Here is a 285,065-nt window from a genome sequence, read left to right as displayed (position 1 = left end):
CCGATAATTTTACTTTGGACATTTTACAACGTCAAAACCTATAAGTATTCAGTGTAATACAGAATGAATCAACATCCAATACTTCATAAAATTGTACATATTTAAGCTTTGTGATTTATTCCGCAAGGATACAGACCCGATAATTTTACTTTGGACATTTTAAAACGTCAAAACCTATAAGTATTCAGTGTAATACAGAATGAATCAACATCCAATACTTCATAAAATTTTACATATTTAAATGAAATAAAATATGAAAATTATTTATTTACAAACTTGCAAAGTTAGGGCCACATGAATCTTGCTTGCACTTGACCTGTAGGAACCTATGTACGTTGGGACACAGTATTAAAAATAATCACCTAGTATTTACTTATTGTATTAATTGCTATTACCTAGCTTGGTAATTTTATAACGAAAAGACCTAAATTGGTGAAATAAAACCCTTAGGTTAGGTTAGGTTAGGTAGATTTTGTTATATAAACTAATTAAAATCTTGAAAGTGTTGGATTAAGTAGTATCGGTGTAAGAAAGTACACTTAGCAATATTATTTGCCCTCAGTAGCTAAATCCTGGGCTTTTTAATGATTGTGCTCAAATACCACTAATCCCCAAAAGCTACTTACGTGAAACCCCAATATCCAATTGTATACTGTAATGTATAATTTTATAAGCTGCTTGTGAATGTAACCAGAAACCAAAAAGAAGATTTTTTTTAGAAAGCAGTTATTCTATTTAAGTAACAGAAATTCATTCTGTGTAGAAAAACTTAGTAAAATAATTAATTAACATTGACACAATAATACCCAAAATTTTCTATTGTTTCCTCAACTGTTGAACTAAAGACATTACATTGATATATTTCCATCGCACTGTTAAATTGTCATTGATGTTAATAACTGTGACTAGATAAAAAAAAAAACTGTTGTTATTGTGCATTACAAATATTTCTTCCTTCAAGATTGATAATATAATTGATATTAAAAGCTGCCAATTATACTGCCTATTGGGTCTGATGATGATTGGAGCGTCCAATTGAAATCGATCACCACTTACCATTTCTTATATGTATTTACCGTCTTGTGAGTAAACAGTATAAGTATAAATATATTTATAACAAGTGTTATTTGACGTATTTTAGTAATTTTAGGAAATTATATTGCAATATGAGCACGCCGTCCCTAGATTATCCTATTGGGATATACATGATATCCAAGGGAATTTCCAGACGTAGCCCAAATACTTGCAAGATATCCTACGGATACTTTTTTGTCTTTTCCTGACGACCTAAAACTGGTAGGAATGGAAGGTAATACATAAAAATAAAATTACTTGATGATGACAATACTTTATACTGAGATCGTTTACTGCGCAATCTAGACTATATCCAGAATGTGCACTGTGCAGCCAGGCTCACCATCCTGGGACGTCAGATATTACATAGCTTAATTAGGCCGGACACTAATTAGTATCTGCCTGGGTAAACTTTGATAGTCCATCTGCCCGTGCACTACTGTACCCAGCGTACGCAATTGTACAGCATTGAACTTTTGTACAGCTGCATTAATCTGAATTGATATTTTTTTTGCAAAACATTAATTTCTTTTCGTAGAAAAAGCAGGAGCAAAAAATAAAATTTTGGATAGAATATGGACGTTTTTTTATGGGAGAAAGTTTTTGTCAGATTGCTGATACCGTTTATTTTTTTCCGCTCATAAAAAAAATTAAAACTAATCTACTACATTTCAAACGGCAAGATTTCAAGTTTTCTCTAAACTCAAAAGACGTTTTTAAATGAACGTTCGACCTAGATGTAATGTAGAAATATGCGCTCTTTATACGCTATACTGAATTTAATGTAACAGTTCCCAATTATATTCATTTATGAATTACTGTAACGTGCAGTCTTCCCATAAATAAATGAAGTTGGGAAACCATCCTACAGTTCCCGTGGATTATTTAAGCTACAACTATATACCACTCTGAATACCAAGCAGATTATGCAGTTCTACAGTTTTTCATTTGAAGTCAAACGGGAAAGTTTAAGCTCAACAAAGAATAAAACTTACATCAGGTTAAAGAATGAAACTTTCCCCAAGTTACCTGCAAAGTTTCTTAACATACTGCACACGTCTTGGCACTTATAACTTTGTAACACCTATGTCAAGGCGATGTAAAGTAATTGTATAAGTATAGTATATCATGATCAGTTAAGCTTAGTCGTTAAAGACTTGATAATCTCTTCAGCAGTAGGTGTAGAAAGCAGTATTAACTCAAATTTCTAAGTAAAACTAGCATTTCTTGTGACACGTATCTGCAAATTTTCGATTAGGGTTTTAATTCTCTATGGAACAATCCATAAAGTTCTATAAATGAGTTTCCCAGTTTCAGTGGTAGATATTTTTTCACTATTTTAAGCTTTTTTCGTGATTTCACAAACATGTATATTTGTACTGTAGCGCCTGGTGAGACTTTTCAGTTTTTAGCTAATTCCCCATATAGGTCCCATGGTAGGACCTGGACGCAGGGCAGATTTACTTTTTCGTTTTGATGTCCCCAAAGGTCAAAAACCCCATCCGTCCAAATTCATGTATACCATGTGTCCGTTAGCGCGATAACTTGAGCAAACATGATCCGATTTTGATGGAATTTGGTACAAACGTGTATATCTACTTTTACTCGAACGAGTTCGCGAACCAGCATAATTACACTATGGGAACGGGGTTTTACGGGGGCTTTTATGGTGGTAAAAATGGGTTTTCTCAGTTTTGACCATCAAAACACAAAATGTCTCAACTTATCTCTAGACCTTTTCAAAGAGCTTATAAAAACAATTAATTTAGTTTATTAAAGTGTTTTTGTACGGTTATTGGTAACGGAGAAAATAATTGTAAATTTAAAATTCCCATGTTATTCTTATAGAGAATATTGTAAAATGATGTAGTTTGCTTGTTTATGGATTGAACCTGGGCAATTCATTTGTTTTATACTAAGCTATTAATATTTTAACAAAACTAGGTCCTCAATAAACTTAATGTTATTTAAATAGATTTGATTGAAAATCAATTCAGACGAATGGAAATTTGCTTAGTCGGCAGGTTTGCTGCGGCAGGGGTATTTTGTTATCTCACAAGGATTTATATTAATGCTGTAGGCTTCTTGTGAGATTTTATTTTCTTAGAGGTGTATAATTAATTTATATTATTAAATAAATAAGCATCGTACATGTTATTAAACTACCTGAAAGTACAGAAACAAGTATAATAACACTTTAATAATATACTTACACCTATACTGTTAACACACAAGACGGTGAATACATTAAATTTTAAGAGGTGATCGATTTCGATTGGTCACTCCGATCATCACCAGACCCAATAGGCGAATGAGTCCCACTGTATCTTAGATATAATCGATTTATTTACAGTTTTTTTGTGGGTTTATAGAGCATTTTCATTTGGTCCAAACCCTAAGCATTATTGTATATATCAGAGCGTTTCATTACCATCTATTACCATTACCATTTATTTATACCTCTTATAAAATTTGTAGACTACTCTTAAAATAAGTAACACTATTTGTGTAAAAGGTTGTATTGTGTCAGTTTGGCACGTGCAACAGAAGGACAATATACATTATATCATCTCAAACAGTCTAACTAAAAGACTTTAAAGACACAAGTATTAAAAAGAGTCAATAACTAACAACCACACTAACACAAACCACAAAAAAATATATTAATTTATAAAAAAAAATATAAAAAAATATCCTAATGGTAGAATCTACAAAAAAAATCGAATGTTTTCAATTGTTGAGTTTGATTGACGAATAAAAACAGGAAACGTATTACTTAAAATATATGTTTGTGTATATTTTGTTTATTTAGACCATAAAAAGTAAGTAATCCTTAATTAAATAAAAACAGTCTCTTTTGAAATGAAAAATATCTTAGAACAAATCAAAAGTTAAATACATTGAACAGCAACGTAGCTAACACATAAACTAGAGTGGAGAATAATTACAACATAATTAGTATGTAATGGAAATACCTACTGTAATTACAGTGTTGTACAGCTAACTGTATTGTGTCAGTATTAGTAACACTGAGGGAATGTATTGTAGTTGGCTGTACCAAGACTTGACCACTACATTGTATTTAGGTACTTGTGTACAATTTGTGGATTTGTAGCACATAACTTGTAACCACAAATGAACTATCTTTTTTTCATTGGTGAGCAACGAAACAGTACCTACACTCTTTTTTAATAAATATATTTCAGTTCTGATATATTTTATTTTCGACGTAATTAAATTTTATTATTAATTTATTTACTTTAAAATGAAAACATTTTGTTGACGAGTGATATAGTTTCTCTGAAATCTCTCAACAGATAAAAAAACCCTATGGTTTATGTAAAGTAATTAAAGAAGTAAAGTTGAAAATATGAGTAAAAATGTTTGTTTATATTAAATTTGTATAAACAACAAAGGAATAAACAATATCTCTAAATGACTACTTAATGTTTAACTTTGATATAAACACATGGTATATGTTTTTAATGTTTTTGATTAATGAATGTTTTACCACAACTCAGGGTGTCAAAAACATCGTTTAAATTGCCATTTGAACCTCTTTGACTGAATATGCTAATTGTAAGTCTTTTGCGTTTGGAATCTGAAAAATATACTTTTGTGATATTCTAGCTTTGTGAATTATTTGTAAATATAATCATATGATGCATGGTCAACACAAAACTTGCTTTGATTGTAGTATCTTAGTCTCTTAGCCTCTTTGAATGTACGTACTCGTAAAACGAGTCGAAAGTTACATGCAAAAATATATCCTTTTATTCAACATTGAATTTTTTACGTTTCGCTTTAGCTTGTTTGATTGTAAATTTAATAATTCTATTAATATGAGCAACAATTTTTATCTTTATTCGTAAACTCTTCAAATAACTGATAAACTCCCAAAAGATAAAAGGTCATGAAATTCTAATACAAGTCCGAAAAAAATTTAAAAAAAAAAACGTATCCTTACTTTCCTATTAACTACGCAATTTAACCTTTTCAGTTAAAGTTCTTTCATACAGTTGACATCTTTAAGAAACATAAACAACTATCAATTAGTAACAAGACCAAAGTTGTTTGGGGTTTGTCTTAAAATTTAAATTAAACATTTGAAATCTATAAGCATACAAATTAAACATATACAACATTAAATTCTTTACCAAATATATAAGCAAATTGTCAATATGTTTGAACAAAGAAAAAGAAAATCAAACGTATGGTGGTTCTGATAGGCCTACTTTGCAAATACCACAATGATCAAAATCATCCTTCAAAATAAACTAAATACTTTTAAGAGAAAACTAACGTCCGATTTACTCAGAAGCACAAACCAAAAAGCCGCTCAACTAGATGCAAGGTAATTCATATGTTATCCTCTCCTATTTATAGCGAATTCCGAGTATGCACCCCTTTAACCTTTGTCCGCCATTGTTATCCTGTACAGAGACTCAACAGTAAGGGCTAGTTTACGTAAGGCACAAGGTCTGCTAACAGCCAATCACGTGAGGTCCAGATAATCCATTAGTAATTGGCCTAGATCATAAACGGATGGCTCCAAGTCGTGTTAAGCGATTGTTAGCTTAATAGTCAATGTTTTGGGATTACCATTCACATGTATAGATTGTTTACGTAATGTTTATTTTTTTCCTACGACGCTAGTCTCTAACCCGGGATAGTTTTTTGCAATAAAAGCCAGACCTAGGTTGCATCACTATCACTCAGATAAAACTCATTGGTGATTTGGCAGGATTTGAACCCTTGGCCTCAAGAACTGAAGTCCCGCGCTCTACCACGAAACCAGCTCGCTCCCCATTACGTGTATTAGATGAATATGAAGTATAAATAAATTACCAACTTGCCTAGTCAATTTAGAGTCTGATAAAATGTTTCTAACTAAATTTTACAAATGGCCACAGGAAAATCCCATGTACTCGGTGGATGAATACTTTGAGCGAGAAATTGTGATAGTTTAGGCTTGTTTTGTTATTTTGTTCTGAAATGTTTATTAATTGTTTTGTCTTTAAATTATTTATGATTCATGTTTGTTTAATAGTCCTTAAGCCAATACCACACTGTCCCTGACTCGCCATAATTTCTTATTTTATGTAGCTAACTTATTAGGCCTATTTTTAAAATTGACAAGACCTATTGTATTTTGTATTTACTTAACGGTCAATAAAATGTCTTATTGTCTTATACGTTGAGGGATTTTGCACCTCCGCGTAATGGGATTGTCCATGGTCAGTAATCGAGAATAATAAAAAGTTGAATTCAATAATTTTGATATTCTATGGTAGTTTGTAGTACATCGGTGGAATAAGCTGAGAAGTAAAATATTTAACAGCTAATTCCTGTGCTTAAAACATTAGGGGAAACACTAGTTTTTACATCTTCTCTGGAATTAATTGATAGCTAAGTATAGATTTTGAAACATAAAGTTACCTACTGTCGTTTTAGTGATAAGTTACAGCCGATTCTTCAGGCAGGACTTTTTAATTTAAAACCCTTGACTACGTCAAATTTCTAATTAGGTGTTTTGAACTATCGATGAGTAATTAAATCTTATTACTGAATTGATTTACAAAACAAAATAAACAACATTAATGTAAATTGAGAACAAAAGGATGACTATTTTTAGGGGGGCTCGGGTTAAGTTGGATTGGGTTATACCCATTTTTACCAGTGAAATTCATCTAGTTTGTTTTACCTTATTTTCGAAATGGCCCAAAGCCCTGAATCAGCTACTGGTTTCGATTTAAATAATTCATACACCATAGAGAAATATTCTAAGTAATGCAAGGTTGATTATTACACAAAATACTTTAGATTGTATGTGTACAACTAATTCTTATAATTATTACCTGAATATTCTATGTTATTAATTTATATGTGAATATATTCTACCTACTAGTAATTTTCCATCAGCAGAAGGTGATGTTTGTTCTTTCTGCTTCATTTGAGCAGTCTCATTGTCTATGCAAATAACCTGTCTCAGACATTCTTTAGCGGTGACATTGCGTTGACTCTGTCAGTATAAGATAAAGTTCATTTCAAATATTTAAACTAAATTTAGTTAAAGGCTGAATATAATTTTTGCAGACACGCCAATCGTAAAACTTTCAGATGCAACTAAATAGCTTGGTAGTGTTTAATTGTGCGGTATGCATAAAATTGTATTTAAATTATGAATAGAATACCTTTCTAAGTATTCTAAAGTAAAAATGGTCCCATAAAACTTAAAATAATCAAATATGCTTTCAAATTTGCACCAAATTATCAATGTTTGTCCAGAAGTTGCTTGATTATGTGGGCACTAATGGCTTTGAGCATATTTAATGACGCCATTACTGAAGCCTTGATAGCTTACATGTTGTAATTTAACTTGTCATGGGGTGAGATCAGATCAAGTTGGGCTGTTTTAAGGCATTTAACTATTTGTTAAATTTATAAAAATGTAGCAATAACATAATATTGTGAAATCAAATCGTCGAATTATTTAAAGGTTGTGAACATTTATTGACATTTATTGAAGACCTTATAAAAATCTTATTCTTAAAGCCGATAAAAATAATTTTATATTTATATTGGAATCATTGCGTTCAATACGAAGCAAAAATACATTTATAAACATTTAATGAGCTACAGTATAACGATTGTGAACTAAAGCCACTCAAACCTAAATCATTTAGTGAATAAACTGTATCCCACTAACCATATTTGCATATTATTCAGCATTTTGTGATTATCGAATATTTCCACATTGTTCACTTTATGAGAGTTTCCACATTGAAGATTTATATTACACCAGTTATATGAGGTTGTTAACGTAATATTGAATCTATAAATCCATATTTGTTAAAATAGTGTGAAGTTTAGACAAAAATTATGTTATATGACTAAACACTTTGGTAATGGTTATATGGTTGTTAAGTTTTCAAAGTTAAATGAAGAGAGTTCCAATTTTCAACGTATGTTGGAAAAATTAGTTTTGAATATGGATAAACAGTAGAGGAAATGTCAACAACGCTTTAAATGATATTTCGGAACTTTGCCAGAATGGGCTTGCTCTCATTGTTTTCTTAAAAAAAATTTAATTTTTTTAGTATAATGAAAAACGACACTTTTTCACATTCAATAACCTTTCATAATATTAGTTAAAGCCGAGTGAAAAAGTACCAAAAATAGTCATCCTATACACTGAGAATGGTTTGTTTGGAACTTGGTCTAAAGTTATAGCAATTTATTCAGCCAGATTAACAAACATTGACAAAGTCTTAAGTCCTAAAATTACATTTATTTAGAAATTAAATGAAGTATTCAATACATATACAAAATGTACTGTTGTGATACACAACCCCTTTTGTTGTTTACTGCATCAAAGTAAGTATTTGGGTTGTGTAAAAACACCCTGTGTGAAAAAAATAATAAAATAATCAAAAGTATAAGCATAGAAGTGAGTTGCTATTGACAGTTGATATAATACGAGTATTTCCATATTAGCAGACACACATATTTGTTTGTTACATGTTACAGCTCCATCAACCACAGAGATCTGCGTGTGTCGCTGACAGACACTTTTCAAACTACCTTTTACACTCACATGGTACAACTGGGCATTGACGATCTAATTCTGTATGATGTTTTTCAATACGTTTTACCACATGTTGTGGTGATCAGCTAACAAAACCTTGGTATATTATTTGCTGAAATTTCAAACATTTCATAAATGTAAAGAGTTTCTGATGTTTTAATCTTTGGAGCTCACTTTCAGTTGTAGATTGTAGAAAAGGAAGGGGGAGACTTATGAGAATGTAATTTGAAGAAATGTCTATGGCAATATAACCTCACATCGACCATATAGTGATTTAAAACACAGAAATATGTTATTATTGATTTTAAAACATTGATACTTTGACCTTACTCATAAATTTTTCCAATAACAAAATGCATTTGGGTTTAGAAAAAATCAATCTTCTTCAGAAAAAAAAGGAAAAAAAAAACTATCTGGTTTCGACAATTACGTAACTTTTGGCTATCCTTACAACTATCCTTTTGTATTTACACAACTAAATCAATTAGACATTCATTTAATCTGGTGGGGTGATTGTAAACTTAACAAATAAAGGTACAATCCGCTTTATATTTATGGGACAAAACACTTTGTTAACTCTGTTTACTGTTTAGAGAGGCCATATCATTAAATTTTAACTCAGCAGTTTATAAAGAACAATTAATTGCGTAAATACTTCTTTGTTAACAATGACAAAACTATTCATCACAGTTTGTTTATGAAGGATTCTTTTTACGGTTTGTTAGACTTATTGTGTCAACATTGCTATCATTTCAAAGTTAATTAAACACTTTTAATTACCACTCTATTCACAAGGTTTTTTATTCTAGTTCTTTTAAATACCACATAAGTGGTTACATAAGAAGTTGTGAGTGCAATTGTTTAAGTTTGTAAAGAACTGCTGTCGTGAGCAAACGATAAGACAAGAGTGTCAAAAAAACTCTTCAGCGCGACCAGAATACAATAGAAGGTTCTTGTAGACGTTACTGTATTGTGCCTAGCAGCTCAAAACAATGAGTTGCTACAAAACACTACATGACATCTGTAAACATTGTGTAACAAAGTCGTTGAACAAATAATTAACATCTTAATAAATCCTCCTATTTATTGTTGTAAAAACCAAAATTTCCAAGTTAATTACTTAGGTAACATTGTTACTCAATCTGTAAATACGCTGTTACACAATTTTGTTTAAACAATTAGTTTATCTTAAATATTTCTTTATAGACCAATTGAATCGAAGACGTTTTATCCACTTTTTTTAGCAATCATAAGCAACATTTTGTCATTAGCATTACATTAGTTATTTTTGCGCTATTATAATGAACGAATAAAAATGTATTTGTATTCTAGCATTTCGCTACTACATAAAGTTTTCAGAACAACTACTGTAAACTAATAGTTATGGTCTGATGAGATACCTAACACCATCTAAAAATAATATGTAATGCGGACTGAACATAAAACAAATACAGGACGATAAATGCTAAATATATAATGCCGCCGCAGCAAACCTGTCGACAAAGCGAATTTTCATTTCTCTGTATTGATTTTCAAGAATAATAATAATATCCTTGGATTATTTCACTAAATTATTAATAGGTAAGAAAGGGTAGATGTTCCACATACACATATTTTTTATTTAAAGGTTTTTAAAGGGAAAATGTTACGATTAGCGGAAATCCACAATTCTGGAATAACTAATTGTTTGGTTCAAGAGCTCTCGTTGCAGACCATTACGTTTATTGTCTGTAATAAAGTGGCATTAGCCCAAACGAAATAATTAATTAGTATTTATTTAACATATTTTGGACTGTAGAGATATTATGTTAAGTTATGTTAGTAGGACCACCAACAACCCAGAAATTTAATAAATGAGGTTCTGAAAAAATCTATTTGTATTTAAAATGGTAACCCTTTTACGCCTCAGATAAAAATACCTTGATAAACAATGTTTTATAAAATATTTGCAGACATTTGATGATTTATCGCTTTTTTGTTACGTCCATATTCTTGTTAGAGCTTGTTAGTGGAAGTTTTACAAGTGGGTTTTAACGGTACCAGCATCGGTACCAACATAATCTTTTAACCTAGTATGAAAAACCGATGTCGTACCAGAAATATATAGATTTCAATCATATCCTACTCGTATAAGGCATCACAAGCTGATAAATCATTAATAAATTGGAATTAATTATTAACTTATTTTATGATTGATCCATTACGATCCAGATGACCTTTTACAATATCTAAAATAAAAGACAAAACAACCTAGTAAAAAGTAAGAAAATAATTTCTTTATCGATAAAACCTTATAAATCAGGCACTTTATCAACGGAAATATATGAAGATAATTAATTATCGTTTCTCTAGAAGATGCAAACTTCTACGTATCTTCCTTAGCTTTAGTTAAGCTAATTATGCTTTCGTTCTAGTCATATTTGCAAAATATCATTTGATATTAGCCAAATCGACGAAATTCTAATTCCGTCTCCATTAAAGCAAACTATAATCAATTGTAGCATTAATTTTCTTCACCTTGTGCACATCTGAAGCGATTCTTCCTACTTCCATAGATCTTTTCGTGCATATTACACGTCTACCTTACGTAATCATCTTAAAATTTTCACTCTCGTTCAAAACAACACATTGACATGCTAAAAATTGCTTTACATGTGCGGGTTTCTAGCTATATACACGATCTAGGCCAATTACTAAAGGATCATCCCAGTAGGATGATTGGCTGTTAGCAGACCTTGTGCCTTACGTTAAATAGCCTTTACTAGTGCGGTTCTGTACAAGATGATGGTGGAAAAACAAAGATAAGAGGATACAACTCTCTGCAATCAAAAGAGATAATGTTTATGATAAACTAAACTATGTACATTTTTTTAAAGATTAAAACAGGCACGATGATGTAAAATGTCTGCTATATTACGTTTTATGAATTTATTTAAAATTAGTTAAATTTACATTTCATGCTAATAAATAAAAAAATAAAGTTGTGAAATAAGCTGATTTATTCAGAGAATTGTTTTAACCCTGCAGCTTTGTATACTGTTTTGTGGATTTACAATTCTGAAAGTCATTCTACAACAATTACAATTACAACTTTAACTTTACAATTCTACTTGTAACTTCTAACTGTAACTTTACAATTACAACTTTACAATTCTACAACACTTATTCTTGGCACCCAGATCAAAATCAATAAATTACCCTAATAAATTTGTTTAGTTAAATTTATTCGCTTAAGGTGTAGAACAAGATTTCAAGTGGAAAAAGTGTAGCTAAGTTAAATGAAAGATTATTGGAATACCAAGACAAGAGGTTAAAAAGACATCTAGTTTATTTATAGGATACAAGTAAAATAAAAATAAAATATTTTACAATTTTATTTTTGGAAAGTTACGATAGCTAATTTTAACCGTGCAAGTTTTTATGTCTGCTGCTCCAAGAGTCTAAAACCGCCAATTAGTTGTCAGAGTATGGCATTCCTGGACCCTTCTATCTATCTAATTAAACTTAACAGAAACCCCCATTTTGTCTCTAGTTTAAAGTGGGCAATGCTTAGGCTAATTATGTAGAGATATTTCTTATATCGTCTTTCATAACATTTGCAAGCAACACATAAACATGTACAATCATTTATTCCATATGTGAAATTTATCTAATTATACATAACTGGCCCCTTCAGTTTTATAACAAAATGTTAGGTTTAACTTAAAATCCCTCATTCTTGAATTTAAAAGTAGTAAAACATTAAAAAAAATCTATAACCACCTTTACTGAAATGTAACATATAATTTTAACCTTTTTTAAGTACAAATATTTACTCAATTACTGTATTATTTCTGATATGAGAACTAACCTTAAAACTAATCTTGAACCGAAGTTGGCAAGATCCAAATAATAATTTATACAACAAAACTCTATAATTACTATAACACTCTTGAAACGAACAACTTTTCTAAAACCTACAACTTGACTACTGTTGATTTACGATTTTTTCACGGCATTTCGTCAGATACATTTCGCAGCTGACAGGTCAATTTCCTGAGTCGAAGCCACAACAGCTGACTGTCCAAGCTAGTGTCAATGACTTTCACAATCCCTGTCAACACAAGCTGATCTACAGCAGTCTATCGCATGTTGTACATCATGTTTCTAAGAGATCTATTCGTGTAAAGTAGTTTCACTAGCTTCATTATTGTAGATTTCTCCTTGGACCTGTAGCAGTTCTTCTAATCGCTAACCTCCTCGTGGAAGTCAAGGGAAGCCTATACTCTGCGTGATGGAACCTGTACCCTGATTGGATCCACCTGGGGACTAGCCAATTCCAGCTAATTAGAGTTGAACTGTACTGATAAAATAAAGTGGTACTAGGATGCGAACCCACAACATCGTTGCGATGAACCTGAAGTCGAATGAGTTATCAACTTACAGTTAACATTTGTAATACAAATTTTGGAAGATATACTTTAATAGATACACATGAATGTCATGATCCACCAAATTGTTATGATAATGTGTATTTATATAGTTAACAGCAAAACCACAAAATAAATATATTTTGTCAGACACCAAATCTCTAATGGTAATAAAATAATTCTTCATGCCATTCAACCAATAAGTAATTGTGATTTAAATTCTGAATTCAAATTGGCATGATCCACAGATGGGAGTTAATATTACGTAACATGACATAAAAGTTCTCAACATTTCGATGACATTTGTATACAACAGACATTTTAGTTAATATAGTAATAAAATAAATTTATCAAGTAAAATTTAAGTATCCTATTAAAAGCATGCATATCCTGCGGATTGATTTGCAAAGAAGATCAATGAATTCTGATTTGTATTTATATAAAAATCATTGAAAAATTCAAATATAACCATTTAAATGATAATAAACTTATAGTTGTTGATAAGAACTGAATAAATATGATAAAAAGTAGACTAGAATGAAACTGTAGTAATAACAGGAATATAATATAGGTCTTAACCGGTAAACTAACTAGATTGTTTACCTTAGTCTAATAATTAATTCAAATATAAAGATTACAGTAACATTTATTTTTGCAAATTACATCTTCATAAAGATACGAATAAATAATGTAAAAAAAATCAACAAAAATATTCTCTCCCAAGACGGTTAAGATCTTCAACGATAAATAAATCATATTCCTTACGAGCACTCTAATGCAAACGAATGGCAGTTTTAAATGCTAATAAGGAATACGTTTTAACATAAATCGTATACATTAAATTTACGAATGAAGACACATTCTGTATTTAGAGTACCTTTCCTAGCATTTAGAAACATAATAAAAATACATTAAAAAAATTATTTCGAGACGGTAACATCAAGTTGAGAGATGTTATTCATATTTAATAACTTCCTCAAACGAACTGAAAACACGGACGAAAGTAGTAAGCATTAAATTTCTCCATGCTCCTGACCTAGGCAATGGCACTCGTAATTTCGCGACTGTCAAACCGGTTTTATAAGATCGTATTCATCCTCTCGAAACAGTAATTACTCACTCGTATACCGATTGGACTGGGATTTTATTTTCATCTTGATCTCATTCGGATTTCTCCTAAGTGTAATTTGACAAATGGGTAGTTCAATTGACAAGTATATTCTCTTAATGTAATTCCAAGTAAAATTATGGAGAGGATATTTTCCTCGACGTCTAGACTGCTTAGGAATAGCAATCGGACCCTTAGACCTGTTTTTACCTGTTTTATGATGAAAATAGTGATAGAAAATATAGTTGACAGGATGAAATATTTTATTGTTAACAGGACGAACCTTGGTGTGTTGTTGGTAGTTAATGTCTCTTAACTTCAGTGAGAGACAAATTGGTTCGACACCCGACATAAAAAACTTGGAAAAATATTTTTTCTCTAAGCAAAGATATATTATGAACTACTACATCTAGCTTACTTTTTATTTACACACGCGATGTATGTAGACAAAGCCACACAATTACTCCATACTGTAACCGGAAGGAACGTAGGAACAAGTTACAGAACATTACAAAGCAACAGACATTTCGTGTGTTACGTCAGTCGCAGAGAGAGTGAACTTGAAATTGAAAGTAACCGTTCCAGACTCGTGAAACTAGTGACCCAGTTACCGTTACTGTTCCTGAAACTAGTGACCGTGTTACCGTTACTGTTCCAGTGATCTTGATTTATAAGTGGCATTAGGATTTTAATACATTTAATAATCTCATAAATTGGTACTTTGTTATTTGAGACAGTTATCTTAAATTACCCCGACACCAGAGTCTTAATAAATAAAGAGACATAAATTTTAGCTACAAATTTATTTCTCTTCAATTATAAAAAAAATCATGAGACTCGCTTGGAACCACATTTTTAAACGAATTAATGTTGCTTTTATTTTATGTTTTTTTACGAGCTGTATTACATAAATTTAAAAATAATTATAAATGTACTTTTTTATATAAGTATACCTAGTTAAATAGTTACTTACATGTTACAGTTTTAAAATATGTTATTTTACAGCAAGGTGCCAACCAAACAGACGGTTTAAATAAACCATTGTTTTGTGTGTTTTGTTTTTTATTGTAAAAGATGTAAATAAGTTGTGAAGAATAAAGCACTTTTTTCTTTCTTTCTTTCTTTCTTTCTTCCTTTCCAGAGTCTTAATAACGCGAAGGACTGTTAGTATATGTTTTTAATTTTATGGTTTTTTACAAAGAATGATGTTTTTTTTCCTAAATGGCTCCTATACTGGTTAATAAATCATATTGGAGGTTTTACCTGGTTATTATCTTTCCATAACTATTCTGTCATAACCATTCAGTTCTTCCTTCTTTTTTTTTTGACGAAATCCATATATATAAAAGTGTTAGTGGTTTGTATAAATTAATCGTTAAATCTATTTGACCTTCTGGGTTATCTTAATACAGTAGTACAGTTTATATAGTCAATGGTTTAGGGAGCGATCTGGTCTAGTGGTAGAGCGCTGGTCCCTGAGGCTCTGGGTTCAAATCCAGTCATATCACCAATGAATCATACAAAAGTGATAATGCTGCAACCCCTTGGTCCAGCCTGAAGTAGTGTAAAAAACAATCCCACACCATGGCCTAGCATCCAGAAAAAAGGCGAAGATTTAATTTTAAAAAGTGATCATGGTGGACAGATGAAAAAATGATTTTGAACAACATTGTCCAATAAATACAAAGGTCATTGTTACTTTATACTGACATGAATATGGTTTTAAAAATTGTTCGTACCAAAATTAAAATCTAAATACCGTTTCCAGATTTAAAACCAACGAAAAAAGGGGTTTTTTGCGTTATTTAATGAAAAGCGTTAGTCGGATTATGTTTGCGTGATTTTGGTAAACCTGAAAGTTACCTATCCCTTAGTCTGCACTTATTTTATTTAAGTTAATTTGAAATACACATTATTTAAGTATGTTCATGTCTATATTATTGGGGTAATCTTACTTAACCAACTTAACATTGATTTTGAATTGATATTCTACAAAGTCTAAATCTAGTTTGGTTCCAAATTCTTTATCTTAACATTCGGTAGAACATTCGGATGGATGTATCCGGTTGGAAGAATTCAGAGAAGCAATCAGCTGCTACTACAAACAGGATCTTCGAATCACTTTCTCTGAGACGATTTAAAACTCTTAAACGTCAATTAGTGTTTTACTGCTTTTACTGAACGAGTGATGATCACTAAATTATTTACGTCTTTGAGCATAAAGTTTTTATGCCTCTAGTTTTCCATATTTGAAAGTTAAAATTTTTTGACTGTGGGCACTTGTATTTTATTTCATTATTTAAGATTAAATCTTCAAAGTAGTTTAGCAATAATTGATACTTATGTTCTCTGGTATCCAACTATGAAATTTTGAATTTTTTAGATGATGTTAGGTGATAAAAGGCCAGTTGTAATTCACAATTGCGAAATACACATGGACTTGCAATTGGGTCTTAAAATTTAAGTTAAGGCATTTCAGAATTTAAATGGTTTTTAATAGCATAAAAATGCAAAGAGTTGCATTGAAATGTATACAACCATAAATTATTTAACGGAATTTCCATTTGGGTCAGTGGATCGAATTTTTTAACTAAAAAATCTGAAATACATGAGTAAGATTTTTCGGTTATTAAATATCTTTATCCCCGTTCAATTTTTAAATTATGTGTTAATTTAACAGTTACGAAAATATATCTTGCTAGTTTATGTACGCTTGCATATTTACTATATGAAAAATAGACTAATATGAGTATTAAATGTTAATAGACAGAATTTTAAATCGTAGTTTATCTATTAGGTTGATATAAAAAAAATCTGATTTTACTGGGGAAGATATAATGTTAATAACACCTACAAACACCGTGACGCCACAAATACACATGACAGTACTGCGGTGCTATTATAGGAGGTACGACGAAAATAAATAGGAGAAATCAGATGTATAATTTTTAAATTTATTATTTCTAAAGAATGTTGTTCTAAAATTAAAACAACTTATTTACACATTATCATGAAACTGGCCCAAGACTTAAAATTCTTGTTTCTATAATTAATTGTGTACGGTGATTCTAATATAATAGTTTAGATTATTTTTGAAAGCCCATTATAAGGTTGGTTTTGTTTTTTTAATGACAAAAATTATTGTAAGGAAATTATTTTAAGTTATTAGAATACTCATAGCATAATTATTTAAGTTCATTGTTTTTAATTAATTTTGTTGTGTGAAAATAAACAAAATTAAAATAAAGTAAAAACATGTTACATTACATTGACGTTACATAGCAACCAATTCTCATTTGAATACTTCTAGTCAACAACAAAATATTGCAATAAAAATATATTCTTAACTGTACGTAAAAAAATTATATTATACTAAACCAAATGTGATTCTATTACCTTTTTTATTCGTGGCAATTCAGCCAAATCTCTAGAGTACCTGAATTACAATTTTGTTTTTAATCGAGGTGTTTTGAATATTAGTTGTTGATTTGGGTTTCAGAGTTTGACCCTTATGGAATTCACTCTGTCTTGTCTAAAAACATTTTTTAGTTTAAATTTATTTAAATAATCTTATCCATAAATTATTGACGGGCAAAATGAACAGTTTAGGCTATTAAGGTAAGGTCAATTAATTATAAAACGGCTGGAAACATTTTTACTAAACACTTACTAAATATAACCATCTTCATTTGAACAATTAAACATTTCTTCCTCTTCATGCATTATAATACAGCATACATTATATACAGACTGTCCCAAAAGTCCCGGACCGGTTTAATATTTTCTAAACGACAACAGATAAATCAATAAGATTTTGCACATCAACACCACACTTAAAAATCTACTTTTTTAAGGAACTATCAATTTTCTGTCATATCATGGGAACGTCCCACGAGGAGTCAGAAGGAAATTTTAAATAGGAGCATAGGTCAATATGCACATCAGTTTAAAGGGTTTAGCTAGCAGAGTTCAATGCCGGAAACCGCGCCTCGAAAGGATCACCCGTTACAAAATGGCGGCCGTTCAAAGATTTCTTGAACCTGCCATTTTGAATCTTTGAACGACTGCCATTTTGTACTCAGGCGTTCTTTTGAGCTTGAATTTACGGCATTGTAATCTACTAGTGAAGACCTTTAATTTGATGTGCATATCGACCTATGCTTACGTTAAAAAAATTTTCCGATTCCTAGGGCTGTGCCCCCAAATGCAAATTAAATGAATCTTTGAACCACTCTCATTCTTGACTTGGTTGTCCGTTTGAGTTCAAATTTGCAGCATTATATTCTGCTAGTAAAGACTTTTAATTTGATGTACATGTCAACCTATGCTTCTATTTAAGATTTCCTTCTGACTCCTTGCGGGACGTCCCCATGATGTGACAGAAAATTTATATTTCCATAAAAAAGTAGATTTTTAGGTGTGGTGTTGATGTACCAAATCTTATTGATTTATCTGTTGTCGTTTAGAAAATATTAAACCGGTCCGGGACTTTTGGGACAGTCTGTATATATTAACGAGAACCATGTAAAACCAACGTTAATCATTGAGCCTTTTTGTAAAATACTGAGGTAGGTTTTATAGAATGTTCAATAGACCGGGCAAACCCATCCGCATTCCAGACCATATTGAAGTTTGGAACTGATATTATTTGATCACCAATGAAGTGGAAGGAAAATGTTTGATTTTTACAGACTGAATTGACTGCTATATTGTACGAGAACTCGTATCTCTAAATAGAAAAAGGGTTAGTTAACTTATCACAAAATTAATTCTAGTAATACTATTAAAAATTATGAAAAAATAAAACTATTTTAGTATTACAAAACAATAAAGTTTACACATATATTTCAAAGATTATTCTCAAATGATTGGACTTAATAATTACGGTTTAACGGTCTTTGTTTATCCGGTAGATTATCTCTATGCAAATGCCTTAATTCTTACTAAGCAGATTATTTAATAAATAAAATGCATTTGACATTAAAAATATGACATTTTTCCAGACAATTTTTGTGATCGCAGACGTGGTAAAATTCATTTGTAAGAAAGGTAGTAAAATATACTGACGTGGAAGCACAAAACAGAAACGCTTTATACTCTGCTTGAAGTTCAGTGGATACTACCCCAAAACGATTTTATAACACGTCTAATTCGCACCTTACAAATCTAGTATAAAGATTGTTCTTGTGTTGTTAGTATAAGAATTCCAATGATTTCTTCCCATAAATAATGCAATCTAAATGCTATAACTGGTCGTATATAAATGTAAGATTTCCGCAGTAAGTTAGTTTTTTACTTCGCTGATTTTTTTTAGAGGTTTGCGGCTTCTTTTAGCCTCGCATTTGCCCGTCCACATAGACTACAGATCTGTGCGTGGAACGTATCCAGCAAAGCAAGGGGTGAGCCGGTACAGTACAAAGGTGAACTGTACAGATAAGATTTAAGTGGCAGTGACCAGGATCCGAACCTACGACATCGCTGCCTTCACCAACTGAGCCACCGACTCAACCTATTGGTAATTCTATTTATAATTTTATTTTGATCGATAGTGGTTCCTTGACCAGATAAAAAAGCCCATAAGTCAAAACATCTGTTGAAAAAAATTAAAATAAACTTGGCCTTGATAAAAAAAAAAACTAATTAATTGTTTTTAAAGAAGTGTTACTTGAATTTACCTAGTTGTTCAATACAAACAGTATAGGTAAATATCAAGGTAGTATGTATACCACTGTGCGGGTAGAGTTACCATAGCAAAGAATGACAAACGACCTGCAACACGACTCTGGAAGCTTAGCAACACGTGCACTAAAGCGTCATAGTTTAATCTTGCAAACTTGTCTAACAGCTTCCGTGAATTATCTTGTGGCTTGAGACAGTTCTCTGGTGTTAATTGTGGACATTAAATGTTAAAACTGTTTGATATTAGGATATATTTATGTGCTACTGAAGATATTACCAATATTCTTTTTTATTCATGAATTAGAAAGTATTAACTTTCGATTGATTTTAGTGGTAGGAACTAAAATAATTCAGAAAAATATATTCCCACTTTAGTGCATTTTTTTGTCTTGAGTTTGACATAAACATGACATTATCGCATGTTGTCAGCCATTAGGGATTGGCAAATAATAAACCTTGTTTCCAGATAGATATCCTGTGCTCTAGCTTCTAGACTGTGTTCTCCTAAAATTTTATTAAAATCTAGAACTTAAAGTAAGCTTTAAAAATTGCAATAATGTAAAATAATTTAGACCTTTACCTAAACATATTGCTTGAAAAGTAAACAATTTGTTTTTTATCAGGGTTTGAACGTTGTGACACATTTGTTCATTCGCAACTTCTAAATCAATTTAAAGTTTTCCCAAGAAGAAAACTATTATAATCACTGCAAGTGATTGTAAAATTGTAAGGCTGGTAAATACTTAATGAAAGTAATATTTCTGTAGCAATTCCATTGATGCTTATCATATGATTTTTAGGTTAGAGGATTAGTTTTGTTTTTACTTAGAATTTCAATCCAAAATGTGATGATGGGTAGTTTTCCTTTAATTTACTACCACTACTTTTTATTGCAATTCCGTTTATTTGCCAGAATTGTTTCATAACCAGCAAGTTTGGTTGGTTAGTTTAGAATAGTTTAACTTTATAATTGATGTTTTCATAGACTAGGCTAACTGTTAACAATATCGGAATTGCAATAAATAAAGCGGCGGAAGTAAATTAAAGGAAAATAACCTGATTATGGAATGAGGACACACATTTTCAAGTGTTATCTTTTGTCCTAGGACGCTAGGCACGAGCCCGGAGTTGTTTTTCACATTACTTCAGGCTAGACTTAGGGGTTACGGCAATATCACTTAGATAAAATCCATTGGTAATTTGGCGGGATTTGAACCCGGGACCACTGGACCCGGAGTTTCGTGCTCTAACCACTAGACCAGCTCGATCCCCAAACATTTTCCAGTGTTACAGGCACGTTTCCTTCAAAATCACTAAATAATACACAATATGAATTTTAATACCACCTTTCCAGCGAGCAGAATTATTTACATATAACATTATTACACATAATTATTTGACATACAATGTATGTTTATTGAATACCTCTTTGAATTACATGTCAATAACATCTCATTAAAATAGAGAACTTTTAATTGTCTACATGAATCAATCACAGGCTAATTTTAGTTTGCCAACACAAAATAATTATCACTATATTAGGGTATGCGTTTTGCTATATCATCGTACAAAGTAAAACGTTGGACTAGGTATAATAGAGATAATTTATATTGAGTTGAATAGGATCTATCGCTGAGGATAGCTACAAAATGCTCAATGCAGTGGTGTTCAAACAATTGGCTGTTGACATATCTGGTGCAGTTAATTAATGTAGCTTTGAAGGGGTTTGTTAAAAAGACAAATCAAAATGTGCTGTGCTACGTTTATCCCCCTTTTCTATTGGTAAAAACACGGAAACTTTGCCAAGAAGACCCTGGTTCGAATCCTACCAGTCAGCAATGTCTATGATATAAGGTACCGTGGTTCGGAACCCATCTACTTTATAAAAAGAATTTATATGTAAGGCGAGTAGACAATTTTTTATTAAGTTCTCTTAGCTAAAAACCTAGACAACAAAATATGTGTTTTTTAAAATAATTAAACTCATTTCTTGAAATCTTGTTGATACTTTCAGTAAGCTCAACAAATATTTCGCTTAATATTATCTGCAAATAGTGCAGAAGATAATTTTTGGAGTATTTTCCCAATATGATCTTTCCAATTCAGGATTTTATCTATATTGAAAACACTAATTTTACACATAATTACCCAGTTTGCTTGGACAAAAGTTGAATGTAATCCATCCCGGTCAAATGATCATGATCAAATATATCTCTCTCTTACCCCCAAAGTGGTGTATATCAACCTCTCACGCTCTCTCTCTCTCTCCCCCCTCTCTCTCTCACCCCCTATCTTTCTCTCTCAAACACCCCATGCTGTCTCCAGTCACTCTGGTTATGGACATAAATATGATGTTGCAACAAGGACTGCCTTTAATGGTCAAGAATGATTAAATCCGATTCCAGCCTTGGATTTCGATCGTAATGTTTCACGATGACTTCCTTCTCTTCCTCCAATAACTCTTAAATCTTTAGAGGAATATTTGCTGTTGAATTATTTTTAACTATACGAGTATAAAGTGTGAATGTATCATGATATTAGATAGTAACGTGCAAAGAACTAAATTTCAGCAAAAAATACAAAAAAAGAAAACAATTATAACAGGATATTCATCCATCATGTTGTTCATGTTGGTGTTGTTCCTAATAACAACAATATGCATAATACTTTCCCAATATATTGACATTTTTATGTCGTTTAAAAATGTATTACAATTATCGCTTTGTTTGCCTAAATAAACAAAGTTTCATTTTTTTTATGCAAAATAATTGAGTACGGCTGTAAACCGTCCCAAAATATATTCATAGCAAGTCTAATTACACAATAAACTTTGTCAAGACTGTGAGCGGAAGCAGTCTCTAATTAACGATTTTATCTTTGAGGCACAATAAATGACAAAGGCTTCATCAGTACGGTTATTGTGTTCATAAGTGCGACACGTTATTTCGTCATAATTAAAGTTACTAAAATTTAATTAAAATCACCCTTGTTGAGATTCTGATGGATTAGTTTTATTAAAATATCGGAAAATAATCCCTCAATTGTTATATTTGAAGGGATGCTTGAATGATTGTTGGTTTGAAGTTAATTGTAGTGAATAGATTAAAATAGATTTAGAACCTTTTAAGATAAAACTCAATTATTAGGAGACAAATAAAAGGAATTTCTTGGAGATACTATAAACAATGATATGATTTACATACGATCTGAATGATAGACCAAGAGTATTTAAATACCCCTGTTGCATTAAAACTTATAACTAAGTCAATTTTGTGTTGTTTAATTTATTATTACTCGAATGATAAATGTTAACAACACATTAACGAAAGAAATTTGTTTTTAGATCCTCAACTAATAACTAAGTACATTATATCCATCGAGCTCTTACGCAATGTTATCTCCTTTATAAAAATCTGAAAACATATTAAAATGCCTGTTTTACTCAGAACATCAATATTACGAGTAAAAAATACATTTTTGTTATGTTTTGAAAACCTTTTATAGAGCCTAAAATTTTGGCAAGTGTTAAATATACCTACTAATCCATACTTTAACTATTTACATTATTAGGCCTAGGGATTATTTAAAGTAAAGAACAAAACTGGATTAACAAAAATATATTTACCAATTCGAGGATTTCGTGTTGACAACATTAAAATTACTTTAATAGTCTTTGATCTGATTCTTTACAAAAAGTTGGTCTGGTAAATTAGCTTAAGGAATTCTGTTTATTTTTACATGCTCAATTCAGCTTTGAATATATATGTATGAATCGCAGTTTAATGATGTGATGAGCGACACAGTCATGACTAGATATTTTGAAATTAACATTCAGTCTATCTTTATGTAGGCTTTCGCGGCCGTTGTCATTGAAATCCATGGTGATGGTTTTCGGCGTCAACCGCGTCGTCAGTTGTATTTCACTGCCAGACGTTTCGCCCTTACTATGAAGTGGCATCCTCAGTGGCTAGGCTGAGACTAAGTCAGAGAAGTCTATCCGAAAACCATCACCATGGATTTCGACATTCAGTCTAATTTCGGATTGAGGGGAAGACGATATTGATTATTACCTGATCAGAATCTAAACTCCAGTTTGAGTAACTTTTTCTCTTTTAATTCACCCTTGACACCCAAAAGTAATTTGCATTCTGATACAAAATGCTATAAAATTACAACAACGCCCATTCAAAATTGTAATACAGCTTAGAAATTTCAACAAAAACTAACGCTTCAACACTCTGTTTATTTTAAAAATTAATTGTTTTTAGTTTGGTTCATCACGTTAGCTACACAATTTTATGTATTTTATTTGGGTTTTCAAAAAGAAGCACTTGTAATGTTTTAAATGAATGCATTATAACGATGAATAAAAAATGGTCGTGATATTCAAATTGCATAATATTACGCAGTAATGTAAATATTTATGTAGTTTAAACATCTACAAATTAAATATTTTTTCCAAGAATAGCTGAAAAGTTAAGCAGCTGTAATTGTGAGTTAAAAGCTTTTAAAGATTGTCCAACGTAAGTACAGATGTAAAGTTAATTATTCATTCTTTAAGTGTTGTTTGAATTTTCAATGCTGTTGCCATTTAATCTAAATGAAAATACATACTTTGTAGCATAAAACTTGAATTTGTACTCTTAAAAAAGTAAAAAGGCAAAATAATGTGAAATATTTTAATTCTGTACATTATAAAATCAAACAACTTTTTTAATTTGTTTCGCTTGACTTACACTAATAATTTTAGATTTTATAGATTGGTAATATATATCAAAAATGTATATGTATATACTGTATAAATTTGTTTTTTTCTGGCAAAATTCACATTTTGGAGTAAGCTAGTGAATTGATGAATGAATTATTTATTCCACTAAATTTGCTACATGGTACAAATGTAATCAATTTTTACAATAACTATTACGTTTTCCTAACATAAAGTAATAAAGAAAACATAGAAAAAATTAACAAAGTTGTACACAAGGTAAAGTTGTAAAGTTGTTGTAACAAGGTTGTAAACTTAACGTTGAATGATTTTGATATTTAAATTTAGTCCCTTATTCTACTTGTAAAGTTTTTTCAACAAAATGTTATATCGAATTTCACCAGCATAAATATTTTATTAACAGTGGAGTATGTGAATATACAAGTTTGCAATGAGGTTTTCGAAACGATCGAAGTAAAGTTTTGCTATTATCAATATTTGAATTCGTCATGGTAGACGGCTAAAAGGAAGTTGGAAACTGACAACGATGCAACTTTTGACAATCGGATTGATGTTTTCGATTATTAAATCGATTTATCGTATCAAGATGAAGTCAGGACGTTTGAGTTGTGTTGGTTTGATGTATTTAGATTCGCAGATAGATTTTTATAGAATAAAAATATTTTAGAGATTTCTATTATTGCCCACACACCCATTCAGTAAACGCTTTAAAAATGTTATTGTGTCTATATTGGATGGATTTTGGTTTTAAGAATAATTATACGATCAATTAAATTGTTATGAGTTATACCATTAAAACAATTTATTTTTAATAAGCATGCTGGCCGATTAAGTTAAAACCAACCGAATTAAAATAGATGTTTGATATGGGTAACATTACATAGTATAACAAGATAGTCTACAATGTAGTCACAAGGAACTAAAACTAAATTGGTTTAATCCCAAGGAAAAATGTTCTTGTTTAAATCTGTTGGTTCTTACAACAGTCTTAAACTGATAATTTATTCGTCGTAATTTTATTATTTAATAGAAAAGCAAACTTCAAGCGATCAAGATTCATGGAATGGCTTTTGAAATAGCAATCATGGAGAGCAACGTTATTCAACTCGCCTTAAACTATATATTGAGCTCGTTTGGCACGTTTTGAGAATTCCACGTATAAGTGCTTAGTTCTTTCGTACTTTCAGTGTTTCAAATTATTAAAATAATAAAGAATTCCACAAATAATCAACATCACGAATACGAATGTAAAATATAAATATTAAATTTTTAATTCCAGATGGAATGCTTCCTAATTAAAAAGAAGAAGGTTTGATGTTAGTCAAACTTTCATAGAATTTTGATAATGATTGGGGCTCTTTCACTTGTTTTTAATTGACTATTAGAATACAGTATCCTTATTGATTTTGCCAGATCTTAGAAAAACACGTGTTTAAAAAAATAGTGTAAAACATGATTTTTTTCAGATTTATTTCACTAAATGCTTATTTTAGATAGAAACTTAACTATAGCATAGAAATAGTTAAAATTATAATATAAAAGTACAATTATTCAAATTTAGACGAAACTGACAAATTTTAAGTTATAAGCCTGCCTTGGATTCTATTTTCAAACTTTTAAATATCAATACCATTTCTTACTTTCCCACTTTTTATGTTTCACAATTACAAAGCCAACAATTTATCATTTTCAAAAAATTTACACATCTTTTTAAGGAAATATAAACTAGCATATCTTTCTCTTACATCGTGGGTTTCATAATCAAAATTGAACTCGTGGAAAAAGTAATCTATATCAAACTTACAGGAACCTAACAGTTTTACATAATATTTATACACTGCACTTACTGTTTCCCTTTCATATGGCCAGGTAAGACAAATGTTACACGTTTTCCGCATGCCAACTCGCAATATTTACTGCAAGAGAATTTATGTTCATGAACTACTTTTATTGCTATAATCCTTTACCTCAGTATACGTTTTAAAGGTAAATAGAATATTTTCATTATTGAAACTGAGTCAGTTAGATTTTTAAGGTTAACTTTTAGCATACTTAACACTTGTAAAAACGAAATTTTAATCTATGAAAGTGACGATTAGTACTTTAACACACCGTTCAGTTTAACTCAGTTGTTATTAATAATATTGCCAAAGAATATCCAAGGTAAGTGCAGGGAATGAAAATAAAATAACCAATAAAATAAAGGAACAAGCCAAAAGTAAATTTCAAATGAAGGAACTAAAACCCTTATACTTAAAGTGATTATTACATACCTATTGGCTGCTCTTCACCTTATGCTGTCACCTATTTCAAACTAAATTAAAATTTTGATTTATATAAAGGACAAATCTGAAAATGTTTCAATACAAACCAAACTCTTGTGAAACAGAATCATTTCATTTTTTTTTCAAAAGGGGAAAATTGGAACAAGTTCTTGAAAGCCTTACCACAATTTAAGACCTTTGTTTTATACTAAACCTAAATAGTACTAAAACTGCTTGGCTTATTCCGTTCTGTAGAACATCTTTGTTAAACATTCTCTGAAACAATTTTTTTGTTTTCTGTTCTACAAATAAATTTTGCCTAGGGCGGTGAGCAGACTCTGAAATAGTGACCGTATTACATCCGTAGCTATATCAAACGTCTGTCTCAAATTGCGAAAAAGAATTCTATTTCATTGCTTACCCTATTTTCATTCTGAATGTGATAACAACTATTTCACAATACCACAAATAACACACTGCAACGTGTATCCTGATACTATTTCTGAAAACAGAATATCACAAAATGGTGCAGAAAATTAGTAGTTGTCTTAGCTTTCGAATCACTTAATTTAAAATCAAACTATGGGTGGGACAGGTTTTTATCTTTTACTAATTTAAACAATAATAAAAAAAATTGACAATCTATTGCATATTAAAAAGTAAAAAATAAATACAGTAAATGGAGGATAGACAATCCAGTAATTATTGGAATCTTCAACCTCCAAATTCCAATTTGTTGTTCCAATTAGATGTCAAGGAAGAAACTTCTTGAAACTGTTATTTTGATTTAACTGGTCAAATTAATTTCTAATAGATCACACTAAATGTATTTTGTTATAAGTTAACCAGATACAAATATTTGTCCTTTACGATTTGTAAAAATATTTTTTTTAGGTATTGCTCTCCTTGGAGGCTAAAAATGTAAATTAAAATTAGGTTGGTTACAAAAACATTTCAAGCAAACTTTGTATTTTTTCACTTTCTCAAAATACATGGTAAATTTTATGAAAAGGCCAAATATTTGTATATGAAGGTGTCAAACATTTCCAGAAAAACTTTTATTTTTAAACGACAAAGTAATTAATAGATTTTGTAAATTTAAATCCAAACTAGTTTTAATTTCAACAAACAATTTTTTTAGGTACAGCAATTCCATGTTTGAGATATAAATCCAAAATTAAACTATACAACGAATTAAACCGAATCATACTAAGCTATAGTTTTGATTACAATAAATTTTGATAAATTTTTTGTTGGTCTGATAAAACTTAAAATTCTTAACCAATAACAAATAAAGCTTTCACTGTGCAAACTGTGACCTGGATTATTTTTAGGGAAATGCATAGCTTTGGCACTTTTAACGGGAATAGCGTACATTAGGATCTTGTTACAAGTGCTTTTAAGTTCTCACCAGAATAGATTTACTAGAAACCTACTTTGCCAGTCTGTACATTTAATACATTTGAGATGGTAAAGTTAGATCAGTATTAAATACAAATTAATACAAATTTATATGAACACAACTCTTGATACATGTTTTTTTCATAATAATAAAAGGTAAACATTGAATTATTTACAATATGAAATTATTCCAGTCATATGATTAATATTAAAGTAAAAGATAGATTCTTGGAATATATAACAATTCCTCCCTACTTATTTAAGAAGATCGTTCATTTATAAGTTCATCCTTTTAATCGGTTTTCTGATTCTCATTGAACGGCGAATGTTAGGGACATCTGGTTGTGAGGTTGCATTGGACCCTTCAGCGTCTTGTTGTATGATTGTACTTGGCTCTTCGGCCTCTTGTTGGCTGCTTGTACGATTGCTTGTACTTGACGCTTCATTGTTAGTTATAGGGCTTTTTGCCTCACTATCAGGCATTGAGTTTGTTGTAGGACTCGATGTTTCAGTGTCCGTAGTTCCTTCCCAGCTCGGGGTGCTACTTGAGACATTTTCTGTATCATGTGACCTTTGTGAATTGCCTTTTGATTTTCTTAACATGCCGTACCTTGTATGTCCCACGAATGAAGGTTGTCTTGAACAATTTTGATTGGTATTTTGGAATATTAAAGTTCGATGAGTTTGCGTAGGTGGTACTTTGGCTATTTGGTTGCATCGGTTGTTTGAACTTTCTTGCCTTGTTTGCTTCAATGAGCTAGGTAGATGGCTTTTGTAATGAGTAGGATCTTTTGGCACTTCACAAGCTCGAAGCTGATTGAAGTGACGTTTTATCACATACCCATCATCAAGTTCCACGAGGTAGTGAAGTCGCCCCAGCCTTTCCACCACAGTTCCAAATTTCCACAGAATGGATCCTACGTAATTTCTTGATTGTACTCTCTCCCCAATATTGAAATGTTTGTTAAATAGCTCGAAGCTGATTGAAGTGACGTTTTATCACATACCCATCATCAAGTTCCACGAGGTAATGAAGTCGCCCCAGCCTTTCCACCACAGTTCCAAATTTCCACAGAATGGATCCTACGTAATTTCTTGATTGTACTCTCTCCCCAATATTGAAATGTTTGTTAAATATTGGTTGTTGGGCCTCATTTTTGTCATCTTCACCAGGCCTTAAGAGATCTAGCTTGGTTCTCAAGTTCCTGCCAAACATTAATTGTGCTGGGGATGCACCAGTACTCAGTGGTGTAGCTCGGTACCGAAATAATAGTGCACATAGTTTTTCATGTAAAGTGCCCTGTTCAAACTGCATGCACCTCAGTTTTGTCTTGAGTGTTTGGCAAAATCTTTCCGCCTGACCATTAGTAGAGGGGTTTCCTGGTGCAATGAATCGTTGTCTTATTCCTTGGCGTTTGCAGAATGCTTGAAACTCTGCTGATTTGAAAATTGTAGCATTGTCACTGACCAATATTTCTGGTATGCCATGGTGACTGAATATTTCTCTCAGGTGATGAATAGTACTGGCAGTTGTTGGCGCACTTTTTATTGGATATATTTCTGGCCACTTTGATCTGGCATCTACAACAATCAAGAAGTTGTGATTTAGAAAAGGTCCTGCATAATCCATGTGGACTCGCTGCCAGTTGCGTTTTGGTATTTCCCAAACATGGGTAGGGGCCTTCTCTGGGTTTTTCTTATTCTCACAACATGCCTTACAACTTGCCACCATACTCTCAATATCTGTATCAATGTTTTTCCAGTAACAGTAGTTTCTTGCCAGACTCTTCATCCGCACTATTCCTACGTGTGTTGAGTGTAACTCTTGGAGGATTTTAGGTTGTAGCTTTTTCGGAATGACAACACGATTTCCTCTAAAAATGATTCCGTCTTGAAGTGATATTTCTGGGTCAGCGACTTCTCCGTTTAGGAGCTTTTCCTTTAAACAAGAGAGTTCTTCATCAAGTGACGTTTCTTTTTCTATGTCTTTAGCCATGATAGTATCGGTTGTTATGCAGTGTATTGTCTCTCTTCGAACAGTGTAATCTTCGTCAACCACATTGACAGTGGTCGCTTGACTTTTTGTGTACAATCTCATAATCAAATCCTGAAAGAAAATGAGCGTATCTAAGCATCCTGGATGAAGTTAACAGTGGTAGTTTCTTGTCTGGATGAAATATGGTCATTAGTGGTTTGTTGTCAATGGCAAGAGTAAACTTCCTTCCGTATATATAATCAAACATTTTTTTACACCCCCAATATACAGCAGTTGCTTCTCTGTCCAATTGGCTATAGTTGCGCTCTGCAGCAGTGAGAGATCTGCTGGCAAACACAATAGGCTTCTCTTCATTATTTGGCATTTTATGAGAGAGCACAGCTGATAAGCCAACAGGGCTAGCATCTGTGGCAAGTATCACGGGTAAGTCTGGGTCATATGGAGTAAGAACTGTGTCACTTGCTATCTCTTCTTTAACACGAGTAAAAGCTTTTTCACATTCCTGGGACCAATGAAAACGTTTGTCTTTCCTTAGAAGCTGGTGTAAGGGATTTAGCACTGTAGATGCATCTTTGATGAACTTTGAATAGTACTGTACTAGTCCAAGGAATTGACGCACTCCTGTGATATTTGATGGGCGGGGAGCATCCTGGATTGCCCTCACCTTTTCTGGTGATTTCTGGATACCATCTTTGCTGATGATATGACCCAGATACTGCACCTTTCTCTCAAAAAACTTGCATTTTTCAACATTCACATGTAGATTGTGTTCTTCCAATTTTTCTAAGACCTTTATGAGCCTGGATTTGCACTCTTCAACAGTGCAGCCTTGTACAACAATATCATCAAAATACGCCACTGTCCCTTCCAGATTTTGTACAACTTGGTCAATAAATTTATGAAATTCATTTGGAGCTGTCTTAATTCCGAAAAACAGTCTTTTGGCTATATATGTACCCTTATGTGTGGTAATTGTCTGGATTTTAGAACTTTCAGAGTCCACTGAAAGATGTAAATACGCCTTGTAAATGTCTAACGTGCAAAAATAGTTTCCATTCCGCATTTTGTTCAGGATGTCCTCTATTCTTGGTATTGGGTAACGACTGTCATGTAGTTGTTGGTTCACAGTTACCTTGTAATCCGCGCAAATACGGACTGATCCATTTGCTTTTGGAATCACAACAATTAGTGTTCCCCACTCAGATTGGTCCACTTTCTCTATTATGTCTTCCTTTTCGAGTTTTTCTAGTTCATTCTCAACAGCTTCTCGAAGGGCATGAGGTACTGGTCTGGGTTTTAAGTACACAGGTCCCCTAATTATCCTTTAGTTTTAAAGAGCATGTAAAGTTGGGGGTTTTACCAATACATTGTTCAAAAACGCTTGAGAATCTTTGCTTGATGGATTTGACAACAGTGTTGGTATCGACCTCTTGTTTCTTCATACTAACAAGATTAATATTGTGTAAGTTAATTTTCAATTTTCGAATCCAATCCCTTCCAAGAATAGCGTTTTTAGGTAGATTTACAATGTATAGGTCTTCTCTGCAAGATCTCCCTTCGTAAGATATGCTTAGGGTACAGACCCCGATTGGTTTGAATATTTGTCCAGTATAAGATCGAAAAAGAGCACTTGTTTTGCAAACTGGAACATGTAAGTCTAGTTTCTTGAAGTCATCATTATTTATTATGCTGACACGGCTTCCAGAATCACACTCAAAACGTTGCTGTTTACCGTTTAGAGATACGTTTATCATCATTCTGTCATCTCCTTCGTCATTCTTCAATACATTTATGATCCGTTGAACGTCGTATTCATATTCAGAATCAATTTCATCAATTCTTTTTACATTTTTCTTTGAATACTGTAATTCCTGTATTCGTTTCGTGATACAAACCTTTTCTATGTGTCCATCTTTATGACAATACCTGCAATTTAGCTCATCTATCAATCGGCAATTTTGTGTTTCATGGTTATTCCTTCCACAGTGCAAACAGACATCTGAAAATCCCAGTTTTTGTAGCCTTTTGTTTTTGTTGTCTTTCTTTTTGCTTGAGTCATTATTGAAATAGTTTATGGTTGATAAATTCTTGTTTTTAGGTCCAATTTTGTTCTTTGTTGTTTTACTGATTTTGTGAATGTCATTTTGATTATTATTAGTATATAAAATCTGGTTGTCAAGTTTTGATGCCTCTATAGCCAAGGCGATTTCTAAGGCTTTTTCAAATGATATTTCACCTAGTTGTAAGAGTTTTTCTCTTATGTCTGAGTCATATAAACCTCTGATGAATTGAGCCCTCAGCATAAGATTTATAACTGATTTTGTACATTTTCCTTCATTACACCCAGATTTGAAATCTGCTGAACAAGCCAGTTGTTTGAGGACTGTGACATAATTTGTGATTGATTCATTTCCATCTTGTAAACGTGATAAGAATTTATGCTGTTCTGTAAGTATGTTCTTCTTTGGGCTTAGGTGCTCATTTAGTAATATCAGTAACTCTTGATATGTTTTTGAGTCTGGTTTGTCTGGAGATGTTAGAATACAGATCAGATTGTAGTGCTTAGCACCTAAGCAATTGATTAAAAATAGACCTTTCAATTGTTCTGTCTCTGAATCATTGTCTGTCAATCCTTTTATTTTAAAAAATATTTCTAAACGCTGAGTGTAGCTTTCAAACGTTTCCTTACTTTCATCATAAGCATCAAACATCAAGGCATTGCTCTGTAGTAGTTCCTTGGTACTATGTTTTGATCTAGGCTGTTCTGTCTGTTGAATTGAATGTTGTGTCATTAATGTCATAAAATTGTTCAAAGTAGATATAAGGTCCTGTATTTCAGTCATTTTCTTCCTCGTCGCCAAATTATTAAATACAAATTAATACAAATTTATATGAACACAACTCTTGATACATGTTTTTTTCATAATAATAAAAGGTAAACATTGAATTATTTACAATATGAAATTATTCCAGTCATATGATTAATATTAAAGTAAAAGATAGATTCTTGGAATATATAACAATCAGTAAAATGATTAAAGTGCATTATCTAGATAATCTAATTTTGTAAAATAGAACAACTTATTTATTTTACATTTTTAATGTTTATTTTGCAATAATTTTAACTATTTTTAACGCGCATTGACACTTGTAGCCAACACATGTTAGTGATGAGCTGTTTCGACATTAAGAGACAATATGATTCAATTGAGCTGCACGCAGAATATACTATACTCAGCGCAAATAGAACTGATGGGTGGAGGTAATGTTTTTAAATAGGCCAGCTGGTTTCAATCAACCGGCATTTATATTTGAGTTGACTTCAGTAGGGAAAATCTGTTTCAATTTATTTTGCTTTGGACAATTTATTTAATTGGCCTTGTATAATATTAGTTGCTTACATCAGCCATACTTTCAAATGACCTTTGAGATTGGTATGATAAAAAAACAACTTTGGTTTGTTAGATTATCGTATTTATGATGACGACTTGCATTTTTGAATCAAATGTGTTTGTTTATCAAAAAAAACTTGGCCAATTTTCGAATTTAGTTGTCCTATCGATAAGTATGAAACTTCACATTAAAATCCGTAAAGGTATAAAGAGGAATATTTAAACTACGGTATAACAACGGGATTTGTTTTCAAATAAATACTCATCCAACAAATAAATCTTTGTTAAAATAGACCCTTTTAAATATTTTCTTAATAAATGGGTCACTTTTTCTATAACGGATTACAAAATCTTCGGTCTATACAAATTTCAATAAAGGATATAATACAAAAGTTAATATCTCTCAAAAGTTGTGTCTTTGTTCTACGCAATATTTGTAGTCGAGGGATTTAGAAATTTTTTCCTTAGCAGGAAGTAAAAAGTAGTAATATTCTGCGGAGAAGAGTGATTATAGTACTAATCTTCAAACCTACATGCTGCTGGTTCCAATCCAAGCAATATCGTTTTCAGACCCAGATACCATTTTTATTTTGTTATCAATTAATTAACACTGCCATCCAACAAAAGGTCTATGTTAAATAGTAAAAATACAGTAACAGTAATTTGCATGGTTCACTTACAAAAAAATTGAAATAAATAAATTATGTATGTGTAATACAAAATGACGAATACAAAAACTAGTAGGACAAAAAATGTAGGCAAAAAAAAAATCTAACTAGCTAAAGAAATTTATATTTGAAATCCCTTTTTTTTTGTACTTGCAATCTAGCTCAGTTGTGGCATAAGAGATATTATTTCTGATTTTAGTGTAGATTTATTGAAGATAAACATAGCACAATATGATATAACTCATTATAAAAAATGATTGTGTCCTAACAAGTAAATTTCGAAATTGTTTTACTAAAAGCACATGATTGTATTAAGACGCAATATTATTTTTCAATCAAATCAATTTAGATATAGGTAAAGGAGAGTAACACAATACGATAAATTTATGAGTAAATGTAAATTCAGTAATATAATATATTGGAGACCCTCTCACCGAATATCATATAACATTGATTTACAGCTCTTTAAAACACCTCTTAAAAAAAAAACTGAAAAAAAATTTTGAAAGTTTTTCCGAATCCATTTAGAACGAACCGTTAAGCCACGTGAATAATACACAATTATTGTACACCGTTTAGTTTTCTATTTATACAACATAAATTGGTTGAAATGCTCTCCCTGGTCTTCCAGACACATGCTGCAATCAGAGATACGAATATTCCAAACCCATTTAGCCTGGGTTAACAAACTAACAAGCACGAAGATTGTAGAGATCGCCATGGTGTGTAAACAAACAAATGATTGTTTACTTACGTAAGTCACACGTGCCCGAGTCAGTTACGAGAGCGAGCGAAGGTCCGTAAACGGTTGTATAACGGCTTGTAAATAATTAAACGGCGCCAAACGGACTAGAACGGATCGTGTGGCCGTGGTGACCACGGGGTGTCCAGGAACCTTCCGTGTACTCAAGTGATTGCGGTGCAGAATTATATTATGGTTGCATTCCCGCGGTGGGGAAATGTTGATCATGTGGTTCAGTGCCTTTAATACATCCAATCATGTACTAGTTACGTTAAAGAAAATTGAACTCTAGTGTGAAATTCTGGAACTATTTTTCTACAACTTAGTAAAAAGCCAAATTACCTGCACTCAATGCCACAATCGTTATTCGTTTTCATATTTTGTTTTTGAAATATTGAAATTTTAAATAAAAATACCTGGTAGCAAACCTGCAGAATAAGTGAATTTCTATTTGCCCGACTGTTTTAAGCTCTACAAAATAGTTAAAAAAATTATAAAACTTAATTTTTTTTTTGTCAAAAATGGAAAAATCCCATTTTTACCCTTTATACCCCGTTCCCACAGTCCAATCATGCTGGTTCGCAAACTCGTTCAAATAAACGTAGGTTTACACGTTTGTACCAAATTTCTTCAAAATCGGATCATTTTCACTCAAGTTATCGTGCTAATGGACATATATATATATGAATTCGAACGGATGGTTTATTTGGCCCCTAGGGACATCAAAACGAAAAAGTAAATCGGTCCCAGGCCTAGGTCATACCATGAGACCTACGGTAATAGCTTATTCCCTACATGAGAAATTCGCTAAAATTCAATACGTCATAAAATCATCATATGACATAGAACATCAAACTCTCGTATGGGTGAATGCATTATTTCCAAGAGTTGCAGTTGTTCCCATTGATAACATGGGCGGGGTTTGGTTGACCCAGAGTTGGTTCCATTAGGATAACTCCCATGAGCAAACAACCTTCCGTAACACATGTAAGCTGAGCTTGCCGCTGTAATCTTTGTTCAATTGCAGGTTTAGCCTGTTATTGGTGATTCTGTAATTTCCAACCTGTTAACAGCTGTTTGTAGTTAGTGACACTTCTACTGCTAGTTTAAATTGGTGGAATAGTTTCAAGAGTTTTTTCTTGTTAGCTGTCGATTTAACGAAATATGTGAAAAATTTTGGAATAAGTTAAATTATTCAAATCTAAAGTGGTTTAGGTAAATTAGTATGGAGAGTTTCATTATACTGAGAAATTTCTCATCGGCTGAGAAAACATTTTTTAAGTTGCCATATTATACTCTGTATGACGGAACCTAACCTTACCCTCCACCTACATGGGGACGGGCCAATGGTTTAAGGCTCGGACCAGCAAAAGGTACGCGGAGGATTAGGAGTTAAGTTCTGTAAGAAGAGCACTAGAAAAAACCGTTCCTTAGCTGTTTAGTTTCGTATTATTTAATTTACCAAATGTTGACTTTCTTTAAAAAAATAACGGTCTGCGCCAACATTTTAATAAATTGCCAACTTTTCGGCAATGGCTTTTTGTTTGTCAAACTTGCTACCAATTTGTCAAACTGAATACATTATATCTTATATTTTTATATTTTGGATAAGTTACTATTTTGGTTTATAGAAATCTAGGATTTATATTAAACTCTGGTAACCCCTTGGAAAAGAATGAGGCAATAAGTGGGTAATATAAAGTTTCTGTTTGAACACTTAATGTTTATAATTACCATTAGTTTTAGTAGAATATGTTCTACAAAATAGTGCCTAATTACTTGAGCATCTGTTATAATTGCCTACAATCCTTCAGTATTTCAATTTAATTTAAATACTGAGTATATACAATTATAGTAGCACTGAATGAGATAATTGCGAGACTTTGGCCACCATTTGTACTAGGGGATAAATCCCATTGTACTTAGTGTATAACTAAGGGATTTTTGGAGTGTACATAATCAAAGCTATGAGTCAATTTAGCTGATTCCCCTAGCTGGTACCAACCTAACAAAATTACAGCGTCTCGATTTTCTAGCAGAGTTGCCGTGTCATCGTTCCATCCATTAAAATTTTACCACAATCATATGGTTAACATAAAAGCGTACAATCTGTTATCACAATTTAAAATGCAGACCATATTTCACAGTCCGCAGACAACACCTGTTTCGTTGCCACAATACAACAATAGACTCATGAGATCGGACCTAGCACCTGTGGATCTCAAATTTCGCACGTTGCCCGATTGCAAAACCCGGGTCAAGGTGAGGGAAAAGGTTTTCACTTTTCATCTTTCCCAGTGTTGATTGTGAATAGTTGGCCAAGAAGATTTAGGTACATTGTTGGTTGGATGTGCAACATCGGGTGAATGGAATGTAATATTTTTTGATTGTTGGATTTTGATCATTCATAAGAATGCTATGTAATAATTATAATCAATAGTATAAAAACCGTAAGCCGATTATTTTACTGTTGTCAAATTGTTCACGAACTAAATGAACAGTGGTATAAATCGTGTCAATCAGTATGGCAAGTTAGAGAGATGAAGGAAAAACTCTCCTCAATACTGACAGCCACGCCATTAATTATTGGAATGACTGTACCAAAAAACCAAAGCTACGTTTTAGAAGAAAGGTTACTGCGCACATGCTTATAAAGTACAAACCTATAACGACTTACAATCAAAATGAGTTGTACAGTATCTGAATAAGCTGGAAAGTTGACATTATTGCCAGTTGTAAGGTAAGCCTACAGAACTAAGCCACCGATACCCGGGATATACTGGATTACCCTTGATATACTTTTTATTTGTACTATGTATCAATAGGTTGTTTTGTTAATCAATGGTACTTATAATCCTCAATTTTCTTTAATTAAAATAGGCTTGTCAATAATTGCAAATGATAGCTGTTGTGCATTAAGTACTCGTAACACACACGATTTTACCTACCACCATAATTAGTTTATAATAACACACAGATCCACTTTTTAGATATATAAAATTCTATTTAGTTTATTTTTGCTCTTTAAGGTTTAGTTGATTGCTTACCGGTTGTTAACCGGTTGTGTTGTTCCGGCTCCGTGGCTGTGATTGGTCTAGAAAAGACAATTGGGAAACCAGCTGATTAGCTAGCGGGAATGATCCGTTCCTGCTCTAACGTGGCAATGGACTACTTTGCGTACTGTTTATAGGTATGGCAATGGAATGGTTTCAATGCGGTGATAGGAAAATCAAATTCCATTACGTTTAATTGAGTCGTAACACTTTGCTTTGAGGGAGTTGCTCTAGATTACGACTAAAAACCGACAGGGCTAAACTAAAGAATACTTAGCTACTATATTTCATCTTAGATAAATTAGTAAATCTGCATGGATAAGTTCTATCCACAAAATTATATCATGTCAAATTCACTACGGTTAACATATTTTAAAGGGGTCCAATATATATTTCTTCGTTAACAATTACACTTTATGGGACTTATTTACCAACTACTACGCCTAGTTGAAGAAAATGTTTAACCTGTAATTTTCTCTAGTTACATACTAAGCTATTTTTAACACGAATGTGTTTTACATGCCTGAAATATTTCCAAAGTTTCATAAGCTGATGTTTACTTTGGAAAACATTTACTGAGGAATGCTCTTGCGTGCGTGTTTTGTGCAAGGGCCTCGTGTTGGAGATGGCAAAACATGGAAATCTCACTAACTGGAAACTCAGGATGTGTGGCCTAATGAGTGTAGCGTCCTACTTATCATACTTACCACGGACAATAGAGTTGATGCTCAAACTTCTGGCAAAGACCCAGACATAATTGAAGATCGATTAAAATGTTTACCCAATTAATTATGTTTTAGCATTGTTGACTAACTATTTATGTTGATTATGTTGCTTGTATAATGGTCACGAAATGTGGATATTTATAGGCATGCACTGTGGATACGATGCTCTCTAGTATACAACTATTCGCAGTACTATCTTGATAATTAGATAAATTTGCGTTAATTACAAGGAAAAATATGGTTCGGATCACACTATAAACTCTAGATCCCTTAGTCGCCATTGGCTGTATGGGATATGCGATTAATTAACAGCTGTGTCTAGACAAAAAGAATGAAATATAGACCGTCAGCCCTGCTGCGATTAGCAAAGTTCTGGCGTCCTTCGCTGACAGCGCCGTGTAGTTACGTAGCACGTACGCCGTAACTACACGGCACTCACAGCCGTGTGCACCAGAACCTATGGTAAACATGGTAACCGCAACACGGCTGACAGTCTATATTCAATTTTTTTTTCTATGGTCTAAGCAACATGTCAGCCTTAGCCACTAAAGAGACTACAAAATCGTGCCACTCATCCTACACTCATCCATCACTCATATTTTAGTTAAAATACGCACATAGTGGCGTCCCACTAATACTTATTATAAATTAAATAAGAGTATAAAATTGATATTGTTGATTCTACGACACACCATTAGTATTCATGACTTTTAGAATCACGAGTTAATACATATTTAAAGGGGTTGTCAGATTTTTCAATGTAAATAGATGAAAGAAAAATGAACAGCTTTTTGATCAGCATTGTACGTGTTCAAATAATTTACAGAAAGTAAATTAAAATACAACTAATTAAACTCTCGAAACATATATCTAAACGTTCATGCTGTTAATGTACAATACGGATTAAAGAAAATTTGGTAAGTGGTGATCGATTTCGATTTAACTCTCCAGTAAATCGTTAGTGTCCAACCAAATTAGGACACCAATTCACATATTTGTATTTACCTTTTTATGAGTTAATAGAGCAAGTATATTTCGAGAGTGTTAAACGTTATATTATACTTTCTGAAAAAAACTAAACGCTCATTATTATTTTATTGGAGGATTTTATACATTCACTACGAGATGCCCATACAAGCGGGGTTTCATGTATTGCCATGGATGAACACTTGCTAAATGTACCTGCGTGGTGGCGCTCAGATTGGCGTATTGTGATAATAGCTTGTGCATGTAGTGGAAACCACGCAAACCATTGATGATTGTAGAGTGGTCAAATACGTGGCTATTCACTTTCATGGTGCTTACACCTCACACCTTTCTAAATTAAAGGGAACTAAGTTTCTGTGTTTAGGATTCCGTTACGTTACAGCCGCCTTTCAAATGCTTGTAATTTAAAATATGTTAAAATGCATGTATTTCTAAAGACTTTGTTGTCATGTTTTCTTTATATTCTTTTTATCAAATTATGAGTAGGTGTTGTAAAAAGTGGAAAAAACGGATCTGGGATTTATATATGGTCTTTAATTAAATTAGATTTTCATCATATCTAAGTATATATTACATTTAAGTAATAGATTTATGAGCGAGTATAATTCTACGGTACAGTTTTACAATTGTTCTAATTTTTTAACTTTATTTGTCACTATATTGTAAACTTTTTACAGCCTCGTCAATATCTAATAAGAGATCAAGTTATTGAGTTGTTAAATACACAGCATGTTCCGTATTTTAACAGTCAACCTCCGAAAAATGGTTCTGTGGGTTAAAATAAGTAGGTAATAATAATCGAACTCTTTCCAAAATCTCTTCGTTAACCAGATATCTGCATTTTTTTTACATACTTTTTAATCTTCGGATCGTTCAAACCGACGTTCTAAAAATTCGTATCCATACCTATGTTAAGGTATAATAGACCAATGTTAGAAAAAAAATAACTTGGTCAAATTCCAAATATAACAATTTGTCCATTTTCATTTTCATAATTTAAATTACTAACTTTTGAAGCTACATCAAGAACAGTTTTGTTTATTATCTACAATTTCCCATCCAACGATCCCAAGCTCAAAAAAGTTATATCAAAAATAGCAAAATATCACGACTTTTTGTTATAAAATGAGGTAGAATAAAGCTAAGCTAGTCAGGTGGCATTTTATTTTGCATAATTTTGCTCACAGGACGTTCTGTATAGTTTGTCCTAATCCTCCGTTTGAATTCTCACTATGAAATAATGACGTAAACGTGACATAAACCTATTAGTTTTTATCAGCAATAGTTTCCTCATCAGTTGGCAAGCCTTTGCACTCAACTTATCTCTACGAGTACATTATTTACACGAGTGCAAATAGCCTTTGGCAATCTGCAAGCCAATTAATCTTTAAAAATATTAATTATATTTTCATCTTTGTTAAAAATATTTGTAATAGTCTTGTTAAACCTTTAAATAAATAAACTTATCAAGCAAACAGCTCTTTAAAACTCTGGCTCTATTTTGAACAGTTATTTACACAAACAGTAATTATATTAAGAGATTTACGATTCTAAATAATATTTGCCCGCATTAAAAACAGATATCTTTGCGAATTGTAAATATACAAAACTAATATATAACAAACAACTTTACCAACATTGACGTAATATCAGGAACTAATGAAGAGATTTTCCCGCGATTTACACAGAAAACCAGGCGAAAGCAGGGTGTCCAACATTGCGGAGCGGAAGTTCCCGCCGAAACTTATACAACGACGAACATCGCTACTGAGTAGGCCTACTTACTGCTTAGTCTCTTGATATTATGATCTGGGTCATAATGATTACTTGCCCTTCTTTATTGTATGATTGTGGATTGTTGCGTCAGGGCTTTTACGTAAAACCCTTTCATGTAATGTGTTTAAAACAAATCACTCAGAAATAATTTACCATTTTCGATATGGGACAAACCTCGCCCAGAAAACTGATAAGCAGAAATAACCGACTATTATCAAAATCGGGTGAAAAGAAGCCAGAAAATTTATGAGCCACGAAAAACACTCGAAAGCCATGGGACAAGCTTTACTTTCCGCTACACTTTAGAAATCAGCTTACAGATTAATGCTAGGAAAATGTATCTTAATCACTAAAGTTAGTTTCTAACATACATAATTCATATTATTTTTTTTATAACAATTAACTTCAGTGATTTTTGGATTTATTCAGTATGAGCTAATTTCCCTTTAGGAAATACGCTCTTACCGTAGGTCCCACGGAAGATCTAGACCCGGGACCGATTTACTTTTACATTTCGTTGTCTCCAGAAGAAAAAAAAACTGCATTAAAATATATATGAGTTCACGAATCAGTTGGAGTAATGTAAACTAATGACCTTATGGGGTATTAAAGTTTTACAAAAAATGTTTTATTTTTTTTCAAGTTTTATCCTTGAAACAAGAAAGTGCTCGATTTTCACTACAGCCCTCGTGTAGAGCTTAAAGTACACAGCATTTTATATATTGAAGCATTGTTGTACGATTAAATATTACTGAGATAATTAACAAGAAAAAATTAGCCTATATATTTAAAACTCCTAAAAATCTTATGAAGAAACTAAATATTTTTCGTTGAGTTAAAATTGAGCAAATTAGCGTATTACATTCTATAAGATAAACATTTAACAAAACTACCCTTTCTCCTAGCTTGTAGCAGCAAGCCTTAGTAGACTTTAAATTTAGTAATAGAAGGAACAATGTGACTTTGCTTATGGAAATATTAGGGTAATAAACCAATTAGAAAAACTGAAATTTAGTTGCAGGTTTGTTGTGGTGGGGGTATTTTTGTTTACTGATATTACACAAAAACAATTCACACTTAATGTTTATACAGTATGCATAATGAAGCAATCTATACACGTTTTTTTACTTCATATTTTTGTTTCTTTTCACTTTTATTCGTCACAACAACAGAAAAAATAGCACAATTAGAGTTAAATCGATAATGATAAATTGATATAAAATTAAGTTTGAATTTAAAGCAAAGAACCTCAAAATATGTTTAAATACAACACGTTTTTTTAAATAAATTACTGTCACTATTCCCAAACAATAATTAGATTTTCAAGTTTGTTTTAAAATGTAGTCTAATAATAAGAATAAAAATTTAAGTGTCTTATACGATATGTTTTCGTCCGTAGAACTATTTCATGTAAAATTCTTCATTTCAACAATTTGTTTGATGACCAACAACGTAAACACTTTTCAATCTGCTAACCTCAAACTACAGCATAGATCCTTGTAGACCACCTAGTTGCAAGAAACAAATTATATTTCTCGTTGTTTATTTATTTTAGAGTCCTTTTCAGCGTGACGGGGGCGAGGTCCTGCCTGGAAGGAACCGAAGGTCCTCCCATTGGATAACCGACAGGAGAAGGGAGGAATATAAAAGCGACAGCAACAGTCAGACGGTACCTGTGACTCTTCTAGCAACAATGAATCAGGTAGGAACTATCACTGTATGTAGCTGTGGGTGAAGCGGAGTATTGTTGTAGTGTTAATCTAATTAATCTAATTAATCTAATTAGTATACACCTTTTATTGTACATTAAATTAGTAAATTTTGTGAAAATGTGTAACTGTTTAAACACTTTCAATATTTTAAAGCTTTTTGGTTTCGCATTGCAATATTTATAAATTTTATTTTTTATTAGGTTGTTTTTCTTATTTGTTTTCTTTAGTCTTATCCAATAAACCAGAGTATTTCCGAATAATTAACATTGTTGCTTTAGCCTCACGAATTTCAATTGCACTCTATGCTAAGCTTAACAAAACGTTGATTTTACTCCAAAACTATCCATGAATTAACAAGAGTCAAGATAATTTTGTTTATTCTGCCTCAAACGGACATAAATTATAATTAAGTTGAATATTTAGAACATTACTTTAACGTTTAACGCTAGATTTTCTAGTTTAGTTTTAAAATCATACATTCCTAGCTAGCTAAACAACAATTATTTTCAATCATAGCAATCAATAAGTGTACCTCAAGTAACCCTTCAAAAAATAAGCATTAACACCTGAGGTCTATAGATTTATTTTGACTCAATGGATCTTATTGTAATAAATAGTTAATAAATTACCTTAACATTTCTACTCAAAAGTCTAAATTTTTTAAAAGTCACTATACTGAACTTAGAAAAAAGTATCCTAACCATTACAACCTGGTATTTAAGTCGTAAGAAATTGACTAATTCCTTGTTGAGCTAATCCTAAAGTTATTTGAACCCTACTTTTAAAAATGTACTGCTACCACCACAAGTAAAAAAAATTTGCATTTAATGGACATAATATTCATATTGAATTATTTCAACAATATAAAGTACATTAAAGTTATTACTAATTGCTGAACCGAACGAAAAGTCCCTCATACCATAGCTATCAATCAATTAACAAAGTATTAACGCCTGAAGTTAATCTATTTTGCCTCAAGAGATCCCTAACTAATTATATTGAATATTTCCAACGCTGTAACTTTAATATTGTTGCTTTAACCGTAAAGAATTCGCCCTAAACCGGATAAAAAGTTGTTCGTTCTTTATCAATTATATAACAATGCACTTAACGCCCAAGGTTAGATTCTTTTCATTAGTTTTCATTCAATATTTAATTTTATCAACGTTATATAAAGGGTGTTGTTTGATCCATTAATGCATGTTGTAAGGTTATAGTATGGTGACCTATAGGCTAATATGGAAAATAGATCAGTGACATAGTGTTATTTATGGTTTGTGTGGGCGTTGTTTTACCCTTGATACCGAAACTACAAAGCATAATTATTTAAAAACGTTAGTACAGTAATAGGTTTTGTATTTTCGAAAACTTTTGAATTGGTTTTTAAATTATTTAACTAGATATTTGGTATTCTGATGATTTTTTCCTCAATGATAGAAACTAATAAATAAATTTAAGTTGTTACAATTGTTAACGGTACGGAGTTTATAGTATCGCACGTTATGTTATATATTTACAACAGGTAAATACCAAGAATTTGCTTTTCTCGTTGAATCAGTCTTTTACTTACAAATTAAAATTATGAGCGATTTTAACCAATCAATGGAATTGATATACTTTGTGATACTTTTGAAAGTTTGTCCCTTATAGTACTTCAAAAAGAAAAAAAAGACTAATGACTGTGCTCGACGGCTTTTTCAATGTTCTTATACTTAAGGTTAATACCGACCCATTACAACAAACCCAAAACATTCCAATTGCGTATGTATACAAATAATAACTATACAAAAAAATAAATACAATCAAGAGCTTGGATGTAGTTACATAATTATGGATACTAAGTAGTTCGTACCACCTTATAACTTTATTTTATTTTCTACAGGTGATACTATGTATAAAAACTACTGTCTAGTAGTTTCTACTACCTAAAATCTTAATTTTATTTTCCATAGGTGTTTATGTGTACTGTCTTAAGTTTAACCAATTCCAAATTTTCCACGAACGAAACATGAAGATCCAATTTAAACGTCCACAATGAACAATTTGAAACATAATATATTAAATAATTCTACATGTAAGTTTAGTTCCAGATCAGGTACTATACTCACGTCCCAACTGTAATTCAATGATGGTTTGCAGGTAGTATTGTCTCTTGCCGGCCTCATTGGCCTTTGTGCTGCTGGATATGTCCACCATTCACCGTACAACCAAGTCGTTGACTACTACGTGAGTAGATTAAACAACTATTTGAGTTATATTGTTATATTTTTTAATGAAGATCATCCAAAACAGTGAAAAATACTTCTCACCTCCTTAAGAAGTTAGTTTTCTATGGAGTTGCAGCACCTTGAGAAACTTTCAGGCTGGGATTTTATTCCTGGCATTAGTGTTTAGCTGGATTAGAACCTGTGGGTTACAGGAACGCAATCACTAAACCACCACAGAAGTTCCTCTCATTGTGGAAACCCAAAGATAATAAAGATTGTTGTAGAAGGTATACTTATTAATCAAATCCAATAGAATTACCCCCCATAGGGCGAGCTAAATTATGAATCATATTGCTTACGTTCTCTAATAATCAAGGCAAAAACTTGAAAACCGTCCGGTTTCTTAACATAATAGTAGGGTATATGGGCTTTTGTTACTTATCTCTATTTGTTAGTGTACATCTTACAAGTCTATTAACTTTTTTGGGTTTTAAGGACGAAATAAGATGCAAACTCATTTTTAAGGTAACATTTAGCCTATTGTAATTAAAATAGAAGTGTAAAAGATAATGTTAAAAATACCCTAAACATCACTGAAATTGCTTGAGAAATTTAAATATTAAAGGCGAACACACAAAACAGTAACTAACACATTGACTGATATCATAAATTAACAACATCTAAAGGTCGATGTTAGATAGTAACATGACCAGGGTTGGATCGTTCCCTTTCATAACGTGGAAAATACCTTTGTCATGGAGAACACACAAAAAAATTAAATTAAGCATAAAATCAGCTAAAATACCTCTAAAAACAAAGACCATCCAAAAAAGACGAAACGATAATTATGTCGATTAAAGAATAAACCTTCATAACTATGTAAACTATCATATTATAAGGTGTATTCGTATTCTACCTTTCTCAAACACAATTGTTACAAATATTTAGGTACGAAAAAACAAAAGGACAGATAACCCACTTTTTCCAGACTAGATTGGCTTTAACGTACATTCAAAAAGTTGACACCATTAAACATTGGCAAGGAATATAAGAAAACATATTTTATTCGTATATTATAACTGAAGTAGCTAGCATTACGTTATATTAGGAATTAACACAGTTAGAAATAATTTCTACAACATTAAAATTAAATACTATTAAAATCATTGATTTGGGAATATTGCTAACTAGCAATATGGTGAGGTGACAAGTAGTTTTTTAATGCACAACCACATCACATTCTAGTTCGCTTGGCTCTGACCCGTAACCGTTTTTACACATTAATTCAGGCATAAACACATATATAAAATCCATTGGTTAATGGTGGGATTTGATCCCGGGACCTCAGGGCCAAAATACTCGTTGGTCTCACACTAGACCAACTCGTTCCAAAAAGGTGAAAAAATAGATTAATACAAAATTTAGATTGTATAAAATATGTAATAACAATTTATAAAACTTTTAAAAGTTTATAACAAATTAACAATTTGTTAAAGTATAATTTTGGTGAAACAGCCAAAGTATGAAAGAACAACATAATTAAATATAACCGTGTACAGAAACTCTAGCACCTTTTCATAGGGACAAATACATTAGTGTACGTTCAATCTACAATTTATTTGACAAATATCTCATACAAATATCTAAAATTCCCAACAATGAGTTAAACGAATACCACGCTTGTACAAGTTGTATAAACTTGTTGTTTTACGTATTATTTTATCATATTGTATACCTGAAATTGCTTAAGTGACAGCGGAATACGTGTGAGTGACGTGTATCGTTTATGATGAAACTGTTCCTGGAACTGGTTCGGTGACCTGTCCAATATGTGTTTACGTAAACCTCAAAATGAAATAAACTGAATGTGACACAATGTATTTTGGTCGCAAAGTATGCAATACAACAAGGCACATTAAGATCTCAAATATGAAAAGGTTAACAAAAATGTAAAAGCGTTCAATACCATATTATTTGAAATTTGCTCCTATTTGTGTCTAAATAGATGTAAGGCCCCTATTAGCCGTGAGCAACATGTGGCGCAGCTAGTGGAGCCGCCGGTGGAGCCGCCGGTGACTCGCAGCGTTTGGAACCTGGACACTAGTCGCGCGACACATTCGTAGCTCGCTCAAACAGCGGAATTCACCACAACACTCAAATATGACATTGAGTGACTGCATCCACAATTTGCACGTCAATAGCACTAGACATTGTTTATCTAAACTAAAGACAATACAAAACGCTAATGACACAAAAAGGAAATAATACACTGTTAAAAAGGTCACTGGTAAAAAAAGTGAACAGAAGTCACTAATGAATAGAACAGCTATATGGCGAGGCACGTCTCAATCGACTCAAACCACGGTGTAGACTATGTGACAGGCTTCGTTTTCAGGTTAATAGTGCATGCGAGCGCAGTCAGTGGCGTCGCATGTTGCCCACGGCTAATAGGCTCCATATACTGCAATGCCCCCCGACTGCCTGGACACTAAAACGGTCGCGACACATGTTGCCGGGCAAAATCACTCCCGGCAACACCTCGGGCAGCTTTTTCGGCGGCGCCACCGGTCTCTCTACGGCTAATAGGCACCATTTGACTCCATGCCCCTCTACACGTCCGACACCGGCGGCTCCACTAGCTGCGCCACATGTTGCTCACGGCTAATAGGGGCCTAATAGTTTGGCTTTTGGATACAAAAGGTTGATGAAGAAAAAGAGGTACGAGAAGTTCCTCAAAGTAAAAAATAATGTATCAATTCTGGAGTTGTGTCATTCAATGATTGCTTCAGAACAAGGGGTTTCGCTTACATGTTAAAACAAATTAGGTATGAATTCTCACGCCATTTGCGCTATATTTTCAACTTGTTATAACCTGTCATATTCCAAAATAACTGCTTAATGTCATTATACATCCTTTAATATATTATAAAAACTAAATAGGTAAAACTAAATCAGAATGAAATAATTCATTTTCTCATTGAAACCTTTATTATTACTCAGGAGTATCATCAATCCATTTTTTGGTTTTTCAACTTTTTTTGTTTAGGTTAGGTTAGGTTAGGTTGGATTAGGTTAAGTTGTCACCTTTTAAGTACGATAAAAAACTTACATGGGTGTAAACAGACATATGAAATAAGAAGCCTAATTCATGTTATGGGGGAGCTAGATTTGTAATTAGCGTCTCGGATTTGCTCGGACATAGTGATAGGAACGGGGTTCGATTCCAGCATATCGAAAAAAACTTGGACCTTTTCCCTAAAGTTTTTTTGCTGCTGTGCAGTAATCTGTACATGTAGACCCAATTTTTGACACAAATTAAAAAAGTATTTGGAATTGTAATAACTTTCACTGGTAACAAGTTCGAGTATATCCTGAACTGAATGAATAGTTCAATGGGATTAGTCACTGTGACAAATATCATTACAAGTTCCCAAACTGTTAAACTGTTAGATAAGTAAATTTCTAGAAGCATCTGTTCTATTTCAACAGTTTACTCAGTGATAAGCAAATTGTATTGTTTCTGACGAGGAAACTTAGCTGTCAGATATAACAGGAAATCGCTTAAGTCTGTGAGACGTCGTAATTATTGGATATTTATGTACACTAGCTGTTACTATAGACGCTGTTACCAACGGGCTTCACCGCGTTTGACTTCATAAGTATTAATAAAACTATTGATTGGTTGGAAATAAAAGCTGAAATAAACCAAGCAGAATACAGTAGCCTAATGCAAACAAATAATCGCACCTGATTGTAATAAGGTAATAAATAAAAAGAATAACATACAAATAAATACAGCTGAGGTATTTTTAACATTAGGTAAATGGAAAGTTCCCTTTAGAAAGGAATTACGACCTTAAATGGCAATTTATGAAATAATGCATTTTTCGTGCTTATTTTTGAGCTTATTTTAATTTATGAAGAGATTCTGCACATATACAGGAAAATATCCTTCTAACAGTATGCGTAGGTGTTCCCCGCGATGCTTACGAGCTGAGAAAAAGGTTTTAAAGAAACATGCTTGCCTGTTAATATATATAGATACTAGCTAGCCCGACAAACGTTGTCCTGTCCTAATGTGGTTTTATATCAAATGCTCGTTCATTTTCAAGATGAGCTCGTTCGCATCGCCCAATCTCGTCCTGGTTGAAGTTCGTTCGCCACGCTCACTCACCTTTTGATCGGAGCTCGTTCGCAGCGCTCACTCGCCTCGAGGTTGAAGTGAGCGATCTAGTGTAAAGGGAATATAAAACAAAATTTAAAATCTAATTACTAAATAACTGTTGGATGGATTATAATGGATTATTTCCTTACAAAAAAACCTTCCCATGGCACTAAGGAGCAAAACAAAAATAATAATAATCCAATTTGGTGCACTCGTTCTCGAGTTATGGAATACCATCAAAAAAGGGACTCATTTTCATTTATACAGATGAATGTAGGAACTCTAAACTTTTAAATTTAATTAGAGAGGTTCAAATATAAATCAACAGTGGGTGAATTTAAAAGTAGAAAGGAAAAACAGCACAAAACTGAAGTAACAATTGCAGTAAGAGGCATGCCTTTGCCATCCCGGTCCACGCATGTAATCCACGCATTGTGTCAGGGCTTACACAGGTTTCCCATCTACCAATTAACTGGTTACGTCATGTTTCTCACTGTATTACGAGTACCATTGTTTAAAAGCTTTCGCTCGTCCTCCCAATCCCACAATGGATTTTTGGACAACAGAATCCGGAGATGATAAGTGGGTTAGGTAACCTAGCGTGGTTGGAAAACAGCAAGGTTTCTTGTGCATGTGGTTGTTATTGTAAATGATTGAAAATAAAATTTTGGTATGCATCAATGGTCAATCCCATTTACATAATGGAAATGCACAACGAATCTTAACTAATAATAAACAACAATAAGTAGTTTGACTGTACACAAGATGCATAACAAATAATTTACAAGAGAAAATAATAACTTGGGTTACAAAAATCCAATATTCAACTCAATGTAGGGTTTAATTAAAGTAAATATGTTTAAAATATAATTTGGAATATGAAATATTTAATATTTATAATGTGCCTCATCAGATAAATTTTAAAGGGTTTTATAAATAATTATCGTATTATAGATGAGTGGAAAGTGATCGCCTTCGAATCTGAGGGTCGCTGGTTTAAATCCAAGTGAGATCGATTCTAGATCCAAATGGTATTTGTCAATTGGTTTGTAACGTTCTCTAGCAAAGGGTAAACGTTAGAGGGTAACCGTATAGGGTAGACCGTTCCTTGAGAAAAATGAAAAAATTTCAATTTTGTAAAACACACAACAGAGGATACATAAATTATATCATTAGCACTATTTTATTGTAATACAAATTAAAAAATCTAAAAGAAATATTGTTTGCAAGCTTTGCAGCGTATATTTAAATAATTACGGATATTAAGGAATAAATCACATAATTGATTTCAAGAATCAAATAACAGCTATCAAACACTAATTTCTTTCTTCTAAAATTTATCTAAAAAAACATATTTTTTCTTTTGATGTATCAGCTTTCTTTTAGATACACGTCGGTTAATCCATAAACTGTTTACATAAATTTTTTTTTCACTAAAATATTACTCGCTTTTTAACAAGCTTTTTATTATTACACAGCCTGGAGTTTCGACAATAACTGTAGTATTCAAAGTATAAAATATTCTGTAATTAACGAATTTACCACAATAGAAGTACTCTTTAATTAAACTGTGGAAATTCAATTTAAGCTGTCTGTGAACCTAGCTGTTTTAATCTTGAAAATAACAACTCTTTGTTTTTGCACGCATCCACCACACTTTCTATCCCATTGTCACAAGGGTGTTATCTGCTACAATTACTGTAATTACTTTTACCAACATAATTACCCTGTTTAGAACAATGAGCTGTAGATGACCACGAATAACCAGCTGATCGTTAAACGCCTAATTACATTCAATCAGCTGATGGTTCGGTGCGTACGGGGGTGATCGTGACGGAAGTCGGGAATTAACAGCTGTTTCGACACGCACGATCCTGCGATTTACCGATACCGAAATTCCCTGGTTGACTAAAGGTAATGGATCAAGCGAAAGTGACTGGGAGTAAATTATAAAAGTGTTGTAAATAGCTCGGAGCCCTTCTAAACTAGGGTAATTTAATAGACTGTTGGTACTTTGGTCGGTAATGGTCACGAACTTTCAATGACACAATCAAATGACGTTTTACATAAAGTGCACAACAATCATACATAATCTGATATATAAATTCTTTCCACAGAAGGTAGGGATTAGAAATGTTTTTCTATGTATTAGTAAGTCCCAAAGGTCCCGGGTTCAAATCCCAACAATGTCAGTTGGATTTTATCAGAGAGCACAGAATAGAAATTTTCTATTCTGTGCTCTCTGGGTTTTATCTAGGTGTTAATGCCGTACCCCCCTTTAGACCTATACAACTAACTTGGTAACAATTCCGGGCTAGAACCTAGAGGAATAAAAAATAAATTCTTCGTACGTCCAGTTTTAGTAGGCCTACGTTTACTAGTCCTAATAATTATTTCACTATCCCTACTATTTTCCAAAACAATACTGCAATTTTTAAAAATTACTTCTTGTACTCTCGACTGATGCCTCAAGATGCTATTCCAAATTAAGGGAAAATAACTTAGTTAAGATCAGCGGTATCACACTTAACTGGTTATAAAGCAATATCTAAACAGGCATTACATTTTAAAATAGGATAATTAATCTATTTGCAGTATAAAAAGTCACACAATTTACTAGTGGTAATACGAGTAGTGAATTATTCACATGATGATTTCTGTTAAATTAAACACAGTTTTAGTTCCCTTCACCGGGGTTTTTAAAAGAATTATGAAGGGCATTTTTAGCACAAGCTATATTTGAAGTCCTTAATAATCTTTCAGTTAGTTTATCTGGTTTTATATTATAAACTTTTATATGAGTGAAAATCTATATCCATTTAATGTTTTTCAATTTAAAAATTAAATATTCCTAAGGTAAATAATCGATATAATTAACACAACATGGAATTTTCCGTAACACCCCTTTTTATAGCCGTTCTACCAGACCTATTTATACAATTGAGGTTTAACTTTAACGCTTATCATCTAGGGGAGGGATGAATTGTAACTAAAAGGCTAATCCCCTTAGGGCTTTGCCCCTTTGATTTATGTCGCTTTCAAGGATGTAGTGATGCTGGCCAACTTTCTTTAAAAATGTGAATTTCAATTCCACACCTAATCCTTAATTAGAATTTTTGACCACAGACAGATTTTAAAAAATCGAAAAAAATAGTTTATCACATAAATATTTGAAATAGGCTCCGTTATCGTTAGCTGTAACCTGATTGAGGTAGGTGGATTTAATTTTACGTTAATTGTAAATTTCATGGTGGAGATCTTCAAATAAAAATATGTAATTGATTGTAAACAGTAGTTTCGTTCACCTTATGGTTGTCTTAAACAAACATACTCTTTGAAAAGTAAAATGGTAGACATGTTAAATCTTTTAGAAGAAGCGTTGAACCTTAATAAAATGCGTAACTAAAGCATGCTTTCCCTTGTTTATATTTAACTGAACAAAGCCAACAACTTCAAGTTCAACAACAAAGGTAACAATTTAGTGTTGACCAAAGTTGGAATGGCAAATGTTTTTGAAAACAGCGTATTTGTCGTCGGAACATACGCTTACATTCTCATAAATCAATAGTAAATGAGAAGTTAACATAATTTGAGTTAATATATTGGTTTCCAAGTAAACCTTAGAATGTGACATTGGTCAGGTTTAAATTTGCATGTTTGAATCATTCCGAGTATCATAAGAGAAGATAAACGTTGTTAAGTGGTTTATTGTGAATCATGTTAGGATGTACTTTAGATGTGTGAGTTTAGAAACTGTGTTTGATGAAAGAACTTTACACCTTGTTAGACAAGTTTAAAAAAAACTAATTAGGTTGACAGGTTAATTTGAAACCATCAGCGGCAGGAGTTGAGAGTTTTCATCTTTCACAAGAAAGTCTTAGCAAACTGACATAGTACAACGATAAATACAATACGTTTTTCAGATTCATAGTATTGTTTATATCCACAGTGGCTTAAATAAAATAAAGCTTCAAAACATTTAAAACAGAATACGGTAAACAAATATTTTTTCTGGTGGTTTCATACATGTAAATCTGTGGAACAAATTTAGTATCGTTAATAAATTTAATTTTTATTTTTTCTAATGTGGGTTTTGTGCTCATCTGATAATTTTTATTGCAGCATGTATCTTACAAAAGGTTTTTGAATTACTGATTTAAACCTTTACCAATAACGTTTACGTAGTAAAATTGACCTTTGGATGCGTAGACATCACATCCATCTGACCTATCAGTAGACATTTATTATAAAAAATCTAATCATTCATTTAATTCATAGTTGAATGGACCACTCATATAGTGTTCATTCCAATTACATAAGTCTAAAATTACATTTACTTTAGGTTTTTTTTACTTTATTAATAATAAAGTAATAAGTCATACCCGTAATAAGTCATAACACTTTCCGTCAATTTTAATAAATTTATAAACAAAATTTATATTTATTTATTATTGATAACTCGAGCCTAAAATTTCTAAAAAAATATTTGTTTATCATAGAACATTGAAATGCCCAATTTTCATTGCAACTACCATAAATAGGTTTAGAAACAACTAGCAGCAAAACCCGGCTTTGCCCGGGTAAAATTATACAATTTACAATAAGTGGTTATAGATTTTTTTATGTTTTCATAGATGTACCCAACAATATCTTCGTACTCTTAAATCTATAAATATGTTAAGTATTCTTTGTAGTACACGTTTTCTTAAATCACAACTAAAATATTTACAACAATTAAAATACCCAGCTGATCAATGTAAACAAATTTGTTCTTCATAAAAATAACATGATAACTTTAAAAGCCACTGGGGCAGAGCCCAAGAGACTTTTTCAAACATGTAATATCAGTTTGCAAATGTACACACCTACACGAACATTTTAGTATACGTATAATATGTGGGGTTAAATTTAAAAAAAATCGTTATTGTTCACAAAGTTTCATGTAGATTTTTTAATTAATATAGATCTTGTATATTGAAGCATTGTTGCACAAAAGGTTACGGAGAAAATTTTAGAAAACTTTACGTATAAAATTCCCAAGTTATTCTTGTGGAGGAAAATAATTATCAATAGACTTTTACAAAATTTGGCAAATTTATGTATTTTTTGGTTGAATGTTTATGATTCGAAAACTAGAAACAGCTGTTATCACGGGAATGGAACGTTCATTTCAATAAAATAGTCACTGGTAGCATTTCAAATAAACACAGCAATGACACAGTTCCGCTGGATAGGTCTTTGTCGTACTGTAATGAATATTTACAACTGTTATCACTAGTGACGTCATCCTTGGGTAACGGTGATAACATCAGATCACGCTGCGTCCTTTCACCGGACGGTTACACGAGAATACGGCACGACCACTACATTCTACTGTACAATGTCTACTGTCACTGCGTATTGTACTGTGTGTAAATTTTTTTCTGATCAACATTCACATCGTCGTACTCTTGGCTCTAGTTGGACACCGTTTCATTATTTTAGGCTATACAAGGATCGCAGCACTATCACATGGATAAGGTCCATTGGTGATCAGCACGAATTGAACCCGCGACCTTGGGGAGTGAGACCCCGTGCTCTAACACAAGACCAGCTAGCTCCCTTGAAAATGTATTCCGTGCAATTTCTAGTGTCACTGTCTAGTGTAAAATTTCTACTAGACAACGAATACTTTAAAATGTAGGCTATATATATTTTTTTAATCCAACCTTTACATCCTAGGCTCTCAGGAACTGTCTTAGGCATTACTTCACAATGGCAAGAAAAAGATTAATTTTTTAGTTATTCTTTGTCCAATCGAAGCTTATAAGATATTGTTGTAATAAGCATCAAATTTACTGGACTCTACTATTTGTCCTGCAAATATTTTGTAAAACTAACGGTTTTTATTGAATTTTACACCAATTATTTTATAAGCCGCCTTTTTAAAAACAGTTCAAGAGTTTTTATTCATATTTTGCTCAAACATAGTGGTAAATAAGATACAATATTACTACATAATTTCAACGCTGTAGCTCAAGCAGAAGGAGCTATAAATGTTGTAAATCACATGCAGACAGATATACCGAAAACGGAATGAGATAGGACACATGTTATATTACAATTTTTGTTTCTTTTGTCATGAATTACGCGTTAAAGTTTGTTCCTATGGTTGCAGGACATCCTGTACATGACCAAGATGCATAATAGCAGAGCAAATGTCTCATTCTGTTCTGTACTGTATCTGGTATATAGTTTCTCTATAGCATAAATACTATATCCATACACAATATAAAATTAAGGTACACAAAACACAGGCTGTGATAGGATCACGAATCACAGCAGAAGCTACATGACGGACAGCTGTCACTTACACCAGTGTTACCAACGTTCCGATCGCGAATAACCCAGTTGAAAGGATAATAACTAAACCAAATTTCCATTTTCACAGCCATTGTACATGTTTACCAAACTATCCACCTACGAAAAGTGTTTATTTGAAACATAATTGAAGGAATACAGTGGCATAGTTTGAAACTATGTTTGGGCTTGGTCATTAAGCTTAAAAATGTTTTAGATTTTAGGTTTTAGTTTGCAACAACGAGTGCTTTCTTGACCTACACTATTTGACAAATTATGGAAGCTAGTAAAACAATACAAGATTTACTAATCGTTGAAAAAACTTAAGATCACGAAATTTGAAATAAGACTATGGCTGAAATGTGTGGACATAATTTGTTTTGGGTTTTGCTAAGAAGTTGTTTTGACTTAAAATAAAACCTATGAATTTCCCAACAATCATTGTGTGCATTTAAAAAGTATTCGTATTTATTTTGTTTATTATTACGTAAATGACTTCACAAGCAGACACAGAGGATTTAAACACTAACCACAGGAAGGAAAAAGTACTTTGGTCTCGAGTAAACTTTGTTAAGGCAGATGGCTAGTATTTTAAAATAAATATGGCTAGGCAGAAAGCATATCATAAATATTATTGAGGGGGGACCATCAAAAAATATTTTTTCAAACACTAAAGCGATTGTAGTTTGAATATCTAGTATACTGTGAGATTTAAAAAAATCCTTTGTAGTTCTCTAATCGTTTTATGATCAGCTGTTACTGAAAATAGCGACTTTTGGTACGGATTGATGAACATATCTTTTCTGTCTCCAGGCTCCTCCCAAGTACGCTTTCGACTACACAGTCGCCGACTACCACACGGGCGACAGCAAATCGCAGTGGGAGACGAGGGACGGTGACGTAGTCAAGGGACAATACTCCCTGATAGAACCCGACGGCAGTGTGAGGACGGTGGAGTACACAGCTGATGACCACAACGGGTTCAATGCTGTCGTGAAGAAGACAGAGCCCAAAATACCCCATCCTGCCCCCGTGGTGCACTACCAGCCCGCGCCCGCCCATGAGGAGTACGAGCCCCAGTACGAGGAGTACTATCCTCAACACTATTCTCAACACTACCCCCAGCACTACTGAAGACTTAGTGATCTCAAAATATATCTGTACCTTTTCCCCTATCTTGAAATATTTCATGTCCCTTGGTGACTGAGCTAGAAACACATTGGAGGTAGCACTGACATGGCAACTATGTTAGAAAATTGAGACGAAAAAAATTTACTAAAATATGCATTTAGTTTTTGCATTACGGAATAGACTGTTAACCGAAAATAATTTAATTCCTACAAGATGTGTTTCAGTTGGGTGAAAAAATGTTAGTTAATTATTTCCGTAATATATTTTAATATAGCTGGATAAATAATTGTTTTCAGCATGCTGGTTTTAAATTTACAGCCTTAAAAATAAAACTACATACTTGAAAAAATATTTTGTACCTTTAACATATTTAAATTCTAGGAACTTGCTTATAAAATACTCTTATTTGTGTTCAAGCCATTACTTGTACATAGATTTAGGCTAGTTGCTTTTAAGAACTATTCTGTAATACGTTTAAAATTGTCGCATATTTGTTGTCTTTTGTCAGAGAATGCTAGGATTTATAAATCATAATAAGAAAATAAGTAGTTATAACCAAACGGATTTTGATTGTAAAGTACAGGAACAGTTTTCTATAATTTTAAATTCTTCAATGCAAAAAATAAGTGTTGCTTCCGAAAGTACCTGATAATCTTAAAATTGCTATAAGTTTGTGAAATATTTATTGTAACAAATTTAAGATATTAAAATAAATATTTTTACTTTTGTACTGGATTGTTGTTTTTGATCCTCTAATCTTATTGGACTAGTGTCATAAGTAGAAATGATTAAAGACATTACCTCATAATAGACTACTTTAGTCTAGTGTTGGTTAAACTAAACTGACAACGGTGATTACTTATTTTACTTGCCTAAGGCTCTTTTTAGACAAAGTAAGAAATTAATGAATTATTATGAGAATTTTTACACTTTGACTAGTTAATGTATATAATCCCTAGGCATTCTATAGAATATCCACATTTGCTCCGATAATTTATAAATTAAGTTCATATGTTTACACAGTCTGTTAACGTTGTAATACCAAAAACAAATTATGCATGGGAAGTGTCAATCACTGGAAATTGTAATGCTAAGCTTATAAAACACCATTGTGTGACATCCAATACGTTTTTCCATGTTTTATATCTTTAACATGGTTGTTGAATTCTGATAAATCTATCAAAACTATAGGATTATTGAAACATTTGCGTATGGTTGGTTTTGTTTAGATTAGATAAGTTAATTCTAAACAAGGCGATAGAAGTTTGAAAAGGTGAAACAGCTTATTTGATACTTTACTTGTACAGTAGTACCAATGAACACTATAGAATAACTAGCAAAGTGTATAGGGTTTTATTTCTTACTTCTCCTGATTCATTGAGGCAGTGTAAAGAATGCCTGGCTACATACTCTGTGGGTAACATATGCATACTTAAGAATTTCAATAATCAGAATCAAAGAGTGAATAACAAGGCTAGGTATTACACCATGCACAAACTCCTATCCCTCACATGCTCAGAAAATATGTTTAAACTATCAAGTACAACATAAATAATTCGTCAGGAACAGTTAATGTGCAGCTTATTATAGAGTACAGGGTGTTTAAAAAGGTGGGGACATAATTTACGTATTGATTCCTTTAATTAAAATAAAGAGAAAATCAATAATAACATTTTCCCCTAAATCGCTTCGTTAACCATATATCCGCCATTTTGTATTTTTTACATAAAAATTTTTATCTTTGAAAATTTTCAACTGATCATTATGATACTTGGTGTGTATTTTATAGTAGAAGAGACCCCTTTTAAGGAAAATAAACATTTTGATTCAACTAAAAATTTCAAAATGGCAGCCATTTTAATTCATAAAAAGGGACTGATTTTATGAAAAAAAACACTTTTATTTAGCATTTTTGATTCCCTAACATACGATATCAAGTTAAAAAAGATCGAATAAGAAATAACTGAAATATTACGAGTTTTAGATGTAAAATGGGTTAGAAAGGCTAAGCTATTCAGGTTTGCCTCATTTTACAACTAAAAATCGTAACTGTTCAGCTATTTCTTATTTGATAGAGAATTAAAAATTCTAAATAAAAGTGTTCATGACTTTTTTAATTAGCCATTCTTTAGTATTATTAGTTATACAAATTTAAATGCCCGCCATTTCTTGATTCTACCTTAACATGACATTGTCTAATCTACCTTAACATACATACCAAGTTTCATAAAAATCTGTTGAAAAAATTCAAAGATTAAAATGGTTATGTAAAAAATACAAAATGGTGGATATTTAGTTAACGAAGCGATTTAGGGAAACCATTTTATATTTGATTTTCTCTTTATTGTGACCCAAGGAATTACCACGTAAGTTATGTCCCAACTTTTTTGAACACGCTGTACATTAGCGAATTTCCCTATAGGGAAGTAGCTATTACCGTAGGTGGCACGGTAAGACCTAGACCCGGGACCGATTTACTTTTTCATTTTGATGTCCCCAGAGGCCAAAAACACCATTCGTTCAGATTATTATATATGCATATATATATATATATTTATATATAGACTTATATATAAATATATATATACATATATACGTCCGTGAACGCGATAACTTGAGTAATTTTCGTCCGATTTTGATGAAATTTGGTTTAAAGGTGTAAAGCGGGATAAACCTGAATGAGTTCGCGAACCAGCATGATCAGACCATGGGACAGGGCTTTACGGGGGGTTTTATGGGGTAAAAATTGGTTTTTCTCACTTTTGACCCTCAAAACACAAAATTTCCCAATTTCTCTTTAGACTCTTAAGAGCTTAAAAAAACAATTAATTAAGTATATACAAGTATTTTTGTTCGATTAATAGTAACGGAGAAAATTTTAAAAAATTGTAAATTTTAAATTCCCATGTTATTCTTATGGAGAATATTGTCAAATGTTGTAGTTTGCTTGTTTATGGATATATTTTGTATTTTGATCAAATTTATTTATTTTGTACTAAGCTATCATAAATTTACAGACAAACACACTTTAGTTTCCTTGTAGCAGCAAACCTAGGTACTCGTTAAACCTAATGTTATTAAAATATATTTAATTGAAAATCAATTAAGACAAATGGAAATTCGCTTAGTCGGCAGGTTTGCTGCGGCGGGGGTATATATTACAAAATATAGATAAATAGTTATATGAAAATCCTGAGTTATAAATAGAAATAAGTCAATTTTCTATGAGCTCTCTGCAAACTCTCTAGACATTTGGATTCTTTGATGCTTTGTTCTGGCTTAGTGTATCTCAATGAGCCGAAATACCTCCCATATGATTCACCTAAATATTCTAAATATACAGTACTCCAACGTGGGTTGTACTAAGAGCTTTTAAATTTATGACTCTTTTGAAACTTTAGTTCACCTTAATCTTGATTTATTTGGCATCGTAATCGTCTCTCCCTTTTTAATTTTTTTGCTGCATACACGTGATACTATTTAAGGTGTTTATTGACCGAAGCTAACATAATAGCCATTGTTGTTAAAAATGTTTAAACCCTATATTTGTGTTTTAAATCTTTACAACCCTTTACAACCCTTTGTGAACCTTTGTGAAACCCTTTAACAACACGACAAATACCTATACGGGAGCTAGAGGGAAAATGGCAATGGGGTTCAAGAAGTTATAATTATTTTATATCTAAACTAAGCTATTTAGTGCACAACTTTATACATTCTAGGTCTATATAACTTTTATCATGATAATTAACACTTATGCTACCAATTATTATTATCAAATAATTCAAATGACGGAAACCATTTTAAATGTGTGTAGGCCTCTGAAGACACCCACTCTCTCCCTTATGATGATAAACTTTCTGCAAATTTCAGCGGACACAACTTCTCGTCAAGTTCTCTGTAACAATTTAATTAGAAAAAGGAAATGTTTTCAAGACATTAGTTTTTCAAAGAATACTTTTTATTATTTCTGGGAAATAAATATTTGAACTAAGGTCAACATTCTGGTAATATTTTTTTCCGAGACGTCTGGGATGTGTGCGTTCAAATAAATTGATTTGCGTAATAGTAATGGTGGCTAATACCTTATAAGAATTCACTAGACAGGACAATTCTCATCAATAAACAACATAAGAATTGAACAATAATCAAGCAATCTCAATGTGTAAACTGGATACTGTAAATAATCAAGGAACAACAAATATCCCCACAGCAGCAAACCTGTAGACCAAGCGAATCTCATCAAGTCTAATTGGATTTTTACTCAAAGATTCCCTTAATCGTATCAGATTTATTCACTGTTTGAATAACATAACTACTAAGGTTTTCTACAGGGAAAGGAAAACTAATATAGTATTAAATTAATACATTTTCCAAATACTATAAATATTATCAAATTGTATCCATAAACAAATTAACTAAAAAAAAATACTTTTTCTGCCTAAGAACAACATGGAATTTTCATAAGTAATTTTTTGTGGAATTTCCTCCTCGACCTGTAATACTACAATAACGCCTTAATAAAAAAAAATTAACCTCTACACGATAAAAACTGCAGATTTATATGTTTAAGGGTAAAAATATGTATAAAACCATATTTCAAACATTTTAAAACCCATTGGGATACTGCAAACTTTAAAGTCGACAGAAAAAAAAAACTGTTATAATCGCTGTTTATACAAACGTTGTGACTAACAGACCTATCGAGTAACGGATAGAACTTCTAGAAGTCTCCAGGCCGATTATTCATCCTCTAATGGTACCATTATCCGTATTTCTAATTGATATTTAAAGCCTTTGTCTCAGTTCTGAGGAAGATTCGGTCCAACAGAGGGAATTAGTATTCAGAAAATGGTAAGTTTCTTTAATGTTCACATTTTTTTATTGAACTTTTATTATTTTTGAGTACTTCAGTTTGTGTATTAATTTATCATTAATTCTATGAACAGTGCTGCTTTTTTGTGGTAGTGAAAAGGTTGAAAACCAGTGGTGTCGTAAAAAGCATATACAACAAAAGGTCACATTACAAATTAAAAGAATGTCAATTATATTATAATTTTTTTTCCAATTTTAAATTCAAGCTTTAGAGGAAAACTATCCTGTTGTGTAACTCTTGGCACATTGGTCTTATCGAGACTTATCAGTTTAAACCAAAATTAAATCAATTACCCATTTGGGTTGGTAGAAAAAATACACCAAAAAGCAGAATATTGAATTTTTAGTTTAAAAAAAGTATGCTTATAACGGTATTTTGAAAAGTTTTCGAACTCTTGACTTTAAAATTAAAGAGTTTTAATCAGTTACCCATAAAAGTGTTTGATTACAGAAACTGAACACAAGCCCTATAGGTGTTTTTCAAAGAGCAGTTTAGAAATTTATCACTTTAGAGACATTTATCAGTCCGATATCTTTTAATGTTTACTAAAATTGATAATTGTATCAATATCAATTACTAAGCTACATAAAATGTGTCTCGAGCCTAGCGATTAGCCTCGATACAAAAGTAACACGTTTAATCAGTAATGAACCGAAAAACTTTGAAAACTTACACCACTTTTTCTCAAAAAGCATTTCCGTTCCTCCTTTAGTAAAATTCCCTCGGGTATGGGTGAAAGATTTAATTCTTATTTGATTGAATCACTGTTGCTTTAAGCATTGTGCAATGCCACTGAGTAATAAATATGACTTAACTGTTTAGCTGTATGACTATCAAAAATAATCGAATGAGCGTAGTTGGTATAATTCGGTTTAACAACGGTTTACGGAGTAATTGTGTAAGCTTATAAACCATTTCAACCTCATTTATCCCTATGTTAAATATTGACGCGGTTGTTTCACGTGATTTTCACAAAAGTTAGTTACACTTTAAATCTTTTTTCTTATATATTGTTTCAACTTCATATACTATAATCTTTGTATTTTGGTAACAAGTATGAAACTGTACATTTGAAATAAAATAACTTTCTAAAGAAACAAGAAAACCCAAACACATTGAGGGCAGACAATAACTCTTACTGTTTACAGCAATGCATAATTAATGTTTAAAAAACATAGTTCCTGACAATTATCATACAATTTGATAAAAAAAACATGTGTAACGAGAAAATGAAACCGAAGAGTTGACAGTTGGAGAATTAGTTAGGTATATATTTTTAAATATTAGATAGTGTTTTACACAGATTGAACATAAAACAATTTAAAATGTTTAGCTAATTTATCAATTCAAATTTGTTCGTGACGATGACGTACAAATATCATGAAATTAGGGATGCATAGGTAATTTCAATCTTTCTGTTACAGATATATATAATTGTTTCTGCTCTTATCCTCCTCGTCAGGCAGCACGAGGCAAAGCCATTGGTGAGTTTATGTTTCATGAATTCATATACCCATTCAATAGAACAAAACAAAAGAACAAATAAAAAAAACATATCAGATAAATTAAAATTCAGCAATTTAATAATCTTTCGAAATATCTAATATATAAAATTCTCGTGTCACAGTGTTTGTCTGCAAACTCCTCCGGAACGACTTCACCGATCGTTATGAAATTTGGTGTGTAAATTCTGTAGGTATGCGAATCGGACGTAAACTATTTCCCGTTTCGAAATTCTTAAAAGGGCTCAGCCCCAGTGGCTCTGGAGTTTCCCATGTTAACCTTATGAGAAATGGAATTAATGAATCTTAACAGCTGTTTCAATTAAACAAGTTGGTTCTGTTCTATGATGTTCAATAGCGTTACAAGGATTACCAACAGGGTGCAGCACTATTATTTCTTTTACATTTATGACATCAGCTAATTTGCAACCAAAAGGTGAGTGAGCGTAGCGAACGAACTTCAACCTGGACGCGAGTGAGCGTAGCGAACGAGCTAACCTGGAGACGAGTTAGCGTAACGAACGAGCTCCAACCTAAAGGCAAGTGAGCGCAGCGAACGAGCTCCAACCCAAAGGTGAGTGAGCGTAGCGAACGAACTTCAACCAGGACGTGATTGAGCGATGCGAACGAGATAATCTTGAAAATTAAACGTAACGGTACTTTCTTTCCATCGGTCTGTCTTAGGGGAAACCTATAACTTAGGCGATACGAAGTTCGCCGGGTCAGCTAGTATTAAATAAAAACTAATAAATGTCATTTCCATTATAAGTTATTGTTTTAAATTTTATTATACTTAAAAACTTTAGTTGTGGTACATTTTATAACAATTGTAGCAAATATAACTCTCAATATCTTTAATTTTATTGTTGATTCGTTATGCATATAGTGAAACACATGCGTATACCGTATACTTAGCAATAATAAATAATTACAATGATTTTAATATATTATACTTGTGCTTGTCTTATTTAATATTTGATGATGTAATTTTTTTTATCTCTCAAATCGTTTGTATTTTGATTGTTCTGGGTTTTTAGTGGCCGAATTCAAAACATGTTACTTCTTAACAACAGTATGATCAAGGCAATGTTCTGAAGGCAAACGTGTAATACATAAAATTAATGTATTAAAAATACTTTAAATTAAAAAAAAACATGTTCCAGGCTCCTTCGGGAGGTATCGAGGGATCAAGTTGGTTCGAACAGATGGCCTCAACTCTCAACCAACCTCCCAAGCCTGGCTTTCAGGATCCTGGAGTGAAGAGTCCTTTCCAGCCGCAGCAGCCGAACAACCCGGTCGAAGAACCGAATATGGGCCAACCTCCTCAACCTGGTGTCCAACAACCTTCGCCAAACCAAGGCTTACCTCCAAGACAATATTCCCTGTTTGACCTTCTATTCGGCCCAGCGTTCTCAGACCCCGATTTCCCCCCTCAACCCCGAGGGTTTCAACCCCAAAACCAACCAACTGATCCAAAGTCCCAGCCAGCTCAAGGGTTCGAAGTGAAACAGCCCGGAATGGAATCTCAAGGTTTTGGATTTCAAAATACTGGGTTCCAAACTCAGCAAGCTCAACAACCTCATAAAGCTGACTTTCAACAACCTCCTAACCCTGAGTTTCAACAACCTCCTAACCCAGAGTTTCAGCAAACAAATACAAACCAAGGTTTTCAACCGAATCAAAACACCGGTTTCCAAGGACAGCCAGGCGTTGAGGGACGAAACCCTGCGTTTAACGACCCTATGCAGTCTGAGATGTCACTCTTTAACAACTTGTTAAGAAACTTCTTTATGTGGTAAAATCTATTCATTGAAAATTTTCAAGGATATTTCATGTGATTAAATTGTAAAGTATTGAGATATAATAAATTTGTATTTCCTTTTTTATCCTAATCAAAGATGAACTGTGTTTTACAGGCAATTCTCGATTACAAGGGATGAAATCAAACAACAATATTTTTATTGCTGAGTCTAATTGAGCTAAGCTACTAAGTATATTTTTAATGCGTTAACAAACAATAGAGTTTATTTTCAATTTCACCAACAAAATTTCAATTAACATCTTACTACGTCAAATAGGTTTTTTTATATAAAGTTTATTTCTATATTTCACTTCAATTCAATTTTCACATTCAATTTAAATTTTCCAGCTGACCAAGTGTGGATTGTGGATATTTATTTAACATCACACATAGAAAATGCATCGTTAAATAAATCTGTTTTAGTTGCATTTTCATAATCCTTAATTACAATTTTGTTTTATAATTTTATTAACAAATTTCACTCATACTTAAGATTCATTTTCGTTGAAAATCTCTTTGCTTAAAGTTTCTTAGTAGTATGATAGTTCTTTGCAAAAAATCATTTAATATTCAAAATAATACGTACTGTATTTATTTTACAAAATGTAATTATAATTTATTATTATTATAGTTTTGTAACGATAACATAATCTAATCAAGTAATTTGTATTATAAAGTTTTTTATGAATGTCATTTAAATGTAATTAATTTATTGAAACGAATTATTTACAAAAAATAGATACATTGAAGCTATTGACGAAAACGTAATTAACAGACTAAAACATTTTTTGTTATTGGACCTGTTGTTCAATGACAGATAGCTTATTTTTTACCTCTCCATTTCAAACAATTCGTTGACATTAAACTTGTAAATAATTTTTTAAGTAATTTTGCTCTGTTCACTTATAATTTTATATCAAAATATTTTGTGCTATGAAACGATATTCGTATACTGTATATTAATATTAATATTAAAGTTATATCAAACAAAGATGAACTTGGTGACAGTTTTATGGAAGGCAGTTTACAATCACTTTTAACATTGATCAATATTTACGAGTATTTACCAATACTAAAGTCAAAAAAAGTCAAAGTCAAATCCTTTATTTCCAAAAGTTAAACAAAACAGTAAACAGATACAAATTATAAAGAAATATATTTTTCCGCATAGGCATAAGCCCGTGTGCGGAAAAAGAGTTCTAGATCTGCTATAACAATATCGGTTACATTCTGGATATACAATAATTTTATTTGTCTAAGTAAAACATGTATTAATATACTGGGTGACTATTCCTTAAAAATAAGTAAATATTAAATAGAGACATCATAATGTTAGGCCTATAGTTTAAATAAAATTTAAACAAAAATTTAAATACAGTTTAATAAAAAACTGGTAGAAGTTTGTTCAATGTGAAAAGAAATTGAGGCGAAAATAATCATACATAATCCTTTGCAACATTTAATCAACCAATTCCAAGAGCACATTTTTAAATCTCAGACTTAAAACTTGGTTTCAGACTTTAAACCAGTTTTGCACCTTTTGGTGCATGTTCTTCATCTGTTGTTCAAACCAGTTCTTCTGAGCTTCGGCAACCTCTTGGTGTGAAGATGGACTTGGAGGGTTGAAACCCTGCACGGGCTGACCTTCCAGGGCGGGGTTCTTCTCGTGGTGGAGGAGCGTTTCCGTATGAGATCCAGAGACCTGGGGAGGCGGCGGCTGGAAACCTAGATTTCCGAAAAGATTCTGACTGATAAAAGATAAAGGGTTGGTCCAAAACGGATTTTGGTTTTGATTCAATTGGTATTGATATGGTTGTTGAAAAGATTGAGTTTGTTGAAAATGCTGATTGAGTTGGGGGCTTTTAAGTTCGTAATTTTGCCCATTTACGTCAATTTTCTGTTCACCTTTGTCAAAAGGATTGGAGTGCATTTGTGCATAAGGGTCCTGTTTTTCTTGTTGATTCGGTTTCCCTCCTTGGACATCTTGCGGTTTGTTGTTTTCACTATTTAAAACTGACTTTGAGTGTTTTATTTGCACAAAAGGGTCTTGTTTTCCTTGTTCACTTGGTGGGTTTAGGGACAATTCATTTTGGTTATCAGTATTTTCAGCACCTACGGTGGTCTCTTTCTGTGCCTATAATAAAACAAATGTTTGTTAGGTTTAAAACCAATTAAAGTTAAGTGTATCTACGTGAAGTTTAAAGTTATAATAATATAGTTTTCGATACTATCAGTAATTTTGAATCTTATTTCCATAACGGTTTTTAAATAGTCGATGCTTCGATTGGAAACTTTTCCGATACAATAAACCATTTTTTGTACTTATTGTTGACAAGTATATACGATAAGAATGCATTTTCAATGCGTCTATTAAAATATTAGAACAATTGTTATTTCAGTAAATCATTATCATCATCATAATGAGATGGGAACGCCACCTAGGTGCGTATTTTAACCCAAATATGAGTGTAGAAAGTTTTGAGTCGATCTGTGTAGCTTTGTTTCTGATTAAGAATATTTGTTTCATCAGTCAGGATCATTGATTTAAAACCCAGTGATCAAGGACAGCTGGGTCCAGTGTCGAACCATCAAAAAGCGACTGCCTTTTTCAGGATTAAGATTTTATTAAATTACTAGGAGAATGATTAAAACTTACTTATTTAAATTAACATTATTCACGTTTAAGAAACGTAGAGGATGTTCTTAATGGGTAATTTTGTTTAAACCATTGATTGTATGATCACTGTAAAACCGTCACTTATTCTTGTATTTAACTTAAACTGTTCAGCTACATAAATCATTTAATAATTGGGCCGAATGATTTTGCGGGGTAATAATGTGGATTTACAAACCATAACAAGCCCTTTTTATCTCTTTTTCATGATCCTTCGTAATTATTATATATGAGAATATATAATTAGAACAAATACAGCGTGTTAAGAGTAGGCCTATGGTTAAAACAGATTTTTTTAAATCTCCGTTTCAGAGTCTAATTATTTGTAAATTTCTGAAGCCACTATAAAGAAAAAGTAAACTCTCGTCAATATTTGATGTAGTTATTTAGTTATTCAAGTGTTAAAAATTAATTAGCCCACTTTGCACGTTTTATGTATGCCCATATATGTAGATACAGTGTAGGGAAGGATAAACATACTTAGGCGAATATACATGGTATATGTTACAAAAGCATTGACTATGTAGATTTTCTTGTTAAAATGCATGCATAACTACAGAATATTCCAAAAAATTGTATTATGGTTTGGTTATCTTTTAAATGCTGATTACTAAGCTAAAATAGTCAAGAAGTACTTTTTGGCTAGATTATTCGCATGTTATTGTTCTATAATCAATCAACAATTTCATTTTAAACTATATAAGAGATTTTAGAATACCCTTGATTTTTCATTTTGCTCACTGAAGAACTTACCGGCGAAACTTCTCCATTGGCAAGAAGCAAGTGCCACAGCATCACCAACACGAACACACCCCAACCCTAAACAAGATATACGTATACATTTTCCAATAATTAGTAAAAATGATTTTTTTATCCTCTAAGTTCTAGACCGGATTTATTTTTTACATTATTAACTCAGGCTAGGTCTAAGAGGGGTCGCTGCATTAACACTTAGATTAATTCCATTGGTGGTTGGCGGTATTTGAACCCGTAACCTTAGGCAGCGAACTCTCCCGTTTTACCACTAGACCAGCCCAATCCCCCGACAATAGTAAAAGTTCATTGTGTTGAAGTACATAACCAACTATGATTTTTTTAAACTTAAATTTAAGTTCGTACCATTAAAACTCTAAAAATGGCCAAACAACCATTTAATCATAAATTTCATTATGAGTCTGAAAAAAAAAACTGCTTAAATCTGCTGTTGAAAATTTATTCTACGCGTATTTGTGTTTAGGAACGTTCGTGTGCACTCACGTGTACCTAAGTGTAGGTTGCACTTAGTATTTAATTGTAGGTTATAGCAGTAAGTTAAATCAATAAACCACGTACAACCACAACCCTAAATTTGTCAACTACTGAACTTCTCCGATGTACTTAACTACAACACTAATTTCATAAGTCATAAAGAAAGAGTAAAACGAACATTGTAAAATCTACAAGAAAAAATAGAGAAACAGTTAGTAACCGTCATTGCATTCAAACGTTACTAAGTATGACTCTTGGCTCTAACAAACATACAATTTTACAATGCAAGGTCATTTTGTAGTATTCAAAATAAATTATACTTTCGTTGAGCATTTCAGAAAAAAATATTAAATGTAACTTTGAGCAAATCAATTAGATAAAGTAAATCGGCATTCTATGATTTTCTTGTATTTAAACAAATCTCATTGTACCCGAAAAGTAAACTAACTACAAGATTTAAATTACATGCACTCAATGTGTATACTTCATTAGTTACGCGATAAGTTGTATCCTGCCAACCTAGAAGTATGTTAAATCGTCGGTTAAAACAGTTGTTAACAATTAAATTGATATAGCTACATCGTAATTTTAAGTAGCCTATGCTATGAGGAAGTTGTTTATTCGAAAAGCGAGATCCTAGATATTAATACTCTTTTTGTAATTTTACGATGTAATATAGGGCTAGGCACACCTAAAACCTATTTACCTACACTCTATTATTTAGTGGGTGTATTAAATACATCGATTTTAAATTGGTATATACAATTATTTTTGGTATATTGATTAAAGAATCAATAAACCATAGATAGATAGATAGATTCATTTTGGTATTAATTTATTTATTTTTATGCGTAGTATAAATATAAAATAGTCGAAAGAAATTAAAAAATGAAATTAAACAATTAGAGTTTAAACGGATTATCTGAAATTGCTATTATACACGTGATAGAAGTTTTATATTGTTTACTATTTGTATAAGGGCTTACCATCGTGAGAGGTGATGAGTACGCAATGGTCAAACTATTGACTGGTAAACTATAAAAAGGTTTATTGACTATTGTAATCATTGTTTTTAGACTCCTTTAGTCGGTTCAATATTCCCGATAGTACTTTACAAACACCGTTATCTCTTAATCGTTTCCTAAACGATTTTTAACGTTCCAAAGATAAGGAATTTCATATTAAATATTGAAAGGTTTGACGACAAAGTTTAAGGGATGGGTTTCTTAAGAATTTTGTTTTCGTCGTAGTATTACAATCTTAAACTATATTTTCTAGCATTTAAACAGCTGTACAGTTAAAATACTTTTTGATACCCAACTTTCCCAGAGTAAATATTTATGTCATGATGTATTCATAATACTAAAGTAAAATATATTTTCAAATAAATTACCAATTTTTCGATTCATGTTTTTTGGGGATTCCTGGGACAGAATTCAGTTGGAAACACAGTTAAACTTTACATATATCATGAAACCTTTCCTCGCAATTGTTATTAAACATCACAATTAGTCTATCTATTTAAAAGACTAAATGAGAATTAATTCTGTGAAAAGAAATTGTAACATCACAAATTTAGACGTACAAAAACTCTTTGTTATTTAGACTTTCTCATAGGATCTAATAACTTCCTTTATTAAACCTTTTTATTTCAATATAAAAATATAAGAGGATTGTGAATATTGTAGTATCCGTATATAATTATTTGTCAGTGTTAGACCAATGATGTAGTCCCTTATTTCCTTGGTTACTTATTATAAAATACAGTAGACTGCGTAGGGTTTTCTGCGCCTTGTTATAAGCCTAAAGAAGGCCAAAGTTCTAAGGAAAAATATTAAATTTATCGTTGCGTAGTATTTAAAATAATGTGATTAAAGGAATGTCTCATTGGAATTCCTTTAGGGGAAATTGGCAACACTACTAGCATGATAAAATAGCGATCGTAGCTTAATTACTTGTAATTTAGTTAGTGAACGATTTAAAATACACTAAACTGTATATTCGTGAAGTTTAACGTTTTATTTTAAATTTAGACATGAATATTTCAAAATTATATTATAACATAGTTATTTCAAGTGTATTATTAAATAAAATTATTGTGTTTATTTGTATCCCTATAATTGATCTAGTCCGGTCTTATGGTGCAGGTTAAACATGTCCAATACAACACGAACAAATATCTTCTTTGATTGTTTAATTTTTCAGTATTGATCTTAAAATATTTTTCAACAAAAAAACTAACAACGCCAAAACCTTTACTAATAATACAATAATGAATATCATAATAGTATATTACGTTACTAGTCCTGAAAATAGGTGTTTACCGGACGAGTGTGGTCGTTCCCTTGCGAGTCTAAGTCGAATGTGGGATTACCATAAGAGTGAGGTAAACACATTTTGGACGAGTGGCGTACGATACTTTACGCCATACCACTCTCGCTAACTTAACAATAAAAAATATTAATATACACCCACCGACTAAAGGACTAACAATCACTACTCTCTAAGAGAGGTTATGTTTTGTTTATAACCAATAATTGCCTAATGTATTTAGTTGGTTGGTGTCCGGTAAAAACTCATTACAGTACATTAGTACCCCTGAATACTGGGGTAATGAAACCCCATTTGATTAAGCTGGCGGCAAACAGCTGTTTTCTGGACTAAATCCTTGCGTGGGAAGTTCGTTAAAACATTGTAGTATGGCCTAAAACTGTTTACTTTACAGTGACATTGGCAACGTATTCAAGAAACTAGAGAAAAATACAAAAAAACCGAAGAAGAAAAAGATACGATTGAAACAAAGGGAAATATTACAATCTAACTTCGATTAAGAATAAACAGTATCTTTTTCATGTGTGTAACCACAGACAATAGATTTCTTTTGTCTATGGTGTAACCTAATAATGTTTCATACCCAATAAAGTGCTTATGAGGCATATGTCATGCGAAATACAGTGTAAGATTCATTAATAAACTATACAACATGTCCGAACGAACACGTGCTTGAATCAAATAACGTCCAAAAAAGGGCGTGCGTGTACACATTGTGTCAAATGTTTTACCATTGGTTTTATTATTGGACAAAATATTTAATCTATCTTGTTCTTCTGAACAATCACTGTCAACGTCAGGTCGCCAAGAATATATTTATTCAAGGAACCTAAACACGTGGAGCAGAGAATGAAATGTTACTGGGTTTTATTTTGAATGCATTATGCTAAAGTACACTAGTGTACCGATTGAATGCATGTTTTTATCTCCTATCTGTGATTTAAATGTTTTTTGTTGTCCCATGTAAATAGCAATGTTTCAATTTAATTATTTTAAAATAAAAGAATAAAATTGTGTAAGCCTACTCACAATATAATGATTTGTAAAAAGTTGTGTATATAGTAGTGTATACATTTACAGTTTGATGTGTAGGAGTAGCAATAAACTTATCCTTAGATATAAATTTTTAATTTCAATAATGTATAAATATTATAATACTTTGCCGAGATCTGTTTCACATACAATATACCCCCACCGCAGCAAACCTGCAGTCTAAGCGAATTTCAACTTGTCTGATTACATTTTTACTAAAATATTTCCATAAATGAGACAAATTTATTTCCAATTTAAATAACATTAGATTTGACGAGTGATTAGGTTTGCTGCTACGGGGAAGGTAAAAAGTGTTTTTTGACCATACGTCAATACTGTAGGATGAAATAAATAAATTTGCCAAATTTTATCAAAATATATTCATAAACAAGTAAACTACAACAGTTTTCATTTTCTCCATAAGAATAACATGAGAATTTTAAATTACACTATTTTTTAATTTTCTCCGTGACCGTTAGGCATACAACACCGCTTCAATATACTAAATTATTTCTTTTTTAAGCTCTACAAAACGGTTAAAAAGAAATTGCAAAATTTTTTGTAGTTGTTTTTTTGGGTAAAAAATGAGAAAAACCCATTTTTACCCCATAAAACCCCCCATAAACCCCTGTTCCCATGGTCCGATTATGCTGGATCGCGAACTCGTTCGAATAAACGTAGGCTTACACGTTTGTACCAAATTTCATCAAAATCGGATAATTTTTGCTAGAGTTATCGCGCTAACGGACATATTTTTGAACGGATGGTGTTTTTGGCCTCTAGGGACCTCAAAATGAAAAATTAAATCGGTCCCGGGTCCAGGTCTTACCATGAGTAGCTTATTCCCTATATGGGAAATTCGCTAAAAAGCCGATTAACAAGCAACCTCTTGCTGTTGTTTTCGTCAACAGAATAATATTTTACTCGTAGTCATAACGAATGAAAAATGTTAAAATCAACCAAAGTTTTCAATTTTTCAATCAAGCCTTTTTTGTGTTCAACGAATTAGTTTGTATTTATTCTAAGCTATAATAACAGTTTTGATATAAAATAAGATCAACATTTTGGATGCTAGTTTTATTCATCGTAAAAAAGTTCTGGTGGTCCACCCTGGGTTTAATTGTATTCAGAAGTGCTTGGTTTTTTTATAATTTTATTCTAAACCAGCAGTTACCCGGTGCGCATTGCTGCAACATTTACGATTTTGATGCGCTAACAACTATTATTTTAAATGGAAATTTGTTCTTTACGAAACATAATAAAAATTTATACCAATACAAAAATAGAATATTTATTATACTTAATTGTCAGTGGAAAAACAATGTTTTTTGTATTTTCGTTAGGTGTATAAATACTGTATATATGTTTAATGCGTACCTACCCCCAAGTAAGCATGCAACATACAGCTGTCCGTGTGTAAAATAGCTTTCTGTGCTGCATTCTGTGGAAACAGTGTAGCAATATTTCAAATCATGACTAATACCTCAGAGTAATAAAACAAAAATTTAAAACAAATTTAAAACAAAAATAAAACAAATTTTGTTTTATTACTCTGAGCTAATACAGAATGTTGTGATTATTCAAACCTAAAAAACAGTTGATGAAAGTAAAAATCTGCTTTTAAATTCTAAACATTTTAGTTCCAAAAGTCTGACATTGGACTCCCCAAAACCCTTTGGGGCGGAGCTCTTTTGACGGATCTGCACCAAACTTCACACAAGCCATCCTTAAATAATAATTAATAATGCCTGAAAGCTTCATTACAATCTGTCGAGCGGTTTTAGAGTCCATAGGGTATATACGTACGTACATACACACATTTTGACACACACTTTTACAAATTTATATTATTCATCGTAAAGAACAAATTACCATTTAAAATAATAGTTGTTGGCGCAGCAACGCGCATCGGGTAACGCATTTGCAATGCGAACACGAGACAAATTTTTATTCAGAAAGTTTCCCTGATACCCAAATTTACCACAGATCACGCATTGTGCAAAAATAAACTCGTTCGATAATTCCAAATTATTTATCAATTCCTTTAAGGTGTACTTACTAAGCATTGAGCATAGGCTTAGGAATCTGTTTGTGAATCTACTAAACGCGTTTGAATATCCTAAATTTTCCATGGCAACGACGCATCTCAATGCGAACAGAAACTCTAAGAACAAGTATAATGGGATATGTATTTGATATTATTAGTTGTCTTAAAATTTCTTAGCCTCGCATTGCTTAAACACCCCCACCGCCGCAAACCTGCAGACTAAGCGAATTTCCATTTGCCCGATTGGATTTTCAATTAAATCTATTTAAATAACATTATGTTTAACAAGTACCTAGGTTAGCTGCTATAGGGATGGTAAGTGGGGTTTTCAGAATAATATCAATAGCTTATTACAAATAAGTTTATTTGCCAAGTTTGATCAAAATATATCCGTAAACAAACAAAATACAACAGTTTACTTATTCTCCATAAGAATAGCATGGTAATTTTAAATTTACATTTTTTTAAATTTTTTCCGTTACCAATAACCGTAAAAACCCCTTCTATATATTGTACTAAATTATTTATTTTTTAAGCTCTTTAAAATGGTTCAGGGATAAATTGGAAAATTGTTTGTTTTGAGGGTAAAAAATGAGAAAACCCAATGTTTACCCCATAAAACACCCAATAAACCCCATGGTCCCATGGTCCGATCATGCTGCTTCGCTAACTCGTTTGAAACAATTTCATTTTAATCGTTTATACCAAATTTCATCAAAATCAGATAATTTTTGCTCGAGTTATACAAAGAATCAAACATTGATATTCGCCATTTTTGGAAAATGGCGCAGGCGTCCAGAAAAGAGAGTCCCACTCATACAGAGCGAACACCGGTCAAAATATCATCTCTACTACTGTACAATATCATCTAGCATAGTGTTCAGTGGTTAGCTTTCGGTTTGAGTAAACTTTGTTATTTTACATATTTTACTAAATGCGCCTCCCCACTATCAGGGAAACTTTCTGAACAAAAATGTATCTCATGTTCGCATTGCAAAAATGAAAGCAATTCTATAGGTGTCATATTCATTCATCGTCTGTATTTAGTTCGCTAATTTGTCAAGCTACGATTAGAAGTTGAATGTTTTGATTACAAAATATTGTTTTAGAATTGATGTCTAACACCCAAAGTCATGCTGTGTATTTTTGAAAGAAAACCCCTAGGCCCATACTTCTGCTATGTTATAATTGAGGCGCAACCTATAAATATAAACCATTGCTTGATATGAATGTAAATAAAGCGGAACCCCTTTACGATGTTCTTAGTAAGAAAGTTAAATTGAATTAGTACTCAAAATTTTCATCTTTACAAATAAACTAGCTTTTGCTCTTCAGGATTGATAATTTTATCACAAAAATCAACATGGACACAGTGTGATATTCTGTGAGATATTCTGTATTACTTTGTTTCTGACTAAGACCAGTTGTTTTATTAGTCAGAGTCATTTATTAAAATACCAATGATGAGGGACAGCTAGAACTACTTAAGTAATCTTAATAATTAGGGGTTTGCTCTTAATACCAGTCTATAAGATTCTTTAAAACCTTAACCCCACTATCCTCGAAATAAACTAACCTTTACAGTTCTTGGCTACCTTACAATCGGTTTTAACGTGGTTACGTATCGTATACATGGGTCACTTTTGAAAAAGAAAACATACATTAGATAAATAGTTTATTTAGATATTTTGAGTGTATAATTAAAAAAAATTGATCTGAATTAAGTTTATGAGTAACAGTAGCAACATTAAAAGTTCCACCAGTTCCAAAGCGGGTTGTTCGTACCCAAAAGTGGGTTTGCAGCTTGCGCAGGCTGGGGAGTGAAAGGATTGTTCATAAAAGGGTTGAGCAGAGGGTCCTGAACAGGTCCTTGAGGATTAAGTGGAGCGGGAAAAGGGTCCACGGCGAAGGGGTCAGTCCCAGCAGTCATTGGGGACATCAGGGGTTGTTGAAGGAACCAGTTAACCCCTGGAGCGATATTTTGGGTTCCGGGGTTCTGTGTTTGAGCAGGAGGTGTTGGAAATTGGTCAGTGATTTGATTCTGTGGCTGCTGGTTGATCTGTTGCTGATTCTGTTGATTCAACTGTTGGGCCTGCTGGTTCTGAGGAGTCTCAATGGTCTTAACGTTTCCTAAGGGGTCCATCTGGTATGTTTTGTACTGCAGCCCATTCTTGGTGTCCCCAAAAGCCCAGGTTTTTGTAACGGAGCCGTCAGGGTGAAGACGAGAGTATTCTCCTTTAATCTTGTCTCCTATTTGGTGGTAGCTGCGTATCTCCCCAGTTAGTTGAGGCTGGAATTGAAAGAGAATATCAAATACAACCTGACTTTAACTCAATAATTCGCAATGCAGTTTGTAAAAAGTTCAGGAGATTTTGGAAGTTAGTTACGTAATTAACTGCTAAAAGGTAATAGTGGTCTGAGAACTTAAAACTATTATATTTTGCTGCCGAGATTACGCTGAACTAAATAATTAACAACCTGATAAAAAGAACTAACTTGCTTTTGAATCCTAAGATTGTCCGTCTGATACTAAGGATTGTTTCTAATCTAGTCGTCTTTAATAATAAGGCTAATAATTTATAATACCTGATGAGGACTGTTTAGTGAAAGTATCAAGACTACAGATTGGACTATTTCCTATCAAAATAGCCAAAATATGATGTTCATGCATCGAAAATAATAAAACACATTTACTTATCTATGTGGTTATTAGAGTGTTTGTATTAGCACAGATTTGACATATAATTCGTAAGATATCGAATAGTAATAATCTATGTTTAAATAATAATTTTGCTTGTAATTCCTAGCAAAGCTATTTTACATTGCGTTTACTCGCGTAAGCAAAGAATTTCTAATTTGTTAAATTATAGAACTTCTGGAAACATCCAAACCAATGTTTCCACAAATAAACTTTAAGTTGCTCTCTTTGTTTAGGACCTAAGTTTATGGTAGAAAAGCAGAAAGATATTTACAAATTTTGTAATTTTAAAGTTTTCTTGTCAAGTTTAAGTTTAAGATGAATATTATCATACTAGGTTACTTGACTTACCCAATAGGTAAGTAGTTACTATGTGTTAGTATGTGCGAATACAGAAGTACGATGGCAATTATCTGACATACATTTTTTAAAACTAATATTTCTGTCAAAGTAAACTACTAACCTTATCAATTTCATATTCATCGTTCAGTAAGAAAATCATAACTTTCATTTTCAATGAACAACTACCCCGCAATAGTTTCGTGGTCGAAACATAAGGTGGTTTTTGTTGATTTCTAGAAAATAATTATATTTTAAGCTCAAAGCGATGTTGATTTTTGAATAAACGAAAAGTATATCCCTGTGATCTAATAAAACTTACTTCTATGAATTATGTTATGCAATTATAAACGAATTGTGTTGTTTAAAGTTAATATACTAATATAAGGTTTGCTTTTTTTTAACACACTTATTGTTTTTGCCTTCCAACAACATTTATGTGTGTTTGATTGTGTTGATGTGTGTTTGGTTGTTTATGTGTGTGATGTGTGTTTTATTCACTCATAGTAATTTTAAAAACGAAAATATAATATAAATATTTGAAGAACTTACAGAAGGTGCAGATAAAATTCCAGGTGAAAGCCCAAACAATAAAGCTGCGACCAACAGCATCTGAAAAGAATAATAATAAGTATTTGTAAATAAAGTGAATTTTAATCTGAATAGCAACAAATTGAAATCAAAATTGAAGAGCCTTGTTGTAAAATGTAAACAGATATTCGTGTTGAGCTCGTGTACTCTCAACAGTGCATATTGATTCATAATTTAATCATAACTAATTGATCACGCATCTGTTTTAATAAACTATTCATTGCATGAAATGTCACAATAAGAACTGATATATGTTTCATGAATGGAAAATCGTCTGTCTTCAGTTAGCAGAATATTAATTCTTAAGTCACGATAAAAAAATAAAAGCATTCAAAACTGTTTTTGAATGTATAAATAACTTTCATTTTATTTTATTTGTCTAAATGTAATTTATACTAGAGTGAACATCACAAATCATAAAGAAAATTTACAATCAGTATAAAATGTACCATTGTACTGTTTGACTTATAACTGTGTTGCTACTTACTTTAAAATTTTACTAGCAATAGTAAATCATAATTTTACTGTATATACGGGTTTTTTGCTTAAGAATAGTCTTGAGTTATACAATATAAAGTGCTTAATTGTATAACATGATATCGTATGAAAAACTAATTTTTAACACTCAAAACTGCATGAAGCTGGGATCTAGTTTTCTTACTGAAGAAAAAAAGAAATACTCTTACCGTAGTCATAGTGTTGTAGATTCAAAACTAGATGTTTGAGGTAGACAGCACTACTAAATTTTTATCAGAAACCAATCAAGCTTAAATACCAGAAAGCACTTGTGGAACTTTCTACATCAATTTGTTGACAAACTGTTAATTAATCACTGTGAAATGAATCATTGAAATGGTTTGGAGTTCTCGAACAATCTACGGATGATAAAATTGTACAGAAAATATAACCTTTTTAACATTTGATAAAAAATTTTCAAATAAAAACTGTTTAGTCGTTTTAAAATGTAAATCAATAAAAATAGTGATATTCTTATGAAAATTTATTCTTTGAAGAAATAGCTCTTAGAGCTATAATTGTGTTACCCCAAACTATCTTCTCAAATGTAATTAAATCCATTTAAAAACTAAATTGAAAAGCTAAAGTGCCGGTAATAATAACTATTCCTAGAATAATTTACTGCAATGTTCTGTATAAAAAAGTGTTGTATTTAAAATACACTTCTACGTAATTTGATTTTCTTTGGCCTTTTGTAACTTATGTAACTTATGTAAGATACTTGCTTTCTTCAATGACACTAGATGCGGAAAATGTAAAAAATAAAATAACTTATTGTAAAATTATAAAGTTGTAAACATAAAATACAAACTTGAATGTCATCTTTTGTTTTGGAGAGTAGAAAAAAGAACTCTATTAAAATTGACTCTCGTTTATGGCTATACGTGATGTGAATTTAAATGCTCGGAATTTATAAGGAAACATTTCTCGTTTCAATCTTAAATAGATTAAACAGGAACAAATAAACATCCTTTCCAGCTGTTATGATTGTATAATAGTTTAGTGTTACTATAATGAGAGAGCTATGTTCGTATATATATTTGTTTTAATAATTATAAGAAGAAATTTAATACTTTAGTATTTTTTCTTATACGGGGTATCCATGAAGAACGTTTGGGACCTTGGGATATGAATCCTCATACCAAAAGAAGAAAGAAAGTGTTTTAAAATACAAAAAAGAAGGTATGTCCCAAAATTACCTGCAGTTTAATGCTGAGTCACAGTCAAAATAAAAGCAATATAGAAATCTGTTTGTAAAATATAATGTTAGAAAGACTACCTTAATTCATTATCCATATTAAAGGAACGTAAATTACCTGGTATGGTATGGATATACTATTGACATATTTTAAGTATTGTAAATTATTAGTTTTGTAAATCTGATGAATCTCATAGTAAACAATCATAACATTCGTATTTCCGTATCATCATGTTTTTCAGTAATGTTAGTTTCCTCATCTAAATTATTCCTTGAAATGTAAAATTTTATTCCTTGTAATTCGGAGACAGGAGACAGGTTTTAAGCCCTATTCACAGGAGCAGTATTTTCACGGCTCCCCTAACAATTAAGTTACCATTAGTAAAAAAAAATATTTCTGATATATTCATATAGTAATGAAATCATAAAAGTTATTATTTAATTGGTTAAAGGGAAATTTATATGGGCGTAATTTGATTAAATAATTCCCCTTTTTGGAATTGTTTTTTAAAAACGAATACAAATAAAAAGCTAAAAAAGTCTCTAATTAACAACTTAATTTAATTTATATTGAAACTGGAAGAAAACACAAAGACCACGCATTTGGAGGACCTAAAACAACTTATTGAGAAGAAAATACAGTAATACTATAATATTTAAAAAGAAAATATGTTTCGTGGGCAAATTAGGTCTTATTATCTTTAGGGTAAAACAAATATGCCGGAGTAAAAAACATCATCAGCCGTTAGTTAATTTGTTATTCAATTTTATTCGGCAACTGATTTGCCACAGAAAACAGTTCACTCAAAAAATTATCAAAACCAGAATAATGAGAAGGTTATTTAAATAAATTTGTGTTTTTAATATTGTTAAACTGTACAATTAACTACGGACTTGCTAAAATGTAAATGTATTTAGGTGATTGTAACTTGAAATTCACATTGAGTTGGCGGAATAATATCTGAAGCATCTCGCTTTTCGTAAACCAAAAAAGGTCAAACATTGGATATCTCGTTAAAAACTTGACTAAAAAACAAGATTGATGGTAACTTATAAAACAAACAAATTATACAGTCTCGACATTCTCGCTTAGAATGGTGCAGTATGACTAAAATTAAGTCCATCGTATGGTCCAAGTGTGCATTTACTGGTACTCTTTCATTTTCATGCTATGTTTGATCAGTTTGACTTTCGTAAAATAAATAGTCTCTCAACTTACTTAATTTAAATAATTTATTGCTGGACTATCCTACTTTATTCAATTATTTTATATTGAATAACAATTTCACAATAAATCCAGGAAACGAAAACGTATAGAAATGTTTATGTTTGGAATAATGCAATTTTTTAAACATTTTTTTAAAGACAATTTTTTGATTTCGTAACATTGTTTGGTAAAGTTAGGGGCTGAACATATCGTAGGTACCCACCTATTAGCCTTTGAGCCGAGATGGATTGGGGGGGGGGGGGGGTGGGCTTGAAGGTACAATTATTTCGGTTCTTTGCCTAAATCTCAGAACTACCTATTCGTCCTAGGGGAATCCTTGGTTTTTCCTCAATCAAAGCATATAAAAATTAAAGTTTGTATTGTAACCTTTTTCGATGTATTGCATTTTTTTGTGTTATTTAGCATCAACGAATTGTAAAATAGAAAAACACATTTCTTTCTAGGTTTTGGATCTTTTTAACAATTTAACTTTTAAACCATGCACCTAAAAAGTTATTAATCGTTAAAGGGCTGCAGAAAATCGAATTCCCTTCAATAATGTATGTGATTTTACTAGCTTGTCTTTTCCGTTCAGGTTTTAAAGCCAATTAACCTTCAGAGTTAAGCAATCAAATTTAATTGCAATAAAACAATTTATACATTAGGTGTGAGCAATAAATCTAAAGTTTTGGGACTGCTGTCGACTATTGGAATATTACTTTTTATCACCATATCAAGTCAACGTTTATGCTGAAACATGCATACTAAGGGCTTCACCCCGTTTGACTTCATAAGTATTAATAAAACTATTGAATTAAGTTAAGTTGAAAAAAAAACAAAACAGAATACAGTTATAGAAAAAAATAATCAAACCTGATTTTCATAAGGTAATAAATTGAAATAATAACATACAAATAAGTACAGCTGAGGTACTTATTTGGTGGAAAAGGAATCACGACCTTACAGGGCAATTTATGAAATAATGGATAGTTTTGCGCAAGGTTTCTCCTCATTACAAACCTTTTAAGTATATGGTTTATGGAGGTGTGACTTGTAGTTTTCCTAAAAGTTCATGGGTACTTTGGCATTTATATATGGGTAGTAACACAGTGCGACTAAATAGCTCTGATACCTATTTTAGAATACTTGTGGACACACTGACCACATTCCTTACACTTGAAAATCTTATCGTAGTGAGAAAACATGTTGCCAAAAACGTTGCTTATTCATGGGTGACTATATCAAGATAGTTATATATACAAAATATAATAAAAAGATTTATGAAGGTAATAATAATCAATATAGTTAAATTTATTTCAAGATACATTAAAGATTAATCAATGAGTGGTTGGTTTACTTATTATAAAAAAATAGATTTTTTTTAAAGCTAAAATAGTATTCATACACGTATATAAACATATTTTAAAACTGTATGGATACAGCTTAACTTAAATTCAATTTCTTTACAAATACAAATTTCGTCATAACTTGACTAACTTCAAACCAAGCTAGAAGTGTTTACCGAGCGATTATGGCCCAATTTAGGGTAATCACCAGTTTTAGATAACAGATAGACGGTTCTAGAAGGTTCGTGAGGCCATTTTCGCCCCTAAATGTCCAGTGACCTTTATTACACATTTAGAAGCCTATATAACCCCAATCTTATTGGATACATCAGCTGTTATCAAGGAGTGAACCGAGATTTCACGGTTAGTGTTACTTGCAGTGCTAAACATAGCTTGCCCTTTCTCAACCTAGGTAAGTGTGGCATCATTAGATCACAATTTTCTTTCAATACTCTGTTAGACACCTCACTTTTTACTTAAGGTTATGTTTAAATATATCTGTTCATATTAAATTTATATTTTCTCATTCAATTATGTGGTAAACATCTAATTTACTATACCTTACAATCAATAGCCATTTTAGTTTAGAATGGTTAAAAAGTTGGTGTAAAGAAAGAAATCGGTTCTCTGCAGCACGCTGTTGGTTTATCACTTTAACTACAGTTTATTTTACGTTCCGAATCTGAATACAACTTTACATGGCAATAGAATTTATACTTTGCAATAGTGTATTTAAAATATTTTTAATACTTGAGCACACATATTTTTTGTAAAACAACTTTTAACTTTTAATGATTGTATTTCTAACAAACTGTAAATCCTTTTCACCAATTAATTTTTCGCATTTTATGTTTTATTTTATATAAAGGCTTTTCAGGTCTAAATTATTTGACAAGACGAATAGTTTCCTTAAATAGAAAAATTGTTTCAGTTATTTCCATATGCAAAGAATAAAAATTAAATGTCACAAATTTTAAGAAAGAGGCTCTATAACGAATTATTTTGTAGAAAGCTAGATTTTAAATATTTACATTTTTTATATAAATTGTTTGAAAACAAAAGAATAGTAAAGTGAAATTATCCAAACAATTTTTTAACATAAAACATAAATTAATTATTTATATAAATTAACATTTTTTTATAAAATTAAATACAGTTTTGTAAGTATTTATTTGTAACATACCAGTCCCCTTAAACATTGAGAGTATTGCAGTAAATTTATTAAATTATTTAATTAAACTCATTATAGTTTATATGTTTTTAACTATTTCAGACGATGCTTCATCTTCTATTTGCAGTTGTTTTGTTATCAGCTGTCACCAATGGCGCCCCGGAGGTAAGCTTTCTAACTGGTTAAAATAACTTGAATTAAACAGACAACGATTTATTATTATGTGGTTTAAATAGTCCATAGTTTATTTCAATAACTTTTTAACCCATTGTGCTCCATGTATTTTCATTTATAGCAGTATATGTTCAAACAAAAATTGATAACAATACTAAATCTATATCCAAGTGTTATTGTAAAAGAAAATATGGCAGATTACAACCTTTTTATCAGCCTTCCTTAAATCTATCTTTAAACATTTTCCAGTGCTTACAAAATCGTTTTAACTAACATTAAAAAGCAATATATTAAGTAAATGGGTCGGATTGTAGATTAAACGTTGAATGAATGTTTGCGCAAAAACTTCATATTTACTAATTAAAAAGAGACTGGTTGGAATCAAATTTATGTTGAAATAACAACTGCTAAAGCGCAATTATTGAATCTATGAGTGCAAAGATATACTAAAATATATTTAACACTAAATACATTAATTTATTACAAGCGATTATTTGTAATATTAGGCCACAACAAAACGTAATAGGTTAGTGGTATATTTTTCAGATAACAAAAAATCTCCAAAAAAAATCTTGTTATTTGGGTTATCTTTGGGTAATAACACCAAGTGAAAGAGTATGTACAATTACAAAAGTGCATGTTGCTGACTTTAATTACCATCTATAAAGGTGTTTCTGAATTCCTAGTAGGTTTACAGAAATATCAGATCACATAGCCATATCCGCATAACGAAGGCAAACTTCCGTGACAGTGTTAACACCTTTAGGGAAAATAAGAGTCAGAAATTCATCTTCAATATTACATAAATTGTGTACACAAGACTACATAATTTATATACATTACTTAACATCAGTATTATTCTATATAGTTAGTTAGGAAATTAATTATATTTTAAACATCTTATGTTAGTTTTACTTGTTTAGGAAAAATTAGGACATTCTATGAAATGAAATGAGGTGAAAATGCTTCTTTATTGAGGGGAACATAGGACTCACTGTCCTTTCTTACTGTTAACCTATAATAATAATAGTAATAATAACAATACATATCATAAACAAAAGTAAAATACACCTTTCGTGACATAATAAAAAATAAAATAACATAACATACATTTCTTTTCCCTAGCATACAGTCACACACACATACTGTACACTCTTTGCTGCACCTAGGCCTAATGCACGCCACATTCTACACATTATAGAAATTAATAGCTAATTATTTTATGATATAAAATATTTTTCAAAGTATACGAAGAGATGAACTTGAAGATTCCACAAGCATTAGGCCTATATATTTTTCCTTATTAAAAAAAAGGTTATTTAAACATTTGTAAAAGTTTGACTCGTTCAACAATCAAAATATTACCTCTATTATGAAAATGCTTAGTTTACATTTAGTTATCCAAACCAACGATTGGTTGATTCCGTTAGTTTGGATGTCGTAGTTTAAACACATTATTCGAGATGATTAACCAGTCCTAGTTTAATTGTAAACACAATCACATGGACTGTATGTTTAGTATGTATGCGTATTTATGACTATTTGATGTTTGTAATCAATCGGTTCATGCTTGTTTACTTTTGCTGTCTTATTGCACGAATTAAAGCGAATATTTCTTCTTCTTCTTTTTTAAAGCAGAAAATTATTAATATTTTTTGTTTATAGTTAATAATGGAGTTATTTTTATGTTTTCAGGTTCATTGCACTGTCTGCTTTCTTTAGTAAATCATTATATGTAATCTTCGGTATATATCTACGATCATATATATTTATTAAAATAGCACAAGTAATAGCATGTAAATAGCACATGTAAAAGGTATTTAATAGCACATACCTTCAGGGACACACTGCAGTTTAATAACAGCTATCTCAAGGCACTCTTGTAACTTTAAATAAACCGAATTTAATCATTTGTCATTTTAATTCGTTATACTACGGAAAGGTTTCCTACAGTGATAGCTAAACATAAATTCCATTAAAATGTATCTTGCTCGTATTCCACTGTGTTAAGTTTAAGTGTGTTTAAATTATTTAAATCTAAATCTTTTAAAGTGTCGTATTCAACCAAAACCGTTCTACAAAGTTTAATTTATGCTTCTTAAATATTTTTTCCAAAACAAGAGAAACTAAATTTTCTTTTGTTGTTGGATTTGTTTGGTTTAACTAAAAAATTCAAAGCAAAACTATTTTTAACTCCCTTAAATTCTCTCTTTTTTATTTAAAGTTCCCAAATGCATTGTTTTAAAACAGATTCACCCAAACTCAAAACCTCGTTTCTCTCATAACAAAGTAGAAAAACATCACTTTATACAAAACTGAAAAATAACAAACATACTTTTGTATAAAATTCACAAAACATATCAGACTCATCCCACATTTTTCACACCCACATATATCATATAATTATTTAGGCTACAATTCATATGTGTATACAAACAATTGCATATTTACTTTATAGTGAAAGCACCGTATTATCTTTAAACATTTTAACGTGTACGCATTTTAAAATGTATTTTTCTGAGGAATGGCTCAAGTTCTGGTCTCCTCATTAAACATCGTCTATTTGGATGAAACTGTTTGAAACAACCCTTTCAGAAATCCAGGATACTTTTTAAAACCTAACTTGCAGACAAACTATATATTTTCTAAAAGAACTAATCTCAAAGCTGTGTGATTTTTTATGTAAAACACGTTTTAGATTCATTTAAGGGAGGTGATTTACATCAATTATACCTATAATAAATGTTCCAGTGGAAAGTGATGTCTGGAGAGTACAAATCCTTCAGGAAGATCGGTGACCAAGTGGTGGCCGAGTACGAAAAACTCCATCCTGACGGTTCCATTACTAGGAAGGAGGCTAGCGGAGACATGACCAAAGGTCTAACCTACAACAACTACCAGATAGACCCCCAAGGTAACGTCTACCAGCTGGATGGACCTGAGGACTTCGCCCCCGTGGACCGCCTGGGATACTCCGGATATCCAAGAGACTCGGGAATGACTAGGTGGAAGCCTGAGAAGATGGAACAACCTCGCCTGAAGGATGTCAAACTTACCAGAGACCCGCTGAAGAACTTCTTCAAGGACATTTTCAGTTGGTAGATTTATTGAGTGTGTTATTTTAATAAAATGTATCATTGAATTGTGGCCAATTTCTTTTATAGCCAACTTTTCTGTCTTCGGTGACTGTTCTCCTTTTAAATGTGAAATTTCAGATGGAACGTATTATTCAGGTCTGCTTCATGTACGTTTAACCAAAATAGGTAGTCAGTCACCATTTTGAAAACACAAACTGTATAAGTATAGTGGACAAAAATATTACACGTCCTACATCATAAGGTTTTATTGAAGATAAAACCTTATCAAAGAAAACGTTGAAATAATTTCTGTGTATCTAATAGATAAAACCATAGATAAAACATACTCCCTTAGTAGATTTCTCAGCCTTATGGAACAACTGAAGCCAATTGTATCGTTAGTTCTGTCCGATGCACTGGAGAGGTCGTGTTTTGTTTACAATTTGTTTCTTAGTATTTTAGTCTTTAAAAACCTCTTATCGTAAACAATAACTTGTCCACTAGTCATATAACCAATCACTAAAGCACAAATCAGATTAAATCCCTAAAACAATTGAGACCAAATTTCTTCGTCACTAGCGATCAGTGTCACCGGACACTAACTAGACACGAAACACGAACTTTAAAATGTACTATGGGATGAGAAGTCTACTTGTGTTGATTGGTCTATGGTAATATTTGAATTACCGAATGTTGCCTCTTGTGGGTTTTGTCATAGTTTATATTTAATTACGTTAGTACGAGGATTAAACTAGCTCTAAAATATTTAAATCACACGGCCTTAAGTTTTTTTAGTTTAATGTTTTAGTTTAACTTTTTGTTGAAAAATGTTTTGTATTGCAATCTTACAAAATTGTTCAATTTTTTTTGGCATCCGGTGTCGAACAGGCTTATTGGTCGTTTGAAGCTAAAATTATTTAATATATAATTTACAATCTTGTAAAATCATGCAAATTGAAAATCATGCAAAATGTAGTGCAATTAGTCATCTACATCAGACCACAGTTTCTTAATATAACGAAATTTAAATATGCGTTTAATACGTTGCATAGCAAATTTAACACAAAAGACAAATCTAAATCTAAGATGTGCATGGAACAGAATCAGTAACGTAATAAAGGTCTACCACCTCAGCCAATACTGAGAATGGTGACGTCAGCACTTGTTTACACGCGACAAGCTAGACGTTGCGTCAGCATCGTCTGCACAGTAAACTCAGCACAGAGTGTATTATGTGACGTGCATTATTGACGTCAGCACTTGATGAGTCATACTTCACTAATGCGTCAGCAGCTGGTTTCCTCCTCAAGTCAGCTGACATTATGAAAACGGTTTATTTAGCATCAATGGTTAATTTAGACAACAATCAATCATTCAACTAACGCTACTTTCATTATCACTTTTGTTCATCCTTTGTTATATACTAGCAAACACCTCGTATGAGTAAGCTATTAACATAGATCCGAAGATATGACCAAGACCCGTAACCGGTTTACTTTTTGGTTTTGATGTCCCCAAAGTCTATAAACATGATCTGTTCGAATATTACGTCTATTACTACTATAAATCAAGGTAAAACCTTCTAATCTTAACTAAATTTGGTACAACGTGTGTACCTGTGAGACGTAAACCAGTATGAACGGACTATGGGAACATATTAATGGGGGGCTTAATTGCGTAAGAATAGGCTTTTCTCGTTTTCTATAAAATAACATAGTGAAATTCTTTCCTAAACTTTTTTGTAGAGCTCAAAATATTAATAATTTATTAGCTTTTATTATTATTGTTGTTGTTGTTTTTTTTTTTTTTTTTTTTTTTTTTTTTAGGAGAATGAACAAAGTATTGTCATTAGCATATTATGGATATATTTTTATAAACTGAAGCAAATTTATTTATTTACTAGACCTACCTACTAAGCTATTAATATTTCAATACAAAAAAAGACTATTGATTTTCCTGAAGCAGTAAACCTAAGTAATCATAAAACAGGGAAGCAATATGAAAATAAAAAAATCTTTCATTGAAAATCCAAGTAGGCAATTTAGAAATTTGCATAGTCTGCAGGTTTGTTGCGGTGGAAGTAAAACGTTTATGGTGATAATATCCATTGTTGAAACTACACTCGTGAAAATATTTACATAGAAAGTTTTCAATGTCTCAAATAGCTCGTCAGAACTATAATGAACTGTTTTGTTATTGGTCCCATACTTAACATCATAGACATTCCTTGTCTGTGGCTACATTTAAAATATTTATTTCTTCCAATGTGTGACCACTTCATCTAGGGTTTCGAAGTGGACTTCTGCTTTGCTATTCGATTTTCCACCTTCCTTAATGTGGAGTAAAATTCCCTCCTGTTTAATTTTAGCGAATTTGTCAGAAATATAAAACATTATGTCAAAGTTAGTTTGTTAATGCGAATAAGTTTCAAAAAGGTTCTTAGTCAATGAACATTACAAATTACGTCCATGCATCCAAAGCCAAATATGGTTGTGTAAATAGAGTCACTGAATACTAAGATTTGCTTGTGCAATTAACACTCAAATGTGTTAATTGTGTAAGCTATTAATAGTCTGAATTTAGTAGAGGGTTTGAAAACTGTCTTATGTTATTTTCATACATAAAAATCACACACACAATGTAACACAATGTAAAAACTAGTTACTAATGTGAACAACATAACGCGTATACACTTTAAATATATTGACAATAAACTGCAGTAGAAGGATTTGGCCATTGTAATGGCAGGTGTTAGTAGTACAACTAAAAAAAAAAAACTTCACGTAAATGACCACCAGTGAATTATCCATACCAGAATTTGCTTTTGCAGACTTCTGTAATTAACTAGTTTAGTGTTAGTATGGAGATGCCAACTAGAATAATAGAAAGGAAAATTATAAGAATAAATATAGGTTATTCCAATGAGATAAATCAAGGGTTAGTTTGGAAGCATCAAGTAAAAGATACACTCTCATACCCTATGGGTTTAAATAGGTCAAGGGTCGGACCTTGCTGTAATACGATTCGCCACCTGTTTGGACTTATAACAAGTACTTATCATAGAGATAACATTTTCCAGGTTTGATTATGTTCGTTTGCTGGCTTTTACTTATTGTATTTTACGTTAGGTAGAACCTAAAATAATTTAAAAAAATTGTTACACTTACCTATATGGAAAACGTTTTCTGACACCAATGATAAACCGTAAATAATAATTATTTGACACTAATATTAACGGGGGTTTAATATTTTCCAATAGAAGTAACAAAGAAAATGTTTTCAATTGATTGTATTTAGCCATACTATTGTGATGAATATTTTTTCAAATATGTCAATTGAGGATTACAATATCATTTTAATTCTAAGATTATTCATAATGTTGTGAGTTGTGTGCTTAAGGATAAATTAAGTTGTGTCGTGTGTATTTTCATGGATACATTTAGATACAATTTGACAATGTTATTATTTGATACCAAGAATTTAATATTTCACTAACACAATCTTTACTGCACGCTAGCAGCAAACCAAAGTAGGCCTACACTTAATTCACTATACAAGTCACTAAGTCTGTAGGTTTTCTGCGACGGGGGTATTTCCAAAATCCAATAGTCCTTGGTGGTAGGTAAAATATTCAAATATTTAAGACCATAACATTATTTTATACTCAGTTAAATGAAACATACATATCCAGCAATGTATGTAATCACTCCACACAGTGTTTTGAATTGTTAAGGTCACATCTTCAAGTTTCATGTTTAAGTTTTCAGAGCTTTCCATCTCGTAATAAACCTATATATTTTCTAGATTGAAAAACCTAAAGTTTAGAGAAGATTCCAATTCATTGTTGACGCAATATAATAGATAACGGCTATTTGGTGACTATGAATAATCCACTATTCTGGCAGACCTTTTTTGGAGCATTCCATGAGATATCCTTTCGCCTGCAATTCACTGAAGATGCAGTAGTGCAGATCAGTACGGCGCGTAATGTTCCACGTAATGCAGGACCTTTGTAAATGTGACAAACAAAAGTTAGTGTTCCTACTTGTCAAACAAACAAATAAAAAATACGATCATAATCTTACCGGCGCATACATTATATCATGAAAAGTATTTCGTTTATCAAACAGATTATCTACAAAAGCAATACAAATAATTACAATTATTGCTGAACAATTCCTTGTAGTTTGTGTTGACTTGTACTATGGACATAATAAATATACAATCTATGATGTGATAAGATAAATCAATTAAATTGCAGTTATCTAACTTCCTATCAACATCATAACAAAGCTAAAACACAAACCAAACGTTCGCCATTTTTTACAATTCTACTATTACCAGTTCTAACTCAATAATCGGCCGTTGTCCCAGCGCTGCATTTTCCTCGTTTTATTGGTCATTGATAGACCTGTCGTTTTAACATGTATTCCAATTTGATTTCGTTTGTACGTAATTTACGTTCTGTTAGGGCAGTTTTAGTGCATCAGACATAGGAGAGTTAATGGGGTTTTCACGGTTTCCCAAAATAGTCCTGTGATACAATTGCAATTTCATTGATCCTTTTTCTATATTAGTTTTATTCATGATGAAACAACAAATGTTTGTGATAGAATGAATATATTTTTCCTACAATTGCCTGACAAAGTGGGCTTCCTTGCAATGATTTATTACACCAAGTAGCTAATTGATGCATTTACTCACTTTTGCCTAATTTTTTTCGCCACACTCATTTTTGCCGCACTCCAGTATTTCAACCAAACAACACAAAACGTTGTGTTTTTATTAGGCACGTAACACCTGTATACGCTTGAAAATAAGGTGGCAACACTTGTAGATACTAAGTATAAGATCAGCTGATGCTGCGTTTTCCATTTCGTTCAACGCTTCGATTAAAATAAACGTGTTGTATATTGTTTGAAAGACTAACTAGTTACACAAATAACTATTTACCAACAGCTGTTGGATGGTTAACTTTGCAATCTGCAAGGTTAGGGCCTACCTATTATTATTGCGTAGCTTATGTGCGATTGATGTCCTGCAACAAGTAAGTGCATATAAATCAATTGTATTCAAAAACATCTTCTCATTTTTAGTTCTTGGCATTTTTCGTTATTAAAAATACTGGTCTTATTATCCAAATACATTTTGAGGTCTTTGTTAAACTATATATAATTTAAATTTAAAATAAATTGGAGACCTCAAAGATGGTACTTACAGCTATTAGGGTCTTCCATAGGTTTTTTTTCAAATAAACATTTGAATGACAATGTCAAGTAATACAGTCGTTAATATATTTGTAAAGATATTTTTCTAATTTAGAATAAAAGGTATACAAAAACTGACACATACTCTCTTCTCCTTTGTTGGAACCCATTATAAACAACAATAAATTATAAGCACCATAAACAACAACAATAAATAAATAAATAATAAATAAATAAATAAGTAAGTAAACAAATGAATGAATAAATAAACAAATGAATAAATAAATGAATAAAAAAAATTAAAAAAAGTAATTAAATAAATAAGTGAATAAATAAATAGATAAATAAATAAATAATAATAAAGTAAATAAATAAATAAGGTCTTTATTCGTGAACGAATTTAAGTATACAAAATTTATTAAAAATTGACTCAAGTCAGGACCTAACTAGGCTGCAGGTAACTAAGGTAACTAACAACATTTCTCAACACTACGGAACAAAAAAATGACCGGTTAACCGTTGGAAGGAACTATGATTTTTATGGGTATAATCACAAAAATTGTAATAATATTTAAACCACAATTTTATAGCATTGAAGTTGTACAATTTCGCTTAAAGCTAAAAGAACCATGAAATTCTAACCATTGTATTAAAAATAGTTTAAACCATTTTATTAAAAATACGCCATTTTAAACCATTTAAACCATATAAAATCAAAATTAAAAAACAATAGAAAAATATGACTGGAGTTACCATAGCTTAGTGCTCACACACCAAATTAAATTGAAATCGGACTTCAGAGGTGGTGTATTGGTGTGAAGTGTTCATACACTCACACAGACATCATTTCGAAAACATTTTTGATATTCAGAGGGACCTTAAACATCTATTTACACCTAATACTCCTATTTCTCAACTTAGAAAATTTCTAGGAAAACATTAATTTCTCAATTATAGCACGTAGAGGTAAAACCCATTTATTTGGAAGACTACTAATATTTAATCTCATATAATGGATATTATGTACAAAATAGTGACTTTTTATTGAGACGTTTTGTCAATGATAGTTAGTTAAACATCTGACATAACAACATAAGCCTAGGCTAATCTAATCAACGTACTGTATGTTTTAAATGTTGTTCAGCTACCTACATTCACACCATTTCCATGTATGAGTAATACAGTTAGAGAAATGTATCAACCCTTCCATTATATTGTACTATTGTGTTACCTAGGGTCGATTGCTAAAGTAGATTATTGCAACGTAACCCACTCATAAATCTAAATACATTATCATGCGGGGATAACACTGACACTAGTATTGTATTACAGCCAGTTAGGTAACTAAATTAGACTCAATTGTTATATATAATAAGAACGACAGTTTATTGGACGTAATCCTTGTTTTTCAGAAGTACAGCAAATGAAAAAGTGATGTAATGATTTTATGCTGAAAAGTATAAAATGCGTTTTATCTGAGATGCACAAAATATAAGATTTAATTTAGTTGTTCAATAATCTTTCTTTTGTAATTCCACCCCTACTAATAACGTATTATATGGTATATATTTTATAGTTATTTTTTAATCATCACCATGAGGCTAGCAATTATATTTTTGTAAATTATTGTAGCTGAATAGGTTTTCTCTTTGTACCTACTAGATAAATACACATTCAAAGTTTACATTTTGTTACCAAGTTCTGTTGTATATATTTTAATATTTGCCATGTGTTTGCGAATTACTGTATAGTTTTAAATACGTTACACATTTTAAACTGATAGTCATAAATTTTGTAATTTTGTATGAACTAAAAGTACTTTTCATGTGACCTATTATTTTATTTAAATCCTGCTTTCGAAAATATGTCGAAACATATGCTCGCACGGTAAACACCACTTACCGGGCTAGTAACGTAATATACTATTACGACATTCATCCGATGAATTATTTTGTCTTCCCAATCCAAAAGAATTAGCTATAACGTATGAGGAATTCGATTCTTGTGAAATTGGAGCCGATATTTCCGTGTTCAAAGTTGAGTTTCCAGGTCCAACCTTCTGAGAAAGTAAATTAGGTCAGAGGGGTTTTTCAGATTTTGTTCACAAAATTACTTCATTTAAATATGGATCAAATATTGAATCCTAATTGGTGTATACAGTCGTTTGTGGACTCAAAGCGATGTGATGGACGATTCGTGGAATGACCCCATCAAAATGCATTAGTTTGTAGATAGTGAGGCAATTTAGGGAATCACTTCTATCAGTCTGAGTCATCAAAACACTGTTAAGCCTTGGTTAGCTAATTGTAAGCACACTTTAACGATATAATTTATTATCATTGTGTTTAAGTAACCCCGTTTTACGTTTCATGTATGAGACTACTTAGCCCTTTTAAACATAATACCGTTTAAGTGTTATCTAACTAAGATACTTAAGCCCTATACTGATAACAAAACGTTTGGTAAATAAAAATTTCTTTGTAAAAACGGTTTAAATATTCATGTTACGGTATTGTCTTATTGTTTATGATGGCAAACCTTGTAATAATATACTAAAAATGAAAGAACCTTCATTGAAAGCCCATAAAACAAAAATCTTTAAATGTTATAATTATTATGAGTAGATAGCAAAATTGATAACATTTTATGGACGTGTTTAGGACACGTTTTAATACACTTTGTGTTTGCTGTTTACGTTTGAGTTCATGTACATCCAAAAATAGGTATATTTGTAGTAGTTTAGAGTCATTTTATGTTAAACACATTGTGGAACTTTTAGTTTTACCTACAATGAGAAACAATAAACATAGCACTGTATGCTAAAAAATGTGAAGTTTTAAAAGGTTATATATTCTTCAAACTTAGTGAATAAATTCTAGAGTGCTCCATAAGTGTACGTCTTAACTGTGTAAACAAACTTATCACAATGTTTTTCCATTATTACCCTGAAAAGGAAATATTGAGATTTCTTTAATTATTGAATTTTCCTAAAACAATCAAAAGGTTCGTTAATCGTTAGTAATATTTTATGTAAAATAATGATACAAGCTATCAGCAGTAACATCAGCAACACACTAGAGCGGTTCGTATGTCATATTGTTATGTCAGCTGTCAAAGCTAGTGAGGGGGAACTAACACAATATACAGCTAAGACGTTATGTCTAATGGATGCTACACACCCTATCATACTGCTGTATGTAACAAGACATCAGCAACACACTCAGCATAGAAGCAGATCGTATTCATATTGTTATGTCAGCTGTCAAAGCTGGTGTAAGGGAACTAACACAATATACAGCTAAGACGTTATGTCTAATGGATGCTACACACCCTATCATACTGCTGTATGTAACAAGACATCAGCAACACACTCAGCATAGAAGCAGATCGTATTCATATTGTTATGTATGCTGTCAAAGCTGGTGTAAGGGAACTAACACAATATACAGCTAAGACGTTATGTCTAATGGATGCTACACACCCTATCATACCGCTGTATGTTACAAGACATCAGCAACACACTCAGCATAGAAGCAGTTCGTATGTCATATTGTTATGTCAGCTGTCAAAGCAGGTGTAAGGGAATTAACACAATATACAGTTATGACATTATGTCTAATGAATGCTACACACCCTATCATACTGCTGTATGAAACAAGTCATCACCAAAACACTCAGCATAGAAGCAGTTCGTATGTCATATTGTTATGTCAGCTGTCAAAGCTGGTGTAAGGGAATTAACACAATATACAGTTATGACATTATGTCTAATGAATGCTACACACCCTATCATACTGCTGTATGAAACAAGTCATCAGCAAAACACTCAGCATAGAAGCAGTTCGTATGTCATATTGTTATGTCAGCTGTCAAAGCTGGTGTAAGGGAATTAACACAATATACAGTTATGACATTATGTCTAATGAATGCTACACACCCTATCATACTGCTGTATGAAACAAGACATCAGCTACACACTCAGCATAGAAGCAGGTCGTATGTCATATTGTTATGTCAGCTGTCAAAGCTGGTGTAAGGGAATTAACACAATATACAGTTATGACATTATGTCTAATGAATGCTACACACCCTATCATACTGCTGTATGAAACAAGTCATCAGCAAAACACTCAGCATAGAAGCAGTTCGTATGTCATATTGTTATGTCAGCTGTCAAAGCAGGTGTAAGGGAATTAACACAATATACAGTTATGACATTATGTCTAATGAATGCTACACACCCTATCATACTGCTGTATGAAACAAGTCATCAGCAAAACACTCAGCATAGAAGCAGTTCGTATGTCATATTGTTATGTCAGCTGTCAAAGCTGGTGTAAGGGAATTAACACAATATACAGTTATGACATTATGTCTAATGAATGCTACACACCCTATCATACTGCTGTATGAAACAAGTCATCAGCAAAACACTCAGCATAGAAGCAGTTCGTATGTCATATTGTTATGTCAGCTGTCAAAGCTGGTGTAAGGGAATTAACACAATATACAGTTATGACATTATGTCTAATGAATGCTACACACCCTATCATACTGCTGTATGAAACAAGTCATCAGCAAAACACTCAGCATAGAAGCAGTTCGTATGTCATATTGTTATGTCAGCTGTCAAAGCTGGTGTAAGGGAATTAACACAATATACAGTTATGACATTATGTCTAATGAATGCTACACACCCTATCATACGGCTGTATGAAACAAGTCATCAGCAAAACACTCAGCATAGAAGCAGTTCGTATGTCATATTGTTATGTCAGCTGTCAAAGCTGGTGTAAGGGAATTAACACAATATACAGTTATGACATTATGTCTAATGAATGCTACACACCCTATCATACTGCTGTATGAAACAAGTCATCAGCAAAACACTCAGCATAGAAGCAGTTCGTATGTCATATTGTTATGTCAGCTGTCAAAGCTAGTGTAAGGGAACTAACACAATATACAACTAATACGTTATGTCTAATGGATGCCACACACCCTATCATACCGCTGTATGTTACAAGACATCATCAACACACTCAGCATAGAAGCAGTTCGTATGTCATATTGTTATGTCAGCTGTCAAAGCTGGCGTAAGGGAACTAACACAATATACAGCTAAGACGTTATGTCTAATGGATGCTACACACCCTATTACAAATCACTCCTTTATGTAACAAGACATCAGCAAAACACTCAGCATAGAAACAGTTCGTATGTCATATTGTTATGTCAGCTGTCAAAGCAGGTGTAAGGGAATCAACACAATATACAGTTATCACATTATGTCTAATGAATGCTACACACCCTATCATACTGCTGTATGAAACAAGACATCAGCAACACACTCAGCATAGAAGCAGATCGTATGTCATATTGTTATGTCAGCTGTCAAAGCCGGTGTAAGGGAATTAACACAATATACAGTCATGACGTTATGTCTAATGGATGCCACACACCCTATCACAAATCACTCCTTTATGTAACAAGACATCAGCAACACACTCAGCATAGAAGCAGTTTGTAGTCATATTGTTATGTCAGCTGTTGAAGCTGGTGTAAGGGAACTAACACAATATACAGTTATGACGTTATGTTTAATGGGTGCTATGCTAAAATTTTTATATAAATTCAAATGTATTTTAAACATTGACATCCTACTACACATTGTAGTCTGCTGTAGAACAAAATATAATATGTTATAAAAATGTTACAAGTTGGTTCAAATCTAATTATGATTATTATTGTTATAAAGGTGGTTTCTGATAATGCTAATAGAACATTTTATGGCTGACTAAAGATATTAGATACCTATAGCACTTGATTTTCAAAATTAAATTTCTTCCATAATTGGTGGACTTCTTTAGGAATTGTTCCTCTTAAACCAATGAGTAGTCCATAAACTTCAAATTTTGTTATTTTATTTTTTCCGAATATTAGGGGATAGTTTTCTTATACATTTTCACTTTTTCTTCATAGACTTAATTTGGCTGATTTTCATTTGTCTTGAGACAAATTGTCGGGTCAATAATGAGACCGTTGTCCCCTTGTCTATAACAGTAATGTTACTCCATCTCGTGAAAATATGTTAAAGCTGAGGTTTTCCAGTTGAATAACTAAGATATAGTAATTATTTTAAAAGTAATAAATTATATATAGCTACTGAGTATTTTTATTTTACAGGCATAATGTTACAGCAAAAGTAACTCACTCAACAACTTTTTTTAATCATATAACATTTTTACTTTCAACTTCCTTCAATCGGTTATTTCATATAATGAACAGCTTGAATATTGTGAACATTCGTCTTCACAATAAAAGAGGCTGAAAAAGAATAAATGCTTCTTTTAAATTATGAATATATTTTTTTTGTAAATCGTATAACTTTTTTATAAAGATTTGAATGTACTATGGTTACTTTCAAATATGATAGACATAGACGTATTTTAATCATGAACAATGTATATATACAATGGAAATCCCAATCGTCAAAGACATTTCATAAATGACATTTTAGTACATCGTTGTTGTTGGATTATGACAAATTATTATATTATTGTTTATATTTCATACTTTAATTTTAAACTAGTGAAACATCCAAAGAATATAGCACCGCAAAAATGTAAGCTGCGAATTAAAATTATCGACTGAACCTAAACTGCATAATGTACCAAATAAACAGATTTTCTCTTTAAAATGTCCCTTTGTTGCAGAGTTCATGTAGATAAGAAAATCAAATACAATCCATCTATAGTCTAGCTTATAATAGAATATGTATTTACAATTTAACTTGATATACTACAGTAAAAAAAATCCAAACCAATTATCATATTGATAGAAATTAATAGGCTAAGTATGATTTTCACTAATATGTTACAGGTCTACAAATCAAGACTGGGAATATAAACTATGATTTTAACATAAAAAAACTTTAATATTGAGACAATTTCCCATTAAAGTGATGATCAGAACATTTTTTTATATAGTGAGATTTTATAATGAAAGAATTTAAGTCATTCAAAAAGTATACATATTTAAATTACTAGTCAGTTGATTAAATGAACGGTAACATTTTAATAATACAATACTTACACTATTTTCACAACTTCTTACGAAGCATTCTCCAAGTATAAATGTGTCAACACTGAAAAGACGATTTATAAAACTGTACATTGCTGTAAAAATATGTGCCATCAAGATTATGACGACATCAATTAAGACGAATAAAGTGAACGAAATCCGTTCAATAATCTGAAAATAATAACACTTGTTAAAACTTAAAACAATTGAGTTCCGATATTGTTTGAATACAAATGTGTTAGCTAACTAAGTTAATGTAAAACCATTATTGCAAGTATTTGTTTTATTGTTAAATACAAATAGGAAGCCAATTGTTGTGATTTTGGTAAAAAACTGTAAATGTAAAACAAACTGTGATATATTTTAAAGTTATATGCACTAGCAGTACGTAGTGCTATTTAGTTTGTGTGTGTGGCTGCACTTCCAACTCAATGACGTCACGGCTGGTGTCTCTGAACCGGTCTCAGTTCTTCGTTATCACTACAGGTTAGTCGCTGTATTATTTCTATGTGCGGTTCTTTTAACGTTGTAGTAATCCGATATAATATTGGCGCAGTCGGTAGTCGGTGAAAATGTCGAGTGTGGGACGAATGGGAGAATTTAATCCCAGTGAAGAAGATATTTCGTCATATTTGTTGCGTTTGAAACATTATTTTATTGCGAATGATGTCAAGGCCACGAGCAAGGTTTCTGTTCTAATCACCGTGTTAGGTCCTAAAGTGCTCGCAGTGTTACGGGATGTAGTTTCCCCTGAAAAAGTGGACGAATTAGATTTCGATAAACTCGTTAAAGTACTGGAACAACATTTTTCACCCAAACGTTTAATAGTGGTAGAGCGTTATTTGTTCAATTCCCGCTCGCAGAGGTCTGGTGAAAGCATCTCAGATTTTGTGGTTGCGATAAAACATCTTTCGGCTTCTTGTCAATTTGGAACATTCCTAAAGGACGCTTTAAGAGATAGGCTAATCTCGGGAATTTCCAATGAACAAATTCGGCAAAAGTTATTGTCGGAGGAAAAAGATTTTGATAAAACTTTAGCGTTGGCGCTCACGTTTGAACAGGCAGACAAGCACACAAACATGTTTCTCAGCAAACAGGAAACTTTTCAGGATGTGAACAAGTTTCATGTTAGGAAAACCACGTGGCCTAGGGGTGGCAAAATGAAAGAAAGTGAAGGTGCTACGAAATTTTTTAAGTGTTACAGGTGCTTGAAGACCGACCATAAGGCTAACAATTGCCCATATGATAAATATAAATGTCATATATGTTCAAAAGTGGGTCACCTAGGAAAGGCATGCAAGGCTAAGGATAGAGGTAGTAAAGCTACTGGAGGTAAATATAAAGTGCATCAGATGTCTGAAAGCCCTAGTGAGGAATGTGAAGAGCTAAATTTGTACAATATTGGGCTAGGCCTAACTGACCCTAACTCTTGTTACAAGGTAAGAGTAGCCATAGAAAATGTAGACTTAGACATGGAGATTGATACAGGATCTGCTATCACAGTATGTCCATTTGAAGTGTATGAAAAACATTTTTCTCAATTACAATTGACTCGTAGTAATGTAAAATTACGTGCCTATTCTGGTGATGAAGTTAAGGTAGTAGGCCAAGTAGATGTTAATGTGGTTTATGAACAGACAAGCTACATGTTGCCTATGACAGTAGTGGATGTAGATAAAGCAAACGCACCGTTGCTGTTAGGTAGAAATTGGTTGCAAAAAATAGTTTTGAACTGGAACTCTATTTTTTCAAGTAAGCCTAGTGCAGTCCAGACTCATAAGCTCTGTACACAGTCTAGGCCTAGTTCTCGAGACCATGATGTTTTGGCAGAACCTAGCCTAACCAAGGTCCAAGTCCCTAAAGATGTTGATCTTTTGAAAAATAAATATTTGTCTGTATTTAAAGGTAAAATAGGTGAAATTAAAAATGTGAAAGCTCACATAGTATTGAGAGAGGGGTCGACTCCGAAATTTTGTAAATTTAGGCCAGTGCCTTTTTCGTTACGCCATAAGGTTGAAGAAGAGTTACAGAAGATGGTGGATGACGGTGTAGCCTATCCAGTGACTAGTTCGGAGTGGGGCACACCATTGGTAGTCATACCTAAACAGCAGGGAGTTAGGTTATGTTGTGATTTCAAGGTTACCTTGAATCAGGTAATTCAACATGAGCATTACCCTTTGCCTCAACCTGATGATATATTTGCGGCACTGTCGGGATGTCAGTTCTTTTCAGTGTTGGACTTGCAGTCTGCGTACCTACAGATGCCTGTTGCGGAATCGTCTCAAGAGTTATTGACGCTAACAACTCACAAAGGGTTGTTTCGACTCCGGCGTTTGCCATTTGGACTGTCTTCGGCCCCCGCTTTGTTTCAGGCTGCCATGGACAAGATTTTGTCAGGTTTAAGCGGTACGGTAGCATACCTGGATGATGTCATCGTAGGAGGTTCTTCGCGCCAAGAAGCGTACTCTCGTCTGGAACTGGTACTACAGCGTCTAAGTGACTATGGGGTCAAAGTTAATGAATCCAAATGTAATTTTTTACAGTCTCAGGTGGAGTATTTGGGTTACCGCCTGTCAGCGGAAGGAATTAGCCCGCAAGTGGGTATTCTTGATGCCATCCGGAATGCACCGGAGCCTACTAACAAAGATGAGCTGCGTGCCTACATAGGCCTAATAAATTATTATGGCCGTTTCATACCTAATCTGTCTGCCAAGTTGAGTTGCTTTTATGATTTGATTAAGAAAGATGTGTCCTGGAAATGGACTAAACAATGTTCTGATGTTTTTCAGTTGAGTAAAACTTGGGTATGTGATTCACACATACTGGTTCACTATGATGTTAATAAGCCGTTAGTGCTAACTTGTGACGCAAGCCCTAGAGGAGTTGGGGCTGTTTTGTCTCATATTATCGATGGTGAGGAAAGGCCTATTGCCTTTGCCTCCAAGTCTTTGAGTTCTAGTGAGAAAAATTATTCTCAATTACACCGAGAAGCTCTTGCATTGGTTTTTGGTGCAAAAAAGTTCCACAAATATATTTATGGCAGGATGTGTCGCCCATGTGGAGGAATGCTTGGAGGTATTCAACTGCCAATTGGTGAGTGAAAATCCACTTACTTCTGTAGATGTAGCAAGATTTACTGGCAGAGATCCACTTTTATCTAGAGTCCGTGATTTTTTGTGGCATGGCTGGAGAGATGTAAAAGACCCTAAGTTGACTCCTTATTTAAAGAGGAAGGATGAGTTGTCCATTGAGGCTAATTGTGTATTATGGGGTTCTCGAGTTGTAATTCCTGATAAACTTAGAGCCAATGTGCTTCGGTTGTTACATGACCAACATCCTGGTATTGTAAGAATGAAAATGCTCGCAAGAAGCTACGTTTGGTGGCCTGGTCTTGAACCAGCGATTGAGAGTATGGTTAGATCATGTCATATCTGTCAGAGTTCTCGGAACTCGTCTGTGAAGGTTCCATTGCAGCAGTGGCCTAAGTCCACAAGGAGGTGGCAGCGTGTACATATTGACTTTGCTGAGGAGCCTACTTCTAGACAACAAATGCTTGTACTTGTAGATACTTATTCTCGGTGGATCGAGGTATTTTTGATGAATTCTACTACCACTTCCAGTACAGTTTCCCGTCTTCGAACCCTGTTTGCTTCTTATGGGTTACCTGAAGAGCTAGTTTCTGATAACCAAGCTACCTTTACTAGTTCCGAATTTAGAGAGTTTTTGGCTAAGAATGGAGTTAAATTTACGTTAACACCACCCTACCATCCTGCTTCCAATGGTTCTGCTGAGCGCAGTGTTCAAATTGTCAAGAAAAATCTACTTCGACAAGTCTTGGGAGAGAGTGCCACAGGTTCCATTACCTTACAGCACAAGTTGGACAATTTCTTGATTTCGTATCGTAACACCCCTTGCTCTGTAACGGGGCTCACACCAGCTGAGATGTTCCTGAATTGGAAGCCTAGGACGAAGTTAACCTTACTCAAGCCTAACTTGCAAGAGACGATACATCGACAGATGGATCGACAGAAGAAGTATGCGGATAGGAGTAGAGGAAAGTTCCGAAGTTTTGAGGAAGGAGAATTGGTATTGGTTCGAACAGTAAGGAATGAGAAGGTATCTTGGGTGCCAGGGAAGATTTTACAAAAGCGTAGCCCAGTAACTCACATTGTGTCATCACTGGGGCGCACACGGGTTTGTCATGCTGACCATCTACGAGCCCGGGAATATTCTCTTCAAGAAGAGGAGCCTACTGTTCCACCCATCCGGAGTTGCTACACTCCAGGAACACCCGCAAGGAGGAATGTAAATGAAAAACCAGCCTCTCCGGAGAAACAATCGCCGCAGAAGAAGTCCACGTCAGATGAACCACCAGTGGCAGAACTTCAGCCTCCCGTTGTGCAGTGCAGTCCGCCACAACTAAGACGTTCTGACAGGACTGTGAGGAAGCCTGCGCGGCTTGATTTGTAGGCCTTAGCAAAAGCAAGGCGCAGAAGAATTTTTAGTTTATTTTTATGAAGTAATTGATTTTGAGTTACAATAATTAGTAGGCCAAGTTATATTAAAGTACTGTTGAGTGGCCTACCAGGTTTTTAATTTTTATTGGTCAAGTGAAGAATCACCAATTTTTAGTTGTGGCGAGTGTGATATATTTTAAAGTTATATGCACTAGCAGTACGTAGTGCTATTTAGTTTGTGTGTGTGGCTGCACTGCCAACTCAATGACGTCACGGCTGGTGTCTCTGAACCGGTCTCAGTTCTTCGTTATCACTACAGGTTAGTCGCTGTATTATTTCTATGTGCGGTTCTTTTAACGTTGTAGTAATCCGATATAATACAAACCATGAATCCTTCTGAAATAAGACGACTAGTAAATTAAGTACGTACATTTCTGTGTCTAGTCATAGAGTAAAACATATTTTTTTTCTTGGGGAGGAGGTAAAAATGCATTTACGCACACTTAGGTGCTCAATGGCCACTCAGTAGTGCCGGACTCCCGCGGGCTCATTGTCCCCGGACTACCGGCTAAAAAACCCCCCCGTCTCCTAGGACACTAGCCTGCAACTGTTTCGCACAAGAGTAAAACATAATAGGTATCAGAGTTTTAAAACTATATTTCACATTTTGCTTGGTTGTTATGAACATTGGGCGTTGAATGAATTATGTAATTTAAATTTGCTTAGAGATAATTGGAGATATCGATGTTTGTTACAATGTGTTTGTTGTAATTAAGAAAGAATAATAAATTAGTGATTGAAGTTGGCCCACTAACTAGTAAAACTAATAAACAGTGGTAAATTAATTATTTTATCATTCTAAGAGAAAAAAAAAAACATGTGAATGTTTTAAAGTGAACAATCCCATTTTAATACAAAATGTAAAAAAAAAACTTAAACAACTTTCCTTATGAACGGGCGATTTCTATCAAGCCATAGGTTCAATTAGAATACAAGAATTTAAATGAACACCAATCGGCTTTGGAATTAACTTAACATTCCTTAACATACAGTAACCTTTTAATAAACCTAAAAAAGCTTAATCACAACAGATATACTCACTTTTGTTTAAACTTGTAATCATGATTAATAAAAGTGGAAACGTGGCAAGAGCAGCGCAAATAGCCAGAAGTATTTCAATCATCTATAGTAACAAAGAAAAACAAGAATTTAAGAAATTATAATTCAAAAATTAAGAATTCAAGGAAAAATAATTCAAGAAAAAAACTGAAATCCTCGACAAATTTACCTAGAAACTTCATAAAACATCAAAACCAAGTAATCAAAAATAATTTGGGGTTAGTTGAATGTAAGGTTTCGAAAATCCATGAACACGAAACTGTGTGTGTCCAAAACCTAACATTGATCAGTAATGTGTGTCATATTTGGGACGTCACTTTTTATTTAAAACTAAGAATATTCAACATATATAAAATGCTTGGTCCTTGGATCCAATGCATAAAGGTACTCTGCACAAATGCCAGTAGTTTAGTTGAAAGCTTTATGTCTTAACTCAAATGTCTATTGCATTTAATGTCATGGTGATGCCCCCCAAAACCTCTAATTACTTAAAATGTTTTTATATTTTGCTTTCAAAAACTATTTTTTATGGATTAAGTATTAAAGATTTTTAAAAGAATTATCTAAGACACGTTTTAGGAAGGAAACGTCACTGCGGAAAAATCGTGGCATTTGAGTTTATGGAATGTGTAAGGTGTAACACGTAGAACTAAAACAACTATGTAATATGAGAACAAATATACAGGGTGGTCATAAATTATTGAACACATTTTAAGATTAAATATACAAATAACCAAGCAATTTAGAAACTTTGGAATTGTTTCATTAAATAGAAAATTTAAAGCAGTTTTATACAGTACTGCAAAAATAATAATAAACATTTCAGTAATTATTAATACTGGTTATATAAAAATTATGTAAAATTCACTTAAACTGTTAGTTAGGCTTTGTGGTTATGTTTTCTTCTCAATACCTTGTGCTGTGGTATAGTTAGCTGACCAAAAATAGACCTTTCTACACCAGCTGTGTATGACATTTGTCGAATCGAACTTTAAACTGACCTCAGTATCAAAATGACTAGTGTGTAGGAAACAGTAAAGTGTATTCTTTCGTTTTGTAAAGCAGATCTGTAATAACAGTTAGATAAGTCTTCGAAGGTCTTGATTTCAAATGAAACAGGATTCCATAAAATGGTGCTACAGACAGTTTCAACGAACGGGAAGTGCCCAACATATAGGTTCTCACCTCAGCTCAGAAGAAAACATAACTTACAACAACAGTTTTTTTAGATGACTTTTACTTAATTTTATAACTACTATTTATGATTACTGACATTTTTATAATTATTTCAGTTACTGTATAAAACTGCTTTAAATTTGTTATGAAATGAAACAATTCCCATGTTTCTAAGTGGCTTAGTTCTTTATTTATTTACTCTTAAAATGTGTACAATAACTTATGACCAATATATCTATTTATAAATAGATTCATAGTACAATTACATTTATAACCATGTTCCGAATAAATGAAGGCATATCGTCCAAAATAAAACCTTTAACGATTAGGCTAAACTATTTATAGTTGCTGTATATTACTTAACATAAAATTGATTTCTAGTTTGTTAGAAATACAACATTCTATATGTCAATGTAATATAATCATTTAATTTGAGTCTAAGTCAATCACCAATACATTTGATGGTGGCATTAAAGTAAAGCCTTGATGAATCGAGTATATATTTAGTCTTTAAAAACATAAATAAAATACAACAGCGATATAATTGTATGTTTAAAATGCATCGTCTACTTACGTTTCTTAAATATAACTTTTTACTAATATGTAATTTTCAGAACTTCCAATTGTTTTATTTAACTTTAACTTTTCCGTAAAATAGTGGTTGTTTTTATTTGTTCCTTCATTTATATTGGATTTTCTGATAAGAAATTGTGTACGCAATGATGAGTCAGAATGTTTTGGTTAGTCAAATAAGCAATAACAAAACATGATCAAGGCCTTAATAACTGCAGTAAATTATTAGTGTATGAACTAGCTGGTTAATTTCCGTTTAGCTAGTCAACTATGAAAGTCTGTAACTGATAAAAACCAACGAAACAATCTATTTGTCTTAAATGTCTGTTGTGTCTATTTCTTTAAAAACATTTAATAAACATTTAAAACTATTATATTGTAACAGCTTGATAGGTGATAGGTAGTCTTTTAAAATCAGTGAAGAATTTTGAAGATTTTAATTAAATATAACTTCAACGAGCTTCAAACAGAAAACAAACTTATTAATTATCATTTCATCCAACTCAAAATTAAAATATGAAACCAAAAAAGCTTAGTTTCACGTTTTGAATATCCACCCTTCCTCTTCACCGTTTTACTAACAATACTTACTATTACTTATTACTAACAATACAAACAAAATAGAAGAGCGAGCTGATCTAGTGGTTAGAGCGCGGGATTTCGGTCCCTGAGGTCCCGGGTTCAAATCCCGCCAAGTTAACAATGGATTTCCAAGTCATAATGCCGCTACCCATAGGTCTAGCCTGAAGTAATGTCAAAAATAATTCTGGGCTCGTGCCTAGCGTCCTAGGAAAAAAACTAATAATACAAACATTTGTTTTATAAAAGGGTAAGTAGTTATTAGAAACTAGACCTACAATACATTTTTTACTTTCTCCCCCTATACCATAGTATATGGAGAAAGTATTGTTTTCGTCAAAATTTTCGAGTTTGAGCTTTGAGTGGATATATTCGTTTTGGGTCTCCCTGGACCCAAAAAAGTGGTTTTCGAAGTGATGTCTGTGTGTGTGTGTGTGTGTGTGTGTCTGTGTGTCTGGATGTGTACAGAGCTAGAGACCACACCTGTGGTCCGATTTTGATGAAATTTGGTATGTAGGTTCTAATCCATGGTATCTCCAGGCGTTTTTTTCATGTTTTTGAAATTTTTATTTTTAATGGGGATTTTCCCATAAAAACCCATAAAAAACCGGAAAAATCGGAATTTCTCGAAAATGGCCCGAACGATTTTGATACAAATTTAGTATGTTGTAGCCCTTTAAATTCGAAATAAAATGGTACAAATCCCATATCTGTAAAAATTACGGTTCAAAAGTTATGGTCAAATATGTTATTTTCCCATAAAAACTCCATAAAATAACAAAAAATAGGATTTTAGAAAAAATCCGGTTTTGATTTAACATTGTATGTCATAGTCATTACAGTTTTTATAGTTTTTTATTTTTTTAGAAATTTTATTTTTAATTGGAATTTTCCCATAAAAAACCATAAAATAACGGAAAAATATAATTTTCCCAAAAATGGCCCGACCGATTTTGATAAACATTTAGTATGTTATAGTCCTTTATATTCTGAACAAAATGGTACAAATCCCATTTCTGTAAAAATTACGGTTGTTGTAAATTATGTCATTTTCCCATAAAACCCCCATAAAATAACAGAAAAATCGGATTTTCCCAAAAATGGCCCGAACGATTTTGATAAAAATTTAGCATGTTATAGTCCTTTAAATTCTTAACAAAATTGTACAAAACCCATCTGCGTATATTTACTCTCACCACTTACATATGATAAAGGTTTTTGACAAACTTGTGGGAGAAAGTATGTGTCAGAATGCTGATACCGTTTATTTATATATAACTCTGGAGCATATGGAACACTGTGCTAAATTGGCAGTAATACATTATATTTTGATTAGAATACAACATTAAATTTAAGATTTCATAATGAGCATTTACACATGTTAGACATGAATGTTAAATTTGAATTTTTACCCACCGTAAAAAGAGTGGAGGGCAGTTAATTACTGGAAAATATTCCTAACAGGAAAAAATATTTACGTTCAATTGTTTTATCGATAACAATATTTTAATCGATATTTACATCACACTAATATTTCATTTGATAATTTAGCGATAGGTTTTCTGCGGAACTGTACCCTAAATAGATGTCATAAATAAAGCAGACCATAAGTGATCTGTTTTATAGAAAGAAACATTGTACACTAAAATAAATTTCTTCATATTTTTGATTCTTAGTACTTAGTACTACTTATTATTTATGTAGTACTAGCTGTTACCCACGGGCTTCACCCCGTTTGACTTCATAAGTTTTAATAAAACTATTGATTGGTTAAGTTAAGCTGAAATAAACAAAACAGAATACAGTAATACTGGGTGGCGCATAAAGAACGCATGGATTTGAGTTGAGTGGTGAGAGCAATAGGAGCGTAGTGGAGGGACTGGACCTGGTTGTTTTGTAGGTTAGGGTGTCCAGTTTTAGTAGCAATGGTGCAGTGGTCCGTGGTACATCGCATTTTTGCGGTAGAACGTTTATTCAAAAGTAATTAAATCTGTTTAAACTGTTCTACGGCTTTTCTGTACAAAGTATGTTCCGCGAGTCCTCAAAAAAGTACGGTAAGGCCCAAGAATTCCCACTTTCGAAAGTTACACCAAACGTTAAGTTTCAAATCGTGCAGTGGTTTTTGATGCAATTCTTGTGGGTCTTCTGCTGCCAAATAGCGCCAGTCCTGCTTATTGACATAACTATCCAAATGAAACTGCGCTCCATCATTAACATCATAAACAAAACGCCATCAGTGACAAGAACATCAACCAGCATTCTCTCAAAACAGTCTCCATTGTTCGTAATCACGTTCATGAATCTTCTGTACGATCATAATTTTGTAAGGATGAAATTTTAACTCATCTTTCAGGTTTCCCTGCAACGAGCCTCAAGACAAGCACACAGTTGGAGCGCATCGCCTAGTGTAGCGGTGAGGGCTTTGAATAAAAGACGCCCTTACTCTGTCGACGTTTTGTGGAGTTCGCGCCGTGCAAGGACGACCACTTCTGCTTCATAGCTGTTTCAGTTGTGCGAAAAGAAGCTACCCAACAAAGTATTGCGTTGCGATCGGGTTTTGTTTTGAACCATTGAACAGTTATATCAGATTCATTATTTTTGAATAAACGTTCTACAGCAAAAACGCGATGCACCAGGTCGATTGCACCATTGGTACTAAAACTGGACGCCCTAACCTACAAAACAACCAGGCCCTGTCCCTCCACGGACGCTCTTATTGCTCTCACCACTCAACTCAAATCCATGCGTTCTTTTTGCGCCACCCTGTATAAACAATTAATCACACCTGATTTTTATAAGGTAGTAAATTGAAAGAAAAACAAACCAATAAGTACAGCTGAGATATTTTTTAACATTAGGTATATTGGAAAGTTCCCTTTAGAAAGGAATTACGACCTTAAAGGGCAACTTATGAAATAATGGATAGTTTTGCGCTAAGTTTTAAAGTATATGTTTTCTCGTCGGGACAAACATTTTAAGTATATGGTTTATAGGGGTGTGACTTTTCTTAAAAAGTTTCTCAAAAGTTCATGGGTACTTTGGGATTTATATATGGATTTTACTTGTTAGCTATACAAAACTCATGGAATTTATGAAACGCTCAAACGGAAGTGGGAGTTATGCATGAAATATTACCCTCTAGGATTGTGTATTTTTCAACAAACCAGATTTATTTAACTATATAGTTGCTGAATCAAGTCCCTCGGGTACTGATCTATCCCAACCTAATCTACAACAGTAGGTGTATTAGTGTATTGTGTGGATGTATTAAAACAACTGTGGTTCTGGTTATTCAACGAAAACTATTAACTCACATTTCTAATTTACAGGAATACAATTATTTCGAGCGGTGAAAAATGTAGAAATAACTAATTAAGTGCCTGTAAGAATTAAACCATGAATATAAACAACCATTTTCGTTGGTTCTCTTTACTAAGCTTTAATTTAAAGTCTAATTGTTTACACGGTAATGTTTTTTTGGTTGGAAATAACGATATTATTGTTTTGGTACACAAATCGAAACAACAAATTTCATAGTTGATGATTTATACTCTAGTTTGCTCTTCTAATGTTTTCATTTGTATATTAAAACTAATATATGAGTAAAATCTGCCACGGCTGATTAGTACAGGTGAAATACAAGTACTACTGTAGTATCAAAAATCAATAACTATACCATTGACTCAAAAGTTAAAGTTTTATACCTACTTCGGTATATCTGAGAAAAATATTGAATAACATTAATATAGTTGATTTTTATAAATCGTAACCTTTCAGCTAGGGGTGATTTAACCCTTTATTACCACTGTGGTTTGTCAAAAGGTATAAGTAAGTATAATAGATAAATGCTTCTAGTTAATTCTAATAAATTCAGTAAAAGGGAATTTTCAACTAGATTTCTTTAAATATTTTCCACCATTTATAACCAGTTTAATAGATTTCATGGTACGCATGGATTTAACAGTGCATATTACATATCACACCTTCATTGCTAATTCTATGCAGCTTGCATGATAAGGTGATTTGTCATGTTTTCATTGAAGCTTAGAATGATCACGGAATTTACTCGCGTGACTTTTCCACTAAATCATTTTTTATTTATTGTAAAATTAAAGTGTTTGAATAATTTGTTTGTTATTGTTGTTGTTTAAGCAAAAAAATTACAATAAAGAAATAACAAATTTGCCTGGAATTTATTTGCAATGAAAAATATGTAGGGTGTACCACGAAGAGGTCGCAATATCTTAATTAGTACAACAGGCGTGTCTAACTCAATCCCAACTTCAAACTTGACAATTATAATGATTACATGTGAAAAATCTAACCCGAATCCAATTTGGTTCAGAAAAGTTTAATCAGAACAAAATCGTTGGTCAACAAAATAACAACAAACCCCTCCAATTGGTGCTTGGCAATTTATGGACACCAGTTTGAATAAATACCTATTGGGGGGGGGGGGGGGGGGTTGTTTTACTTGTATTTGATTTGTTGTAGAAGTGTTGGGTTACAATTTCGTAGCTTGTTAGGAGCGTCCTGGGACAGCTGATATAACACATTCCGATAATCCATTAGTTATAACAATCCATGTTTTGTTAGAAATAAAGTTATTTATTGGAATAAGCCATATTTACATGTTATACAAATATTCGCTAAACACCCTAATGTTTGGGAGGTAACCCCCTATAAAACGTACTAGGCTTGAAGTATTTAGTGGTTATTTTTCCTTATTGGTGTTAGACTAGAATTATGGCTTACATTGCAGAACACTCAGACCCCTAAACGCTGTTTAGACTTCCATTACTAATTTTATTATTACTTTATATTTGTAATATACGTCTATTTACCACTGTATCACTGACCCTTACAAAACATTGACATATATTTTCGATCGTCAGGAATATCTTAATAAATCTAATAATTATCAACGATAGCAAAAACGAAAATACAGAATAATCTTTAATATCTTTTTACTGTGCACATTATTTAATAAGACTATAACCAAAGAATAATTTCTAGAATAACTAAAATAGGGAATATAAGATAACCTTTTTCTAGAAACTACAAAGGCTTTCAATCAACATTTGGATCTCATAGAAGTTAATAATCAAGGAATTTTCTACATACGTTTTGTTAATCTTTGATTCACCTAACTGAAGTAATATTAATCTCTTATGAAGTTTTGAACTATTAATGAACAAGCCTATAAATACCAGCAATAGTACTTTTTTGTAGGAACTTGAATGCCATTGAGTAGTATATTTAGCTTTACCAAGTCAACCTGAGAAACTAAGAAAAGTGCAGGGCAAACCCTCAGCTGCAGAATCAAGTGTGCTGAACTGCTGATGCGGTCATCAAACAACGCTGAGGATTACTTCCGCGGCGTCAGCACCTCTCGAGTCTTCCTATAAATATTCCACACGTTAAGATGTGAAATGCCATTACACTTGCTGATAACTCAAACCGGACAAGATTCGTTGAGCTCCTGTTGAATATGCAAAAACGATGTACCTTTGGTGATAACTAAATAGGCCTACTCTCGCTGTATGCTGCAGACTAAGTGAATTTCCAATTTTCCTGATTTGATTTTTACAAAAATATTTTATTAAAAAAATAGCAGATTCATCTATGTTTTTTATTTAGATTATTAATTTCTTTGTTTGCTGCCACGATGAATGAAAAAAGTGTGTGTTAATTAAATGCTCATAGCAGGTATAAATTAATTAAAGGAGTAAATTCATCAAACTTGACATACATATATCCATAAATATTTAAACTAAAGCAATATACTTATTTTCACAAAGATTAGCCTGTCAATTTTAACTTTATGGTTTTTTGAAATTATTTCCTTAACCAGAGGCACAATGACGTATCAAAAGGTATAATATTTTTTTAGCTTTAAAATTGTATGGAAAGAAAGTGCAACCATTTTCTTTAGGGTTTACTCCAATTGCTAACACTACATTCAAACGAAAAACGTTCCCGAGGATAGTTTTTCACATGAAACCTAGCTAATAGCTTATTCCTACATGGGAAATTTACTATAATATCAATCTAGAGCGATCAACGTATTGAGTTTATTGAAGGGGTTAGTCAAGGAGAATAAAAAAGACAGGATATTCTCTTTTATAACGAAAATTGAAACCAACCGTTGATAGTGAGTCTTGACAACCTACAACAATGACAAATATATAGCAATTTGTATAATGTGGGAATTAAATCCCCCACCCACACCTGGTCAGCCACAACAACAAATTATTATAATAATTATATATTCTATAGTCATAATAGTACATAGCTCATTTATCCTGGTTTATTTACTAAGAATTTTCCTCTTCAAACACATAAATATTTTCACCTTGCTGCTCATAAGATGTCCACCCATTTAATATCCAACTCAATTTAATGATGTTATTTTACTTTATTATTAAACGAGGTGTTAGCCCGTCCTACGTACGGAAATTCAGTAGTCAGTTAAAACCGTGTACAATTCAGATCAGCTAGTTTACACATATAAAGACAAAGTTTCTTGCAGTTTTAATGTAAAAAATCATCTTGTAAACAAATGTTGTGTGACCAAATATGTTTTTATTCCATCATAGGCCTATACGATATGCATTTTAAATCCGATAATTTTACAATAAAACAGCAATTCTGCAATTTTTACTATGTGAAAAGCGTTGAAGTGAGATTTGCAGCCGATTCGCACAGACGCACACTGATTATAAGTAGTCTACAGTAGAGGGAGTAATAGTCAATTGAGAAGTGTATAGACCTAGTCAACGATACCACCTTCCATAGCATAGGTACCTGCCTCTTCCATAATTATTATCACCACAATACAACTACTATACACAATTTCCAGTATGTCTGAATGAAACGACCTAAAATAAAACGATAGTATCCAATACAATTCACAGTACACATAATTTAACTTTGGTGTCCTAACATCAAAAGTAATCGTCACACCTATCCTTTATATCAATTTCACTGCATTAATTGCTAAATAAATAAGTGTAAACAAAGAAAAGTAAAAACAATAACAGTTTGTTTTGAAACAGCTGCTTGGTTCAAATAACATTCATTTGAAAAAAGAACTTGTCACATGTAGCAGGAATATAAAAAGTAAACACGCTAGTAAAGCTAATGACGTAATTGTCAAGGTTTACTATCCAAACCGTTATCAGTTCTATCCTTGATAATTACCCACCCTCATTGAATAAATGTACATCGTAATTTCCCATAATAGTTATTTTAAATACAATATATTCATAGTTGAAATAAAAGTGATATTTTCACGTTTGGGGGCGCTGATTATGGGCACCCCCAAACGTAACCACAACTGAACACGATTTCATAAAAGGTTGGTTTGTCCAATTGCAGTATCCTAGGTCAATGTTGACGTTGTGTTCAATCTATGTCATCCATCTGTTTATCTTTGTATAAAACCCGGCTGAGGTTGTGGTGGTAATTTAAAATCGTGATTCCTGATTATTCTTGATCTTCTTTTTATGACATCGATATTTCCGGGCCTAATCCAAACAAAGTTAAAGCAGACAAACATTAATTGTAAACAAAAAGCTACCATGAAGAATTAAAACATGTAAACATTGTTATTTTTCTAATCTTTCCTTGAAAAGTGGAGCAGTAAAATAATTTGCATCTATCATTTTTTATTAAGACTCGTGTACAGAGCCTCGATTTGTACTGTGGTTTAATTAATTTTGGTCTAAACTATTTTAAACTGTGGTCAATTATCTCTACTAATCTTACTTATTTCCTATAATCAATGACAAAATAAGAGTAAATAAAATAACCTCATAGTTCTATAGTTTATATTTAACCAGCTGTTAGTTAAAACAAATTATATTGCTCTAAAACAAATCGAAGATTACAAAGATTGCTTTAAAAAATAATTCGAACATCCTAGTATTTTACTATGTATATTTAATTAATCTGTCATCCTCTTACAGAAGAATAATTGAACGTATCAATGATTAGCATTACACATAGTATAAACTAGTCAATCCTAAGTATGTCTTTACATTTTTATCCAAATGCTGAATTTGTGACACAAAAGCTGAATGTTTACAGCTGTTATGTTAAGCACATTATTTTATGCCAAAAGCTAGTTTAGAATCTTAGCGTCGGCTGCTAGACTTTTTAAAAATTAAAACTTAATTTCTAAAAAACTGGGACCCTAAACTAAAATTATGGCTTCGACATTCCCTAGTTCTCAAAATTATCTTTCTTTCAACACAAAAATCATGAAAATCCGTCGAGTGGTTGATTCAGAATCGTGAAATAAAAAAACACTGTTTCGTTTTAATATTATAGATACTTTATACGTGGTTTAGGTGTTTTGGAGTACAAACTCTTTCAATTATTGTATATCTCCGCAGTACAAATCAAAATCTTTGGTTTTTATATTCAATGCACTTTTCATACTAAGAGTGTGGAAAATCTCTGACATTGGTGTAAGGAGAGATGTTTACCTTTATTACGCTACGTTCCTTCACTAATGAAGCTTCAGCCTGTAATTAAAATGTTTATAAAAGAATATCTTCGTCGAAAAGGCAAAATATACTTTTTGAGACACTTCTTGATAAAATAAATGTTTTTAATTCGTCACAAACTACTGGTATGACTAGGGTTGGTTCATGTAAATATATTTTAACAACAGATTAAACATATTTTGAATAAGAATTAATCAAAAAACAAATTTTTGATATTCATATGTATTATGAAAATTACGAAAATACGGAATTGTTACGATTCTTAATTATTCTCTTAAATTGATCAAGTTGAAGAGTAGTTTAATTAGTTTAAATTAACACCTTTCATGTCGAATAGATTAAATCTATGCATTAGTGATGGATCTAAAAAATATAAGATCCATACACAAAATCAATAAACATTTAAGACTTATTATACTTAGTATATTGTACTAAAGATCTCTTGATAAAAACGTGATGGTACACGTATCACACATATCAACACATGAATCAACACATTAACACATTCAGGCCTATGTTATAGTTTGCTTGAAGTTACGTAATGTAAGTATCAAAAATAAACATAAACATATTTTATCGTTATTGTGCCTGTAAAGTTAAAGTAAGACTAAACATGTAAAAACTGTTAGTTAAACATACATAATCTTTTTTGGATCACGTTTTACAGCCTAACGTAGTTTGCAAATGACGAACAGGTAAAGATCTATTCCTTTTCCGTCTCTGGTGCGAATTGCTCTTGTAAGGACTCAGCGTCTATTTTCATTAATCTCTAAGTAGCCTAGTGTTGAATCCTTTTAATAGAGTTTAAACCTTACTGTAGTTGTGATTGTAGAAATTGTAAATAGCAACTCATACTTTAAAATAAGCAAATAGTTCTTGACTTATTACCATGTAAACACATAAAATACAAATCTTTTATAATAAATGTGTTTTGGAACCCTAAGAAACCCTGCGTTACCTAATATTGAACACTTTTTTAAAAACTGTATTTAATTATAACCAAATTAAGATTAAGAGGAACATTTTATATCCGGAAAATGATTACTTTTTGATGTACGTCACTCACTTAATTTTAATACATATAAAATGAATTTATCTATAAAACTGAATATTCCAGTTTCTTACAATAAGAAGTGGTTTTTAACAGAAATCAATGACTACAATTTAAGTTGATGTTATTGTAAAACCCCTAAAGTTCCATATTTAATGCATGTTAGAGATTCGCACCGTTACCATAGGGACTATTGGGTAAGTAAAAAGAGGGGGAAAACTTAATTTTACCTTTAATTTTACTTTAAAACATAATGCAAAAAACCTTTCCTACTAGACAAAACTCATTATATACGTCAATGCGACACTAGAACAACATACCCAGGATACACTGACGATATATGCTATTATTTTGATAAATTAGTACTGAACTAGAGGGAATTGGGCTTTACATAATTCCCCACGATACGTATTTCACTACCAGATTTATTTATTGTGTTACTGTGTCACTGGTCCCTCAGGTACCGACCTAACCTACAACAACTGTATTTGTTCATGTAACTGTGATTTAGGTATATTTTCCAAACATAAATTGCTGTCAGACAACAATATTGTGTTTAAAGTGTTAATAGAAGTAACAAGATTGTCGGTTATAGTATAAAACTCATAACACATTTATTTGATTTTATTTATGTATTGCAATACATTTTGTATTATTTCATCTGGCAAAACAGTCCAAACTTCTTTTATCACTTAAAATGTATTTGCTCATAAATAGTTTAAATTAAAAAATGTTAATGGGTAATAACAAACTATATAATGGTTTTTATGGTATTTAAGTGATAATTGAAGAGATTTTTCTGATAACAAAAGTAAAAAAGTAGTTTAGCTAAAATAAATAAATTCCACCTTTTATCTGTTTGTTCTTTTACTATAGGCTAAACGAAATAAATATTTTATAAACGTGTAATACCAAACCTGCAATGCTGATTCAATGCAGCTAACTTGATAAGCTATTGTGTTAAGTTATGATTGCAGTTTGAAATAATCACGCAATAGAATCAAGCGTTACCTGCATATGCAATATTTAGTGTTTTTAGTGTATTTAGGATAAGCACTATATACGTTATTTTTATTGTTGTTTAAAATGAAAATTCATACGTTAACAAATCTACAGAATAATATAAATAATTTTTTTAGACATTTACGACTGGTAGTAAATACATAATACTTTCATATCAGTTAGTTAGCATAACAAAACTCTTCACTGTTGATATACGGTATTTCTCTACAACGATCCCCAGGTTATTAATTTTTAGTTTAAACCTATAGTTACAAAAACGTTGATGGCTTACTAAATTGACAATCCTATTAAGGAACAAAGGTTGGTTGTTTAAAAGTGCTTTTGTTTCTTCAATTACATTTCCAGAGGCACTAAAACAGTAATATTTTAGACGGTGAACTGCCTGGACATTTACTGAGCCTAGTGTATTCAGGACTTCATTTACCTGATGGTGCTTGACTATTGCAGGCATTGGGGTTACCATTACATAAAGCATTTGGCCCTTTCATGTAGTTTATGTTTTCATTATACCTTAGTAATCTACTTGAAATCTACGTGTCTTAAGTCAGTTTCAAACCTGAATTAATGAGTGCAATTGATTATTGTCTACTCTTTACAACGAAATCTATTTAAAGTGTATTTATTCATTGAAGTTCAACAATAAATGTTTGGATTTCCTAACCTAACTTAACCTTGGCTAAACTAAAAGACACATGTTTGAACATGTAGTCGATTTGAAACACGATAGACTTAATGTTGGTTTTCCCAAGTTCAATTTGTTGTATAATAATCAAATTTTATGTTGACCGAATTCGGAAATTAATTATAAAAAAAAACTCGTTATCTCCATTACATGTATTTATAAAATTAAAATTAATTCTAAGGAAATTTGAATGTATAATTATTTTGGACGGATTACGTTCAAATTTATATTTTTTTGTATTTTATAGATTTTTAGTACATCTAATGCGCAATTGATATACATATTAAATACTATACGATTATAACGATTGAATGCAAGGATATTATCCTCATCCCGTCAGAGACCTGGGAGTAGAGGAACTGACATCCATAAGCTGAGTGGTCCATTTTGAGAGAGTTTTGATTGCATGCTAGTAAAGCTTTAGGACTTCTTGTTTGATCCTCAATATATATTTTCCAGTTGCGGACACCTAATCAAACCTAACCTAACCTAACCTAACCTAAGCCAACCTAACCTAACCTAACCTAACCCTCAGCTACTGTAACTTGAGACCTTTTTTGGAGTATTGTTCCGAATTGCCTCCTCAGGGGATGCAAAACCGGCTTTGCTATCGGTATCTTGAAGTTTCATTGGGCGTGGTAACCAAAGTGCTTAATCTTCTGAGCTTGCAAACCAAACGTGATATCCTTGATGTTGTTTTCCTCTACAAGCTGGTTAAAGGACTCGTGGACTGTCCTGACCTGGAAGGATCTACTTCCATGTTCCATCTTCCGCAGGACCCAGAGACATATGCACGAAGGCAACATAGCACTAACGCCCAGCAGTCAACTGTGGGTCGCATCCAGCAGCTTGGCAACGTCGTGCCGCTTCATAAGGATAACTTTGCCTCCAGAATCAGGAGCCTGGTTGCTGCGTTATTGGCCTGCTTAGTAACAAATTGTTATGTTGTTGTAATTCCAGGTGGATGAACGTATTCAACCGAAAAAATGTGCATACCGACTGTTGTCAAATTATCTAGTTGTATGGTATTGAATACGTTTATATTTGGAATTATTCATTATACCGTATTAGCTAACAATATTATTTTATAGTCCTGTTTAGCAAAATAGTCTTGTTGTATCTGGTTTCTTATTACTATATTGGTTAAGAGCTACTAATATTATTATTTATTATTTACCATAATGTCTTGAATGAATTGTATACATTATTCTAAAATGGTTATACCATAAATGTAAACAATTTATATACAACGAATTGTAGATTAGCAAGTGAAAAGTAAACTTCGTTTATTATTTAGTGAGCTTCATGCAAAATGTTATTTTTCTGGTAAAACGGTAACACGAGGTAAGTTAATTTATAATTATGTTAGAATTTATTAAATAAAAAAATAACATACATAAAAAATAGCTTATGTATTCAGATATGTTGGGATTACTATAAATGCAGTTTAAAAACAGCAAAAAAGATATTTATTTTTGAATCGATAATGGAGCTCTATAAAAAATCAACAAGAACGAATATGCACGAATGCCTTAGGGTGACATGGATCAAGGTAACGTTATCCTCATTTTCTTATTTTATGTTATGCATTTCCATTATTTTTAAAGACAATTCATAAGTCTTTAAGCACTTTCTTATATGGATAAAATTTATAATTCCAATATTTCGGAGAATGAGATTGCATTAAAACTATGAGGTAATCACTCTGAAATGCTACAATTTCCATCGCACATGTTAAATACATTTCTTTTGTCTAACTTTTATAATGAAGACTTTTCCATAATATCGCACCTAAAAACCAATAAATAACTACAAAAAGCTAAATATTATGTGAAAGAATTGTAGCAGCAAATTATGTATTAAGTATAATAATACATTACAATGTTAGCAATTGGAGTCAGGTATTATTATATGAATCTGGGTCAGATATCATGCTTAATAATTTAGAGTACGTGCTCGCGCAAAGCTATCGGATTTTATAAAACAACAATACCATTTAACGCGAGTCTTTTAATTTTGCAAACAAGCAATGCAAACAATTTTCAAACGTGTTTTAAGACTACAGATCTACATCTGTCACGAATAAAACTCAATGTAAACAAACACAAATTAAAAATACATAGTTGTACCATAAACTGGTAAAATAACTAAATTATCACTAAAATAGTAGAAATCGTTTGTAAATAGTGCGTTTTTCAATATTAGGTATATAAAGAGACTTCAGATGTTAAAATGTTTATTTGTGATAGGAGTTGTTTGTAATCTGCATAGAAATAGGAATAATGATTTCCCTGCTAAATTGTTAAATAGTAAAAAAAGCTACGAATACACTTCGAGTTTCTTTAATAATTAATTTTAAACTAAATTAGCTAAATAGTAAAATTTGCAGGCATGTATTCTTATCAGTTTAACATAGTAAGTACATTTATTTTGCCATGGTGAATGCTGACTTCAATTAAAATTTTCTTGCTCACCAGCGATTTAGTATTAACATATTATTGTCATCCCCAGCATAAATGAACGTATATAAATGTTGAGCGCACAAACATATGATAAAATGTACAAGTTTGATATGCAGGCAATGTTTCCATTCGTTATATTTTTTGGTCTTCTACTGCCTTGCATGTTCTTCTTGCCATTCGTCAGATTACCATGGTAAAGTGGTTATTTTGAATTTATTTAAGTAGTTTTGTATTATAAAATAAAATTAATTTGTAGAATTATATGCACACTTGTAAATGTATGTTTTTGGAATAGAATAACATTCCTCTTAATGCTAAATTACTGTAATTATAGGTCTTAATTTTCAATAGTGAGAACACTAATTATAATATAAAGTTCAAACACACCATCATAGTATAATAAATAATTTTAGTATTACATATACAAAAGTGTATATATATATAAATATCACTTGGCTGAACTTTTTTAATTCAAGTTGTGGTTTTTCAGATGCTTAGAAGATATAATCAGAAAATGCAATATTGAAGTTTAAATAAAAGTGCGTTGATTGCATTATTTTATTTAGTAATGCCTTATTCTGTAAACCAATTTTCAGAATAAGTTATTTATTGAGATATGTTAATTTTAAGCATTTAAATCCAAACAGACTATATTGTTATGTGCAAAAATAATGTAATGAAAAAATTTATGCAGTTCACTTAACGCTTTTCATAAAGCAATTCAGATTGAAAATTTACAAATGTTTTATTACCTTAGATATTGTTATGAACTTAATTTAATACATATAAAAATATAAGTAGATGAAAACAAGCCCAAATATTTATTAACCTTCTTTACCAATTGCTAAAATGAAAAGCTAAACATATTAACATATAGATGTATGTTTGGGTTAAAAGCAGCGTTTAAATGCTGTATTTCAATCAACTGCTGCAAAAATTCCCACTAAGCAATGAAAATTATAAAATATGAAACATATAGGATCGTAAATATTTCCCACGTCCAAGGATTACAAATAATGTTTGTGGCAATTTGTGTAAATATTCTTCATGTAATGATGTTAAAACCTGAACCAATAGCAGATTTCTTGCTTAGGTTTAGCAATCAATAAAGATAAAAGCATCCATTCCTCCAAAGTCCGATTACGGTTAGCTCTGAGCTGTTAAGGGACCAGCAGCCTTCCGTTTTCATTTGACGTTTGTCTCTTGACGTTTTAGTGATTATCCTTAGAGAATAAGTAAAATAAACCAATAATTCTTCAATACAACAATTCTAACAATAACAATAACAATTCCATTCAATAATTCTTGTTATGTTTGAAAACCCTAACGAGAGCACGGATAAAAACTGTCAGTAAATAAAAGCGTATTACTTTTTTAATTATTTTTTGATTATCATTAAATGTTCTACAGTGAAATATTCTCTTTGTTTGAGTAGTCAAATATTTGTTATTGTTTACTCAAATAAAAACTGAATAATTTTTTTCTGACACTAAAAGCTAATCAAACGAATTTGCTGAAAATCTCTGCAGTCTTAAAACTCATAAAGGTATTGTTTGTACACACTAATATTTTTGTTTGTATAGATGTAAGAGATAGTATACGTATATAGTGTTTGATCTTTTTCAAACATTTTTTCATGACTTTCTTATAGTTTAACAAATTAACAAAATATTTTGCTGCCCTTTTATAAAACTAGTTAATTTAATGAATAGAATCACGGAGTTTTAGGACTTAATTACAATCACGTTTATTAACTGCGATTTTCCTTACGTTTTTACGACTATACTTTGTAAGTCATACTAATGATTAAAAAGATAATTGTGTTTAATTGGCCTAGCCTAAAAAGGTCTACTAGTAATAACGTCTAAAAGATGAATGATGTAGCTTTAGGTGTGCAGGATGAGTGAAGAAGTCTTCTGAGATCTTTATTAGTTGCTATTACCAACCGGCCTAATTCGCTTATCTAAACATTAATGAATCATAAAATTGAGTTACAAACCCAGGGATAGAGTAACTATAAATGTTGTTCTACTTATACTTAATTATTTTACTTGTCATAACGTGGTAAGAAAGACACATATACAACAAAGTTATCCAGTGTTAAAGGAGGTAACTAGTTGAGCTATTTGGCCATTTTATTACATTCTATGTTTTTTTTTTATTATTTGGGAATGAAGAACCCGATTAAACAAAACAAAATTGTTGTCAAAATTGCGGATAAGTTAATACTTAGTCAGTTTTTCACCTAAATTAAGGCATGCGGTACTGTAAAAGCTGCGTGGTTTTTATCTTTTTTTTTATAAATTATTGAGATATTACACTTAAGAATTACCAAAAAGGGTCAAATGGTTTCGCCTTCAGGGTCATCACTAATCCAATTTCAATTTATACATCAAGTAAATAGCTTAATAGCTAAGTAAGCCAGAAAACGCAAAGATAACATTTGAAACCACCAAGTCAAACTGTTATCAAAGAAATCTAAAACTGTACAGTTCTGTTGTAAAGTTAAGTTTGGTAAAGACACATTTACCAGTTTATATAACTTCTGAACTCCTGTTTAATGATCAAAATACAGTAGATCCCTTAGCTTGCTTCTTTTTATATTATAACTTGTTTAATTTGTTAAAATAAAATAATATTAAATACCAATAATAATAATAACATACCCCCACCACAGCAAACCTGGAGACGAAGCGAGTTTCCATTTGTCTGATTAGATTTACACTATAATGCCTCCTTAAAAATATCACATTTATTCAATATTTAAATAGAATTATTTTAACGAGTACTTAGGTTCGCTGCAACAGGGAGAGAATTTTTTTTATGTTAATATTTTAGTAAGAAATAAAAGCATTTTCAAAATGTGATCAACATTTGTTCACAAACAAGCAAACTACAACAGTTTACTTATTCTCCATAAAAATAACTTGGGAATTTAAAATTTACAATGTTTTGGAATTTTTTCCGTAACCATTAGGCGATCAACAACTCTTTAATATACTTAATTATTTGTTTTTTTTTTTTAGCTCTACAAAATGGTTTGGAAAGAAATTGCATTTTTTTATGTTTAAAGGTTCAAAAATAAAAAAAACCCATATTTTTACCTCATAAAACCCCTTGCCATGAGTACTATGGTAATAGCGTATTCCCTATATGGGAAATTCACTAAAAGAGAGTAGTGTTAAAATACAGGGAAGTGAGCTGATCTAGAGGCAGACCGTAGGATTTTAGTCCCCAAGGTAACTAATTATAAAATTTTTAATAAAAGTTATAATATTGTGCGGCAATAATAATGCCCACTTAGGCCTTGCCTGAAGTAATTTCGAAAAGAATACCGGTAATTGTCAATTTGACAAATCCAAAATCCAATTTAATTTCATCCTGATAAAAAACCTAAATTATTTGTAACGATGGACAAATTATATAAAATATTGTCTAAAACGTGGTTAATATTATATCCTGTGCAAAGTAATTAATTTTTAAGTTTTGTGAATAAAACAAACTATCTCGAGTCATATTTTATTTGTTTTGTAAAATAATTATTGTTCTATGAAACACCAGAATTAACAAAGTTCCTTCGGGACTGCATCATTGTTATTATTTTCACTAACCATTATTAAACTAGAGATAAACAAAGTTTAAACATCCACCTTTACCTTTGCGTATTTACAAACCAGAATTATTTATTTAGTAAGATACTGTTCGACACAGTCCCTTGTGTCGTGACCTAACCTAACTGTGATTTAGAGTTATTTCTGAATAAATAATGTACTGTGTTGCATATGGACATTAATATAATGTTATTCTAGTGGTTAGGGAGTAGGTGTAGTGTGTATTTTGTTAGGATTAATAATATAAACTATATGGTAGTGCAATTAATTGTATAAAAAAGTAAATATTACATTCTAAAAATTGAAACCTTTTGTATAGTAAAAATTAAACCAAGTCAACTTCGCTAAGTAGCATCTAAAAATATAATTTGTTTCTCAAATACTTTTTTGAGCTTTAAAACTAGTATGTAAAAACTGATAGTTTAGGCTGTGTGTCTGATTTAAATTACAGTCAGAAAACCTAAAATAATTACGTCTATCAGTTGTAGTAAAGTTTTATTGCACATACTAAAATAGATGCTTATTTAGACGTAAACTCTTTAATAATAGCAATAAAAGTAAAGAAATAAAAAATAATGAATGAAAGATATGGATACTGCTGGCTTATATAGATGGGTATCTATTTGCAGACTATATACTTAACTCTTAGTTGGGTTATCACTAGTATGATCAATTTTGTGTAAAAAGCCCTAAAAAAGAAAATCAAAAGATTACTTATTTTACAGATTTTAGTTAACAAACAATAAGGTCTATATCCTATGTATAAATAGGCGAGCATATTTCTTGAAAACCTTTTTCTCAGTATCGCTGGAAAGTCTACGCATACTGTTAGAAAGATATTTTCCTGTAGATGTGCAGAATCTCTTTATTAATTAAATTAGGCCCAACATATTGCACAGAAAATTAATTAAAAAAAAAAAAATAAATAACATAGGTCTAATGGGTTGCCATTGCTGGTGACGAAATAACAAGAAAATATAAACAGAAATCGAAACAAACTTGGAACGAATTCCAATCATGTGTTTTATTTACAGTGCGGGGTGAAAATAGAGAAGTGTGACATACTTCTCTACAATGTAATGTATAATGTACATTGTACAATCTATAATAATACTACAATCCATAATGTACATTGTACATTACAAATTTTCGGTCAAACTTTTCTCCCAATCAACAACTTCTAGTATATATTAATTGCGTCTCAGCTAGAAGACCTCCCATAAAGATTTCCAAACAAAATGTTTCATAGGCTGCTCATCCCTGAGTTGGCTGTTAATTAAATGTGTTTCATTTACATAAATCATTATTACTCCTTAAATTATTGTTACCTTTGCATAAATTATAAAACATACCTAAATAAATATTGCGTTCTAAAGTATTTTTGTACAATATTATGTCGTCGATTCCCCTCATCATCAAGTGTAATGTTTAGCTTTACCAAGTCAACCTGAGAAACTAAGAAAAGTGCAGGGCAAACCCTCAGCTGCAGAATCAAGTGTGCTGAACTGCTGATGCGGTCATCAAACAACGCTGAGGATTACTTCCGCGGCGTCAGCACCTCTCGAGTCTTCCTATAAATATTCTACACGTTAAGATGTAAAATACCATCACACTTGCTGATAATTCAAACTAAAAAGAGGAGAATATAGTAGATTTTTACTAAATGTAAACCCTAAAATAAAATTTAGATTTCCAGTATGAGTATTTATTGAATGTTCACTCTTTTACCTCTAGAGACCGGCCAGTATATTGCTGCCTAGAGGTTATTGTGCTAGCTGGTGTAGTGGTTAGAGCGCGGGACTTTGGTGCCTGAGGTGCAGGGTTCAAATCCCACCAAATCACCAACGGATTTTAAGTAAGTGATAATGCCGCAACCCCTAGGTCTAGCCTGAAGTAAACTCAAAAACAATCCTGGGCTTGTGCCTAGCGTCCTAGAACAAAAAAGGGTCGACTTTGGTGCTAGAGGTAAGGTTTCGATTCCCGGCATGTCCAGAATTATTGAGTTAGTGCAGTTGTTGAGTTATTATTATTAATTGAGTTATTAAGTTAGTTAGGCTATTATTAAATAAACTTCAGAAAGATTTTTGTCAAAATGCAAATGGCTTAGAAAATGACAATGATGTGACAGTATCGTGTTATTTTTAAAGTATACTTATATCGTTTTATCAATTACATGTATTATTTAGGTAGAACGTGTATTTATGTGTTTAGTACAAGTTTAACTCTGAAAATAATCGGATTGTTATTTTTTGTCAAAATCTGTCCAATGAAAAACCAACGAGCTGTATATTTTTTACCATCTTTATCGCAGTTTTCAAATTCACATAATGAAAGATGTTAACAATTAACGGGTGCCTCGCTTATTTAATGAAGCTTCACATAGTGATCAAAACCTGGTTTAAATACTACTTTGTCAATATTTAAAGGCAAAATATAATTTTTGGAAACATTTAATATGTTTCAGTTTTATAAATAAAATAAAACGAACGACGCAACTATAAAGCAAAATTATATATTTGTCGTTAGCTAAAACGAACGTGAATTCCGCGAAAGTCATTAAGGACAGCTAAGCAAAAATGCTTTAGGCTAACATGTATAGAGAGAACGTCATCCTTATTATCTTTATTCCAAAGTGTATTTTTTTTTTTCAAAATTTATAAATTAAAGCAAAACCTAACAATAAATTATATTAAACTATAGACCAACCAAAAATATGTAACTTTTATGTAGCATCTCAAATCATTCTTTTAAAAAATTCGGAGTACGTGCGTAGCAATAATACAAACAAAATATGTGCATTTTAAAATAAATACATGCCTTCAAATGTATAACGTAATATTGTAAATTAGACACTACCTGCCAACATAATTAAGTTGGCTTAGAGTGTTAAATTTAAATTAAACCTTTCCACCTTAGCTCATCTTTTAAAATGTATGCAGTTTATCCAAAGTCACATTGAAAGAGTACTTTTTTGATAATAGTTTCTTATAGACGCTAAACAATAATTTGTAATTACATACAAATTGAGATTTTAAAAGTATAAATTACAATTGCATTAATAAGTTCTCAACCCTAGGTATATCATACCATAGAAAAATTAATATCTGTTTCAAAAGCTAAGTTTGAATTGAATAGTAATATTATTTTTAGCTATTTATAATTTATATCTTCAAAGTAAGATTTGGGCAAATTACGCACATTGTTTTGTTACATAATACTGCATGCTTTATTGCCTTATGTATGCTTTTCTTAGAACCTCTTTACTAAGTGTGTAATGTGATCAAGATCTATCTAAACATATTTCCCTAGGTTGTTTTTGTCTCGGGTGTTAAAGGCTCTGCACATGACTTTGGGTGTATTTTATTAATATTTCAGTAATCTAAAATAGAGAAAGAGAATAGTCAATAATTAATCAATTATGTCGAAATGTATTGTTGTGCAAATAATGCAATCACACAAATAAAGGCTATGGAACAATTATTTATTTGTTAACATATATAAAGTCTCTAGAGATAACGAATAATAATATCTCTGTGATTAAAGAAATTATTACAATTATTTATTTGTAAAAGTTAACTAACGAAAAATATATTAATTCATCTTCGTAACAGGGAAACCTTTGGCAAGTTTGTGCATTATAAAATTACTAATTATTTCTATTAATGTTGGTTACAAAAATGACAAAAAAATGTATTCATAAACAAAGGCAACTTCACTAGCTTTTACAAAAGATTATTCGGGTCATTTGACATTGAGCAAAGCTCGGTCCACAGGTAGGCCTACTGACAACAATTAACTACTGAGTTTGGTAGTGGTAATAGAAATATACCATGGAAGAACAGATAATCTGTCAGTAGAACCAAAGATTTTGGAGATTGATTCGAGAATATCACATTTATATTCAATTTGTATTTTCTTTCACGGCTATTTAGAATTAGACTGTAATTATGTCAACGCTCACATAGATTTGAGCATCATGGTTCAATATAACAAGTATTTCGAACATATTATAAACATCATTGACGCAATATCCACATTGATGTAAAGAGAGATGTCCGTATTTCAACAGGCACGTCCCGCCGTTGATGAAGCTTTAAACCGTGACTAAGGCCCAGATTAAATAAATTCCCGGGAGCCTGAAACGTATAGGATACATCGGAAGAAAACCTTGTCTTTAATATAAGTTTATCTTTATTGTTGTAAGAAATTATCCAACAAATATATTGACCTCCAAGTACGGTGCTCATCTTTCAAAAATGATATTAATAATCCTTTCTAGATTTTTTTTAATTCCAGGTTTTTAAAAAGTGAATTAAATCCACATTAGAATATTTAGATTTGCAGACGTGAACTGGTTCATTACGTGGTAATATGTTAAGTTTTGGAAAATAGACTAATTTTATTACTAGATATTGTTAATTTTAAACTAAATGTGTTTTGGGATTAAATGTTAGTCATGTTGAGAAAAGGGATTACTAAAAAAATATCTAACACTGTTTACTGCATTTTTGTTTAGCTATACTATATCATACAACTTATTCTAGTTTATTAAGTTTATTGTGTATTTATTTAAGTATAATTTGCCATTTTGGTGAATCTTTGTTGTATTTTATGTTAGCAAAGAGACTAAAAAAATAGAAATGGTATAAGCTAACATTATTTTGTAAACTTCTGAAATATTTTTTATATTTTCTGTAAACAAAAAAATAACTAGGTCTTCATGTATCTCATTAATAGAGTAAATATATCATTTAGGTAATAAACAATAATTTAAATAGTGAATTGTGTGAATTTTATTTCGTCTGAATGGTTATCAAGGTTTTCAAAGTAAAGAAGAAAAATGGCGAACACAATACGTTGAGTTGGGGAAAGAGCTGCCAAATAGCTTTGGCATGAATTTGACAAGGCTATGTTGATGGTATTTTTAAGACTTCTTACAAAAATCATTTTTAAAGTTGCTCTTCATCCATCATTTTCCTATTTTATAACACACCCAATATAAACTAATTTTAGGTTGAAGATAAATCGCTTGCATCTTAGTTAAACATTTTCCACTATGTTATATTATCTTTGTAATATATAAGATTTTAATCCATTTTACCTCTATGTTCGAGTTGGACTGTTGATTTATTTGAGTAGATTAATATGTAATTGCTATCTTGTAAAGCAATTACATATTAATCTACTCAAATAAATAAACAGTCCAACTAGAACATAGAGGTAAAACGAATTAAAATCTTATATATTTTAAAACATAGTTAATATAAAATAGTGATTTTTTTTTTAAGGACAATATGACAGTTATTATTATATAACCGTATGATAATTCTTGTAAAGCATTTTAGAACGTGTAATGTGATTTGGCTGTACATAACATATACGTACCACCACAGACAATATAATACTGTAATGTTTATTCCATTGTCTGTGGTACCACATTTTACTAATAATGGAAATTTCTTGATGGCGTACCTAAAAGCCTCATATTTTTGGTGTGTTACAAACTTCATTTATTACCCTATGTGATAAAAAAACCAATTTCAACTAAGATAACAAAACGTCTGGTGGCTTAAATAGTAGCTTTATGTAAATGTGTACTAAATTATTTAAACAATCTTAAGAAAAAAAAACACCGTGTCCTAATAATACTCTCAAACAATCTTATACTACATTGAAAATTCATGGTCACATTTAAGTTCTTTATTTTCAAACTATTGTCAAAACAAAAAAAGGTGACTATTGTAAGGAAATAATACGAGTACTAAGAATATTGCATAGAAAACACATCTCTAGTGATTACAATAATGTCATTTCTTAGGGTTAATTATAATGTGTCGCTTACTACAAAAAGTTTTCAAAGTTTAACAACGTGAGCTGACTCGTGCAGTTTGCAACTAATTGTTCTTATCAGTTAAGAGTTAAAAACATGCCTTGTTAAAGCTGACTTGTACTAAAATTTGCCCGCTGATCAAATAAACTACAAACAAACATATTTTACACTACGGCACCACGAACATATATATATCTTGGTTAGAGGACGCACTATAACACATGCAATAAGATGAAGTCTATAGTTCCTTTGGTACTAATATTCGTTGTTCTTCTGCCAATCATGTTTCTACCTTTCGTCGTATTTCAATGGTAAGTTTATTACTTTATTTGGTTCGTTAAGAAATTAATGATGGCGAATCTCTTTAATTATTTGTTTACAATTGTTTACAGATTTAAATACAAGTCACAGGAATAGAATAATTGTATAGTGCATATAACCATAGATAAAACATAACAGAAATTTGCCATGTTACAAGGGTGGGAGAATCAATATTAATTAACTTTTAAGCAATGTGTTGTTTGCCTATGTTGTGCCTATGAAAAATACATTACAAAACGTTTAGTTACAGCTTTTAAACTGCCTATACGCCTCGTTGAAACCTATTATTGTAATGTATTTAAAGTTGTTACGATTTCATTGTTATTCCTTTGTATATTTTTTTCAGATTCCTTTCTATTTTCAGATTTAAAGAAACATTTTCATACGGAGAAGCATCAAAGATTTAAGTAGATTATTTGTAATTTATACTGTGAAATAAATGTGAAGTGTGCATTGACAGAAATTCATTTTTAAGTCCTTGTTGTGTTTTATTTATAATATCACATCAAAGTGTCTTATAAAACAATCCACCTTCTAGGTAGCCTGAATTGTTTCACATACAGCATTGTTTACTTTCATAACAGCGTAGTTCTACTCATAACAACTCGGGTAACGGACCAATGGGGTTCAAGTATTGAGAGAGAAGAAGTATAATTGTAATGCTTTCAACTTTACCTTATCAGCTGTTCAGGCCAATTTAATTGTTGAGTGGTGCAATTAGTGTCTGTTACAATGTCTCGTTGCATCGCTGTCAGTGGAAATGAGAGGTTATAAACAAAAACATAACCTCTCTTAGAAGTTATGAGTAGTGTATAGTAATTAAAAGGTTGTCGTAGGTAAAGTAGTGTACGCAATTCACGTAAATAGTGTTAACGAAACTCGTAGAATTTTCAACTCGTGTCGTTAACACTATCTTTACGCAATCGTTGCGTAAACTACTTACAGTAGTATTAAACCTTACACGTCCTTTTCAAAAATACGAAGACTGACAAATGATATTTTAATCTTCGTCAACCTTTTCACTCACCTCACTTTTTACACATGATAGAGTGATATATAACTTACATTTACCTTGAAACTTACTAAATTGCCTATTCAGTAGTTTTGAAAGAACGTATTACTGGTTTTGGAAGATTATTTGTGGTTTATTGGCTATTTCAGTTTTAATAAAATTTTATTTTTTTTCATGACAATGAGTAATCGCACCTCGGAATTACACACAATAGATATTATATTTTCAGACTCAGTAAATACTTATTGTTGTAAGGAATACGAAATTCGTCAAAAGAAATCATCAACTTATTCCTCTCAATGAATGATTGATTTTATGCGAAGGTTTAGCAATCAATAAAGATAAAAGCATCCATTCCTCCAAAGTCCGATTACGGTTAGCTGAGCTGTTAAGGGACCAGCAGCCTTCCGTTTTCATTTGACGTTTGTCTCTTGACGTTTTAGTGTTCACCCTTAGAGAATCAGTGAAATAAACCTTTTCCATTTCCTTGGCTTAGAAACAATATTACACATTATAGTTTAGAAAAATATAGATTATACACAAAGCCCACCTTTCGTGAGAGTGGATGCAAACCAGAGAAATAAAAGCTTTATTTCAAATTAAAAAAAGAATAAGGTAACAAGATTACTATATTATTTACTAGATTGTTGTGGTTGTGGGTGTTTGGAATTTATTTGTGTATTTGATATATGTCAAACGATTTTTAGCATTAGTTAAAATGTAAAAAAATACAATTGAAGACGGAGGGACACTTAGATTGTTGTACGCAATTTAAATCTTCGAACGGCTGCTATTTTTGACTCAGTTACTCTTTTAAACTTAAGTTTGTAGCATTGAAAATGTGTATATTGTATTGGTGAGTGTATGAACATTAAAGGATACAGCTCTTCTTCATTCTGTACTAATCTGGAGTGAGAAATGGCATACGACACGGGTCTTCGGTTCCCGAGGTCCCGAGTTCAAATCCCGCCGTATCAACTATGGATTTTGTCTTAGTGATAATGCTGGAACCCCGAGGCCTAGCCTGAAGTAAGGTGATAAACAATTCCAGGCTCGTGCCTAGCGTCTTTGAACAAAACAAAACTTCTCTAAAAGCAGCCCCTGCTTTAAATGATATATTATTGCGTGCACTCCACTTAGTGTGATACATTTGTCAAAAACCTTGCATTCATTTGAAAATAGTATGTTCTACAGTATAACAGTTTATGTAAGAAAAACTTTTCAAAAACAATATTTTTAAGTGATGAATTTAAGTATACTCTCTTGATAGTGAAAAAGATAAAGACATTAGATAAGTGAGCCGTGACTATTTCCACCGGGCGAATGTCACGACTCATGATCAATGGTTCAAGTGTTTTTTTTTTTTATAGTAGGCTAGTTCAGTGTTTCGTTGTCACTCCACGGCCCCCCGAACAAGGCTGTGGGTTTTGTTCTTATTACTCTTTTTCCGCCAGCAACTCATAGGTTCAGCGACGTCAGAGCCGTTTGCCTCGCAGAGGATTTTCAGAACAAATTTATCCTTTAACATCTGTTTCTATGCTTTATTTTTTGCAAAGCAGTTTTGTTAATTGTTCTTTACTTTTGTTCTGCTACGCAATGGTGTAAATTTATCGCGCCACGCGCGCCTTTTGGGTGAGTTGTTGCACATTTTTCTATAGTTAGGTTAGCTGCACATGGTTGCACTAGGTTTGGAACCTAGTCTTGGGGTCGTGGAACCCTTTTGATAGTTAGTTTCCCTTTTCTCTGTTGTTTTGGTATAATTCAGGGCTTTGCCCGAAATGCTAGGCCTAGAATTGACTGAGAAATGTTTGTTGGAAGGCCGCTATTTGAGAGAAACTGCCAAGTCAGTTTTGGGTCCTTCTGACTGTTTTGTGGTAGGCCTAGGCTTACAATTTTTGCTCAGTAAATGTAATTGTCTTAGGCTACTACTTCTGGTAGTCTTTTGTTTCTGTGTCCCGTACAATTTTAGTGTTGTTTTGTCTTGTAAAATGTTCAGTTTGTGTTACCCAGTCAAGTAAGGTTAAAGTCTTTTATTTTGCTTTGTCCTTGCCAAACTAGTTAAATTAAGTTGAATTAACTGCTCTTAAAGCTCCCCAGAAAGTTTGAGTCATTTTACTCAAGTTTTAAGAAAGTTACAGTAATTTTTAGTTTGGCAACTTTCCATTCAGGTTTGAACTGGGTAACCAAAAGGCCAACTGGTTTCAGCCTTTGAGTTAAGGTTTGGAATGGTCTGGAGAAGCTGCTGGAACATTTCCCCCAGCTTTTAAGACCATTCCGGACAAATTCTGTTCACAACTTTTGGAGAAATTAGCAAAAATACATGAGTCGTTGCGTTAGGCCTAAATTTTTGTTTGGAACGTTTTTTGTCAATTTTAAAGTATTTTTCTGTGTTTAGATGTCAATTGTTTTTGTTAACTTGTTCTTCTGGCCACTTTGGACCAGACAATTTAAATATTTTCTCTCTATTGGTGAAATTTATCACTGTCACATACCCGTCTAGCCTGCTGACACCTTTACCGCAAGTATTAATGTTACCGATCTTGTACTGTTTCACCTGTTAATTGTTTGTTTAAATTATTGTTATTGTTTAAAATGTTTTATATTGTTAAAGAGCTGTGATAGAGAGACAAACCTTGTAAAAATTTAGAGTTTTTTCCCTGAAAAAATATGTTAGGCCTGCTCAGTGAAATGTTTGGAACTAAATGAAAATAGTGAAATGTGTGTGACAGTGAATTTTGCGGATATGGACTTGAGCTCTCCTGGTACTACTGTGTTTCTGGATTTGTTACTCAGGGCCCGTGAGGAGGACTATGCACTGGACCGTTTCGACCTTGGCGGAGGAAATTTGTAACTCATGGCTGCCTCGTAGACCTTGGCCCCCTCTCCGCCCTGCTTGGTTCCCCCTCCGGTGCTGAACTTCTAGACCTGGCCCAAAACCCAACCGCACTACCGCAAGTTACCCACTGTCGTTATGTTTTTTGATTTTATTTATAAAAAAAAAGCAACCCAAGAGACTATTTGAAATTATTATTGTTATAGGCCTATACATAGTTTATTAATTGTTATTCTTTTTAAAATTTTAATTCTTTAGGCTACTTGTTGATCTTTTTTAAATTTTATAATTTTATTAAATATTCTATTGAATTCTAATTTGGGGCCCCTAAAGTTTCTATAGTTACCAGATAAAATGAATTTATTATAAGAGTCATTATATATATCATTGTTGTAATTTGTTAATTTAAAAGTTTTTTTTGAAAGGTAAAAGCTAGTAAGATTTATTTTTGAAATTTAGCCTATTTGAAAATGATTAATGAAATAATTGTAAGTTAGTAGGGTAAACGGGTATCAAAATTTTTTAAAGTTTAATTGAGAGTATTTAATTCATGTATTATTGTTAATTATTGTTGTTGTGTTATTCTTTTAAATGGTTAATTACAGCTCGTTTCTCTCAAATGGCGTGTTGTTCTTGAGCCTCCATCCATGGTTCTCATTTTGTTAAGTAAAGTTTTGTGAGCCGCTCCTCGGGCCTGCGCATGGATCACGCTTCCTTTTCGTTAGTCTGGGTGCAGGCGCGAGGGCATGGTTCATCTGGTAGCAGAGCGTGGTTAGTGGGTTGCGTCCTGGGTGCCTTGTCGTGGAACTTGGTTTCACGACTCGGATACTTAGAGATGCGATCGCTGTCCGCGTTCTGTTTTTTGTTTTGTTTTGAAGAGCCGTGGATGGATTGGTTTCTTGGAAATGTTCTGGCCTGGCAGTTTTGGAAAAAGGTCTTGTTGTTGTTGTGGTGGGGCGTAAACACATTTTATTAGGAGCTCGCCCTTTGGCCGAGGCACCGGGTGGAATCGGTGGTAATGACTTGCATCCTTCGGGAGCAAGAGTGTCAAAAGCATGGTCATGTGTCAAAAAAAAAAAAAAAAAAAAAAAAAGGTTTGTGTGTACACCCCATCACACAAGTGTTAGGTGTTGTCTAGTGTATGTATCGGTGTATGTTTGTGTGTGTGTACGTTCGTGGGTCATTTGTTGTTGTTTTTTCTTGCGGTACTTGCGGTATGAATGGGCAGGTTCTTCTTTTGGGCCCCATCAGGTGCGTAGGCATCAACGTCCAGAAGCCTTAGGAATTAAATTTCTGTGTTTGTTTTGTAAAAAAAAATTTGTTGGCTGTTATTTTGAGTCAAGTACTGGTTGAGACTCGGTATGGCGTCAATTGTGCCGGAATATTTGAGGAAGCCGGAGCTGGTGTACGAGGTGCGGTCCCGGGGGGAGACTCCTGGAACTGATGTACGCACTTTGCGTACACAGTTCAGACAAATTGCTAGCATGCCTCAAGCTTGGGTTGAGTCGCTCAGTTTGGATGAGGAACTGGAGGCATGTAAAGAGAGGATGGAAGAGCTAAGTGGGGAAATTGATAGTTGGAGTAGTTTGCCTATGGGCTCAGCTAAGGGTTCGGCTATCACACAGCTGACGCACTGGCGTAAGCGTCTGCTCTTGGTTTCAGGGCAACCTGAAATCCAAGATGAGGACAAGAGCTGGGAGGAAGCCAGAATTCTTGAGCTGGAAGGAATTTTGGAGAGTATTAAGGCAGGAAAGTCTGTCAAAGAGAAATTCGAAATTTTTGAAGACAACCGTTCTTTGGAAATTTCAAACGAAGTGCCAAAGTCTGTTGTTGAAGTTGTGGCTCCAGTGGGTACCCCCCAGGCTCCGCCTACGCCAAGTACACTGCTCCAGTTGCCTGCAAATGTTCAAATGTCAAATGCAAATGTCACACCGTCCCCCTCTCACACGTCCACCTTGGCTGCGGCTACGCTGAATGTCCAGTCCCCATCTCCCTTTCCTTCTCAAGTTCATAGTTCCCCTTCCATCTCTAACTCCTTTGGCAAACTTCCCCATCCCCTTGCCTCTGTCCTGAGTGGTTTCCGGCCGGTGGACGGGTTAGATGTGAATGGTCTTTGTTTTTTTCTGGAGAGTGTTTTGCGCATGCGTGAATACCCTGGCATGTCAGACGCAACTTTGATGGAACTCATTGCTCCATACTGTCTGAAACCGTTGGGGGACAGATTGCTTGATTGTTTGCGCAGAGGCGTCACCTTTGATGTTTTTCATAAAGAAGTTTTGGAGCTTTTCATGCCCCGTCGGGTCATGGAGAAGCTGAAAGTTGAGAGAGTTTTTCGTCCTCAGCAGCCAGCCGAGTCTCTCAGCCAGTACGTGGGGGACATTCGCACGGTGGAAAGGGTCTTGCGTTTGGGGATCAGTGAGCTTGAGCTCATTGACATTGTGCTTCAGGGGTTGAAGCCTGAGGAACGCTCCCGTCTGGTTTTTGCACCACGGCCTTCATCTTTTGCGGATCTGGACAGACTTTCCATCCTTTCGAGATCTGTCCAGGACGCTGATTTTCAGAGAGACCAAGCGGCGGGGCATCTTCCCCTAGCTGGTCATCATGCTGTCGTAGCACCCGTGGGAGTGTTGGGTCCTGAACCGCCGCAGTGGCAGAGGCAACCTGTTGTTTGTTTTGGTTGTGGGCAACCAGGTCACATTCGGCGGCATTGCCGTCAAGGTGGAAATTTTGGACGTGGTCCAAAAAACTAGTTTGCTCACAGGAGGAAAAATTGCCCAATCCTTCCTGTGAGGTTGTTGGTGATAATGTAAAGGGCAACAATTTGAATGTTTTTTCAAGTAAGTCAAAGTCTAAGTTAAAGTCAGTTAATGTTTCTGTTGCCTCCCCTTCTGGGAGTGTTGTGCCTGTGACCGAGCCTCTGCTGCGGGGGATTGCGGGCCTTGCTACCATGGGCGTGAAAGCGGCGCGCTCAACTTGCCCACGTCTCAACATCTTCATAGGTTCCACGGTGCAGAAGGCCCTAGTGGATTCTGGGTCAGCCCGTTGCCTCATTTCCTTGTCCCTTTTTGAAAAACTTGAATCGTCTGGGCTTATCAAGCAAGTTGAGCGAAAAACCCCTATCTGCTGGACTGCGTCAAATTCACCCCTTCCCATCATCTATGAAGCCCGTTTCAAGTTCAAAATTGAACATTTTTCTTGGGTTTGGAGTTTTTGGGTGGCTAAGGACCTTTGTTTCCCTGTCATTTTGGGAGCGGATTTTATCAAGCACACTGGCCTAATTTTGGATTTAGGCAGAGGTCAGTGTTTTTTCCGATTTGCGAGGCGGGTATTAATATCTTTTGCTGATGAAATTGGTGGTGGTGCTGCGGTAGTCGAGCCTGAGATACCCAGCAAGCCAACAATTGATCCGTTAGGGCATCTGACTACTTGCGAGGCTGAAGCCATCAGAACCTTGTGTTCTCGTTTCCCAGATGTGCTGACGCCAAAGCTTGGAGTCACTAACCTGTTAGAGTACGAGATTCGTCTAACAGATACCCGTCCCGTTCGCTCTCACCCAAACAAATTAGCTCCACCCAAAATGGAAACTCTCAGAAAAATCATTGACGAACTTCTGGAAAATGGTGTCATTGAACCTTCCCGTTCGAGCTACGCTAGTCCAGCTTTTCTCGTCCCAAAACCCAATGGCAAGTCCCGAATAGTTTTGGACTATCGCAAATTGAATGCGCAAATTGAAATCGACTCTGTGCCTCTCCCCGATTTGCATTCTGCGTTTGATTGGTTCGGTAAGGCCAAGTATTTTTCTGTTTTTGATCTGAATCAGGCCTATCATCAGATTCCTTTGAAACCTGAGTCTCGACCTCTCACTGCTTTCTGCGTTCCGTGGAATTTGTATCAGTTCACAAGAGTTCCGATGGGTCTTGCTGTGGGGGCCCAGACTCTCACCAGACTCCTTGATTCCATCTTTCATGATGTCAAGTTCAAGTTTGTGTTCAATTACCTCGACGATCTCTTGGTGTACAGTGAGAGCTTCGAAGATCACCTGATTCATCTTGAAGAAGTCATGAGTAGATTGAATAGGGCTGGCCTTACCGTGAATCCTGACAAGGTTAGTTTTGCAAAGCCGGAAATTTCGTTCCTTGGTCATCTTATCTCTCATAGAGGCGTCTGCATCGACCCCGCTAGAACCCAGGCTATCAGGGAGTTTCCTCCTCCCAGAGATGTCAAGGGTATTGCTAGGTTCATCGGCATGGTAGGTTTTTACCGACGCTTCATACCCAATGTTGCTGAATTGGCGGCTCCTCTCAATGAGCTTCGGAAGAAGGGCGCCAAGTTTGTCTGGGGTGAAGCGCAGCAGACGTCTTTTGACCTTCTCAAGGAGGCTATCATGCAGCCCCCTGTTTTGGCGATGCCGGATTTCAATCAAAACTTTGTCTTGCAAACAGATGCTTCCTCCGTCGCAATTGCGGCTGTGTTGTCACAAGAGGTGGATGGTGTTAGGCAGCCAATTGCGTACGCCTCACGCACTTTGAGTCCCTGCGAAAAGAAAAGCTCTTCGGTGTATGAACTCGAGTGTTTGGCTGTCGTGTTTGGAGTCAATAAATTCAGACGCTTTTTGGAGCACAAGGAGTTTTTATTGGAAACCGACAACCAGGCACTCTCGTGGCTTCTTGCACATCCACGCCAGCTTGGGAAAATTGGTCGTTGGGTTGTCCAAATATCGTCCCTTAAGTTCCAAGTGCAACACGTTCGAGGCACACAGAACGTGATTGCGGACACACTATCTAGGATGTACCATTCACCCGACGATCCTCCTTCTGACCAAGAGCAACCGGGTTGTGCCGTGCTCTTGGAGTTTCCACTCGCCTTTTCTGATTTCATTCCCCATCAGCTGAAGGATCCTGAGCTGGCAAAGATCATTGGTGAGCTTCAAAATGGGGGAGCCCACCCCCCATATTTTCTGTCCCAGGGTGCCCTTTGCTGTCGCGCTCGGCAGCGAGGTAAACCTAAAGTTGTGCTGCCTAGTCTTCTAATCCCTATGGTCTTTGAGTATTTTCATTCTTCTCCTGTGGGTGGGCATCTAGGTATCCACAAGACCATTGCGAAGGTTAGGGAAATGTTCATCTGGAAGGGTATGGATCGGGATCTTGCTGCTAGGGTGCGTTCTTGTCAAACGTGCTCACTGAGCAAGCCCGCTCAAAACTCTAAGTTTGGTTTGTTGTCATCTGAGGTGGCGGAAAGACCTTTGGAGAAGGTTTTCATTGACTATGTAGGGCCTCTCCCGCGTAGCAAGTCAGGAAATAAGATCCTACTTGTTTGTGTGGATGCCTTCTCCAAGTTTTGTTGGCTTTTTCCCTTAAGGAATGCCACTGCACAGCTCACCGTGCAGGTACTTCGAACACACCTCTTCCAACATTTTGGAATACCCGCCACCATTGTTTCCGACAACGGAACACAGTTTGTTTCCCATCTGTTCAAAAGAATGTGCTTTGGGCACGGAATCCGCCATGTGACTACTTCCCCTTACTATCCACAGCCTTCTCATGCTGAAAGGTTCAATCGCAATCTTCGCTCCGCTCTCATAGCTTTCCATGCTGACAAGCAGACCACCTGGGATCAGGAACTCCCTTGGCTTCAGTTTGCTTTCAATACTGCTCACCATGAGAGTCACAAGGCGGTCCCTTTCGAGCTGTTTCTAGGCTATCCGCCTAACAACCCGTTAGCGAATGTGTGGGGAATTGGCGACCTTCTGCCACCTCCTGGTGCGGCTGATGTCAAGGCAACTTGGCAAGCGGCCAGGAGAAACTTGATCAGAGCTAGGGAATTGGTCCGGAGGAAGCACAATCGTGGTAGAGTAGACAACCCTTTCCAGGTGGGGGACTTGGTGTTTTGTAAAGCTCATCCAGCCAGTTCGGCTGTGGACAAGAGAGCTGCAAAGTTGTGTCATCGGTGGTCAGGTCCCCACCGCATCCTGAGGTTTTTGACGCCTGTCACGGCGGAGCTTGGAGATCCGCGGACTGGAAAAGTGTTCCGGAGGGCGCACATTTCTCATCTCAAGCCCTTCCGCGGAACTCTTCCGTAGGCAATTTTCTTTCCTCTTGTGTCTGGGTGGGAAGTGCACTGGGCCAGAGAACCTGATCACTTCTCCTGTCCCCTGTGTTCTGCGAAGGAATTTCCCTCACAAAATTTTCCAGCTCTGGCCAGAGCAAACCCTGGGGGTGAGTTTTCCCCTCAGTTTGGAAGTCCCTTGGCGTTCCCCACCACAGACACTTGAGTTGTCTTTCAGGTCAATCTCTTTTCAGGAAGTGGGGGAGAGGCTTGTTTGTTTGTCCCTTTTGGAGAGGAGTGTCCTCTTTTGGGGAGGGAGGTTGAGCCGTGACTATTTCCACCGGGCGAATGTCACGACTCATGATCAATGGTTCAAGTGTTTTTTTTTTATAGTAGGCTAGTTCAGTGTTTCGTTGTCACTCCACGGCCCCCCGAACAAGGCTGTGGGTTTTGTTCTTATTACTCTTTTTCCGCCAGCAACTCATAGGTTCAGCGACGTCAGAGCCGTTTGCCTCGCAGAGGATTTTCAGAACAAATTTATCCTTTAACATCTGTTTCTATGCTTTATTTTTTGCAAAGCAGTTTTGTTAATTGTTCTTTACTTTTGTTCTGCTACGCAATGGTGTAAATTTATCGCGCCACGCGCGCCTTTTGGGTGAGTTTTTGCACATTTTTCTATAGTTAGGTTAGCTGCACATGGTTGCACTAGGTTTGGAACCTAGTCTTGGGGTCGTGGAACCCTTTTGATAGTTAGTTTCCCTTTTCTCTGTTGTTTTGGTATAATTCAGGGCTTTGCCCGAAATGCTAGGCCTAGAATTGACTGAGAAATGTTTGTTGGAAGGCCGCTATTTGAGAGAAACTGCCAAGTCAGTTTTGGGTCCTTCTGACTGTTTTGTGGTAGGCCTAGGCTTACAATTTTTGCTCAGTAAATGTAATTGTCTTAGGCTACTACTTCTGGTAGTCTTTTGTTTCTGTGTCCCGTACAATTTTAGTGTTGTTTTGTCTTGTAAAATGTTCAGTTTGTGTTACCCAGTCAAGTAAGGTTAAAGTCTTTTATTTTGCTTTGTCCTTGCCAAACTAGTTAAATTAAGTTGAATTAACTGCTCTTAAAGCTCCCCAGAAAGTTTGAGTCATTTTACTCAAGTTTTAAGAAAGTTACAGTAATTTTTAGTTTGGCAACTTTCCATTCAGGTTTGAACTGGGTAACCAAAAGGCCAACTGGTTTCAGCCTTTGAGTTAAGGTTTGGAATGGTCTGGAGAAGCTGCTGGAACATTTCCCCCAGCTTTTAAGACCATTCCGAACAAATTCTGTTCACAACTTTTGGAGAAATTAGCAAAAATACATGAGTCGTTGCGTTAGGCCTAAATTTTTGTTTGGAACGTTTTTTGTCAATTTTAAAGTATTTTTCTGTGTTTAGATGTCAATTGTTTTTGTTAACTTGTTCTTCTGGCCACTTTGGACCAGACAATTTAAATATTTTCTCTCTATTGGTGAAATTTATCACTGTCACATACCCGTCTAGCCTGCTGACACCTTTACCGCAAGTATTAATGTTACCGATCTTGTACTGTTTCACCTGTTAATTGTTTGTTTAAATTATTGTTATTGTTTAAAATGTTTTATATTGTTAAAGAGCTGTGATAGAGAGACAAACCTTGTAAAAATTTAGAGTTTTTTCCCTGAAAAAATATGTTAGGCCTGCTCAGTGAAATGTTTGGAACTAAATGAAAATAGTGAAATGTGTGTGACAGTGAATTTTGCGGATATGGACTTGAGCTCTCCTGGTACTACTGTGTTTCTGGATTTGTTACTCAGGGCCCGTGAGGAGGACTATGCACTGGACCGTTTCGACCTTGGCGGAGGAAATTTGTAACTCATGGCTGCCTCGTAGACCTTGGCCCCCTCTCCGCCCTGCTTGGTTCCCCCTCCGGTGCTGAACTTCTAGACCTGGCCCAAAACCCAACCGCACTACCGCAAGTTACCCACTGTCGTTATGTTTTTTGATTTTATTTATAAAAAAAAAGCAACCCAAGGGACTATTTGAAATTATTATTGTTATAGGCCTATACATAGTTTATTAATTGTTATTCTTTTTAAAATCTTAATTCTTTAGGCTACTTGTTGATCTTTTTTAAATTTTATAATTTTATTAAATATTCTATTGAATTCTAATTTGGGGCCCCTAAAGTTTCTATAGTTACCAGATAAAATGAATTTATTATAAGAGTCATTATATATATCATTGTTGTAATTTGTTAATTTAAAAGTTTTTTTTGAAAGGTAAAAGCTAGTAAGATTTATTTTTGAAATTTAGCCTATTTGAAAATGATTAATGAAATAATTGTAAGTTAGTAGGGTAAACGGGTATCAAAATTTTTTAAAGTTTAATTGAGAGTATTTAATTCATGTATTATTGTTAATTATTGTTGTTGTGTTATTCTTTTAAATGGTTAATTACAGCTCGTTTCTCTCAAATGGCGTGTTGTTCTTGAGCCTCCATCCATGGTTCTCATTTTGTTAAGTAAAGTTTTGTGAGCCGCTCCTCGGGCCTGCGCATGGATCACGCTTCCTTTTCGTTAGTCTGGGTGCAGGCGCGAGGGCATGGTTCATAAGGGCACATCTAATAGTATTGTTTAAACTCGTATATTTGAGAAGAATGAAATGTAAGAGCTTCCCAACTCATGTCTGGCAAACAGAACGAAGATGTAATAAATATTAAAAGACTCTCGGGAGAGGTTTAGGGTTTCTTTACGAATCTTTGAGCAAGCGTCTGCTTGCAATGACAATTTATTCCGTTTTTATGTAACTAAACCACCTGAACTATTCAAATAAACACGAAAGATATCACAAAAATACTCATTAAAAGAGATGGCAACATGCAAAAGACCTCAGTTTATATAACAATGAGAAAAGTATTTTTTTATACAATTGGCAGTTTCATATACAGGGTGGAGAAAAAGTCCCAGACCTTTTTTAAATGTATTTCAGGATAATTAAGATTATTTATGATAATATTTTACTGATGCTAATCCATTCTTGTTTAACACTGATGAACCAATATAAATCCAGTCAACATTCACAGATTATAGTGTAATGTTATAAATGATGCATAATTTATTTGTGGTTGGAGTTAAATTATTGCGTTCTTTTTTATGTTAAACACATTTTGGGTCTCTATCCTTTTCCTAGAATATCAAACCATGTTTATTTTAATAAGGAAAACAAAACAATCATGATTAATTAACTATTATTTTTTGTTAACAACTGTTTTGTTTGCTTTGTAAACATTATATTTTTGTGTTCATGGGTTTAATATGTAGTCAGTAGTTTTAATACGGTTACAGTTTATGTTTATGATCAAAACTCAATTAAAAAGATATAGTTTTCAACGTATTTTTTTGGAAATAACTAAACAGTATATATTGGTAAAATAAAGTTTACCTTAATATTTAGAATGACCGAACATTTTGGGATTGGAATTGTTTTAGTGGTGAATGTTTTTACATTTGCAAAGATAGCATACGATTAGCAATGTGGGATGTTTGCTTGATTACAAAAACTACTGATTGGTTTGTAATACATACAGGATGTTTATACATACAAGAATGCGGGGATTTTAAACGGTCGTAACTCGGGGACTATTAAAGATAATTAAACGATTTGAACGTCAAATTGACGGGAAAAGAATAAAGTTTTTTCTCATAATTTGTTACAATTTACAATAATTTAGTAAAATTTAGATTTTCATCAATCCCGGATTTTCATATGAGCGTAAAACTGGCAAAGTCTGTACGCATAGAGCGATTGGCGGGTTTATCTTATGTCTGAGCTGAATCTTTTTAGGCACAAAGACTCTTATCTTTTACGGCTAACATCATGAAGTGTCGATTTAGGTAAGTTCAATTGAATAATTCGTTGGGTAATCGGTGTTTTCAGACTTCTGATGCAGAATTGTCGGATTCTTCCAATATGTCATCTCTTGTTTTTAGCCGGCCACGTGAATGTCTTTTCAAAACACTACGGTGCCACGAAACTCATTGAACCAGCGTCAATTTCTTTGTATCATCAAGTAGATTTCAATTCAGTTTAATTTAGCAATGTATATAAACTCTGCGAGACACAGATTACACTCCATGCTATCTGTTGAGCTAACCGTCGTACTGGCGACTGACGTCAGGCGTTTGAGTCACAATGGCAGCCTATCACCCCGCACTTGTTTTGCTAATGCCAGGATCAAAGTTCCCTCCCTGCTACACGGGAAACAAAACTTAGTTATTTTAGCTTCAATTTGACATTTAAAATGTTTAGTTACCTTGAATGGTACCCAAGCAATACTTTTAAAATCCCGGTATTCTTTTGTAAACACCTAGTTCATATATATCTTTATAAAGATATGTTATATATACCAATTATTGTAATATTCGTGCTCGTAGTGAAACTTCTTTTTAGTTATTTAATACACACAATAACATCCAGCAATTAATAGCTCAGTGATATATTTATTTAATTTTTTTGTCTATAAAAATGTTATGATAACAAAAACTATAGAAAATAATACAATCCACAAACTTTACTTAACTTCAACTTAGGATCGGTAGCTCATGGCTGACCCCAATACATAATTGTAACTAACCCTTAGATAAACTTATCCAACCACCAGAATGTAAACCCCCCTTCCTCTTGACACAAATTCACCCCCCCCCCCTCTCTGGATACCAAGTTCACACTGTTACTTGGTTGCTCCTGTGCTATAGACACTACTATCAACAGTAACTCCTGCAAACATTACACATTTTCAGCTTTGTCTCAATAAAAAAGCTTAATTTACCTTTACCCACAGGAGTCCCAGCAATTACAAACACCACACACTGCCTGCTTGTCCATAGATCTACTTAGATTACTGGATTCGAAATGTACTCATGAACAACTTAGTCATGTAATTAATGTTTCATGATTTTAATCAAACACTACGATTGTATATCATTACTTTAAAGACTAAATTTGGTTTGGACAAGGCATGATCAAGAAATAGAAATTAATGACTTTTTTAGTTGTGTTGTGATTAATTATTTGAAAATTAGAAAGAAAAAGTATAGGATTTTATTTCAGATAGATATTTTAGAAGTTATACATAATAAAAAAAAATGCTGTTTAACTTCCTTTGTTTATTACGTTACCTGACTTGGAAATTAACTTTAATTGGAAACAATATTCTTTATTATACTATTCCTACTAAATATACTTAGTATTCCACACAAAATATACAAAAATGATTATTTGTCCTTGACATGAGTATTTTCAACGTTTTTGTCGTAGCAAACTTATAATTTACCAACTGGAGCGCATGTTGTGTGTTAGGTTTTTGCAAAAACATGAAAAGTGGGTTAAATAATGAAAATAATTCTACAATAATATAATTTAATTAAATCTTTAAAATTGAACATTGAAGTTCGTAATAATAAATTTTACATCTCAATGCACACAGCTTGCATAACTCTAAATACGTAAACTAACTGTACACTAATACTGGTTCGCTCAAATACAATACAGTTTTTGCAATGGTGTATCATATTAAAATGCACGTAAGATAAAATATACATATCCAAAATTGAATAAGTACCTATAAATAATTTTGCATTGAAAGTTCATGGGACGTTTTTAAAATAGACTATTATTACAACATAAAATCTTAAACACGTTATGAATACGTTTAGGCTGATTTTTGTACAAATTAAAATGCAAACGAGTACTCTTAAGAAATCTCATTTGCATTTATAGTAATAATTTTACTATTTCTTTGTATCAAAAGCTTAACTCAAGTGCTGGTGTAGAATAAAAAATACATAATTAGTGTAAAAGACCAATTTTACGACTATAACATCTTTCCGTAGCTTGAATAAATTTTAAAAACGTTTAAGTTTTCATTATTTGTTTCACAGTCATTCCACGTATATAGTCCATTCACAGAATTTAGGCAGTTTAAGGGAAAATGTCTCTGAGTTCTATTACCACTTTTTTAAATATTTTAGCAGATCAGCTGTTCAAAGTTAGGGTGAGTTGGATATTGTCTCCCTCCAAACCGCCCAAATACTGTAAACGGAGTATATTGCTAGCAATGCTAAAATTCAAGCAATTCTTCGATTTGTTTAACAAGCAGAAACAGAATTACTGATGAATAAGTATTTGAGCTACAACAAATTCAACCTTAATCTAATATTTATACCGAAACTAACACTATGTTTTGTGTTCAGTGACAGGGCCATTCAGAGATGACAACAATGCATCTCACATCCAACATATTACATCCATATCGTCCCAATCGCAGCAAATCGTTATTGAGTTTTGAACATTTCAGAAATAGTCACACTGACAAGCAACAACCATCGATGAACACTTAACACTATAGAACAAGTATGCGTTGTTGGAACATGTAAGAGAAATCACTGTAATGTGTTTTTTAGACCATTGCACTATTCGTAAAAAATGTATCTTCTATATTGGATAATAAGTCTAAGGAAAATTCTAAAATTGAAAAGAAGTATTTTCCCACTAAGAACCTTTGAATTAAATTTAAACTCGAGAAAACCGATAGCTTATATTTTTAGAATACAATGATATTAAATTGGCTTATAAAAGTCACTTTTCAATCTAGTATATATGGAAATCATGAGTCTCTGTATGTTATTCTTATCATCGCCATATTCAATGTTCTTACTTGCAGTAAAAAAATAATAAAAATGGAAAATTTTTAAAAATTAGTTGCGTGTCCATGAGGCAAAATGCTGTAATTATACGTTTAATTGTCTATGTATTCATTACATTTGGATGAATTATATATCTATTCTTTTATATACAGCTAAAACTTTTGATAATTTACAACATAAATACTACAGGACAAACTCTTAGTTTAGAAGGCAACGGCAAAAGCTAAAGGCTTAGAGAATATGAACACTACATTTCGAGTTTTAAAGAATTCACGCTCGTATAACGTGAAGCAGTAGAGCAAAGTGGAACTTTAAACTATTTTCTAAATGCCATAGGTACTAATAGGGATACAAATACTTCTCTAACAAACAATAAATTACGAATACTTATAAACCATATAAAAGTAATAACGCTTCCATCACAGACTCCTATTTTAATATCACATTGTCAATTTTATACTATATATAATAAATTCGTATTCAAGTATCTTATACACTATCTTTACATTGACAAACAGTCTTTTAAAATACTTAAATTGACCAATTAACAACCATATAGCATTGTGGACCCTTTTTCGTTAGCATTTCGTTTCAATATTTAGATATTTACTGTTTTTCCCATGATTATGAAATACAAAACGAATTATAAATTATATTTTGATTGTTTTTTTATAGGTTCGTCCTTTGGATTGATTTGAAATGTAATTATTGATTTAACATATTTTAGTACAACAATATGTTACATCAAGGCCATTCATAGTAAAACAGTCAACATTTCAAATGAGAAACTATTCTCGAGTGCAAATACAAAAGGAAATGAGAAAAATATCTTTTTGGGCACAGAATACTTCATTCGGTGTTCTCCAAACATTATTTGGTATGTTTTTATTCGTTTGAGTGTACAGAACAAAGCAGTACCAAATTTAATCCTAAGTGTAATTTTAAGGAACATTATTTGAGATGAAAACTATTTTTTAGGTTTCTCTTTAAATACAAAATACATTGCCCCAAGACATTATTTTAAGTACAAAACTTGGTTAATTATGCAAATAGATCAAAAATATATTTTACAATTTAACAATATACTGAAACAAATCAATAAGAAAATTCTATGAATATTTTTTCAGAAGATCTTATAAGACTGCTTCAGAAAGGATCCACAAAATCTCTTTTTTAGTGACGACTCAAAGATACGGTTTTATAATATCCCAGAAGTTCTCTCCTTTTTGGTCCCCAAAGCACCTTTGAGCTGCCCAACTATGTTTGTAGATTACTGTCCAGACCTTGTTAGGGATTCAAAGAATATTTCTAGGAATCATAAGTGCCAATCTATGAAACGCCCACCGCCTAGGTCATGTATATTTTTTGGTTTATAAGGTTGGCGGCTTTTTAACCTTGCATTTGTTCGTATAGGTAGGCATCGGGCCTGTGCGTATTTTTTGGCAAAGTAAGGTTACAGTTAGCTGTAAACGTTAACTGTACAGATAGAAAGCAGTGGCAGGCACTCGGATTCAAACCCACAACATCTTGGGCCTGAATCCGTGGCGCTACCGAATGAGCCACCGACTCCTCAAACTAAAGCCAGCTTAGCGAATATTAAAAATCCATTCCTTCAGAACTTAAGTTTGACTACATTTCTCATATAATTGATGTAATTAGGCCTATGCAGGCTGAACGAACAAGCAGACATTTATTAGATAATTTCAGAAAACTGATAAATTATGTACTATATTATAACAAGCTTTGTGTTTCGGAATTTTTAACAAATTAGGTGATAATAGGTGGTGGAAGGATATTTGCATCATTTTATGATTTTTTTTTATTTAGAGCCGACGAAACCTTTCTTGTTGCACTATTTACAAGGTTTAAATAGATAGAAGGATCTGCGGATTTAGTCCCGATGAGAGACTAATATTTCAAATTTTACTTTTCCTTTTACAATTTCCTCCATATACCTATAGTGATTCAATCACTACCAGGTCTGGACAGTCCCTACTTTCTCACGTAACAGAGAGAACAGCTTATAACACATGTTCAGCGGGAGAAGAAGGTTCACTCCTCGCTGCGTTTTTGTTTGGCAGCTGTTGAATCTCTAGTTGACAACACTCTGCACTCTTCTCTCTTCTCATCATCTGTTTGGTCTTCTTCTTCTTCTCCGTTGGTTTTCGGATCTGAAACGTCCTCTTGGGGGTTGGATCGACCTCGCTGACTACGCGAGATGTGGTGGTCTGCTCTCGCCCCTGTGACATAAAAAGAGTTGATAAGTGTTATTTTCTTTGTTAGATTGTACATAGCCTCCTATAGCACTCTTGTGATTTACAGAAGGCTAAGTTTAAACAACAATTATAAGGTCCATAGGACATTTTTGAGTTTGATTAAACATAGCTCATCCTACCCTTGCATTATATGTAATTAGTATCTATTACTTCGGAAGCATTCTAGAATTAGGTTGGTTTTTACAATGCAGTCGTATTTTTTTTGGTACTTACGTATTATACGGAGGCCACTTATTTTACAGCGCGCTGCGGCGGTTAGGTTAGGTTGGGTTATCATAAGTTTTTATGACTCATCTCGTATAGTTCGATTCATAACGAAACTAGGAAAGTTCTACAAACATATTTATGATAACCCAACTTAACCCAACCGCCGCAGCACGCTGTAAAATAAGTGGCCTCCGTATAATACGTAAGTACCTTTTTTTTTACAGAAAAACCCTTTTTTGGCCTAACATCATAGGATTGTATCTAAGTAGTGATATATGTATGGCTGGTATCATACTCATCACACAGGGACAAGGTAAGTTCTAAATACATCACAAAATTATTGAAAGCCTTCCTTGCCAAATATACTTTTTACAAAAAGAAGTATACCGTAATGACTATTCAAGCTCTTAAAGTATTCAATTGTTGAATATAACTACCAGTTTTTGAAAAATGTCTCCTAACATGAAAGCGTTTGATAGGAACTTGGGTGTAGGCTGACATCGTTCGAGATAAACTGACTGTATAACTGTCATCACTACTGATTTGCCCTTGTGTTCTTAATCGAAACGATCTTTGACCGTAATTAGGTCACAGCGCAGAATAAAAGCTTCTTCATCGCTAAGCATGGTGATGCGTTTAAACAGTCTATTTTAACGTATATTGAAAACTCTACAGTACCAACAAAAGGAACCTATCACAAGTACCTGCAATATAACCATGAGGCTTTTAGAGATGTTGATGCGAGGGTTGGGAGAGAAGAAGTTGAACCGCTGAGCTCCACGGCGCTTTTCTGCGGCGTCGTCGTCCCTGTCCAACACCGCGGCGCTCTGGTTGGCCTGACTGTTGACAGTGGCTCCTACATCCCCTGATGTCTCCTGGGACAGATGCACTCCCAGTAGCTTCTGCCACGCCGACCGGAACTGGACATGAACATTGAGTAAAATTTGTGTTGAGATTTAAGAAGATTGTGTATATGTTGACCAGCACCACGATGCTATTGTTGGCCTGACTGTTTTGACAGTAGGTCCTACATCCCCTGATGTCTCCTGGGACAGATGCACTCCCAGTAGTTTCTGCCACGCCGACCGGAACTGGACATGAACATTGAGTAAAATTTGTGTTGAGATTTAAGAAGATTGTGTATATGTTGACCAGCACCACTATGCTATTGTTGGCCTGACTGTTTTGACAGTAGGTCCTACATCCCCTGATGTCTCCTGGGACAGATGCACTCCCAGTAGTTTCTGCCACGCCGACCGGAACTGGACATGAACATTGAGTAAAATTTGTGTTGAGATTTAAGAAGATTGTGTATATGTTGACCAGCACCACTATGCTATTGTTGGCCTGACTGTTTTGACAGTAGGTCCTACATCCCCTGATGTATCCTGGGTCAGATACACTCCCAGTAGTTTCTGCCACGCCGACCGAAACTGGACATGAACCTTGAGTAAAAATTTGTGTAGAGCTCCAAGAAGATCATCTATGTACCACCATCATCTGGACAAAGATGCTGCCAGCAAGGCAGCGTTCTGGTTGGCCTGACTCTTGACGGTAGCTCCTACATCCCCTGAGGTCTCCTGGGACAGATGCACTCCCAGTAGCTTCTTAAGCTCCAGTAGTGCCAAGCCGACCGGAACTGCACATGAACATTGAGTAATACTTATTTTAAGTTCCAACAAGATTATCTCTGTACCACCATAGACTAAACGGGAGTATGTTTTATCTATGGTACCACCATCAATTTCTCTAGACAAATCTTATGATGCCAGCACCACAGCGTTGATGTTAGCTTATTTGTGACGGCCTTCTATGGTTTGGCCATTTACCCTGCAGATACACATTTCAACAATGGGTTTATGAATTTTGTGTGTGATGTGTTAAATCTATCGTCATACATTCTTCTAGTAACGTTTTAACAAATATTTAAGAAGGTTATGAAGGTAGAGTTCATATTTTAGTTGGTCTTTTCATAATAACAGATTTCTTTATGGTATAAGATTGGAATGTCAAATTTTGATATCTTAGTCATATAAAGTGGGATAGTATTTCGATGGTGATAGTGAACAGAGATGTTAGCGTCATCAAGAAGAGCATATTCGTATAGAGCTTAAACTGAAATAGCCATTTTCCACCCTGGGTTTTACCTAGATATATCAACATCTCTTCACTTATTTATCTCTTCACTTCTTCTTCTTCGTGAGGTTCCAGTCCAGTGAGCTGAAACCCTAATGGACTGAGGCTGTTTTTGTCCTCTTCAGCCAGGAATCTATCTGTTCAAGCAAGTCCTTTTCCAATATTTTACACAATTATTAGCGTGACTCGCAACTTCAATAACTTAATTAACCCCAAACAAATTAATTATATACGCCAAAGTGACTCACTTACCTGTGTGTTCAGCCCTACATATATGATTGGGTTGTAGCAGATACTGCTCTTGGCCACCAGCGCCGGCACCACAGCAATGCCCGGGTGTACTTGTGTGTCCCCGAACTGTATGATCAGAGCGAGAACCGCATACGGCGTCCAGGCGATGAAGAAGGCGATGATCATGACAGCGACCATGACTGCAACCCTGGACTCTGCCTTGGTCACCGTGCCCATGGCTAGCATGTTCTGTAAAGACCCGTTTATCTCTAAATTTTATGGACAACCAAGACAGAGTTTTTAATCCTTTAGTTAGTTAACAAAACAACTTTAGTATAACAAGTGTTTTAATAGGTCTCTTTTTATTTGAAACGCATCCCATGTTTCATAAGAATTCGTTGCAAAAACTCAAATATACAAATTTTTATAAAAAAAAAAAACACAAAAAGTGCAGCCAATGAATGGAAAACGTGTAAACTATGTATTTATTCCACACCCGTGAATAGGACGAAAAGTGTTGAATTTCAGAAAAAAATCTCATAGAACAATAGTTATTTGTGCAACTAGTGAGAAAAGTGAGCAATTGACTCACTCGAGAGAAATCCTTACTCACGAGCCGTAGGCGAGTGAGGAATGGTTTCTCGAGTGAGGCAATTGTACTTTGAACTCGAGTTGCACATTATACTTTTCCTACAGTTACCATAAAACAAATAAATTGGTGAAGAAACATAACCTATTTTTACACAGAAGTGAACTTTTAATATCACATTTAACGTGAAGTGACAAATACAACAGTACAACAGCTGACCAGCTGATTTACAGCCAGTGCTGCCAACGTGTTTCGCGTGCATACGACGTTGCCTGCATGTTACGCGCTCACTATTTCGTGCCTTCACATTGCAAATCTGGAGTGAGACAAAGTAATTAGAGTGAGACAATGTTAACATTGTCTCAATGATGAGCGAATTGGCCACTTTGCTTTCTCAAATCAGTGAGAGAACATGTACATTGTTAGGTAACTGTAGGAAAAGTTGCTTATTAAATTTTTTTTTGAAAACCATTACTGTATGGGATAAATGCACAGGAAAATGTTCATTGACTGCACTAAAAACGGTGGATACCTGGTTAACGAAACTTTTTTTTATACTTCTTTCCAGATTTTCTTTTTATAATGACCCATTGGACCATTTTCTAGAGTTTGGCTGTTTCAGTGGTAACATTAGGTAGTTTGCTTACCAGAAACCCGGAATACCCTTTTAAATTAGTAGTAGATGTAGTAGTTAAATGTTTGATTAATAAGTAGGTAATATTAATTATTATCTGCTGTACCCGTGCTTCGCAGCGGAAAGAAAATTCAGTTTCGAAGAACGGGTGTCCCCTTTATATCATAACATATCTTGATAGCCTAGTTAATAGTATCTCTGGGTTAATACAGCAAGTAAAGGGTTATAGAACCTTTTTAGAATAAATAATCAATGTCAAAGTGTTATACTAAATAAACCTACCTCATAGAGTTGTGTAATAGCTATTTACATTACAAGTGTAGTAAGAGCGTTTTTACATCACGCAGGTGAATGTTGTGCAACGAGCGGAAGCGAGTTGCATAATTCACTTAAGTGATGTAAACACGCTCTTGCGTAACGTGTAACGTACAATATTTTACCTGACCCGACAATTTACATGGGGTTACGTACAATATTTTTCATTATCCATTTCATTCATCTTCTAACAGTAACAGTAACGTTCTTTTACAAACAAAAGCTAGGTTAGGAAAATACTTTAAAGCATAACAATAACATTCAAGCGCACAGCTGATTTCTAGCGTTGTACGTCGTTGGCTCCATAGAGGTATATTTTTTAAGTTAAGCACTCAATGTTATTTAAATGGGTTTCTTTACATCACCGAGTGAGTTTTTGATACTTTACATCACTCGAGAAGTAAGGAAGTTGTATACATCATGCATGGGATAGGGAAGTTTAACATGGCGGGTTAGGTAAAATATTATATTTAAATTCTTTGGGTCAGCTGTCTGAAAATGTGAAATAAGCATTTGACAGTTCTGATTGTTTACATTGAAATGTCAATGCAAAGGTAAACATTGTGAATTTTCTCATGCTTCCATGGAGACCAATTAATTAATATTTTACTTTTGAAAACTTAAACTCACTTAAAAACTTTGGACATCCAAGGGGTGTAGCCCGAGATGAACTCAGGGAAGCGAATGGGCTTAAGACATTCCTAGATATGAAGGCAATCTTTGTGTTTAATTTTTGGTGTATCGGTTTAGTATTTTAGTCGTGATAGCAGCACAGACAGACACACAGACTGACAGACACCACCTCAATTTTATAATAGTAAAGGTATAGTTTACAGCTTTAAATCTTGGAAATCAAATTTACATTTTGTTAATGTTTTGAAAATATACTAAATTAGCCAAAAATTAATTTATACCAATTTAATACTTATGGGTTTAATACGTTGGAGTTCTTCACATACATCGAGATAACCCAAATCACTAATTAAGATAAATACTGACAAAGCGCAATATGTCGGTGGCTCACATCAACTACGACGAGTTTGATTAAAAAGACCTTAAATTTAGCAAAAGATACTATCCAAATTATAAGGTTCAGCTAATAGATGTCCATTCATTCAAAGCGCAAATATCAAGGTTAGCAGGGAACAGTTTTGAACCATCAAAAAAGCTATTAACTTTTGCCAGGGGTTTACTGCAAACTTGTAAGCATTAGCTGATTACTAAAACCACTCGGCCACCGAGCCGTATAGACTTACTTCCGCTACGGTTAAGCTGCGCGCGCACTACGGCGGCACGGCACAGACGGGCGGGCGGCACGGCAATTTTTAAAAGTTAATAACATTGAATGTCATATGAGTGCGCCCACTACGGCGGTACGGCCGGCAACGGACGTTCGGCAGCTTCCGCCGTTTGTTAAAAAGTCCGGGAGACAGAACTCCAGGACATTTCCGAGCTGCCGTGACGCCCGTACCGCCCGTACCGACCGGAACACTGCACACCGACCGGGCGGGCGGCACGGGACATCCGCCATTCTCAACTGATCTCTGTCAAAGTAGCAGTGTTTTCTTGTGTTGTAAACATAGATGTTAGTAAGTTTGATTTTTCTCTTTGAGAAATACCCGAAACTGTACACCATGCGACATCCGGAATATTTTAATAACGTCCGGCGTGACAATATATGAGCAGAAATATGATCTATTATGAAACAATCAGGTAAGTTTTACACACAATCCTTCTACAATATCAGGAAACAAGGTGTGGAACTCTCCAAAACTTAGTCTTTTCCTGTTTATGTGGTGTATCTAAAATCTTTGCTTGCACCTTCTTGTCTCCTCTTCCTCTGCCAAAATTAAACCTACTATCACCACTCTATCTACATCCATTTTTACTCACAATTTTTAACTCGCAGACTGTCAACTGTCCTAAATTGCGGATGTGCGGATGTCCCGTCCCGTCCGTCCGTGCCGTGCCGCCCTAGTGCGCGCACCCCCTCTTAAAAATGCCGTCCGTGCCGTACCGCCCGTCCGTGCCGTGCCGCCGTAGTGCGAGCGTAGCTTTAGAGTTAAATCTGCCACAAGCTGTTCTACGCTCGAGCGGAAATAAAGTGATAGATTGACTTAATGCTTGATCAATTCAAAGATTAATGCGTTCATGGTGATAATATAGGGCAAATGATTTGAACTTACATTCAAATAATACCGATCGCTATATGTTTGTGTGTGTGTTTTTTTTTTTTTTTATATGCATGATTTAAATTTAATTATAAAAGGTGATTTTTTATGCAACTATATTGAATCAAACGCATTAAAATAATTTAATGACCATGCTAATGAATCTATATCCTTCGTATTCCATTTAGTATATCAAAATAAATTTGAGCTTATGGGTAACACGGCTAAATTAGCACCGGGGCCTTGTTTCATAAAACATAAAATATTAAATGTTAATTATTATTACTTTCTTTGTATGCTGAGGTAAAAGATATTTTACAAAATACAAAATTTAAGATGTATTTCAATCCACGTTTGGTTCCAATAACAAATAACCTAAAAATTACATAAAAAATTTAATGTAAAGCTTACATGTTACATTAGTTAAATTTAAAAGCTAAAATTAGAACATAAGTGTGCGATCACGTGCTGCAAACACAAAATGGTTATTTTTTTACTAAATCGCTTTAGTTAATTCACAACTGTAGAGTTTTTGTTCTGGTTAAGTGCAATTAATCAATGCTCGATATAAAATTGATGTCGATAGTGAGTTAAGTATTCACTTTGATAAACAGAACATGTTAAAAGGTACACAACATTTACATTTGACCATTTGGTGAGGTAATAACATGTATGGCGCCGTAAAAGCGCAAATTAATTGAGGGATTAATTTGCTTTTAGCAGCTCTTAGCTTTTGAATCCTTGGTTGATGAGCTAAACTCGTTTGAGCATCTGACTTTGTGGATTTCGTGGGAAATAGATTTATGTGTTTGCAAGGTGATTCATCAAACAAGTAACATACAAGTAAATAAGGAAATATGGAAATGAAAATGTATTTAAGATTTCCAACAAAGGAAGAAGGACCCATTAACGAAGGATTCACAATATTTTGAACCAAAATTTAAAAACAGGGAATGATTCCGACTATTTATTTTTTCACATAGGTATATTAAGGAAAAACGTAATAGCCAAAAAACAATATACCCCAATATACTCCATAACTATTATTCTTTCACAATCTAAAAAATGGACCCCTTTCAAGTCCACTTAAACGTGATGTATGTTGATGTTGATGTATGTATCTACAGCAAACTTCATGCTATACAGGGTGTCCAAAAAACGTTTCTGAACTTCAAGTTATGATTTCTTATACAAAAAGTAATAAAAAAAGACATTTGAAGGTATGTCTGAAAATGAATTTTTACCCAGATATCAACCATTTTCTTGCTTACACATAAACAATTTTGTTATTTTTTCAACCGATCATTATTGAATATGATATGTATTTTATGTTAACAATTTCAAAATGGCTTTTGATTTTTTTGGCTTTAAGCTAACATGAAATAAATGAGACCGTTTTATTTTACATTTAAAATTTCCTTTCAAATTACACCAGGTAAAATTAGTTACAAAATTAGTTGCAAAATAAAGTGAAATCTGGCTAAGTATGTCAGGATGCTCCTTTCACCCCAAAGTTCTTTTGGACACCCCGTGTAAGTTGAACTATTAATATCATTTATTCATTTGCAATATGCACATTCATTGTTGAACAATACCTTTCTCATGGTTCTGATGATGTTGATGTAGGAAAAGCAGATGACGACCACGGGCACGACCAGCCCCAAGGCAAACAGAAATACGATGTAGGTCGTCGCATTGTACGACCTAGTCTCCCAGTTAACGCTGCAACTGTATTGAAACATTTGGTTAGAAAATGTTTTAAATTGGTGTCCTGAAATTAACAAGCCAAACTCCGAATTGATTCCATTGTTCAAAATTATGAAAAAACTTGGAATAATTTTTTTCCCAAATTTAACAAAGAGGTTAACCAGAGATCCGCCATTTTGTACTTCTTCTATCAAGTTAGAGTTCATCATTTTAACTTTAATCATAAGTCTAATAAAGATGATTGAAACAATCGAATGTTTAAAAATGTGCACGTAAAGGATACAAAATGGTGGGTATCTGGTTAGTGAAGTGATTTTGCAAAGAATCGCATTCTTTATTTTTAACAATTGAACCATTTTCCGGAGTTTGACTGTTTACTTACGAGACAATGATCGTAAGTTTCTATGTGTGTATCTTTGTATACATGTATAGAATAGTTTACAAGTAAAACATAGGTTACAAGTCTTGCATTTATTGCAAGAAAATCCATCCATCCAAGGACCATTGGATACATTCGCAACTGTAAGTGCAAAAATAACTAAATAGGTTTTTGCAGGAAAACACGTGCTTTAAAACCGTTAAACTGATTATTTGTACGCGACAGGTGCAAGGAACGCTAATCTGCTCGTAGCACCAACTGAAACTGCTCCCCTCGTATTGAACAAACAACTGGAGTATTAAGGTCACGGGACCTTAAGTCAAGTTTGTTTAGAGATAGGACTGCTCCTTTTATATGAAATGAGCTAGCATAACTTAGGAGAGTTAAATACAAGACTGTAATAGAAAGTAGCATCGTGGGTTGTACTATTTTTCTATGGAAAATACGATTTTCCATTATTTTATGGGGTTTTATGGTAAAATTAGAATTAAATTTCAAAAACAGGAAAAAGGCCTGGATATAACATTTATTTATACCAATAAATACAGAATTTAATCAAAATCGGATCCCAGGTGTGGTTCTGTAGCTTTGTACACATAATTAACTATTACAAAATACTATATAATATTATTGTAATTCGTATTTTTTTTGTAGGCCTATTGTGCTTTTTACATGTCCGAGGTCACTATGTGATAACAATAATTGGCATTAACAGAAATGTTGTCACTTCCAGTAAAGTATAAAAGTACTTTAAAGTAAAACCTCATATTGTAGTTTTTAGTATTTTACCATGTTTAGGTTTCGAAATTCAAAGATTATGTCTTGTTACTCATACTTGGATAGGTATGCTAATTTTGCCATATGAGAGTATTTCAGTGCTAACACCTGCTGTTGGACGGGAGCGAGCTAGAGCACGGGATTTTGGTCTCCGTGGTTCCGGATTCAACTCCCACCCTCCACATTGCCAATGTAGTTCAAGCAAATAAGTCCAAATAAGGAAAAATAGAGGAACAAATCTATGTATTCCCAATTTTTTTTAAAATGTGTCGGGGAGGGTCCCCTAATGAATATATGATAGGTGAGAATAAAATCACCCTGCCGCTCTCTGGTGGTGGGAGGTGTAAATGCCCCAATTTGCGGTTTTTTGCTTATAACTTGAAAACGGGGTGTCGTAGCTTAAATTGTTTAAAGTAAAGGTTAAAGCTTATTAAATTTGCTACAACTTTGATCATATACATTATTAGTGAAAGACGCATAGTTTCTGAGATATCCGGGCTTAAAAAAAAATAATGTAAAAAAAATGTCATCTCACATTTTTTGTAAAATCTCTTTTGTTTCACCTTCTCTGTTATTTTTCAGAAATATTGACGGAAAGAAGGTTGTAGAAATTAAATGTACTTCAATAGTATTTATAACAAGGTAACAAGGTCCTTTATAAAGGAATAACAGAGGGGAACCGGAGTTTTGCCAACGGGTGTCAGGTAGATGGGGGGGATGCCTTCGGCCACCTCTTGGTGCGGAGATTTGCCAACGGTGGTGGTGGGAGAAAGAGTGTGACGGAGGGAGGTAGAGCGATTGTCAGGGTTGTCTACGCTTGGCAGTTATGCGCTTGTCGCAGTGGGTTGGGTTAGGTTAGGTTAGGTTAGGTTAGGTTAGGTTAGGTTAGGTTAGGTTAGGTTAGGTTAGGTTAGGTTAGGTTAGGTTAGGTTAGGTTAGGTTAGGTTAAAAATTCAATACATTTCCTTTCACAGTCAGAGGTGCAAATAACTCCATTACTTTGAACACAGTCAGCATCCTGCCTGGTTTGTCCACCTTTAGCGGAAGCCACCCTCACGGTCACGTGTAATCTCTCTCTCTCCCCCTCCCGCTCTCGCACAACCCACAACCGTTGGCAAAACTCCGCAGTATGTGGAATTCATGGATGGGGACCCTTTCTACCTGATACCCGTTGGCAAAACTCCTACACTCATAACAGAGAAGGTGAAACAAAAGAGATTTTACAAAAAATGTGAGATGACATTTTTTTACATTATTTTTTTTTAAAGCCCGGATATCTCAGAAACTATGCGTCTTTCACTAATAATGTATATGATCAAAGTTGTAGCAAATTTAAAAAGCTTTAACTTTTACTTTAAACAATCTAAGCTACGACACGCCGTTTTCAAGTTATAAGCAAAAAACCGCAAATTGGGGCATTTACACCTCCCACCACCAGAGAGCGGCAGGGTGATTTTATTCTCACCTATCATATATTCATAAGGGGACCCTCCCCGAGACATTTTTGAAAAAATTGGGAATACATAGATTTGTTCCTCTATTTTTCCTTATTTGCTTGGGCTAAATGATGTAAATCCGCAGCTCTAGGCATAGCCTAACTTGCAAAACGGTTCTGTAAGCCTAGCATTCTAGGATGTACAAGTGGGACAAAAATGATTGAAATTACCTGATGTTAGCCGCCTCGTGGACGTAGGCGCCCCAGCCGAAGAGTGGTGGTGTAGTGAGGACGAGGGAGTACCCCCAGATCCCTAGTATGAGGTAGGCAGCCCCTCTGTGTGTTAGATGACGAGATCTGAACGGTCGACTGATGATTACATACCTCTCGAAGGACAAAACTGTCAACGTTGTTATTGAGCTGATGCCTGCAACGAAGTTTAGGCACTTAAAATGGCAGCTTTGCATTTGGAACTTTGTTTTGGTTTAGTTCAACACAATGAAATTGTGTGCACAAGGTTTTAACCTTGTGCCGTACAACTTTTGTTTCTGTGCATGAAACCGTTCCAGCGAATACTACGTTGTATAAATACAAAGGTCGATGTCTAGGTGAATACATTTTTGGCAATAAATATTGTAAAATATACAATAAGATGCAACGAACATTCCTAAAATTGAAACTTTGCACTATTGTATGCATGAGTTTTTAGCCTCCAAATAACTTGCATAGTTCCTTACATTCATTCTAAATGTGTGGTAAACTGAATTGTGGCGTTTTTAGGACATGTTAAAATTTTAGAATAAAAAGCTTTACAACTAATTACACTTATTTGAATGTAATCAACGATTGAAGTTCATGTGGTTAAAATTCTTGAACTTGATATTTTTCCCTTCTCAATCTATTACGATACTTTATGATTCGTATACAGTAAAATGAAGAAGAAAACTGGTTTTATTAGTAAAATTGTTTACATTATATTTCTTTTGAACACAATCAATAACAAACTAGTTCAACGTTCATTAAAAAACAAAAAAAACTATCCAGCGTGTAAGTTAGGTGTACGATAGTTTCATCTAACAAATGTTTACGGTCATTTAAAATTATTATAGCAAGTTTTGTACTACTGCTTGGATAGATTCGATAGCATATGTTTCAAGACATGTTTCATGTCTTTCCATGACCACATGCATTTACATGCCATAACGATTAGTTAAAATTTGTATTCAGTCTATTTTGTAAAGGCAGATCAAAATATGTACATTGTTGTGATTGTCGGTTGAAAAGTAATAATTGGATGAAGACAGGTGATTTTCACTGAAACCGGCTAATTAATACCTTATTCGTTGCTTTACAGAAGAGTTTGAACAAACCGGTAACCTCCTAGTATCAAAGTCTATAACCACAGTCTATATACCTCATCAAATCAAATCAAAATGCCTTTATTCTTGAGCGCTTCTCAATACAATCCATGATACATTTACATACCTAGGAGTGACATGAAGAAGCCATACACTGCACACATGAGTCTGCCGAACAGCCAGCGTCGTGCCACAGCAGACGCCAGGGTCCATGGGTTACCGAGGATAGACACCGAGAAGTCGGACAGCACCAGGTTGAACAGGATAACGTTCAAGGGTGTCCATAACTGGAGCAATTGGAAACAAAAGTTTGTTATTACAAACTTTATTAAGAACCTTATGAGGATAATGCATTCAAGAAATCATCACTGAATAGTAAAAATAGTACTGTACGACCTAATCAAATACCATTTCAATCTACTTTAAAAACATCCTGAGGAGGGAAGTTGGCAAAAACCCTTTGCCAGGTGGGAACAAGTTTCTTAGTCACACCATTCGAAATCATAAAACATTTGAAATCTACTATGGCTAAAACTAATCAGCATTGGGAACCGAACTATAAAATGTGTTGAAAATCAACTTTTGTACATAAACACGACTATTTATATTCAAATATTGCATTGTAGGTGATCACGTCTATCACATAACCTCTCTGCATACCAAACCCCATAATCTAAAACTTTTTGTATTTAAAGCCATTGTATAAAACTTACCAAGCATGTTTTTCAAATAAAATTATACATCGCATCTACTTATATATATATTATTTTATTTAAAAGACTGAATAATGTTTAAAAATTATTTATGAATTCATAGAATATTTCTTTCAAGCATTAAGCTACAAAGCAAATAAAAAGAACAATAATATTCCATGAAATTACCTGTTTTTCTCGAATCATTAGAATGATCACGATTAGGTTTGTGAAGAACCCGAAGAATCCTATGAAGAAAAGTGTGATCGCAGCCGCTATGTAGCCCTCATGAGGCATAGGCAGGCCCGACATGGGCGACACCACCACGTCTTCATCGGGCATCTACACTACACAAACAATACAATACATCAGTCAAGCTGCTATGTAGCCCTCATGAGGCATAGGCAGGCCCAACATGGGCGACACCACAACGTCATCATCGGGCATCTACACTGGACAAACAATACAATACATCATTCAAGCTGCTATGTAGCCCTCATGAGGCATAGGCAGGCCCGACATGGACGACACCACCACTTCTTCATCGGGCATCTACACTGGACAAACAATACAATACATCATTCAAGCTGCTATGTAGCCCTCATGAGGCATAGGCCTACATGGGCGACACCACAACGTCTTCATCGGGCATCTACACTGGACAAACATTACAATACATCATTCAAGCTGCTATGTAGCCCTTAAGTTATTGGCATAAGAATGTCCGACAAATGTGAGTCAATATTTAGTATTGATCCAGGTTTACCAGGTATAACAGATTTACTAGTATAGGTGTAAAAGTCAATTGCAATAAACAAGAAACGCCTTTCATAATTCCCACCCACTTCACATAACAGATCTTTATTATACAGTGTTGCGAAAATGTGTGTACCCTACCTATTAACTTTTCAATTTGTTACACCAGGAAAACCAAGCACGGCACGTCTATATATGGCATAAAAGTACACTTTTGGTTGGAATCCCAATGTTGTCCGGAACCCAAAAATGCCTTACTGTGGGAGCAGCTCAAAGATGTTTAAAGTAAAGCTCCATCAAGTGACACTTTATTTTAAAGACCATGAGTTTAAAGGATTATCGACGAAAACTTTAGGTCTCTCTCTCTCTCTCTCTCTCTCTCTCAACCGATTACAGAATGGTGACAATTGTTTTCATCAGTCTAAAGGACTTAATTTAAACATATTTAACAATATTTAGTGTTAACTTTTTAATGGGTTGTAGAAGGAAAACTTATATTATTAATACCGAGTCTTCTGTTAGTGAAGACTAGAGGTATACATATATATCCATAACAAAATGGCGGAATTTTTTGTTTTTCATCAATCCCCTTCGACTTTGATGATGGCATCTCAACGAAACATGAAACAAGATTGTTACTTTAACGATGACAGGTATTGTAAAAATAAAACTTTTAGTCAAATAATTATTTTTGAAGATAAATAGTCTCTATAAAATGGTTTTATTTTGTGAATTCAACAGACATTATTCTCCCTTGTACTGTGTTACAAGCTTATGATATTTCTTCAAGACTTCTTAGAACCGTTATTCGATATCGTTGTTTCAGAGTTCTAAAAAGAACAATTCTTTTTATAAATGCAAAATACGGAATTTTATAATATCGGTGGTCTTGGAACAAGAGAACCAATTTGTGTGTATACTTTCATTGAATCAAGAGAAAATGCCTCTGGCATGAAAACACATAAGCTTAAGAATAACATCACTGTTTGTACCAAGTTTGATTTGTTCAAATATGATCATGGGGATGGAATTTTATGCAATATGTAAAGATAAAATACACTTCGTCATTTCTAAACAAATTAATCTGTTCAAAATAATTTATTACCCTAAGCTAAGGCTAACTTTACACTTGCAATCGGAAAGTCCACTGTAAATTTCAAAACCATCCAAGATAATAAATTTATAAAAAACTGTTATTACAAGTCCATTATTCACCATTCACTCTTATCATACTAGAACATTTTTGACCAATTTCAATACAGAATTCCCAGCAGATGTTAATAAGTGGTAAAGTAATGATAAAAAAATATCTAAAAATTTCCATCGTTGTCCTTTTTGGAAGAAAAGTCCAAAACAGACAAGCCTTAGATTTCAAACTAAGCAAATTGATTTTGTAGTAAAACTAAAATAATGAAACTTTATTTTATTCAAATGCGCGTGTAGCCATTAAAGTTACATGAGTTTGAGAACTATTGTGATGGAAATTGAGTAACACTGGCAGAAATCCAATATGTAGATTGGAATTGTTGCTGGCAACAAAAGTCATCAAGGCGTTGTTTCGAGACATGTATTTTTATGTACATTTTGCAAACTGTGTTGATACATAATATATACAAATCTGTTTTCGTTCAGTGCTATTTTATTAACGATTGGGGTAATATGTAAAAAATGGGGTATTAAAATTTCTGCGCTTAAGCAAAACCAAAATAATGGATGGCTTACAGAACAGCAAACAATCATGTTCATTTAAAAAAAGGATCTTAAAATTGTTCTAATAAATAAAAAAAAATATATTTTCGATTAAAATGTAAATTGCAACCTTTTAGTATTATAGACAGGTCTAGAACGCTCGTAAATCACGTATTATGGGATCACCTATGAAATAAATAACCAAATACACCCAATGTCCAGTCTAGTGTTTTTTTTGCTCTATTTTTAAAGTATTAATCAAGCAATCTATTATATTATTAAAGTGATACAATCAAATTTTATGTAAACGGTTAAGGCCATTTACCAAATAAAAATATAGGCATATGGCATATCAAAATGAAGCTTAGAGTGTGTAGATTTGCCGAAAAGTATTGATATGGACGAACTCCCTAAGGGCTCTGCCCCACAGGCTGATTTCCAAAGGGCATGTTTTGAAGTTAACGCTATTCGAATAATTTAGTGAACAGCTGGCCAATGCAATTGACAATATAGTTTGTTTGTTTACATTTTTTTTTACTTATTTGATTATTTACTTGTATGTCCTTAAAACAGGTGCGGTGAATTAACAGTCAAGCTATTTCTAACTGTTTGATACAAGTGAGTGATTAAAGGTTTTCGAAACACGATGAATATGAGACTAACAAACCATGTATGCTGTTCGTTCCAAGAGGTTGTCACCGATCTTTAACAGGTCGCCATTTCATTGAAAAGTATTAAAGACGTCGTGAAAGAGAGCGGCGAGTTCAGGTATAACCGTACCCACCTCGGCCACCTTAGGACGTAAGGTATGGAGATTCCACTGCTTTTAACATCCTTTCAGATGAGAATTCCTCGAACTTGGGCCCTTTAAATGAAATATAAAGTCAAAGTTGATTAAAATAATTTTAATAGTTGCTTCTGTACGCCCGTGAATTCGCGGGTAGAACCTCTTGTTAGTACATAAAGGAATCCATTAAAGTTGAGAGATTAACAACTAAATGAGTCCTTATATCTTAATTTCTTACTTGTACTGTATATAAAATTAATTTATTTGGCCACTAAATTATATTGGATTAAATTTTTATGATTTTGACATGGACTCGCTAAGGCGCTTATGGTAAAAATGTTTTTGAGTTAATGAAATAGTAGCTGATAATTTATTCAACAACAAACTACTAAAAGTCAATAAAATAATACTGTTGAACACTGTATAACAATTGGAAAGCGAAAGAATTTTGCAACTTAATAATCATTTACGGCATTGTATTGCGAAAATACTTTCAGAGAAGCAACACAATAGCCGCGCTGTCGAAGTGTTTGTGATTGTTAAATTTACACATGGACAAACCCATTCAAAATGGCGTCATCAAGCTCGACATTGAATCGAGAACGTTTCCGTAACTGTCACGTCCAACTGCAAACGATAGACAGGCAGAAGCTTGATAAAGGTGACAGAAAATAATCAAACTTTAAGTTGTATTATTACCACGGACAATAGACCATGGTCTGTAGTCTGTGCTGTTATTGTGTTAAACACATATTATGTTTTAATATTTTGGATATGAAATTTGAGAAGAACACATCATATAACACATCATATCATACATATTAATTCCAATTGTAAACAAAAGTCGTAAGTTAAAAAAGATGCGTATGTTTTGTTTAAGTATTGTTTATTCCTTTTACCTAACCCGCCATGTTAAAAATCCCAAGCGTGATGTATATAACTTCATTATTTAATATATATAAATAACTATGTATTTACTTCACGAGTGATGTTAAGTTGAAAAAACTCACTCGGTGATGTAATGAAACCTATTTAAATAACATTTAGTGCTTAACTTAAAAATATACCTCTATGGAGCCAACGACGTTCAACCATTAACTATACATCCTTATGTTATTTTTATGCTTTAAAGTATATTCCTATCCTAGCCTTTGTTTGTAGAAGAACGCTACTGTTAGAAGATGAGTGAAATGGGTAATGAAAAGTATTGTACGTAACCCCCTGTATATTGTCGGGTCAGGTAAAATATTGTACGTTACACGTAATGCAATAGCGTGTTTACATCATTTAGGTGAATTATGCAACTCGCTTCCGCTCGTTGCACACCGTTCACCTGCGTGATGTAAAAACGCTCTTACTACACTTGTAATGTAAATAGCTATTACACGTGCTAATGTGATTTTAGTTATTTCCTTGAATTAAATAATACTAAATTTCATCACTTATGATATCTAAGACCAGAATGGTAACGCAACAGTCAATCAAGGTCTAAATTTAATGGTTTTAAAAATGCCACTAGCTTTTATTATTCACAGTAATTAATACTATATTTTCGTTCTTACTTGAAAGTGATAATATGTTCATTAACATACAGGGTGATTGATATAAGTGTGCCAGCCGTTTTATTCGAAAACTATAAGAGATATCAAAAAAAGTTAAATGGTAAGTGCCTTGGATTTTTTATTAAAAAAATTATAGTCAAGTCAAACAAATTATTTTAGCCGCCATTTTTCCAATATGGCCGCCAACTTTGATTTTTCTTAAGGAACACCATGTATTTTATGATGTATTCTGGTAGAAAAGGTAATTTTAAGACAATTTTATTCTTGTGATCTTTTTCATAAACCTAACCGTTTCAAAGATAATAATGGTTTAAGTTGTGAAATTTTGAATGGTTTTCGAGCGAAACAGCTGGCATACTTGCTTCGAAACTCTTTCTCATGCAGAAATTTCAAAACTTTAACCATTATTATCTTTAAAACGGTTAGGTTTATGAAAAAAATCACAAGAATAAAATCGTCTTAAAAATAATTTTTCTACCAGAATACATCATACAATACAGGGAATTCCGTAAGAAAAATCAAAGTTGGCGGCCATATTGGAAAGATGGCGGCTAAAATATTTTTTTTTTGACTTGACTATAATTTTTAAATAAAAAATCCAAGTTACTTAACATTTAACTTTTTTTTATATCTCTTATAGTTTTCGAATAAAACGACTGGCACACTTATATCAATCACCCTGTATATTATTCAATAACATATTGAAGTATGTTCCTAGATGGCAATAAGCTAAGTATAAACAATTTCTGTAAGCAATCGTGTCTCCATCAGTTCTTCACACTCGATTACGTTAAAATTGTTTGTTGTCGAATAATATAGATTTTCATATGCCTCTTGTATAGTGGTCCGTTTTAGCAAATTTTCCTATAGGGAAGTAGCTATTAACGTAGGTGGCAAGGTAAGACCTAGGCCCAGGACCGATTTTATTTTTTTTTTTATGTCCCCAGAGGCCAAAAACACAATTCGTTCAAATATATATGTGTCCGTGAACGCGATAACTTGAGTCATTTCTGTACGATTTTGAATAAATTAGGGTGGGTGGGGGGGGGGGTTCAAGGTGTTAGACAGGATAACCTTAAACGAGTTTGCGAACTAGCATGATCGGACCGTGGGAACGGGGTTTTAAGGGGGGTTTTATGGGGTAAAAATTGAGTTTTCTCATTCTTTACCGTAAAAACAAAAAATTTCTCTCTAGACCTTTTTAAAGAGCTTAAGAGGGTTCCCTACCCCCATTGAAAAACGTCAGAAAACCGCTTCGCGCGGTATCATATGGGGATTCTAGTTTTGACATTTAAATTGTGAACCAAACACCATTTTGTACATAAAGAGTGGTTCTACTAAGTTTGCTTTTTAAAAAATGTCTATGCTTACGCAATCAAGGGCAACGACTTGTCAAAGTTAGTGAACTTTACAGTTAAAGTACACTAACTTTGACAAGTCGTTGCCCTTGATTGCGTAAGCATAGACATTTTTTAAAAAGCAAACTTAGTAGAACCACTCTTTATGTACAAAATGGTGTTTGGTTCACAATTTAAATGTCAAAACTAGAATCACCATATGATACCGCGCGAAGCGGTTTTTTGACGTTTTTCAATGGGGGTAGGGAACCCTCTTAAAAAACAAATAATTTAGTATATCAAAGTGTTTTACGGTTATTGGTAACGGATAAAATTCCAACAATAGTAAATTTCAAATTAACATGTTATTCTTATAGAGAATACTGTAAAATAATGTAGTTTGCTTGTTTATGGATATATTTTGATCAAACTTAGCAAATGTATTTATTTTATACTAAGCTATTTTAACCTATTATTATTTTACTACAAACACACTTTATTAGTTTCCTAGTAACAACAAACCTATTTACTAGTTAAACCCAATGTTATTTAAATATATGTAGGCATAATTGAAAACTAATTCAGACAAATGAAAATTCCCTTTTGTCTGCAGGTTTGCTGCGGAGGTATTATAACATATCGCTTCTTTTAGTTTTATGAAAAAAGTTGCTTTTCATAGTAGGTAATGGTAACCAAACTACGCAAAACGTCTTAAACTGCGGAATAGATAACTAGTTACATTTATTTTGTTTTCGCGTATCGTTATCTTTTCGTCGAGTTACTTGTATATTTCGTTTTAATATCCACCCTAATATTGAAACTTATAAAACTTTCACATGGTTTTAGTTCAACATACTATTAAAAATTCAAGGAACAAGATATAGGAGAGGACTCCATTGGACGTGTATATTTAAAATGGCAACACCTTTATTCTTTCTTAACTCAATAACTAATTTATCTAGTCAAATTGATAACATACATCTTTAACCTGGACGTAACTTAAAAACTATTGACTAAACTTTTCATTAAAATTTGTGTAACGTGTAAATTAAAATTTACTACTAGAATGTTCAGTGTGTTTCAAAATAATTACTATTTCAATCAACATAGTTAAAAAGACAATAATAGCCAATTTGATTATTTTTAGCCTAGGCCTGGTCAATAGAAATTAAAGCAATATTATATTTTGTGTAAGTGCATTAAACAAATCGTTACCTACCAATTGTGACATGGTGAAATATACACAATAATTTTGTTGTTGAATTACAATGGGTTTGTTGTGTTTCTCCAGCTACTTCTTGTTATATTTGTACGCCAACAATCCTTTTCAAATGCTTTTCATCTTAATAAATTGTTATTCGCTGTTTTTAAGTATTCCATAAAACTTGGAACGAACCGATTTAATTACAAAACCTAATTACAATGAATAGTTTTGTAATCATCACTGTTACCAATGGATTTTTTATGTACATAAATGATATATTTTCCATACAGTCCAATTCATTAAATTTGCTTCTAACATATTAATGAATATGTGAATTTTTTTGTTTTACTTTAAGTATTTTAAGTATCACCATAAAAAATAAGGCTATTTATTATCTAAGGCTATAAATCCTATACTATAATACGAGCAATGTTTGCTTGTATGTATGTATGCTTGTTTGCTTGCTTGCTTGCTTGCAAACAAGATCTCGAAAACGGCTCCGACGATTTTCTTCAAATCTTGTAAATAGATTATTTCTGGCCTAAAAACGAGTTTACTGCAGTTAGAACTGCCAACAAAAATCTAATTACGTAGAAAAATGAAACTGAAAGTCACATGTTTTTAACATTAGTCTTATGGGTTGCTAAGTAACCATCTTGAGTGAATTAAATAACAAGTAAAAAGTAAACAAAAGACTTGTAAGTTGTCTATCCACAGTATACTAGCAAAACAAAATACAGTACAAAAGGAAAAACATCAATTGTTACTATTGAGCAAAGATTATACTGAAGATTACTGATACATTGTAGTCAAGGGTAGCAGTATGGAGTGTGGGATCCGTTTGACGATTAGATTACGGAATCTGCAATCCGTAAATGCTAAGGGAAGGGAGGGAAACAGGTCCGCGACGTAGGAAGTGGTAAAGAAATAGTCAAGGCAAGCCGTCTGAAATGCGGGAACTGTTTATGACGATTAGATTAAGGTATTTGCAATCTTAAAATGCTATGGGAAGGGAGGGAAACAGGTGCGCGACGTAGGAAGTGGTGAAGGAAGTAATCAAGGCGAGTAGTCCGGAGAGTGGGAACTGTTTATAACGATTAAATTAAGGTATCTGCAAACTTAAAATGCTATTGGAAGGAAAACAGGTCAGCGACGTAGGAAGTGGTGAAGGAAATAGTCAATGCGAGTAGTCCGGAGTGTGGGAACTGTTTATGACGATTAAATTAAGGTATCTACAATCTTAAAAAGCTATTGGAAGGGAAGGAAACAGGCCCACGATGTAGGAAGTGGTGAATGAAGTAGTAAAGGCGAGTAGTCCGGAGTGTGGGAACTGTTTATAACGATTAAATTAAGGTATCTGCAAACTTGAAATGCTATCGGAAGGGAGGGAAACAATTCCGCGACGTAGGAAGTGGTGATGGAAGTAGGAAAGGCGAGTAGTCCGTAGTGTGGGAACTGTTTATGACGATTATATTAAGGTATCTGCAATCTTAAAATGCTATGGGAAGGGAGGGAAACAGGTCCGCGACGTATGAAGTGGTGAAGGAAGTAGTCAAGGCGAGTAGTCCAGAGTGTGGGAACTGTTTATGACGATTAAATTAAGGTATCTACAATCTGAAAATGCTATGGGAAGGGATGGAAACAGGCCCACGATGTAGGAAGTGGTGAAGGAAGTAGTAAAGGCGAGCAGTCCGGAGTGCGGGAACTGTTTATGACGATTAAATTAATTGGTATCTGCAATCTTAAAATGCTATGGGAAGGGAAGGAAACAGGCCCACGATGTAGGAAGTGGTGAAGGAAGTAGTAAAGGCGAGCAGTGTGGAGTTTAGGAATGGATTAATGTATCTGCATTACTAAGACTGTTTTCATAGTAAACTAATGATTTTACCCGAGCAAAGCTCGGTCCCCGGGTACTGTAATATTAAATGAATACCATTATGTATTATTAAGGTAGGTAACATTCTTTTATACGATTTCGACGGACCCCAAACATAAAACTTAATCACTCATATAGGTGTTATAATCCTTCAATATTTCAGTTATCAATTTTTGTTCTTTGTTATTGGCAACCTTACTTTTGTACAAGGCAGACGTGTTTATAAAAATATGTTTTTCTCTAACCTCCCTCAGTTTGTTAAGTCGTGTTTATTTCCGAAGTTAATTTATGTTAAACGAAGTATCCATACTACATTATGTTTATTTAACCAACAAAAGTTTTATGAAACAATTTACTAAAAGCTGCAAAAAGTTAAAATACCGGATGCTGCAAAACCAGAGGTGTAATGTAAGAAGTATCCATACATCAACCACGTAAGAGTGAAATACTTCCTACCACAAGGACAGATGTTGTGAACGTGATCTTGAGTTTGTAAAGGGTCATTCGGGTCCAACACTCCACCTAGCGCTACTATAATCATCTGAGAGTATTTGGAGAAAACAATGTGTTAGAGTTACCGTTATACTTTTCTGCTGCATTGGCATTATCAGATGAAAAAGAAAATAAATTGGAAATACAAAGAGAATATCTTTTTTTGTTAGGGGCTTGCGTTTTTTAATAGTGTGTATAAGCCTACGCTAACATTATTTTACTTATAGAAAAAATCGATTTTTGGAGAACTTCCAAATTTATCAAGTTTAGTAAACTATAATTTATTCATTTAGTTTTTTTTTACTTTTGATGTTTTGGTTGTTTTTGAATTATTTTACATATTAAAACTATGCAGACAATAAGTAAAAACACAAGAAGTTTAAATCAATATTTTAAAATTAAAAATAGAAGAAAAATTATCCTACACAAACTAATTATTACACAAGTAAAATAAAAGTAGTTACACGTGTAAAAGACATGTATAAAATACGTATTATGTACGTGTGAAATGTTATTAACTTTAGAAACATGTAGAGTTAAACAAGAAAATAATACTTAAAATCATACTACGCTGAAAAAAATACTTTTAAAATCTGCTACCCTTGTTTATGAGTTTTACTTTCTCCCCCTATACCATAGTATATGGAGAAAGTATTGTTTTCGTCAAAATTTTCGAGTTTGAGTTTTGAGTGGATATATTCGTTTTGGGTACCCCTGGACCCAAAAAAGTGGTTTTCGAAGTGATGTCTGTGTGTGTGTGTGTGTGTGTGTGTGTGTGTGTGTGTGTGTGTGTGTGTGTGTGTGTGTGTGTGTGTGTGTGTGTCTGTGTGTGTGTCTGTGTGTCTGGATGTGTACAGACCTAGGGACTACACCTGTGGTCCGATTTCGATGAAATTTGGTATGTAGGTTCTAATCCATGGTATCTCCAGGCTTTTTTTTCATTTTTTTGAAATTTTGATTTTTAATGGGGATTTTCCCATAAAAACCCATAAAAAACCTGAAAAATCGGATTTTCTCGAAAATGGCCCGAACGATTTTGATAAAAGTTTAGTATGTTGTAGCCCTTTAAATTCTGAACAAAATGGTATAAATCCCATTTCTGTAAAAATTATGGTTCAAAAGTTATGGTAAATTATGTTATTTTCCCATAAAAACCCAATAAAATAACGAAAAATAGGGTTTTGGTCAAAATCCGGGTTTTATTTAACACATAAAATGGTCCTTACAATTTTGATAGTTTTTTTCATTTTTTAAAATTTTGTATTTTTAATGGGGATTTGCCCATAAACCCCCATAAAATAACGGAAAAACAGGATTTTCCCAAAAATGGCCCGAACGATTTTGATAAAAATGTAGTATGTTATAGTCCTTTATATTCTTAACAAAATGGTACCAATCCCATTTCTGTAAAAATTACGGTTCAAAAGTTATTGTAAATTATGTTATTTTCCCATAAAAACCCCATAAAATAACGGAAAAATCGGATTTTCCCATAATTGGCTCGAACAATTTTGATAACAATTTAGTATGTTATAGTCCTTTAAATTCTGAACAAAATTTTCAAATCCCATTTCCGTATATTTACTCTCACCGCTTACACACGATGAAGGTTGTTGACAAACTTATGGGAGAAAGTATGTGTCAGAATGCTGATACCGTTTATTTTTACTTATAGTAATTATACACTATATCGTTGCTACTCGGTATTTGTACAAGACTCTAATGGGTGGTATTAATGAAGTACTCAACATATAACAATATTGTAGAACCCAATTATACATTCTATCTCGGTTGCATTAACGTAGCGTTTTCCAAGTATTTCTAGGAGAGACTATTCAATTCCAAGAATTAAATAAATTTTATTCTATTTTACTTTTAAATATAAAACTAAAACGCCAATATAACGTTTTAAGCGTATCGTGATTTATGAAATACATTCCTGGGACAATTAATGATGTTTTTGTACCTGGCCATACACATATTGAATTGAATCTCTGTTTTATACGCTACCCAGTACCCCTGTATGGCCAATCACCGGAGAGTAGGTAGGCTAGATTTAATTTGGACTTATTATTCTTCAACACCAAGCTAACAGCTAAGATGAGGTTTGCTGTGATAACCTATCATTAGGTGATTTCCCTCAGATGTTAGGATGCTGCACAAATTACTCCAATGCATGGTAATAACAAATTATAATTTAATTCTTCTAAATAAACGAAAATCCTTTATAATCTTCCTTATAAATGATATCTAATATTACTATATCAGTAATTAAATGGCAACAGTCTTACTTGGTAAAATTCCTACGATTTGACTGGCTTAAATAGGCTGTGATTCCCAGTTCCTACGGACTATGACTGTTTCAAGTACAGTAGGCCTAATGCTTGAACTCGTCTGTAACAATTTCAAAAGAAATAATAACAGGTAAACTAAAGTAATACTAGTTTCACATAATTGAGGCAAACATAATTAATTTAAGGTGATTTTACAATTTATAAAATATTCTCAGAACATGTGCTTTTTCATCCAAATGTAACATGAAAGTTGAGTATTTAATATTTGACATTTACAAAGTTATTAACTGACAGACAATCAAAAGAATATATATAATCATAGGTAAAAACATGGTAAACAAGATTATTAACAATACAATACCACATAAATCAATTTTCTTATATTTAAAATGTTTTCTACTTACATTTTCACGAGTTTGTACAATTTTTAAGGGAATCAGCCAACTAAGAAAGATTTGAAGAAACAGCTCATTACAAAAATGACTTTAGTTAATTAACAGCTGTTCTCCAGTTCTGCCAACAAGGTGAAGTGTAATAACAGTCAAACTAGTTAGCCATTGATGATGATATTATATGTACATTATATATTCTGTGAATTAAAATAATTTAAATTTAATTAACATTTCCCTTACATCAGTATAGTTTTTCCATATCAACAAAGCTTACATTTTCATAATATTATTTTTTTTTTCATTAAGATTTTTCACAAACATGTTATAAACATTTTCCTTACAACAGATAATTGAAGTACCACCGATGTAACGAACGTGAAATCTGTTTGAGTTACTGTGGCAGTTCTGTATGTTTTCTCCATGACTGATACAAACTAACAACTAAAAAACACCCCTAGGTTACTGATAGGAACCCTTGGATTCTAGTCAAAGGACCTGGCAGAAACAGGCTGCTTTGATCAATGGAGTCCGTATACAATGATATGCATGGCTTGCTTATGTCTTTGATCTGCTAATTAGTTTTTACCTCATTCGTGCTTCTAGGTATTGTAAAACAACCTAGTCTGTAGTTGAAGAGAGGAAATATTTCTTCCCAGGTTTTAGATTTTTGACATGGGCAGGAAATAGCTTGTTCAACTGCAAACATGTATTCTGTGTTTGAAGAGAGACAATTTGACTCCCTAGAACGTTATAGGTTTTTATATGGTTAGCAAATAATTTTTAAAATAACAAAACTCTGGCAACTCTTTTCCTAAATCCAATATTCGATTTTATGCTGAATTTTCTCCTAGAGGTTGCCGTTCACAATTTAAAATTTGAAATTTTCTACCTATAAATATACCTATAAATATAACCAATAAATATACCTAATGATAAATAAATAATAATTATACATGTTGGACTTCAACCTATATTTTTTTTAATCCTTATCATGTGTGATTTTTACTCTAAGCTTTTTAAAGACTCAGATGTAAAATTTATGCCGACCTCATACAAGATAATATCACTTAGCTGCAGTCCAGTGAGCTGAAAACAGAAAGATAATCGTAGTCAGACTCTTGACATCGCTCAATATTTTTCATAAATTCGTCAAGTAGTATATAATTTGTCTTAGGTTTGGTGTCTTTTTAGAAGTTTGGCACGTGCAGGGGCGTCCGGGGGAGTCGCATGAAAAAAAAAATATCGGGGGGAGACACTTTGAATTTCCCAACTATATTACTCGAATTTCCTAACTATATGATGCGGATTTTTCAACTATATTATGCGGATTTCTCAAATATATTAATCCAATTTTTCAACTGTATTGCTCAGATTTCCCAACTAATTAATATTAAGGTTTTAACAGTAAGAAGGATATTTTACCTTTAAGTCATCTTTATAGCTGACATACATAAATGGATGAAACGTTGTTTTCTTAATTTGTTTATGTTTTACTTCGGGTTATTTGGTAATCGCATTGCGACATTTCCTCGTCTTATGTATATAAAGCAAACGTTCTCCTGCTTCTCTTCAGGAATTCTTTGAACGCCTCTATTTACTCTTTTTATACTGTTAGAACGCAGGAATCGTGTTATACGAAGCGAAAAGGATTATAGGAGACTGGTTTTATTATTTAACCAACGCTTGCTATATAAAATAGTTAAAGCTATGTGAAAAATTAAGCCATTCCAGGCACAAGTAATTTAAGGCTGAATATGAATGGTTTTAGAGATGAAAACTTTTCTTTGAAAATTTCAACGAATTCTGGTCGTTTTTGAGTACTAATAACGCTTTAGCCTGTAAATTTATGAACCAAACTCTCAGTTAAATCTTCTAAAATTGTGGTTAGACACTATAGTTTGTATCTGAGAAGATTTGAAAAGTTGAAATTATTATTATTTTACAAAATCTACTTTTTTGTATCTCAGTTATACTAGGTCCGTTTTTCTATCGCTTAAGGGTTACTTTAAGCAAACCATGCATCTATCTTAACACCGTTACAACTAGATAATAGGTATTAGGGCATAAAATAATAAATTGTGCCACATAAGTATCTGAAAGTGTACATGCATACAGTTTAACTAATACAATGTCATTAACCATTACTCCATTTTAATAATGGCAATGAGTGACATGGTTTTCTTCCAAGAATTCTTCTAAAAGTCAAACTTGTTTTAGAGCTTTGAATCTTGTTATAAGCAAACATTGATGGTTATAAAAATTAAATGTAAATATTTGGACTACAATGCTAAGTTTACTATTGCACATGAATTTCGCCAACACAAAAACACGAGTTGCATTTTGACGAGTTATGTTTTTGATTCTGTTGATTTTCCTCGCAACGTAAATAAGAAATAACAACGTTAATATTTTACAAAAACAGCCTGAAAACGTTTAACTTCAAATAATAATATTTATATCTCGTTACTAGAGTTCAAGGTGACTCTTTTGTGTCTGAAATCAAGTTTAACTTTAAATTATTAACATACCTGGTTATTAGACTGTATTTTCACCGTACTGTACTAGGCAAAATAATCCACAACACGCAAATCCTGTAAATGTTTACTTAATAAATTAGCTCAAAAACACTCCCTGTTTTGTAACTATAATGAACAGCTGTTACTGTTAAGATTCAATATGTATTTTTACTCTGCAAAAAAGTTTGTAACGAAAATTCTTCAAAATATTACATGTTGATGAAGGGGGTAGTGAAATGTACAATAAAACACCACGATAAACACAAACTAATTATATTATATCCTAATTTTATTATAGGATAATACATTTGTTAATATGGACTATTTCCTTCCGCAAGATCTGTGGACGATTTTGAAATCTATACAAATTTAGCCTACAGTATGATGCACAGCGAATCAGTTAGGCTTTTTTTCGACAAAAACTTATTTTTGAAAAATAAATGTTAACTTGGCCAAAAACAAGTTAATAATTGTGTACTTTACCTTACATAGAGTTTAAACATTGTTTAACACGAGCTCAACAAAGAGGAACAAAAGGAATACATTACACACTAAATTATCACTTCAATATCCTTGGCGCTCTCTTTGACGTTATAATCAACCAAAGGCCTACTCTGCTTCACAGACTTTCTAAGAATATCTCATAACCTTGTAATGGTGCTTACGAGAATATCACCTACATTGTTTCTTACGAAACATATCAAACAGAAAATTAACATATCACTTTTTCTTCAACCGTAAATTTTAAATAATTTGTTTTGTTGAACATCGCCAAAACATTCCAAAAATTAATGTATCCCAAATATTTAATTTTCATGTTTTAAGGGCAATCCACTATTTTCATCGTAACTAGTTGTTTTGTATCAAAACATATGTATGCATTTACTTTAAGAGTTTCTTAAACTAGATTATGATAAGCTCTTTGTGCCGACTCTGGAAATTTTAATAAATTATTTAGAAGAAGATTGTGAAATGTGAAAAAATTGTGATGGATAAAGTAGAGACTGCAAAGCCATAATTAATTATTACTAACTTTAGTTATCAGCTGAAGAGCGAGAAGTACGCTTTGGGCAAGATTAAGTTATTTTTGCCCCTGCAGACTATTAATTCTTGGTTAGCGTGTAAAAATATTTAAAGAGGATACATTAGCTATGGATATTTTTAAAAATGCACGTTGAATATTTTCTCCAGTGTATTCTTCCTTTCTTTATTTTTTTATCAGTTAGTTTTTAGTACCCTGTACAGTTAAAATATACATATATATACACAGGGTCAGTAAAAAGTGTGGAAACCCCCTGTTATTTTTTTAACGGCCCATATAGTGCAGTAGAAATAATCGAAAATATAGCTTAGGGTGGAACTAATTGCAACACAAATGATTCTTGCTGTGAATGGTCGGTAGTATGCTTCTAATCAACATACTAAAAATATACATCCGTACTGTGGCGCAAAATACGTTTTTTGGCCGCCATCTTGAAAAAAGTGTCAAAATTTTAATATTCGTAAAAATAACTTTTTGGGTATCAAATTATAAGAAATTTAATGCTGAAACATGTTATAATAGTGGTTATAAGCACTATTTAGAAATGCGATCGTAGTACAAAATACCCCCGCCGCAGCAAACCTGCAGACTAAACGAATTTCCATTTGTCTTAATTGATTTTCAATTAAATCTAGTAATTCAGTTTTAAAAATCTTTGTACAACTAAAACTAGAGTTCTACTGGACCGATTTTATAACCTAATGGGTCATTGGAAAGGAACTCGTGTAGATTTTCAAATAATTATTAAAGTTGGATTTTTTAAGATTTGCTAGGTGAAACCCGTCAACGTCGACAATTAGCTTAGGTACTGTTTAGTTTGCAAGTAAGATCTTTTTAACTATACATCGATGATAGATAACTCCATTTTTAAACAATTTGGGTCGTTTATAATTTAGCAGTGTGCTTTAGGTAGTCCAATCTCAATAATCAATAATTCCAATGGAATATGGTATTTCACTGAAGATTTTTGGATAAAACATATAGGATAATGTAACTGCTGGAATACATTTTTAATTGAAGTAAAAATTTGAAAAAATCCAATTTAATTGTTTCGTAGGGTTATACATTTGATAGATTAATTATGACAAATATGTGCTTGCGTAGCTTTGAGACCAAAATTATGAAAATCGGTCCGGTAGAAGAGCCAAACGAACTCGAAAAAAACAAATTTAACTCCCGTAAGTAATGTACAGGGAGGCAGTTTGTGCATAGCTCAAAATATACGTCAAACTGAGTGCTGATGCTTAATAGCAAATCTATGGTGCGTCTATAGCTTTAGTTTAAAGCCGAATTTACACTATGTAGCAAAACCTGCTATATAACATTCCTTTATAACTTTTGCTATATGAAAAATTTACAAACAATTTTAGTGATTCTGGGGCTCGTGCTATATTTTATATGTAGCACAACCTCATTCGCATTCCGTATCGAAATGAGCGCTGAAGAGCCATTGTTCGTGGCAGCTATCGTGGTGATCTTGGAAGTCAGAGAGAGAGACAGACGGGAGCGAAGATTTTAGCAAGTTTTAGGTTTGACCGCTTCTTGCTTCGAGAAATAAGTACAGTGTAGCAGATTTATTACGGGACCTTAATGATGATGAATACCCTGACAATCCATAATTAAAACGCTAAATAAGGCGACGGTAACTTCAAAAACGTTTTACGTATGATCACAACGCCGGTTGTCCACGGAACAGTTCAATTAAGTTTATAATATCAATAGCCCCGATAATATCATCCCGATCCTAGGCACTGCCACTTTCCGTTTCCAGTCCTTCCATTGTAAACAAAGATCGCTGAGCAAACCCATTCAGCGCTACATATAGCAGATGCTAGACGAAAAATATATGTATATCATTGCTACATATGGCAATGTTAGATGTAGCACGTATTTCTTTTGATATTTACCGACTCCCGATGGATAGCACAATTTTAGCTATATATAGCAGGATCTGCTACATATAGCAGTGTTATATAGCACTTTTGTAAAGTTACTTTTTCTACTTCTAGCAAATGTTATATAACATTGCTAGATGTTACACAAATCTGCAATGTAGCAGGTTTAGCTACATAGTGTAAACCCGGCTTAAGGCCAAAATTATGAAAATCGGTCTGGTAAAAGAGCTAACCCGACTCGGAAAAGAAAAACCAATTATTTTTATAGATGGCAATAACTGATTTACCAGTATGCATAATCTAACCATACGAAAAATGAGTTGATAATTTAACAGCTTATTGTTATATTGTTATTTAATTAAATTTTCTTTGATTAAATATTGTTGTTAACAATTTGCATTTGTGTTTAAAGTGTGTTTCTTATGTTAAGTGTGTGATTCTAATGTTATGAGCTTAATATGTACCAAATATTAGTGAGTAAAGTGGATTTCATAACCATTATTTTACTAGAAACCGTTGCATTAATTTAACCACAATGGGCTCTGTTGCTAGTCTATTAAATAAATAACATTAGGTTTAACAAAACGAGTACCAAGGTTTGCTGCTACAAGGAAACCAATTAAGTGTGTTTTTAGTAAAATATTAATTGTTTAGTATAAAATAAATAAATCTTCAAAGTTTTATCAAAATATATCCATAAACAAGGAAACTACAACTTTTTACCATATCCTCCTTAAGAATAACATGGGGATTTTGAATTTCCAATTTTTTTTGAATTTTCCCCGTTACCAATAATTGTACAAAACCCCTTTGATATACTTAACTATTTGTTGTTTAAGCTCTTTAAAAAGGTCTAGAGAGAAATTGTGAAATTTTACGTTTTTAGGGTCAAAAATGAAAAAAAAACAAATTTTAAAAGTATAAAATAACTTATAAATAACAAACTTTTCAAATGCCACGTTTTTAAACGCACCTTTTTTCATCACTGTTAACAGTATATTATATTTTTAGTATGTTTTTTATAAGTGTATTACTTACCATTTCTAACTGGAATAATTTCCGTTGCAATTAATTCCCCCTCAAACCCTATTTCTACTGCACTAATACTAGAAAAACTAAACTCGGCACACCATTATGGCATGTTATGAAGTACTTTATGGGCATAACCGCCAATTAGTGTACATCCCCAAAATGGGGGATTTTGGGGGAAACTCAAATATTTCTAATGGAAAGACCCATCGAGTGACCCCTCATTTTGAAGGTCCTGGTAAAAGAAAGCCAACAACGCAAACTAGAGGTCTCTATCTCAATCCAGTAAAAAATGGCAGCCAATTTAAATTCTCAGAAGTTAAAATTAACTTACAGCTTTCCAAGTCTTGAGACCCCCTGAACATTTTGTAATAGCTCACACTAGGAAAACTAAACTCTACACACCTTTTTGGCATGTTATGAAGTAGGTACTTTTTAAGCATAGTATCCACTTGATTCCCAAACCCAAAATGGTGGATTCGGGGGGAAACTCAAATATTTTAAATTATATGCCCCATCGAGTGACCCCTCATTTTGAAGGTCCTGGTAAAAGAAAACTAAGAACGCAAACAAGAGGTTTCTATCTCAATCCTTTGCTGTCTGTTTTTCTCTCATTTATCTAATTTTTTCTGCATGTAATTGTTTTTCTTTTGTTAAATTGAGTATTTATTATAAACTATTTTGATCGTGCAATATCTGTTTCTTTGCAACTCCAAATTTTTTAGCCAAAACTAGCAATTTCTCCCATGTTTCATACTTGTCCTATTACTTGCATTGAATATTTTTGCTGTCTAGAATGGAAAACTTACTGTTTCTGTTTGCTTAGATCTTGTTAGTGTTTCCATTTATCGTGTTGTAAATTAATTTATGGTAATTTATTGCTCTGTTTTTGTTCTTGTTTAAATTTTGTGCATTGTTATTGTATGTATTGATATTTCTCGTCGACTAATCTGTTATTATTTTTATTTGTTGTGTTGTTAAGCATATTGTTCTTTGCTTTTGCTTGTGAAATTTGTTGCACAGTTATCATGTCAATTTTGAATTGTCCATTTATAAATTGGCAATTTTCCGTTGAAATTAATTAAATGAAATGCAAATATATGTATCAGTATTATTTATATTTTGTATTGATGTATGGATTTTCATTAGTTATTTACTCTTCTTTATTCAAAAATAATAGTCCTCGATTTTACACGATTGATCCATCTCATTAGTTATTAAATGTTTAATACGAGGAATAAACATTGCATGTGGTCTAAACAGTTACATCACAAACTATAGTTCTAAGCTATTAATTGACATGATCAATGCAAATTTTGTATTTGTTATTTTGGTTTAATAAATGAGTTATGAGTTATAAATTGAATACGTCCCTTGTAGCGCAGAACGGTAAAGTGATACAAACACGTTTGTTCCAAGTTATTAAATCGTGTTGCTTTAGTTTGCTTTTATTTTTGCCACCCTTAAAAGTTCTTAACTTGTTTGGGAAAAATTGTGTCAAAGTCAACTACCTAACTACAACAACCTAACAACCTAACTAGGGAAATAAAGAAAAGCGTCCAGTACATTCGAGGTTAAAGACATGAATAAACACCAGCGTCAAAAATAAATAAATATTGTATTGATTGATAAGTTTCATTACCAAAGAAAAAATTGATTAAAAATAAATTGTATGTAAAATTACTAATAATGATCAGTTGGGTGTTTTCCACCAAATGTTTGATGAGAGATTTCTATTAGATATAAACAATGAACACTCAGAACGGTTAGTCATAAGCGATAAGTGACTGTTTATCATGGTGTGCTGATCGTTCTAGTGTAATAGATATGACGTTTGTATTGTTTATCACCCATTTGAAGTGCACTGGTTTCACGCCAGATAGCAATTGTTTATGAGTCAAAGAAGCAGATTTATTATTAGATTTAACAAACATATATTTTATATCTGTTAAATCAGTATTTTTGCTTTTCACAATCACACGCTATTTTGTATAATTTTTGTATTATCTAGGTTACGTACCTTATACAGTCAAAACAGTTCTGAATTCAGTCACTAAAGGACGATGCGCATTTCAGAGCTTTTAAGCTCTATCTTCAGGTCCGTGGATACATTTATCAATTCATCTTGAAGATTCGTCAAAATTTGTAAACATTAAAAACACATAACACTAATACATAATTCATTACATTTATACAGGCACATGTGCTATATAAGGTACGTAACCTAGATAATACTTTGAATAACAGTTCAGGAGGCAAAATAATGAATACATATAATTTTTGATATAAATATTTTATTTTAACTTATTACTAGCATGAAACAAAATGCAAAGTGTGTTAAAATACTGTTATATTAAAATTTATTTGATTAAGGATATTAAATTTGTCATAGTTAATTTTTTCTGTGCAGATGATTATATATTTTTTGTTATTTTTTTATAGTGCTGTAAAAAACTAAAATTTACTCTACCCTAAAGAAATATTCTTTAGACAAATTGTCTCCAAGTAACAGAGTGTTAAATTGCACCTCTTATTTACCCTTAAATCTTCATTCTTGGCTTAAACCTACTACAGCTCATCGCTGTATAAGAAATGCGCTAGAAGTATCTCAAGTTTCTTATATTCTAAAGAACGTATTATTTTGTTACCCTTGAAGCCTACTTTGTTGACAATATTAGTTGTACCTATTTTTTTAAAAGGTTGGCGGCCTCTTTTAACCTTGCATTTGCCCTTCCAAATACACTACAGATCTGTGCGTGGGACGTATCCAGCAAAGCAAGGGGTGAGCCGGTACAGTACAAAGGAGAACTATACTGATAAAAGTTTGTGGCAGTGACCAGGATCCGAACCCACGACACTACTGCCTTGGGCCCGAATTCCGCGACGCTACCAACTGAGCCACCGACTCACATAGACTTCATTAAATGGGATGTTTTTTATTACATGTTGGGGTTTAACTTATTTAAATACGTGTGTGTTTGGTTGATTACATGCGCCAAGATGAATCACAATTTTTCACCCAAAATAATACATGCAAATGAAGAATCAAGTTTTATTTCTACTCAAGTCGTACAATAAATACGTGTGCCGTAGGTGTTAAAATAAATAGAAACCAATCTTGTAAGAATTTCTCATAAACATTTATTGAAATATTAAAGGTAGGCTACATTTGATGATGTACTAGTGGATTTTCTCAACGAATAAACCAAGTTTTCATTTGTAGTTTATTTTCCAAGTGGATAACTTGTTCAAGAAATACCACCAATACACGGAATTTTCTTTTATGTTGAGCTTGTGTTTGTCTGGGTAGTTGTGCTCATGACGTAAACCAGACAGATTTAGCGGACATCAAACTCCACTAGACTCTAGAGATGGTTCCGTACTTCACTGAAGGACTCTTCATTCCTTAACGGTCGTTAACAGTCTCGCATAGACAGTCTTATCTGCTTAGCTACCCTTCTTTCCCTAATCTTTTAAAAAAAAATTGCCAAGTAGGTTTAGCACTTAATAAAATTGTTGTTTGGAACTAATACAAGTTAATTTTATCAGTTTAAATATATTAATCATCAATAGTATTTGCTTTTAGTTTTTTTATTTTTTTTTATGGAGAAACCATCACATTAATTTGTAAATAAACTTTGGTAGATATCTCTGTACTTGTTGGTTTGAACAGGTAAACCGCTATTGTGTTGCATTTGTTCATGTATATGATTTATTTTGGAAGGGTTTAAGGTTAGAGAAACTGCAATATTTCATTTGTTCAAAAAAAATCTGTTAGGAAGGTTAAATAGCAAATAGTAGATTCTTAGCTCAAACCTAAAACATTTTTATTTCGATATTGTATTAATGCATACATTACGTGCAAGTGATTCTTGTTTTACAGATGTGTTTTTCGCGATATTTTATTTTGTTAAAACTTTGAGAACATTTAACTAAAATGGAGAATAGTTTTTATTATTATATTACTGCATAAACAGGTTATTACATCAATATAGGTTAAACTTGCATAATGTTATTTTGGGATGTACACAGGCTTGTGGTAAGCCATATACAAATTCTAATTTTAGTCCTGCCTAATAAATAAAAAACAACATTTTAATGGAATAGCTTGTCTAGTTTAAGGAATTAAAAAGGTTCATGGTTGTCTCATGGGGGAATGTGCTAGAGCTCATGGCTCGGGTCATACACAGCCCAATTTCCATAAATTAAATGTTATGGTTATTGGTTTAGAGTCATGTTCCAAAAAGGGAATTGCTTAAACAATTGTTGAATAACCAGTCGATCATTTGTATTTACCATGGAAATTTCACTCGAATATGGTTTACCTATAACGATTGTCAAATTTGAAAATTGGTGAAATTCTGTTTAGGTGAATCGTTCAAGTGTTGCGACAGAATAATGTTGTTTAAACGTTGTTAGTTTCGATTGTCAAAGAGCCAGAGTGAGTTGCTTTACCAATTTACCTTATTATCATGTCATCATGTTTGGAACTCACTATGCTGACAATCAGCTGTTGCAGGGAACTGTTCCATGAGCAATTATGTTCAACTTGATAATCAAGTCAAGTGCTTGTTTCTCAATCAGTAAAGGCCTGTTTGTTTCATCAGGTCATGGTTTGTGAAAGTGTAAATCGTCTAAATAAATGTATTTATATGTTCGCAAGGGTTTATGTCGATACGGTGGTAACTATAATTGCGTTGAGAAGCTTTACACTTTTGTTATATAAACTATCCAACAGTTGACTTTACCTAGCAAATCATCAATGAATTTCATTTCTTATTCTATATCTATCATGGTTTGCATCATCATAAGGTAGAGGAATTTTTGAGAAACCAGTAGGCCGCACAACTATCTACCACACACTTGAATGAAAGGTATTGATTACACATTTTACAGTAAACTCTTTTCTTAGGGCATGAACCTTAATTACATAGTTCTATTGCAATTACATTCAAAATATCGAATATGAGTTAGCTGTTAAATTTGCGTTTACCTATGATTGTACGTTATTTCTCAAAATAAACCTTTTATTGATTCTCATCATAGACTTTCTATGTTTAAATGGTGATAGAGTTATTAGATTGGATTCTGCCACACAGCAATAACCAACATCAAATACATATCCAAAAAATATTCATCAAAATACGTGTTCCTCTAAATCCTTTCGTTGAACTATTGTCTTTTCTATAGTAGAATCAATTAAACAACCACATTATTTTCTTTTGTTTTCTAGATATTTTAATTAAACTTTAGTTCTACCCTTAGTATATCTAGAAATACCTAATCCATCCCAATGTTAAAGTTGCCTCAAGTTTTAAAAAGCAATTTACAGAGTTGAATTACAAGTCAGTTAGTGTAACCTAATAATTTCTGTCAAATACAACATTTAAACTGGACCTGATAGGCCAACTTATTAAAACGTATTAATAAACGTATTATTAACGTATTAAACGTATAAACGTATTAATGTGTATGTCTTTGATGTTACATCAAAATTTTTAAGGTACAAATAAAATTAGTATACAAACTGTTAGGTTAAAAAAACACTTGATGAATGGCTGATTTATTTAAATACTAACGGGCTACATGTGGTCCAAATGGATGGAATCTTGACTACAGTAACCAAATTTCAATGGCTCTACTTAATGTGAAACCCATGTACCCTAGGATGTACTAAGCCATTAATAGCTATGGTGATACCATAAACCTAGTAAGCCTGAGTTTGATGTGCATTATTAATTTAATTATATGCATGAATTGTATTATATATCTATTAAGATATCTTAGTGTCACAACCACCCCAAACATAGTGTTAATCAACCCTTACACATAAACGAAATTATTAAATGTTAAAGACTGTTGGAAAATTACTTTTAGATCTTCTTAAAGAAAGTCTCAATATGAAAATTAATTTTGTACCGAATTTGATGCAATATAAACATCAAATTCGAAACGAGCGCAAAACCATATTTCAAAATTTATTATTTTATTACAAGTTTTTTTTTCATTAAAAACTTATCTTATTATAACAATAGACAAACATGTTTCTTGAAAACCTTTTTTCCTCAGCTCGTTAGCATCGTAGGAAATATCAACGCATACTTATCGAAATATACTTTCCTGTAGATGTGCAGGATCCTTTTATAAATTAAAATAGACTCAAAAATAAGCACAAAAAGTGAAATTTCAAATACAAATTAACATGGGCCTTATGGGTTGCCATGCCAGTGGCGAAATAAAAACGAATTATGAAAAAGTTCACGATATTCCAATCACATGCTTTATTTACAGCGGGCGGGAAAAGAGCTGTCTGAACAATACATATTTTTGGTCGAGTTTTCGTGCTTATTAATACCTTTAGTGCTTATAAATCAATACCCTTGTTGTATTCCATTTACATTATTATGAACATCATCTATATATAAAGCCTCAAGTACCCATGAACTTTTGAAAAAACTACAAGTCACACCCCCAAAAACCATATACCTAAAATGTTCGTCATGACGAGAAACCTTGCGCAAAACTATCCATTATTTCGTAAATTGCCCTATAAGGGTCGTAATTGTTTTCCAAAGGGAACTTTCCAAATACCTAATGTTAAAATACCTCAGCTGTCCTTAATTTTATGTTATTCTTTCAATTTATTACCTTATTAAAATCAGGTGTGATTATTTGTTTGTATTACTCTATTCTGTTTTGTTTATTTCAGCTCAACTTAACCAATCAATAGTTTTATTAATACTTATGAAGTCAAACGGGGTGAAGCCAGTGGGCAAAAGCTAGTTAACACTAGACAAGTTTATGTATTTATTTCATTGAAACACCTCTGCTTACCAGGAACAACAAAGAGAATGAAACATGATATTAGTGGCTTGATGGGACAAAGGAATTTGAAATACGTCGTTATTTAGGGACATTCTGTGACGTAGACTACAAAAACTTCCACTCCTGTTCGTGAAGTTTACAACCTCACATGATGCTTCACATAGTTAGAATTACTTAATTTCGTTTAATGTAGCTTCACGGCCGATCGTAAAATGTTTGAATTATCCCTTATGTTTTATTATTTTCCTAGCTATTTTACAAGGGCACAGTAATAAGATATTAATTACGTTGTCTGGTTTATTTTTTTTCAGGATAGGCTTCTGGCGACGACGTATCAAAAACGACGAAACACTAAAAACACTCACCGACGTTTCGGTCTCGATACAGAGTGCCATCTTCAGGGCGACTTGACTACGCAAAGATTAAAAATCAATATCTGGTTTGATTTGTATTTCTTAATATTTGGTAAGTAAGAACTTAAGGCCGTTGTTTTTCCACTAACCAATTTAAATAAAATATGATATAATAATGTTTTTTTTTTTTTTTTTTTTTTAGTTTTACGATTTCAATTGTTTTGTGCATTTTAACAATAAATAAACTGAAATTTTGTAATTTCTTCTCTTAAATTACAAATGTCAATGATTATTTAGGCTATTTTCATTTTAAAAGTTTGAATACTAATTTACGGCACCCTAGGTGAACAAAGAAAACGGCCTGCATCAGGTACAAATAAATATCAATGACGTAGCCTTAAGCTATTCATTACAATTAGGAATTAAAACTAGTGTGGGATGAATTGTATACATATTGTGTAATTTTAGTACTGTCTAATTAACAATTAAATTTTTGTCCGTTCATTCAATGAAAAAAAATCATCAAATCATGTTCTTGACAACAACAATCCACCTAATCATATCAAACATGTTTCATGTAAATGAAAATAATATTTACTTTTAAAAGATGATACGGAACTGTAATAAGAGTATAAAAAGTAGCAATAACGTTTATCAAAACAAACTAAATAAATCGATGTAACAATCAAAATGTATTTAACAAAACAACATTTATTAAAAGAGTTTATTGAAATGAAAGAATTATATTTGTTGCTTTAAGTGTAGTTTTCCAGACTATATTAAAAATTAAATATTCAGAATTAAATATCCACTTAAATTCGATGGGAATAGTTATGAAAATTAACTGGGTGACTAATCAAGTTCATATTTCTTATGGAAAAGTAGACAATAAATTAATATCACATACTATTCGATTCATAAGTTTATATATTTTGTAAAAATGTTTATGGTTAAATGACAAAATATAATTTGTAAAATTCAACAAACACTAAACAAATTCCGAAAACAAACGCAAATCGTCTTCTGCTGAAAAGAAGATTTATTTAAGTCTTTACGTTAGTTTATGATTATAATGTTTATACGCTTTTGAATTTTGTGTTTATTTTACACCTTTGTCGTTTAAAAGTTATTTGTGAAAGAATTGAGTTATCCATATAAAAACTAACAATTTTAAAAGTGTTCTATGATCTAAGCACGTATAACTCAACTTTCAAGAGATCTTGGGAATGAAGACAAACTCTCAGTAGAAAATTAGTTCTTGAAACTCATGTTTTTAAAGTGCTTAGTCAGCTTCTTTGAGTTGGTAAATTCCTTTTAAACTATTTAACTGTTTGCGAAGAACTAACTGAATAGTTACGTAACATATTTTACAATTTTTATCAGCTAATAAGCCTACATTAGTTAAAAAAGTTACGTGGTATTTCATTTACTGTCTTGAAAAATAATATTTTTAAGGTATTGAAAAACTAACTTATGTTACAATACATTGTTGCTTTGAATTGCACATAAAGGGAATAAGCCATAACCGTCTGTCTCATGACAATACTTGGACGTGGGACGGATTTGCGTTTTATATAAAATAACCCGATCAGTTAAGACTGCAGGTTAGCTGCGGCCGGGGTATTTGTAGATAGCTCGTGCGAGAGCAACTAAATAAGAGGTCGACTAAAATTGTGAGCAGCTAAAGATAAACATAAAAGTATCCAGAGTTAAACTCTATTTTGCGTTCTTATAATTAAACTAAAAACGTAAACAAAAATTACGTTATCTATAATTAAACTATAGATATTTTGTAAGCTCATTGAATACTTGGCGCTGTAATAAAACAATTAATGATTGGGAAGCAAAGGATTGTTTACAAGCTACAGAAAAATCTGTCTTTTAAAAACCATTAATATTTTATAGATAGTGGACTTAGACATTTGAACCATTCAGTATAGTTACCTGTAACCTTCTTATACAAAACATTAATTTCTTAAGGGCACAAAAATGCCAACACAATAACAGTGTACAAGGTTAAAATACGGTTTACTACTTGTAAAGAGTTCGTCTGAGGAAGTTATAAAGGAGTGATTTTTGTTTCTGTGGTTCGCTAGAGCGTTTTTAAACCATTATGCCCTCATAATTACACTGTTAACAGTACCACTCCTGAACCCTGGTTAGAGCGCGAGACTTCGGTCTCTGAGGTCCCGGGTTCAAATCCAGCCAAATAACCAATGGATTTTATCCAAGTGATAACACCGCTACCCCTAGATCTAGCGTGAAGTAATGTGCAAAACAATCCTTGGCTCGTGACTAGCATTTTAGGGAAAAAAAGAAAAAAAACTACTCCTGAACCTTACGGAAAGTTCGTCATTTTAACAACCTTCGTTTAAGCTAGTATGAACCTTTTGACATTGGAGTTGCGGCACTGTGATTTTGCAATAGATACTTTTTTTTTAAAAAACTCGACCTATAAACCGTTTTGGAACTATGGAGAAATTTTGTTCCTTCAAAAAGACAATTCTTACGTGAAAAGCTTCTTTGCGTTCCCGGCAATGTTTCAAATATAGAAAGCAGTTTCTCGACTTTTTAGGGACCTTTTATTATTGACTTTATTTAGGGCCTTGATATATGAACATAAAAGGCTAATTTTTTTATTTTACAAAAAGACTTCTTCCTTTGCAACTTTCCGAAGCCTAAAACTAAAAATACCTTCTAAAAATTGTGTAAAGCTATGCTCCACACTAATACCCATCCTTACAACATACATTTTATTTATTTATGAAATATACTATGACGTAATGTCATCATAAAAAAATATTAATAAATTAGACTTTTTAATAATCCTAGCTAAAACATACGAAGTGCTCTTCTCAGTAGGTACAATAGCTATAAGGTTTTCTGTATTCATTGGACATTTGCATGCTAAGTAAGGCAACTTAAACCCCTAGTTATATTAGCGCTTGGATTCTACTTTGTATAAGAGCCATTGCCATTCTCAAAGGTTACAAACCTACTTATCATAACCCTGTGATCTAGCAGACTACATCTTTGATGGTCACTTATACAAACCCAAGCACTCTACATAAATTATTGCATAAATAATTCTTGTATAATGTCATAATATACAGGATGTCCCGGAACTCTGTGCCAATGTTTTAGGGCATTGTTCCTGAGTAAAAACATATCTAAATATCATAATTAAACTGCCCAAAAGTCCTTAGTTACTCACACAGCCACCATTTCGTTTTATTCACTTATTAATTTTTGTTATACTAAGTAGTTAAAGATAGGAAATTGAAAAATTGCAAAAACATTTATGATTACTAGGCAAAGATAAAAATATTATGACAATTTTTCAAATTCATAAAACAAAATGGTGGCTATTAAAATGTTGTTAGAATAAGACAAACCCGTTGATTTTACAAAAGTTTTAAATGGCCACCATTTTGTTTTATGAATTTGAAAAATTTTCATAATTTTCTTGTAGCTTTGTCTAGCTGTCATAAATGTTCTTGTAAAGTTTCAATGAACAAAATAATAAGTGAAACAACGAAATGGCGGCTGTGTGAGTAACTAAGGATTTCCAGATAATTTAAATACGACATTCAGATATGTTTCTTACTCAGAAACATTGCCCTAAAATATTAGTAGAGAGTTCCGGGACAGCCTGTATATTATACACTATCTTGGATAAAAACTACTACTTTTAGGCATTTTTCATCGTTATGAATTGTAAAAAGAAAGCTTTTAGGTGTATTTCACAATACGTTGAAATAGATAGCTAGTTTTGATAGTTTATATTAGTTTTATTGGCTACCAAACAATCTACCCTTGTGATTCGAAAGTTGGTTTATTTACTCCGATATTATAGCTACGAAAAAAATAACCAGCAAAAGATAATTTTAGTAACAAAGAAATTGAACATGACCAACAAAGCGAAACCGCTTTTACAATTTTTAAAAGGGTGACATATTTTTAACGATCAAATGTCAATGACACTGGTCAGTATATCAGCTGTTTGTAGAAGTTTGTGTTTAAAATATAAAGTGACGTGGTTGAAAGGAGTTACTGTCCACTTCACAAGCATATCGGATAAAGGTATTTTCTACCTGACAACAACTTCCTGTGATTCATCATAGGACACAATGTACTTTATCGTCTCCTGCTTTTATATTGCTGGTATTAATTTCAATCCAGCGCTTGTAAAATTTCCATCTATGTAACTAAACTATTAAATATATTAAATTCATATTAAAAGCTATTAAAAATGAATTAAAGTATACTGAACTTTTTGTGTGGAGGTTAAAACAACTCAACTTGTAGTATCTCTCCCCTACTTCGAGTTAATTGATAGTAAAACCAAAATTCTATGTAGTTGCCATGCACAACTTAAGGCACCATACACTAATCTATATATTAATAGGCAAGCATGTTTCTTTAAAACATGTTTTCTAAGCTAGTGTGCATCGTAGGGAAAATCTACGCTTATCGTTGGAAAGATATGTTCCTATAGACATGCAGAATCCCTCAATAAATTAAAATAGGCTCAAAAAGCACACAAATTAATTACAATTTTTAAAAATTACATGCACCTTACGGGTTGCCATGCTGGTGACGAACTAACAACGCAATTTAAACCAAAAATAAAAACAAATTTAAGAAATTCCAATCACATGTTTTATTTACAGCGTGAGTGAAAATAGAGAAGTCTCTAGATTACATATTTTTCACTAGACGACCTCTAGTTAAAATTAAAACCCAAGTTTTTTGTCACGTTTAGGTTAAACATCATTTCAATATCTTTTGGAATATACATAAATGCCAAGAGTATAATAATTATAGTTCAACAAATGTCAATATGTTTATGTGCACGCTTAATGCTATGTTTTTAGCCCTAGCTAATAAAACAGCTGATCTGGAAGGATCTGGAGGCAGGTTTCATCATACAGATATAATTGGCATATAATAGTTCGACCGAAAGGAGTTTCTATGAGGCCACTTGAGCTTTGCCAAATACCGCAGGTCAGCTATCACAATACAATGGAATTAGAGATCTGTCTACATAGTAGTTTAATTGGATATTTGCTCGTTACAAGAGTCTTTGTACTCAATATTCTAGTGACCGAAAGCTTGTCATTGTAGAATTAAAGTATACAGAATGTAAGTACCCTGCATAATTTTGTATGAATAATGAGTTAGTATTTATTTACTATTTGAAGGAGATATAGTTTTCATTCACTTCAAAGGGCCATTAAAGTAATTTACAAATTCGTCGCATATACTCAGTTCTCTATTAATTAAAAATAGTCATTTATTGAAACGATGTCTATGTATGGGACGTGGGTCTCAAAATAATAGTTGTATATGTACACATTTTAACATTAATAAAATATTCGATGCGATAAAATCATTAACTTTGAGTAATGAAGTACACATATTTTTTTATATGAACCAGATGTAACTAAATTTTACTTAAATCATATTTCAATAAGCATATAGGGTGAGACTTTTGAAGTAAAAATTTCTCTATAAGTTTTCACGGTATAACAGACGATGCGGAAAACAAAAGATTCTATGGTTTACAATAAGCTACCCTCTCAGTAAGCTCGTTTATAATAAGTGATGTTGATTTTAAAATTTGATAAGAAACAAGATATTAATTTCAAACAAATCAAACTGTTTCAAACTGTTGGTTTTCCTCAGAGGTGATAGATCTTTCACATTTTAATGGGTTGACTTCTACATGGTAGCGAATCATTGGCAAATGTAAGAGCAAAGAGGTAATACAGTTATAAAATATGTCAAATTCCAATAATGCATTACTTATTTCCACTAGGCAGGAAATGTCACATTATGACTTATGCATCAAGTAAAAGCGTCAGAGATGTAAGTACGAAAGCAATTTCTGACTTTCCGTTGACATTACAGGAAATAGAGTTTTAGAGTCAATTTGGAACGGAAACTAGAACTGTTGAACCGGAAATGTGTTCGGACAGAAGCGCTAATTCGAACAGACGGCGTCAAATTGAATTAAGTCACCTCACTTCGGTAGAGACTTAATTAAACAAGCCAACGTGATATCAAGGTTATTTAAACTGCATCATATGAGTACTATGTTGTAGCTGTTAAGTATACTTTTGATTTATTTTGCCATCAGTCTGTCTAAGACATAATATGTTTTAACATTCAAATATCTGTGCCATTAGTCTGGCTCCATCAGATGTTTTTTTGAATTTCAGGATATTAATTAGGATATTGCTTGTGTATTGTTGGTGTTAATATTCTGTGTTGATGTTGAAGAAATGTAAAACTGTTGTACTGAATTATTTTTGTTCTTGATTACTTGGTGATTTTTCTCTCTATCAAAGTATTTAACAAAGTTTTCTTCTCTTTTCACTATAACTCTAAATATATAACCTCAAGACACATCAAGATTTGCAAAGAAAAGATAGTTTAAAGTCTCTCTTCCTTGAAAAATATAATTTGGTACTACTCAAGTCTGCTGCTAAATTTTATTCTAATTACTCTGATTCTCTCCTTTCTAATAATTTCAGTAGCCTTTGTATACTCAAAATGGTTTTTGAAATTATTTTCGCATAGAACTCGTGTATCTTATCTTCGAAGGTTTCAGATTTAAAAACAGTTTAAAGCGAGTACAGTTTCAGCCAAAAAAGTGTACATTTAATGATATTTAGACCTTTTAAGGGAAAGCCTGTTACAGTTCATTCTTTGAAATAAAATTAAAGTCATAGTAATAGGGCATCAGTCACATATGTTAGGGTTATTTGTTATCTTAGCTAAAAATTATAGTGAAATAACCTCTTTTTATATGCCTTATAAGGTTTTACATATTTTACTTAATTGTATTATATTTTGCTTTGGGAATTTTCTTGCAACATATAAAAACAATATTACGAAGAACGTTATAATTGATTAATGGAAGCGTTTAAAGATGTATCCTATATATTGTTTATTTAATTTTAAACCAAATACATGGTAATGTTATTGACTAACATTATATGTTTAAGGAAATAAGTTCATCTATTTTCAAAATGGACCAGACACGTAAATACCACACCATATGAAATAACAAACTACCAAAAAATACGAACTGAAAAAAATAGTGCATATTTAAAAATTACAAAATAAGGAAACATTTCACAATTCAAAGTAATTCTTTAACGCAGAAACCTCAAGGGCTCTTGTGTTTGAAGAACAACTCTTAATAGAAAATTAGTTCTTGAAGCAATCCTTATTCTGTATTTTCCCAGTGGTATTGGTGAGATAATTAAGATTAGATTAAATTTGAACTATGAGTATATGGTTTCGACGCAGGAAATTGTGGGATGAATAAAAAAGTTTGTATAATTTTTAATTCTATTTTTTTATTTCTACTACTAGCATTTTGCAAAAAATTACATCATCAGTACAAAAACGTTGATTATTTTGAGTCACTTTGTTATACTGTATTACTTTTTAATAAAAAAAAATGCAGTAAAATCTACAGTATATGGATTAAAAATTTAATGTTACCGTTTGTAATAGGGCTGCTGATAACTGATGTGTTCTAGACTGTAGGGAGCCTGCTTGATTAGTGGTCACTGAGGTATTGTGTACGAATCCGACCATAACCATTGTTTAAGCCATATGATTGTGCTGTTACTCTGTTGGGCTAGCCTAGTGAAATGTAAAACTGTTCCCAGCTAAAGACTAGCATCCTAAAATATGAAGATGATTAAAATAAATACTTCCGCCGCAGCAAACCTGCAGACTAAGCGAATTTTTTATTTGCCTGATTGGATTTACACTAAAATATCTCAGGTTTGCTGCAACAGGGATGGTAAAACACGTGTTTTTTTTTTGTAAAATGATAATAGAATGGAATAAATGCAATTTCCAAATTTAATCAAATTATGTTCATAGATAAGCAAACTACAACAGTTTACTTATTCTCCATTGGAATAACATGGAAATTTTAAATTAAAATCTTTTGGAATTTTCTCTGTAACTGTTAAGAGCATAACAACGCTTCAGAATACTAAATTGTTTGTTTTTTTAGCTCTACAAAATGCTTTGGAAATAAATTGCGAAATATTATGTTTTTAGGGTCGAAAATGGGGAAAATTAATCGTTTGTACCAAATTTCATCAAAATCGGCTCATTTTTGCTCGAGTTATCGTGCTAACAGACATCCTATATATATACTTTGGTATTTTAATTTACTTAATAATATATATATGAATTTGAACGGATGGTGCTTTTGGCCTCTAGAGATCTCAAAACGAAAAAGTAAATCAGTCTCGGGTCCAGGTCTTACAATAAGTATACGGTAATAGCTAAATCCCTATGTATGGGAAATTCACTAACACTAATGTGTAAAAAAATATTTAATTATCTTAAGAGAAAACATTCCAGAAAAACTCTAGATCAGGATACAAACCTCACCTTATACGGAGTTTTAGAACAAACAAGCAGAGTGCAAATACAAAAAAAAGATAAATTGAAATAAAAAAATATAACATTTATCATTAATACACTTTTTACAAGACTTGAAAATTGTATCAAAGAACTCCAAGTTTAAGCCAAAATGTTATACTGTAACCCTTTCCTACATCTCGTGGATGCTTGGATGCACTCTGATGGTTTACTAGCAAACATTATTAATCTTCATTAGGAAGTACAACTAAGATAGAAATGTTATCTAGAGGCATAATCAAGTCCTTATAGTTCACTTGTTTATATGCCTACAGCTTGGTTTGCCATACTAGTGCAACAATAAGTAATTGCATTTAGTCAGATATTTTATCCTAGATTAAATACAGGGTGGGGCAATGAAAGCCCCCCAATTTATAAGCAGTACAAACTCAATAATATTCACCCTATGGATATAAATAGCGCATTAAAACACAGCTTATCTTTTGCCATTTAACAAAGTCATTTTTCCATTTCTTGAGAACGAAATCCTGCAAGTGACGTCCTTGTCCTACATGACATTAGGCACTTGAAAACTCCATCAAATACTCCTCCAGCATTTCTTAAGGAATCACTTTAGTTTTTGGACAAATCTTAGCTTCGGTTCAAGCAAATCTGTGGGGTAACTTTGAAAAGCCTCGAACTTCAAGTAGCTTATTAGAAACCCCCCCCCTTCCAAAAAACGAAGCCAACGTAAAGCTTTCAACAACAGCTTCTTGGCAAATCTCTTTGGACTTTGAGTTACTGTGACTCCTCTTTCAACATTTGCTGGTGTACTAAGAGTTTTGCGGCACCTACCGATTATTTTTAAGGTTTAAGCGTTTATCCTAAATAATTTTACCCAGTTCACCATTGTTTTCTAATCTGGAACAGTGCCATGTTGACCAAGGATGGAATGTGCTCCAAACAATCTCTGGGTTTTTGCACAAGAACCACTATTTTAAAAATAGGTTTGCACATCAAAATCTCAGTGTTAATAGCCTCGGGCATAATATTTACTAAAATGGCATAGTTTAATTGATGTTTTAAGCACAGCTGATCATTCGTTGTTGCAACAATTAACATGTGACAGCTAAAACAAATTGTGGCGTTCTCATTGCCCCACCCTGTGTTTATTCTAATTTGGCATATTTACAACCATTTGCAGAATTGACTTTTTGATTATATCCAATTATAGATATATATCTTTGTTGTGCTAAAATTGAAAAATACTCGTTTAAGGCTGTCTCTTGTTTTGTATAATATCGATATTAATATGTAATTTTGTTTCCTAACGGCATAAATATCACGCAGTGAAATTAAATTAAGAATGTCAGGTGCAATGTTACCTAAACCAAATCGTATTTAAAGTGAAACCACAAATTTTCCAGAGGTGATAATTTAGTTTAGCAATAGTTTGGATTAATTTGCTAACTAAAGGTAATACATTTTATTGTTAGAATCATCAACTAAATTAAAATCTTTTTCTGACAACGCCTAATATACGAGATCAGATATATCGATAAAATATTCCTGTAATTATTGTAAATAAAATACATATTAAGGTTTTACAACCTTCATTTCATTCACATACCGTTCATTATCATTTTTCTAATCACTTAAACACTCCGATTCTACACATCCAATATGCATTGATTTTAAACAATTGACACACTTTTGATAGTTAATAAGTGCATTAAATTTATAATAAATGACTTTTGCAAATGGATGTTTAATTTACTAAATTATACAAGTCAACATCTATAATTAATGAGAATGTGGCCAACATGTGTGGTTAGCCTCATGATTTGGCTGGGCTGGGTTTAGTATGAGGGACTCTAGGGGCATACGTGGACGTAAAGGTAGGTGTAGCTTAGATTCTAATACATATGGTTTAAGTATAAAATATATCATGTACATTTTGTACCTTGATCATTTGCAGACATTCAATTTAGGTTTTTTGTCCAAATTAGTAAAAAAGCTCGAGTGAATGTTTATCCTGAAATATATAAAGGACTGTGTTAAAATACAGAAAATATTATTAATAAATAAATTAAAGAATTAAACATTAGTACTCTTAAAGTTAATATTTTAATGAAAAACTAACATGTTTTGGCTGGTAGCCCATGGTCACAGTTACGTTATGAATAAATACTAAACAAACAGAACTGTAAATAATAAACAACCTATCATAAATCTTTTTATTTTTTATTGAAGCATAAGTTGGATTAGGTATTATTTTCTTTGATTTATTATACAAGGTTTTTTAATATATTAATTTTTTTAGGGGTTTACATTTTGTTGGGTAGATTGTCAGGATCTTTTTAATCGTGGATATCCTATGTAGAATACTTCTTTAATAAATAATCTGTCTTTGTTTGGTTTCAATTCAAGTACTGATACATTTCTTTCTATGTTTTTCTGTTTGTATTTAGTTTTTAATAAGTGTTCTGCTTATAATTTTTAGATTTAAATACCTGTATATGTTCTTGAAATATACATTTGAAGTTTCTACTAGTTTTTTTTTCTTCAATCTAATATTTATTACAATCCGTACAGGAAATTGTGTAAATGGTGCTCTTGTTAAATTATAATGATTCTTCAGGTAGTGGTTGATCTTTGAAAACTTTTGAATTTATAATTTTAAAGTCATTGTTCTTTGTTCTATGTTGCTCCATAATTTGTTTTTGATAATGTTTACCTTACTGCTGTATTTAATATATAATTATGAGGAATGAATTATTAATTGCCACACGACGTCCATAAAGTATTACACTTCTAGTATTTTATTATGGGTATAATTTTTTAAAATACAAAATAAGCCTGATCTAATTAACAAACTAAGCTAACAAGTTCCAGTGAAGGTATGTGCTAAAATCTACAACGAAAATAACAGAAATTCCTTGTTTTTCAAAATAATTAAATTTTCAATAATATTAAGAAAGTCTGCATGTGCTTTTATGAATAGACAATACTATGATTTTTAAATTAAATCAATTATTACCCTTTATTGTAACTATTTAATTTTCTAATTATTTAATAGTAGAATTTATAAATACAAGAAAGCTTAGAAATTAAACTTTATATACGTAAAAGATTAAACTACCTTTTAATATTTCACAAAGTTAAGGTGTTTTAAAGTCACTTGAGGAGGTAAGGTATGCTTAGGAATCATAGACTATTTTCCTTTATCGAGATAACAATGCATAGTTTTAAGCATATTTCAGTTTTTGATCCAGGGATTTTTTTCCAGGTGTTGGTTGACATGTTACCATCTTTATTAATTAGCAGTTTTTTTTTAGCTTTTGTGTATTGAAAATGTATTTCACGCAAGCATATCTATGGCCAAGGAAGAGCATACGCAAACAATATTTGTTTGGACACAACGTTTAGCATTAAACCGAATTCAAAAGATTAGTTGAGTATTTTTACCCGTTGTAACCCACGAAAACTCAAAAGAATACAACACAACATCTGAAAAATAATTCTGGGTTCCTGAAACAGCATTTCTTAAGGTACAGTTAGCACTAATTGAAAAAACAATTGCGTTTGTAAGTTACAATATTACAAGTTTTCTTTCAGCTAGGTCAAAGTATAACAAGCTAGAAGCTGTATGATAAGAATATTCTATTATCATTTGAACTAAATCAAATAATATAACCAATCTTAGATAGAATGCAAACATCTTTTATTGCGAAACAGTTATTTCCTTACATTTAAAACACTTCACTGGTTCGAAAAAACAGCAACTTTGATCCGTTTTTTGCGAATATCTATTATACAATAACAATTTTGTAAAATTAGAGTACAATGCCATTGATTCAGAATTTCCGATGTCATAGAAGGCCGACTGAAAGCAGATATAACGTAATGCGTTATCTTCTAAATGTATCCACTCACCATTTAGTCATCTGAAATGTTTCCTCAAAATCGAGAGGAAAATACAAACAAGCAAAGTCTTCCAAGAATTTGAAATAAAGCTTGTCTGAACCTGTCCAAAAAGAAAATAATCAGAAATCAGGTCGCGCTAGCATCTTTGGAGAGCCGGATCTCCAATTTGTAGCTATCTGTGCTTCTAGACGTGAAAGAATTCCTTTTGTGTGAGAAATATTTAGAGCTACTTGCACCAACCTTTACTTCTAAGGTTATTGGCAAACAAATGTTGAATCGCAGTATCTTAAAACAAGTTGTAATTTTTGTTAAAACCCTTATTAATCTTATTGATTTAATATTTGTTCTTTCTATAATCAAATGTTTTGTGCAATAAATAATTTGTACTTACGTAACTTATACTTCCAGTTTTAATATACATAAATAATTAATTATACCTGATTTATGGATCTATTAAAATCTATTTATGAGTTAAATATCTGTTTTTCTACTCGTTTCGTTAACACTATTTAAGCGAGTTGCGTACACTACTTTACCTACGACAGTGTTTTAATAATCGAAGATCACTACTAATAACTTCTAAGAGAGGTTGTTTTCGTTTATGACCTCCCATTGCCACTGACAGTGATGCAACTAAACATTGTATCAAATACTAATTGCAACACTCAACAATTGAATTGACGTGAACACCTGATTAGTTGGAGTTCGAATCATTACAATTTTACTTCTTCACTCTCAATCCTTGAACCTCATTGGTCCGACCCGTGTCGTTATGAGTAAAACTATGCTGTTATGAAAGTAAACAATGCTGTTATGAGAAACTTTTCAATTCTAAAAACTGAACTGAAACGGCTACTTTAAAAAACTGTTATAGGCTAAACTCTTTAAACACATTGTGACTAGTGATGTGTTTTGTAGAGGTTATGTAAAGTATTCAGTGTTTGAGATATTTTGATTATTGCAGCACCACACAAATAAAAAATGCTTAAGTTGGAAAAAACTCAATTTTAATATTTTTAAATATTAAAACATTAACATTTCTTTACATTTACGAGTTTTTATAAGTACTATAATTTTAGATCAAGGATTAAATTTTCTTTTAATTTAATGGTAAAAAAAGTAGAAATATAGTTCTGATTTAACGTTCTTCTAGCACACAGAATGATAAAAGTAATGCATTTAGCACAACATTCTCCACTAAATAAACACAGGGGTATTTTACATATATATTCCCTGTTTGCTTCTCGGAAAAAACGATACGTTCGCTATTGTTACTAAACAATATGCGTTTACCCCAGTGGAATAAAACTAGATTATCTCTTCACCCTTGTTCAGTCCACAGAGTATTCAGAGCAAAACATAACAAAGCAACAATTTATACAAACAAATAGTATTTTGGTCTTTTTCTGTTACATTGTATTAGACCATACAATAATACTTGACGAATATAATTTCACATAAAACATTTAAGTAAAACTCAACTGAGGCTTTGTTGAGTATATTCATAACACAATCTTTTTAAAATAGTTGTTCTCGATCTATTTTAATGAACAAAAACGTCAAGAAAAGTAAGCTTTTACTGGAAACACTGTACAATATCCCATATATATTTAATGCCTAAAAACGTCCTGTACATAATTTCAAATTTTAAAGTATAAGTTGTGTAAGTTTAAGTATGTGTGAAAGAGTAAAAACATAATTTTCCTTTGTTTCTTATATTTGTATGGACTAATTTCACTCATAAAAACTGTATTAGTGTTATTAGACTATTTTTGTTCCCATATTCTATAAAATAAAACTCTAAGCACTAGATTGGCTATTTGACTTGCGTCTGAAACTCCTTCGACCAAGAAGCTATTTCCTTCTGTTAATAGACTGTTTGAGAACTTGAATCAGCAGCTGAAGGAGAGTCTCTTTTTAACCTTGAAAGAATTATATATGTTAAAGATAATTTGCAATCTTTTCGTTATCGTTAATGGCTGTTATTTTATTAATTCTACAACAGAATTCAAACTTAAAATAATGTTTTACATCAGCCATATTATGGGGGGATCATAACAAAATTAGGTACTTTCCTGTTAAAGAGAACATTCATTATTATCGATGATTTTTTTCGATATATCGATTTTTTCCCCTTCACGATACATTACAAATTGACAGCTGATATTTAGGCTAAAATATAGTCTATTATATGGAAAGAAATGAATCTTTTCTAAGCTAACCTAACATAACCAACCTAACTTGATGTACCATTTAAAAATTCCGTTTGATAACAGAAAAGGTGATGGAGAATATTAAATGGAGTTTTCAAATGTAACTGCAAGTTTTGTTAGTTTTGTTAGGTTAGTTAAGAATTGTTTTATTTCAATATTTTTTTTATTTTTTTTTCGATTCTGAACAGTATTTATTTATCGTAGTTGTCAGCTGATATGTTTCAATTTGTTAATATCGATATATCGAGAGAAAAAATCATCGATAATAATGAATGTTCCCTTTAACAGGAAAGTACGCAAAATTACAAAGTCTAACAATTTTAAACTATCTATTTTAATGGGGGTGCATATTGTTTTCTCTTTTGGGCACCATTTAAAATTTAAATACCCTTTGAGCTCTAAATTGTTAAAACACGTTTTGTTATCTAGTTTATTTTAAAACCGTAAAATATATCAGATGTGTAAAAGTAAAGGACTGCCTGAAAAATTTTCGAATATTTAAATAGTTAATTATCAACCTTGTTATAAAAATCGTACTTGGCACCCATGTTGGTAATAATTTAGACTTTAGTTTCGTTACAGTAAATTAAGGTCAGTACATCTAATGAAAAATTAGCATAACATTCTTTTTATTTTTTTCTTCATGCTGTTGGCTTCTTATAAAATAATAGTTCATAATTAAAATAATAAATACTGACTCTAATCAGGCAAAATAAAAATAAAATCACCAAAACAGTCTAATTGACTCATTATTGAACAAGTTTGAAGTACAATATTTTTGTAGAAACACTTAAAAACAGGGTTTATTTACTAAAAACTCAACAATTTCACATTCCTGTGGGTATTTTATAACTAGCCTTTAGCTATACAACAGAACAAATTGCCAATTGGGAATAACAAATAGGTACGATCTCTTGTTTCCCTCTCTTACTACAATCGATTTTTCGCCTCAATAGATATAAAACTACCTCTGTTTGTTCGGAATATTGTTTTAATAGTATTCATCTTCTGAATAATAGTGACCTCAAGTTGTTAATTTTAATACGCTTTTATTATTGTTCCAAAAGACACCCTAATTAATTTTTAAAACAAAATAGAATATATAAAATATTGATGGAATAGGTTTGATAACACTAATTTTCAATCTTTTCAGTACCTCAATACTCTACCACTAATGGAATTCAGTCATTGATTATATTTTCCTAAGGAAGATATTTCCAATTAATTAAAAATAATAATGTCCGTTTCCTGTTGTTTAATTAGGTAAATTTCACGGAATCACTTGTATAATTAATTAATTTCGTACATATTTTTAACTTTATTCCAATAAAAATCCGGAAACTAAAAACATTACTTACAGTTCTTTGAGTTACTTGGAGCCTTTAAGTAAAACTGTCCATGTTGATATTTCCATGTTCGTTGTTATTTTATTTAAAAATCAAAATCACCTGAATACATTTTGCTGAATGCAATCCAATGAGATAAATGTTATGTACATTTCCCTTGAATGATCAACTCTGACTACAAAGGAGTTTTGAATTAGAAAGTTCGTAGTTTCCCTGGAGGCATTTCATGAAGGCGAAATATTACGATAATAATACCAAAACTTTAGGTACAAAGCTACTTTGGCTTTTGAACATTACGCCTGTAAAGGCATCAAACTCATGTTAAATTTAGCCACATGAGTTGTTTATGTGAAAATTATTTCATGAAAAAGTATTTTTTATTGTCTTTATCATTATATAACATTATAATGGCAATAGTTTTCTTGGCTAAGATCCGAAGCCTTTGAACATGATGCCCTTAAAGTTAAGGTATCATACTCATATTTTAGCTGTGGGGAACTTTTAGGGTTTACGTTGTTTTCGTAGCTTATTTGTTTATTGTGTTTACTAAATTGAATCGTGTCAATGTTTCCTAGTTCTTTTTTTTCAAAGGGAAATAACTCTAAGGAAAGATCTTTTAGGACCAAACAAAATTTTACTTTGATATTTACAACAAAAAAAGTTGTTATCACATACTGTATAAGTTAATGTAGTCGGGCTCTTAGCATGTATCTAACCGAACAAACTACAACGAGACATGAGGTCAATCTAGGGTTGAGCGGAGTAAAATAGTAAGTAATAAGTTAGTTTTTAAATGAAAATATTTAATTTCTAATATTTATAGCAATGGCAATAAGTGATTTCGTTGTTGCGCAATAATTTAGTTTGTTTCTTGGTAATTTAATTTATTCAGTAATATCAAGATTGATATAATAACACTGGGACAGAACGAAAACACATTTTTTTATTGTCTACAAATTGGTTCTCGTGTTTTTTTCACAGAAGCTGATTGAACATTATTCATCGAAAACAAACGTATTTAGTTGCTGAAGTTGAATTTTATAAATCTATAAAAAAATTTGTTTTTATCTCTCTTGTTCATCTCTCCATCAAAAACACAATTTAGGTATTTTTTTCTATACATGTTGCTTTAAGATAAGCTGTGTACTTTTTCCAGGATAAAAACACCATTTAAATGTTTATTTACATATTTAAGGGGTTGATGTAAAAGGATATACCATACTGGATAAGGATTTATTGTACCATCCCAATTTATACTCATACACAAGAATCAAAATTAGTCGTATATATTTTTTAAGAGTTCGGTTAGGTGTTTTAAAACCTTCATTTGGCCTATGACGCGAATGGGGGACGTAGCCTATCTAGCAAAGCAAGGGGTTAGCCGGTATAGTACAAGGGTGAATTGTACCGATAACAAATATTGGCAAATACCAGATTCGAACCCGTTGGTGCTACCAACTGACTCACTAACTCATGTCCACTAATACGTCTGCTGCAACATCAAAAAATCATTACTAATCTCGTTATGAAAATAGTTTTATAATTTTACAAAATTTACAATGTTTTTAATAAAATATGACATGACTATTGATAAAATACCTTTTTGAGTAAATACAAAAGATATTTTAGCTCCAAAAAGTTTAGAATCCAGCAAAGCTTCTTGGCGTGATGGAATATTACGATATTAATACGAAATCTCTGAGCTTAAAGTTTTACCACCTCTACGGGTTCAGCCTCAGTGCACTGATCTCTGACATATTCATAACTCAGCCTTCTACACAAGTTTTAGTGTTGTGCAAATTATAATCACATTCAATCGTGTTTAGCAAATTTCTCTTAGTGAATAAGCTATTACCGTAGGTCTCATGTTAGGACCTACAGCCGGGACCAATTTACTTTTTCGTTTTAAGGTCCCATGAGGCCAAAAACACCACCGTTCAAATTCATATATCATATATTCGTGTGTGTCCGTTAGCATGATAACTCGATAATAAATGATCCGATTTTAATGAAATTTGGTAAAATCGTGTAAACCTACGTTTTATTCGAACGGATTATTATTCGGACTATGGGAACAGGGGTAGGGGGTATATGGGGGGTTTCACAGGGTAAAAATTGGGGTTTACAATTTTTTTTACTCAAAATTTTACAATTTCTTTCCAAACCATTATATAGAGCTTAAATAATAAATAATTTTGTACATTTCAGCGTTGTTATATGCCTAACGGTTACGGAGATAGTTTTAAAAATGTACTTTTAAAATTCCCAAGTTATTCTTATGGAGAATAAAACTGTTGTAGTTTGCTTGTTTATGGATATATTTTAACCAAAATGCCCATTTTATTAAATACAGTCGATAGCTTAGTATTAAATAAATCTTATTTCAAAACCTAGCGTCCTAGGATATAAAGGTGGGACTTAAACAGAAAACAATTAATAATAACATATTGTAAGTAGTTGTAAGTTTCCCCAAGTTTTAGTGTATGCATTTTGTAATCTGTGTTTGTTAAGGTCATATTGCTTTTTGGAATAAAAAAAATTAAGTTTACACAATCTAAAAATTTACATTAATCTTAGATATAGGTATCCAGCAGGTATAATTTTTAATTGTTTATTTTGAATATCTTCAATAATATTTTTTTTAATTTCAAACATAAATGTGTAGTACACCTATTAATATTATGCAGTTTTTTTAATTGGATGATTGTTCTAGGTTACGTAGAACACACAAAACTCAAAGTTTCTATGATAAAAATACCACTGAACTTATATATCACTGCAATGCGGGGAGGTAAAAACTTAACGAATCTCTTGGACAAATCTCTGGTATTCTTTCTGCACCCGTAAGGGGTCTTTACTACGTGATAAAATACGAGTTTTCTATACCGTACTGTATTTGCAAAACGATTTAAACATTCTCGTTCAAAACCAAATCTCTCTTTTTCGTGTTTTATGATAACGCTTGAAGAATTTATACGGATAAAAGATTAATTTACAAAAAGCGTGTAATTGAAAGATGTATTTTTTTACCTATGTAAGTCAGGGTAAAAATATATTATTCATTTCTCGAGGAACTGAAACGAAATTCGTACGGTTTTATTGCGCATTCGTTACAATTTTTAAACAATACCTAATGAAAACCTACATAAAACCTTTTCAAAAATTAAAATATGACCTAATATTTAGTTTTACTAAATTATTTAGTTTTGTTTCAAATATATAATTGATGTTTTATTGAATTTGTTGTAAAAAAGTACTCGAAATAAAATTAAATATTGTATCACCACACAAACACTTTTCCTAGCCCTGAAGGCATTATTTGTTTGGTAGTTTGGTACGCTAATAAACCTTAAGTTGGCATTCGAATCCTTGGGTAGTGGCACTATAAAACTGCCAAATATATAATAGTATCGTTTTAAGCTAGGTTAGGAATTTTTTCACATTACTTCCAGCTAGGCCTAGTGGTGGCGGAGTTATCACCCTTGTGTGGGATTTGATCCCCGGGACCTAGAGGAATGAAGTAAAGCGCTTTACCACTAGACCAGTTGCTCCCCTGATGATTGGTGATTGGTTATAATGGAATTGAATTTCGGGTCTCGGAACACACATCCAGCTGCTGGCCAACAATTTCTTCGTATGGTGTTAATAAAAAAAATAATAACGACGTTATGTAGCGTATTTAATGTAAATGTTTATTTTATGCCACATACTCTTCCAAAGGGAATTTAAAAACGTTGAATAACTAATTATGTCCTTGTACATTCAAATTTTTTTTTTTTAACCATGGCAAATATGGACGTTGCATTCTTTTTATGGAAGGCTACAATGGGTAAAACCCAATTTTACAGTAGTTTAAATGTATTTTATACCAACCGGAGGAACAAAGGGGGTTTGTTTAGTCAAACAGCAAAGTAACCTTAAACGTTCATCAACATTTAACTCCAAACCGCTAACAATTCCCTTACATAATGAATGAAGTGGTCTCATAATTTGGTATGCAAAAGTTTCATGTTGATTTCATCACAAGCAAAAAGAGTTTGTAAATGTTGTTTGACTTGGACAGACTAAAATATAAATAAATTTACCCAATCGAATTACCCTTTTTCGTAAATATTTTCAACTACCGTAATAGTAAGCTACAAAATTTTTAATGGGGTGGAGAACGCTGTTTAGGATGACAATTTAATATCTAAGGCCGGTCTGTGTAACCAAAACATTTATCTGAATTTTATTTCAGGCTCATAAGATTCAATAGATATTCGTTAGGAATTTTCTTTATTCTAAATAAAAACAAAATCCAAAATTGCTTTTTTTGCTTACAATATTCGTTAAAAATTACTTAACAACCTTGATCTAAGTATTTGGAAAATTTATTAAGATATATGTGCTATAAAAATCATAATGATACTATATTAAAATTAATTGCAATATTTTATAAATAACTGTAAAATAAAAGGTTGTTCCAAATTCAGTCAAAAAGCCTTCCTTGTGTTAAAACCAAATACTTTAAAACGTTATCAAAGTTCGCCATAGAAAAGGCTAAAAAAAGAAATGGTTACTTAAAAGAAGTTAAATTAATTACGATTTTGTAAAATGAAGCGCGTTGCCTGCAAAAGAGAAACGAATAATTTCCCAGAAACAATTTAGAGCAACGGATTCATGCAAGCAGAAAATGACCAATCTACGATGACGTTGATTAAGTGCATTACCTTCATCAAAACCACTTTTACAACCCCATTGTTTCTTTAACTTTTGATCGTATTTTATGACACGACTCTTTTGTTACTTAATGTAGCTGCCATAGTATTTTTTAACTATAATATTCAATACAAAGACGAATCATTGCTTGGGAAAACATAATACTGTTTTATTTTTTTTTCTTATTTAAAGATTACTTATATAGTAGTCTGGAGATTGTTCTATAAACATTAAAAATACATTTCTATATGTATGAAGTGGGAATGATCATTAAATAATTTTTTTTTATATTGCAGTTCATTTAGAGTAAAACATGTTTAATCGAACGAAACCATAAAACTGTTTGACAATATGAATGAACACCATACAACCATTCGTATTGAACATTTAAAATTCAATATATTGAAAATTGTAAATTACCTGTTAAACCTAAAATGAAAGTAAAATAGCTGCAATCTAAATTTATAATCATTTAAGGTTGTTGGAGTATACTTACTTGAGAAAAGTTATAACTTATTTACAAAAATAAGTAGCTTTTTGATAGTTCAAAACATGTCCCAGCTGTCCTTTTTCAGCCTGATCATTGGGATATTAATAGTTGTTCTTGACAATTGAAACAGCTTATCTTAGTCAGTCATAGCATAGACAAATAGAATTTATATAGACCGACAGCAATGCTGCGGTTTAGCATAAGTTCTCACGTCCACCGCTTGGAGCGCCGTTTTGTTGGGGCACGTGCTACGTAACTACACGGCACTCCTAGTGGTAGACGCCAGATATTAACCGCAGCACTGCGGTCGGTCTATTCGTCCATGGGGATAGCTACACTAGACATATTACACCATTCTATACTCATCCTCGACTAATATTTTGTTTGAAATACACCTAGGTTACATCACAATCTTAATATGTAGTAGAATTAATAATAGTTATGATAATAAACCTACAAAAGAAGCTATGAAAAGTTCATGTATGTTCTAACAATAAATGTAACTAACCTATACGAGTTTTCCTCCATAATACCTGTAACAAAGAGATTAATTGATAACAAGGTTTTAAATGTTATAAATGAAGTAATACCACAGCAAACCAAAAGGCAGTTAATTAAGAATAAATACTTATCCCTAATTTCTAACCAATCAAGGAAAAAATAAGAAGAAACAGTAGGCAATAATATCATGTTTTTCATCGCAGAAAATCTATTTCTCTACCGTGATATCAAAAAGTAGAATAGAAACTTTTGCAGAATAAAAACATACACACACCGCACTTTATTTTCAAAATAATAGTTGTGAAAACAAAACTTATAGTATTAAGTTTTTATTGTAAGAGTAACGTAAAAATGTAGTTAGCGTACAACCTTAAAAAAATAATTGAAAGACATCTTTAGTATTTTTTTTTATTATTGCTCATTGCGATGCTTTATGAGTATAATGTAAACTACATTTAAAACTTATGAATATCATTGAGATTTTGGTAAACTCATACTTGTTTATTTTAAAGAATAATGAATTCAGACTGATTGTTGAGTGAAAGTGGTAAAACAGTGAAAATAGTTATTTCATCACTCCGTAACGAAAGTAACTATTTTCGATAACAGCAGACATCAATGAAAGTATTCGTTTCCCAAGCTCTAATTTAAAGCGAGGGAAATCGATCAGCTGATTTTCCCTCGCTCTAATTCTACTTTTCCCCCTCTCGATTAGTTCTCCATTTACTCACTACGCGTGCTAGTGTTTTGTTACGGTTTAATTGGTTTGAATCAGCTGTACGTATTGTTAAAAGTTGTTTTAATCCTTTATTTTAATGTTTAAAAAAATTATTCAGAAATATACGTAGAAATTTCTTTATTACTTGGTAGATAAACATGCAGTCTTTGTCTCAGTCCAATAAATCCTATAAAACAACAAATAGGGTAAAGGTGTGGATTTTTTGTTCAATTGTTCATTTCAAAAATTACCTATATTACAATTAATAATTTTCGTATAGTAATTTTATTTATTAAATAATAACGATTTATTAAATTACTATCAATAAATTGTTTTAAATATTTTACTTTAAATAATTTAAATAATTATTTAAATTAGAATTATTTAATTTAAAATTATAATTTAAATTATTAGTTTATTTTAGTTATTTTAATTATTTTATTAAATTAAGTAATTTATAAAACTATAGTCATATACTAGTAAATGTAATTTTGAATTTTCTACATTGTCAGAATATAGTGAAAAATATGGCAATATATTAAAGGCAGGCGTTTCATAGAGGACAACATAATCCAAACCCTGAACTTGATTTAGGATTTTAAGTGACTTTAAGTGGAATTAAGTGGAATTATATCGCGTCATGATTGTAATATTGCGCTGGTGTGCTTTGTGTTAAGTGCAACAAGTGCAATTGAACGCTACTTGAACGGAATGAACTGATTCATTTTGTTATGAGGCAAAAGGTATATAAATATGCTCATTATACAGTGTTCATGATACTGGCCTAAGTGTTTGAAATATATAGAAATGATGTGTTTGCAGTGTGCGTTTGGAAGTGTTTATCATCAAAACCTAAAACCGTTATAAATTAAATAATTTGTTGATTATGAATTGGTTTTTAGTTAGAACAAAATTAGACTGAAAACTCCTGGACACTATGATAAGGAAGGGAAGTGGTTTTTTTCATTACAACTAGTTCTCATCTATTTGCATCTATGCAAATATAAAAAGATCTCTGACCACAAATATGCGCTATTAACTAAAGTTCATTTGGATGAGTGTAGAGAACGTAAATATTAAAATAAATTTTCTTAACAAAATTGAAGTAAAACTCCATTTCCTTAGTTTGTAGTGTAAAATATAAAAAATGCATATGTCTCTAGAATGATTGACTCAAAATATAGATGTTCTAAACCTCTAGTACTTCAGTTAAACTAAAAGAACTGTTATAGCTTGCTAATAGAAACGATGAAAAAATATCGTATATCTTTTAGTCCAGTGAGTTACGAATTGAATGAGGTGGACGTTCTCATTAAGTACCCAAATATTAAAAATTCCATTAAATCTTTTTATATTTTATCAAGATAGTTGGACCTAAAGCTTGACTTAAATTGGCATTTGATATTAAAATGGTTTTGAACAGGAGTCAAGGCCACAACCCTTGTATGTGTGTAGAGGTTTCCTCTAACCTCCAAACCACCCACGTCTCGTGACATAAAAGTTTACATTGAAAGTGTTAACATTGCTAATCTTCTGCTGTTTTTTTATCTATTACATGAAGTCTCATGTTTACATCTTAGGCCGTAGGTTGGGTAAGGTTAGGTTAGGATGTAGGTTAGGTTAGGACGTAATTAGATACGTTAATACGTTAGTAGATAGACGTAGTAGGACGTTAATAGATTAGGACGTAAGCTAGGTTAGTTTAGGTTAGGTTGGGACGTATGTTAGGTTAGGTTAGGACGTAGATTGGGTTAGGTTAGGTTAGAACGTATGTCAGGTTAGGAAGTAGGTTAGGTTAAGTAAGTTAGGACGTAGGTTAGGTTAGGACGTAGATTGGGTTAGGTTAGAACGTAGGTTATGTTAGGTATCTAGCGTTTTTCGCTATACTTCTGGCTAGGCCTAGAGGGTCGTGTGTCTTTATCACTTCGATAAAATCAATTCATTGGCGGGATTCGAGCCCATGATCTTAGGCACCACACTCGCGCTCTACCACTTGACCAGCTCGCTCCCCAATCTGATGCGGTGCCTTTAAAAATATGCAATCGTTAAAAGTACATTTAAACATGGACAGTTAACGTGGACTGCTTAATAGTTGGGCACGTACAGCATGAAATCAAAAACTTTTTAGGGACTAAGTGGAAAGGGAGTGAAGCTTGTGGATGTTTCATTTGTTAGTAAGAGCCTTCCCTTCCATATAAAATAGGGACATTATTTTTGAAGTGGCTGAGTTCAAGTAAAATTTTGTACTAAATTGAAAGTTTAAGTGTTACTTTTAATTCAATTATTTTACCATCTGAGAATGAGTATTATTAAAAGGGTAACTGTATTTATTTTTATTTGTGTCCAATATCCTAAATATCGTACTTATAAGAAAGGAATGAAATGTCTTCCGTGGTTCTTATCAATCACACATGAGCAGGTTTCTGTAAAGCATTTTCCAACTATTGACCCAAACATGCGACATGGGAATGGAACACGATCGTGCAAACTAAAATAATAAATAAAATCTGTATCGTATACATATATTAAGGATAACCTTTTTTATCTAAACAAGACCTATTTTAAAGTAATAAATATTACGGGTACAATGAGGTTTTGTTAGTGATAGTCTTAATTGTTGTTAAGAATTTTAAGTATGAATAAATAAAAAGAAATGCTACAAATTAAATATATATTTGTAGTAGCGGCTTCCAGAAGCAACTAAAACCAAACGCTTTATTTAAGAAATAAATTTACCAGCCATGCACCAAAGACACAATTTTAAATAGAAAATAAAAGTATAAGTCTATAATGAATTTTATAGAGTATATCAGGTATCACCAGACGACCTTTAATAGGGAAGTACGTGAACATTTGGTATCTGTAGGTGTAAGAGAAAATGAAAACCAACCACCAAAGTAAATGGAATAAGTAAGTAAACAGCCGCAGGCGGGAACTTTACAAACATAGTGGGTCATTACTCCATTCCATGCTTTGTCGCTCTATAATGAATTATTCTAAGGTTATTTATATTTATGCATTTGGCTCTATTAGGGTTTCCATTAAAACGAGTTATTTTCGTTTGAGAATTAGCTTTTATTTACATTTATCAGAATTATATTAGGTTTGATTTTAGTTACGGGAAAAGGTTATAGAAGACAAACATACTTGTATTCAAAATTCGTTGTAGTTTTTACAGTATATGTTTCAAAATTCTAATTAGCTTTGTCTTAATCAACGGTCTTTTTTAACTTGTTATTAATATAAATTAATGAATTATTTTATTTTCTCACAGTTCTTTCAATTTCAAATCTCAAAATACCCTAAACGTTGAAAAAATGTGGCTTCGAAAATAAGGCATTTTTGTTTATAAATAATGTAATTCATAGTTAATTTTATATCTTGATTTAGATGCTTTTTTCCTAAGGTATTTGGCTCACACAACTTATTAAGTTATTATATACAAACAAGTGATAAATTCCTTACCAAGAGGAAACCTTAACATTAAAAGTACACCGTAATTTTTTTTAAAATTAAATCCTATATATGTTTTATTGAATTTCTAGGACAGTGATGTGTTTTTAAGAGTAAATTGCACAATCATTAGAAAAATAGAATATTACTAATAAACATCTAACACATCCATAAAATCGGTAAACATTATTTTAAATAATAGATGCAAAAGTAATCAACACTAGCATGACAAATGAATGTATTAATTTTAACATATTTTCCAATCCTAATATAAGTAATGTCCATTTTTTATCAAAATAACTGGTAGTTTATCAAACTCTCTTTATAATTTTGTAGAAACAATACAATCAATCATTCTTTGATTTGGCGAATGCACAATACTAATAACATTTAAATCCAATATCCCCAACCAAAACTAAATTAGTTTTGTATTGCAAATTTATTTTTAATCGTTAACACTGGCTCCTAGCGCTGGTTATTTGTTTGGGTCCGAAAATGAAATACAATGGCGTATACGAGAAATACACCAACAGTTATTTTTTATGTCATAATTCAACAATACACTTTTGTATAACCCGAGATTTATCTACCTCATACATGGATGGTCATGTATTATTTGCGCCAAAGAGCTCCTTAATTGCGCCAAGCTCTCAAACGGTCCAAAAAGGTGCCTTAGTTTCCCAACTCCCATGCCATGTAGGGGTGAGTTGCCAGCAGAAGGAATGTCCTCGTAAACTTATCGTACACGTCATAGTACACGCGCATACCAACATAACTCAACATAACCTAACCCAACCTAACCTAACCTAACCAAACCTAACCGAACCTAACCTAACCCGACCCACAGTTCCTTATTAAAACCCCACATTGCTATGTTATTTGTCATGTATGCAATTCAATTACATTCACTTTTGTCGCCATCTTGAAGCCATGATATTTGACGCCACTTGGCGCAGTTAAGGAAAGTATTTGGTGGCTCCCTGGACGAGTAGTTGGTGCAAGGAGCAACTCAGGAATACCCGTCTACCTGACTCAGAGGTCGGTTGGCACAATTAATGTCCACCATCCCCTGTAACATTCTCTTCCAACTTCGGATTGTAAACAGTTACTAGAGCATGAAATTGTTACTAAGTATCATTCGTTGTATATATTTTTCTAAAAGTTCATTTTAACAGTCTACATCGACATTTGATAGCGATATGCCACCATGATTTTAACAAAAATGAGATTCACGTATTTATTATTTATCACGAGTGGAATCATATAACCAAAAATTGTTTAGTTCAATGGGTCTACCATTACCTTTAAAGGGTCCATAATATGCTATCCAACTATTCTTATCTTTGTCCAACTTACTAACGGTACTACCATCTAAAGAGTATCACAATATACAAAAAAATGATGGTAAAATACTGTAGACATAAAAAGCACACAAGAGTTACCCAATAAGGGGAAGGATAACAAGTTTAGAAATTTTTGTAGCTAAATACCTAATAAGATTGGTAAATTCAAGTCATTAAGAAATATACCAAGTTTATAGAATTAATGTGGAATACTTGTAAAGAGTTTTCAACGGATTATTATAACTCTTCTCTATAATAAATTTATTTTGTTTAATGGTACAAATATATTAAGTAAAATTAAATTATTATTCTTATATCGATCAGTTGCATCGTAAAATTCAAATCTTTTTTTTCAAATACGTACATTTAACCAAAGAGACCAAAACACTATCCGTAATATTGTTATTTTAACTATTTCGATTTATCTAGTTACATTTTAAAAATTATCAGCAACAAATTACACTTAAAAAAAGCAAACATTGACCTTCACTCAGCCATTAAAAACACTAAACAATGTTGGCTTTTGTTGGAAGCTTACAGTTTCTGGAATGCCAACTAGCGGTTGTAAATGTATACTTTTAACTCGGGCTGGGAAACAAAGGGTATTGTTTGATCAAACAGTTCATTTTACCACCTAAATTCCATGTAACACCAAACGTAGAAATCACACTCCGAAGCTAATTACAAAAGCATTCAATTTGGAAGCTAAATTAGTTTCTCACATTGTATAACGTGTTTAAGTATCATGCTGAATTTTATTTTGTGTGATTCAAGAATCAGAGAGAATCATACAGAACCTTTGTTACTTAAGGAAAATGAAAAACATCACTTTTGTTTAGCATCGAATGCGTTAGTTGTATCATACGAATATACAAAAATACGTATTCCGTTTCTACTCTATCTTTTAAACACACATATTGTTTAAATTTTTATACGTCTAACATATATGTAGTATCTGTTAGGTTAGGCTAGATATAAATGTCTAACATACATGAAGTACCGTATTTTTTACGTTGTTTTCTGATAAACTGCTTCGGTAAAAGTCTCATTGAAACCTTATAGTCTATAGGTAACGTGATTATAATATTTTCAGTATAGAACCTGTGTGAATAGTGTAGGGAAAATATAATCTTCATAAGTATTTAATATTATTTTTTGTAAAAATATAGACAAAAAAGAATTAAATATGGACTGTCAGCCGCGCTGCGGTTACCATGGTTACTATAGGTTCTGGCGCACACCGCTTGGAGCGCCGTCAAGTTACGTAGCGCGTACGCCGTAACTACATGGCGCTCCCAGCGGTGTGCGCCATAACCTGTGGTAGCCGCAGCACAGCTGACGTTCTATATTTAATTCTTTTTGTCTATGGTAAAAAACACTCTTGATGTTATTGTTTTGTCATTTTTTGATGCAGACCCTTTTCGTTTATAACAAGAGCTAATAACATAATAAACCCTACAAATTGTCCTTTATTCAGTTTACCAAGTGTTTCAGTTTACTCTTTTAAACTGTTGCAACAATGTGGATCTTAAATTTATATTGAACGCGAATATTGATAAATTAATAATTCTTTTTAACAAAAACTAATTGTAGGTGTTATAATTATTAATGACGAAATCACCAACTATCAACCAAGCAAACTAATGACCAAGCATCAACTTTTGCACTTTAAATAATGTAATAGTTCTGTGAACAAACTTATTCATGCGGGAAACATAACAATAGTTTTATTAAATCATAAGCTTAAACTTACGTATAGTATTTTTCTACATCCATACGATAAGTGTAATTCATTTCAATGTTATACAAGATACATCAATAATTTATTGTTTGAATATTAGGATTGAAGGCATCCGTAAGAAATGTTTAAAAAATACAATAATAATGTATTTTAAGTTATACATACATTTTTCTAAAAAAAATCTTGCCGGCGAACAGAGAACAAATAAAGTTATAAAAATAATTGTTAGCATTAGAGTAATCTAGCGTAGGATTACCAATCTAGGACAACACAGATTAAGTGTCTTATTTACAACTGAAGAGCTTGAATAGTAGAACTCCTTTTGCGTGATAGTAATTTATTCTGCAATTGGAAAAAACAGCTTTATATTATCTTTAGATTACTTACACAGTTATTAAATTGTATTTATTTGTATGGTATTTATTAACAGTAAAAATAATAAAATACCTAATTTTGTATATTTGGATGACAATAATTACAGTCTGAAATTTGTTCCTGGCAGACCATTATTATTTGAATGATTATTACAAATGCCCAAATAGTAAAAGAATTTCCTATACAAGAGTATTTTATACTTTTTATTTAGTGCCAACAGACACTCTATAGAATCACTAGACAAAGTATATATGTAGCCTTAGTAAGGCGTGTCTCACACTTTTCGTAAATTGATAGTTTTACCTTAAAATAACCTAACCTAATCTAACCTAACCTAACCTATCCTGTAGTGCCAACAAACATTCCAAACAAACGCTAGACGAAGTATATACCGTAGTAAGATATGTCTCACACGTTTTCTCATTAATAGTTATAGCCTAACCTAACCTAACCTGTAGTGGTAACAGACATTCTACATAATCAATCGACGAAGTATATACCATAGTCAGATGTATCTCACACTTTTCCTGATTGATTTTGGGTGATTTGTAGAATGCCAAATAATTCTATAGAATGCCTTATTATATACTTTGCCTGGAACATTTACATTATATACTAGGTAAAAAATTCATCAAATATTAACATACTTTGTTATCAAATAATTATTCCTGGAATACTACGGTCCGTTTATGCAGTTTATGTAATGGTCTAACCACATAGGTACATACTGTGGGCAAGTAGGCATTAAAATTAAATATTTTAAGTAGAGTTAAGTAACTTTAAACTGTTTGTTCATCCAAAATAGACAATGTTATTGAGAATCCTCGTCTCGGTAGTACTAGGATTAGGAAGAAATATGTATATACATTTCAAAGTTATTTAAAAGATAAGTTTGATTCTAAAATGTCATCCAAGTTTAATGGTATGGTTGGTTATTTCAAATAAACTAAAACCTGGAGCCTTGTAGTAAAGACAAAGTAGTTCAAGTACTTTATTACACTGTTCAGTATAAAGGAGTGTTATATTCATCCATAACTGCACGTGTCACTTAGCTCCGAAGATTGCAGCAGGTGTATTGTTCATTTACTGAATTATTTCAATTGCATTAAGATCAGTCGAAGATTTTCATTGACGAATGTATTCTAGTTTGACCTAAGCATATCGTATAATTAAGAAGTGTAAGTAGGATTACGTAGCATTTGAAATTAGATTACAATGCAAAAACGTACATGAAGTGGGTTTTTTTTGTAATCCCACTGTCAAATTAAATTTAGACGTTTGATGCATATGAATTTAAATTCAAGCAAAGTACAAACATATTACTCTGCATTTGTACACCTCAAGAACGTACCGTAATATTAGCGGCGAATTTTAAGACGAGATTTTTATCCAAATATTTCTCCAAACATTTAAAAATCTCCAATAAAATATGTTCTTTTGATTTCGGTGATTCCTCGGTACGTAAATCGCTGTAAATTATCTTTAAAAATAAATTATATGATATAAGAATAAATAAATTAATTAATCAAATAACAGTTGTGATATAAGAAAAATTAAAGTTGGCAACCATATTAGGAAAAATTCGGGTAACATTATTTTTTTCAACTTAGCAAAGTTTTTCTTTATAAATAAAACCAAGGCACTTACACACCATTTTTTACATCTCTTATAACATTCTAATAAAACAGCTGGCAAACTTATATAGATCACCCTGTATACCTATACCTATTTTAAGTAAAAAACTACCCGACACAAATAGTTTTACCATAAAATTATCATATAAAACGATTCATGCTTGCGTGCATATGATATAGTCACATGTAGCGTGTTGATATTTTAGATGAATGCTGAAACTGGTACCAACACGTGCTTATACGCTTTATAACATAAACAGAAAAATGTCTAAACATGGCTGAATAGCAGTAATCATTACTACGTTTATTATTAGTAATAAATCATAGCATCCATTATTCATTGCAAAACCTTCTTGCATTTACATAATCTAACCTTGAATCAACTTTTTATCCCTGAACAGATTTTTACATCAATCCAGCCATTAATTTACTGGTTGTCTGTAATGAAACAATAGACAAACTCACAGATGCTGCAAAATATATAGGTTTACTAATTAAACTCTGATTATGAATGAGATTTAATAAAAAAAATAGTCCCAAAACCTATAATTACTTTCCTCTTTTGAGAGGGCTTATGAAATTATTTTAACAATATCTATTAAAGTACGTGCGTTTGTTGTAATATTTAGTAATAACGCTGTATTACACAGAATAGTTTTCTTGTAAAGTTATTTTCATTTCAAAGAAATTAACATAAAGAATTACAAACAATAATAATTGATACACAGCAGCTGTTATGTCACATGTTTTAGTGAACATTACACTTCAGACTAACTTGGCTTGTTGCTTGTATTACAAAAGTGCCACGTAAACGGAACCAATAATTTCCATAAAAAAAATATTGGACACTATAATTAACATCCCTAAATCCCCTCTTTTAATAATGTGTCTTTTCTTTTTACAAAGGTAAATGTGGGTTCCTTTCTTTACAATGTGTAAATACGGTATGATTTATTTCTAACAAAACAGCAATTAAAAATCGAGGCATAAGTATTTGATTTCTTCTCAAAAATAAATTTACTATCAAACTAACTCTGAAAAATATAGAGTTTTTGACAAAATAAGTATGTTATTTAACATTAAAAACACACACAAGTCTTAGATTAAATTCTGAATATGCCAGACTTAACCAAACTTATCAGCAATTTCAGACTTGTGGACTTAAGAGCATTTAAATTATTAAAATCCATCATTGAGATCAACACATTTCAGAAATTGATACAAATAGTAATTTTAAAAGCCATAATAAACCTTTTTCAAATATATCCCTCAAAAGTAGTTTAAATACAAATGTTGATTCATATATTTTATTTAAAAGTATCCAATTTATACGTTAATAATAACCATTCGAGTATACTTTGCACAACCTCTTTGCACAATTATGCAAACCCCAAACTCCGTTTATAAACAATTTTCATAGATTGTAACTAAAAAAACTTTTGACACTGTATCAATCTGTATTATTTCTATTTTGGTGATTTTAGCTATACATCCAAGATACAAATATGTTTTTAACCATCCTAGGTCTCAAAATCGGTAAATAAAAAGAATTTAATGCTTTACAAAGATAATATTTTGATTCAAAACAAAGCCCAAGTACTTCACTCCAAATATGATACTTACTGGGTTTGATTGTATTGGTTTGTGGTTGACCTCAATCAAATCTATGTTTAATTCAGCCAACCACCGCACATGGATTGAAGAAATGTGAGGTGTCGTGTGGATTTAATCTAACATATTAACAGCTTTCACAATTATTTTCAAATTTTAACGTTTTCTGTAATAGTCGTAATAGATACTCAAAACTAGATGTATTAATTTCAGTTTTCTCTTACTCGGCCAACTTTATCTCCCTAATATAGCTCTTCCTCGTCAAGGTTGTAGAGTCGAGTTATTCACCTGGTAAACTCGTCAAAGCGAATCATTCTCAATGTGTCTATTGTCTAAGTTTTTACCCTAAAGTTACGTGGTTTATCTGAAATCTAAAATTACTTTCATTTCCGAGAAATACTCGTACACCACCCTTTATAAATGTGTTTTGCCAAAGCACTCTCTTACGTGGGAGCTGCTTTCCGCATATTTAAACTGTTTGTGGTTAATGCATTTTTATGCCAATAAATGTAATTTGATATGTTGGTCTTGGTATGTAGGAGGAACATTTGTTTTCTTCTCTTTGGTTGGTAGGTAGTTTAGAATGAAGTGCTTTGTGGTTAATGTATTTTTATGCAAATAAACGTATTTTAAAATGTTAGTTCAGGTATGTAGAAGAATTCTCTATTTTTGTATTTAGTTTACGATTAAGGTTGCTGGGATGTGAATATATTTCTGACATTGCGGAGATAATCAACAATAGTATAAATGACAACGTTCAAATTTTTTTATATTTCTAAAAAATAAGATCTTCTTGGTTAAAAGCCGCTTGAAAGGAAAACTCGTGTATGTTTAAATGACAGAAATAAACTGAACTATTAAATCTAAATAATAGTTTGATTACCAAACTGATTGATACAACACTAAGGTGATTTGTAGCCTAAACAATTTTTTTTATTTATTACTCCAACCTGAAAACGAAAAATGCACTATCCACAAAATGTACAACGTTCAGAATATACAACCTGGAATTATTTACCGCAATTCTGAACTTTAACTTGACTTTAAGACTTTGTTGATAGGTTTCAATATTGTTTGAAGCTCTTTAGTGAGCTTAACTCCTGAGGGGTGATTGAAAATAAAAGACCTTGAGCTGTCTTCAACAGCTCTTATTCTATTCTTTCACTTGGTTTGAGCTTCTTGATTTCTTACCGGATTTTAAAGTCTCCACCAATTGACTTAACCTTCTAAGCGCTAGTAAACAATTAGTATCTCTTAAGAAATACAATTCTAGATAGTTGGATTTAAATTTAAATAACGGCCTGAATGAATTATTCTGCATTACTTATTAATACCTCCATCAAAATATTATCAGATTATCCATAAAGGTATTCTCATTGCAGCACAAATTCATAGGTAATTTTATGACACTTTTTACTACGGATTTAGATAGTTGCCAAAAACATAATATACTCTATTTTTTAACAAACACCCAACAGAAAATAAATCTAAGATATTTGTATTCAAATAACGTGTCTTAGTTATTTGAAAACAACTTTTAAGTACTTTCTCACGTTAAAGCAATTTTACGTAAATAATAAATAAATTAATAAAGGAAACTAAGAAAATACTTGTATAAGCTACGTCGAAGCACACATATATAAATAAGGCCCATTATGTTGGAAATGATGGTAAGATATTCATTATTTCATATGCTGAACCCTTGAATTTCGTTGTAGGCCTGCAATTATCAATCTCAATCAAGTGTTGCAAGGAAATCTAAAAGTTTCAAATGTAAATAGAGTTTGTTTTGTAGGAAGCATTTTTTTTTTTTTTTTAAGAATTACTGTCTGTTTTATCAATCAATGGAAACTTCAACAGAAATTGGTTTCATAAACGTAAAACGTATTTTTATGCCAGTAGTTAAGATCAGCTTTCTTTATTAGAACGCTAAACTTCAATACTGACATAAAAATACATGTTAAGTTATATGGACCCAATTTCTGTTGAAGTTTCTATTGTTTGACGAAACATTAATTCTTTAGAAAAAAAACATTCTTATTTATCCAAACAAAACGTATTTATTTACCTTCGTAACATTATTCATTTCTTTGCAAAGCTTGAGGTTTTCTTAAATCTTCATTGTAGTACCTTTTTCTATCACCACCAAACAGATGGAGAACAGAATTTCCATCACTTTAGATTATTACTAAATAGGTAAATAATAAGATATTATTGATAATTAACACTAATTTTAATCAGTAAAACATAAATACTTAAGGATTACAATATATTTACGTATATATTCAATTTTTCAAAAGCCTTTAAAATGTTAAAAAAAAACAACAAGAAAGTGATGATGCTTTATAGGCCTACTTGACTATTGAATAAACTATTGAACTAAGGATTTTCGAAACTCTTTCCTATTATACCACCGATGAGTCTCTGAATGTTTTCTGAATTGTGTATAATATTTATTAAAATATAGCCTATTTTATACTCCCAGCTTTTAATGTTCTATTAAAATAAAACGTAGGAGTTAAATCAATTATTTATTCACGTTTAATTTTAATCTGATAATATGTGATATGTAACAGATTATTTCCGGGGTTTGATGCAAATGAATACTGATAAATACAAGGATTATGGAGATTAATTTGATTCATACATATCCTTAAACCAGCTAGGGTCAGTTTATTAGTACTGAAAATTCACTTGTGCATACAACTTTAGACTGAACATTATTTTAAAACCAAAAACCGTTTTTGCGCGTACACCTTAAATACACATTTTGTAAAAGTATAAGAACAACATCTACATTTTGATATTATATTTTGTATAAAACGTTATAATTACATATTTAGAAGTATATATTCATTTGATATAAAACATTTATTTTCATGCAACAGCAGTTTTAAAAATTGTAGGCAGCAGCGACAAAATCTGTCGTTCTCGAGTAAGAGTGCATATCTTGCAGGTTTCTATAGTGGAAAGCAATATTTCTGTTCTGCATCCAAAAATAATGAGGACTAATGTACTCTAATTTACTCTTTTAAACACGAACTTAAAGACTGTAAACATATAAATAACATATATTGTCTCTTAATATTCATTTACATGTTTTTTTTTACTATTGTATGAAAGTTACAAAAACAATATTTACCTGTTCATGATCAAGTAACCTATACATTGATAACCTTCTACAAGTTAGTTTTTATATCGTGGTTTTCTTGGTTTTATGTAATATTTGACCGATTTCAAAAGGCAACACATTTTAGCGAATTTCCCTATAGGGAAGTAGCTATTACCGTAGGTGGCACGGTAAGACCTAGACCCGGGACCGATTTACTTTTTCATTTTGATGTCCCCAGAGGCCAAAAACACTATTTGTTCAAATTTTTATATATGTATATATATATATATATATATAGACTTATATATATATATATATATATATATATATATATATATATACGTCCGTGAACGCGATAACTTGAGTAATTTTTGTCCGATTTTGATGAAATTTGGTTTAAAGGTGTAAAGCGGGATAAACTTGAATGAGTTCGCGAACCAGCACGATCGGACCATGGGAACGGGGCTTTATGGGGGGTTTTATGGGGTAAAAATTGGTTTTTCTCACTTTTGACCCTCAAAACACAAAATTTCCCGATTTCTCTTTAGACCTTTTTAAAGAGCTTAAAAAAACAAATAATTTAGTATGTAAAAGTATTTTTGTTTGATTATTAGTAACGGAGAAAATAAAAAAAATTTTAAATTTAAAATTCCCATGTTAATCTTATGGAGAATATTGTCAAATGTTGTAGTTTGCTTGTTTATGGATATATTTTGATCAAACTTGGCAAATTTATTTATTTTGTACTAAGCTATCAATATTTTACTCAAAAACACACTTTATTAGTTTCCTTGTATCAGCAAACCTAGGTACTCGTTAAACCTAATGTTATTAAAATATATTTAACTGAAAATCAATTCAGACAAATGGAAATTCGCTTGGTCGGCAGGTTTGCTGCGGCGGGGGTATTTAAGGTTAACAATCATCATAACCTAGCCTGACGCTTTAACTATTTATAATATTTTTTCACTGCTTTGGTATAAACATGGTTAACTGCTTATAGATACGTTAGTTTCATTTTTAGATGCTTAATATTCTGATCGGGATTCACTTAAATGATCTCCCAATGATTTAATACATTGGTCATTGTCATTTGAAACTTTTAACTGTCAACAAGAGAATATCCATCCATAACGTATGAAAATGAAATTATATTTTGTTTGCTAAAGCCTCGTCATCAATATGTACTTATATATTTACTGATATTTTCAGCTTATAGTACATCATTAAAACATATGTTTAGGTGTGACAAATTAGTTAAAATTTGTAATGGTTGTAGTTTAGTATCCAAAAACTTAACTTATAAACTTTTTTTATATGAGAATGTTTTCATTTATCCGTACATATAAGTAAATGCTTAATATTCTGTATTGACTCCATACCCAGGATTCTTCCTAATTCCCAAAGTACTTCATTGTAACCTACCAAAAAACCCCCTCAACCACAAACAAAATGAAAAACAAACAAACAAATAAAAATTTATCAACCACAAACAGTTCAAATATGTTGAAAGCAGCTCCCACGTAAGAGAGTGCTTTGATAAAACACATTTAAACCTGTAAAGAGTCGCTGTACAAGTATTTCTCGGAAATGCAAGTAATTTTAAACCTTAATTAAACCTAGGTTAAACCTTAGACAATAGACACATTGAGAATGATTCGCTTTGTCGAGTTTACCAGGTGAATAACTCGACTCTACGAGGCAGAGCTATATTAGGGAGATAAAGTTGGCTGAGTAAGAGCAAAACCGATTAAACTAGATATATTATTATATCTAGCTTTTTGGTAGTATTTATTGGAAATTCAAACTATTACCAAAGGAATAATAGGTATCCAAAAATGTTCTTTGGTGGAGTTTTATAGTTGGTTTTGGTGTTTTAATGTTGTTCAGAAGTTTATTGAGGACATTTTCCCTCACAATGGTAAAAACCAATTCACAACTTTTCGGGATCTGGAATCTGATCCCGTCCTCAGGTGAAAAAACTTAACTAACAATACACAATCTAAGTTGGAATACACTACAGAGAGTAGCAGTCAAGTTTATGTACTGTATAGAAGTCCAGTCATGATACAACATGCAAAAAATAACCAATCACTAAACACTAGTCTAGTTTTGTAATTGGTTATTTTTCGCACGTTGTATCTTGGAACAATATCCAAAATTAGTTGTTATTACTAACTAAAAAATTGTTAATATTTTAGATTAAATCCATACGCAGACCTTTCCTCAATCAATGTAAGATTTTTGAGGGAATTAAACATAAGCCTATACTTTTATCGAGGTCAATAAGGAACCAAAACAATCATAGCCTAATTAGTAGCACAGTAAGTGAGTAAAGGACCTGTCTTTTGTTTTAGATATAAATGTTCTATTTTGTTGAATATTTATTCCCCCTAAAATACCAATCACTTGGCTTGAGATAGAAAAAATATGTGAATGACAATCTCGTTATTTTTAGCATGCGCTAGCATTTTCCCTCCTCTCCCTAAACAAATTTAAAAATTTTGCTATACAACATAAGGTTTTAAACCCAAACTATTGCTATATAGGCTACGTTAGCTTAAATTTTTGACTTCAAAAGCTGTTTTTAATATTCATATATAAGGATAATTTATTATGAAAAAGGCGTTATTGCTTCTAAAATTACCATTTACGTTAGTATTTTAAGACATTTGTTACACGAATGGGTTTTACTCCTTAAACATCATTAAACACAATAGACTAAAACCGCTTAAACCGGATATTCCGGTAAATCCGGCGCCTCATTTATATTCAAAGTCCAATCTAAGTCTCGCGTGTGTGGTTAATGGTAATGCATGTTAAATACCGTATAATTATCTTGGTATATTTTAACATACAGGGTACTTGGTATCTATTTCAAACAACTGAAACCATAATTTATTTGTTTATGAGTTTTTGTGGAAATAAATTGAGTTAATCGATGAAATGTTCAATCCGATTTATCTTATTCTATTGCAAAGAAATTATAATGTATTTACGATTTAAAAATCCACAATCACATTTGTTGGTGGTTACAAATGAAAAAAGACAGCATAAATATGGGTCAAGTTTTGATCAACAGTATTTAAAATTTTTGAAAATGTGTGTCAACTAACCAATTACGGTACCTACTACTGTTTTGGAGATGAATGGAATGTATATGTCCATTTTACATTCAGTAAATCTCGTGAAAATAAAAAAATATATATAAATAAAGTCTACATGTATTGTTTATTCAGGTAGTTTGGTGAACAACTGTTCACCTAACAGGTAATGTTTGGGTGTTGTTTCTATAGGTTGGTTTCACGTAAAAACATAGTTACAGATTTATTGCTATAAATAAATATCAATTATAACCAAACGGCGATGAGTAGCAGAATATGCGAGATTTCTGTAATGAATATTGGTAAAGTTATGATAGTGCAAAAAAAAAAACTCTTAAGAACGTGAAATAAGTACGTAGAAGACACAATGGAATTAAAGAAGTTTTGTTGTGACTATCACAGTGACGATAAATTATTCAGAAAGCTACATTTTAAATTTATGCCATCATTCTTACAACTTGTTTACTTGTTTTAAATTCAACTGAATTCTCAACATGCGACTTGTGAATGTATCCAAGGCACGCGAGCGAGATTTGTTTATATTGTAAAATATTTATATCGGGAAATATATAATTGTACTGGGACTGTGGTGTCGTCCTGTGATCCAGCTACTAGGATGTCACGAACTGTGGATATTTATAGGCATGCACTGTAGATGCAATGCTCCCTGGTGTGGATTAACGTCCGCACTAGTGAGTACTACGACTATCTGCACTACTATCCTGATAATTAGACCAATTAGTTAATTACAAGGCAAAAATGTTGTTCGAATTCTACTATAATTAGTAGGTCCCTTAGTTGTCATTGGTTGTATGGGCAATTTATTAACAGCTGTGTCTAAGGAATGCAGGCGTTAGTAACTAACAAGACTACAAGATCGTGCCACTCATCCTACACTCATCTCCGTTCATACTTGGCTTAAAATACCAACATTCGTATGGTCACCATTAAAAAGTATTAAAGTATAAAGTATTGAATTTAGTTTTCTACTTTATAGATTCTAAATTCTAAAATAGTTCTGGCCGGTTAATTCTTCATTGTTCAGGTGAACAGTAGTACAGAATTTGAATGAATTTTTTGTTTGTATGTCTTAAGTGTAAATTTAACAACTATTTTTGATTAAAAAGTATTTGAGGCAAATAAAATCAAATCAAATCAAATCAAAATCATTTTTATTTCAGTAAGTAATACATTATTACAGTACTCTGTCAGTATCAATTTTATAGTTATGTAATGATTATAATAATATACTGACTTAGTAATTAATATGAAATGCCTCTTACATAGGCTACTGCCTGTGCGTGAGAGTTTTCCGCTATCAGGAAGTTAATATTAGAAATTGAAGAGAAAAAAATAGATATTTATGAAACATGACATGACAGTTAATTGGTAATAATTTGGCTGAAAGAAAAAGCCAATTGAAGAATAACTACAATAAAAAATATATGTAAAAATACTGGTAAGACAGCTTTCTTATTTGGATAATTAGTGCAACTTAGACTAATAAAGTCCAGACAAAATGAGACTTTGGACTTTACCTTCTCCCACACGCACACACAACCATACACCACAACGCATAAAAAGTAATATATCAAACAAAAGAAATCAATCATTGTATCTTTATATATTTTATCAATATTTCCTCCCTAACTCACAAGAGCGAAGCGATGTGTTCGAGAGTGAAGGAAACTGTCAGGTTTCCGCTTAAAGAGGATTAAATACAGAGTGTAAGTGTAACAGACTGAAAAATCCCTTCTTACACTTTGTCGAAGTCTGTAGAGTATGAAAGCCAGAAACGTATATCATCGAAAGAAAGTGCTAGAAGATATAACCGTAAACAATTTTAGTTTATTGTGATAATTTTAATACGCAATAAACCAAACATTTAAAAGTTGAAAAACTGCTAGTTTTCATTCTTGCTGAATAGAAACTTTTGATTTGTATTGCAGTTTATAAAGACAATTTCTCAATATACGTGTTTTGAAATGAAACTTAGCCCCCATTATTTTAAACACAAATTCCGTTTGGTGTTTGGCTTAAATTATTTTTATGGTTATTTTGTTTTAAAACTGAATAGAAATGGAATTAATGTACAACTTTATAAGACGACATTATCTTAAACCAAATCATAAATACAAAATTCAAAATCTCAAATCACAAATCGCAAATCCCAAATCCCAAATCACAAATCACAAATCACAAATCATAAATAATAATTCATAAATAAAAAATCATAAATCACAAATTGCAAAACATAAATCATAAATCATACATCATAAATCATAATTCACAAATTATAAATCACAAATCATAAATCACAAATTGCAACTCGTAAATCATAAATCATACATTATACATCATACATAATAAATCATAATTCACAAATCATAAATCACAAAATATAAATCACAAATCACAAATTATAAATCATATATTATAAATCATAAATCATAAATCGTTAATCATACCTCGTAAATCGTAAATCATAAATCATATATCATAAATCATAAATCATACATCATAAATCATAATTCACAAATTACAAATTATAAATCTCAAATAAAACATCATAAATCATAAATCATAAACCACAAATCTCAAAATCATTAATTATAAATCACAAATCATAAATCGTTATTAATTTAATAATTTTAATTTAATCATTAACTTAATAATCAAGATCCGGATCGGTTCTTTATAGTCTTTTACAGGTTGTATGCTAAGAATTTTGATAATGAGTTGAGTACTTTATGAATCGATTATACATAGATATACATATATATTTTGTAGAAAAGGGTATTAACCCTGTACCCACGGCCATGGGTTATTACCCTATCTTACATATAAAACTCTTTTCAATGTAAATTATATTAATTGAAAAACATTTATGTACGATTTTTCTACTTACTAGCCTTCAGATTTTATTTTAAATGTGTGTAAATAGTAATAGAGTTGCTTGGGGTCTTGTTTAACTCATTTTTTATGCGTCCCTCTTCAGCCACTCCAAAAAGGTTTTTTTTTATTTCTTTTACATTACTTCAAACAAATTCTTGGACACATTACGGAAACTATTGTTTTCTACTTGATGTTTCTTAATATTAAACAAGTATTACTGATTTTTATTGTATTTAAATTAGTTAATTGTAAGAAAATGTGTTTATATTACGTATTTTTAATACTGTAATGTTTTAGGCATGAACCGAGTATGGGGTAAAAACAATTCATTGCTACATTCTCAGTAAAATAAAATTTAGATAAATATAAAATATTTGATTTAATACTTATAATTTTTAGTATGATCTCATTATTGTTGGAAATCACAGAAATATTTAGCAATTTTAATCATAAAATGTCTAAGCTATTGAACTGTAGCATATATTTAAGGGTCATTCACAAACTCTCCGTTTCCAACTATAGGAACACAAACAAACAAAAGTTTTTGAACAATTAATTACGAAGACCAACTCGGTATGGAATCAAGCATTTCATCCACTAACATATTTATAGTGTTAGTAACCTAAAAAACACAAGAACTAAAACATTAACAACTGTTACCTGAAGCTACTTATACCTTTTTTTGTTCTTATGGGCTCGAGATAATTTACCCGCAACTACTTTGTGGTGATTTTTAAGTTGAGTATTTTGTGCTCTGTTGGACAAAGTTTCGTAAACAGTGTGTCTGAAGTGAAAAGTCTTGTTGGCTATTTTCCTGTTATAAGACTTTGTAGAGCAAATTAAATAGGTACATTAATTTGTAAGTTATCATAAAATATAACTTATTATCATTAACATTTTCTGCAAGAACTAATACTATCACACATATAGGTTTACTCAACAATGATCCCTTTAGGCAGCTCGCAAATTGTTATTGTTCAAAAAACTTAATTGTTAATGCACGGTACCTACTGTTTACATCAATGAACATGATTGAAATGAGAAAAATTACTAGCTGATGGTTACAATTCTGTCGTACTTATAAATGTTCATAGCTGCAGATACAGTACAAACTTATAAAAGACTTATAAACATTTGAAATGAGAAGTGCAATGCTTATTCGGAACATCCAATAAATATTATCCTGGAACAAAGATGCAATATCATTTTAAAATAGATGCTTGAATTTTGAGAGAAAAATGTTTTACGACGAATTTTATTATACATTTTCAAAATTGGGGATCGTAAAATTATGCAAATCAAATTATAGTTTAAATTACTAATCATGAGTTACTAAATATGTGGTAAATATTATGGACCACCAAAATAATGATGCTATCATTGAAACTGCAGCTTATAATACGATTTACGGTTCGATGTGTTTTAATTTTGTTTAAATGTATGTTGATGTGGCTCGGTATTTATTGCCAGGTTTATGTGAAAGATTTTGCCATGCACTTATCTAATTATAAATTAATGTTTAGCTGATCGTCAGTAACAAAGCTACACAGATCATTTCACAACATTCTACTCTCCTACACTCGTATTTGGGTTAAAATACGCACCTAGGTGGTGTATCCATAGCATAATGATAGTGATTAATTAAGGAAAATTAAAATAAATATTGAAAGCGGACGTTGTTTTCAATTCAGATTGTGAGGTAATCATTACGGAACCTAAGCTATCTTTGTTTAAATAGGGGTATTGGATCATTACCTAGTTTAAATATGCATACAGTGAAGATGTCTTATTAGCTCAAAGAAGCTTACTGTGTACTTTAAATAAAAGAAACACACCGATTCGATAACAATTTTGTTGAAGCTAAATTATGTTTTACGGAGTGAGTTGGTCTAATGGTAGAGAGTGGGGGTCCGGTCTTCAAGGTATCGGGATCAAATCCCGCCAATCATTATTATTAAAAAAATTAAAATGAGTAATACTGATTCCACAGAGTTTTTGTACTAAACAAGAGCTTTAAATCATGTATAATGTTGCATTTATTTGTAAAAATACACATAATTTTTAAGCGCTTGTGTTTGGTGAAAACCACTGTGAAATTTGATCTATTGAGCCCCTGGTTTTAACAAATCTTATATTTAAAAACATTTAAAATATCCTTCAATTATTATATAAAAATGGTTTATTTTTTAAAATGGTTTTTAAAAGGTAAAATAAACCATTTTTATATTGCAATTTACGATCCAGAGGCTAACCCATCATGAAACTTCAATTATTCTTTGGGGGTGGTTTAACGGGAACATTTTTAATTTAAATTGATTAAATACCTGCATACAATTCGAATTTGATCACTTAAATGCAGGTATCTAAACCAATTTAAGTATTATACAGTAATCCGGAGGCTAGCATTTATCAATATGAAGTTTTCATTTCATCATTGTAGGACCAATTGGTTTGACATATATCAATGATAGGCACATTATTGGTAGTTATTGACCCCGTATAGTTGTCTGCAAGACAACAAATGTTTACTAAGGTCCTATTTTAATTGTAAAAGCTATTTAAAGTCGTTACGATTTCTCATTTTTATTTATTACAGACTAATTGATTGTATCTTCACGATGAATTACACAGGGCATCCAAAAAATGGTTCGAAAGTAAAATTTTGTTTTTAACTGACCATTTATGCACCTACAATTTTGAAACCTAACGCAATTTATTAAATGGGTGGTATATAGAAGCGTGTTCATAGGTCTCAACGTGTTCAGATGATACGGGTTGCCGTTTTTTAAGAGTATATATCTGTGGTAGGAGATTGAACGAGAAATGTCGTGCGTTCAGACTACTGATATAGCTCAGGCCTGATATTCCTGATAATCCTGAAGAGAAAAACGAAGGACACACGCTAGGAATAAATTCATCTAAATGTCCTAAGCGAACGTTTTCGTTGTCATTCTAAAAAAACAGTAATTTGAAAAGAACTAGATAAGTAAAAGTTCGACGCATGATTATTCCTTCTGGCTTTCGATGGATAATAGTATTTAATAATTGGATATTAAACTACTTTCTATTTATGAAACTGAAATAAGGCCCTTGAAGAATCATTTGAAATATGCTGTATTATTTACAAATATTTGTAATTAACTGCTCTTCTATTTTCGTGAAATCAGTGACGTCGGTACTAAAAAACCTATTATTTTTTACCGCAGTTCGTTTAATGTATCCATACAATGCGTGTTTAAAACAATTTTACGAACTGTCCAAATTTTACTGATGTTTAACGAATATATACACCTGAATATAGTGCAACATATTATGTTATGTATACATAAAACAGGATTAATTTATTTGAAAACGTAAAACAAGTAAGAAAATGTTTGTTGTAATAAACAGTCGCATGATTCATCAAATCTAAACACAAACAGTAACGATTTACTTACAAAATATTACAAATAATATTCATAACTATGTTCGTGTAAAATTAAAAAGAATAAATTATTGACACTGCTATAAAACACAACTAGGGCGTATTATAATTAGGCAAGCCTTAGTTGTTAGCTAAAGCATAGTTTGTATTCAAATTAGATGTTTATGCAGTCAAGAATAAGATAGATAAATGTAAAGCAAATTGGTAGTTATTTAGGATCAGATATATTTCAATATATTTTCCTTAGTGCTCTGATATTATTAGTCCTAATATTTAAAAAATTGAAGAATGGTACAGTACCTACAACTTTTTTTTGTTACCACATTTCAAAAAAAGAGTGATAAGTGGTATGAACTCGATATACTTTAAAGTGCAGAACACTTAAACCACCCTTTTATATACGTTCGCATTTCCACAAAAGTCTGAGGGATTCAGACTGCTTATTCTTAGAAGCAATTAAGTTTCTTACTTTCAAAATGCAAATAGTTCAGACACTAACAAAACCCCCTTTCTAATATTACGCTTGGTAAATAAATTATAGTAACAAGCGCTGTTGTAAGAACAGTAGAATGGAAATAACTAAATTAATTTACATTTATTAAGGTTTTGAGTTGTTGATATTTTTTAAGATAGGCATTAAAAATATGCGTATCATTTTTGTTATTGACTGTACACGGTGAGTGGAATATAATTTACAAATTGTGTTAATATTTACGTCAAAAGCTTCTTCCGCCATTTGTAAAAAGCTGGATTGAGCGCTGCAGATTACATTTCTCTATGTTTTAATGAATTACCACACGTTATGTATATATTGTTTTATAATTTACAATGACATTTAAGACGCAAATTATTTTTATATACGTATTTTGATTCAGTTTATGAGCTACTTGTGGGATTTATGAGAACAAACATATGCATGAACCTTCTTGTCTAAAGATGCATGAGCCGCGAGGTATGATAATGTTGTTTGGTCAATGTTGCCAGTAGGAACACAACAACATCAGCTTTGAATTTTACTGGCAATTCGTAAGAAGACAAGGTATTTCTGTAGTTTAAACCCTTCAACTTCATTTCCTTTATTTTAATAGGATGTTTTAAGTAACCTAAGCCTTTATACTGTGTGATATGCGAGTATGTACCAAACATCTTCGAATGTTAACAAGAACATATTTTCCAACAACTTTTATTTGGAAGTATATAATATTATTCACGGACATAAGTTCAAGTTCAAAAAGGTAGAATAAAAAAAAATCTATAAAATAATTATGATTTTTAGGACTGTTGATAGGTTACCATTGTTTTATTTTATGGTTAAGAAATATAATATTAAATAATTTTAATATACCATACTTGTTTGTTGCTTATCTTTAACTAAAATTAAATTTAAACATAACTGTATACTATACTCTATGAATTTTACATTTTAAATGTAAAACATAATATGCACATTACAGCCTATATATAAAATATGTAAAGTCTTGGAAAGAAGAGAAAGTTAAAAAGGATTAAAGTTGTTATTTTCTTTATATAAATAAATGTTTGGAAAATTTCAATATTTTCATCACTGTATGTATATGCACAGTTAGGCTATTGTTTTGTATAAGAATGTTGATAAGAAGTTAAAAATAAAAATTTCAAAGAACAAATTCAAAAGCAGTAAAAGGGTTATCAAAGTTATAATGATGAAGTCGTACCACTTGCGTTTCATTCAGCATTCCCATAATTTGGAGCAAAGTTTTCTCTGAAATCAAGTTGTTGTTTTTAGTTTTAATGGCTATTAATTATACGTTTTTCAAGCAATAAGATTATTTGTATATTTTCTAACTGATATTAAATTGAAATTTGAATGTGTAATATTGCGATAGTATACGAATAGTACTAGTAGTGCAATAGTACTAATAAATTCTCGGATATAACAGTCTTACAATTATCTAAGTAGACTTATAAGTTTGGTTGAATTTTTGTAAGCCACTCTGACTTGGATTGAAACAGTAGCTCTGTTTATAAAACAGTATTATCAGTAAAAGACAGATTTAATAAATCGAAAGTTATCGGAGACTGTCACAACTACTTTACTAGAAATCGAGAAAACCTAGCCACAAGCTCACATACTCTAAAAATTTTCACAAAGACAACTAAATATGCCGGTTCCAAATTTTATAATAAACTTCCTAAAGAAATCTTATTGGAAAATTTAAAAAAAATAATTTTAATCAAAATTAAAATTACTCATATACTCATATACTCATTTGTAAAGAAAATATACTACTTTGTACTTTTAATTTCCCAAGCCACATTAAAACAGAGTTTGCAACAAAATAGTTAACAATTTTCTTTAAAAAAGTATTGTCAACCAGATTCGTTTACATTTTGCTCTTACCCCGGTGTAAAAGAGACTTTTAGTGTTATTAATATGTTAGTGAAAACAAATCATTGGTGTAAATGCAAAAAAAAGTTGGAAACAATAAACAATAACTGTTTCCTTGGGTTGATCCAAGACCTTTGTTTAAAACGTGGTTTAATCTTTGGTTATAAAAACGTTATTTAATTTTTAGCACTCACACCGCCCTTGTGTTTTAACCCAAACAATGTTTAACTTATAGGTTTAACTATTTGGTCCCCATTATGGATTTAACAATTAGACCAACCAATCAGGTAATGTCCATCCAGTACTTGATTGTAGACTAGGTAATAGAGTCAGCATTGCCTGCGCTGCCAATCAGTCCTTTGGCCATCAAGATACAGAGTGTACAATAATCTCGTCTACTCAAGTATGCAGTTCTAGGTTACTGAATGCTTATGATTAGAATTAAATAATACAAAACACAATAACACTTTTTTGTAATAAATGTTTAGTGCAGGAAATGTTTTAGTAAATTTAATATCTAAGTTGAAGAGCCACGAACTCTATGGTTGTGTGACTGCTGGAAGTTTATAAATGTCACCTTAACTTGTTTAAAATATACCATCATTGTGCTGGATTGGGAAGGCAGAGATTTAGAGTTTTGAAAATCGGTTACACTTATAACTATTTCTACAAAAGTCTCTTAACTTTGACTAGTCCAAAGCATTCTAGTATCTGAAAACGTACCACATTTTTTAGCGTTAGAAAATTTATTTTATACCACACGTGAGTCAAACAAGTTCTATGAATATTGACTTTGTTATTGATGGTTATATACAATATGTGTGTCTGTCTATCATTGTACTTAACGAGTCCCAGGTATCAAAAGATCAAAGTTAATAAAAAAATGAGCTCCACAAAGATTTACATTTAAAACGTCATTGAAAGCTGAAGTAACAAATAGTTACGGAACATTTATTCTCTTTTATGTATTTTGATATTTAAAAAATTCCGACCTCATTACTTTGTTTAACTGCATGTATAAACAAATACTAAATGGAAATTTTTATGTGTTCTGTGGTGTCTTTTAGAGTTTACGTTCAATGTTTATGGTCTTAAGGATACGTCTAGCTTAGTACTATTCATGAAAACGTTCAACATGCTCTCTACCCTAACCCGTGGTCATATTAATGAAGTTACCAGAGTTTGAGGTTTAGTTCGCATCTTCCAGCAGTAAGCCTTGGCTTGGAGTTTGAGGTTAGTAGTTATAAGAACCCAGTAAAGTTAGCGTACGATTTTATTTTTATTATTAACATAAACGGTGTTGAACTACAATTTAATTCACACACGTATCAAATCAAAATAAAAAGGGTACTCTAAACCCTAAACAGGATTTAACAGAAATACCAACCTTAATTATATTGGCTTTAAGTGTGTATACAGTACCTTTTTTTTGCGTCATACGGTCATCAACATGTTTAATGTTTAATAATGGCGGACAAACATTGGCCTATCAAATCACAACTATCTATCATCAACCCCATGTTAGATAGCACCATTATCTTTTATATCTCTATGAGAATAATGGCATCCGTGTTGAAAACTGATTCATTTGAGCTATATCTAGATATTAAAGCAAGCTCTTGGTTAAAACAACAAAAATGTAATGCCTTTAGCCAATTAAGTTCTTAATTGATTCAGATAAAGTGTTAAGTTCAAATAACTAAACATAAAGGGCAGTTTTGTCAAGAAATCCGTGGTATTTCAAAAGTATGTTATCAAATAACTTCAAAATAATTTGCTACAATATAATTCGGCTAGTCTAAAACATAAGCTTTTAATTTGAAGTATCTGCCATTACGTTGTAAGCATACAAAAACAGTAGCTTTTTCTGTTCTCTTAAACAACCCCTACAAAAATGTGAACAAAAGAATAGGTCAATACAAATGTCAATACCTAATCATTTCCCGATAAACTTACCCATACATAGTATAAATGTATTTTTCCTCAAAATGTATTTTTGGACTTTTAATAAGCTAGATAAATATGGAAAACCTAATTTTGTTCAATTAATAAATAGGCGGAAATACTTTCCCTTTTATCCTTTCCAAAGAAATCCTGTTGACATTGTAATTGATATTGGTCCCGTACAATCAGTGCCAATAATTGATAATTGACTAGGTCTGTCGTCTTTTGACTTCCCAATTAGCTCTGTAATAACCAAACAATATCAACTGATTGACACTGTACATTATAATAGCCCTGGGCAGATCGCAAAACCCTCAATAAATTTTGTATATCCTGAAAGTGAACCAATTAAAAATTTATTTAGCAGGCGTAATCCATAAGTATAGCTTCTTGTTTATTTTAAGAGATGTCTGATTTATATTTGTTTTGTTTTTATCCAGCACACGCTGTATGTTTTTTATATTAAGTCTGCATTAACTTATTTTATCAATGTATAAATGTGTAACAAAATAATAATAGTTTTAATAGTTCGTCAATAATACTATTATAGTATGAGGTGCCTGGGTATTTTTTTCCTCTATCCAAGGCCTTATTGGGCATTTTAAGGCTAGATCTTACATAATAGCAACTGCACCGAGGAGTATCATAATACTTTGCCGTGGTGATTTTTTAAATACTTTTTATTCCTTCAAATTATTAGTTTTTGACTGGTAATCTTAAGTCTTCATGTAATCAAAACAATATTGGGATATTTAAATTATTTTTTTACGCTTATCATTCGATTTTAGGCTATACACTGCTGATAGAATATTTTGCAAAACTAAGCAGTTTACCAACCATGCTAAGCACTAAGATTATATATTTGTACAGGGAAAACGTAACTAAAAACTATTACCACAGTGACAAGTGGTTTCAGGAAGTTTAATAAACGACACTAAACGTAAAACAGGTATGTACTGCGTTTCAATGTATTGTGATCCAACAATGAAATATTTCAATATTGCCGATGTATTCGTCATTTCATATCGGATCAAATGCCTCTTATTTGGATACAAAACTCACACAATTCATGTGAATAACCCCATACTGTAAATTAAAATGTTTTTGACAATTATATTAGAATATACATGCGTACTTTAAGCAATGTCTTGCTTATCAATCTGTGTATTCTCTACGGTCAAGCCTTTTACAGACGATTAAGAGTATGGTTCAAGGGTTGTTAAAATATGAGACGATAATTAAAATGATTGAAATAAAGATTTATCTTTATTATATCGCAGTAATAAAACAAATATTTAACGTAATAACATAACCACAAAATTAAAATAAAAAACAGGTTACAGTATTCACAAATAAAACATAACAGCAATGTTTTATTTCGGGATTAGGATAGTTCAAAGCACATTTCACCACAGATCCCCCCAGAAAATCTTTACACCTTTTATGCAAAGAGCTATTGAATCGTTTGCCTTTGTACTTAAATTGGCTCCCATTCAAATGATCAGAACCTTTATTCTCTGAATCGTGAGTTAGTTAGCTGTGAATTAACAATTTCAACGTTTTATGAATTAAAATAATCGGGAAGCGAACTGGATGCCTATTGTAATCAAATTCTTTGAATAAATGTAGCAGATGTATAGAACACATCCATATCCGATCAAAGACTATTCTTATACGCAATTAGTATATCTAAGAGATTTCATAGGATGCTTTTCCATTAAACAATAATTTGTACATTATATTTATACTACAGTATAATAATTACTTTTATTTACCATACAATTGGACATAATAAGGTGTTTAAATTTAACCATACACCTAAATTATATATATACCTAAATTATATTTCGTACGTGTCGTGTATGTGTGATGAATGTGAAATGTGTTTGGCCTATTTATTCGATATACCGACGTTGTTGCTACAAAATCAAAGCAACATAGAAACAGATTCAACCTAGTGACAGTGGAGCTGAGGATGACCTGATGGTTGAAACGCGTACTCCACAGCAATTTATGGATTGATGACGTAAGTTATTTAATTATTTGATAACTCAATCCGTTGTGCTACAATCTAAACATTATATAAATTATATTGCTTTATTACTCCTATTTAAAATATGATTTTGTAGAGATTAAAACTCAGTGAAAAGAGTATGTAATTTCCACATCTAAGTAATAATTAAACTTGTATCAGGTGTACCAAAACTGTTTTTAAAATTGTTGTCATACTGGTATAACACAAATTGTATTCCTAAAACAAGACAAACAATTTAGTCATGGCTTTAAGCCATCTGATCTCAAATCATATTAAGCTGGCAGAGGTCATTGACCCCTGAGCCACTCCAGTTGCTATGTTGTCTGTCATTTGCAGGCTCAATCAGTTATTACCTCTAATTGTCACTATTCGCCACCACACTTTGGTTGATTACGAATATCAGGGTGACATCTGAAGTAAAGCTATATATTTAAATGGCTGCCATCTTAAATTGAAAAATCTTTTTACTTGATAGAATTGTTTTTCATAATAATTTTTAACAACCTTAACATTGTAGCAATTTCAATTTTTTTCTGTGAAAATACTTCAAAGGTCAAATAAATCGATCATATGTGAGAATATTTTAACCATAACAAAGTAAAAGACCAATCTATGTCGAATGAACAGTATTTGATAGTTAGGTATTATTTTTTTACCTGCATAGATACTATTTTAATTTTGCCTCTTTTACGCTTGACTATTTCTGTTGTCTTGACCATCTGTCTTGTATATTTACCGTCTTGTGAGTAGCAGTATAAGCGTAAATATATGTTTTAAGTGTTATAAGACGTTTCTTTTATTTACTTTCCGTATTTCTGTTGCAAAATTTGCTTAATCAGGGTTTAAATGTGCAAGACAAACTATATCAGTGTTTCCATAATGCATGGTGTATATAAATTATTGAATGCATCTGCAAGCATCAGTAGGGCACATTTAAAAAAATAAAACTACCAACAATTGTATACTTAGTTAAAATGCATTAATACATCCATACAAAAGCCTAATTTGGCTAGTAAATCTGACAAGGCACAATTAACTACGGCTAACAGGGATTATTCACAGTTTTTTAAAGGTATGAGAATCCAGAGAAATATTGGTAAAAATATATGTTTGGCTATGTACATTTGAGTAGGACGGTATTTCGTTATAGTGATGCAAATAATACAAGTAGTTGGCACAGAAAATGTTAAACCTTGTAAACAATATTTTCCAATGCTAATATAATGTTTTGCCATGGATAAATCATATTTTCTTAGTGGATTTCTCATTATAATACATTTTCCCAAAGCCGTATAAGCCTTTATTATAACAGCTGAAGCCAATTGTACTGTCAATTCTGTACGGTGCACTGTAGAGGTCGTGTTTTGTTTAAAATATTTTTATTGTTATTTCAGTCAATTAAAAAGTCTAAATATATCTACGACAGAACAATGACCGAAATATCTAGTGTTTCTACCAATAAGTTATTTTTACAGGTAAACATTTATATTTATTGTTACCTTTATTACCTGTATTATTACCTTTATTACCTTTATTTGTTACCTTTATTTGTTACCAGTTACCTTTATTGCACAGCAGCCACGGTATTAAGAATGTTTCATATTTTATACATCATCTAAGTGATAAACTTAGGCTTTAAGGGTTTTCAACTTACGTAAATCGTCGATTATGTAACTAGAAACAAGAAACATTACCTAATCAAAACCTTGAACCGGCACGCAAGACCCAACCTCACTAAATCACTCTTTGTACAATATTATCGGCTTTTATAGGAAACTTCTGTTAAGATTTTTAAGAAAATCTATCACGTCAAGTAATTAATTTTGAGTGTCAGTAACGTTTTAAAATATTAACGATTCTGTGAATAATTCAATTTTCAGTGTCGTGATATTTTTTCCTAGCTATATTTTTAATGCGTGTGTGTAAATAAAGGATACCCGTTACTTGATTTTAGAAATGTTATTGTAAATTATAAAGCGTAGTGTCTGTATTAATGATTATAGCTAACGTCACTTATTTTATATTACTAATAGTTCTTATTAATAATTATAATTATTGACATCGTCTCTTACACGTTTAATTTTTTGTATTAGCTATTATTTTTATCTACTTATTGCTGGTTTCTGTTCGTAAGCACAATGGATTCAAAATAATTTACTGTATCGTTAATGGAAAATTAATAATTTTCCGCTCAAATTATAAACAATTATAACGATTTAAACATTTTTGTCAAATGCGTTATTTAATTTAGATATATAACGCATTATATTATACTACAGTACATGTAAATAAATTGTTAAAAAAATATTTACTTTATTTCACTATAATAAGATAAATAAATTACACTACAATTCCATATATGCTGTCCCTATTTGCTGCATTATTGCGATATAAAATGATACATTTTAACAGGAAATTATATTTATTGTTTCGTGAATTTTCGTACGAGTTACTAAATATTGGTATTATTGAAGTGTAATGTTGATCATGTTTATATGAAAGAGTGTTCTTTAAAAACCCGATTGTGCAAATAGACTGTTTTAGCAAACTAAACAACTGATTTGAATGTAAAACACTTAAAACAATAAACTTGGTCGTCTCCAGTGTTTATCAAGCGACTGCTTCGTTTGCTATTTTAAATTAAGTTAACATCCCAAAAATACAATTTGTTAATATTTATTTACACCCAACATTTTTGTGTCCAAAAACATGATTCATTCAGATGAGTTAAAGAATTATCAGCATTGAATTTATTCTTAGATATAAATAGATTAGTCTATTTATATCTAAAGGGACACACTGAGTTATATTTTATCATTTATAGGTCCACCTAGTGTAATATATTCAATTGTCTTTTAAGAAATTGTGTTATAGATATATTGCTAAATACATACAGTAATAGACTATAGCTATTATATATAAATTTTGTTAATAGCTTTACTATTATGAGCTTCCTATTTATGAGATCAATATCACAGTTTCCAGCTACATCTAATATTCCCTCGAAGAGAGGACAAGCAATAAGGCTGTAGCCAATATAGCTGAAGATTATCTCCTGCTATCGAGAAATGTAGCTTTTATCTTCTTAATGTCGAGTAGCGGCTGAAATTTCGCAAATCATAATCTGCATGATCTCCAACATTAAATTAATTGGCTCTAACTAGTTTTAATTGAATTATACTGTAATTATATTATCACAGTGAAAGATAAAAGCTACAAAATTGATGTTTAGTACACCTAACTAGTTTATCCTTAAGTTAAATGCATAGCTTGTATTGTTTACTACAAGTATAACGAACTAACAAGTATTTGTACTTATTTAGGGAGTTTAGGAACGAAAATTCCTAGTATTACCACTATATAATGTACATGTATAATGGTAACAAGTGATTCCAAGCTGTAGGCTACGCTAATTAGCCATACAAATGTGTATGGCTACACATACGTTTGATGACATAGAACTGATCAGAAATTTCAAATCAATCCTCATTGGGCCTGCAATACATCCTTTGTACTCGTATCTAACTGAATTGTATGACTGTGATGCAAATACCAAAATCCAGGTTATTGAATTCCATTCATCGTCTCTATTATTGATTATTTCTATTTAACTTAACAAACCAGATTTTCCTTATTACGATTTTTCTATTCACATGTGATCTAGTTTATTTAATAAATTCTGTGTTAACACTAAAGTCTTAACAGGTCCTAGAATTGTTTTTGCCTGATAAGAAACTGAAATGCACGTCATACTGTTCCAGGAAAAGATTAAGTTGTAAAAAGGTATTTAAAGTTAGTAAAGTAGTAGTAACTTTTTTGGAACAAAATAAATCAAAAACTCAATCTCCTTATTTTATATCAGGAATATATATGTACAATTAATTTCTCTGGTAATATTTACGTTACTTTGTTTCCACAAATTACCTAACTGCTGAGCAGGTACCGTTACTAAGATATTACAATATATATTTAAAAATAAAATAATAGTGCAAAATGTTTACAATAAATTGCAGATTAAAGCTGCATTAATTAAAAATTCAAATCCTTGAAAACTAGTAAATACCTCCCTCATAACAAACCTGCTGACTAAGCAAATTTCATTTGGCTGAATTCAATAACTCAATAACTCGTTTATTAAACCAAAGTAACAAATACAAATTTGCATTAGTCATGTCAAACAAAATATATCTTTACGTCTAAAATTAAAATAAAACAATTGTGCTTTGATAAAACAATTGATTTCAAACTAAATTATTTAAATAACATCAGGTTCAACGAGTATCTAGGTTTGCTGCTACAGGGAGGCTAATAAAGTGTGGTTTTTAGTAAAATATTTATAACTTACTATAAAATAAATAAATTTGCCAAGTTTAATCAAAATATTTCCATAAACAAGCAAACTACAACATTTTACAAAATTTCTCCATACGAATAACATGGGAATTTCAAATTTGGAATTTTTTGAATTTTTTCTATAACCAATAACCGTACAAAAACACTTTGCTATACTAGATTATTTGTATTTTATTCTCTCTAAAATGGTCTAGAAATAAATTGGAAAATTTTATGTTTTTAGGGTCGAAAATGAGAAGACAAATTTTTTACCCCTTAACACCCCCTTCCCCCCGTAAAACCCTGTTTCCATGGTCCAATCATGCTGGTTCGCGAACTCATTCAAGTTTATCCCACCATAAAAATTGTAATGAATAGTGTTTTTGGCGTCTAGGGACATCACAATGAAAAAGTATATCGGTCCCGGCTCCAGGTCTTACCGTGACACCTTCGGTAATAGCTACTTGCCTATAGAGAAATTCGCTAAAAAGTGTAATCGGGTTAAGAATGATCATTTTATAAAATAAGGCTTTAAATTTTCATAACAGTATAACTTATCATTGAAAATAATGGCACAACATTCTTCGGACAGCAATGCAATTTCCTTTATAATCTTGCTTGAGGAGCTCATGATCCCTTATTTACCCATTAAATTTAATAATGTTTCTCAGAGAACCTAAAATGTATTATAATAGGATGAAATATTAGTTCGATGTATAAATCTTTTAGGACACATCAAGGACACGTTCGTATCATTTTTAAATGTGTATTTTATAATTTATATTTTTTTCTAAATATGGCGTCCTTTTCCGCCTGATGGCGGCTCAACATAATAGCCGGAACTATGGTCAAATCAAATAGAACTAGCGATTGATGAATGTCAGCTGGTCTATTTAATAACATGACCTTCACCCGCCAGTTCTATTTGCGTTGAGTATAGTTGCGACTGCAATTGAATGAATTGCTTGATAGCAGGAATTAAACGTTTTTACTATTATTTGTCAATCCGGAGGCTTACATTTACAATTTATTTTAAATCGTTTGGTAAAGTATGGTTGACCTAGTTTTATGTCTTATAAAACATAGGAAATCGTAGTGCTTTATGAACTCTGTGAAAATCAAAAGTAAAACTTTATTGGATACAATATTGCCCCTTCATTTTATTTCTGCAATGTATATTCGAAGCAGCGTTTTCGTAGAACAATAAAACATTTTATGGAGTAAATATTTGTTTTTAACCTTTAAAGACCTGCTTTGAACGGGGTGTGGACACAGAAGACAATTATGCGGTTAATTGAATCAAGTGAAAAACAGTTACACACCCACCATTGACTATGAAGGCACAACTCAATCGCACTGCTTATTTAAATCTATTTTTAGGTTAACGTGTTTGCAATCCAGTTGTGTGGCAGTATCAAAACAAATAACTTTATGTGAACTCTAGTCTATCTATCTATATATTAATAAGCAAGCATGTTTCTTTAAAACCTTTTTTCTCAGCTCGTGTGCATCGTAGGGAAAATCTACGCATACCGTTAGAAAGCTATTTTCCTGTAGGTGTGCAGAATCCCTTTATAAATTTAAATAGGCTCAAAGATAAGCGCAAAAAATGAGTTTAAAAATTTGAAAAAATTAACATGGATCTTATGCGTTGCCATGCTGGTGACAAAATAACAACGAAATATAAAAATAAAATCAAAACAAATGGAAGAAACTCCAATCACATGTTTTATTTACAGTGTGGGGTGAAACATTAACAGAAGTCAGTACATTACATATTTTTGGTCGAGTTTCGACCACTGGACGACCTCTAGTATAGATTAAAATAAACGTTGTAGGAATGTAAAAATACAGAAACAGAAAAATCCTGAGAGAGTCAAAGGTCGACACAGGAAAATTAAACAGTCTTTTTATAATTACTACTGGATGAGCGTCGAAAACTCGACCAAAAATAAGTCGTTGTGAAAACCTCTCTATTTTCAGCCCACGCTGTAAATAAAACATGTGATTGGAATGTCATCCATTTGCTTTGATCTTCTGTTGATTTCGTTGTTGTTTCGTCACCAACATAGCAACCTGTAAGGCCTATGTTAGTTTTTTTATTGTAAATTAATTTTTTTTGTGCTTTGTTAAGCCTTTTTTATTTATGAAGGAGTTCTGCACATCTACAGTCAAATATATTTCTAACAGTATGCGTAGATTTTCTCTGCGATGCACAGGAGCAGAGGAAAAAGTTTTTAAAGAAATATGCTTGCCCATTAATATATATAGATTATAATAACAACCATTGTAAAAGCTGATGTATATTTTATGTAAAGTGTGATTTGATGGTTTTATTAAAAGTTCGTATTCCTTACTAACGTTTTTTTATATAAATTAGGAAGTTATGGAGTAATAAATTACTGATAATTATTCTTTACATAAAAAACTTAATTTACTCTATGGCTCCTTATACAGTAACTATAAATTGATATTTTATCATACAATTTCGAGGGTTTATTTATTATTACAATTTATTACAATTTAACTCGCTTTATATAGTTCTAAAATGTAAACACAAACTTATAATCGAAACAACTTCTTTCCACAAATAATTGCTATCAAACAATGTTTTATTTGTCAAAGAGTATTTAAATTATTATTTTATTTCAAGTAAAGCAAAGCAGTTAGAAAAATATTTATAGGGCTGCAGAGCGAACTAATTTAATTTGAAGATCATTTAAGTTATCTCAGCAAGAAATGGGAATCTTAGAAAAGCTTAGAAAACGGGAAGTTGACACTGTAATTACATTTCGATCAGTTTTATCCGTCCTTGTATAGGTTCTTAAATAACGTTTTGAGTTGAATTATTATTTTGTAAATTACTACACGAATCATAGTAGAAAAACTGGGGGATTGTTCTGTTTTTAGTAGGTAATGAAATACACGTAGCTTATTTAATAAGTTTTTTTTTTATAAACTAATGTTCGAAGATTTGATACACAATAGAATCATTTTCCGATATAAATCATCGTAGTATAATGTCCGAAATCATTATACTTCTTATATTTGTATAACTAATTCTAATTATAGAATTTTACATGCAAATTTAAAACCGACTAAATAAGCCAACATAACATTAATTTAGAAACTATTTATTTCGTGGCTTATCACTTTGAGCTGTCTGAAATATTTCAATAAAATGATTCCCTGGGGCTAGGCATTACTTAAGAGGTCGAATAAAGAGTATATTAAGTTTTACTACTACATACGTGAGATACATTTTTCCGTGCAAGAATTAAGCTTATGGAAGTTTAAGTTTTTAATTTTGTGATTTTGGTTCGTTTACGTGCTAAAAAGGGATTTTTAGGTACAAAGGCGTTTTTGTTGTTCAGTGTGAAAAAATTTAAATCTTCTACAGAGGATTATAAAAGCCCTCTGTAAACAATTGTAAGGAAAATCCACTGAATACGAATCATCAAATTAATGTTCAGAAATTTCTACTATCTTAATATTTTTTGTTGTATAACATGTTCAACTTTTGTACTAAAAATTGCCTTAACGTTTACGTTTACTAAAAAAAACTTTAACTTTAACTTTAAAAACTTTTTTTTAGTGAAGCTAGCTGATAAACGTTTTTAAACTAATCCTTCTAATATTATAAATGAGAAAGTTTGGATGTATGGATGTATGTTTGTGACAAGTAAACGCGAAAAATACTGGTCGGATTGGGCTGAAATTTTGTATGATGATAGCTCACATTCCCAATTAACATATAGACGCATTCATATCTAAAAAGTCCTTTCGGGCTCCGCCCCAGTGGCTCTGGAGTTTCCCATGTTAACCTTATGTGTAATCATATTTAAAAGGATTAAAAGAATTTTGTGAGCTGTTTCAACTACACAAGTTGGTTCTATGATATTGAATAGCATTAAAAAGTTACAAGGCTTACTAACAGGGTGCAGTACTATTATTTTTTACATTTATGACAACATCTATCCTATCAAGGCCATAAAGGTTAAATTTTGTTTTTAAAAGGCTTATGTGTAACTATTATATCAACAGATGTAAAGATCAAAATGTTTCAATTTCGTGTTCTCTTCCCGTTGCAAAGCACGGGTACAACAGCTAGTTTATAATATAAAAAACTCATTCTCACAAACTAACAGGGATCGAGCTGGTCTGGTGTTACAACGCATGACTTCAGTCCCCGAGGTCCCGGGTTCAAATCCAGCAAATCAAAATGGGATATAATCCAGCCTGAAGTAAATTAAAACAATTCGGGGCTGGAACCTAGAGAAATATAAAAGCTCACACGCTATATTTCTTCAGGTAAAAATATTAACAGAAAATGTTATATCCGTAATCTTAAAGCATTCATTCAATGTCATCAAAGTCTTCCTTATAAAATGAAGTATTAACTAATATTGCCTACCTTTCTGCGAACTCTTCAAACAAAATGTTGAACCAATAGACAAAAGTACAAAGATACCAATAGAACAAAGAGTTTGTAGGACAAAGCCCCGTTCCTTTAAGAAGTTGTGTTAAAATCTTTTTAAAAATTACCTTTCGTATGGAACCCTTCTATAGGGTTAAGAGAGAGACTAACAATCCCACATATAATCAAAGATTATATCTTGGGCACGTCCAAGTCATTTAATTTAATCATTTTTCCGCACTACAGCTAAGTATCATATGAATATGTAGCCAGCTTATGGAACCCGAAATGTCTTAAATCATATTATGAACAGAGCTGAAATATACTTATGAAACATTGACATTCATTCTACAATAAAACGACATTAATCATTAAAAAAAATTATTATGCAATAAAATTTGATTAATTATGTATAAGAAAAAACGTATCATTGATGAAACAAATAAATACAGGTTTTTTTATACAATAGCACTATTTGGTTATTAATATTATTGAATTTATGTTTTCTAGGTATCTAGACTGGTCTTAATTAAACATTACATGTCATGTATTTAGATGTTTTCATTTCAAGAATATATTTTCTAATGGATGAAGCTTAAAACTATGGTTCTTATATTGTGTGCTAGTCGTATGTAGGCTACAAACAAATATTTTATAATTTGTACTACTAAATACAACTCTCAAATGTTTGAAAACAGTATTATAACTGCAAACGTAGACCATAATAAGAAATTCATCTTCGAACTTTCTCCAACATTTAGAGCCTAAAGTACTCCAACTTTGCTTTTTAACAGTCAGAAAGTTTTGAGTTTACTTTTTATAAAGTTTAGGCTGCTGTAGGGTCTTAATTTGGGTTTTGCGTGCTACCTTTATCACCTTATTTATTTTCCAAAAATAGCTCCTAAAAGTTAAACTTAGTTATTAGTTTAGTAGAGTGGAATAATATTACATTTCTTATACGATTATAAAAGAAGTAAACTCCTTTTATCTATGACGACACATTTTAAAATGTTAGTCAATACTCTAGCCCGTTCGGATAACCCATTCAATAAAAAAATATAAATATTAAAGTAAATTTTTATATTTAATTTAAACCTTCTGTTTTCTTTTTTTTATTTCAGTATGTATGAAATCCACTTTTTTACTTGGTTTCGCTATACTGTATTGTTTTCGTATGCATTTCTAATTCAAATGGTATTCCAAAATAACCTAGTTGTGTAAAGGAAATGTTTTTATTCATAAAATCTAGACCATAAAAGATTGAATAGGTTATGTGTTTTACTCGTCCTTTCCCATCATCTATTGTTGGGCTTTTGGTCAATTTTTATTTTATTATTTGGGTTGTTTTCTAATTAATGTTCTACTGTGAATAGTTTGTTGTATGCTAACCAGAAAACATAACGTGTTTAAACATGTTTTTAATGGCAACCTAACCTATAAATATTTATGGTTTTAAGGCGTTGGAAAAATACTTTTGACACAGTATCACATATAGGTTTTATTTATTTTTTTAGCTTTATAGTTTAATTCAATTCTGCTTTTGAACTAACTACTGTATTGAGGTTCAAAATCTCTCTTAAACTTAAACGTTTCAACACACTTAAATAACAGCTTTGATAGCAGCTAACAGATTTATTTGAAAACAGATAATTCAGCTTATCATGTCAATGGGTTTAAGCTGTCCAATGTGGGTGTTATGGATAAGCTGAAAATCGAATGTAAAATTAGTCTGCAATCAAAGGGATATTAATTCCCTCTATGACGTAAATGTGTTACACCCTCGAGGATTCAATAGGATTAATCTTATGAATTTGTTCAGATAGTTTTACTACAAAATAATGTACATAAGCTAATAAAAATCTGCTTTGCTAATTATAAATTCTATCAGCAATATATATATATTTCTTAGAAAGCAATAAAATTATGTTACCAAGCAAACTATATCTGGCACCTAAGTTTTGCAAACGATACATTTTTAACGTAATTTTCGTCAAATTATATATTTTTGTGTCGGATCATTTAAACGCCCCATGTGTTAAGTGCTATTTTTATTTGGAGATAGTTTGTGGATCGATATTGAACATAATTAAATCGAAGGCTCACCTCACGATCAAATTTTTTTTTTTTTGTGGAGACCTATATTTTTATATTTATATGTGTTCAATGTTTGTACAAATTATATTAAATCGACAATATCTAAAATAAGAGATGGCAAACAACAACAAGTTAAGCTAGCCTATGAGAGAAAGGGCTAAATCTTCTAAATTTGATTGTTTAACATTATTAATTTGTGGCTAAGGAATCAGAAGCTCGATTGTTCCTTCCTTTTTGTTACTTTAATAAACGTCGTTTTTAACTACGCGTATTTTTCAGGATATGCTGTAAAAAAATAGTTAAATACAAATCCAATTTATCCACCCCTATATTTGTGATGTATCAAAAACGTTGATACATCTGAATGATTACAGTTATTTTTTTGTAATAAATAAGTAGTAATAGTTAATTTAAAATACAATGTTAATTAAACTTATTACTAAATTCCTCAATTTTGCTATTGATATTTTGTAAATGTAATACAAAAATAAAATACAGTATATGAGTTAATTTTAATACGTATTAATAAAAATCTAAATTTCTCCCAAACTATGGAACTTGCAAAGAATTAAAAATTCTTTCACAAATTTCCAGAATACGCACAAAGAAAAGAAAACACCCATTAAGTTTATGTTAGTCAGTTTAGAAACAATTTTCGTTGAATGCAGACTGTGTTATGTTAAGAACGGTTTTCATTAATTTAGTTCAGTTTTACTGCCGGGGGACTGGGGTTAAAATAAGACTAAACCTCCGTTCGTTTGTTGATTATGAATTTAAAATAAAACCATTATTTCTTCGATTATTTGAGGGGTTGGTAATTCTTTGGCTAGTATTCCTCTAACAGTCTTACTACAGTGTAATTGCAGCTTATTTACACTATATCCTAGAAAAGAATATTTATTTTGTATTTTTCTCTTTCTACAAGCAAATGTTACAAATAGAGATTTGTCACTAAATTCTGTTTTCTTAGACCCCATAGTGGGATTTGTTGGCTGTATGTCCTGGTTTTGGGAGAGTATAAACAATTCTAAGGCAAAAGTGGTCCTCATCTTAGGATCAACTTTGACAGTGTTACCTGGGATACGGATAAGACGTCTAAGGTTCAACTATGAGCCTCGCAAGAACTCTATATTTCATTAATGCGTATTTCGTATGACTCAAATATCTTTACAAATATCACTTGATTATCAGTTATATTTACACTAGATTATCATAATATTTTTAAATCAAACAAAAGTGAAAGCTGCGTTAACTTAATTTTAAACAAAAATATAAAGACTCCTAAAAATATTGTATTTGTGGAACCTAATTGTAAAACAATTATGTTTTATTGGGACTTAATACACTAAGAATTTGATTCTAAAGATACTCCCGTGACAACATAGCATTTAATATAGTTCAGTGTAAATAGCTATTTGTGTATAAGAGCGCAAAGAACGTCATTGTCGCTCGAAAACTGCACAAAGCTTTATCTGAGTGCTGACATACATTTCGAGAGCGTCAATGGCTGTTTGTGCTCGTGATACACACGTTGTTATTGTTTTGTTGTACATTTGGTGTTGTTGTATTTTTCCTACAACCATCATTAACTTATCATTACATAAGAATTAACTTTTGTTGAATATTAAATGTAATTATGTTATTTTAGATTTTAGGCCATGTTATTTACTTACTAAGTGTTGGTGTTTTATATAAACACCAACAATGAAATCAGCTGATTTGGCAGAAACTATTTTGCGTACTGTTTTCAGGTGAGTAAATGTTGAACCTTGATAAGAAGACCCTCGATAACAAGTGTCATTTTCAAATTCCCAAAAAAAATCATTTTACCCCTAATCACATGTTATTACAAACCTCGATAAGAAGTCAACCTTGATAACAAGTCTTATTTTACAATCCCCATGAAAGTCTTGTTATCAAGGTTCTACTGTATTTCCATGCAGTAAAATAATCATTACTGAATAGAATCAGTAAACAATACACATTTTGTATACTATTGATTAGTTTTTAAATATTTCCGAAAAGAGATAAAGGAGTATATTACTTCACAAGTACAGAAAATAGGCGTTTACCGGAGCAGGATTAAAATACGAGTATGGTAAAGACATTTTGGATGAGTGACGTAAGATCTTTTTCTCCATACTACTCTAAAACTAACCTATCAATAAAGCAAAAAAGATGCTTATGTTTATTGATTCGTTGATCTTTTGCCAATTATAATCAGCTGGTGTCCAGTTAACATTTATTACAGTACAGTAGTACGTAATGAAACCCCGTTTGATTAATCAGGCAGCAAACTGCTGTTTTCCCGACTAATTTCATGCGTGGAAGTTTATTAAAACAGTGTAGAATGGCAAAAAGTTATTTTACCTACGACTGTTTTTCAAAGGAGCCGTTTCAGTTCAGTTCATAGAATTTTCACTTTAACAGCATTGTTTACTTTCATAATAGCATACTTTTACTCATAACAACACGGGTAGCAGGCCAATGAGGTTCAAGGATTGAGAGAGAAGAAGTAAAATGGTAATGATTCGAACTTCAACTAATCAGCTGTTCAGTTTTTTTTTTTACTAGAGCTGAAAAATACAACAAATCAAGGATAGATTTGTCATGGGACATAATCATCTCGTCATTCAATCTTTACATACTGGGTTGTAAAGTAATCGGTTAGTTATTTTAAAGATTATGTCTGTGATTTAAATTTGAAACTTCATTATAAATATGAATATGAATATCTGTTACAGGTAACAATCATTCCTTGAGTATTTAAATGCCTCACATCTTTAACTGAAACTGAGAACATATTAGAGATAAAACTGTGAATACTACGGTTTATAAAATTTCATTAGATGAATGAGCAAAATTTGTTCTAAAAGTAACCATTTTAAATAGGTTGTGATCGTTGTGATAAGGTCTAAAGGAGCTCAATCCGTCCTTCGAAACGTCTCGGCCAACGATAATTGCGTTACTTGTCTCATTACTTAACAAGATCTTAATGTTGATCAGATAACCTTTAGTTTTCAAGATGTTTACTGTTTTTAACATGATAATAATTATTATCATAATTATTATCAGATACTAATTATTATCATGTTAAAAACAGTAAACATCTTGAAAACTAAAGGTTATCTGATCAACATTAAGATCTTGTTAAGTAATGAGACAAGTAACGCAATTATCGTTGGCCGAGACGTTTATAACGTACGAGACGTAGTTATTACTACGGATACAAGTTGAAGATGGATTTCTTTGTTAATTCTTCACCCTGTTATTCTTTTAAATTTATTGTTATTTCATTGTTAATTTATAAACGTTATTCTTTGTATTGTTACTAAATTCAAATTTTATTTTTGTTTTTCATTGTTAAAGCACTATTGAATTTGTTTTGTTAACTGTCATATTTTTCACTTGTGTTGCAAATTTACCAGCAATCATTGTATTGTACCCGTCATAGGAATGTCGTGATTATAAGTTTACCATCATCAAAATGGAGCTGTCTGTTGGAATGTTAAATATATAAATAAAAAAATTAGAACGAAAGCGATTTAACAGATCCACACGATCGTCAAGATTATGTCACTGGTTCGAAAATGATACGTTTTTATTCAAATTTAAATGGAACTGTTAAAACCATCCAAATCATTTTTTAAAGCTATTGGTATTGACATTTGGGCACTGACACCTTTTGTTTCTGTTTATAATCCATACTGTTTCTGTTCTAATATATGGTAGTAACGATACTGCAAATTATTACCTTAACTTTAAAATTGAATAGTAAAAAAACTCGGTCTTCTTTTAAAAGTTGTTTTATTTTATTGGTTGTGATACTACTAGTAATACTAACTTTAAAACACAGTAAATCTTCACTAATCTAAATTCCTTGGATATCATTACATTGTTTGGACGACCAAGGTCAATTACCATTTGCTCCAAATGAAATAATAAGCACAAAATGTATAACATGTTAATATGACAAACATAGCTCATTTTCTGTTTATAATGATTTATTTAGTTATGTCTCTTCTGGAGAACTGTTGGAAAAATAAGAGCAAATTAAATTATGAAAACATTGTTAAAGTTAAGATACTATAAAGTAAAAAAGGAGTCGTACAGTAAAAACATTTGCATTGTAGTAACTACTTCTCTATAGGGAAATTCACTAAAAATAAAATAATCGTTACAGGAAAAAATGGTTTCCTTTTGGCTAAATACGTTTTGCCAAACGAACATCAAACAAAAATTTTAGTTATCAAATGTATTGCTTATAGATTTCATTAATTATTGTAAAACGAGCAAATGTAAACATCAATTTTAATTTTTAACAAACCTTTTACTAAGGTAAATATTTTTTCACATTTCCCTTTTTTTTGTTGTTATATTTTTGTTAAACATAGTGTGCATGTGTTCTACATTCTAACGTTGTAGACTAAAATATATGGAACTTGCTTATATTTTCCAAAAACATTGAAATATCCATTCCACAACTCAAAGCCAAAATTGTTTTTGATTCAAACATTTATTTACCCTATTTATGGTGCTACAATTTAAATTGGTTTATAAGGTTGTTTGATTTTAACGATCAAAAGGTTTATGGTACAGAATAAATGTAAATGAGGCATCTTAAACATGAATATACGAGTCTATACGAAAAATAACGAAGACTGACCAGCTTCATGGCACGATGACCTCGACGTGCGTGCCTGCCATTCAATGTTTCCTCGGTCTGTCCCAATAACCTTGCATAAACTAAGAACACATTACTAAGTATATTGCATTCCTTAAGACGATCAATACATTTCTTTCCTAGGCTATTTTAACTAACTGATGATAACTTAATAAAATAATAATGAACAATATGTTTCCTTTTTTAAATGTCGTAAATGATAAAACAAAATTTTGATCATACAACGAGTAGACAATAGACATATGAATACAGTCCCATCGGGGTTATAATGTGTGAAACTAACACAACACCTATTGTTGTTTTTATATAACGAGACCAAGTTTTGTAAACAGGGACATTAGCTAACAAAAAAACCTGGATTTTTTCGTTAATTTGTTTTGTATTAATTTTGTTATGTTTCTTATAGATATTTTTTCATATTGAGAATTCATTTTTTACTATTTTGTATAGTACTGTTTGAAAATGAATGGACAATTAAAAATATAAAACTACCACACGTTTGTTGGTTAAAAAGTAAAATTGTGTTACATTTGTGCTTTACAGAGTAAATTGCAATTTGTGTTAACATTTTCTAATGAGTTTCTGTAATATTTAAATAACCTATCAATCACAGGTGATTATTTCAAGTAAAACACTTTAACTAAAGCAATTAAAATATATGTACTATTTATTGCTAAAAATAGTTTGAGTTTCGAATCGTATTTTATAAACCATATGAAACCGCAGTCACACCCTACATTTACTTTTTAATTTTTTTTTATGCATAAACAAAAATGTCTCCTCACAACTTTTCATTATTTATTATTCAAGCCCCTATTATTTATGTTGTCAAGGTCCCCATACCTGCCAGCTGGAGGGTATTACAAAGCTTTTGTTCAACTGTCACCGTTGGCTTAGTTTTCGCCCCATAATTCAACTGCTTGTCTCCAAGTTATTTAGATGTTTTACTTAAACTCAATAATGGGATCTTAGTTGCTTAATACATCACCGATCTGTTCGTATTAAGTTGTTTAGCTTGGATATGTTGGAAACATCTTAATCCCTAGTGAATGTAACACAGTAATAGCATATTTCGTACTTAGGGCCAAAAATTTGGTTTTCCGGCTCGAGATAAAAGTTTTTAAGTTTATGAGAAATCAAGAACTTAAAGCGACCGAGAGCTGCAAAAACATTTCGGTCCATGGTAGACTACGAAAGCTATTTTTCACCACACTATACCCTATTACCACTATTTACCACAATAATAATACACACTAACAGCAATGCACAACTACAACTTTAAGGTTATGTGAATAAATAATTTGAAGAATCAGCAAAAATAATAAATAGTTGCTAGGCAGCGGTGACAATAAAAACAAGTCTATTGCAATGCTATGGATACCAACTGTCTGTGTTATATGCATTCATGTTATAAGAAAGTAATCGAACAGCTGATTTTCGGCACTAGGGATGTAAAAACCTGCTCGGTCCCCAAATGACGATTCCAGCTGGCATGGACAGCAATACGTAGTTTTCGGTCTCCAATAATCGTTTAAAACAGCTAAAAACGTCGTAGAGTGGTGAAAATAGTATTATTGCCAATTGAGAAGCAGACGCCACCTGGGTGCGTAATTTAACACTATTATGAGTGAAGGATTAGTGTAGTATGAAGTTGAGGTAGTTGAGGTGATTAAAGGTAGTTTTATTACGATCTCATTTATCTTGCATTTCTTTTCCAACATGTATTCCTACAGAGGACAGTTAAACCCTTGGACCCAATCAACTCATGCATTTGTCCTGGTTTCGACGTTAATCAGTTGAACATTTTTCCGGTTCCTCACAAATTGAACTGTTTAACACGACAAGTAATTATTGTAGATTACTTACGTTCTAGGAGTTAACGTTATTAGTATAGGATATCTAGACCTCCAAACAAACTTTGACACGAGCAAATCTACGTATTTATTGCTACTTTTTTTTCAAATGTAATCATGATAGACAACTATGAATATAATAAATAAATTTCCAAAAAAATTACCGTTTTTGGGCAATCTTGTTTATTTTATTGTTGTTTTAAGGTTTAATCCATCCTGTGGTTGTAAAGCTATAATGCTATATAGAGCTATATTTATTTTTTGAAATTATAACCCAGGACTTGATATAGTTATTTGTGTAACTAGTGAGCGAAGTGGCACTTTGCTGCACTCGAGAGCAACGTTAACGTGGAATGATCTCAAGTGCAGCAAAGGCTTTTTGCACTCGTGTTACACATTATATTTTTCCTACAGTCACTATAAAGCATATAAATAATAAGTCTTTCAAACACTATACACCACGTTTTGAGGTTCAGCTGGCAACACAAATAGGTGCCCTAGAGAAAGTAGTCCCCGGTCCGTATCACTCCGCTATTTTTCCTCGGCAAGCAATGTGCTCCGCGACTTGAGAAAATAGTTACGTATATTTTTGTAATTTGCAGTGGTTTCCGTGCCTAAAAAAAATGCTTTAAAGGTATGTTCTTGTTTATTAAGATAGCAGGAATGTTTTAAAACGTTTAAAAGAAAATTTCAGAAATATCGAAAAGTTGAACATAAACTATAAACACGAAATGACAGGTTAAATCGTAGTTATAATAGTCAATCAGCTGCTCATAGTATTATTATCGTGTTGCCAACCTATTTCCAAGCGTACACGGATTACGTGCTTAATAGAACCACGCTGTTTTGTGTTGTTTCCTTGAAATCCTGATGTGCGCCAAAGTATAAACCGTACGACAATGTATAAATATGCAGCAATTAGCAGCTTTCTGTAGTATAAACAGTACAAGGAAGCCACTTTTTCTGGTGACTGTAGGAAAAGTATATATATTGAGCCTACATCTTGAATTCTGATGTGACAACACAAAGAATATCGAAAATGTAAAAAAAATTTAAATCAATGATCTAGCAGGAAATTTCGTTGCATTTCACTGTCAACCTCAACTTCCTGGAAACGTAGATTTCGTCAATGCCATAAACATATATTTTTGGTGGTTTTTTCTTATATGCTTATAGTTATAGGTACTCGTTTTTATCATTTTTCAAGTAATAAGTTACTAAATAGTAAAAAAAAACATAGTGTCGTTTTTTATGATTGGGTAAAATAATAATTTTGTGTCTTGAGGGGTGTATAAGATCCCAGAGTATTGGAACGCCACAAGAAAAATTGAGACAAAAGTAATAGTGTTCAGTTCAAGCTACATAGAATCTAGAGAAAAATGCGACGGTTTTCCTACGTCGATATCGGCACGTCGATCAAACGATGTTTATATTGTCAGTTCTCGCGTGACCTCTTGCAGTACTCAGGTAATTCCATTGTGGTCGTAGGGTTTGGACGTCACAATCTTCAAAAGTAAAGTAAATCTGACCATGGTGGTATACAAGTGAAGATAACTCCTGAAAGTGGTAATCACATAACTACTTAGTTATGATGTAATAATGAAATTTCTGTAATTAAAGATTTTAAATTCACTCAATTATTTTTTTTTAGAAAAGAATTGTAATAGACGTTGACTAGAACTAAACGTGTGATAAAAGAGGCTAATACTAACAGTTTTGTATTTTGTACTCCAAGCCATACAAACCACAAACCTCAGTTTAACGTTTTAATATCTTTAGTCTTTTATATATAACTCCTCCTGTAAGTAATATAAGCATTGCATTGTTTGATTCCGACTCATTACAAAATAATACATGTATGAACATGAAAATATATAGTTACCGACTAACATATTACAAGACATGGCGGTTACAGTGGTCACTAGTTCAATCATGAAGAAGTTAATCTTAATTAATTTAATACTTTCTAATGAAATGGCGACAAAACAAAGTAGGTATTTTAAGCCAAGTATGAATGGGGATGAGTTTAGAATGGGTGGCGCGATCTTGTAGTCTTGTTAGTGACTAAGGCCGACTTATTCCTTAGACACAGCTGATAATTAATAGCCCATACAGATAATGGCAACTAAGGGACCTACAGCTTAAGTGAAATCCGAACCACATTTTTGCCTTGGTATATACGAATTGGTTTAATTTTCAGGATAACTCGTGCGGACGTTAATCCACACCAGCACAGTGCATCAATGCGTGCATCAGTGCGTTAATCCACACAGTGCATGCCACGATTACTAGAAAAATACCGGTATGGATCATAAACATAAACAAATGACGTTTTTGGCCCGAAAACAAACATTATTTAACATTGCATAAATGGAACTGCCAAAACATATGTTCAATGATATTAGTATAGGATTCGGGCCAACAACGTCATTTGTTTATATTTATGATCCATACCGGTATTTTTCTAGTAATCGTGGTGCATGCCTATAAATTTCCACAATTCGTAACCTCCTAGTAGCTGGATTACAGGACGACGCCATCCGTCCCAGTCATCACTAATAAGCTGTGTGAAATGGCAGGATAGATGGTATGGAGCATCCCACAAGGTATCGCATATTACTAAAACAAAGACGAATACGTCTCTGTGAGGATAACTATTTCTATATTGGAGCCTTCTTTTAGAAACCACAATGAAGTTTAATTATTTAAAATTCCAAACTTATTACAATTGTAAATAGAAGTATAGATAGCTTCCTACTTAAACATAATATTATTTCTTAAGACCAAAACTGTTGCCTAACGTCAAAAACATAATCTGAACAACTAAAATAACTGTGTTGTTTTAAAATCAAAACCAGCACAGAAGGTTCGTTGTTTTAAATCTCCTCCAACAGTGGAGCTGAGCGACTGTTCTAAACATCACAACGTCTGTTGATATTGAATGTCAACTTCATCTAGAACTGACTAATTTAAACTTTTTGGACGTTTATTGCCTTCGCGCTTATCTTGTCGTGCATTTTTTTCTTTTTTTCTACTCGGCAATGTTAGTCTTAGATGTTTGGCCTATTAAAAATGCATTTAATATAATCTTGATGTTTTAAAAGTCCCACGGTTAATTGAAGGTAGATTATAAATCGCAACAATATTGAATACCATCAATGATAAAGAGACTGTTCTTTATGCAAAAAGTTTTAAATTATTATACTTAAATAATAAACACAGTTATCGATGTTCATTCACAATATTGAGTAAAATATTCATTAATTACAAAAACTATACAAAGTAGTAAGTTTTACATCAAAAATAAACTACAACCTCGACGAGCAATTTAAATGTAAATAAGTACTCTCAAAAGCTCAATTATAATACAAAGTAATTATACTAACGACAAAGTTTGGAATAAAACCATTTGAACAAATTGAATAGTTCCCAGGTATTGCAGTCCGTGTTGTTTGGAACGCTCACCTAGTTTATCTAAAAGTTAACTTTTAATTGCCTCTCAATAAATTTATTTTCTGATTTAGGTTAATAATGACATAATGATAGTTATGGCTTACCTACAAAAATATACCAAATAAACACAAAACTGTCATGGCTCATGTTGTACATGAAACTATAAGTACTTTCGTATAGTTTATAAAAATAGTTTCCATTCTTTCAGACACGGACGCTCTTTATGATGACATGAAAGCTCATTTAAAAACGATGAGCTCAATCTGAGGTAATTTAAAGCTGAGCATTAAAATAATTAATACATGAATAAATCCATTATGTACATTCTTCTATATCACGAATAGATTATGTTCTTTCCACCACACTACGATGTGTTTAGCAGTTTTACAAACGTTTATTGGAGTCCAAAAACTATGTATTGCTGTCCATGCCAGCTGTCATCGTCAATTGGGGATCGAGCAGGTTTTTACATCCCTAGGCCCCCCCAGCTGTTTTACTTGCTTATTTACTGGAAACATTTAAATACACAAGCAGAACCCATTCAGCAATCCAAGCATTGCAATAGGCCTGTTTTGTTGTTGCAACTATTTATTATTATTTTCGCAAATTTCTTAAAATATTTCACATAAAAGTTGTAGCTATTAGAGTGAATTAATATTGTGGTGAATAGTGGTTATAGGGTATAGTGTGGTGAAAAAAGCGCTCGTGTGACTGGCCGAAATGGTTTTGCAGCTCTCCATCGACTGCGTCTCGAACTTAAAAACCGATCTCGAACCGAAAAACCCTAATTTTCGGCCCTAGGTACGAAATATACTATTGTAGTTTTTTACAGACTAAGAACAGCTGTTTTTTAACCAGGATCAATTGTTATGAGCCGCATGATCAAAGAGCGCTGGGTACAGTTTTGAATAATTAAAAAGCTACCGACTTTACTATGGACCAAACAGGTGACTTTCTAATTGTTAAGCGAGAACTAAAACCACTCATCTACATTATTTGAAAAAATATATAAAAATAAAAATGTAATTTTTATAAATGATAGTCTTAATTTCCTTTAAGAAGCTATGACTTAGTTAAAACGAAAATTCCTTCATTTCACCGTTTAGTATTATCGGGTGCTTAATGTACATATGACTTATGTTAAACCACTTTGTGTGGTGCTTGGTTTTGGACTTTGGAGGCAGGTAAAGTGAAGTCTCCAGCTTTACAATTGACAGTAGAACACGATCCTCTACGGTCTGTGAACACAACGATACGACCTCAACCCAACAAACCGCTTCGTTACTGCTCGTATTTCGTGTTATATTACCATTTGCGATTCAACCACTCTTGGTTTCAATTTACTCAATCGTTTGGCGTTCAAAATCTAATTGGTAATTTTGATTTAGTTACGTAAATATAATAATTGCATTAGACAAAGTTGTTATGTAAAAACAACAACAACAATTAATTTGGAATATCAAGTAATTAAAATAAAAGGATAGTATTCTGTTACATGCAGAGAAATTAAGAGCTAGAAGAAAATCGTTTTCCTACAGGTAACAATGGGTCTTACGATTATGCACGCGTAATGGAATATTTAGTACCTAGGGCTGAAAATGAGGTTTTGCCGGCTCGAGATAGTTTTTAAAACCATCGAGGCTGCAAAACCATTTTGGTCCGTTGTACGAACACTATTTTTCACCACACTATACCCTATTACGACTATTTACCACAATAATAATGGACACTGATAGTCAACACAACTACAACTTTAGTGTTATGTGAATGAATAATTTGAGGAATCAGCAAAAATAATAATAAATAGTTGATGGGCAGTGGTGACAATAAAAAAAACTATTGCAATGCTATGGATACTGATTGTGTATTTAATATGCATTCATGTTTTAAGAAAGTAAGCGGGCAGCTGACTTTGCAGCCCTAAGAATGTAAAACCCTGCTCGTCTCCAAATGACGATGACAGCTGGCATGGCTAGCAAATCGTAACGTTCAGCCACCAATTAACGTACGAAAACAGCCAAAAACATCATAGTGTGGCGCAAATAAGAATATTACTTCTTCCTTTTACTTAACTGCAGTCAAATTTACTTTCCTGCATCGGTTTTACTTTGCTGTCTTGCAGATTTTTCACCAAAAATAACAAAATAGTACGATATATGGCAAAATACACGTTAGTAAAGCTAAATACACAATGGTTGGAAATAATTGTAGATGAACTACTAGCACTACTATCAAACGTATTAAATACGCCAACAGCGTGTAATGTTTCACCGTAATTGTAGGCTTAACTTTTGACCTGACGAAAAATAATTGGTTTTTTTTAATATGTTATTTTAAGGTTTGTAGGTAACGAATATATGATGTTTAGATAGTAATGCACCAACAGAGTGTTTCTTTCAACTACAGTACCAGATAAATCAAAACAAAAATATTGAGACATACAAGGATGAACTGTTGTTATTGGAGGGTAAATAAGACACCTAAACACATTCAGAAAACATATTGTTGTGAGTTGCAACGGAGAACATTCGTACGAGTATTTAATGCTTTCAATATTTTTCCTACAGTCACCTGACAAATTGGGCTTACTTGCACTGATTGCAGTACAGAAAGTTGCTAATTGCTGAATTTACTTACTTTTGCCGCACGCTTTTTTTTTTGTCCCGCTCTTTTTTTTGCCGCACACCAGTAATCCACCCAAACAACACAAAACAGCGTGATTTTATAATGGAAGTAATCCGTATACGATTGCAAATATGTTGGCAACACTTAAAGATACTACGGCTACGAGCTACGACCAGCTGGTGCAGTTGTTTCGCATTTCGTTCAACGCTTGGATTTAGCCTAACCTAAAACGTGTTGTTTACTGTTTGAAAGGCTAATTATTTATATGCTTTATAGTAACTGTAGGACAAATAATGTGTAACAAGAGTGCAAAGTGCCTCTTGTGTCAAGTACCACTTCGTACACTAGGTACACAAATAACTATTGCAATACGTGAACAACTATTTGTTAAAGCGTCTATCAAATAAAGTGATTTGTTATTTTCGTACACTTCTTTTATTAGATTTATTCACGCTGAGGGCATTTTGTATGAACGTAGCTCAAACAATTTTAAGCTGTTCAAAGCCCAAAATTTTCACTTGATGTACTGGTAATTGAACCCGTTACCCCCAAGCACCCCGTTAGTTAAAAAAAAAACAATTGCATAAAAAACACTCCCAGTTTACATTATTTATTATTTACTTTTACACATATTTATTATGCATATCAAAGAATCTTCTTTTAATCAATGCACGTTATGGCGTCTTTCACTTTATAAAGTTTCGTCCCTTTCGCAAAAGGGTTCCTTAGAATCCTTTATATATTCTGGTTTCACAGTCCACATCTTCTTTGAGAAACCTTAGAACGTCAGAAACCTTTTCTCTCATATGTATATTTCCAAATTTACCTACAAAGTGCAACGTGGTTGTATTTGAATATGACGTTTTCATTCCTTATTCGGCTATTCATTAATTATTCCGAAAAACGTGTATGGGTTAGTATACAAAATAAGGATTTGGATTATTTTGACATTTACTACAATAATACAATTATATATTATTGACACTGTTTATATTGTTTGTTATACTAAAAATTTAGTGTTGACGAATTCAATTTAATGTGAACCAAATCATCAAGTGTTTATGACGTTTTATATTTTATTTATTGAAGGTAAATACATCTATCTATATCTATCGTTCGTTCATCTTGAAATTTATCCTTATATAAATAAAAAAATAGGTTTTTATACAGTATCATCAAAGACGTCCCCCTGTGAAGACAAAAAATTAAATATATTACCTAACCAGTTAATATAATAAACTATTCTAAGTTATTAATACAATTACAAATAGTGTACCTTTTCCATTAGTTCACTGCCACTAGTTGAATGTGGTTAGGTTAGGTTTTTATAACTCTATACTAACTTAGCCTAAGCTAACCAAAGTTTAATTCACTACCACTTCTTTGCTAATAATATATTGCTCTAAAAACTAGTAGTAAAGAATTAATGGAAAAGGTCCGAAATATTACTCTATTCGAAATAGTAAATGGCAACAAATTAAAATTTTAAATCATTTATGCGTTTGTTTATCTAAATGTTTAGTGTTTAATCCGATCTTTATATTGTTGCATACATAGGTCAATCAGATGTTACGATGAATTACCTTACTGGTGGAGCTCAATTGCGTGCTAAAAATAAACTGCTTATTCATAAGTGCATCGCATTTTTGTATAGTACGTAAGTTACATTATTGTCTATTTATCTGTTGTCTAATTAGATTAAAACATTTCACTTTGCTACTACCAGCTTTATATATTGCTTAAACTATAACTATTGTTCAATGTTTAAAGTAAAACTGTTGTAATATAAATATGTTTTAATTGATAACCTATTCTAGATCTGTTTTGATCAGTTTATGAATTATCGTTAAAAACCATAAAAGATTCCTAGTGGTTTAGAGAGATCCTTCGACTAAACAATATATTTTAACAAAGGTAGCCATTTATTTTGAAGAGTTTTCATAGTTTTTCCGTCAATAAATTGTCAAAAAAAGTAAATTAAATACGCGAAATGCACCTAATTGTTTTCAATTATGACTGACAAAAACTGACATTTCCTAAACAAAAATATACTTATTTTAATAAATATATTCCATGTAAATCTTCGTCAACTATTTCAACATTATGAAAACATAAATCAGTACAAGAAACAGCGTTAAGTTTAAAACAACGATATCTACCTAATAGCCAAAAGTATCATTCATTTTAAATGATCACCCAAAGAACTTTCTCAAATGCATCAAATGCATTATTAACATTCCGCATACATTAAACAGGTACTTTAAGACCTGTAATTATAAAATACTAAACTTACAAAAACATAATTAAAAACTACTTTCAAACGAGAGCCTATATTAATATATGTGAGTCTTAATACATACACCCAAGTAATAGTTTTTATTGCCATGTCAAAAGTAGTAAATATTTACCTAAAATCGAAGAAGTCCTACTCGACGAGTGACACCACACTAACACACACACACTACATGTCGGGTACGGCGCGCCGCGTCGACTGACCACTCTCCGTATGCGTCTCCCATATAAACGCTGCGTTCCGACGCCGCCGCAGCGCTAGCGTCGCCACGTGATAACGCCGAACCCCAGTGGTATAACGAGAACCGTCAAATCCGTTCGTTAAAATCTGATCCTACCATTCGTTCTGAAATAAGTAAAGTGATTAAACTAACAAAGAAGATTGGCTTAGTTTTGTTGAAGAATGTTTGAAGGATTATCCAATTAGCGGGTTGTGAAACGGGAGATCTTGAATCTGATTATCTTTGTTATACTAACAAACATAAGGTTATGCTCATTTTAAGGGCATTCGTTATTCGGATTACATTCGTTCATCGTTATGTAATTCGAAATGTGCTGAAATTGTGTATTTTGAGATTGCTGCATTTATATAAATTATGATGGGAATAAGTTTTCCGTTAAATTGGCAGGTGTAGTATTTTAAAGGACTCATTCGTTTTACGTTATTTTCGATCTGGAAAGAACCCAGATGGAGTTTTAATGTAAAAGTTTTCTGTTTTAGGACGGTAAAATTTTTAACATTAGTTTTGGAAATTATTTAGGTACTCTGTGGCTTACACTGATACACTGGGTGAGTATATTTCATCAATATTTTTAGAATTTTACCTGAATGAGTTTAAATTTTATCAAGGGGATTTGCCTCCTCCAATGGTCAGTTTTGGTCCACATTAAATAGTTTTCTTTTTGCATTTTAATTTAATGTACATGTTCTAAAAACTTGGTAAAATTTCAAACCATTTTAAAAATTATTTCCTATTTTTTGGTTGTTTTAGTATGCTGGTGTATGATCTAGCAATGCACCAGCTGTTTCCTGTATACGCCATTTGCCACTTATAATGTTTTCTCCGTTTTCGAACACAAGATTTTGAATGACTTTTGACCCATATAAAGATAGAGTGTTAAAACGTTTGCCAATTGTTATAAGATTTATCAACTTCTCAACTTTGGGAATAATTTACATGCTATATTACTGATTTTATAAAAGTATTTAAAAGAAAATGTTAAAATTACACTAAACAAAATTAAAAATATTATAATTTTACTTGATTATTATTAATTGTTAAAATTGATATGTGTAGAAATAATTAAAAAAATTTTAGAGAAGTTATTCAAATTTTTTTTAAACCCACAAAAAACTATAAAAGTGATAAAATCAATATATTTTATCAACGCCAAGGGCAGGAGATTATTTTTCCCTTGTATTTTATTATAACAAATTAAAAAGATTACTATTAATGGCTTGCATTTTAAATATAGGTAAAAATTTCCAGTGGAGGCGTGTCTCCTTAATTAACCTAAATATGGAGCTAAACTATTAAAAAATATTGCTCGTAATTTCTCTTAATAAACTTAATAACTTTAACGATGCTATGAAATTTCAAACCTTTCATGCTACAAAATTAAAAACTTTTCGAGTTATTTTTATTAAAATCTCATGTAAAGGTATATAAATATGTAGAGATAAGTAATTCATTGAGCTATTTTATACGCTATTGGTTATAAGCAAGGATTATTTTATTTTGTTTGGTTTTTGAATTTTATTTATTCTGTTAAATAAATAAATTTCATATTAAATAACAATGGTATATAGTTTTCCCCCAGCTGATTGGAAGAAAAGGGTTATTTTCAAGTAATCTGGGTAACATTGCATTATTACATAACAGATTTTTATTCTTTAACATATTACATTATACAATACATAACGCCAAATGCTATTGCAGTTTAAATAAATTTATCTTATAAATTATTTGTAATATTCATAAATAAGTTGCAGTAAACGTTATTGTAAATATTTATTTATACAACGATTGACTCTACATATCCATATTAATTGTTTCACTTTTATATAATAAATTAGAAACTTGTCATTGGTTTTTGGGTCTGACGATGATTTTTAGTATTAACCAAATGGTTAAACAATATTATTTAACAAAAATTGTAAACAATACCGCTGTTATGGATAGAATGTGTTTATTTATTTATTTCACTGCAATGCAATTTGCAGTATGCGTTATCTGTCATATCCATAATATTACTAAACAAATCTAATATTGACAATGTTTCAATACAGTTTATCCAAAAATAACGTTTCATAACTCTGTCAACATTAATTATGGACTTTTTTTTATTCTTTTCGAGGTTTAAATGCTTTGAACTCTAAAAAGCTAGTTCAGTAAGGTATAAAATTGTAGTGTTAAACCATTCTCGATGTGGTCAAGGAGGATAAGTGGTGGTAAGCCAATGTCAGAAGCTGGTGTTCTGCAGTAACCACATTTCAGAAGACATCACTTCTCTGGACTCAACACCAGGAAATGTTAGAGATATGTTCATGCCTCAGTAGATTTATGAGGTTCATTCGTTAAAGCCAAAGCTCTTTTAATTGTTTATGTGCGAATAAAAATTACATTTGTTGTAATTATGTAGATATTGAATGAAATGTAACCGTTTAAAACCAAGTTTCTACGATTAAGATGAAATCATGTGATTCTTTTGATTAGTAAGACTAGATTTTCTTTTAAATTTTATATGTTTGAAAATTTCAATTTTTTTCTTAGTTGACCGGATTTTAAAACCTTTAATCAGCATGCTAGGCAACTCAAAAAATATTAGGAATAACATTTTATGGAATTAAATAACATAACTGACAGAACTACCTTGTCATACTAGACATAAATCAACGTAATATGGGCAACATCGAAGTCCCAGTTTAGTCCTTTTATGTTGTCTTATTTTTATCAATCTGAACTCAAATTTATTTTATTAGGTAGGAGTCATAGTCGTTTCTTTGCTTTTACTGCATTAACTTAGTAATTTTAAAATTTAAAAATGAGAAACATAGCTGTAGTTTCTTTTGTAAGTTTTGCACATATGTATATAAATGACTCAAAACTCAGATTCGGAATGTTAAATGGTTTTAAGATTGAATAAATTCTATATAAAAAAATATTAAAATACTTTTTATAGCTTAACCTTTTTATTACTAGTTTCTTTGTTTGAAATACTTAAGGACCTTCAACTGATTAACAAATTACTTTAACATTTTTCCTGAACGATGAAAATAATGAAAATAAACATATAACAATACCTGCTGTTGATTAAGTAAAAAACTTTGTCTAATTGGTGACGCAACAACTGGAGTAGAATTCATTTGAAGGATGATGAGGAAATGTCACTCTGACATTTAATTGTCTCAAGTACTGTCTGACTTTACTGCCTTCGTTTTGTCTCATACAGTAAATAGCTAGGCTATAAAGTAATGAATAATTATTTGTCAGATGCAGAGCTTAGCCGAAGTGTTAAATAAACATGGTTTCAAAAACGGTAGAGATATAATTTACGTAGTGATTCCTAGGGTCAAAATAAAAAGAAAATCAGAATAAAAAATTTTCCAAAATCACTTCACTAACCAAGTAACGGCCATTTTGTATGTTTTACATTATTACTTCCATCTTTAGATTTATCCAACCGATCTTTATGAAAGGTATGAATGTTTAAGCCAGAAGCGTCCCACGTGAGAAAAAATTTATTCTGGTTCTAATTTCGAATTTTGAAATGGTGGCCTATGGGCTGATTTTATGAAAAAAGTGTCTAGAACTCTTCTACTTGGTATTTAAAGTGTCCTATCTAACGGCACCAAGTTCAAAAATATAAAATAATAAATAACTGAAATATTACGATTTTTGTCGTCAAATGAGGTGGAATGTTAAAAAGCTAGTCAGGTTTGCCTTGTTTCACAACTAAAAATCATGATATTATTTTCGGTTATTTTTAATATAATCTTTTTGAACTTAGTGTCATTTGATGGGGATTTAAAATGTCAAATCAAAAAATATAGACGACATGGTTTTCATAAAATCAGAAAACTCATTCATTTTTTAAAATTTTGAATAGGACAAGATATCCTTTTCCTAACATAGGTCGCTTCTACCTTAACATACATACCAAGTTTCATATATATCGTTTGGGACAATCCAAAGATAATAATGTTTACGTATAAAATAAAAAAAGGCAGATATCTGGTACATGATGCTATTTTGGAAAAAGTTGTATTCATGATTTTCTCTTGATTTTGACCCAAGGAATGACTATGTAAATAACCTCCTTTTTTTGAACACCCTGTATAATAAAACATAACCTGAGGTTTATCATAATATTTTTTTTCTTTTGAAAATTTCAATGACCGTTTCATTATGATTTAACGTATTTATGATAATGCATGACATGGAAGTCAAAAGATATAATTAATTGTATAGAATACCAACGTTTAAAAAAAAATTGTTTGTATTTTCTTCACTGGTCCCGCAAGTCCCAGCATTGCCTTTCACTGACAAATTGGACTTTTATATAAATAATTTGAAAATTTTCAAATTATTAGATTTTGATACTAAGTAATTTACAAGTATGTCAACAGTTTATACAACATACCCCGAAACATTTATAATTTGAAGTTTCGTCTTAATATTTAGGTATCTCTACTTCATATAAAGCTTTATCTTCTTCTTGATTTTTTTCTATCACATGAAACTTAACATTTTTCTTCATATACTTGTTATTTACGCCATACCGTATCAAATCATCAATTGCACATTCTATTATTGGTGGTAGTTTTTTTGCTGGAACATAGTCAAAAAAGTATAGTTTAATAGAACAAAGTCTAATGGTATTGCTAGATACGATAGTTCTAAATACTAAAACGACAGAATTAAGAAAGTTCTATAAAAGAATATAGATTTTTTATTTAATTATGTAAACTAGTCGGACAAAAATAATACTGTGGTTGTGATATTTTTTTAAATATAAAATTGAATAAATAATTAGAATAAAAATAACTTTGAAATTCTTAATAGCAAAATGTTGTCCTGTAAGTTAAAAATCTACTCGTTATGGTTATATTTATATGTATCAATAATACAATTTTAAGCTTAACGCTCTTTTTATAAGAGAATTTTTAGTGTCATACATTGGGACCTTTTCCTAAGCTGAATTCAGCTTGCTTTTTTGACATTTTTATAACTTTCCGTACAAAAAAAAAAAATTAATCCTAAAACTGTATTCAGCCACATTTTTTATTTCTATCATAAGGGACGGGCATTACTATTTTCATAAGTTTAAATATCTTTATGTTTTCAAGTACCAACGGAAAACTAACAAGAATTTAATATCCTAAAATGTACGATTGACGTGCATAGAATGACAAATTCTTGTTATTTTTGAATAAAGGTCATGCAGTTTTGCAATCAGTGGTTAAAATGAATTGTTATAATATTCATCCATCACATACATTAAGATATATTTTTTTATGTTGATACTAAGGTAACTGAAACCTGAAACTCCAGCTTTCAATTAATTTAGTCCTCACTGGGATATTATGAGCTACCAAATGTAAACATGTACGATGGGGGTTTTCCTGTAGCTAAAAACTAAAAGGGTTTACTAGCTCCAAGCTCCTGATAAAATTAGATACACTTTCACAACGAAACATATTCTCATGTTTCGTTTTCAAACCAGGTTTGTTGAATGAAATTAACATATACCTTTAAAATGACCTACTAGGCTCTGGGCTTACTCCTCAAACAAGAGCCTAAAATATGTTCTCGTGTTTCGTTTTTGTGAATTACCCTGCAGGGGAACCTTTTAATTATGATGATGTCCCTAAAGGTTAAAACACTGTTCGTTGTTTATGTGTGTGTGTGTGTGTGTGTGTGTGTTACAGCCATCGTGTAGAACTTAAACAAAAATATTTTGTATCAAATTACAAAAATATTTCGTTAATATGGTTTTATGGAGTAGATAGTATTGCTGTAGAAATAAAAGTTACAGATGAAATTTAAAAAAAGAACCGTAAATAAAAAATATGTATGTTATTCTTATGCAGACATAGAACGCTGTTGTAATTTATTTGTTTATGGATACTTTTATCAAATTTATAAAATGTAAATATTTTACCCTAAACTATTAACAAAACAGACCAATTTTTTTTCTTCATAATATACATACCTAGCATACATAAGTACTCATTAAGCCTAATAGTAATTAAATTGAGAACAAATATATTTTTTTATAAACACATGCTAGTTAAAATCCAATCGGACATTTAAATTCGCTTAATCTGCAGGTTTGCTGTGGGGAGGGTATTTACAACATGCTTGTTGAATAAATTAAAATATCGTAATACTGTATTACCTTTGAAAGGTCCTACTATTCCTAAAACAAGAGCATCTCCCTCCAAATGTTTATATTTTTTAGGCATATACGGATGTTGAGTCCACCCACGACCCTCGTATATGGTTCCGTCCTCGCCAATCATGAAACTGGAAAAATATCATGTTTATTAATATTTAACCTTTCGAACTATAAGTTAATGTAGGAGTATATATGAAGTTCCACTTAAATTTATTCATAGCTTGGATCAAGCCAAACATCAACAACCTCAAAGTAACAAACAAAACACAGATGTTAGGTATTAAACAACTATTCTTTCTTCGACGCAATGTATTTTAAATCTTAAAAACCTGTCATTATTACACTTATAATCACACACACGCTTTTTTAGTCACATAATATGTGTACGCTTGAAAATAAGTTGGCAACTACTGCGATCAGCTAGTGCAGCTTTTCCCATTTCGTTCAACGCTTGGATTTAACCTAACCTAAACGTGTTGAAAGACTAATTATTTATATGCTTTATAGTAACTGTAGGAAAAATATAATGTGTAACGCGAGTGACTGTTTACACAAATAACTATGTTGTTATCATTCGCCCTCCCTGTTATAAGCTTTAAAACGACAAATAAATCGTACAAATTGGTTGAGTAGAATCTGTATGTAAGGGATGCTACAGAAACCCCCTTTACTGTACTAAATAAATATATCTAAATATACGATAGCTTTATGACTTTAAACAATTTTATTTTAGTGCTTTTTGTAAGACTACTGCCCAAAATAGCTTACTTATATCTTATGTCATGATATTCCAAGAGCCATGTGCTATAATGGTGCATCCATCGCAGAAAGTACATTGTTTCTTGTATTGTTTTTTTGAATTCCTTTCCAAAACACATATAAATCACGTGACCTCTTGGTTCAGAACAGGGATGTAGCCATGTGGCAGGCCTGGCTCGCCATGCCTCTCGAGCAACAATCTCTAGCATTACTAAAAACTCACAGAATATTCGAGAGAAACTAAAGTTAAGCTGATTAACACAGAGATGAAAAAAGATCTGATGAAAGAGCTGATGAAGAAAGGGGTTAGTTGATAATAGAGCCTACATAAACTAGAATTAAACATTGTATTACTCTAAGGCAGATGTTTATTATTATAATTAGATGTGCCTCGAATAGTCAACAACGAAAATAAAGAAAATCTACATATTTATTTTTCAAATTCTATCTATTGATAATTTATTGGTAGAATTAGGGCCTAATGGTGTTTGTGAAATTTTATATCACATATTTTAATTTGCCACCATTTTCAAATGGTTCAAAATTAGTATCCTCATTTTACACAAAGATAGCCATCAATAACATGAAAATTTTTCATTATTTCAACGCTGTAGATACAAGTGTATTAACAGTTGAGGAATTATGACTATTTTTGTAAAAAACATATACTGACAGTTTTGTCTGTTTATATAAAGTTTATGTTCTTGTTTTACCGAAGGAATCCATACGTAAATTATGTCTTTTTAAAACCCTCTTTACATAAATCAAAAACTTATCAGTAATTTGGTAACCTTAAAAGGGGTTTCAGTAAATCGAATCTTCATTTTTCAAAGGTAAAATTTGAAATACCAATCAGATAAACACAAAAATATTGAGCAGGTTAATGCGAAATTCAAGGAAACTATATCACACATTTTCTAACAATAAAGACATATTTACAATGATAATATGATAATAGTTTAATAAAAAAGTAATAAATGTACGATTTATATTTTCTACAAATTAATAGTTTGATTGTGAAAGGATACAACACATTTTCTTCAGCCTTAACAAAGTATAATTCGTTTACTCAAAAATAACTTTTACGTGACCACTATTCTAACACCATGTCTTTACATTTTCTCATTTAGTAAACTAAGAAAAAGGGAGTGTTATCTTAGTAACATTAGCTTATCAAGTTAATCCCACATACAATAATCGTTTCTGATAACAGTTAATGATAACTATATCATTTCAAAATGTAACACAAACTGAGGTAAACATAGGAGAATGGCATTGTTCGATCAACCACTTCCAGCAGTAATTTTGAGAATTTTGATTGTAGTAACGTTCTTTTGGATGGCTATTCAAGTCAATGATTGGGCCGATGCCAAATGGTATGTAAATATTCATTATTTTTATTTTGTTTACACCTCTTGAATTATTTTGTAGTTCTTTTGTTTTGGAAAATGTAAGAAAATATTTGCTAATATTGTTTTTTTCCTTTTCAGGGGGAGGCTGAGGTTTTTTCCTGCTATAGATTCAAGCTAAACCAAAGACGACCAGTTTTATTCCTGTAAATTTTCCAGGATTTCGACTTTACAAGAAAATTTGTTATAGTGAAAACGTAAATACTATAACGTGTTAGTTCTAGTTAGGACAGGTAATTATATAATATATTATAATTATATATTAAAATATCTGTGTTACAACTGGTGTTTATTTATTCTATTCTATAATATATAGTTAATGCTATAACTAAGATTTTAATTGAATCTGTGGTATTTAATCAAGAATCACTTGAATTTATTTATATGATAGAAACGAATGATAGAAATGATTAAAATATTTGTATTCATTTAAATAAAATTTTTACCACTGGTCTACTAAACATATAATTATCATATTGGTTAATGAATAAAGAATACTTGAAGGTCCTCACAAATCCGTATAAAGTGTGTACTTAAATCACATATTGTCAACCAAAGTTTTAAATCACTTTATATTCTCAATGAACTTTATGTAGATGAAGATTGTGTAATATTTTACTTGTTATCTTATAAACCCATGAGAAGAGCTTGCAGAATTTACTTGCCCAGCTAACTATGTACTATTTTCATAATCTTTGCTTACAGAATAAAATAAACAAGAAGAAAAACAATTACTACCCAGATAGCCCTTTCATTATAGAGGAAACTGTGACATTCTAGTCATTTAGGTGCATCAATATGTGCCTGAACATATTTGCTCGGGAGTATTGGTACGCATTGAAACCAAACATATTCCAAAGTCAGAGAAGCGTTGAATGTAAACATGTTTTTTGGATGAACGTTAAGTTTCAAACATGTTCAACCAAGCTTGAATGCATGAACCTGGTCAGTAACACTCAGAAACACAACATCTTCTACCAAAAGATCAGAGACATTCGTTATAAGTAAGTGTAGCCCTTTCAACATACTAATTTTTAGTGTGCCTTTAACATAATTGTCGCAAGATTCTGTATAACGAAATTTGCTTTTGTATAAGCTGTCTTTATTCATTGCGTTAGTAAAATGTCTTACAAAGGTTTGTGAGTGGTTTTTATCAAATTCTGGAAGACATTGTAATTTGAAAAATTACAGTGCCATCTTCATAAATGTAAAGAAGTTTTCCCTCTTTTTTTTATTATATCATCAAATTGTTGAATGAAATATTTTAGCTTAATTTTGTAAACCTTATTTATCCATGCAGGATGGCTTGGTTTTCTCTAAGCATTGGTGGAATCGAAAATTGCAATCGTGGTTTTTTTTGTAAATTTTTAGTTTTTTGGTATTTCTATTTTGGTGAAAATTATTGATAAAACATCTATTGTATGCTACTAACCAATATTGGATCAATGTTCTTAGTGTGAAATACTCTTCATTTTTTCATATAAAAGAAATAAGGCTTAGCTCCCTACTTTAATCTTCTATTATAATCTATTTGAAATCGTAAAGGAAAAAGTTATGCATGTTGGTGATTTAATTAATTGTAACAACAATTTAACTCTTTCCAAGACGAGAAAGGTTACATATTGAACAGTGTTGCTATATTGTTATTTATCGAGTTAAAAATGTCATCTAAATTATTTGCACACATGTTTTTCAGTTTTGTCATCGGAGGAGACGGATGCGTCTACGAAGGAAGGGGGTGGACTACAGCACCATTGTTGCCGAAACAGTTTGATGAGTTAAGCAAAGAAAGTTTACTCATCGGATTTCTTGGATTTTATACAAGTAAGCAGTTCGTTCAGTTTAAAATATAAAGTTAAGATGTCAATAGTTAGCTACAAACAATACAAATAAACACACATAGAACTAGAGATTTTTTGTAGTTAGATGTTAGTGTTAGCAATTGAAACTATAATGTTAGTAAACCTTACCAACATGTTTAAGCTTTGTAGCTTGCTAGACTCATTGCACTGTTGCTAATCTGTTACATGCGTTGGAGCTATTATAAAGTAAATTAATGTCATTTAATATATAAAAAAAAAATGTTATTCTTATACGTTGTTCTACCAACTACAGTACAGAATTGAGATGAAGTTGAAAACCAAGATTAATGAAGTGGACTAAGATGTGTTTTAGAAAAGTCTAGCCACAAATCTGACCAAGGGGCTTCAAATTTCCTATTATTGCTATAATTTCATATTATAGCTGAGTGCTGAGTGGTTATACTCCTTTTATCTATGATAGTGCTAATCTGGTAATCAAACTGTAGCCAGCTCGATCCTGAGAAGAGTGTGTATCTTTTGGTGGTTTGAAACCAAACCCAGCTGTCCTTTACGATTGGACATTTAAATCGCCTTTTCTGATGAAACAGCTTATCTTTACAAAATAATAAAGCTACACAGATTATCTCACTGCATTCTAAAATCATCCTTCGCCATTATTTGGATTTAAATACGTATCTAGGTTGAAACCTAATCCAACCTAACCTAACCTAATCTAACCTTACCTAACTAGGCGTGCTTGAAGTATATCTAGTTGTGATTACTATAAAAACTACAAATTTATACACTTAAACACAAGCATAGATTTAGACTATACAGTTAAGACGTAATTTCAATTTGCTCATCAAGCAAAGATAGTATACATAGTTAGCATTTATAGTCAAAAAATGACATGAATTATTGTTTACAGTTGATGTTTTACCAGAGCAAATGAAAGAGGCTGCAAATCGTCTTATGAAAAATGGCGTAATGGGTAACTTCATAAGTGAAAACTATGAGTTCCACGACATCCTTAAAGATCTGAAAAAGACTGACGGACAAGGGAACGATCCACAGCAGACCAGTTGAAGTAGTGTTTTAACACATATAGAAAACATGGGTGGTCTTATAAAGCAGGCCCAGTAAAAGGAGAGTCAAGGTCTTTGAAAAAATTATTTTTCGTCATACAGCCGTTTTAATACATACATTGTGGGTGTAAAGTAGCTATTTTATCCCTAGGGGAAAAACAGCTGTTAACTCAGTTTTAAATTTCGATTGTAGCCAATCGCATACATCGAACAGTATGCGTAGATTTCCCTGTAATGCACACGAGCAAGGAAAAAGGCGGGTTTAAGAAACATGCTTGCCTATTAAAATATAGGATAATGTGCACTAACACAATCGTGATAGAGGAAATGATTCAATCACTTACTAAACAGCTGCTTGTTTGCATTAACAAACTAGAAAACTAGATGGAAGTATTTTTAAAAAGTATTTTTTTATAAATAGATTTAGGTTTTGTGACTTGTAAAATATTGAAAAATATAGTTTATCACACAGCCGAAGTGTCTTCTCAACCCTCGCTCATTTTCCGACCTCGGCTTCGCATAGATCGTTTAACATAAGCTCAGATAGAAAAGAATCACTTTACGCTCTAGTGATAAAATCATATACTAATTTATGGATGTAATGTTTTTACTTTGTAGTAATTTTAAGAGTTTAATGCAATTTTCAATATTTATTTTTATTATTCTTTATACGTTAAGAAGTTAATAATTAACCTTGAATGGACAATAAGGTGTACACCGTTCACTCTAAGCATTGACAAAAAGAATTAAATATAGACTGTCAGCCTTGCTGTGGTTAACATGGTTACCATAGGTTCTGGCGTACACCGCTGGGAGTACCGTGTACTTACGTAGCGTATGCCGTAAACAACTACATGGCACCCCCAGCGGTATGCGCCAGAACCTATGGTAACTGCAGCACAGCTGACGGTCTAAATTTAATTCTTTTGTCTATGCTCTAAGCTAACCCGTACCACGCTCTTCCTTACAAATAAATGCTCGGATTTAGCTCATGGAATTTCTGAGGTTCCTAATGCGATTCTATTTTTGTAACAAACTGGATCTATGTCATCTAATAAAGCTCAGAGTGACATCTCACCACAAGGGGTCAATGATGCACACACACTCATCATCGCTTTAGTCTTTCCTTTAAAACATTGTAAGCTATATTGTAGTAGTCCCTAGTATAAAATGCCAGGCTACTCGTCAGTCTTTGCACGGATAAAATAAACTATAAACATAATTAATAGCTATAAACAAACTGTTCTATCTATTGACCTTTGTTACATCAAGACGAAATGTTTTTAAATATATCAGATAACATGTCACAAAATGAAGGTTTTCATGTTACTTATTCCTACTAGCCTATCTAACAATGTTGTGATGAGAAAACTTTACTGTACTATTGGCGAATTTGGTTTAAGGGTATAACTATTAGTGAATGGAGATAGAATGGGAATAGTATTTTGGTAAAAAGCATTGTGATTTTGTTTCAGAGAGAGTAGTTTGAAGTTTTTGTATAAAGGCATTTAATTTTTCTAATGAAGTCGTTTCCCCAAGTTTGACTTCAGTAGTTAATTAGCGTAGGTGATTAGGCTACGCTAATCACAATAAATACAAGAAAAATATAAATACAAGAAATAAAATAACAAATAAAATAATTAAATACAAGAATGTATTTAATCCTTAATAACTGTTACTTAATGCAAAATGGAAAATTAATGCAAAAGGTCATATTAGCCCGTGTTGGATGCGAACTGGTTCAGTGGTAGAGCGCGTGATTTCGTTCCCTTAGGTGCTGAACGAACGATGTGAAAAACAATCACTGGCCAGAGCCTAGTGTACGAGGACAAGAAAATATCAAATTTTAAACCAAGGTTAGTGCCCCATATACAAGGGGTAGTCAGTGGTATCCTCAACTTGTTTAGTGAGCTTCTCACACAGTTTACTACTATAAACATAATTTTTCACCGGTTCGATCCTGAGAAAAGTCGGTAGCTTTTTGATGGTTCGAAACTGGACCCAGCTGTTCCTGATCATTGGGCTTTAAATAAATGATCCTGGCTAATGAAACAGCTGATCTTAGTCAGCAACAAAGCTACACATATCATCTCACACCATTCTACACTCATCCTTCACTCATATTTGGGTTAAAATACGCACCTAAGTGGCGTCCCCATCTTAATAATTGATAATTGAAGTTTATTTCAATTTTATAGTTATCAATTAATAGTTGATAGGGTAATAACTCATAACAGATGCTATGGCTTAGCATAAGTTGTCCTTTTCCTTTTCCTTTGCAATGGTTTACATGTTGGTGTTAAAGGTTGGAAGTTGTATTTTATAGAACATCGTCAATAGTTCCAATTCCTCAACATAAATAAAATAGCTTACTAACTAACTTATTTATAAGTCTTGCCCATATAGTAGTGTAGCTATAGTCAATGGTTCTTGAAACGATTCCAGAGTCTCTCTTCGCATATCCTATTATAATTCAAGGTCAAATAATAAGTTGGTAAAAATTCTAAAGAAAAAAGAGAAAAATTTTAAAGTATTGGTATAAAACAGTTGCGGAAAGTAAATAAAAGAAACGTCTTATAACACTTAAAACATATATTTACGCTTATACTGTTACTCACAAGACGGTAAATATACAAAAACATTCGCCTATTGGGTCTGATGATGATTGGAGTGTCCAATCGAAATCGATCACCACTTACCATCGTTTTTGTATATTTACCGTCTTGTGAGTAACAGTATAAGCGTAAATATATGTTTTAAGTGTTATAAGACGTTTTTTTTATTTACTTTCCGTAAATTTAATAACACGTACAATGCTGATCAAGAAGTTATTTAAAACAGTTGGAAAACCTTAAGCCGTCCATATTTATATATTATTTATACTATAAATATAATTTATGCTAAATGTAACAGGTATTTCCAAAGAGAAATTCATTGCAACAATCTTGATACTTGATTCTTGATTTTTTACTGTGTTAAATATTCCGATTATTACATCAAATTGTAAAAATATATAACTGGAAAATATATAACTGGCTCTTATTTCCTCTAAAAAAAAGTTTATTTAATAATCAATTAGACTACGATTTTCCTAAAGGACACTTTTTGGAGTTGATTTTACAATCAAAGGAAGATAGTTAAAGTTTGTGAGTAAAATATTTATTTTTGTGGTTTAGTAATACGATGGTCCTCTTGGATCGTTATAACCATCCCGATAATCCCTCTCAAAATGGCGTCTCTCTGGATATTCAGTGGAAGGGCCACCGTCCCTGTTGTACGTAGGTCGAACGCTTTGATGCTGCGACAGCAGATCTATGAACTGAAAGTCTTTGTGGATGAATTCACTGGCAACTCCATTGGCCACCAAATCTTGACCATTCTTGAACATATCTTCCGGAAGTTCCTTGGCTGAAACATCCATCTTAGTTGGTAAATTGTTCTCAAATATCTAGGTTAAGGTTTTAGCATTTGCGCGATCAAAAGACGGACGTAAAACAATTTGCGTTTTCCAAAGTGATAGTTGTACGATGATTTATTTAGTTTTCTAACTGAAACGGATTCCTAGTATGTCCTTAAGATTTTGAAACGGACCTTTTGTAATCCAAAGCCAATTTTTGAAGTCTTATTTTTCTAATGAAATGTATAAATAAATTTTAATGTTCAAATAGGGTAATAAATAATAATTTTTTTTAATTCAGTGAATTAAACATATTTGCATTTTTGAACTTTTAAATCTTGTTAAATATTTCACTATTCATTACAAATATCTCCAATATAAGTTATCTTATTCTTCTGATTTTTGTGCCAAAATAAAGAAGCTAACTTTATTGAGCACATCTATTCCTTTTACTAAATGGAGGATAGAATTAATAAACATAAAAAAATGAAATATAAAAGGTAGCTCCTGAAAATGAGTATTGTTGGGAATTTATTTTTAAGCCTAGTAACATTATTACAAGATTCTTAGCTCTCTTATATTTATTAGTTTTAAATCATAACATCAATGTTTTATGGGGAAAATAACCCAATATGAAGCTAGCAAACCGTAATAAATCCTAAATTATCAAAACCATCGAATAAATCCAAACGTGCATATTTAAAACTAGACATTACCAAATTTAATTTAGCAACTGTTCTTTAGTAATATCTGTTTCAATGACGTGTATTAATGACATCCAAAATAATAGTTTTGCTTTTAATTCATTGTACATGGACATTTTTTACATAAGTTATTTAAGCAAGTGGTTCGTCGCAAAGAGACAGTTTAAAGAACCTTATTATTATTATTATTATTTTTTATTATTGGTCTATTATGGGATGTTTATACGTACTCTTTTTAACACAAATAAGGTTCCTGACCTGTCGTCAATCAATCCCATTGTTTCTAGTGGATATAGTTTTGGGGTTTCAACCTCATTTTTCCTGATTTTTTTACACCAGTGACATTCTTGATTTTGAATTCAAAGCTAGTTAAGTATTAACCCTTTAAGGGAAGGCACCCCAAACCCAAGAATGGATGTGCCGGGAATTGAACCCATCCCTCCCCACTAAATTCGAGACGCTACCAGCAACACATCCACTCCACACTCTACGGCTAGTCTACTTTGAAATATTTCCTTACATGTAAGATAATCCAATTGATATAAACATATTATCTACTAATAATGAAGGTTTAAATACCTTCAGTCTTCCAGTTTAAACAAAGTTTTTCTACTTTGCTAGTGGCCGAGGATCAATACCATGACAAGGACAAAGGTCAGGTAGACCACAAGAACGGCATTAGGCCTAATTGAGCCAAATGGCCCGAGTCAGGTAGTCTGGTATTCCTGAATTGTGCCAACTGCTCCAGGGAGCCATCCGATACGTTTATTAACTACACCAAGTGGCAGCCCTCTTTGACTGTATGTTTGAGTAGGTTAGGTTAGGTGTAGTTCGGTGTGGTTAGGTTAGGGGTTAGGGTGACACATAAACAAGGTCATTACTTCTCTGGCAAGTCACACCTACCTCGTTCGTGGGCTTTGCGCAATTAAGGATCTCTTTGGCGCTACTAATGCACGACCACAATAACATTTCAACTACAGGCGTATCGTTGTGGCTTGAATGTCACCCGTTGCGGTTGATGAAATCACATGTGTGCGTCTTTGTTTTGGACATACCAGACAGTTCAATTTGTATCCTTGTGTGGCATGTGTACTACATGCAATACTAAACGCCGTCCAACGACTGGATACATTCCGCACATACCTGGTGATAGCACAACAATATGCTGATATCTAGATCGGAGAAAAACAATTTTATTTGAACTGGACGACTACTATAGGCCATTAAATACCTGGCGAAGGCATTTAACCAATTATTAGTTCCAAACGGTTCAGGGACATTCCACATCTAATTATGCCAACAAAATATAGCTCTTGAAATAAAACAAATGTCCTCATTTTAATTATATGCTTTATTTTTTGTCCCTTACTTATAAAACGCTGCTTACTTAGTAAGCGGGTGCAAACTTCCGCGTCCCTTACTTTTATACATATTATAAAAGAAACACTAAGCAGGATAACTTATATAAAAAAGATATAACAACATGTATATTGTATACGTTACTTTTACAGGGACATGGCATATACAAGGAATAAACAATAGAAATAAGATCAAGTAGTTGGTAAAAATTAAATATGCTTGGAAACATTTCATCCCCTCCTTCCGGGGAACAATCTTTTGGCCTCTTCTTTGAAACCCTGACGTTGGAATTTGTTGGCCAACGGGTCCTTCGGGTACCACACAGGTCTGCCCTGCTTGATTTCTTTGTATTGCTCATCTTCGTCGCCTCTCTTTTTGTTGACGAGAAAGTCGTGAAATATGAAGTCTCTCTCGATGAATCTGCACCTCACCCCGTTGGCAACGATGGTTTGTCCCGACTTGAACATTATATTTGGAAGTTCTTGTACTGCAACACCAATAATCTTCATTGTTGAAAATATTATTTTTTTCACCCCATTAGGTTAGTTGAATGTTTATAAACCGGTGACAGATACTTTATATGGCCTGTTTTTTTTTCTTCCTGCTAGTAGTGATTCTTCTGGCAGCTACTTCATTGTCAGAATCTTCTTGTTGAGAAGAAACGTGCCATTTTTCATCGCTTCGGTGCGTGCAAACTTTAATTTTAAAATGTCTGCCTTTTTTTATATACTTTATACCAGAAGATAGTCATGTAAAGTTATACAAGTCATTAGTCAGTTGAAAACCATCAATCCAAAGTAAAATGTTGACAGTTTATATCGTATCAATTAGGTCGACGTGAATGAAGGGTATTCCACTTTGATTTCAATAACAAATAACAAGTTATATACAACTTAAAAACTTAGGTGGTATATGTTATTGAATCCAAAGTGGATAAAATTAAAACATTTGGAAGAATTAATGAAATCTGCAAAATACAGCGGATCCAAAACACAGCATTCCGAATTGGATTCTGCTTCAAAATATTGATGATGATTCCCCCCTTCTGTGAAGCAGTCGGTATGTTGCCCATGTGCAGGTTTCTGACGTGAGGTATGACTCACAGGGTATTTACTCTGAGCCCAACTATCTTTGTGAGGGGCTTTCTGTCCGGTATGAGGTCATACCACGTCATGGTGGGAAGCTTCACTTTCCAAGGGTCACCTTGGAATTGGGAAAGAAAGGTTTCTCTTATTTTGGACCCACATTGAACAACGGACTATCTGAGAGCCTAAAAACCGTTGCATCCAGCATTACCTTTAAGAATAACTTTAAAAAGTTCTTAAAAGATATAAATGTTTAGTCGTAAGTACATTAGTTTAGTGACAAAAGTTGTTGTGAAAAACTTATTTTTAAGAGAAACGCTGGCTAATAAAGATACTTTTAAGAGTATTTTCGCTACCACCAGTACCGACTAGATGCTATTTTTTTGCCAGATTCAAACGTGAAACGGAAATTATCGATGAAATAAAAACTTTGTAACTTTTTCAACTCTATGTCTTAAAACTTGGGGTGTTGTAAGTACTCGGTCGTTCCATTAGATGTTATTTCCAACTAATATTACCACGTTATTACGTCCCCAAAGAGACGCGGAAGTTTGCACCCGCTTACTGAGTAAACAGCGTTAACCTATATTGCACTTAATACATCTCATTTGTAAACAGGAACTTTCAGAGTTTATACAATGTTTGTGCACATATTGGGAAATAAAATCTAGAGTCATTTGATTTAGTTGATGCAAATTAAGAGACATGAACGATTACTATATTCTGCACAATGGTTTAGAACTTCTAAACTATGTTTCATTTGTACTTTTCAAGCATATTTTGACAATGATGACGTAAAAGGTTACATTAAATAGTAACACTATCATAAAACTAGTATAACTACTTAAATTAATTGTATTATTGAATCTTTTATTTTATTATGTCGTTGTTTTGTGTTGTTCATATAATTCATATTGTTCATATACACTAAAGATCCTGCATAAAGTGATGGGAAAGCTGCAGTCTCATCGAGCATAAAACAAAATTGAGATAAATAATATGTCTATAGAATACATACTAATCCAGAGTAGGGTTAATACAATAATGTACCCTACAATAATTTACCCATTAATTTTGGATAATTATTTTAATAATTTAATAATATAACTATAATTTGATATTATAATTATAAGCTATAATATAACTATGATAATAATATAAAATAAAAAATAAAATGAAATAATTAACTGAACTATACCTTACTGTAGCCTAGTATAACTGGCCGCTATAACCTAATACACCTTTCTGACAGGATGTGCAGTACTCGGTCGAATGGCTTATTAAATTTGCAAAAGACTAAATTAAAAACAAGATAAAGGCAGTTTGTATTTTAGACAGAAATATATAATGATGCCGCCCACTGTGAAAAATCACAATATTTAACATTTGTTATTTCTCTGTTTTAATTTTCAATTGTATGTGGGCCTATGGAGCAATTTTTTTTGTTTATGTTTGAATCTTCCTGAAAATACAGTTGAACGAGGACTGATTTCACTAATGAACTCTTGTATAATATACTATCTGAAACCTAAATAGCCTACTATTGACATATTTTTGTGGGCGGGCATTAATTGCGCCAACTGACTTGAGTTAGGTAGTCGTGTATTCCTGAATTGCACCAACTACTCCAGGGAGCCTCTCGATACGTTCCTTGACTTCGCCAAGTGGCGGCCCTCTTTGACTGTACAATTTAGTAGGCTAGCTTAGGTTAGGTTAAATTAGATAAGGTTGGCTTAGGTTATTTTAGATTAGGTTAAGATGACCTAATCCTAA

At 32.1% G+C, this 285,065-nt stretch overlaps 6 protein-coding genes across 8 annotated transcripts in view; 3 read left to right on the top strand and 3 right to left on the bottom strand.

Annotated features, from left to right (window-relative positions):
• Positions 1-29,213: 29,213 nt before the first annotated feature.
• On the bottom strand, positions 29,214-40,121 carry LOC128985144 (uncharacterized protein K02A2.6-like). The gene is made up of 4 exons (XM_054404524.1): positions 40,008-40,121; positions 32,935-33,013; positions 30,514-31,508; positions 29,214-30,356 (listed from the first exon to the last, which is right to left on the bottom strand). The coding sequence occupies exons 1-4, from the start codon at positions 40,119-40,121 to the stop codon at positions 29,214-29,216; spliced, it is 2,331 nt and encodes a 776-aa protein (XP_054260499.1).
• Positions 40,122-43,262: 3,141 nt separating this feature from the next.
• Positions 43,263-57,872, top strand: LOC128987454 (cuticle protein 7-like). The gene is made up of 3 exons (XM_054408300.1): positions 43,263-43,290; positions 45,440-45,526; positions 56,825-57,872. The coding sequence occupies exons 1-3, from the start codon at positions 43,282-43,284 to the stop codon at positions 57,143-57,145; spliced, it is 417 nt and encodes a 138-aa protein (XP_054264275.1). The 5' UTR covers positions 43,263-43,281; the 3' UTR covers positions 57,146-57,872.
• Positions 57,873-64,674: 6,802 nt separating this feature from the next.
• On the top strand, positions 64,675-65,319 carry LOC128985143 (proline-rich proteoglycan 2-like). The gene has a single exon (XM_054404523.1). It carries the CDS (start codon positions 64,675-64,677, stop codon positions 65,317-65,319), a length of 645 nt encoding a protein of 214 aa, XP_054260498.1.
• An 80,630-nt stretch (positions 65,320-145,949) lies between these two features.
• Positions 145,950-265,485, bottom strand: LOC128987242 (pinopsin-like). Of its 2 annotated transcripts, XM_054407994.1 has the most exons (9): positions 265,407-265,483; positions 209,791-209,815; positions 162,349-162,506; positions 161,595-161,754; positions 160,341-160,536; positions 157,407-157,539; positions 152,124-152,351; positions 150,440-150,655; positions 145,950-149,492 (listed from the first exon to the last, which is right to left on the bottom strand). In XM_054407994.1, exons 3-9 carry the CDS (start codon positions 162,499-162,501, stop codon positions 149,274-149,276), a joined length of 1,305 nt encoding a protein of 434 aa, XP_054263969.1. In that variant the 5' UTR covers positions 162,502-162,506; positions 209,791-209,815; positions 265,407-265,483; the 3' UTR covers positions 145,950-149,273. The 2 variants fall into 2 exon arrangements, with proteins under 2 accessions (XP_054263969.1, XP_054263968.1); XM_054407993.1 differs by lacking the exon at positions 209,791-209,815 and having other exon boundaries at positions 265,407-265,485.
• Positions 265,486-273,701: 8,216 nt separating this feature from the next.
• LOC128987768 (peptidoglycan recognition protein 1-like) lies at positions 273,702-277,145 on the top strand. Its single transcript, XM_054408787.1, has 5 exons — positions 273,702-273,827; positions 273,942-274,093; positions 274,566-274,864; positions 275,557-275,684; positions 276,591-277,145. Exons 3-5 carry the CDS (start codon positions 274,659-274,661, stop codon positions 276,746-276,748), a joined length of 492 nt encoding a protein of 163 aa, XP_054264762.1. The 5' UTR covers positions 273,702-273,827; positions 273,942-274,093; positions 274,566-274,658; the 3' UTR covers positions 276,749-277,145.
• A 2,739-nt stretch (positions 277,146-279,884) lies between these two features.
• Positions 279,885-285,065, bottom strand: part of LOC128987973 (peptidoglycan-recognition protein SC2-like) — a 9,535-nt gene continuing 4,354 nt past the window's right edge. Inside the window, exon 4 of one of the 2 annotated variants that reach the window (XM_054409127.1) lies at positions 279,885-280,155. In XM_054409127.1, the coding sequence (XP_054265102.1) occupies positions 279,920-280,155 (236 nt within the window). In that variant the 3' untranslated portion in view covers positions 279,885-279,919. Of the gene's footprint in view, positions 280,156-282,376; positions 282,695-285,065 lie in introns of those variants that run through there. The other variant, XM_054409126.1, reaches the window with a different exon arrangement.

This window comes from Macrosteles quadrilineatus, unplaced genomic scaffold (genome assembly GCF_028750875.1).
Source record: "Macrosteles quadrilineatus isolate MER2022 unplaced genomic scaffold, UCM_ALF_1.0 Scaffold_2__2_contigs__length_208266976, whole genome shotgun sequence".
NCBI lineage: Eukaryota > Metazoa > Arthropoda > Insecta > Hemiptera > Cicadellidae > Macrosteles > Macrosteles quadrilineatus.
Note: the sequence above shows the minus strand (reverse complement) of the source record. Positions and strands in the feature narration are given on the sequence as shown.

Coding starts and splice junctions, on each gene's coding strand:
- LOC128985143 (XM_054404523.1), top strand. CDS start 64,675: ATGTTCCAGGCTCCTTCGGGAGGTATCGAGGGATCAAGTTGGTTCGAA.
- LOC128987768 (XM_054408787.1), top strand. CDS start 274,659: ATGTGCCTGAACATATTTGCTCGGGAGTATTGGTACGCATTGAAACCA. Junction 274,865..275,556: donor ATCAGAGACATTCGTTATAA/GTAAGTGTAGCC, acceptor CATGTTTTTCAG/TTTTGTCATCGGAGGAGACG. Junction 275,685..276,590: donor ATTTCTTGGATTTTATACAA/GTAAGCAGTTCG, acceptor TATTGTTTACAG/TTGATGTTTTACCAGAGCAA.
- LOC128987242 (XM_054407993.1), bottom strand. CDS start 162,501: ATGCCCGATGAAGACGTGGTGGTGTCGCCCATGTCGGGCCTGCCTATG. Junction 157,540..160,340: donor CACGAGGCGGCTAACATCAG/GTAATTTCAATC, acceptor GTTTCAATACAG/TTGCAGCGTTAACTGGGAGA. Junction 150,656..152,123: donor ATGTAGGGCTGAACACACAG/GTAAGTGAGTCA, acceptor GTTCATGTCCAG/TTCCGGTCGGCGTGGCAGAA.
- LOC128987454 (XM_054408300.1), top strand. Junction 45,527..56,824: donor ACCAAGTCGTTGACTACTAC/GTGAGTAGATTA, acceptor TTCTGTCTCCAG/GCTCCTCCCAAGTACGCTTT.
- LOC128985144 (XM_054404524.1), bottom strand. CDS start 40,121: ATGAAAGTGAATAGCCACGTATTTGACCACTCTACAATCATCAATGGT. Junction 33,014..40,007: donor ATCTGAGCGCCACCACGCAG/GTACATTTAGCA, acceptor TCAATTCAACAG/ACAGAACAGCCTAGATCAAA. Junction 31,509..32,934: donor GTTTGATGCTTATGATGAAA/GTAAGGAAACGT, acceptor CCCTTCGAGAAG/CTGTTGAGAATGAACTAGAA.